Raw genomic sequence first — 285,563 nt, 5'->3', positions numbered from 1 at the left:
TATCTCCGACTTTAGGGTCTGTTCCTAGGTGCCCTCTACATCTGAATCATGGTACCCTCCATGGTCTGTTCAAAGCAACCCTCTGGCAACTGTTTCAATGTTTCCAGAGTATATGTTTTATGTTACCCTTCAGTATCTGTTTGCAAAGTACCCTGTATCTTTTGCATCAATCAAGCCTTAATTTTTTAGGCAACTCCTATGCTCGGTGAGGTAAATTCTTTGTTTTTGTGAATGGTGTGGCTTTGAACAGAGCTGTGGAAGAAATATTCCTGTTTTTAAAAACAAAAGGTTACTTGCTGTAGGGATCAGATGTTGGCCATCATGTCTGCAGAATCTGGAAAGGAAAGGCAAGAAAGGTCATTTTGTCCAACCAACCAACCACCCAACCACCCAACCAACCAACCAACCAACCAACCAAACAAACAAACAAACAAACAAACAAACAAACAACCAACCAACCAACCACCCAACCACCCAACCAACCACCCAACCACCCAACCAACCAACCAACCAAACAAACAACCAACCAACCAACCAAACAAACAAACAAACAAACAAACAAACAAACAAACAAACAAACAAACAACCAACCAACCAACCAACCAACCAAACAAACAAACAAACAAACAAACAAACAAACAAACAAACAAACAAACAAACAAACAAACAAACAACCATTTTGACCATCATATTTTTAGTGACTTGCTCACCTTGTGGTCTTGCAATGTTATCAGGTCAAAACTTCCACTTGTTTAGAACAAATAAATTATAGTCAAGTTGTCATGTTGTTACATATTTATAGAGGATAATGAACCTGTTAGATTTTGGTGCCGTGTAGTATTTAATCACCAACAGCCACCAAACCCAACTGAGGCGTTCACTGCAGCCAGTAAACACCGAAATCTGTGTGTGCGTTGTGTTTCCTGTTTGTCTGTGTTATTATTTGGCTGTAATGAGTGTCCTGGAGAACTCTGAGCTCCCAGGTGTCTCTTTGACCAACAGGTTAATAGAATTAAGTTCTGCCATGAGGCGTTTAGGGTCCGCCAATAGGGAGCTGGCCTCCGTCTCTGAAGAGACTCCAGACTGCACACTGGACTTCTTACTGTACCTTTACTTCTCTTTGTGCAAACTCCATCCATCTTTGTATCTACACCTGCTATGGAAAGGCTTTCTACCACCTTTTTACCACCAGGATGTCGAGTTGTTTGAGGGCGCTAAGGTCTTTGCTCTGTGTAGGACAGTCCATTTCTGCAAGAACCAAACTGGGAAATCCATTTGTTAATGGATCATTTCTTTATAAATGTGGGATTTGTCATATTTAAAGAATTTATGACCTTCACCAAACTGTTGCCCCAGATTAAGAAGCACACAACTGTCTGAATGATTGATACAAGTTGTGGCATTAACACCTTATTTGGAAGTGAGGTGCCAAACCAGGAAAAAAAGGCCTTGGGCCGAGAATGCCTGCAGAAAAATGCCATAATGCTTTAGGCTTTGTGCTTTATTGAGGAGAAGTCATGGAGTCAGTGGAATATAACAGTTATTATTGGTAAAGTTTCATGGGAATCTTTTCCATTATGATATGTCCTGAAAATGTTGCAAATGTTGGCAAGCTCAGGCTTCACCTTAATTATTGGGGGACCAAAAGTATTCAGATTTCATCATCGTCTGGACAACAGCTGTAAACTGTAAACAATAGCTGTGGACCAAAGACTAGCAGTTTGAAACTCAGCAGCCAAAGTTGGATCATGAATTGGACATAACGAGGCTCCTTGTAGATCCCCAGAGCTTTAATCACCCCTCTGTAAACAGTGTTACCCTCTGAGCTCTGATAAACATCTATGAGCTCCCGGGGGGCTAATTACCATTAGAAACTGTTGATAAGTGTTTTGTTACAAAGCAGCTCACAGTGGACCTCATTAATGGTCGCCTCTGTTTCAGAAACTTTAACACTCATTACTGGCTGCTGTGGTAACTGGAACACACAGTGATGAAAGTGGTGGACCACCAGGGGGCAGTGTGGTCCCCTGAGCTCCTAATATGCAACAGTTGAAAGTTTTTACAACTGTTAGGGCTTACTGTGAGAGCAACGTTTAACCTGCCAAAACTTTATCTCAGGTTAGACTCACTTCTTGTTTCATCTCAGAAAGCATTTTTAAGACAGATTAAAATTTCATTTTGTAAAACACCAGATTTCATATCAAAAAGCAACATTTCACTAAACAATATTTATCAAACACAAAGTTTTAGAAAACTATATATATATAAAAATATATTTTAACAAAACGTTTATCAAATCGAGATATTTCTGAAATATCAGAAAGATGAGATGGAATATGATTTCAAAAAAACAACAACACATGAAAACATGAAATAAAACATTTTACTAAACAAAATGACATTTTAGAAAACAAATTTAACAAAACAGGATGTTTAGAAAACACAACATTTCTCAAGACATGAAAACATTTTACCAAATACAATACAATTGCAGATTATGTGGAAAAGTTACTTTGGTGTTCTGACAGATATGAAAAATGTCAACTCATGTGGCTCATATGTGTATAAATGAATTCTGAATGAAATGAATTCGATGTGTCTGCAACAAGGACCGCGCAGTATTATTATAGTATAAATATTATATTCTGTAAAAGGTTGTTGTTAAGTTAAAATGTTAGATTTTGTTAGGTCTTGTTAAATGTTGTTTTGGACAATATGCTCTTTTGTGAAATGTCTTCTTCTGTGAAATATTGTTTGTCAAAGTTTCCTTTTTTGCAAAATTTCCAATTGTGAAATGTTTTTATTGAAATGTTGTGAAGTGTGAATGTCGTGATTTCTTTGGTGTGGGGTTGTTGGCTTGTGTTTTTAAAACATGGTCTAAAATAGAGGTTAAACAACTTTCCAGGACCGTCTCTTCACCATGGATTTGCACAAACACAAGTCTTGGAGGTCAGCAACTGCATCGCTGAATCAACCTGTGTGGGTTCCCCAGAGCAAAAGCACACATCAAGTACGTTGAACACAACAGACGACACATTGCACTCGTCAACCAACCAGCATGTCTGAGACAGAACACCACCAGGCTCCAGATTTACCATGTCAAGTAAATGCACCAAAGTTTAAAAATAATAAAAAGAACTGAGGTGTTGAAGTACATAATGACACAAGATTCATATAAACTAATGTCATATTTGGATTGAAAAGTATTTCAATAGCAAACCAACAACTGACACTTTGTGGTGATTGTGACTGGAGGCGTCTAACATGGGCTCAAACAAGCTCATGGGGTAAATTCACTGCTGAAGGCTGTAAGGGTAATAAGACAACATAAATCAGATAATAAAGAATGACAGTAATATGTCTCTTGCAGTCATCCTCATGTAACTGTTCTAAACCATTCAGTATCTGACTTTATGTTTCAATTAAATGTTTAATTATCTTTTTTTACCTTTTTTATTCCAAATGTCAACATTCTTTTTTAATCTCACCAAAGGTTTTTATTTTCTAATAAAGGAAAGTTTGTTTCATATTTTAGGTATAAAAAACACTGCATACAAACAACCAAACCTTTTCATTTGCTTTGATTGATTTCAAAAAGGTGATACACTATAACTATAATTACTTTAGAGTTCCATGTTTCTATCTACTCTATTTCCAGGTCAGAGTTAATGCACTTTCCGTTATACATCCCCTCCTCTCTGCATCCACTCTGTTCGTCTGTTATCATGGCAGCAGCGCCCTCTGCTGCACACTGACCAGACTACAGCATGGACAATCTGTGATATATCTCTGGTAGGCGAATTATGTAGATGTGTAATTGTTTGCATAAATATCTACACGTGGAAAAAACACAAGACAGACAGCTGAAGATAAAATATTTTGTAGCGTTTCACTGTTTTATATACAATATAAATAAAGTAAAAGTCTTAGTTTTTTCTTGTTTTCCACATTATCTTAAAGCTGCAGTAGGTAACATTAGTATTAAAACTAACTTTCGTGGTTACTGTGAGGCTGTGTTACGTTGGTGTTGCAGTCGGGCTAACGTTAGCTTGTTCTCAATGCGGCTGCTGTTCAGCGTTGTTTCATGTCACGTCACCTGTTGGTTTGTTGACTTCCTTTTCAAAACCTGGAGTTTTGGAATTTTGGCCTGTGAATTTAATTGGCTGAGGTGACACCTAGCAGACAGCTAGCAGCTCCCACCTGTCACTCAAAGAGGCCACGCCCCTAATGCTCCATCACCTTAAGCCTTAATATAATGTAAACAGGTGAGTTGTATAAAGATTCTCCCCGTACAGTTGTCATGAAGAGAGAAATGAGCTATAGAGACCCAAACTGTTTTTTGTACCAGGCTGTAAACATGTTTATTTCTGCTGTAAAGTTTAACATGGGGCTCTATGGGGACTGACTCACTGCTGGAGACAGCCTCAAGTGGACACCAGAGAAACTGCAGGCTTTGGACCTTTCATATTGGCCTCTTTTATCAGCCCCAGGGGATGCTGCTGGCCTCTGCTCCGACTAAAATAATAATGATAACAATAATAACAAAATGAAGGCTTTTCACAAACCTCAGTAAACATTGTTTTAATTAAAAAAACCTTTAATGAGTTCAAAGCCTATAAGTGTGTTTGTGTAAATGTGTCATTTGACAGATGTTGAACACCGCACACACAGGATATAGAACAAGTTACAGTGATTCATTTGGCATTTTACTTGTTTTTACATTGTGAAAACTACAGACACTGAAAACCAAGATACACACGTACTGATAGAGACATACAGAGTGAACCATGTTGTATATGGTGTTATTGAACGCTTCTCTGTTTTTAAACATTTAACTTTTAAAATGAGAAATATACTGTCTCTCCACAAGGCCACATTAAAGTTTAACCCCAATATTTATTTGAATACAGGCTTGATAAAACATTTCATGTAATGAGTAATACAATCTTTAATCATTTCATCATAGCAGAGATTTGTATTATGAAAGTGTTCACCGCGTATCCAGCTCAGTTTCACCAATCGACCCTTTCATAGCCACGCCCCTTTTCACTCTGTGCTCCAATAACAGCTGAGCGAGCGACATAAACTCTGTCATCTTCCCTCTTTTCCGACTTTCGAGTGTTGCTTTCAAACGTCGCCAATGACCACCGTCTAACAGTCTTCAAAATGTGGTTTTCAACATCAAAGAGCTGATGATGAAGCATATCTTTATTTCCTTATTTGGAAATGGATTATATAAAATATATTTGACAAACAGTAAGTGGTGGTAAAGGTGAATACTTTGATGTTTAGAACTACTGGATGGAATCAGCAGGTAAGATCGTCATCTAAGCTAACAAAGATCAAAGCAGGGCTAGCATAGCTTAGCTTCTACATGTTGTCAGGTACAAGTGTCCAACAGCTTTTAAAAATCCTTCTCACTGATGATTCACATCTTATTGTCCGGGACAACATTTGTCTTCTTAAAGGTTCAGTTTTTCTGTTTGGATGCTCGTAGAAATGTACAGCAGTTTGGGTCCTTTGCCCTGTTGTTGCGTCCCTCACACGGTACAGAGCCAATGGAGAGCAACTGTTTAATCTTCAGGTGTGTTATTGCATTTTATAAAGCTTCAAGAAGCGGACCCCATTGGTAGGGTGGAGCTGGGGAGGAGCCATGGGTTAGCTGTGCCAAGTTTACAGCTAACAAAAGGCTAGCTTTGTTAGCAATGTGAATCAAATTCTAATTCTAATTTTGGCTCGTGAAAAACGGACACAAATGTGATCAGATTAGGGAGTGTTGGTGTTGATGGGATTGGTCAGTAAAGCTTTTCTAACCCCCCCATCCTTCTTTATCATTGCCTTACATTAAATAAGTTTTAGTCACTGCAAAATTGAATCTTTAGTTTGAATACTCTAGATGGGAGTACAGAGATATGTTACATTATATATCATGTTCTGATAATAAGTTGATGAATAGTAAAAAACAAAATACTGTTGGTTGCAGTCACAGATATCACTTATTTTCAATGTGATCGATCAATAAAAGAATCTGCATGCATTTTTAAGTTGACAAAAAATTAACAGTCACACATTAAAAGAAAAAAACATTCTTCTATAAAAGTGTGGCAAGCATAACATTTAAAACTGTAACACGGTGTGTCGGCTACAGATCTTCATGTAAACAAATATATATTTGATCATCACAAACAGATGGAAGCCGTACACACCACTCCGTTAAATGATGGCGTTAATCTTTAAAGGATTCAGGCTTTTTCTGCTATCGTTAATCCTGGGCCCGACATTTACATATTTAAGGTCTAAATGACGTTAATGTGTCTGACAACATTACAGAAGGATCCCCCCTTTGTGCCTATTCGTCATTTAGACCCCAAAGTATGTCAAACAAAAAGGGCCAAAGGTTTAAAATACAGAACTCCCTTAAAAGAATGTTGGAAACATTATTTTAGCCTAGCATCAACCCATTCCTCCATCAGATGGCTTTCCCGAGGATGAGGATGCTCATGAGGAAGACCATGATGAAGAAGAGCCACATGAAGAAGCGATCCATGACCTTGGCGACCTTCCTCCACTCTCCAATGCGCAGCTGTGCGGCTCTCTGGTCCTGGTACGAGTTGGCAATGTACTGAACGTTCCTGCGCAGCCCCTGGTGCTGGCACACACACTGGGTTTTCACCAAGATCTCCTGCCTGTCCCCCCTGGCTCCGCCTCCACCTTCACCTCCTACGCCTTTCTTTTCCTCCACGTCTTCTCCCTCCCCACCACAGGCGCTGTCTGACTCCTCCCTCTCTGCCTTCTGTCCTCCTGCAGCTCCCTCCTCCTCCGAGTGGTCGATGGTCACAAACAGATCCTCCTTCCAGTCCATCTGGTTGTTCAAATCCTGACCCGGCTTCAGCGACTCCCCGGCCTTGTCCTCCTCGACCTTGCCCCCCCACGCCTGCCCATTCACGTCCCAGTTTGTGCCTCTGGTGTTGCTGCCGTTGGCTGCAGGGGCCTCAGACTCCTCCTGGGACAGAGGTTGTTTCTTGGATGAAGTCACGCTGAGGCAGTTCTCTCCCACCTCGTAGACAAAACAGATGCGGGCCAGGTAGTTGAGGATGAAGCGCTCGGCCCACTGTGGGACGGGACGGGCCTCGGGACCACAGTGATGGATGTTCATGATGAAGATGGTGAGCGCTGTTGATGCAGTGACCATCGTCATGGTAGCAATGTAGTACTTCCCTGTGGAAAAAGGAAATTAATTGGTGTTAAGAGTCTTTGCAATGTATAAAGCACGTAGCATTACCTTTAACAGATTCTGTGAGTAGAATAATTCAAGTTCCACCGTAAGAATAACTCCATGAGAAGAGTTTATTGTAAAACCACTCGGCACGCGGTATGAAGTTGTACTCTTTGTACCTCTTTAGTGCAATGGACACAAGTGAAATTGTTCTTTCTCAGACCTCAGCTGAAATGTGAGGATTTAATGAACAAACTGCTGAGAGATCATTGATTTCTGATTGTTGTGTTTTAAATAACCACTGACAGCCGTATCGACCTGTCCGTTACAGCCAGCAAACATAAACTGAAAATAGCCTGTTTACTGCAAGGCCTACAACTGTGCGCCCAAACCGTTACTGTCTGTTTAGTTTATGAGTTACAAACAAGAAGGCATCACACACACACACACACACACACACACACACACACACACACAGAACAGAACTACTGCAGATCTGCTTGCCTGGTAACTTTCTCCTCCTGTACAGCAGTAAACTGAATCACAGTGCTCAATATTTATTCAAAATTCATTATTCTCCATCTGACAATCTCATCTGATCTCAGGCTCTTACACTTATTGTGCATTATCACATTGTTGCATTATGGGTAATATTTCAATGAGAGTTTGGACACCAACAGACGATGGCTGGGTTTGAAATCACATACTATACCAGCAGTACGTACTGATGTGGCCTAAATGTAGTATGCAAACAAAATAACAATTCACAGTACGCCAAAAATGCCTGGACGTCGTACTGATTCTGAAAAAATCTCCAGTATGCATCAGACTGGTCTATCTCGCCCACTGTATCCCACAATGCAAAGCGCTGGAACGTCACAACAGCTGTGTCCCAATCGTCGATTGCGTCGAAGGCTGTCCCAATTCGAAGGCTCCGTCAGATGCGGCCGACAAATGCGTCCTCCGTTTCCCCGACCGCGAAGGATCCATCGGGTGCATCCTTCACAGCCCACCATATCCCGAGATGGATTGCGTGCCAATTCAAACAAAATGGCGGACTTTTAAACAGCCGAGGAATACACTTTAAAATGTAAAATTGTAAAGGTTTTTGGTTTCAACTCAATTGAATAGCCAGTGTTACATGTTTAAGAAAACGAAAGTTAAATTATCTTTAAAATAATAGATTAACTTGTTGTATGCAGTATGTTGTATGTTGGATGTTGGATGTAGTATGTTGGATGCAGTATGCAGTATGTTGGATGTAGAATTTTGTATGCAGTATGTTTAATGTAGTATGTTGTATGTTTTATGTTGAATGTAGTATGTTGTATGTTGTATGCAGTATGTTGTAAGTTGTATGTTGTATGTTGTATGTTGTATGCAGTATGTTGTATGTTGTATGCAGTATGTTGTATGTTGGATGTAGAATGATGTATGCAGTATGTTGTATGTTGAATGTAGTATGTTGTATGTTGTATGCAGTATGTTGTATATTGAATGTAGAATGTTGTATGCAGTATGTTGTATGTTGGATGTAGAATGATGTATGCAGTATGTTGTATGTTGAATGTTGAATGTAGAATGTTGTATGCAGTATGTTGTATGCAGTATGTTGTATGTTGAATGTAGTATGTTGTATGTTGTATGCAGTATGTTGTATGTTGAATGTAGTATGTTGTATGTTGTATGCAGTATGTTGTATGTTGAATGTTGAATGTAGAATGTTGTATGCAGTATGTTGTATGTTGAATGCAGTATGTTATATGTTCAATGTAGTATGTTGTATGTTGAATGTAGAATGTTGTATGCAGTACGTTGTATGTTGAATGTTGTATGTAGTATGTTGTATTTTGAATTTAGTATGTTGTATGCAGTACGTTGTATGTTGTATGTTGTATGCGGTATGTTGTATGCAGTATGTTGTATGTTGAATGTAGAATGTTGTATGCATACTACAGTATGCAGTATGTTGAATGTAGTATGTTGTGTGCAGTATGTTGTATGCAGTATGTTGTATGTTGAATGTAGTATGTTGTATGTTGTATGTATTATGTTGTATGCAGTATGTTGTATGTTGTATGTTGTATGCAGTATGTTGTATGTTGTATGTAGTATGTTGTATGCAGTATGTTGTATGTTGTATGCAGTATGTTGTATGCAGTATGTTGTATGTTGTATGTTGAATGTAGTATGTTGTGTGCAGTATGTTGTATGCAGTATGTTGTATGTTGAATGTAGTATGTTGTATGTTGTATGCAGTATGTTGTATGTTGAATGTAGTATGTTGTATGTTGTATGCAGTATGTTGTATGTTGAATGTTGAATGTAGAATGTTGTATGCAGTATGTTGTATGTTGAATGCAGTATGTTATATGTTCAATGTAGTATGTTGTATGTTGAATGTAGAATGTTGTATGCAGTACGTTGTATGTTGAATGTTGTATGTAGTATGTTGTATTTTGAATTTAGTATGTTGTATGCAGTACGTTGTATGTTGTATGTTGTATGCGGTATGTTGTATGCAGTATGTTGTATGTTGAATGTAGAATGTTGTATGCATACTACAGTATGCAGTATGTTGAATGTAGTATGTTGTGTGCAGTATGTTGTATGCAGTATGTTGTATGTTGAATGTAGTATGTTGTATGTTGTATGTATTATGTTGTATGCAGTATGTTGTATGTTGTATGCAGTATGTTGTATGTTGTATGTAGTATGTTGTATGCAGTATGTTGTATGTTGTATGCAGTATGTTGTATGCAGTATGCAGTATGTTGTATGTTGAATGTAGTATGTTGTGTGCAGTATGTTGTATGCAGTATGTTGTATGTTGAATGTAGTATGTTGTATGTTGTATGTAGAATGTAGTATGTTGTATGCAGTATGTTGTATGTTGTATGTTGAATGTAGTATGTTGTATGCAGTACGTTGTATGTTGTATGTATTATGTTGTATGCAGTATGTTGTATGTTGTATGTATTATGTTGTATGTATTATGTTGTATGCAGTATGTTGTATGTTGTATGTATTATGTTGTATGCAGTATGTTGTATGCAGTATGCAGTATGTTGTATGTTGTATATATAGAATAAAGTATGCGATTTCCAACACAGCCAATATCTGGCTTGAAGATTGACATTTAACTGCTCATTGGCAGCGACACTGCACACTGGCACATTTTATAAGTGAGGTGTTCTCATCGCCTGACTTATTGTGAATAACTGATAATCATTGCCGGTTGTTAGATGGTATGTTTTTGACTTTGATAGTCAGACAATTTATTATGTATTTATTTTAAACTCACATTACACCATGAACACATGAACATACATAATCATTTTGAATATTCTGAATCCATATTCCCAATGACGTCATTTTGTGATGTTTTTACACGACTGAATATAGTTAATGCCTTCATCAGAATAGATTAGACTGCATTAGATCTGTGTTACAGAAGTAGGTCACAATTATACACATGAAAGAAAAATAGAAAGAAAAAAGAAAATCTCAAATAGTTCCCAGAACAGGATCAATGATGTTTACACTGTGTACATTATATATAGATCTATGGCATCAATGAACTCATTCTACTTGTTGGGTACATTTCATCCACCATTTACATTACTTAATATCAATCTGTGCATAAAGAAATGTGAGTACAAATTTCATGAATTTAAAAACCTTCAACAGTTGCTGCATATCACCCCGACTGTCTATCACCAACTGAACAACAACTTTTAACACCGCGGGGTCCTCGTGGATCAGAAGACACAAGTTAATTAAATAAAGAAAAATCAATCATAGATGGAAAGCACTAATCCAATGTCCAGATAAACTTAGTTGATTTATTCGTTTTGGATCATCTTCTTCTTGAGTAAATCCGCATCAGGTCTATCTTGACTTTCTGCAGAGGACAGATGATCAGAGGGGCACAGTTTTTACCCCCATCGTTATTACACGGATTGAGGAACGGGTAGAGTTTCTCGTTGAAGCTACAGTCAGTAAAGGAGTAGATCAGAGCTGCAGTATCAACATCATAGAAGGAGACCACGCCCTCCTCGTAATCCACAAACACCCCAACCTTCTCAGGCTTTGACTGCAAAGAGAGAAGTGCACGAGGTTCATCCAGAGCTTTGTACTCATTTTCATTTCTCAAAGATATCGTCCAATAACCACTCTGAGAATTCAGTTTGATATGTCCTTTCCTGTTGATCGACTCTCTGGCTACTCCTAAACCCCACTTGGTCTTCCCTTTAACCTGAACCTCGTAGTAAAATGTCCCTGAGGTGAAACTCTGTTCTCCTAAAACACTAGCGTAATAAGAAAATCTCTTTGGATTGTCTGGGAGATTCCTTTGAACTTGACCGCAGTATACTTGTTTCCCATCATCAGACAGGATGAGCCACAGATTTGCTGTATCAGGATTGAGTGTCACATCCACTGCATACTGCTGGACTCTCTTCAGCTCTGCCTGAAAGAGCTTCTTCATTTCTTCACTGAGCGTTTTCTCCAGCTGAGCCACAGCTCTCACTACGGCCCCCTCATATTTGGGTGGACAGACACTGACTTCTGTCCAGTCCTTGGTAGGTGGAGCATCCTTCAGGGATGGGAAGCCTTGGATGAGGTGGAGGTGGTCTTCAGAGCGTGAGAGCTGCTCCACCTCAGCACATTTCTTCGTCAGCTCTGAGATTTCCTGTTCTAGTTCCATGATGACACCTTTGGCATGTTTTTCTGTCTTTCTCTGCTTCTTTTCGATTGACTCAATGAGTTCAGCTTGGCCTCTCTTCACCAACTCCTTCAGAGCAGTGAAGACCTGAATGCCGTCTGCTTTCTCTTTCACTGCAGCTTTATAACTGAGCTCCACTGACTGTTTTATCTGCTCTAACTTGTCTTTTTTGGATCATCTGTTGAATTTCAGCCGTCGTCTTCACCAGTTTGGCCTTTTTTTCTTCAGATTCTGTTTTCAGAGGAACAACATTGTGATTCTTGTGGTCTAAAACCATGCAGAGCATGCAGAGATACATCTGGTCATTTTTGCAGACCAACTCCAGAGGTTTATCGTGCTTAGGACACATTCTATCTTCCAGGTTCTCTACAGGATTGATAAGCTGATGTTTCTTCAGACCCATTACTGTCAGATGAGGTTCTAGGTGAGTCTCACAGTAGGATGCCTGACACTCAAGGCAGGATTTCAGGGCCTTCCGTTTGTTTCCAGTACAGACATCACAGCAAATGACTACAGATCTGGCACATACTTGTTCTGAGCTGTTGTTGTTGACACTCTCTTTGGCTGTCAGTTGGAACTGAGCAACCATCTGAGAGATCAGCGTATTCACTCGCAGCTCAGGTCTTGTGTAGAAAATCTCTTTACAAATAGGACACTGGCAGAGGACAGTAACAGCCCAATGTTTAGTGATGCAGTTCTTGCAAAAGTTGTGTCCACATGGTGTAGCAACTGGATCAGTGAACACATCCAGACAGATGGGGCACACAAAGTGATCTTCGGTCAGCAGACAGCTGGCAGTAGCCATATCAGCACTCTGAGAGGTGTACAAATGAAACATGTATAAAACTCTAGGTACTGTAGTACATAGTATGCTCATGGAATAGAAATTATATTTGAGTTGTGCTGTCTTCCTGCCTGATATGTGTATGTGATGATGCTACATACTGAGATACAGTATAAGCTGCTGTGCTCACCTGTTTTTTGAAGACCCTGCTGTGTTGTTGAGAAGCTCCCGATGAACTCAGTTTGCTTTTTCTTCAGAGAAAACATAAACTAGACTGGACTTCAGCCCTCCTGTCGTTCTCACAAACTTTCCCTTTCATTCGTACCGCCCCTTTTGTTTTCTGTAAGCATGACATACATGCTACCGTTCTGGTTTGGGCATGGTTCTGGTAAATCCTTGGCACAAAATTACATCTTGAGCAAGGTGTGTACATGCACCCTAGCGTTACTTAGTTAGGGAAATCTTTAACAGCTCAAGTGTCTTAAATTTGTAGAATCGGTCAATCAGACATGAACAAGGTTGTAGTCGACAATCTGTTTGGGTAAACAGGCCAAAAACATTTCATTTTCTGAGTATAAACTGTAACTGGTACCATTTTTTAAATGCCAACGGCTTTCTGATTTCAAAACACACACCAGCGCATTCAAAACATGCGGAACTAACAGAAGTGACCATACTAGTTTGACAGGATGCAGGACTCAAACTAACAGTGAAACAGAACAAGTCTATCTGTGATCTAATTACATTTACTGCCAACTCTGTTTTTAGAACATTGGTGGTTTTGGCACTCAGGCTTGAAACCAGTTCCTTGAAATCATTGCCAATAGCCTGTTCTGTCGACTGGTTTTCAAAGATATGGGCCCATCTTCACCCCACCCTACCACATGGAAACTGAGATACTGAGACTGTGTCCCAGTACGAAGCAGGCAGGAAGTGAAGTCTGAAAACTAAACTAATCTCAGGAATCTAACAATTTGGAAACAGTTCTGAATGAGAACCTCGTCTCAATGTCTCTGAAGTCGGCACGACAAAGACTACCTTTCTCAAAGAACTAGCTCAGGCCAACTGAATTAAATTTGTTAAACAGGACCTCTTATTTGTATTTAAACAGCCATGACCACCACTGGCACGCTGTTAGTCAAGTTCTTTATCATTTCTCTACGAATGAATAACAACACACATAAATAAGGGAATTCTCAGTCTTCTTACCGATCAATGGGACGCTCTCGGAAGGTGGCATGCTCTCAGCCACAAGCAACTGAAAGACAGTGAGAGCCAGCAGCACTGTGACACCCAGGGAAACTTTTTCACCCGAGTCAGCCGGTAAGTAGAAGCCTAGTGGAGCGAGGAAGGAGATCATCATGCAGGGGATTAGGAGGTTGAAGATGTAGAAGGAGGCACGTCTCTTCAGGTGGAGGGTGAAGGTGATGTCTGGATATGGATCCGAACAGCAACCATACAGGATAACATTCTTCTTGGCTGGCATGCCCAGAACCTGGTAAGAGAAAGATCAGATTTAGTCAAAGAGTTCCATTTAGATATCAGTGATTGCTCTAAACACATAAAATCGGTAAACACTTGCCTCCCACTCCACATTGGCGACAAAATCCGTCAGGTCAGCACTATCCAAAGCATTTGATAAGTCCATCTGGTTGCCGTTGTGAGTCCAAGAGCCAAAGGTCAGGTGACACTGCTGTAAGTCAAAAGGGAAGAAGGCCACATCCACGGAGCAGGAGCTTTTGGTAATGGCTGGCTGGTCCCACATTACCTGCCCATCGTTACGGAGAACCACATTGGTCTCCATGGAGCTTGAGAACTCGTCGTCTGCACTGTGGTGGAGAAAGTGGAGGAAGTTGTGTGAAGTCAAAGGGAGGGAACACAGCTATCAAAGTTGGGAAATGGGGTTTCCTGCCAATGCTCTGCAGCCAGCATGAGGCCACACGTACCTGTTATACAGGACAATGTCAGGTCTCCACACGTAACTGCTGGGTATGCGGATTGTGTCGAGGCCGTCATAGTCCTCCTTCTTCCACTTGAGGTAGGCATCCATCCACACCTGGCGGATCCACAGGTAGGTAGTCAGGATCTGGTTCCGCTCATCCTGGAAGACGACACATACACATCAGCACGGGAATGAATACAAACAACTGAACATCAAGTCAGTGTCTGATTGCCATGAGAACAATGTAGGAACCAGTTGGAGGTCATCTAACATTGGGTTTCCAGTGTAGTCAGTGGATATACTGAAATTAAGTATCCAACACTCCCTTTTCTGTGCGCTGGTTATTGTTTACAGTCCAACGAAGAATTTGGGATGCGAGAATAAAGTTGGAATATATAATGACCAGAAGCAGTAAATGGAGATATGTGTGGATAGATAATTTTTTAAGCTACAACGTGTTAAGTGACGGGTTCTTGTAGTGCATTTCTGCCACATCAATGTTTTCCAAACCACCGAAACGTGATTGGTCAAAGCAAAACGCTTCAGACAAGATTCTGTAATCATGCATCTGTTTATAGAGATTACCATGTCGATGATCTGGGAGAGAGTGATCTGCAGAGTGACGTTAATGATGTGGTCGGTGTCTTCCACCGGCCGCAAAGCGTTGGTGTAGTTTGAGAACAAGTCATTCAGAAGCTGCTGAGCGTAGCGGCCATGAGCAGCCAGGCAAACTAGGAAATAGAAAGAGAGACAACTTTATTAAACCGGCAGTGGCTCGTTTAGAAGCCAAGCAGGAGGACATGAAGATGACAAAGATCATCAATCCAGAAAGGTCAGAAACTACTCATCAGATATCGATTAAATGCTCCCCAAAGGTTTAACTCTCCATCCATCCATTATCGTCCACTTATCGGGGGTCGGGTCACGGAGGCAGCAGGCTAAGCAAGGTAACGTTTTCCAGCTCCTCCAGGTTTCACCCATGTATAGACTTTAATTACCCTGTGAACTTCCTTCTTGTGATGTCACGATCTGATCTCAAAGATTGCCTTTGATTGGTCAAACCATTTGTATTAATATTGAAAAAACTAATTTTAACCCAAATTATATTTGAATAATTGTCTTTAACTTTTGGGAAACCATGCTACTGTGTACGTTTAAAAGTTGTAACATTATGGGAATCAATGTTTTGTGTTTTAATATAATTATTTATTCTTTTCATTATTAGCTTTCTAAGGATTATTCTTTCTTCCCCTAAATCATCTTGTTTTAAACGACCAATTTAACCACTTTAACCTTTTAATCTTATTGTTATGAATGTTATGAATGCTAATTCATTTTCTCTGCTGTGATTTGCTCTTAATCCTGAAAGGTCACATATCTTCATCAGAACATCCCGCAGTCTGTGCCACAGAAACATACCAGAACACACACACATGCAAACCACATTTCCCAGTTCAATTAACCCAGTAATCACCTCAGGTTTCACACAGCAGCCGATAAATCCTTTAAATCCTGTGTGACTAATGATGATGATGGATGTGGACATGAAACATAACTGTGGGTTTGGAAACAAAATCTCTTTTCTTTTTTATGTCAATAACTGAACTGTTTCTGTCACACACTCCATGAATGTTGTTCAGCCTGAACGTGTTTACCATAAACACCATTTACACACTTCCTCATGCCCGATCCTTTTATAACGGGCTCACCCTGCCTTCAGGTGTGGCCATAAAAACAGACATTTCGCTCCCTTGTAGGAACCGATTGTTTTACTCTGCCTTAAAGGCCAGATGTCCTTGAATTTTATTGTGGATATTCATGATACCCTGAAGAAGAACCCAAAAGGTGTCAGGTGCTACGGCACTGAATAAAATACAACCAAAGTGAAAGTAAAGTGACCGCAAACGCAGCAACAAAACACGATAATGAACTGAAATATCTCAAAAAAGAAAATCGTTCATGAAGTGATGAGAAACTGAAAAAGACAAACCAAATAAAGAAGCTACATCGCCACAGTTACTCCACAAACAAACCAACTTTAGCCCACATGAAATCCTGAAAACACATAACAGGACAGAGGCTGCTGCTGAAGGTTAACATCCATAAAAAGTCTGATCAGATCAGAGAAACCCGGGAACACATGCTTAAGGAGGCTGCAGAGGACCGAGAGGCTGAGTGATATTTTATGTTCTCTAAAGTTTATATCAGATGAACACGCAGGACGTCAGAGCTGATAAAGCTGAACACTCATCTTAACCATCAGACGGATAGCTGCAGACAAAGTTATTCATGTAACCATATAAGTAAAAAGTGAAACACCTTGAACAGCCACCACTTGAGTCGTATAAATAGTTTATAAAGACTGTAGTCGACGGAGCCTTCACTATAAGCCGCAGTCAGTCGTCTTTAGACGGTCGTGGAATGAGGTTTAGTCGCCAAAGACTTCCTGGAAGGTCACAGGGAAAGATTGTGTTCGCTGCTTCTAAAGAAGAACCTGCTGAGTGCTTCAGTGTGTTGTTGGGTCAGAGGATACTGCAGTGCTGTCTGGGGAGTCATTTTATCTTGGTTTAATGGGACTTATGTTGTGTAATATTATTAAGGTTGTTTAAATGTTTTATTCTATTTCAGAGCTACAGTCAATTCAACTTACAACGGATAAAAACCCAGAGACAGGGAAGTTTTGAAAAAGCGAGCTGAGTATTAGATTCCAAACCCCAGAGACAGGTGTTCGTCTCAGTGTTCGTTTGGAACAGGAGTTTGTGTCCTCAGTGTTGCCTGGTGAGCAAGTTACCTAAAGTCCATTTTAAGAGGTAGTAAGTTTCCGGGCCTTGAGGAATGTTTGACGCCTCCTGTCACATGTTTTGCTGCCACATAGAAAACAAAAGAATGACCCAAGAAAACAAGTCGAAAACATCTCTTGATGCCTTAACTATGGTGGCCTACAAGGGCAAACATGCGACCACAGCACAAAACATTTCCGTTACGAGTGAATGCCAGTCCTTTAAACACATACAGGAATACAAAACATCGTCCGTTGGCCGACCAGGGCAAACGTGCCAAGGAAGCCCAAACTTTTCAAAGTGGAGAAACTTGGTACAACTTTAGAAAATATTTAAATTCCAAAACACACAAACCAAGGGACCAGTTGTTGCTGGTGTCCCGTTCCAAACCAGTGGACAACACTCGAGTACCTTTTTTAGGCCAAAGGATGATCATTTTCTAAACCTAACCAAGGAAACCTAAACATACATGGTTATGTTTAGATTTCGAACCAGGAAAGAGATCGTGGTTTTAGTTTAAATATTGGACATCCAGGAAACTATTTGAAATACATCACTTTGCAATTTACATACTCCTGAGAGACTAGAGATGATAGATAGATCGATAGATAGATCGATAGATAGATGGACTTCATTGATCCCAAACTGGGAAATTGTGGCGTTAGAGCAACAGCAAAGGGACTACAGCACAGGAATTAAATACACAGTAAAAATAACCCTATCACTAGAAGAAGGAATATGTAGATTCGGGAATTCAAACAGCCATAATAAATAATAATCTCAACTCTATTCATATAAAATATAAACTAACATATAACTTAGATTTAAACAGACATTACAGGGAGGTAGAGCTGTTAATGTACCACACAGTCTTCACAGTTGTAAATGTGCAATTAAAGTGTACAGGCTGTTAATGTGCAGATACGGTGATTCAAGGTGTTAATGTGCCGTTACAGTGAGCAGAGATGTTAATGTGCAGAATCCACTTCAGTGTATCTGCAGCGTACAGGCTGCAACAGAAGGATTGTCTCAGGGTTTCTTAAATAATATTTGCTTCTGTTTGTTGCCCTTGGTTAACATAAAGCATTGATGCAGTATCAGGGTAGATATAAAGCAAAACATCTGCAACTACATGGAGACATATTATTACACCTCTGAGTTTGAATCCACAGCTGCGGCAGCTTTTATGTTCCTCTGCTGCAGACGGACTGCAGTGAGCCTGTGGGGTTGGACTAAATATACTAAAGTATAACAAAAAACAAAACTGCAACCTCATGACTGAATTTCTCCTCTCAGATTGATTCGTTCCATTATCTCAAAAGCACAAAAAAAGTCAGGAAAAACAACCTTTTGTTCGTTTAATTATTTGATGGTTCATTAATGACCCTTCAGATGTACCCGTGGGATCCAACCTGCATACACAGGAAAAACTTCACATAACTTACCGCCCAACAACAAGAAGAACAGACAGATTTATTTTGCAGATCATTAAATACAAAAATAAACATTCGTAATCACTCACACAGAGAGAGAGAGTTTGACAACATGCCTTGCACAAAAAAGGTAGTGCAATAGAGCAGGGTCAGTCTCCTGACCTTCAGACAACATGAAAATAAAGTATTACTAAATTCCAACGTGACTGAGACGCACAGAGGGAGGGTTTGAGTGTTCACATCGTTTGTACAAAAATGGGAACGTGGAAGTGAAGCTGTGAATCTGTCAGACGCACGTAAAGAACAGAACATCTCATTATGAAGAACAGAGATGGTCCGATTCTCTGTGCTCTGTTTGTGTGTTCAATGGTGATTATCTTGACAGACATGAACATTTCTTTGAAAGATAATTCTGGTTTTATCATCTTTTCTTCTTGTGTAAGTCCGGCTGGAGACACTGCTGCATTGTTTGGGACTTTGTGAGAGGTGGATGAATCTACATGTGGTAGTGTATTGTAGTGTATTTTAACAGTACTTGAGGCAGCACAATGCAGTACTAACACTGTATGTTTATGATTTCTCAGTAATGTGTTCTGAACGGCTTCTGGCTGCACTGACACCCGTGTGCCTTTTTCTGTGTCCAGCGCCTTCATTCCAGGCAACAACTGAAGGCCAGATATCCATTAAATATGACATTGTTTATACACATCGATGACAAATGAAAGTAGAACCCCAACATAAAGTGTCTTAGCAAGGTGTTCACTTTTTCTTGGGATGAATGCCATTGTTCAAAAAGATATGTCCTTATTTGGAGTTTTGATCACAGTGGTGGAAAGCACTGTCCCTCCTATATGTCCCAAAGGTTTTCAACATAGTCTCTGAGGCCTTCAAACTATTGGGTTCACAGAACCAACTAAATATCACCAAGACTCACCTAATGGACCCCTTGAACCTACAGATACCCCTTTAGACTTCTAGAACCTAAATGATCCCTAAAACCTTCCCAGCAGCCCCAGGAACCATCAGAAGAAACCCAACTAAACTACTACTAGAACCACCGAAAGAACATGTAGAACATCCTCTTGATATTATTTGAATGGCTACAGGAATCATTTTAAGGAGACTTTAACCCTTGATTCATGACACGAATCGCCTACATACCTACTATAACCTACAAAAGGACCTGTACAACTTCCTGGGTGACTCCTAGAACCCAATGAATGGCTTCAGAAATCATCTAAACAACATTTAAACATCCACAGTGGTCACTAGAACATTCTCTATTGCTTCTAGGAATCCTTCAGACGTCTTCACGGGAACCAAACAACTTCCCAGCAGCACCAGGAACCAACTAGAAACTCCCCCACAACTTCCTTAGTAACAACTTGAACCTAGTAGATCCAATCATGACGCCCTGATCTTTTTCAATGACCTTCTGACACTCTTTAGTGGCTACAAGAACCATGGGTCCAGGAAACATCAAACAGGCCTCTCCTCTATGAAAACTTGAGCCTCCAAACACCGACTAGAACAACTTAAAGGACTTGACTTCCTCAATGACCTCTAGACTCCTCAATGGCTACAAAAAAACTCAAAAAAGATCTCTTGAACATCCTCTATGTCCAACAAGAACCATCTAAAGACTTACAACCTCCTCAACAAGGAACCGCCAAAACACACACTAGAACCCCCCTTACAGCCTCCTCAACGACACCTAATCATTCCTCATTGTCTATAAGAACTACATAAAGAACCCCTTGAGCCTCCCCAGTGACAACTAGAACCTTCATCAGTAGGTACAAGAACAACTCAGGACTTCTAGGGCCTCGTCAATGTCCTTTTAAACCTTTACCAGTAGATACAGGAACAAGGGCCCTTCATTCCCCTCAATTATGACTTGAATATATCTATAATATCTACAACAGGTAGAAATGTCTAATGGCTTTGATATACTTTGATACGATTGGACATTTTCGCTCGATGGTGCTACAATAAATAAATCGTAAGTAATTAATATCCGAGTCTGTCTACACAGTGGTTGCCAGTGTACAGCAATATACAGAGGAGCGTCTTTCAGGGGCTCTTTGGTTGAGTTCAGACACAAACTGAAAAAGGACAAGCTTCTTTTTGTTCCGTCATCAACTTCTCCCAATAGTTAACCTGAATGTTTTTACATATCGCTAGGTCTAAATGCCTAATAGGTACAAAAAGTTTTGGAATTGCTCCAGTAGATTGCGTCTGCCAGCAGCCGGGAAACAGGCTATAATGGCTGCAACGTAATGCATCTTTATCAGCGAACGTCCTTCAGAGTCATTGTTTTTGCCACTGACAGGATAAAATTGTTATTCTAAGTGTGTGACAACATTACCGAAAGGATCTCTACAGAGATAGACCTTTACGGTCAGGTATGATAATTGTATTTAGCCAGAAAAGGCCATAACATTGTTCTCTTCAAAGACACCAGACTCCATTGACAAAAACTGTAATTTAACAATTTGACTGTTTGACTTCAGTGTTTTAAATGGTTAGTTCTGACACAACACATTTATTGTGTAACACATAATAACGCAAACAAACCAACAGATTGAGGAAGCAGTAGACCAGCAGCTCAAGTGTTCTGTGAGGTAAAATGGTTGTTTTTGTGAATGGAGTCTGGTGTGTTTGCAGAGAGCGATGTAACGTCTGCTTGTGGTTAAAACAATCATCTTCCTCTGTAACAAAAAGGTCTATCTCTGTAGGGATCCTTTCTGTCATGTTGTCACACACTTAGAATAACAATCTGAGCCTGTCAGTGGAAACAACAAGAACTTTTAGTGAACAGACTTTGATAGCGTTCGAGCACCTTTGTCATTTAGACCCTAATAAGAACAAGACCCAGGTTTAAAAACTCTGTAGCAGGCTCCGATGGGCAAAGTTAACAGAGTAAAGAAATGATCTGCATTTGATCCGGTTCATTTAAGACACAGATACCTCTCACTGAATCGGCACATCCACTAATAATGACAACGTTGGGATCATTTTCTACCAGGTGTGGTCATTACATCCCTGAACTCTTTCTGTACATCAACCTGCAGCTCTGCCTCTTATTGTCTCTGTTCATTGTTCAGATGTCTTCACGGTCCGGTGATCAGTCGAGTCAGCAGCTTCTGAGACAGCAGCATCGACTCTCAGAGGAGGAAAAGTGTTAGCGCTAACAGCTCGGAGAGCACGCCAGCTGGCACGCACACATACACACACATAATGCAGCACGTATTTATCATCATCATTTTTATCCTCGTCTTCATCTCTTTCACCACCGTCATCATCATCATCATCAAAGTGGTAACAAGTGAGTCCATACATTGTGAGTGAACAGATGGCCAGAATCATGTGCATTGGGGCTAAGTGCAAAGAGCAGATGATGGCATGCTAAGTCAATATGAGCTCTGTGTGTGTGTGTGTGTGTGTGTGTGTGTGTGGGTGTGTCTTTATCATGTCTTTACTTTTAATATGAATTTTAAGCTCCTTTGAGAATTGATCAGAACATTTCTGCCTTTATTGATCTGTAAAGTGTCTATTATAAAATGTAGACAACATTTTAGTTGTGCATGCTTATATCGATTTAGAGTGAGGCCAATGTTAACTTTCTGTCCTGAGAGCGCAAATCCAAATTTAAAAAATCCCTGAAAACATTTTACAAGGACGCACATGAACGAAACGTCAGGGGGAGACACAGCGGAGGGACGTAGTAACTTTACAGCGTGGACAATCAGACTGACAGTATTATAGCAGGATTATAAGCACATGTAAGCAGATCATGTAAAATACAGAGTGATGGTCTGATGACTCTGATTGCTCGTCTCAGTGAGGGAAGACGATGTTCAAAGAATCTCCTGAGAATAAACAAAACAAAACAACTTATCGAATCATCCCGATCCTTCGGTTTATTAAACATTCAGTAAATATTTGTTGTTTCTTTATTGTTCAACACCTCGATAAGTCTCATGTTTGAGTTTTCCATCCTAACTGTCATTACAACATTTCCAAACTAATGTTTTCTTAGTGTTTCAGATCACGTCGACCGTTGTCTGAACGTTATCATCAGAGGGGATGAAGGATTTGTTAAAGTTAAACAGTCAACAGGAAAACAAACTGAGCAGCGGCAGCTCGACTCGCAGCCTCAACAGCTCCACCAATGAGCATCGAGGAGACAGATTTGTAATTTGTGCTTTGGGTCTGTTTTAAAGCAGATACACTGCAGGAGTCCTAACCTAAAGACTAGCATGTAGAGCTTAAGTAAGCCGTAGACATCCTGTGTCCACCAGAAAGTGTCACAGGTTTCAGACAAACAGTTGTATTCGGTGTTTTTTAGTGGTTTTAAACTCCACGTCTGTTTGGGATTCAAGAGACTCTAATCTTTGAGACAGCAGACCAAGAAATCCTGATGAAGGAAAACACTTCCCAAACAAGCTCCTCCTCACATGTTGCAACTTTATTATGAAACTGAATCATTGCACTTTGATTTTTCAGACTAAGGATCCCTAACTTTCTCAGGCTGTGTGTCCAATACTGTTTCAAAACGTGTGAATGTTGACGAGTTTCAACATCAGGACAAACTGCGACCACAGCCGTCATCAGATAAACATTCACGCAGCACATTTAAGGAATACGTTTACGCCTCTGTAGGACAAAGCCCTGTAAGACAAACACTCAACCTGTGGAGCGTTCACAGCAGATGATGAAGAGATGTGTGTGTGTCAGATTGTGGTGTGTGAAGTGTGTTTGGATTATCTCTTCTGTTTGACCTCCTCTTATCTGGGTTGACTGCGTGATTGACAGATTTAATCCTCACCAACATCAACGCTGATCACGGCTCAGTCTGTGTGTCTACCAACATCACCAACGCACACACACACACACACACACACACACACACACCAAGTGAGGACCACATATATTTTCATAAGAAAACAAAAGTGATATATTGAATTATGAATTGAGCTGAATGCTAACCGAGCATGCTTACATGCTCACAATGACAATGGTAACCCACAGGTGTTTAATATCCACCACGTCCGACATCTTGATTAGCGTGTTATCATGCTAACGTTAAGAGCTAATTTTCTAGGTATTTGTTGGGGTCATATATCAAAACATTGGGCACATTCATACGTTGAAAAGTAAACAGGATTAAAGGCAGAGGATCACCAGCCGTCCATTCCATCATCCACACCGCTCATCCTGTTCAGGGTCGCGGGGGGCTGGAGCCTATCCCTGTCAATCACCGGGCTGACACTTAGAGACAAACAACCTTTCATGCTCACATTCACACCTACGGGCACTTTTAGAGTCACCACTGAACCTAACGAGCATGTCTTTGGACTGTGGGAGGAAGCCGGAGTACCCGGAGGGAACCCACGCATGCACGGGGAGAACATAGAAAGTCCGACTACGTCTGAACCGGGAATCGAACCAGGAAGAGGATCACCAAAACAATTTTTTGAGGGAGCCGTGAACATGTGTTCCAAATTTAAAGCAATCCATCCAAAAATCGTTTCGATATTTAACTCAAAAGACAAACAATGCCATGGAAAGAGCAAAGCTGCTGCCATGCTAACACGGTTACAAATGAGGTTACTCAAATGTTTTCTGATCGTACACCTGTCGGGTTCATCTTCATCTCGGCTCAGGCACACACAGATTGGTTAGAAACAGATCGTGAGTCTGATGTTGTGTTTCTGGCCTTTAAAGACTCAGACGAACAACTTCTGGAGTTTTTCCTTCTGGTGTTTAGACAGAAGAAAAAATGAAATGTTAGATGGAAATTAATATACAGTATATTTCTTATTTATCATTCCAGCAGTTCCATCACAATAACAGTATGAATTATATTTAGGATCCGGCCTGTTGGATGCCCTCTGACCTCCGCCCCCACGCTGTAAACTCTTGTTTTGTCTCCCTGTTCTTATCACGCTGAGGCACAATGAACACTGAACAGCCCCGCTCACGTTAGTGTTCAACAAACCAAACGACTGACGCATGAAGGAGACTGATAAAGGCTGGGAGTGCAGATTTATAACAGATGGTCAACCTGTAGAAAAATACTCCTTGAACTCATCTGAGTCACGTCGTATACAAAGTGCTTTAACACGTACATGTCATCACATATAAGATAAACATATAAATCCTTTAGTATATCCTCAGTATACACCACATGTGACAACACACCACTTTATACTTATTGATTTAGATTATTTTTATTGTTTACAATATTTGTGGGAGCATATTTTTATTTTGACCTGTTTGTGTTTCTGTTCTTGTTTTTGCTGCACGTCTGCAACTCAACACTGTGGCTGAAAATATCAGTTCTGTAACGTGTTTTCACCATTAATTGATTAATTGATCAGTGATTTGGTCTATAAATGTCATGTCGATCGGTGTTTACCAAAGCCCAAGATAACAAATGTCTTCTTTCGTCCACAAACCAGAGAGATTCAGTTTGCCGTCGTGGACGAGGAACGAATCCAGAGAATCTACAGCGTGCACATTTTAGCAGCTGAAATTAGAGTTTGCCTTAATTAACCAATGAACCTGTCTGCTGGTGTACACCATCAATGAACCTGTAACATACAGCCATACCATTATTACCTAGCTGATGAAGTTTACCACTTCCCATCCCCTCCCACGAGCACATTCCTAACGCAGGAAACATAACAGTAATAAAATCAACATCATGGATTACGCTGTGTTCAGTCCCTCCTTCATGACCTCAACCTTTAAGTGGTGTGTTATAATCTGCCCGGCACTCCTAGCAACAGACTGTTAGTACGATAACATCTGTATTAAAGAGTGATTCATTCATTATCACAATATTTGGGGCTTAATTTAACCGTCGAGTCGATTTATGTTTAAACATACCTGCCCGATAAATCTGCTTCTGATTCAGCAGTTACTGTGAGCGGGGTAAAAGTTTCTCTGTAAAAACACCTGCAGACACAAAGCTGAGGGTTACCTGCAAAGCTCTCTGAAGGCAGGAAATTAAAGTGCGTCGATGTCTAAGTAGATTAAATTTTCAGCTCACTTCAGAGTCTGAAAGATCCCAGACAGAGTCCGGACTCTCCAAGTCAACAACAGATCGATGACTTTAATCCTCAGTGACAGCTGTCAATCATCTCACAGAGTTTTGTCACACCTGTGCAATGACCACAGCCTTTTACAACTTTGTTACCGTGCACCGTCTCTGTTGAATATACCAATAAATAAAAACATGTTTCTGAAATTAAACATTCTTGTGTCAGAATGAAAGAAAATGTAAATTAATTTATCTTCAAGCTTTTATTTTGACATCCCATTAAACAAACCCTCCACAGTCACTTCTGTAACTTACAATGCCGAGTGTTCATACTGATTATGTCTTTAAAAATGTTCTCACCTGGAAGACAGAAGAGAAGCAGCAGGTACACGATCGGTTTGCTGCAGAGGAGCTTCATCCCGCTCCAGTTACTCTTATTGATCCAAACACAACAATCGATTACAATACTGTGATGACAGATCAGCTTCTGACCGCCGAGCAGAGAGGACCAAACACACTGAGAGAGAGAGGGAGGTAGAGAGAGAGGGAGGTGGAGAGAGGGAGAGAGAGAGAGCAGCTGCTGGTGTTTGCTGTAGTGCGGTGGTCGCTGACGTATGAGGGGTCATTAGTGCCACATACAGGCTGCAGACCAGAGCTGGACGATGTGCTGCGATCCTTTACTACAGTCATATCACCACCGTCACACTGTTAGAACACTCCACTGCAACGTCCTTCATTGAAGTAATAATATGTCAGTATTGTAAGTGTATGTAAAATCTTATAGTTCAATAACTCATATGTCTCTTTTCTGACCACTCAAAGCTGCTTTTACACTACACGTCACATTCACCCATTCACACGCTCATTCACACGCTCATTCACACGCTGATTCACACGCTGATGGCAGAGGCCTACGTGGCAGTCTCCGATCAGATCTATGACCGGGAGCAGTTTGGGGTTCAGTGTCTCGCCCAAGGACACTTTGACATGTGACGGCAGCGGTCAGGGATTGAACCCCCAACCTTCCTATTGAGAGATGGGTGTCTGTACCGCTGAGCCACAGATGCCAAGGTGCTAGTTGCTCTAGTTCTACTCTCATTATGTTTCTGGAGTAAATATTGCTGCTGCATTAAAGTGTTGCATTTCACTTCCTGTTTGTTCCCAGCTTTGGGACATTACCGCCCAGCATTATGACCCACTGCAGCTCATTGTAGCAGGTTGTGTGGTGTGGCTTATTCTGCTGAGGGCCCAGAAAGGTTTACAAAAGAAGCTCAAGTTTTTGGGTTTTCAGGCAAGGTTCTGATCTGGGCTGGTTTTCGGTTGTCATTGGGCTGGAAGCTGTCAATCTGATCTAAAAGAAGGTTTAGGCTAAAATGATGTGTCTGCTTGTCCGCACTGCCTTTTTCGTTGAAGCCTACGGTTAAAAACGGAGCAGCTCGCTGCGCCTTTTTTTCTACTGTTGTTAAGGCAACCACCGAATCAGAATCCACACACATTTTAAAAAGGACACGTATCTATCGATTATATTTCAAAATGATTTTTAATGGTTATTTTAGCTTAAAAAGTTTTTTTCAACCCATAAAGGAATCCTGCAGTTTACAACAAACATTTAAAAATGTGTTTTTCACTGGACAGGAAGAGGATGCTCTTCTGTTCGATCCGTATGAATAAAACAGTTTGATAAATATAGAGGAGTAAGAAGTGTAATGTTTCACCCTCCAGGTGTATTTGAGTGTAAGCTGCAGAGAGGAGTAAAGCACCTGAGTTAATGGACATATTTACACATAAAGAGAGATGAAACAGAAAAGAAGACACGCCCTCCTCTCTGACTGACAGACACAGCTCCTCCTCCTCTCCTGTGTGACGTCTGTCAGTCTGAAGGATCCAAACACCAACTGCTTAAAAATACATCAGCAAACGTGTTCAGGGAGTTAATAATTGAAGGACAGGTTCGACCACTTGTCTGATTCCTTTGTAACAGGAACCAAAAGCTGCTTGTTCTCTCAACACACCAGGTGACAACTACTTAACTTAACTCCCCCCGTCCACCAACACTCACCCCTCCCCCGTCAGCCGTCAGCCGTCAGCCAGCACTGGTCACCAAACATCATCGAATGTGTCTGAAACAAACAGTTTTTACGTCTTTTAAAGGGAACTCTCTTTGAAGGCACAGAGGCTGAAGCAGGTTACATTTTGGGAGGCAACATGTTGTAAGGATGGCAATGATGCTCTGTTGATCTGAACAAGTCCCCCAACTGAAGCAACTGCACAAGTCATGTGTTCCTACCCTCTGATACGACACACAGAAGAGTCTTCTAGATCAGCGCCTGGCATCAAAACACATACTTATGTCTACATTTTTGTACAGACACACACAGACACACACACACACACACACACACACACGCACACACACACACGGTTTAGAAAGAAGATCATAGTCGATGTTAGAGAAGGTATGCTTGATAGGCTGTTACGTACGGGATGAAAGCGATGCTGCACACATGAACTGAACATAGTAAACACTGACTCCTGGCCTCCTGGGATGAGCTCCTATATTTGTTATCACCCAGACCGCTGGTGGTGGGCCTACAGGGTTAAGCCCAATAGGTAAAGGCTCAGCCAACAGATATTCACCGGCGAGCTTCCCCTCAAGGTTTGGCCCCAGGATGAAGCCCTGGTGTTCCTCTTACCTGGTCGATTTATTAGGAATCTGTTAGTCAGTCCATGTCTGGACCCTCCACTGGGACTAATTTGGCTCGCACAACCGTCTGCGTCATGAACATTATTGTTCACATACTTGTCTCTGCACTAAATGTGTTACTGGAGGATACCTCTAGAGGGCGCACCGGAGAGCTCAGGCTGAATGCAGCTCCCATCACTGCAGAAACAGCTTCTGTGTGTTCGGTGAACACACCGTCTGCACCATCCCCGCTCCGTCTCTCCAACATGTTCCTCCGTGCTCGGACGTAACGCCCCCGGACTTGTTCCCATTTAGTTTTGCAGGTTTCCACGTCGACTTCTAAAACAGAACTTATCTGTCTGCAGCTGTTTGACAGGCATGTTTGTCTCTGTGCAGTGGCAGCGACACATCGTACAGGTGTACATCGTACATAATCGTGGACTTGGTCTATCAGCTGGTCTTCAGAACTTTCTGCCCTTGTTGTCCCTGCTGCTGCGTCGACCCTGTCACATCCCCTCTGCCTCTACACTGCCCCTACTGCTCATGTGCAGACTGCATCTTGCGTTGTCTTGATTACAGAGAACGTGCACAACCGATGCTTAAAACAGACGCAGGGCACGAGTGATGGGCAACCATCATGCTCCCGCGAACACAAACTTTAAAGCAAGTACATCACTTCACATCCCAGGGTCACAGAGACACGCAGCCCCTCCAAAAAAGGTGAAGATTCTTCTAGTGTGGGGGAGGGGCCCATTCGATGGAGCGCTTCTTATGAAGGATAGTGACAGATTTATTCTGTTTTCATGTCTGCTTTTGCCTCTATCCTTTATCTTCTGCTCAACAGTTTGTGAGCTTTACTGCTGTGAAAGAAGTTCACACACTTCAGCCCTAGTTCAAAGACTTCTTCAACATTAGGACCAAAAAAAGTCATTGTGTCGAGAACTAGACACTCGAGATGTAACATCTGTGCGAGAACAAGGCAGACGGCTCCTTTAAAGTAACATCTTCAGGCTTCACTGAGGAATACATCATGCTGCAGAAACAAGAGGCTGAACTCGTCAGTCTTTTTCTCCTGTTTTCTCTTCTTTCCTGACCTGTGACCTCTTTATTGTGAATAAGAAACACACAGTGAGCTGCAGCCAATCAGAGAGCTGCGTGAATAAATAATAGAAATGAAAAGAGAGGTGAGGACATGTAGAGGAGATTAACGGATTAGCAGGAAATAAATTAACTGAGTGAGGACGAAGTCAAAGAGTCAAAACCCAAACAGCCGTCTTTCTTTTGATGATGTCATTTATTTTTCAGATTCAGTTTCATCAACGTGCAAACACGATGTGAGATTTCAAGACACGACGCATTAAACTCACCACTTATCCTTAACCAGTGGGTGCTTGATCCGTAAAGTAATTACTGACACAAAAGAAGACTCCAGGCAATGTGAGGGTACAAGAGGCATAAACAATGAGTCCTTAAAGGTCATTGTTCCTCGCCTCTAAGACCATAGACAGGATTGTTTCCTTAATCAGAGGGCAGCACGCCGTCACACATACACGTGTACTCTGGACTGTTACGACCGGCTCGTGAGAGGAAGTAACATAAACCAGTTTTTCTTGATAAAACACAGTTTATTTATCAACAAAGACGAGCGATGGTTTTACAGTGAAAAAGGGCCTGTGGGTGCTGCACCAATCAATAAACAATTAGAACAAAGAGAGGACTGCTAAATACTAATCTGACTTCACTAACTAAATGAGACTAATCAAAGCAAACATCGTGTGAAACAGCATCCCTGCTCCTAGTGTCTCTAACAAATTAAATTCTACTGTGAGTGTGTGTCACCTAAACGTGTCCCTGGCCCAGTCTAGGTCCCAAAACTCGAGTGCCTCAGAACAACAAAGAGTTCTGCTTAGAACGAATACGTTCTAACAAAGCCGAGTCAAAACGAACGAGAGGCGCAGCGGCGACCTGAACTCGATCAAAGCTGCGCGCCGAATGACGAGCGGGCCAAATCTTTAAAGGGGAAATCTGTCACCCCAAAAGGGCCTTTACACTGTTACCCGACTGTCGCCTTTCCAATAGTTACCACCCCCAAAAACACACCTTTACCTTGTGTCCTCGCCGTGTTGGAGCCCTCAGGTGTCCTTGGCGTGTTGGAGTCCTCAGGTGGGCTCAGTCTGCAGCAGAACAGCTTCTTGTGTTGGTCTGAAGCAGATATTCACGCTGATGGAAAGTTCAGTGACTGTAGTGTTAGTGTTAGTTATGTCTCCTCTCGCCGTTCCTCCTCTACTCTGCTACTCGGGAACAGAACGCTGCAGGAGCCCCATTCGTCAACAGAGCTGTCAATCATGAGGCCACACCCCCTTTTTATATAATCAAATAAGTAATTAAAAGTAAACTTGTCAGAAAAATGAACACTTAGATGTGAATCAGCATGATAAGAACTAACTATAATGACAGAAACCATGTTTGAGAAAAATGTATTTGACGTGCATTTTGATTTTATAGTTTGACTCATGTCCCATCTGTTAACATGGAGGAGGCGGGCTTTATGACCTATACTGCAGCCAGTCAGCAGGGGGCGATAGAGAGGGTTTGGACTCACTTTTAGGGAGCTGTCATGTCGACCATCTTTTTATACAGTCTGTGATCTCAATAATCAGTTGCACAAATGATCCATCTGGTTGTATTTTGGTGCAGACTTGGAGCAGTTTACTGAGAGTTCGATCAGATCTTTAGTTTTCTAACAGATGTTTGGATCATAAATCTGCTTCTTCTTCAGGTTCAGCTCAGAGTCTGTGGTCAGTAAGAAGACCGGATCCTTGACCAGCAGATCAAAAGTTAAACTTTCGGTTCTTCAACAGGAGTATTTTAAAGTCACCACAGGAAGCCGCAGTGAATATGTGAGCGCTGGACTGATGTGATCCTCCACTTCAGCCTCCCAGCTGGCTTTGTTCGTCTTCTTCCTCTTTTCAAACAGCTTTTGTTGGGTGAACTTGAAGGCGTCTGAAGGTTAATTGAGCTGGGAAGCTGCTGTCAGCCAATTCTTTAAAACTCCTCCTGGAAATAAAAGTAACAGCCTCTGAGGCGGGCGGTGGGCCAGAGCTGGACTGAACCGGCCAACAGGAGCCAGAAACAGAGCCAAACTTTAACAAAACACTCTGATAGCTGATGCTCTCACTTCTAAACGGATGGCCTGTTTGGTTTGGGTTATTCAAGATGATGTGACAGCTGCCAATCAAAGTAAACAACTGGACAAAAACTCACTGACAGTAAAATGTGGTTGTGTTTCATCCTTGGTACCTGACATCGCTGATCACAGAACTCACAATCAGATGTCGACCGGAACAAAAGCACAGAAACTCCTCCTCCTCTCCAACACAAACTCACCTGTTCATTAAAACCACTAAAACAAAATCTGTCTCTCCAATGCACGGTCCACACTACAAGATAATCAGGCCGACTTTGGGCCTGATTCCCTCCTTCAGACTAAAGTAACAGGGACGTGTAGAGTGATTTCACTTCCCTCGATCTGCTCAGAAGAACATCGTGGCAGCTCCCATTTCAAATATTAAACATTCAATATTTACGATCTGATATCCTGAGGACAGCCAATCAGGAAGCAAGCTGACTGAAGCAGGAAGCACAACAAACCGCAGCCATGGCGACAAAAGCAAGCATGCAGCATAAAGTAACGTACAGCCCGTGTTCACGCCGTCTCCACCACTTCACCCACAGTTAGTTCTTTTTTCTATCATCACCAATTCTTCCTGCCGTCGTCCGCCATGTTTGTTTACCCTGAAGTCTCGTTTGAGCACCAGAGATTTCGTGAGATTTCCAGCTGTGAGAGTCGGACTCTGGTTGTTGGTGAATAAATCTGTTAGCGTGTGGTGTGCTGTTTGGGTCAGATCGTTGCTCTGCACACACTACAGGAACAAAACTGTTCAATCGATCAGCATCTGTCGTCCTGTGTGGCTCTCTCTGTTAAGATTTTAAACACGTTTTTATGTGGGCCAGCCTGAAGTCTCTTTGGTTGGTCTTTGCAAGCTGTTAGCTGAGCTGTTGCTAATGTTGCCACAGCAAAACTGAAGCTGAAGAGATGAACGTTGCTGCCTCATTTTGAGCCTAAATCTCGTATTCAGTGTGATCAGTGATGATTATAAAACACACATTTGGATTCACCTTCTGTCCACATGTTTGCAGCTGTCTAATAAAGGAAGTGCATCTCAGGTTTAGTGTTCAGGACCTCAAACAGGATCTGGCTGACCTTGAACCAAACGTTAATAAATTCAGCCTGTGGGCCAAAATGTCCTCAGACTGACCGGATTCATTCCTCTTCAGCTGAGTTATTACTGCAGCGAGCATCGAGCCGGAGTCACCAGCTTAAAAGGGAAACCGTCTCACATCACATCCTCTGAGCAGCTTCTGTTTTCACCGACTCATTTCTGATTTTAACGCAGCAGGAAGTCTGAATGGTGTCAAATGAAAGAGCTTATTTGTGAAGCATTTGATTTATTAGATACAGAAAGCATCTCTGAGTCTGAACTGTGCAGATACTCAAACAGAAAATGTTTTAAGCGTTAAGTGAAAGTGAGCGTTTTGTCTCAGAAGGTTAAAAAAAAAGATCATCCATGATTTACATAAATGTAGATGTTGAAATAGAGCAAAGACAGAAATGACTACAGACAAATAGAGAAATAAGGAAAATATAAACAAGATAGATGACACTAATGATCGAGAGGCTGACCAATGTATGCAGGCTGCAAGAGTTATAGTTTACTGTTAGTGAATGTGAAGAGGAAGAAACAGGATGTAATTACACCTGAGTCTCCACTGAGGGGCGCCAGAGATGCATGATTAACCTTGTCTCCTTTAAAGATGCACACTCTGAATTACTGTGTGAAACTGATCTCAGCCGCCCCAGCAGGTTTCAGTAGTGATGCAGATTTAAAAGAGACATTATTAACACTTTGTAGAGTATGTAAAATGTTATTTATCTTTAGTACAGAAAATAATACACACAAGTAAGAGTAGGCCCTATTTGTCATGCAGACTATTATCTTTAAAACTCTGTTAAAATGGGGTTTTCATATCAAATAAGCCTATTTTTAGCATATATTACTTTAATATAAAAGGTACTCATAAGGAAAACGAATTTGGATAAAAAAAAAACTATTTCAGAAACATTTTTTTTAATAAAGACATATATTAACAATAAACTTTATTTATACAGAACACAAACAGTTAAAAAGTGAACCAGGATGTAAACATTTCAGGAGTCAGTCCAAAAAATAAAGTTAGGCTAGATTAAAATTGAACAGAAATAAAGTTTAATACTTTGTTTATAAAATAAAATATAAAGGTATACAGCATATTGCTGCTTTAGCTCGTGCTGCGACTCTTAGTTTTTACTTTCTTTCACTTTGTTGCCAAGCATAACGTAATGATACAGCTCCGCTCTGTGATTGGCTGGGCGCCTTGTCAATCAATGACGCAGCGTCCAATGACAAGCGACGGCAGGCGATACAAACTGGCAGCCGCCATGTTGTGTCTCCGGGGGCCTGGAGCGACGTCCGGTAGTAAACAGTAGATGACGTTACCGCCTGCTCGGCTGCTCGCAGGAAACGGATCGCAGCTGGAAGCCATGAGCCGCCCGTCCTCAGCCGGAGCCGGAGGAGGAGGACTCGGGGCCGGGAAAGCAGGCGGAGGAAAGCACGGGGGGTCGGTTGGCGCCGCTGCCGCCGCCGCAGCAGCAGCAGCCGCGGCCGCAGCAGCAGCAGCCGCCGGTGTGGGCTCTGTGGCCGGGTCGGGGTCTGCTACCCCTACCTCCGTTGTGTCCCTGAGCTCGGCCGGGCTGCCCGGGCAGTCCCCGGAGCTCACGGCGCTGTTCGAGTGCCCGGTATGCTTCGACTACGTCCTGCCGCCCATCCTGCAGTGCCAGGCAGGTCACCTGGTCTGCAACCAGTGCCGCCAGAAGCTGAGCTGCTGTCCGACCTGCCGAGGCCCGCTCACCCCGAGCATCCGCAACCTGGCCATGGAGAAGGTGGCCTCCACGCTGCCGTTCCCCTGCAAGGTAAACCCCGCACACACACACCGGGTCCCCCGCTAACAGAGGACCGTCACGAACACGAGCTAACTGTCCACTTCTGTCCACTTTTCACGCAACTTCCTCATCTTGCAGCAAGCTAGCGGGCGCTGACAGGTGTGTGCGCGTGTCTTGTGACGTCACAGGGATTTTACTAGCACCAAAACAAAACGTGAAGTTTTACTCCGCACTGCTGCTGTCTGAACTTCTTCTTCTTCTTGACAAACCAGCTTGTAGGTGCATTGACTCTTTTCTCTAACGAGCCTGGTGATGCATTAAGAGATTGTGCACAGTTTTTTGTCACACTGTTGTTTTGACAGCAAGGAACCTGTGATTTCACTTTTTTTGGCTGTTACTGATTAATTTTTAAGAAAATAAATGTATCTACTTCGTTTCAGGTAAACTCGGTGTGATTTTGGTTTCACTGTCCTTCAGGGCGTCTTTTGACACACAGATCTGATCCCAGCGCGATTTATTCTGATGAAATCAACATGAACATGAACAGACTGGAGATCAGTTTGTACTTTTACATGTCAGTCATGTAGTGTTGGAGCTGCTGCTCTTCTACATTTACATTTCAAACATGAAGATCTCATCTGCATTCATACACACACCACCGCCGACCTACAGGCCGTGTGTGTGTGTTTATCCATCAGCCTTTGTTCTTCCCTGCTGAGTTTTGTGTTGTCTGACCGATGGATGCAGATATTTGAGCGTTTAAAGACTAAAATGGCAAACAGGAGACCACCTGAGGTTTTGATATCCGTAGTAGGCGTTTGATATTAAAGGCACACAATCTGCAGTATCACAAGTAGCTGCCAACACAGGTGGTGCTCTTCTCTAAAGCTTATGCAACATGTATCGTTTGTTGTGCTTTGATGCAAAGAGATCGCCTCTAATCGTGCTGGATGCTTGTGTTTTTATGTAAAGCAGAGGACAGAGCGAGGTGTGCAACACACTAGCTCCTCCTCTGGGACAAGAAGGTGTACTTACTCCCACTCTGACACATGATCTTATACAACATCTGATAGTAAGTTAGTGAAACTGTAGGCTGTTTATTATTGTTGTAGGAAAAGATTTCTCCATCATGATTTCAATCGCTGACCTACGATCTAATCACAAACCTGACCTTGAACACGCAACTTAACACAAACCAACCGCCGCACATTCAAGAGCAGCTGTGGCCAAAATCTGCTTCTGTTTCTGCTCCAGTGTTCTTGTAAATTTCCACCAGGAGCATGATGGGAAATGATGTCTACAGGAATGTAGTTGTAGTCAATACTGACCCTGTGAGATACTCTGCCTTTGTATAAAGTTTGTGACTGAAATGTGTTTAGGTTTGAGATTATAAACATCAGCTACTGTCTTTAAACGAACCGTTAGCTCTGTCACATGAGAAGGGAGTCTACACTGCCCTCTGGTGGACAGGTGTTTTAACCACGTTGTAACAGATGTTCCACTTGTTCTAAGGAACATATTAATGTGTTTACTCTCCGTTTCATGTTGCAACAACGAGATTTAGCTCAAATTAGCTTAAGGCTAATAGAGTTAGCCTCATCTGTCAGTCGTGAATTGTTCATATGAAAGATGCAGACTATTGATCTGTTGATCAACTGATCGATTGTTGGGTAATAGCTGCATTTGCGTGACAGTGCAGGGCAGTGAAATGCTTCCAAACATCACAAACTCCTGTTAGATGTGGTATAGATTTAACTCTTCCTCTCTCCATCACGCCTGCTGTTGTTGCTCCTGCAGGTCATTAATGTGATGGATGTGATACACCTGAGTGCGCTCTGAACGCTTCATCAGCAGGTCATTGAATTAAAGTGTTTTTTTATGGCCTTTAATCAGAGCTGCTCTCTTCCCTCCCAAACCTCCTGCTACGCTCCCTGAAGCTAACATGACATCATACAGAGAAACTGTGACCTCAGACCCTTTCAGTGTTTGTTTTACTGTAGCTATACTTTTATTGTGAAGGTTTACTTCTCTTATAGAACACGGTTCAGACCGCCTCAGCTCCACTTGAATAGAAGCTCCATTATTATATTGTGACCTTGTTTGTTTCTTGTTTCTTTTGTTTATTACTTTATCTCCGTAGTGACGAACGTGTGAAGGCTTTAAACCTGAATACTAACTTGGCATTCTCTTAACTTATTCATCGTCACCTGACGCTCTCTGACTCCTCTGTCGAGGCCGCTGCAGATCTCTTTCAGAAACGGGTTTCGAGTGACGGCTCGTCTAAACACACGTGTTTCAACACAAACAGTAACTTTATTTAGCAGCCAATAATAAGTCTTCAACTTCACATACAGACATGGAATATTTTATTCACCAATCAGTCGTCTCGTAATCTGAATGAACGTCCACCGGGGAGGAAACAATCATCGCTGCTATGCTAACAAACTACCTACAGCTAGCTTAGAACAGTTAGTATAAGTTAAAGGATTACAGTCGTGATCTATGTTCACCAGAGAGGTAAAGCACTAAACTCCATATTGTCGCTCTGTCTGACCCCACTGAATACAGGAAGTGAAATATTTACAACTCAGGACCAGGATTAGCACAGCTTAGCTTAGCTTAGTGTCAGGATCCCACTGACTCGTTCTGGATCTCTCCGAAGCCCCTTTCACACCTGCACTGCACTCCTGGAAATGTCCCCACATTGGCCAGGTGTGAACGCAAACCGCTGAATGTTTCACCCCGACTTTATGCAGACTTTTTTCTGTCAGTCTCGGGGTGAGCGGGTTTACATCATGTGACCGGTGTGAAACCAGAAGAGCGACACATGAAAGTAAGATTAAAAACATCCGAGGTTGAAGAAGAAGCATCGTTTACAAGACGACGGCAAAGATGTCCTCAGACTGGAGAGATGAAGAGATTCGTCTGGCTGTGAGGGCCGACGACGAACGCTAGTGAGGAAAATCTCCTGCTGCGACGGTCGTGTGTGAAAGGGCAACTCTGGAAAAAGCCTCTTGAAATCGTCAGCAGGACCTCAAGTCTTGTTTTGGTCTTGACTCTGACCTTGGTCGGGTCTTAATGGTGGTTTAAGATGTCTTTCCTACACGTCATGTTGTCTGGATCCACTTCAGTCCTCTTACAGGTTCACTTTGTCTGCTTCGATGCTTATAAACCCACAGCTCTGTGCAGCGGCTTTGATACTCTTGTCACTTGTTTGTATCGTGTAAAGACGCCTCCTCGTCTCTTTTGTCTGCTAGTAAAGTCTTAACGACCTCTCGGTTACTTTCGCCTACATGACTCAGCTGGACACACGGCTTCAGACGCCATGTTTGCTTACCTTCTTCCTGGATTGGGTCCCGAGCTCTTCCTTCCCGATGGCATCACGCAGGTTATGAAAAATCGCTAAGGTGCAGTCTGTCATGGCAAGACAATGACTGACAGTCTTAACTGGCAGGAATATTATGTGATCTAATTAACCAAGACGTTAATTAATATATAAACATGTGACTGGGTTTATAAACAGCATTATCGACCATCGGCTGGACGACGTCTGTCACATGACATGACTTAAAAATGCTCAGTTTCCAGAGGAGGAAACAGGAAAACATGTTTTTATGTCAATGTTAAAAAAAGAAGACGAGAGAAGAGAAAGAAACCTGTGTGTGTGTGTGTGTGTGTGTTTGGGGGAGTCGACAGATGCTGGCAGGAGGAGGAGGAGGAGGAGGAGGAGGAGGAGGAGGAGGAGGAGGAGGAGGAGGAGGAGGAGGAGGAGGATCGTACTCGGCTGAGCGATACTCTCCTTTTATTCTCTCTCTCTCTGCTTTCTTTCTCCCCGCCCCCACTGTGTGTATATATGTGTGTGTGTGTTTCTGAGTGTGTGTGTTCACATGCGTGTGTGCTGCAGCAGCGTCTCGTGACGGTGCTGTGCGGTCGGTTGGAGGGTGAATGTTTTTCTGCCGCTCAGTCAGAGAGAGGAAGAGAGCGGGCGAGAGACGTCTACTGAGAGCAGAGAGAGAGAGAGAGAGTGTGTGTGTGTGTGTGTGTGTCGCTTGTATTCGCCGCTGGTCGGTTTGTCACACGGACAAACGCCACATAGCTCAACAGAGAGTGTGTGTGTGTGTGTGTCGGCATCTGTGACTCTGCTGTGTGTCAGTGTGTGTGTGTGTTTTGGGAGCTTGTTTTTTCACCACAGAAGAAGAAACCAGTTTATTTGTTGTTTTTTCTTCTTCTGCTGCTGCAGCAGGAGAGAGAGAGAGAGAGAGCGGGCGAGCGAGGTTCAGCTGCATTACTGCTGCGTCCGTTTACATTCACCAACAGGAGCTGGTACGTGTGTGTGTGTGTGTGTGTGTGCGTGTGCGTGTGCAGATTGATCTCTGGGTTTGATGGATCGTTAAGTTCTTGTTGGTTTGGATGTTTTTGTATCTTGACTGAACTTAAACGATGGATGATGATGACTGCTGACAGATGCTTCAGATTAATTGATTGTTGTGTAAGTGTTTGTTGTCATCTTTTATTGATTGATCTGCCAATTATATCAGAGGTTAGGTGCTTAATAGTCTCCAGTTGTCACAAAGTAAATTTAAAATCACAAACAAACCGTTTATTTTGCTGTTTAACAGACAAACAGTGAATGTTGTTGCGGAGCAGAGCTGTGTTTGGCAAGAATCTGATGCTTTACTTTCTCATGATGCAGCGGCTACGCTACAACTCATCCCGATGTTTTGTAATACTGTAAGGAGAGCAGTATGTTGTTGTTTGGAAACACTCGCAGATATTCAGTGTGCAGCTTCTTCTCAGGCTGATTAATAAAGTCGGCTAATTGAATAGTTGAAAGCTGATTAGTCGTTGCAGCTCAGTTGTAGATACACTAATGATTAATTAAGTAATCGTTAGCTGCAATTAACATCACTGAGGTAAAATGCCTGACACTTTAGACAGATCAAACTATTAATCAGTTAATCAAAAGTAATATCAATTTAATCACCGATAAAGATACTCATTAGTTGCATTTTTTTTTTCTCCCATCGGCGTGATTGCCCCTGAATGCAACATTCTGCAAGTATGATTGATCGTCTGAACGCTAATTAAAAGACCACCTCAGCACAGAGGTGTTTACATGAATGACTGTGCTTTTAATCAATTGGATAATTGGCAGGAACTAAATGTTGTCCTTTAAAGTGCCGGCCAATCAGCTGCTGATAAAAACAGGAAACAGGATGCCGTTATCGTGTCACGTACTCTTTGTTTGTCTGTTTTTTTTTTTTGTTTAAAAAATGCAGCGCACAAAATAAAAGTTGGCAGGAAATTTAGAGCCTGACTGAATTAGCTGAGGTGACACCTAGCAGACAGCTAGCAGCTCCCAGCTGTCACTCAAAGAGGCCACGCCCCTAATGCTGCATCACTTTAAGCCTTAATATAAAGTAAACAGGTGAGCTGTATAAAGATTCTCCCCGTACAGTTCTCATGAAGAGAGAAATGAGCTATAGAGACCCAAACTGTTTTTTGTACCAGGCTGTAAACATGTTTATTTCTGCTGTAAAGTTTAACATGGGGCTCTATGGGGACTGACTCGCTGCTGGAGACAGCCTCAAGTGGACACCAGAGGAACTGCAGCTTTTGGCTTTATTTCTCAGCCCTACATTGTAGAGATGTTGAGACGACCACTTGGTTTCACATTAATGCGGTAGTAGTTCATGATACAAGATGCAGCTCTGTAGAACAATGTGGCTCAATGCTTCTGCTATTTATATCTGTACATTTATTCACAGACGCTTTATAAATCAGTGCTGGAGTCTGTAGTTTAGGTCGTTGTCCGTTGTCAGACTAAATCCTCATGTGGACAAAGTGAACGTCGTGTATCTTTCAGAGAGCGACCTGGTCCTTCCTGCAGCCTCGGGTCGTGCTGCTGTGGCGTTTTAATCTCTGATATTTGATCTCCACGTGGCTCTGCGGTCTGTCTGAACAGCTGCTGACCGGCTGCTGTCTGTTTCACTCCTCCGGCCTGTCTGAGGATGTACGGAGAGCAGAGAGGGACAAGCGATTCCAATAACTCCAAGTTTAACTCCACAGTCTAAAGCACGTTGTTCTTAACGTTTAGCTCTCAGATTTTCTGGTGTGACATGTTTCCGAGAATATAATTGGCAGATTAATCAATGATATAATAACTTCTTGTTGAATCTGTACTCTGAAGTTTTGCCGGAGCTGTTGCCACAGTAAAAGTTCTTTAACCTGAAAACAGTGCGGATAATTGGCCGATACACCAGAAACAAGAACTGATATTAAGATATTATTTTAACCAGAACTAAAATCAGAGAGTTGAACAGATACATGAATACATTTAGGAACTATGGCAGCATTTCTTTGGGTTTTTTGTAGCCTTCATCCAGGAGTGTGTACAACGTACTACTCCTGTAAACATGAATTCAAACTCACTGAAGTGAAATCTTGTCAGCGACTTGTGAGCCACCTTAAAAATGGACGCTAATGAAAGTTAAGTAACAGAAAACTAGCGCTAAATGGACAAAAAATATCGGTTCATAATTTAAAGTAATACAAAGATTTGAATTTTCCTTTCTTTTATTTTAGTTGATCGCCACACTAAACTCCTAACGGACCGTAGTCCCACATTTTACTTGTTAAACGTGCTTTCTGTCGGCTAAACATTTAACATGACTGATTTCTTCATGTTTCAAGTCATGTTGTTATTTTAACTAAACGGTGTCTGGATCAGAAGTTATCCCAGAAACGAGCTGAGCTGAAGCTGGCAGCAGCTCGGCTCACAGCACCTGAAGCTCCACCAAAGGTCATTATAGAAACACTGATTTCTAATGTGAAGCTGCTTTATTCAGCGTTTACTGGCTTTAATCGCTCGCCTTGTTTGGTTTTGCGAGGAGGACACCTGTGAGGATAATTTGGCTCCCTTTAAAAACACTGAACATCGACGGGTCGTTTTGATACTTGGTCTGTACGGGCAGATTCAACTGACAAAATGAGACTCTTATTTATTTAAACATGCACAGCTTGTAAGTCGCTAACAAGATTTCTTTCCATCCAAAGACTCCTCTGCAGGATTCTGGAGCAGGTTTAGCTGGAAGTGAAGCAGATTTACCTTAAAAAGATCAAAGAGCCGGCTGTGTTTCTGACACGAGGAGATCATTAAATAAAACTTCAAAGTGAGATCTGTTTTTAAACATGTAGCTCTGTGGGAGAGTGAACGTGTCTCTGCTGGTGTCTGGGCTAAAGGTTTGGGAGTAATCAGGCCTGTGTGTGTGTGTGCGTGTGTGTCAGCAGTGTGTGTGTTCGATGCTGTGTCCGGCCTCCTGCCTGCCTCTCCTCAGGGAGCTGGCTCAGTGGCGCTGCCTGCTGGGCTGGCATCGCCACCACGGGGTCGGTTCATCTAGCGCCCCAGGGCTAACCGCTAACACAGGACAACAACAACAACAACAACAGCAGGGGTCAGAGGTCAAAGGCAGAGCCAGTCGACCTGTCGGCCGCACCAAACCGCTGCCCGGCAGCCAGGTGAGTCGTGGTTCTTAAAACATCAGCCGGTCCCGGTGTTCTTCTTCTGTGGTGGATTTGAAACCGATCTGAACATGACGTGACCGCTTGTTTGGCTGGTCATATAAAGGAGCATTTGTTTTAGTTCCTTTAAACGCGTCTCATGCAGCTGGTCTGACGTTACGATGCAGCTTGAGCTGAGCGCGATCAGAGAGCGTCCTTTAGAAAGAAGTTCCAGGTGTTTAAACATCGGTCGTGTATTTGTAGGTTATTATTCCTCATTACATGTGTTCACCTCACCAGCAGCTGACGTGTTTCAGACCCAGAGTTTTGTGCTAATTAGCAAATCTGAGCATGCTAACACAGTAAGCGAAGCTAAGTAAGCTAACTGCTGCACATTATCATTTCCAATATTTGTCCAAATTTGAGACGTGCCATGTAAACAGAATATGAGGAGAATATCCCGATTAAGACGTGGATATAATAATCAGGGTTAGGAGCTTTCTTTTGACATACAGGGCTTTGAGAATATGAGTCTCGGTTTGGGTCCTGCGTTTTGTGACAAACAGCGTCTTGCCTGTTTACAGTCGGCTCTGTGCTTTCTATGGATTCTTCATGCATATGCAGATATCTGAGATCAGTGAGGTGTAAACAGTTTTGAAGCAGGGGTGGAGATGATGCAGAAAACGGCCGTACTTTTTAACATCCTGAACGATGCTAACCTTTTCTAAAGGGTGGTTCGACGGATGAAAGAGGACGGCTGTGTTTGTCCAAGGACGTTCACATTTATGTCAAGCACAGTATGTAAATGGGAATATTTGAGTAATATTCAGTTTTGTTTTCCATATAAACAGCTTGATGGGAATCTTGCCTTTGTGCATATTTCAGGCCCGTATGTGTAAAACGACAGGGTGAAGAAAACTGTCTTCCTTCTCGATGACACTCGGCTAAGACTGCGTTTCATTTTTCCTGAGTCGTCGTATTCACTCAACCCCAGTAACATCGTGCCAAGAGAGACGTTCAGGTCGCAGAGATGGAAGTAAAGAGGCTTCATCCTGTGACCGACTCCATCTGTTTAAATCCTCTGATTAATCTGATTATTGATCTGAAACAAACCGACTCCACTGATTTCCCGCCAATGAAAACTCTAAACCGCTCTGAACCTGAGGGTGATGGAGGGAATCTTTTTACCTCTAACCCATTTACCAGCCTGTCTCACCACACACACGCGCGCACACACGCGCGCACACACGCGCGCGCACACACTCGGTGCTTTTAGCCTGATTGGTATTGATCGCGGCTCTGCAGAGTGTTTTCTTGCTGGTCTGCAGCTCTGATGGATCTGAGCAGGTTCAGGGTGATGTTTAGTCTTGCTTAAAGATGCTGCATGTGTCCACAGCTGGTTTCTTTAACGAGGATGTTTCGAGCTGTTCATGTGGTTTTATTCTTAGGACTTGTGTGTGTTTATTGTTGGATCAGAGAGACAGAGGGTGGTTCAGGATTGGAGTTATTTAAACCTCAATTACAGCGAGTTGGATTGACTGCTGTTGTTTTATCTCAGGTGTGTTAAAGGATGTTTGATTGTCATTTATAAACTGTGTCTCCAGACAGAAGTTTATTTTTACACTGTTAAATGTCTCACTCAGTATGTATCTGGGTCACTGTTCTTTAAAAGGATCTATTTTAAGTGTTTGTGTGAAGATAACGTCTTCTATTCAGCCTCCAGCAAAACTTGTTCAAACAGCTGCAGGAGATCGCTGTTTGTTTAATCCTGTTTAAATCGATCTAAAATAAAAACCATAATAGTTAAAGCCTTTATTCTTTTTGTATCTGAAAACTAATGTTCATGTCTATTGTGGGATTACATTAGTTGCAGTTTTAAACAACCATCTCCTGCAGCCAGATCCTGTTTGTTTGATAGTATCACACTGAGCAAAAACACCAATTTAGGGGTTGTATTTGTATTGTAGATTAAACCATTGAAACATCTTTACACTGCTCGTGAAAAAGAAATAACCTGATACGGGCAGAGGTCGACCAGAGTTAAAATCAGTGTTTTTCTGAATGGAGTCTGGTGTGTCTGCAGAGAGCGATGTAACGTCTGTGTGTGGTTAAAACAATCATCTTCCTCTGTAACATAAAGGTCTATTTTTGTAGGGAACCTTTCTGTAATGTTGTCACACACTTAGAATAACAATCTGAGCCTGTCAGTGGAAACAACAAGAACTTTTAGTGGACGACCTTTGACCCATCAAGGATTATGTTGCAGCCTTACAGCCTGTTTGACTGCTGCAGGATGAACACATCTACTGGAGACTTTCAAAACTTTTTAGAACCAAAAAAAAAAAAATGTTAAAAATAGTGTGCAGGCTTAAAAAGGACCAGGATGACCCTTTAAGCTCTTAGTAATTTAAAAGATGTGTAAACAGAACCATGACATTTTTCCCTTGAATTTCCTCTCGCATAGCTCCAACCTGTAGAAACAAAGTGTGCCATACGTTCCTACAGCAGTGGTTAGTTGTCTGATCTGAATCCCAGAAAGATGAGCAGCCGTTTGGTTTGCATGGATACACTGTTGTTGTGTTGCAGTCTGCTGCCCTTTTCAGGAAGCTGCTGCTGCCGCTGCTGCGTTGTGACCTGCAGCTGATGAATATTTAATCAGACCACCAGTGAACCTGCAGCTGTGACACCTCCCTCTGTTTCAACACATGACTTATACATCAAACCGATGATGATATTATTCTAGTTATTTGAGGGTTTTAACGTTGCAGGTTTTCCAAGTTTTCTCTTCTTTTTTAATCGGTGTACAGACAGGTGTGTAGAGACAGGTGTGTAGAGACAGGTGTGTACAGACAGGTGTGTACAGACAGGTGTGTACAGAAAGAATCAGTTTTAATATAGATCAAAGCACAAGAAATGGGAAACAAAATAATGAAAGATAAAGCTATACATATATACAAATATATAAATATTTTTGATATAAATGTGAATATTTTTTTTAATATTTCAAATGTGTATATACATATATAAAAAATAAACTAATTCATTAAAATACATATAATTATCATTTATTTTGTGTCTTTGTATTTTAACATCACTTTATTATTTTATATCTTTATTTTTATCTCGATATTGAATATATACATTTATAATTTTCTTTTTACATATCAAACTTCTAATTTAAATTTTCTTATTTTTTCCAATATTTATCTTTTTTTCATATTTTTCATATTTATTAAACATTTATAATGCCAAAAAGTTTTCTTCCCTAGTGCCTACAATATGTATAAATACATATGTAAAGAAAAAACGAATAATAAATGAAAATTAATATAATAATCATTTATATTTCCTCTAAATTTCTGCGTTATTATTTAATTGGATTTCTCTTTTGGTATAATATTTTAAGAATATTCATTTATTATTTACACATGCAGTTTCGAAAAATGTCTTAAATATTTTTTAAATATGTTTTTTATGTTTCTATTGACTTTTTTTTTTACATTTTTATGTTTACATTTTCTTCTACACTTTCATCTATCCGTCTATCTTTCCTTTTGTTTTATCCTTTACATATTTCTAATGTATTTTTCTCTTTATATATCAAATTATATTATTTACTTTTTTATTTCTCTTATTTCCACAATATAAAAAAATGTCCTAGTTGTGATTATTTTTTGCTCTTTTTATGTTCCCACTTGTTTCCTTATTTTTTCTTATATATTTTTTTTGGCACTCCTGTGTGTCCATACATTTGTCATTTATAAAAAAAGCCCCCACAACTATTCTAGTAGAAACTTCATTGGAAAGTCTTAAATATTTAGTCTAATGTAAGTCACAGTCCAGTTGCATTGTGGGAAATGTAGGATCCAGTGTGACCCCATAACAAGGGACAAACAGTCGGGATATTTTCACTTCTGTTGGCCCGATTGTGATCATCATCATCATCATGTCCTTTACAGTCTGGGAAAGGCTTTACCGTTAAGTTTACAGATGCAGCTTCATTTATTTATGAATGTAGTTTTATATTATTTATTTTCATTCATTTATTTTGTGTGTGTTATAATTTTTTAACTTTCCGGAAGCCCCCCAGAGGACAGTAACCAGAGGATATATGGTCGTGAGCCGATGGGCGCTGCGATTGTAACATGAGTGGTTACGTCTCCTCTCTGATCTGGAGCACACAGCTGGTGGATCTGTGTTCTGTTTACATGTGAATATTTAATGGGTTCACTATGGACACAGAGCGCCTGATGTCATGTGATGCAACACATTGGTCTGTACTCGGTGCCCTGACCACAGATAAAGATACTCTCGACATGTTGTGCAGTTCAACAGTTTGTGTGTTCGGGAGTTTTTGTGTCTTTATTTTGATTTCAGATTTGTTCTTTTGTTCTCTGATCTCGTCACAGCTTGAATTTATCCTGACGACAAACCGACCAATCAGCAGGCTTCTTCTTGACACGCTGCGATCAAAGTGAAACTGATTGAGATTTCTGCTCATCTCTCTGTGTCTCTCGCTCTCTCTGATGTTCAAACAGCATCTCTAACGACGCCTCCTTCCTCCCCCGAGTGTCTCTCTGTCTTTCTGAGCTCCTCGTCGCCTCGCTGTTTTCACACCTCATTTACTCCCCCTCATCAGTGCTCCCCCTCATACTCGCTGCAGGCTGCTCCTCTATCTGTGGGTGCTGTGTCGTTCATGATAAAATAGAGGGGGAGGAGGGGAGAGAGGGGGAGAACCCCTTCACTGTGACCTTCAGCAGCATCTCGGCTCAAATTTGAGGAGAAAGCTTAATTTATAAAATCTCTGAGGACGTTTTTATTTCACAGCTTCATCTGGATCAATCAGAGAAAATCTATCGTTCAAACAAAAATACCTTTTATTTTGAAAATATGTAGCTCATTGGAATGGAGTCAGAAGAGTGACGTAAAAAAATAAATCTGTAAAAGAAAAAGAAAAGATGAAGTGAAAAATATAAAGAAAGGAAAAAGGATAATAATAGTGACACGACTAAGGACATTATGTATATTAATTACATTATATGTATAATTTTTTAAATGGTTACAAGTTAAAAGTTTTAAAGTAATAAAAAAATGATTAAAGATATTTTTTGAATGCCAATTTTTTTAATGCCAATTTTTTTTCGTTTGATTACGTTGCTAGATACATGTTTTTCTAGTAAGCTTATATATGTTAGCTAAGATGCCAGACAACAAAATAGTTTTGCAGCTTTGTGTGTCCTATGGGCTCATGCTGTTCTTACACATATACTGTATTTGTAATTCATCCACAGACGTGGTTGTTTGGTTAATTTAAACTGTGACGGTATTTAACCAAAACACTGCAGTCTAATTAACCTTTAACCCTCGACCCTGCCTTCTCCCTGTCTCCTCCCTTCAGTACTCGTCGGCCGGCTGCCTGCTGACTCTTCATCACAGCGAGAAGCCAGACCACGAGGAGGTGTGTGAGTTCAGGCCGTACACCTGTCCGTGTCCCGGAGCCACCTGCAAGTGGCACGGCTCGCTGGAGGCCGTCATGCCTCACCTGATGCACGCACACAAGTCCATCACCACGCTGCAGGTCAGACGCTACACGTTATAAACTCTCAGGCTTTTTTATGCTGTGTTCAGGGGCAACAGGAAGTGGATTGTTTCAAGTACACCTTTCTGTGCTGCATTCATTAAAATGAAAGTCCAGCCACATCAATAAGAAATTGGCTGCAAAATAGTTTTTATTCTGCTCTAAGACGCTCTCTTTGTCTGCAGGGGGAGGACATCGTGTTCTTGGCGACGGACATCAACCTGCCGGGCGCAGTGGACTGGGTGATGATGCAGTCATGTTTCAGTCACCACTTCATGCTGGTTCTGGAGAAGCAGGAGAAGTACGAGGGCCACCAGCAGTTCTTCGCCGTCGTGCTGCTCATCGGCACCAGGAAGCAGGCCGAGAACTTCGCCTACCGCCTCGAGCTCAACGGGAACCGGCGGCGGCTCACCTGGGAGGCAACGCCGCGTTCCATCCACGACGGCGTAGCGGCCGCCATCATGAACAGCGACTGCCTGGTGTTTGACACCTCCATCGCACATCTGTTCGCCGACAATGGCAACCTGGGGATCAACGTGACCATCTCCATGTGCTGACGGAGCGGTGAGGCGTTTACAGAGGACTGATCACACAGCAGAGACACGATGCAGGGTCGATTTTAGGAGCAACGGAGGTGTCGAGCTCACCTTCTGTGCTTACAGGGACTCCTATAAACGTCCTGCCGTGGTGGCGATGCACCTGGAGTCCCTTGTGAGGACAAAACTTTCAAAGCTGCGTGAAGAGAAACTTTTCAAAGGCTGGCTCCCCGTTTATCTCTAAGGGTTAGGACAGAAAAAGTAGTCCCTCTGTTTGTCGATTAAACACGAAGGAAAGGCGAATAAATCTCCTCCAGTGAAGAGCGTCGAGCCGGCTGCTTTGACCACCACCTGTCAGGCTGGACTCAGACCGAGCTGTCCTCAGTTTGTCCTCCGAAAATGAAAAGTTCTTGGTCTGAAACAAACATCAGGTCCACAGGTCTCCGCCACTTTCCTCTGACTTCCTGTCGGGTCGTTCACAATATTCTACTTTCTGCTGCCCTGGTTCATCCTCCATGAGTCTCCTCATCCTCGGACTGTGAGGTTTTCTTTGGAGCTACACTCAAACATTGGCTGATGTTAGCTTATTACAGATTTCTCAGTTAGTGTTGTGTTTGTCAGCTGTTCGTCCCACGCAGTTTATCTTGGTCATGATTTGAAAAGTACAAACTTAAAGGACAAAATGGCTGTTTGTTAAAATAATGTCTGATACCATGTCAGATAAAACTCTCAAATATTCACCATATTCACATGGCGGCAATTTCCCTGTGACGTCACGCTCGGGGAGGGCAGTTTAAACTGCGCTGATGTTGTCAGTCTGTTTCTGGTTTGAAAATGGTATCGATGTATAAAAATCGCTGCCCATTTGCTGCTTCTTCATTGATCAGCAGCTGAAAAGATGGAGACTGAACATTTGGCCATAATTAAAAAAAAAAAAGTATTTGATAAAAGTCCAAACCGCTCATGTTAGCATTCAATCAAAGCTTAGCCATCAGAACTGTTAGCTAGCTAAGAATACCATTAGCAGGTAGCTAACCAAAGTAACTTGCATGTTATCTTGGAATTTAAATCTGTCCTATTTTTGTCTGTCAAACTGTAATTTTAGCTCTGAAGTGGTTGCTTGCTGTCGTTAGCTGTTGTCTCACGGTAGCTAATTGATGATCATCTTTGAGTATGGTCTAAATTCCCTCCTGATTTTCATCAATTCTCTTTTCAGTTGCTGATTATTTGGAAAGCAGTCAACTGATTTCAGCAACGGCCTCAAAAGTACTTTTAGTTTTCATCAAAGCTGCAGTTGTATCTGTTAACTCTCTGTATAGATCACCATAATGCCCACAGGTCCCTGAACCCACCCTTAGGGGATTAAGAACTGCCCTCACAGGTGAGCCATGTGTTTGATATTCTCTGTATGAGGTACAGACGAGTAGAACTTACAGGAAATAGACACATAAAGCTGTGGACCGGCTCCAAATGCCTCGACTCTACTGCTGACAAAGGCTGCTGGCAGTAACAGTAAAGCAGAATTATGTGAACACACCTGGAAAAGGTACTGGAAGAAGCAGAGCAGTGGGCTGAGCGGCTCGTTTGCTGCGGCAGCCATCAGTTAGACTCCGGCCGTGGACGGTGACTGACAGTCTGACTCTCATGTTTTTGAGACTCGTCTGTCACATTTTGGAAGTCAGTGTTTGACCTCTGTGGGAACAGCTGAGCTGTGGAATCCGGTTAATCCTCAGACCTTCTTTAATCTCAGATAAAAGCAGTGAAATGGAGGACTAATCCTCCCGCCCCTCTTCCTGCAGTCTGTTTAGCCGCCAGCGCCTTACTTTTCTACCGCCGACCTCCTCTTCTTCCTGTTTGAGCTCTTTCTGAGGGAGTCTTGGTGCTGATGTGGTTTTAACCACTGAAAACCTGCCCAGGGAAAAGCAACTGAGACTCTTTTGCAGAACTGATGAAAGAAAAATGTATTTTAAAGAAACTGTTCACACTGACCTGATGGACGGACATTAGTGTCTTCAAAGACTCGTGTGGGTGAAATAAAAGACCTCCAAACATTCCTTGTCTCTAAACCTTTGTAGCAACTGACCAGGAAGAAACCAACTTCACCAGATACCTCTGACCACAGACACGTCTGTAACTCAACCGCAAACCCCTCAGACCTCAGCCGCGTTTCCTCTGTTTGTTTAGCAAAAAAAAAACTAAACAGAAAAATTCTACTAGATCGCTCTGTAGTGATTTGCAAGAGACTTACCAAAAGTAGGGATGCAACGAGGCATGGATCTGGTCTCAGAGATAGAAGACACAAAATGTACTAATCGGCTTAAAGTCGCACAAATTGTAGGGACAAAATGTCAAAACTACTGTCAACAACAGGAGGGGACTTGTGCTAACATAGCAAGTGCTAAGCTAGAAAGCAAATTACTCCTAAAAGAAAAGCTATTGTTAGCTACCAATCAAACAGATTTGTCTCGCAAATGTTCTTGCTAGGTAACCGTCAACTGCCAGTTACCTCTGTTTTCTCACAGCCATCAATTAGTTAGCCAAGTCTAGCAAGCTAATATAGCTTAGCCAAGATGTTGATGTGTTAGCAAGTTTAGGTAAGCTACGGCTAGGTTAACGTGCACGTGCGTCGCTTCTAGCAAGTAAGACATTAATTACTACTTACTAAATCTTGACAAAGCTACATCTTGGCTAAGTAGTGTTAGCTTGCAAGATAACTTTGTTTTCTAACAAGCTATGGTATTTAGACAAGTGATTTCTTAGAGCTAACAAATTAACCTTCTGACCAGGATGTTATTTACTTGGCTAAGTCTTGGCTAGATCTTGGCTAAAGTACATTAGCTTTCTAGCTAACTTTTTATATCTTAGCAAAGACATTTATTAATAAGCTAACTGCTAAAGATATATTAGCAGAGATGATAATTAGCTAGCCAAGTCTCGGCTGAGATAAGTTCGATCTAGCAAGCTAGCAAGTAAGATCCTCATTAGTTAGCTTACTGTTAATTAAGCTAGGACTTGAATGAGATACATTAGCTTGCTAAACAACTTTGTTTTCTAGCAAGCTAGGTGTTAATTAGCTACATTTTAACAAAGCTACGTTTGGCTAAGATTACGTTGCTAGATACATGTTTTTCTAGTAAGCTTATATATGTTAGCTAAGATGCCACAGACAACAAAATATTAATGCAATTAGCTTTACTTCCACTGTAAACTAACTGTAGGGAGGACTAATGATCCTCTTCTTTGCTGTAACAGGAAACTTTAAACTACATTTATTAGGTCGAACTGATTAAAATAGGATCCTACCTGTTCCTAAATGCTAAATGAACATTTTCAGTGCATTCAAACCGGTTGTTTGGAGAGTCAAAGAGGGGAAGAGATCGACTTACTGGTGGAGATAGTGACGGTATGAACACACCTGTAATTTATGGACTCGCACAGAGGAAACGCTGCTCTCTAATAATCACTTCCACTTTACAACCCGCCGACTTTCTATGAAATGTTTAAAGATATTGTAAAAGTTATAATGACAGTTTATATTTTCTAAATCCAGAGACTGCTGCATTTATTCCTGTGCTGTTTTGGACATGTATTTGTGTTAGCGTTTGCTCGGCTGTACAGAGATTTTCAGAGTAATTTTCTAAAGTGTTTCTGATATTGTTGTTAACTCTCCTGTTCTGCTGTCTGCTGAAATGTCGCACCCTGAGATCTGTACCGGGATTAAATAAAGACGAGGAAGACGACCAGGCGCAGTCAGAGTGTGTCCAGTTAATTCCTCTTGGTGTTAAACGTATGAAGCTATAACCAACACTCAGTTTGCATAAAGACTTGAAATGCTATGCTCACTGATTAGCATGTTATCTTGTTTGCATAACATTTCAGACACCGCCCTGTTCTAATAACCGTTTCTGGACATGATCACCTGTAAAACTACAAATAGTCATTTTTACTATTTAACTTTTCTAAGTATTATATGGATTCTGTTAACAGGTTATCAGTGAGCTAAAGCTGAGCTGGGAGGCGTGTTTTGTTTGGAAGGGGCCAGGCTAGCTGTTTCCCTTTGTTTCTAGTCTTGATGCTAAGCTAATTTCCTGCTGGCTATAGCTTCATATTTACCTTAGAGAGACGAGCGCACATGCAGTACAAATGATGAATAATTAATGACTTTTCAGCCACTGGTTTACATTCAATCAGATTCATTTTAATTGGCAATTAACCGACTGTTTAGCTCCATGACTCTAAAGCTCACACGTCAGAAGACCATCAGCCTCAACTGTACTTGTGTTCGGTGCTAATTAGCAAATATTATCATGCTAATGTAGCAATGTGGGCGACTGTGGCTCAGTAGAAGAGTTGGTCCTCTCTCAGTCGGAGGGTAACCACATTATTACACTGGTGCCTTCGGGAGCAGTTTGCGACGCTTCGTCACGTGGATAAAACTGCTCCCGAAGGCACCAGTGTAATAATGTGGTACCTGATTTGAGACTGGCACTTAGCATAGCCGCCTCTGCCATCAGTGTGAATGTGTGAAAGTGCTCTGAAGACTAGAGAAGAGCTGTAGAGGTGCAGTCCATTTATTTTTTTAAGTTTGGCTCCTCTTAAAACCGTGATCCCTCCCAGAGCCGCTAACGTGGATGGAGGCTGTAAGGCCTTTTGTAAAATCTTAACAGTTTTAAATGATATTCATACATTAGCCTCGTGCTCGTGTAATCATACATCATGTTGAAATTCACTGGCACTAATGGCTGCCTGGAAAGTTACACTGAAACAAAACTGCATCAGCGTGAATCTGGAAATGAACGATGGTAACGTACTTATAAAAACCACCATGTTGATCTCTGTAAACTACAAGTCTGTTGACTCACAAAACACTGATTTGTTTGTTTAATTACAAAACTCATTTTAACAATACAAACATTTGACGGATGCTTCAAACATTTCACTCTGGCAGCCATCTTGTTCTGGAGCTTGGGGGATTTGACGAGCAGTAATGTTTTTACACTGAACTTAAAGAACATCAAAGTCTTCACTGTCTTTCAAAGCCACATTTACAGGCACCAATAGTAACATGTTCTCCACCCACAGAGCTGCTTTCAGTCTGATGGCCGCTCAGAATAAACCGTGTGCTGTGTGATGAACACTGCCGCCTCTGGAGGGCGCCAGCAGGGCTTTAACATTAACAATCATCAGTGTGTGTTTTAAATGTACACATTTTTACATCCTCACACCAACAGGGAGATCATCGGCGTCTCAGTGTTTACGAGGTCTGTCCCTGTCTGTCTCTCTTCTTCTATCACTGTCTCTCTCCCTGTCTGTCTGTCTCTCTCTTCTTCTATCATTCTCTCTGTCACGGTCAAATTCTCTTCTTCTCTCACCATCTCTATCTCTGTCCGTCTCTCTCCTCCTATCACTGTCTCTCTCCCTGTCTGTCTCTCTTTCTCTTCTTCTATCATTCTCTCTCTCCCGGTCTGTCTCTCTTCTCCTGTCGCTCTCTCTGTCCGTCTCTCTCCTTCTGTCGCTGTCTCTCTCTCTATCAAACTTTCTCTCATGCTCTCTGTCTGTCTCTCTCCTCCTGTCGTCCTCTCTTTCTCTGCTCCTGTCACGATTCCCCCTGTCTTCCTCTCTCTCCCTGTCTGTCTCTCTCCTCCTCTCCTCCTCCCCCCGCAGTCTCTCGTTCTCCCTTATTGCTCTCTGTCCGTTCTGCTCTCCTCCTGGTGGCGCCCCCCTCTGGGTGTACTTGTCATAGGCAGCATCTTGCTTCTCCTCTTTGACTCTGATGGCAGGAGGAGGAGGAGGAGGAGGTGAAGAAGAGGAGGAGTGCAGCGTCCGGCTTCCCCTCTCTTTCTCCTTCTCAGCCTTCTTCTTCTCCTTCTTCTCTTTCTTCTTTTTCTTCTTCTCTTTCTTATCTGAGGCAGAGAGCAGCGAGAGGGGGAATAAAACCTGATCCCAAAATGCTTCTTTAATCTGGAGATGAACAGAGTTATACTGCCCCACAGAGGCCACATGCAGTAACTACATATTTGGTCCGCATGTTCTAATAACCTGTGTCCTTTTAACTCAAATTGTGAATGAATACATATTACTGCTTTCTAGACAGCTTAAGTCAGAGGCTGTATCAAGTGAAAGCTAGCTTTTGAGACAGCCTCGGTTAGCATTAGCTTAAGCTAAAGCTAAGTTTTGTTGTGACCTGTAAATGAAAAATGTTATTTTAGTAGCACTTGAAGAAATGAACATCCTGCGACAAAGACAGCTAGCTTAGCATAATGGTAGCTAGCTTAGCAGATCTCTTTATCTGCTTCTGTTGAGGCACAATTGTTCTGTGAATTTCATGTAATTTAATCTTTGAGCCGCTTTACATTGAAACAGCCAAGTGCTACTTATTTACATGTCCCCTTTACAAACAGGGAGGGACTTGATACAGATATTAATTAGTGTTTACAGTAGCTAATAGTGCTAAGAAACACAGCTCCTAGAACCTGTTTCAACACTTGTTTCCTTTAAGCCGTAAACAATCATTAACTACATTTATTTTCTTAAAGTTAAAATGATCAAAAAGGAGAAAATGTTTGCCTATAAAGAAATTAAATTAAGTCTATACAAAGTCTATTTTTGTGACAGTTTGGTATCCAGCCTGATGTCTTTGTGAGCAGAGCACAAGGATCAACAGGAAGTGACCTCACCTTTTTTGGCCTTCTTCACAGGGATGGCGTACTGCTCTTCTTCCTCTGAGGAGGAGGAGGACGGGGAGACTTTGGGAGCACAGCCCTGCTCCCTCAGGTGTTTGGTGATGTCATCAATGTCCTCCGAGTCTTTGGGAGGACGGTAGTCTTTAACGTGATCCACGCGGAGGGTCCGACCTTTAATCTGACAAGACAACAGCAGCACGTGGTAGAAATGTTTAATATGTGCCCCCATTGTTTAATCATCTACAGGTGATAGAGTGGTTTAAAGCTGATCATCTGTGTCACCTTGATGCCGTTGAAGTTGTCCACAGCCAGGATGGTGCTCCGCTGGTCCTCGTAGCAGATGAAGCAGAAACCTTTGGACTTCCCAGTCTTCTTATCTCGCACCAGGTTGATGTTCACGATCTCCCCGTACCTTCAGGGAGGAAGGAGAAGTTAGTCTGGTCTGTGGCTGATTCAGTGAAGGAGGACAATGAAGCAGAAACATCACATCCGAGTGTCAGAGGACTGAAAGAAAAATGCAGGTACGTACTGAGAGAAGACGCAGATGATGTCACCTTCACTCAGCTCGTATGGAAATCCTCCTGCAGGAAATAAACACCATATATTTGTGACTTCGTCTTTGTGTCATTTGTCAAATCTCAGAGAAACTAAACTTGGCAGAAATTGTTCAGCTAATCCTAAAATTCAAGCCCTCAGATGACTACAGATTGATCTGAGAGGGATGTACCGGCTTTGAACTGAGAACACTTTAGCTCTTGACCCGGACAGAATCGTCTCCTCTTACCAATAAAAATCCAGGCGCTGTCTTTGTACTCAGTGTGCCAGGAAACAGACTCGTTCACTCCGAGGTCAGCCTCTCGCGCGTTCAGCTCATTGATCAACTTCACCTTCGTTAGCGGACTGAAAGCAGAGGGCAGAGAAATGTTTATTCTCTTGAATCACAACACGCTAGGAGATTTTTGTCACTTTCATCTGCCACATTATGGCAAGTGGATAACAAGAAACTCCTGAAGCACCTGAACACACCATGAGTTCTCATCTCAGTGTGTCTAGGTTTTCATTTAGGGAAACAGACCAGGTTCATTCTAGTAATGAGGATTCACATCTGAACCTTCATGAGCTGAATCCCAATGCGTCCATAATTATGATTTTATGTGTAATGTGTTGTAAAGGGCATTATAAATGCTTTTAGTCCACAAATTGACTCTACACAGATATCTATCATAATATACAAAATAACCTTTCATATTTTGATTTTCAATTACATTTATTACAAATTCTTGACTGTGTAATTAAAGCTGTTTACACAAGTTTCTATTCTATTTCCATGTTTAATGTTTTGCACCAAAGCAAAACACACTGATGAGATTCCGATAAACAATATTTTTTATGAGAAACATTCACATTTCGTGCACGATTATTATCCACTCTTGAACTACACATATCTCTCATGCTTGAGAAACTCATAGAAAACAATCCTCGTTCAGCTGCCCATGGATAGACAACAGAAACACAGAGCAAAACATTGGTTTTATTTAAACAGCGAGAGCTTAATTTGTGCCGAAATCTAAAAGAGCTTATAAATATTGAACATTTTGTTATATGATACTTTGATTAAGCGTATGAACAAGCGTATTAAAAGGTGATCGTTAAATTGAGGAACTAATAGGGTGTGAGGACACTAGAATGTTTGGGGTGAGCAGGCTAAGTGTAGTTAGCTGTTAGCACTGGTTAGCATGTACTCGTAAATTGGATAAGAAATGTCAGGACCGTCTGAATTAATGCTGAACAGTTTAAAGTAACCTTCACAAGAAATTTAAAGTAGAAATCTTTACTTACTTCATGGTGAGTTAGATTGCATGGGACAGAAACATCGATGCTGTGACGGAAAATGCAGTTTTTGGTTGATATGAATCACTTCCGTATTAATTTTCGCCTCTGCTGCCGCCTGCTGTTCGGGTGACTTTACTACAAGCTACGTGACGTGACTAAATTAGAAAACGCATCGTTGAAAAGTTCTAAAAAATTTAAATTATCATTAGTCAATTACAGTTATTTTAACTGCTAGTTAGCTTATACGTAAAATATATTTTTTTCCTAATTAATTAAATTTAAACGAGTGATCTAAACAGGTTACTTTTTCCGCCATTACAGTAGATGGCGCTGTGTACCTATTCATCATCTTCTGACCCGGATTGTAAACAGCTCGTCTGTCAGATGATAACGAGGTAGCAAATAATATACTTTTCAAATTGTGTTTTGGTGGAGCCTTTAATGCTTTACTTGACTGTTTTATCCACTTCGACCAGCGTTATCCACTTTATTATTTACTACTTTCTTATGAATTCTTAGAGGATTATATATGCCGCTAAAAGCTAACTTTAACGTCCGCACCACTGTTATCCAGGCTGACGTTAGCAGTAGTATTGTAATGCTTTTACTGCCATTCATGGCTTTTTAATACATAGTAAGAGTAATCCATAGTACACTTCATTACCTCTGTTTCACCGAAAACCTTCTGCAGGTAAGTAAAGCTGAAGTGACGACTACACAAACACAGAGTATTCGCATTCGTGGTTTTAAGATGAACTCACAATTCAACCAATTTTAACTTCATATTCTTGTTCAAACTCAAATTGCATATTACAAAAGCGTTCAGATGTTTATGTAATTTATCCTGAGCTAATGTTGAATTCGGCATTAAGAAACTTTACTTGTACATGTTATTTTAAGTTTATTTAATGTAAAGATTGGCTTGTGTACCACTTACTTTCCTCAGGTTTGGTGGAAAATTATAGTGAAAAGTAGCGTGTAAACTATTCGAAAAACTGCTTAAGTGTATAATGCACAGAAAAACACCCTGGAGTGACATAAGGATGTCGTAAAAGTAATCGTAACATCAATGAGTTGTCATTTACCAGCATAGTTATAATTGATAGTATTTTCAATTGGGTTTGGTGGGAGACTTCCGGTGGCCTACACATAGCGGTATACGTTTTTTCATCAAGGCATTCACAGTGAAGTTAAGTACAATAGAAATTAATATGACTCTATAAAAGCAGTATAAATAATTAATTAAAATAGTCATGAACCTGACTGACTGTACTGACTATCACCGATAGAGGGAGCTGCGATGTGACGGATAGAATTCTGAATTCCTCATTGACAACGCGCATTTTTAAATTGATTAACGTCTTTGCCTGTCTCTTGTCTCTTTCTGTCTTAATCAGGATGATCTCTCAGGTTTTCATCTTGTCCTCAAAGGGAGACCACCTCATCTATAAAGACTGTATCCTCCAATTATTGTCAAATACAAAAATATGTTCTCCTTTTTACACATATAATGTCTCTTAATTTTTTTTAAAAATATGGTGTATTTATTGTATTTTCTATCACATACCTGACACGTGTGTATGTATATATATATATATATATATATATATATATAGAGAGAGAGAGAGAGAGAGAGAGAGAGAGAGAGAGAGAGAGAGAGAGAGAGAGAGAGAGTCATATATACATATATGATTAATTGATTACATTATATCCAATCCAATCCATTTTATTTATAAAGCACAATTTTAAATAAACGCAAAGGTTTCCAAAGTGCTGTACAGTAAAATAAATACAATAAAACATAATAAAAAGTCCGAATACTAAAAATAAAAATATATGCTATATTAAATCAGACAAATTCGAAGTATAAAACTTTTTATTGTATATTATTCTGGTGATTGCTATTTTAGTAGATGTATCATTGTATTTTCACATGCACATACTATACAACACTTTGCATGCTACAGTGCTGCAGCAGTAGTTTAACTACAACACTACACATAGATACTGTGTGTATGTGTCCTGCTCAGTTTGTAATTTGAGTTTTAAAAACATTTTTTTGCAGTTAACAAACTGTTGAAATGAAAGTCTGTATTCCTCCTTCAGTTTCTAATCTTGGCTGTGAATACTGATTTTATTTCTTATTCTAATATCTTGCTTTTTCACACATTAACTTTGTCCTTTTTACTATCTGTTTATGTTAAGAGAATGATTTAGAATATTGTTGTAAATGTGGTTAAAAAAGTGTGAGGAATAAAACCTGCATCCTTAACCTCGCCATCAGTCCGCGGAGAAGCAGGAAGTGATGTCGTCAGTGTTTTCTACGAGAAGGTCACAGCGCTGACCGGAGACCAGCCTCCGGTTGTAATGGTGTGTGTGTGTGTGTGTGTTCGTGTTATAGGGTGTTGTGAGGCCTTTCAATGAGTCATCCTGCTGTCATATTATTATTATATTTTTTCCACAGTGGTCCTTAAACGCATCATCTGTCCTGTGTTTTTGTTCTGCAGAGTCACAGAGATCTTCACTTTGTCCACGTCAGGCAGGGGGGGCTGTACTGGGTCGCCACGACAACAGCTGACTCCTCCCCCTTTACAGTCATTGAGTTCCTCAACAGGTATGTCGTTTTTTTTTTCTTTACAATAATAGCAGATTTAATTGAATACATACTTTTAAAAATGAGGGAAAATTATTTAAAATATTAAAGAAGATACATTTAATATTAAATAAAAGGGAAAGAGGGTACATGTGTATCTTACCAAAAATATCTATATCACATTCTATCAATACATTAATGTCTTTATTTAATTTATTCTTTTTTTGGTAAATGTATCTTCATATTAATGATAGAGTGGTTTATGTATTTAGTGTGGTATCTGCTGCGTCCTACATACTGCAGGTCAGGTTTAACCTAAAGTTGTGATAATAGTTCATAATTAAAAGTATAATGATGAACACTTATCAAAGCTAACATTACAGAACATAATAGCCCAACAACGTTCACAACAATGTTAGAATGAAACAGTAATTGACAGTAAATAAAGAGCATCAGCACTCTAAACTTAGTTAATATAAAATACATTAGAAATAAATGTACAGGGTTCCTAGCATGGAATTTGATTTGAGTAAGTTCCAGGTCTGGATAAGAATGGAAACAAGAAAAGAGGGTATGAAAAAATATTTGTGTTTCAGACTATCAGCTCTTTTCTGTTTGATACAATACAAAGTTCAGAATTTCTGAATATAAATTGATCATGCACACGTTGTGTTTGGAGCAGACAGCAAGCGCAACCACGTTGGGTTGACAGATGTGTGATTTCATATGTCTTATAAGCTACTCGATGCCTACATTTCCCTCAGGATCAATAGAGTATCTATCTACATGTCAAGAGTTCGATTTTAAAACCATTTAATTACATAAGTATCTAACTATTTTCACTTCCATGTCAAATCTGGTCTGAATAATCTACCGAAAAGTCTGGAAAAGTCTGGAAGTTGAAATGGAAAATGTGTAGAAACCCTGGATGTGGTAAAAAAAGTAAAACGTACTTCATTTCTTTTGAGGAGTAAAGAGCAGCAGAAACGTACAACACTACAGTAAATGTTCTCGATAGATTTCCTCCTCCTTATTCAAAGTTCTAATAAAGATCAAACACAATCTGTGACACTTTGACTGTTTTCATGTGATTTCACAGACAGACACAAACATAAGCACGTTTTTAAATCAGAGAAATACCCAAAAAGATTCTAGAGGAATCCTTATTAATTTCAGTGTTTCCCCAAAAGACCTAACGCAGAACTCTGGATGAAATATGTGTTATATTCTCTGTGTGTTTCTGTGTTTTCAGGTTAACTGCTCTGGTTAAAGATTACTGCGGCAGCCTGTCAGAGAAGTCTGTGCAGATGAACTTTGCCCTCATCTACGAGCTGCTGGACGAGGTCGTGGTGAGTCTCTCTGCTTCAGGTCCTCGTCCTGTAAGTCAGAGTAAATATGCAGCCCCAAAGCAGCTTCATGTGAACTTTCCTCCCTGATAGACGTTTGGTACTTTCCTCACAATTACACTTCGATATAAAGAAACAGCAGCAGGTGCTTCGTCTCCGAGGTCGCACTAGATTCATGAAGCTCCTGAAAACCTGTTTCAACAAGATATAAAAGGAGTTCAACTTTAAGGAAGCTTCTTTGACCTCGTGCTCTGTTCCTTCTGTAAAGACACAAGAGTCTAAATGAGCTTCAGCAGGAGTTTAAATTGTCTGTGTGTCTGTCAGGACTACGGCTACATCCAGACCACCTCCTCTGACGTCCTGAAGAACTTCATCCAGACCGAAGCCGTCTCCTCCAGACCGTTCAGCCTGTTTGACCTCAGTAACGTCGGCCTGGTACGTAAACACCCCCCAACAAACCTGACGCTGTTCAGCTAGAGGTCAGAGGTCGCTAAGGTACTGAATAAGGTGCACTTGTATGCCGCTATATTGTAACTTTAGCAGCCTCCTCTTCTGGCTGTGCAAAGAAGGAGTTACAGTTATTGACATGTTTTAAACCTGTCATGGATTTAGTGTATGCTGTTTACAGAAGCTGTGTCAGTGAGGCTTCACATTTATCTGATCACATGTTCTTTAATGTGCGTCTGTGAGTTTAAATCCTGTTTTTAATCCCTGTTTGTTGTTGTTTTTCGTCAGTTCGGAGCCGAGACGCAGCAGAGTAAAGTGGCTCCGAGCTCTGCAGCCACCAGACCCATCCAGTCCAGCAGAGAGCAGGTGCATCACACCTGTGGTCCTGAAGGAGCTGAACACATTAACACTGAGAAAACACTTAATTCTCTCTAATATTTATAGAGAAAAACGTATAAATAAAACATCCACATGAAGTGTTCAGGAAAGTCCAGGAACATCTTCGAAACAGGGAAGTCTGCGGGGACTTTCTGGGATTTTGGATCGTTTTCTTGGAGTTTAATTTGAGGTTGAGACGGAGAATATTTATAACTTCACATTCAAGCATGGCCTGTTGTTGTTTTACGTCAGCAGCTTGATTAGAGGTGTAATAATTCTGGCATTTTGACATAAAGCTAGAAATTTTTCAACTGAAGGAAAAGCAAACAGGAAATAATGAATGAATCAAAAGAGGAAATCTGTGTTAAAGTGAGAAAACACGACACCTAAACCTTTGGACATTTAAATGTTTATAGGTTAAAGGTCCGCGTTGTTATGAGCAGCACGCGTCCTCTACATTTGGAAACAATTTGAAAGTTAGTTCAAGAATAATGACACTGATGATGAGTTTGTTTTTACAGGACTGGGTGTTGAAAAGCTGGACGGTAACTTCCTGAAACAAAGTTTCCATGAATGTGTTTTTTTTTCCAGGGAGGGAAGAGCGAGATATTTCTGGACGTGATTGAGAGGATGTCGGTCGTCATTGGCTCCAACGTGAGTAACGACAATGTGATACAAACACAGACTGAAAACCTGGTGTCAATGTTTCATCTGAACGCTTGTTTAAAGTGTAATGTCAGGATTTTATACAGGTTAGTGTCAGAGCGCTGAATTTAACATCTGATGATGACGGTTTGTGCTGCAGGGAGTCGTGATGAAGGCCGACATCGAGGGAGAGATCAGAGTCAAGTGCTACATGCCGAGCTGCTCAGGTCAGTTTGAACAGAGCAGGTATGAAATGACTTCCTGTTGGAGCTTCTCATCAGTTTGTTACACATCAAACAAAGAGACACTGAGCTTAAAGGGACAGTTTGGATTTTTGGACACCAAGTTGTATGAAATCCTTGCTCGTAGTGTAGTGGATGCAAAGCTGTTAGCTCACTCACCGAGTCCCGTGGTCCGAGTTCTGGCCCGTTCTGAACGTAGAGTAAGTCGTTCCGGCGAGATGCCAGGGTCATGACACCAAAACGTTTTACTCTACAAACACAACACGCAGGTGATGGTGATCCATCTCAACACAAACTCATCGTCCTAGGGTTTCATAGACTGCGCCGTTCTTTTGGCACTATTTTCTCTCTCAATCAATCCGATATTATCAATCTTAGTTTACAAATATACGGCGCTCTAAACAGATTTCCCTGCGATTTTGACTCGACATGTTTCTACTTCATGACTTGGCAGAAACACCTCATCAGACTTCATCTCAGTTGGAGACACCAAATTTCAGTCACTAAATCCATGAATCCACAGATCAAGATGTCGCTGCGGATGCAGCCTCGGTACTGCGCCATTATTTCAGCATCCTTTGCACTGTTGTCTCTCGTAGCATGTACGTATTAGTTTAATGTCTAATATTTAATGTCCAAGGAAGGCTTGTAGTTTTTTTTTGTACAGTGAGAGCAAAGTTAAACCGCAGTCAGATCCCCTGTATGTGTTCATACCTGGCCAATAAAGCTGATTCTGATTAATCCTGCACTTCACCTTTTATAGGGGCGTTGTGTATTCTTTAGTTCATCAGGTCATGTATCATCATGTAACACACTCTCTCTATAAAGCTGCTTTCCCACTGGTCAAAACACCTGCTAACACCCGCTAACACCCGCTAGCACCTGCTAACGCCTGCTATACCCGCTAACACCGCTAACATCTGCTAACACCCGATAACACCCGGCTCTTTTTCTTAGTGGGAAAGGTTAGAATGAGCATTCAGGCCCGGGTCACATGACTCTGCAGTAGAGCCGGGTAATTATCGCTTCGGCTCCGATCGGGATTGATTGGAAAACAAAACCCGTGTTGACACGTTAATCTCCGCCCCCTTTCCAGCGTGATGCTCTGCTCCGTCTGTAACTTCTGCGACTCCTCGTTATCTCAGCTACAAATTCCGCCCGTCTCCGTCCGAGCAGCGCTCGAACATCGTTCCAAATTTGTTGCCCCGAGTTTGATAAACAGACTGAATGAGTAATAGATACAATAAAAGACCTAACCACCGTCACAGCTTCACTGGTTACTAACCCTGTCTCCGGCGCGTTTGTGACGTCAGATTGTGACGCAGCAGAAAAGAGACCGACAGGAGGATACTTCACTGACAGTGGGAAAAGAGACAACCAGCATCTATTAGCGGGTCTTCCTGGGTCTGAAAAACCTGCGTCAACGCGCTTAACATGCTCTTTCTTCATTTAACAGAAATGAGGATCGGTCTGAATGAAGAGTTCAGCATCGGCAAGTCCCAGCTCAGAGGTAACACTCGCAGACACACACACACACACACACACACACTCTGTCTTCTGAAATATAAAGATATAAAAACCTGAAGGGAAGTTTTCAGGAAAGTAGTGATACGTCAAAGAGGAACTACTTCTTCTGACACAGTCACACCAACACTGTCCGGCAACGAATCCTGACTCGAGCAGCAAATGTTGATCCATCCGCAGCTGAAAGTAGTCCCCAACAAAGTGCACTATTTCCTCCTGTTAGTTTAAATTAAAAATCTACAATTAAATTAATTAAAGCACGTTAACCCATCAGGAGTCAGACACACACCAAGCATCGACCTGTGACCTGCTTTATGTTTTCATCTTGATATATAAACATGCCGTATGTCCACGCCCACATGTTTTTATTCTGTCAGCTTCATTAAAAACAGGTCGACTTCATTTCCTCCAACCTTTAATTTCCTGCTGTCGTCAAAACACCGACGGAGTGACGCTCTTCAAAGACACACGTGCATCTGTTTATTTATTTATGAACTTATGACAGGCTGACTTTACACGGCTCATTACACTTACACTGGTGTACACTTACACTTACGATGGTTTTATTGCCTTTATTACAGACTGATTCCTACTTCATGTTCACAGTGTGCTGATGCTCTCATCATGTGTGGCAGGAAGCAGTGTGTCAGAGCTCGTTTAAGGATCTATTTTTATTATAGCAGTTTAAACCAGGGCGTTGATCCTGTTCCAAACAAACACTAATGCCCTTTAACGTTTGTCTTTGGCTGCTCACATGTGTCTCGTTGCTCTCTGCAGGGCGATGTCTCATGTTGTTTCAGGTGTTGAATCTGTGAGTCTCTGATCTTCAGTGTTTTCTCTCCTCAGGTTACGGCTCTTCTGTTCGTGTCGACGAGTGCAGCTTCCACCAGGCGGTCCGACTGGACGAGTTCGACAGCAACCGGATCCTCAGACTGTGTCCCAGCCAGGGAGAGGTGATTCACTAGCACGCACTCTGTCGCAGGCTTTCATGGCTTTGGTTCTGTTGTCTCTGGGTCTGATGGTTTGGACCACTTCAGGACTTACTGAGTGACTTTTTTAAAGACTTAGTCACTTGCACAGGTGTAGAAGAAGGTGTTGACGCGTATCAAACAACAGATGTCCAGAATGAAGATGGCTTTGGCTGATGTTCCCGTTTATTGCAGCGTGAGAAACCAGACAGGACATCATTAGGTTTAGTTGAGATGAAATGAAGAATCCTGTTGCTGTTGCGTTTACGTGAAGTCTTACGGTCAGAGCCGAGTGTTTCCTCCTCCTGTGCCCCACTTACTTCCATTCACCTGTGACCTATAAACACCTGACGTCATCAAGTGACCAGTTACCCTAACACAATGCACACCCTAGTGGTCAAAGTAAATCATTACTATTTACAACATTAGAAGACAATAAACACATGTTAAACTTATTTATGAACTTTTAATTCACTGTTTACAGAATTAGGAATCCGGCTCCGGTTGTAACTCTTGATTTTCCTGGCTGACGGTCGCTTTCCTTTTCAGACTGTTTTCTTCATCTGAGCGTCGAGTTTGTTTCTTCTTCTTTGGATTTTCACTTCTTGTTGAAGTTGTATCTGTAGTCATCCATCTTTTCTTTGTTTGTTCAGCCATAGTAGATTACTGTTTACTCGCAACACTTGCAGAGAGTGGAAAAGCAGCCGCTTAGCTCCGCCTACCCTCTCTGGCAGACCAACCACTGCTGGCTGATGGAAAACGCGTCATTAACTGGGCGCCGCCACAGACACCCAGCCCATAATAATACTATATACTGCAAATGCAAAGGCTTTCATCAGTGGGCCATAGGCTCAGTCACCATGTGTTACCTCAGTCAGAGACAGATAGAGACTTAACACACATTTATTTACATGAACATCTTTGAGATTATTACTTTAAAGTCTTTTACCGACATCTTCACTGACTTGTTACAGACTTATTCATGAAGGTGTGTGCAGCGTACAGACTGATTTACTGACTTATTCAATCACTTTCTGGAATCATTATTTTCCACTAATTTAAGGAACTTTTTACCACTTATACCTTGACTTATTTATGGACTTACTAACAGCCTCTCGGGCTTATTTACTGACTTGTTTGTGGACTTACAGACTTCTTTAATGATGAATTTAAAATATTGATACACTTAACTGCATCATGTTCAGTTTTTACAGCGTTGACAGAAACAGGGTCGTTCTCGTCCTTCGGTTTTATCTTTAAAGCGACGTGTCGTCTGTCTGACGTGGTTTGTAGTGTTGAGAGCCTTTGGGCTGATAGAAGACCTGCAGCAGTGAGACTAAACTACGAGATGAAAGAAGTACTTTTACCTGACCTTACCCCATGATATATATATATATATATATATATATAATAAATAATAATTAAAAAATAAATAATAATTAAAAATGATAAAATAATAAATATAGCATCAATAAAAGACAGGACAGTGTTTTAGCACTGAATTGAGAAGGATGGTTTGATACGATCAGAAGGAACCCTGTGTTAAAATGTTAAAGGAACAGATCAAGTTCAAACTTTATCTGTTGTATTGAACTGATCAGTTTTAACGAGGTGTTGCTCATAAACTGTCAGAGTCAATAACCCCGAGGCTTCCTTCAGTGCCCAAATATTACCAAACAGTTAAAAGGTTCACACGTCTCACTGTTTAAATGTTTCTGCACATTAATTTCAAATAATTTACACACATGAACAGAATCCTGTTCTGACACGTTTTATTTGTTTTAAACTCTTAAACCTCTAAAGTTTGTCAGTTATTGAAAATGACCTTGTGGTGCGTTCAAGGACCCATCAACATCAGATGTCCTCCATCTCTACAGGTTAAGCTTCAGAAAGATGCTGACTGACACACTGACCTGTTTACTGACTGTAGTATTTAAGGACTGCGTTACAGACCAACTCACAGATTTATTTACAGACTTCTTTATGGACTCACAGGCGTCTTTAAGAACCGACTTATTTTTTGACTTATTTACAGACTTTTAGGAGATTTATTTACGGCCTTGTATACCGACCTTTTTACTGACTTATTGGAGGACCTGTTAGTGACACTTTACGTGCTGATGAACTTATTTAAGGACTTTTGATCGAATTATGTTTTTTTTCACTGACTTATTTATGGCCCTTTTACAGACTTACAGACATGTTACTTATTGATTAACTGAAGGGTGTGTTCCTTGCAGTGGACCCATCAACACTCGAGACATGACTCAGCAAACTTTTCACACAAGAATGGACTAAACTCACATGGTGGTTTGACATCCTGCATGTTGCTCCTGAATGCATCTTTTCCTCATGTCAGTAGGTCTATGTTTTCATTATTTTCCAGTATGAATAATTTCCACTTCCTCCTTTTGCAGCAAACAGTGATGCAGTACCAGCTGAGTGATGACCTGCCCTCGGCGCCTCCTTTCAGACTCTTCCCGACCATCGAGCGAGACAGCGGGGGGAGGTACAGTCACATAACCCCTCGTTTCTGTCTCTGTTGAGTTGTGTCTTCATATTCTCGTATAAAAAAGGGCAGACACAGACAGACGATGTGATGTCAGAACATGTCTCAGTGTTTGTACGGAGCGTTCACTGACACAGGTCGGAGTCATACGTTAAAAGAAACAGGAAACAAGATGGCTTCAGTCTGTTTACACGCCGTTTCACGTCATCAGGTATCCCTTTATTAAAACTTAGTAACATATTTAGATTAATACTACTCTCAAATCTCTGTGAACTGTGAAGCTAATCAGCCAGTTAGCTTAGCTTAGCATAAAGATTTGAAATAGGGGAAACAACGCGCCTGGCTTTGACCAGATGAAAGAAAAATAGATCTTTATTATACATATATGTAGAGGTGTGAAGTTTGTTGAATGAAACATAAGAAACATGAGACTGTTAAAATGTGCTCAGAAAGCTCAGCTGATGTTCGCTCTGTGCAGGCTGCTGATGTACCTGAAGCTTCGCTGTGATCTGCCACCAAAGAGGTCAGTTTGTGTTTCCTTTAGCGGATACCAAAAACACTCATACCTCTTAATGTACAGTCTGACAGGTAATCACTTATAGGCACAATGTAATAAACATATTGAGGATTAGTGGATGTCAGTCTGATGATGATGATGATGATGATGATGATGATGATGATGTCGCTGCTTTGTTTCCACAGCGCTGCCATCAACGTGTGTGCGTCCGTCCCCGTCCCTAAAGGCTCTGTGAGGTGAGACGCTCCCATTCAAATCAGCTGCTCGGCCGAGGCTCCTGTTTGTTATTGAAATGAGTGCGTATGTAAAAAGTGCTCCAGCTGCAGACCCGAGGCTCTTCTGCTTCTATTAGCTTTCATTTGAATGTGACTCTGTGTTTTTATCCTGCGACGCTGAGCGTTGACGCTGTGGACGTGAAGAGAAACCATCAGTGCAGACAGGAAGTCGCTCACACGCAGAGAGGTCGTGTCTCTCTGTGAGGAAATGTCAGAACTCTGTTTTTTCGAGTGTATCTTGGTTATAAACAGGAAACAACATTAACAAAGCAGGAGACATCGCAGACGAGCAGAGCGAGGCGCTCCTTATTTGTTATTTAAAACTTATGGAAATGTGAGTCAATGATTGGTGGAGGGTCAGGCGCTCTGACGGGGAGGCAGGTGTTATCAGAGCAGCAGCTTCAGACCACAGAGAGATGGAAGTGAGTCCACACTGAGATCGACGTTATTAAACCTTTATTTACATTCTCAGTTGGCTTTAATAAAGACCTGTCTGTCTGTGTTTGAACCCTCAAATCAAAAGTGTGTTTCTGAGTAAAAACAGGTTCTCTAAACATTTTCAAAGTCCGTTTCATGAAGTGCATAAAACTTCAAATGAAACTATAAACAGGTGTTTCACGTTCCCTGAAATACAACCTCCTGTTCGTCCAATCAGAATGAAGCTGTGCTCATGGCGCCGGTTCAGCTCAGCGGTTAATAGTCTGAGGCTATAGTCCTCGATGCGGCGGCCCTTTGACGCATGTCATCTCCGCTCTCTCTGCACCTGTTTCCAACGTTATCCACTGTCCGCTCTCAATAAAGGCAGTAAAAAAATAATCTTAAAAAAAGACAAAACTGTGCTCATGTAGCGGGAGGTTTAGAGCTGTGGTGTAAACTTTGTGAATCGATTGACTGGAAACATAAGGGATAAAAAAACGTGAATTCTCAGGAGGGACAAAGACTGTCAAACTGTTGTGCTCCTGAACGCACCGTCCGGGCCCGACTGAAGCCCCTCTGTGTGAACATGTCAGAGTTACATCATGTGAAAGCTTCTGCAGGATTATCCATCAAATCACCGTGTGTGTGTGTGTGTGTGTGTGTGTGTGTGTGTGTGTGTGTGTGTGTGTGTTCACCGCTGACAGCTTTTCTGCCTCACTGCCCCTCAGATCGTCTCTGTAACACTGCAGAAACATCGGCTCATGACCTCTGACCTCTCAGGGGTCACCTGTAGTTTCTTAATGTTTCACAGCAGGTTGTGTGTGAAGCAGCTCAGGTAAACTGTTGTTGTGTTTCTTCTTGTGTTCAGTTTGTCTCAGGAGCTCAGCAGTCCGGATCAGAGCGCCGAGCTGAAGCTGCAGAGTCGAGCGGTCGAGTGGAACATCCCCCGCTTCACCGGAGGAACACAACTGTCTGCTCTGTTCAAGGTGAACACACACACACACACACACACACACACACACACCCTAAACTTTGAGGATATCTGCTGTTGGACTTGGCCTAGTTACGGTTGCTAACATTTGGACAGTGGCCGTTCAAGGGAGGGGCTTGGCGAAAGTTCAATGGTAAATGTTCTATTAATAATAAAGTATGCTTATAGAAATAAAAATTATGTTATAGAGCTGCAATTATTGATTTAATAGTCGATCAAAAGAAAATATTCAGCAACTTTTTCCGTCACTGATAATTTTTCGAGTTATTTAACAAGAGAAAAAGTCAAACATTTGATGGTTTAAGGTTTAAACGAGAATTGAAACTCCTTCTGAGCTTTTGAAAGACAAGAAAAAGATATTCATGAAGCTGTGTGAAACCGTTTAGAGCATCGCTCAGTGCCTTCAGAGTTTGAGCAGATGAATCGACTTTATATCAAAGTTGCTGCTCTTGTATTGCTGACACTAAAAATGAGCTGACAAAGAGACAAAAGCTGTTGCTCATGTTGGGTTCAAGTTCACAGACTGAGCCGGTTGTATGAGTGTGATTTACATGTAAACAAATACATGCAGCTTAACCATGACGAGGTAGTTTGAAGCTAAAGTAAACAGCCTCATGGTTCTGCTCTGTGATGACCCCCGCCCTCCTCCTCTCGTCTCCAGCTGGAGGTCCCTGGCCTCAGCTCGGCCTCCATGTTGGAGGTCGGTCCGGTCGGTCTGAGCTTCGAGCTGCCTAAACTCACGGCTACTGGGCTTCAGATCCGCTTCCTCCGCCTGTCGCCCGTCCAGCCCGGCCCATCGCAGCGCTGGGTCCGATACGTCACCCAGTCCGACTCCTACATCATCCGGGTCTAACTCCAACATCTGCTGAAATACTCATCAGTTTCATGGTGACACAGCAGGAAGATGTAATTTTTGTTATTTCAAAATAAGATGCTGTATTTTATTGTTTTGCCATTTTTGCCCTGTGACACACCGGCTTTATTTATTTCTGTTCAGATCAACGTTTGTCTCTCTATTAGTCCTGCAGATGGTCTTTATTCTGAAAGATCACATGAAGCGGGCGAAACAAGTGCACTTTTTAACATTTGTAAATTCGTCCATGTTTTTCTTCTTGTCAATAAATCTGTAGTTTCAATCAAAGTCGTATTTTTTACAGTGCATTACTGTCTGCAAACTGTAAATGTTTTACGAAGTGAAATAAACATAAAGGTGTAAAATAACTAAAAGGCTAAGTTTGCTTCTTTTTGGACTCTCCGGCTCTCCGTCCCCTAACAGGTCCAGGAGGCTTTGGCTTCTTTATAGGATTTATTGTCATTAAGACAAATATAAAACATCACCAGACTAATGCTTTAAGAGTTAAGGACGGATGTTACACCTGTTGTTCCTCTAAATGACCTTTAGTCGGATTCTTTAGATCCTAAAACCTCCGTTTTGGAAGAACAGTGTTTATTTAACTTTGACATCTAATCGTACCTGCTGGATGTTTCTGCCCACATGTTCGTCTGTAAATAAATACAAAGTCATGTTTCATCTTTCCATCATCTTGTTTCTCATGTTTTGGTCGTTGAACTCTGGCTTCAGCAGCTTCAGAGGGAAATTTTCAAGTATCGTCACCCGAGTTCACTGGAAGCTTTAAAAGCAGAAATTTACGATTCTCATTTGTGCTGATTGATTACAATATTTGCTCAGAGACCCGTTTCACTTCTCTTTAGGACTTCTGTCTTTGTGGTCTGTAACCTTTGTGAATTACAGTTTAACCTTTAAAAAGTCATTTAAGCTGAGTCTGATTCACACGTCACTTCCTGTTAGAGACTCTCTGGAAGTTAAATAGTTCTCATCTTTTAAAACAGTTTGAATCAAACACAGCAGGAAATAGTGGATTTGTTGAGGACTACTTTCAGCGGCGGATTAATCTACATTTGGTGCTCTAGTGAGTATCTGGGACAGCAGGACTGTGTGTGTGTGTGTGTGGTTGTGTGTGTGTGTGTGTGTGTGTGCTTCTGTCAAAATAAACTACAGGGTGTGTGTTCATGGAAATAAAAGAACATGTCATCCAGCTTTTTTATCCAGCCCTGAAGGAGACATTTAAGGCAGGGAGGAGTTTTAACGTAGTAAAGTAGTTCTAAGAACTCAGAGTTAAACGGTGAATTATCATGTTTATACAGCACTTTTCTACAGACTAAACAAACAGGATAAAACAGGATAATTAAGTTGAAAGGTGCTTTTTTTTCTTTCCTTCACACAGGCAGGCTAGCTGTTTCCACCTGTTTTCAGTGTTTATGCTAAGCTAAGCTAACTCACGCCCGGCTGTAGCTTCGTATCCAACATAAAGACATAACAATTTGTTTTGATTGGGATTGTACAGCTTTTAATAAATACAAATTATTTGTAAAAGCTGTACAATCCCACTGTGCGATGCCTACATAGCAAAAAGTGGCTGACAAACACAATTTGACATTTTTCTTCAGTTTCTTTTTTTGTTTTTTTTTGTACCTATCTTTGGTGTATAACACACACAGGGAAAGTGCAAAATTACCTAATTTATTGTTATTTTATGTCTTGTTCTGCTCCACAAATAACACAATAAATTTAAATTACTTGAAGATGCAAAAAAATGAAGCAGCCGGAGAATCAACGCAAACAAGTGGGTGGAAACCAAACATATCGGAGAGAGTGAAGTGTCTCCCTGCACATTTTCATCCGATTTTAGATCATCAGCGGTAAATGTTTATTATAACAGGTGTATAACAGGTGTGTGTGTGTTAGCCGCAGGATTAATACACACGGTGTTTGATTGTAATGACCCTTCTACGTGTCAGGTCCTCTGAGTCATTCTTTCTTTACGATGAATCAACATTTAATGCTGCTTCTTGTTGTCATGTTTCCGAAGACTCTGTGTTGCGCAACGTGATCTGCAACCGCTGCGCACACACAAACACACACACACACACACACACACACACACACACACACACACACACACACACACACACACTCACTCACACTCACACTCACACACTCAGAGATCCTGCCTTTGCGGAAGCCAGAGGAGCCGAGGCGGCGCTAAATTAAATTAGCATACTAACTAGTTAGCTGTGCGCGGATGTGGATGGACGGGTGAACCGAGCTGCAGGCACAGACACACAGCTTCTACAGACTAGCCACCGCCGATCCGGGCTCATTTTGTTGGGATCTTGCTGCAGTCCGCCTGCCGAGGAGATGGGGGACAAGGCGGGCACCAGGTAGGACGGCTAGGCTACAGATGCTAACAGCTAGTTAGCATCCGCTCTCACGCAGTTTGCTAACGTTAGCCGAGCTGCTGCTGGCCCGGGCGGGGGAGTTTTTCTCCGCCCGTGATGCAGACATTTACCTGCTATAAAACAATAACTACACACAAAGACCACCGAGCGGGACCCGGGGTTGTGACTTTATCTGTAATACGATGACCTCGTTCGTAGGAGGCGAAGATAGCCCAGCAGGGTGGGGTTAGCTAGCAGGACGCTGCTCCAGCCTCCGCTCACAAATCTGTCAAATCTCGATATCTGGCTCGCGCTCACATCTGATGAAAAACTCAAAATACTGAAACATTTCTAACATAGACTGTTTAATACAGATGTCACAAAATACATGCAACCACAAATGTTTAATATAAAATAGGATTCTGTGTTGTAGGCAGGAATTCCCACGGTGCCTTTCCAACAAAATACGGCCGTAGTGGGCGGTATCGACCAGGGGAAATCTATAGTTAAACGCCAGAGTTTATTGAATTTAAGTGCTGCATTGTTGATGATATCAATGCCGATGTTAACATCAGACTTCAATCAGTCATACAACGTATAGAACTGTGTTTTCTGCCATTATTTACACATTAAGAAATAAAATAAAATAATTTTCGGATGGAGCTTTGTGCAAGCGCGCTGGTTGAGGGGCTCCCTGGGTTAGCCTGCTACTTATGGAGGCTAATTTCGGGTATGAGGGTACCGCAGGCTCGTGCTAATTAGCTGTAAACGTGTTTTGATGAGTTAGGAGGCTTCTTTTCGGATTATATCTCAGGTGGCCTCGTTAGAATGAACGGGTATTGCTCGAAATTGTGTTGAACAGCGTCAGTGAGCAGATTAACGGTAAAACCGCGGCTTGCTCGGGTTGTGTTTGACAGATGAAGATGCTGTGTTGACATACTTAATGTTATACTTCCTTACAGCTGATTGTCAGGTTTCTGGAGGCCTTAGGATGCCTCTTTATGTCGATTTGACCTATTTATTGTGTTAGCTCAGTGTTGCTTTTGTCTATTGTTAATCCAGACTATCTGCAGATCCTGATCAGAATTATTAATCTTGTTTTCAGACTTCCGAGCTGAAATAAATCTACAAGTACTTCCCCGTCCTGATCAGCTCCGGAGGGTTTAAAGGCTTTCTTTGTTTTCTACCCTGTTTACTTGTTTTTTTCTGAGTATAACAGCTGAGACGGAGCTTTTCCTACAGCACAGTACAGTGTGTGTTTGCTCCGTTCTCCTGCACTTTTTAATAAAACGATGACTGTGATGTTAAAGCGCTGACTCGGCTTTAATCTGAGGCTGTTTACATCCTGCATGTTTGTCCTACAGACACAGGGGTGTGTGAGTTTACAGATTATTTCTGCACAAACACTTCTTTGTTTACATGTCGCTCCCACGCTTTCTTCTTCTGTAGTTCTTGACTGATTGAACTTTACAATCAGGGCGTCTCTTCTTCTGTAACGGACGCTGACATTTACTGAGATTTAAGCAAACAGTCTGTCTGAACTGTCCTGTCTCTCTCTCTCTGTCTCTCTTGCTTTGTTACTTCCTGTTAGGAAACAGGTGGGAAACAGGGAGGAGAGGAAGCGAGCAGGAGGAAAGACAAACATTCAGCAAACAGTGTGATTGTTGAACATATAGACATGATCATAGATGAACTCAGTGACCCATCAGCCGATTCTCAGCTCTCTGATAAAACATCAGCAATCATTACCTGCTGAGTTTCACATCAACTCCACCAAACCTCTGAGGGAAATATAGCGTGTTTATGGGACAGCTTGAAGCTGAACTTCAAGGAACTTAAAGCTGACGTATTTTTGTTTTTAAGATGTTCCTCAAAGTGTGTTTCCCAAAAGTCCAACATGACTTCCTCATTTCTTTTTTTATTCCACTGGCCTCTGTGTCATGCAATAACCATAACCTACGTGGCGTGTGCGACATGTTAAATGTCCTCTCCAGTGCTCGTTGTTTATTTGTTTGTGTTGTTTGCAGCTGTTTATCGACTTGGAGGTTTTTGGTTCAGGCTGCATTCAGGTTCAGTGTTGTGATCATACTTGTGTGTCTGTCGTCCTGAATTTACACGTTACAAGATGGTAGTTGGTGTTTTTTTGCAGCAGTTGATTTATTTTCTGGTTCTGTGTACAGTGGACAGTTGAAGTTATAGATGTTGAACAATGGTAGCGCTGCATCCTAAAAGTAGACGGGAATCATCAGTCAAGAAGACCCCGAGTCGGCTCTTATATTGTTAGTTGAATTTCTGCACGTTTGTTTTTTGCTGCAGCGTTGTGGGCAGCTCTCCGATTCCCTCGGTGTTCATCGCTCACAAGGTTTTTTACTCAAAGCCGAATTCCCGCAGATATCTCCTCCTCTCCAAAACAAATAAAAAGTAAAAAATCATTCACATCATAAAGCAGCTTAAAAGTTAAAATCAGTGTTTCTCAGATGCTCTTTGGAGTGGCTAGCTCAGCTACTAGCTAACCTCTCTTTGACTTTCGCTCTCTAGCTAGCTACGACATTTTCTACTTACTTTTGTAGATAACTTATCGTACTTCTGTAGCTGTTCTGTGAGGCACCGAGCTCTGTAACTATTTTAGATCTCACTTCTGTTTGATGCTGTTGTTGTCTCTGATTTTGTATCAATCTGGCACTGGAATCTCCTTCAGGATTTATAAAATTCTGTCTAACCTTAAAATCCTTTCTAAGTTCTTAAATGATGATGTTGAAAGGATGGTGATGTTACGTAAAGGTTGCTTGCAGGATATGTCTCAATGTCCGGGCAGCAGCCAGCGTGTGATTAAAAAATGAGACGGATGTCGGCTGACAGACGAGTTTGTTGTGATGCCGAACTGAAATAAAATGAACAAATAGTCAAAGCTTCATTTTGAACAGCCGAATCAGATTTGGAGTTTGGTCCAGCCCTACACCACGGTTACTTTTACTAAAATTACTGCAACGCACCAAATATGCTCTCTCATATTTGGCTTGTAGAAACTGAGATCAGTTTTTGCAGCTAGCTACACGTTAGCATCAAGTACAGTGTCCTCAGTGGTTTTCTAAAATCAGAGGAGCTTCTTTATGTACCAGTGCTGCTTCTTTAAACCCTGAACACCCAGACGTTACATGATTGAACGAGAGTGATAGGAGGAGAAAACGACACAACAAAACACCTAAAGAAGTGTCTTCAGGTGTGTCAGAGGACGTTCCCAGGAAGTTGGACCATTTCTTAACTTCTCCAGCTTGTTTTTTCAAAGTAAAAGTCTGAGTGAAAGACCGCCTGTTGCAGCTACAGGGTGAGTTTTTATTTGATAGAAAAGCTTCAGAAGTGAAGTCGCACAGTGCTGACTTATTATCAGAGTGGCTTTAATAAAAGGAATCATCAAACCGTGGCCTGAAGCTGTTGTTAAACCATCTGTCAGTTCCACCACAAGCGGCCAGATATGTGGCTGTTATCACTAAATATAACCTCACAATTCAATGACTTGATTATATCAAAAAAATATTGAGTTACATTTATTTGAACCCTGAGAGGACGACAACAACAAACGGCTTCTTTCTAAACCTTTTAAACTGATAAACTGTGGTTTTGCTTCGGGCAGATGAGGGCAACATGAAATTCTCTATAAAATATCAGAAAACAGCGACTTTATTTTCCCACAGTCCAAGTTTAAGTGTTAAAGAAGCTTCTGTCAATGGACTCACTCAGAGATGTTCGCTTTCATGCTGGAAGACACAAAGTCCTCACATTGGAGAAGCTGGAATAATCTTTTGGCTTTTTAGTTTGAAAAATGACACTTTAGTCTTAAAATACCTCCAGTTTAATTTTACCTTTCAAGCTTTAGTACCAAATATCTTGTATCTATGTAAACTGCTGATGTGCAGCTTTAGTTTAACACTTTACTGAAGCTTTCTGACGTTTACAGACTGAACAGTCTCTCACTTAAACTTCCTGTTTCACCTTTGAGTGTTTTTGTCGTTAATGTGCACAGCAGCAGGTTTTTATGGCTCATTTAGTGTTCAAACCTGTCTGATGGCTTCTGTGTACTTACAGGCCTGTTGAACTGTAATATTATTGTTGTTATTATTGATAAGTCTGCAGGTCTCAAGCTGGTGAGTTCAATGTCATCTGCACAGGAAGGATGGGCAAAGCCACCAACATAAGACCCGGGACATCAGGTCGTGGAATGTTGTGGCCTGGGCGGCTGTCTGGGATAAAATCTCCATTTTTTCCACATTTGTTGCATTTAAATGTAAAAACAGTTGCATGAGACATGTTAAAGGGGAATTCCAGGATATAAACAAGGGCCCTATTTTTCCATATTTTGGTGTTAATGCCTACTAGGTGCAAATGGTGTTGGAATTGCTCCAAGAGTTTGATTCAGCCTGCAGCCATGAAACAGGCCGTAATATAACGTAATGAAAATGCATTTTTTTTTATCTTCTTCTATTTCAAGTCTTTGACTTATTTTTATTCTAGTTCTGTGTTAATTGCTCTTTTTTTTTGCTCACCAAAATAACCAAAACAAATGACTTGTGTATGTTGTGTATGTGTAAACCTACTCGGCAATAAACCCCTCAACCTTTTTGTTACAGAGGAAGATGATTGTTTTAACCACACACAGACGTTACATCGCTCTCTGCAGACACACCAGACTCCATTCATAAAACCACTAATTTTACCTCACAGAACACAGGAGCAGCTGCTTCGCACAGTTACTTAGTTTGTACTATTTTGCGTCTTTGTTGTTCTAAATTGTTAGTTCAAGTCTAACACAATCAAGTCTATCTCTGTAGGGATCCTTTCTGTCATGTTGTCACACACTTAGAATAACAATCTGAGCCTGTCAGTGGAAACAACAAGAACTTTTAGTGGACGACCTTTGACCCATCAAGGATTATGTTGCAGCCATTACAGCCTGTTTCACTGCTGCAGGATAAAAACATCTACTGCATCATTCACACACTTTTTGTACAAGTAAAAAAAATAGGACCCAGGTTTAAAAATACCAGAATTAATCTTTAAATGTCATCAGGACAAACAGGAAGGAAGAGCAGAACTACTAAAATAAAACCCATTTCACAAGGAAGTGGAATTTTCTTGCTTTGGCTGTTTTGGGATGTAGTCTCCATTTTTTTCATCTTGTTCTGCATGTTAATGTAAAAGTAGCTGCAGCTGTGTTCACTCGCTGTGTGTGTTAATTGTTTAATGGATAATGAGCCACTTGAAGGCAGACGACCTCATAAAGACGAGTGTCTGTGGGCGGACGATCGAGTGCTTCAGAGGAAGTGTAGAGAGGAAGCCGTCCAGAGATCATGAGGAAGTGCCGTCGACCAGAACTCGGACTGATGAACTGAAGCAGCGTCACAGTTTGTGAGTCACAGCGTTCAGAGTGAAGTCCACTCTGCCTGCTGTTGTTTGGCTCATGTGTTGCTGTGTTTGGTGTTACAGGCCTGAATCAGCATGAAGCCGTGCTGCTGAAGTGTCTCTGAGCAACACGCTGAGCTGTGACCGAGAGAAAAGGCGGTTTCCTGCCCTTTGATCTGCAGAGAGGCCTTAACATTTCATACAGGGTCTGTCCTGAGGCGTTCACTTTGTGTTCTAGTTACTAGCAGAAGATAGACATGTCCCTAATGTGCAGTAATCCACTAACATGAATTTACACCTAAATGAGTGACTGGCTTCAGCTCTTAAGAATAGGACGGTTTTAAACAGAGAGGATTAAATATCGCGTCCGTCACAACGGCGGGCGTTTTTCACACCAGAGTGTGTGCAGTAGAGATCGGCTGGTGGAGCCGCAGTATCGACGTCCCGCCCCTTCCTCTACCCGACACACATCTTTACCTTGTGCCCTTGGCGTGTTGGAGCCCTCAGGTGGGCTCAGTCTGCAGCAGAACAGCTTCTTGTGTCGGTCTGAAGCAGATATTCACGCTGATGGAAAGTTCAATGACTGTAGTGTTAGTGTTAGTTACGTCTCCTCTCGCCGTTCCTCCTCTACTCTGCTACTTGGGAACAGAACGCTGCAGGAGCCCCATTTGTCAACAGAGCTGTCAATCATGAGGCCACACCCCCTTTTTACAGCATCAAATAACTAATTAAAAGTACACTTGTCAGAAAAATGAACACTTGGACATAAATCAGCATGATAAGAACTAACTATAATGACAGAAATGATCTGTATAACACAGTTTACAGTTATCTCGGTACCAGAACATCTTCAAACCTCTGTCTGATTTTATCAGACAGTAAACTCGCCTCTAAACCCAAAGTATTCGATCATCTGAAGGATAAATGGAGGATTAATTTTCAGTACAACAACCTGTTAAATGATGACATCAGCTCAGGTTCAGGTGAGCAGTCTGAGTCACGGTTCAGGTGAGCAGTCTTAGTCACAGGGGGGCGTGGCTTCTCGCTCTGTTTACCTGACGTGTCCCTGCAGACCTGCCTGCAGCAGGTGGATCAGGTGCCGCTTGCTGCTGCAACACGTTTATCCAACTGGAAAGATTTAGTAGCAGCCAGCCGAGCGTGAAAGCGTGTTTACAGCAGACGGCTGTTTTCTTCTCCAGTGTGTCCCCCGACGGCCGGTGAAGTGACGGAGAGAGAGGAGGGACAAACGTGACGCTGAAGCAGGAGATTAAAAACACATCCTGAACCATCTTTGATTTTATTACTCAAACTCAAATATGTTCATGTGGATTAAATGTATTTTCAGTCATTACAAACTGAATATCTTTGATCTTTGATCGGGCACATAAATGCTGTTTTAAATAATGAAGACATAAACCTCACGCCTGGATCCCACAGGATCCGTGTCCGGCGGGTCCCCTGTGTCGCTGTTCTGGTCCGTCAGACGGCACGAGCCCTCGGCCACAGTAAGTGTGTCTGATCCGCAGCGCAGCGGAGCGGAGCGCTGGCCCAAGCAGCTGGATTCGCGAGATCACAAGATCGTGCGAAATCATGCGATAACATCAACGTTAAACAGCAACACACAAACAGTTCAGTTTGCACCTCTGAGGTTGATTATCTCTCATTTGTATGATTCGGTGATTTTTGTGCTCTACCATGGCTGAGTACACTACTTCATTAAAAGTGTTCTTTTTCCAGATTTCAGCGTGTTGTTGTGAAAGCGGGAGTCTGTACCGGTCTGTACATGGTGTTTTATTTTGAAATGGCCGGATGCTGTGTGCTGTTTTCTCGTATGACTTCCTGTTTGGAACGATCTGCTCTGTTCAGCTTGACGCGTGCTTGAAGCGGCCTCCGTCAAAAATAGAGACGCTTCGGCGCGTGCTGAGGAATCACGAGCTTTGACTTGAATGGGTGCAATCGACTCTGGAGGTCGCGGTGCAGACGGAACACGGCGGTCGCAGGAAGTTATTTATTTATTTAAATTTTCAGTCAACTTTATAAGAGATGCTGCTGACCCTGGGAACTCCCTGCGCTTTTTGTTTGTTTGTTTAATAAACATATGCTTAAAGGCATTTAAACAAGTTAAGTGTTGGAGTTTGTATTATTCAAAATTTTGACGCCAATATTTTCACTTTTACTGCAAATGAATATCGGCTGCAAAAATATCGGTTATCGGCCTCCTTGACTACTAATAATCGGTATCAGTATCGGCCCTGAAAAAAACATATCGGTCTATCTCTACTATAGAGACCCAAACTGTTTTTTGTACCAGGCTGTAAACATGTTTATTTCTGCTGTAAAGTTTAACATGGGGCTCTATGGGGACTGACTCACTGCTGGAGGCAGCCTCAAGTGGACACCAGAGGAACTGCAGCTTCTGACTTCGTTAATCTTTCACACTGCTGTGAAGTGAGCGAGGTTTACCTTTGTACATGAACTATGTTATTGCTTGATAAAGAAAATAATCAGTAACAAATGGAGACTCTGCCTGATGCTGGACCTGCAGAACACGCTCCTGATAGACAGCGACGTGCGTCTGTGCAAACAGTAAAGCCTTCTTCTGCCTTCATGAAGTGTCTTCACGTTTACGATCCCACAATTATTCTGGGTTTTGGATTAATTCCTATCTGAAGGTGAATTTTGGTTCGTAACCCTGCGGAGCGCTGATGCTCGACTTCTTCGGGCCAGAATCAGCACATTAATAATGCATGAAAGCAACAGGTGTCGTTCAGACTTTTTATCAGGCTCACAAATGTTCACAACTGAATGTTTTAAAAATAACATCTGGGCACTCGCATAACATCGTGTTACTGTCTGAGTTTAGTGGAGATGATCACTCCTCGCTGCCTGCTCGGCCGGTTTGACGACAGCCGTTTGTGTTTTCACACTCAGGAGGAACTTGAGTTTCAAACTGTCGTCATGTTTCTCTTTAAAGGACGAGAGGAACCGTCTGAGGCGTCCGGTTGCCCAACAGATGCTGCTGATGTGAAGCAAACTTTCAGTCCGTTTCTTGTGACACCTGCATCTTGCATCCTGTTTGTGTTTCTCACATTGATAACTGAGACTTTTTCTTTGAATGATTGCGCTAAACTTCATCAGGAAACTTAAAGCACTTTACAAAGTCACACTTTTAGCTGCAGGAGCTTCACAGCGTTCGAGACAAACTTTCAGTAACTTTTCTCATGTGTTTTTTACTGTAGCAGCAGCTTGTGTTCGGTTTGACAGTCTGGATTTATTCCACCACAGAACGAGCTCAGGTTATAAACGTTCAATAAAATAAACATGAGAGAAGTTCAGCTGAACATTTTCACACTTATTTCCTGCAGCAGATCTTTGAAACCCTTGACTGGAAACCGTTCCTTAGCTTCCCGTAGAGAGGTCCGCTCCCCCAGTATCATGATATTCGTCTGTTAATTTATTCTTTATTATTGTCTTGATTAGTTGGTGTTTTAAATATCAGAAAGAGGAGTGAAAATGTTAATTTGTAACAATAAAAAACCTCAAAGATGATCGATGAACAACAAAGGTTAGAGACAAAACAATACAAATGTTTTAGGAGCTGAAAGAAGTAACATGTTAGCATAATTTAATCATCAGGTCACAGATGAAATATTGGATTGATGAATTGTTTTAATCTAAGCAGTTTTCATTGAACGTGTAAATGAGTTGTGAGCTCTGAGGAGATCTAAATATAACCGCCGTGCTGTGGGAAACATCAGCTGGAGTCTCTGCTGAACGTCCCAGCTGATCAGGAACGCCTCACACCAGAGATGTGAGGAGGGAAACCGCCGCGTGTCACTTCCTGTTTGTGTGTCGTGGCTAAAGGAAGTGATCTGCGGCCTGTTTGCTCTTTATGTCTCTCTGATTCCAACACATTTATTCTCTCCGGGCTCGTTAAACATGTTAGTGCATCAGTGACAGACAGACAGGCTGACACCTGAGTCCGGCAGCATCAGAGGCATTTAAAGAGTTAAACACAGGTGTTATTACAGGTAACTCTGCATATTATTTCAACACTCGCCCTGAATCTGAAACGCCTCCAAACGTACGCTGACGAGCCGTTTCAGGGGACCAGCTCTTTGTCTTCTGTTCGGACCTGACTTTAGTTTCTCCGACCGTCTCTGTTGTTCACTCTTCCTCTCTAACCTGCTGCTGCGAGGTCGGCGCTCATCACATGACCTGCCAGCTCCCCCAAAAGTGAAGCCCAAACCTCTCCATCCCCTGGGGGAGCGGCTGTTAGTTTAGGGAGCACTTGATTTGATCTGCAGCAGAGTTTTCTACGGGCGGAGCATTTTAAACATCGATACCACCATCAGTCATGTTGATTAATGTGCAGCCCGATCAGAGCGTTGTTTTCTGCTCTTTCTGTTCTGTAGACGTGGTGAGAAGTGTTCCAACGACCCAGAGCCTGAAGTGTGTTCAACATTCAAAACCTTTCAATTATTCACATCCTACAAAGGAAAAGCTGCAAATCCCAAACATCCGTAAAATGTTTCCACCTGAAGACGGACTGTCCAAAATAGTCGTCACAATCGAAACAGTTTTAGTTGCATGCCTGATTATTGTAAAGAGTTATTAAACACACTTTAAGAGTAATTTCACAGCTGTCACAGACTCGTCAAAGCACAGACAGTGTAACAGACGGAGCGTTTCTTTACTGTGAGTTTAACATAAAGTGTCAGTGAGTTTAAATCTCATTAAAATATAACTAACAAACTGATGTGAAAGTTTGAAGAACCTGAACGTCCACCTGCCCTCATTAAAGCTCTGTGGTGACATCCCATAATAGCCCAGCTCATACTGACTGAACCACTTCCTCCTCAGCTTCCTGCCGTGTTGAAATAAACAGAGTTTCAGATCATTAAGATTAAAGACAGTTCACTCCTCGCCCTGTTTGGTGTCAGCTCACCCTCAATAAAGACTGACGTGTTTCTCTTCTGCTTCTTTCAAACCTCTCAGAGTTTTCAAGAAGTCCAGCCCCAACTGTAAGGTGAGTGACACACACACACACACACACACACACACACACACACACACACACACACACACTCTGTCTTCTGAAATATAAAGATATAAAAACCTGAAGGGAAGTTTTCAGGAAAGTAGTGATACGTCAAAGAGGAACTACTTCTTCTGACACAGTCACACCAACACTGTCCGGCAACGAATCCTGACTCGAGCAGCAAATGTTGATCCATCCGCAGCTGAAAGTAGTCCCCAACAAAGTGCACTATTTCCTTCCTGTTAGTTTAAATTAAAAATCTACATTAAGCAGCTGTTTTAGAAAATGATTGCGTCTTTCCTTCCAGATGTTCTGATAAGTTTTCATCCCCATAACCTCAACTTGAGCATCGGCCCATACTGAGCACGCCCCCCACACTCGTGTGATGAACGACATAAAAATATGGTGGTAAAACACTGATCACTGACATTGATTCTGATTCAGACACCTTTATTGATCCCAGGGAGGGCGATACATTTCTAACTCGCCCCATCACAAGCTCACAAACATCTACAAATGTGAAGCACCAGAACAGTCGACCAGACCGAGGTCGGTGAAGGACGGCAAACAAGTTCAGTTATTTGTTATCAACACACAATAATTGACCTTTCATCTACGAGATCAGCTGTACATGTGACCGATGTTTACCTTAACCCTCGTTACATGTTTACTTCATCCCCGGCTCGAAGGCCGATCTGTACACACGTCTGTTTATAGCAGCCTGATGCGTAACCAGACTGAGCTCAGCACCTGTGCACTCTGCATTACACTGCTGTCTGTGTGTGGCCTCTGACCTTTGGACTGTAGCTCAGTGATGGAGACAGCTTTGTGTCGTCACTCATTAGACGATATTAATGATTATCTATATAATGGAAATTCACCACCATCAACTTGTCTTTATTAACCCAATCCACAATAACATCCCCCCCCCGCTCCTGTTCACCTGTGAGTGAAATGTCATTCTGGACGTTTACAACAGGAAACACCTGAGCTGATGCTGTGACTGTTCTCCACAGGTGACAGTTTATCTGGGAAAGAGAGACTTTGTGGATCACCTGGACCACGTCGACCCCGTAGGTGAGTCGGCACATCGGGACGGTTGTAGTCATTTAATTTTGTGATAATGAAACAAGAAATCATTCTGAATGAACTGGGGTGTAAAAACACCTGAGCAGGTGAGTACGGTCTGTAGAGTGGGTGGTGGAGGATCGGTAACAGCTGACTGAACTCTGTGGTGCTGACTCGGCTGTTTCTCGTCCTTCCTGCTGACAGATGGAGTGATCCTCGTCGACCCCGAGTATCTGAAGGACAGGAAAGGTAGGACGGCTTCTTGTCCACATCAAGGTGTTTTTAAAAGAGCTAATCAGCTGGTCCCGATTAGATCTCAGTGTCTTTAACCTCTTAGTGACAAACTCTGTAAAGAAATATAAAAGGATCAGTTAATAATCCAATGCAGAGAGGATGAACGGATTAAAACCCCGAGCAGTGTCACATGAAGCTGTGAGCTCTGCAGAAATATGATCTCTTAGCTGTCAAAGGTTTGTAAACTGTCGACTGTCGAGACACGTTCTGTTTCTCGCTTTAACTTTGACTTTGAAATCATTCCTGAGTTCAGTCGACGAGTTTATTACGTCTTAAAACTCTGCTCGTGTTCTGTTAGAAAAATGATCTGCGTGTTTGTCAGATTAAATTGTTCCTGGTTTGTTTTTGAGTCGAACAAAGATCTGAAATAAAGAAGAAGAATTACATCAAATTTAACTTCAGCGTGTCAGATGATGAGAACACATCCAATCTTAATGGAGACATGCACAGGTGTGTTTGTGTCTGTGACAGGGACAGTGCACAGCTTCTTAGCTGTACCTGAGTTAGCTTTAAGCTCATGTGCACCTGTCCCACGAAACGGAGAATAAAAACACAATTAGCAGACAGTTAATGTTCACTATACAACAACACGACATTAAAACACGACAGCTGTTTGTGTGTGGTGGGTACATGACTGGGCTGATTTCATCTTCCATTTAAAACACTGCAGACTCTGATTTAACTTCATACTGAGCTCCTAAACTGTGTAGCTCTGACAGAAAGTAACGATTGATTGATCTGTAACGTTAGTCACCTCTGTCACTCCTCTCGTTATTCGAGCGCAGCGACGTGAACTGTTGTAGTGGGGGAGGAGCCAGATTATTGATCACTTTGTACACTAAACTAGTATCAGCAAGACACACGAGGTCGCCAAAGGTCAGGAGATGAAGTTACAGTGATGGTAAACTCTCGTTGTTCCTTCTCTGTAGTCTTCGTCACGCTGACCTGTGCGTTTCGTTACGGCCGTGAGGACCTGGACGTGCTCGGCCTGTCCTTCAGGAAGGATCTCTACATCTCCACCTTCCAGGTCAGAGTCCAGCCCACCTCCACCTCCACCTCCACCTCCACCTGAGGAAAGAGTACATTGGATCCAGTCGGCTGTAATGGTCCCTGCTGCTCAGCTTTTACACGACTGCACAGAGAATAATAATCAAATAGAACATAAGATATTTGATATTTTTTATACATTTATTACATTTAAGGATTATATGTAAACACTTTTTACTGAAGGAACATTTTCAAAGCAGCATCAGTATTTTTAAAGAGCTTCCCCGAACGTGTGACATCATGTTTCTGAGAGAAGAAACCTGTGACGGTAACGGGACGTAAACATCGTTTCTCTCTCTCTCTCTCTCTCTCTCTCTCTCTCTCTCTCTCTCTCTCTCTCTCTCTCTCTCTCTCTCTCTCTCTCTCTCTCTCTCTCAGGCGTTCCCTCCGGTGCCTGAGGAGCGTAAACCCAACAGTCGGCTGCAGGAGAGGCTGCTGAAGAAACTGGGCCAGCATGCACACCCCTTCTACTTCACTGTGAGTGTGCTGCTTCTCTACGTTAAGTCTATACACAAACAAGTAAATAAGCTCAGGACGTTTACCTGCAGCTCAGGAGCCAGGATTAACCAGCGTCTCCCAGCTGTAGTTTCTGGCTGCAGCAGCTTCAGTCAAACCTCGTTCACACAGTGAACTAAATGTGTGGCCTCTGGCATCAACACGAGGATGATAGGCCGACAGTTTTGTGCTGACTGTTGGTTGCAGTCGGCTCAGACTGTAAAACGAGAGACAACGTGTGAACAAGAGAGAATGATGTCAGAGAGATTAACACACGTTGTTCCTGCTTGTTTTCATGTATAAACGTAGAGCGTCTCCATCACAGGAACTTTCCCTGATGTGTTTGAGGAACTCAGGAAGTGAAACTGCGTTTGGACTACAGGAAACAGGAAGTGGATGAAGTTAATGAAGCAGTGAGTGCTTCGAGTTTATAAAGGAGGGGGAGAGAGGAGCCCCTTTCACACATGCAGTCCTGACAGGTTCCTGAAAGTACTACGTTATCAGTCAGTCTCTTTTTGTGCTGCAGATTGGAGCAGTTTAATGTTTACGGTTGATGTCGTTGGAGTCGTGATCGCGCTGATCAAATTAACACCATGCAGACGTCAGCTCGACCTCACAGCTGCAGGGTTCAGTCTCTGTGGACGAGCTGCAGACACGTGCAGAGCGTTTCCTCAGGTGTCTCGGAGTCAAAGATAAATCTGCATCATCTCCGTTCACCTCAGCTGCTTCATCTTAATCCAAACAAATATTTTAGTCGCCCGAAGCGCCTCAAACAAAAGGTTCCTTCTGCCTGCTGTGAGGTGATTAGGCAAATGAAACGTTGAATTATGAAAATGTGACGTCTGTTTTTACATAACGTGTTTGCATGCTTCTACAGAACAACAAAATAAGTTAACACCTTATCCATTCGGGTTGCTGTTTCTCAATACCTGCTGTGTGTTCGTCTGTAAAAATGGCGGCTGATAAAATGTAGAAGAACTTCGTCCATCAGATCATTTCAGCTCTGCATCCTGAACCCCAAACGTGTCCTGAAGGAAAGTCGTCCTCCCAAACACCAAAACATGATGTCTGAGAGATTTGAATGTGAACGCTGGTCCCTCAGTTGGACTTCTTCTTCTTCTTCTTCTTCTTCTTCTTCTTCTTCTTCTTCTTCTTCTTCTTCTTCTTCTTCTTCTTCTTCTTCTTTAACATTTTTCTATCAGATTTTAGAGGCTGCTGGGAGTTCTAGGTCAAAGGTCACAGCTCTGTGAATGATGCAGCTGCTGTTCAGTGTCTGAGGTTAAGAATGAAAGTGAATCCTGATGATTGAACTCACATTAATACACTGTGTGTGTGTGTGTGTTTTCAGATCCCTCAGAACCTGCCCTGTTCAGTCACTTTACAGCCCGGCCCAGAGGACACTGGGAAGGTAAGACAGACACACACACACACACACACACACACACACACACACATATTAACATTGCTGTTGAGTCCTGTGCAGCTCGTCCTGTGCTGTCACTTTGACTTGTCGTTGAGTATCCAGATGTGGTCTCCTCTCGCCCCCTGCAGGCCTGCGGTGTCGACTTTGAGATCAGAGCTTTCTGTGCCAAGTCGATAGAAGAGAAGATTCACAAGAGGTGAGTTCACACCTGCAGGAGGCGGGTTTAGAGCGTCTCTGAGGGGATAAATGTTTATAGGGGTCCACAGAGGGTCCGAAACATGATGCTCATTTTATGTCCCGAGTTTCCTCATGAACAGAACTTCATCACCAGGGTTTTTTACGTACGTCGCTTTGGACAAAAGCGTCTGCTTTATGACATCGTAACAGCGGGGCTTTTACCTGTAGTTCACTCAGGTGTCAAACGCAATGTAAACGTGTTGCGTGTCTGCAGGAACTCGGTGCGTCTGGTGATCAGGAAGGTTCAGTACGCTCCAGAGAAGCCCGGTCCTCAGCCCATGGTGGAGACGACCCGGAACTTCCTGATGTCGGACAGATCCCTACACCTGGAGGCGTCTCTGGACAAGGAGGTACACACACACAGACACACACACACACACACACACACACACGCACACACACACACACACACTTGATGTGATACTTTCACTGGATGGATGTATGACATTATTAAATGTCTTCTTTTCCCATGATGCATTGCGTCTAGCTGTATTACCACGGAGAGCCCATCAGCGTCAACGTTCACGTCACCAACAACTCCACCAAGACGGTCAAGAGAGTCAAGATCTCTGGTACGTACATGTGTCTCCTCCTTCTTCTGTTTTTTCTTCTTCTCCTTCTCTTTCTTTGTCCTCATTCTTCTTCTTCTCTTTCATGCCGATGTCTTCCATTGGCTCAATCACTTGTGTTACCTCATTCAGTGATAGAGAAATAACAGACATTTATTTACATCAAAATCTTTGAGATTATTACGTTAAACTGTTGTTCATTTAAACTTGACGACGTAGTGATGGTCATGAATCTAAACTCTCTCTCTCTCTCTCTCTCTCTCTCTCTCTCTCTCTCTCACACAGTGCGTCAGTATGCAGACATCTGTCTGTTCAGTACTGCTCAGTACAAATGTCCAGTGGCCCAGCTGGAGGCAGAGTAAGTCCCCGTTTCATGTCCCAGTGCTCCCAGTAACCATCTCCTCCGTGTCGATGTATAGCTCTGTTTATGAATAAACTGATGGTTTTATACCGTGACAATACACACTAAACACATTTATATCTTCTGGTTTTATACGATTTTAACTAGTTTTAAAACTGGATTAAACAATAACAAAAAGGTTAAAAAACTGTGAGAAGTTCAGATAAATTGCTTTAAACCAGAGACAAACCGGTTTTAACTAAAGTGAGTCTAAAACATGTTATCTCAGGTTTGAGTCGAAAGATTTTAAAACCGTTCGTTGAAGAGATAAATTGCTTTAAACTGGATTAAAGTGGCTTCAAAGACCTTAATCCCGTTTACATGATATTTGATATTTGTGTTTTAAACTGTAAATAAATGAGTCATAAGAAGTTTAAATGGGTTTTAAAAACAGCTTCAACCGAACAACAGCTGTTAAACAAACATCTGTAGTGCTGCTGAGTGGGCAGGCTCTACCTGAACAGTTTGATTGACAGCAGCTTGTCGTCTCCATAGTGACCAGGTGTCGTCCAGCTCCACCTTCTGTAAGGTTTACACTCTGACCCCGACGCTCGACAAGAACCGAGAGAAGAGAGGGCTCGCTCTGGACGGGAAACTCAAACACGAAGACACCAACCTGGCCTCCTCCACGATGTAAGCACACACACACACACACGCAGCATACAGGTGTGATAAACAGGTGTCATATACAGGTGTGTTACAGCAGTCACATGACCTCGGCGCTCTGTTGTGTGTTTCAGAGTGAAGGACGTCACCAACAAGGAGGTCCTGGGCATCCTGGTGTCCTACAGAGTCAAAGTGAAGCTGGTGGTGTCACGTGGAGCGTAAGAGACACACACACACACACACACACACACACACACACACAAACACTGCTGACATCACTTCCTGTCCTCTCTGACTCGCTGTTTCTTCATGTCTTTGCCACAAAATTGTTTTAGACTGTTTCTGAGACAAAACGTGACGAATGTTGGAAATGATAAGAAGAATTTCATGAAAAAAACAAAATGTATCGATAAATAATGAATATATAAATCAATAATTTAGATATTGTTGGTGGAAGTCCTGATCTGAGCACAGGAAGTGGAAAAACAAACATGTTTATCTTAAATCCTGACTCTCAGTGACTCCATGTTGGTGCAGCTCAGCTTCCTGCTTCGTCCTCCCACTTCCTGTTTACAGTGTCAGTTGCCGTGGAAACGTCTGCTTGTTGCTGTAGTTGCTCCTCACTGTGCTTGCTTCCACTGTAGGTTGTGAACGTGTTGTGAACGTGTTGCCTCCTGCTTTTCATTTCATCTCCCTCCTCCCTCTGTGTTTGTGGCTTTTTGTGCGCTTCCTCCCCCTCCCCCTCCCCCTCCCCCCCCTCCTCCTCCTTCTCCTCCCTCCTCCGCTCTGTGCCTCCCCCCTCTCCCCCCTGCAGGCTGCTGCGAGGCGTGATGGAGAGGTAAATGTGTGTGATCTGAAACGACACATATGAATGCTTTCTCTGGGGGTCGCCAAAACAAAACCTGAAGTTGTGTTTCGGCCGATACAGAGAACCAATCAGAGTCCAGATAGACATACTAACATCTGTGGGCCCGTGATTATAACACCGCATGACGACACAGGGGTACAGCTTGTTACCGATGGTATCTGTCGATATCCAGTGGCACATCTGGAGGCAGAGTTGGGGGCGTTTCTGACGGGGATGCTGGTATCAACTCCTCCTTTTTACCTTATCACCTGTTCATCACTTCATTCGAGGAAAACTGATTATTGATTGATTTTTTTTGGACACTATTTTCCAACCCTTATTGCTGGTATGGATATATCAGGCATGTTTTTGTCCACCTAGATGCAGAGAACATCTCTCCTGTAGTGGACTTGATATCATGCTGCTCTTATTGCCGCGGCCCGCTGGCATCATACAGAGCTTTTTAAAATGCACACGTTCACTGGGCAATAAGAAAAGTACTTAAACTCACATTATGTACAAAATGCCATTTTTATTTATATGTAACATTTTCTTTCAAATCAAACTGTAATATTCAAACTGAGACCGACTTCTCCTCGCGTGACCGATGCTGAGCAACCATAGCAAATAGCAGCCTCGCTGTCTGTGTCTTTGAAAACCTGCCGCAGACATCCTGCACCGTCAGCAGAAAAATTACATAACTGCCGATAACGTGGCGATAATCGTGCATCCCTAGTTTTAAGTAGATATAAAAATAATGAACCCATTAATTTTAAACACGTTTCAACAATAGATACTTTGTTTTAAATGAAGGTCAACTGAATTTTAGTGGGTTAAACTGGTTTTAACATATTTTAGGCAGAATAAACTGGTTTATTAATGAATAATATGAATATAATTATTGTTTTAAACGTGATGCAGCAACAGATGAATGACTATAGATTCAGACTGGAATAGAGTGGGTTAATTATTTAAAGCATTTCAAACCGATTTTAAATGTGTTTAAATCCTGAATCAGGTTAAAAAACTCTTTGATCCAGTTTACTCATTAGTTAAAGTTACTGTTAACTAGTTTAAAACGGAGGGCACGCTGTCTCATTAGTTTTTAATGAATATTTGATCATATATTTTTAGACGTCTGCTCCTGAGCGCTCACTTCCTGTCTGTTGTGTTGCAGAGACGTGTCGGTGGAGCTTCCCTTCATCTTAATGCATCCTAAACCTGTGGAGCCGCCCGTGTCCCGCCCACAGTCAGGTGAGTCCACACAACCATCAATGTAATCACCTGTAACAACAACAACAACAACAACAACAACAACAACAACAACAACAACAACAACAACAACAACAACAACAACAACAACAACAACAACAACAACAACAACAACAACAACAACAACAACAACAACAACAACAACAACAACAAGCTGATGTTATTCATGTGAAGATTCAGAGGATGTAACATCAAACACTCTCTGCTCTATCAGCTGTTATGTAACTCTCCATCTTTGTCCCTTCTTCATCTGCACTGAATTTCCATGGAGACAAGATTCAGTTTCCATGGCAACAACTGTATGACATGCTAACGTGTGTGTGTGTGTGTGTGTGTGTGTTACAGCTGTGCCAGAGATGGACCCCCCCATCGACACCAATTTGATAGAATTCGACACAAAGTGAGTTTCAGGTCTTCAGTTTTCGTTCTTAAAGTCTCCAACAGACGGAAACATTTCTGATCTTCTCTTGAAACACAAAATATTTACATCTCTTAGAAATCAGCTGGATTTGCTTTCATGTTCACTTTGAAATGTTTTTCTGCAGAAATCATCTCCAGCTGTTCAAAACTCTGTTTCACTGTTTACGGGTACAGACCAACGACTGTGTAGAAAGATGGCCGACGTCTCCTCCTCTCAAACTGAAATGAAGCCTAAAGTCATCAAATAACTAATTAAAAATAAACTTGTCAGCATGATAAGAACTAACTATAATGACAGAAACCATGTTGGAGAAAAATGTATTTGACATTGATTTTGATTTTATAGTTTGACTCATGTCCCATCTGTTAACATGGAGGAGGCGGGCTTTATGAGCTATACTGCAGCCAGTCAGCAGGGGGCGACAGAGAGGGTTTGGCTTCGCTTTTAGGGAGCTGTCATGTCGGCCATCTTTTTACACAGTCTGTGCTCTTGCCCCATCAGGTGACCCTTTTCTAGAAGTAAAACAGCCTCGACTGACGGCGTTTAACTGATGACAGGGTTGGTGTTGAGCAGGATGTGTCATTCGTGATGATCTCAGACTTATGGGAAATGGTGTTCGTTAGAGCCCTTGTAGAGAGGCTTTTTTTAGGTCTTCGTGTTTTCTGTCTCCTGGAGCAGAAACAGGAAGTTAATAAAAGGTCTCTCCGTCTCTCAGCAGCATCTCCCAGGACGACGACTTCGTCTTCGAGGACTTCGCCCGCCTGCGACTCAAAGGCGCCGTGGACGACAAGGACGAGGACTGCTAGGAGCTCGCCAACCTCTTCATACGCTCGCTTTGAAACTACCACACACACACAGACACACACACACACACACACAGATCACGTTACATTCCCCGGTGGAGGGGGTGGATGAGGGCATGTTTGGACGGAGGCCTCGCGGGGGTGTTGGTGGTGTTCTTCCTCTCTCGCTTCAGCCATTCGTCACGCCACCGCCATTTCTCCCCGCCGTCTTCTCCATCTGTCGTTTCTCTTTAATTCTAAATGTGGAGCAGCTGCAGGACGAACGTTTCACATGTGAAGGAAGAATCTGATTGGCTGAAGTGTATGAAAATAAAAGCAGACGTGTAGGAAGCTGCAGAGGCTTTTACTTTGAAAGGATCAGCGTCTTGTACAAACAGAATATATATTTGAAACATAGAAAAATAATCTTCTACGAGCAGTCAGGTCTGTGTCCGTGGTGATCGCTGCTTTTCTTTAAGTCGACGCTCTTTACACTGAGGCTGCGAGGGGAGGACACACACACACACACACACACACACACACAGCAGTCTTACTCCAGCGACTCGATTTCACCAGCATCCACTCACCTGCTCTCATCTCACTCTGACCCTCGGCGCCCGCTTCAGTTTTATTCTACGTCTTCTTCTCCTGTTTGTAAGAACTGTTCCAGCCTGATCAGCTGTTTCACTTTGTCGTTTTTAAGTTACAGAAATGTCATGAAAATATCCAAACAACGATTACATAACCTTTACCTTACTACTTCCTGTCCGTGCCTCTCAGCTCCGAGCTCCTTGGTTCCCAATGAAGTCGTAAATCTTTAAAAACAAACGTCTTTTAAGATAAGAAATGTTAGAAAAGGTGTGTTCGATGTCATCAGGTGGACAATTAGTTTCTTATTTTGGCAATCAGCTGAAATATGTTCTAAAATAACGTCTGTCCTCGTGTTTTAGTTTTCTAAAAGGCTCCGACAGACTGATTTAAAGCATTTCAAACCAAAGAGGACGATGTTGACTGAATGTAGAAAATAAGGAGCCGCTGGTGAGGGAAAGTTAAAGATGTTAAAATCAACAGATTCTTATGTGATAGTAAACATACTTTATTTACCAGGTAAACATTCAAGAATAAAAGTTGAAGACAAACACACAGGTTCTATTCAGAGTCTGAGGAGGTCAAAGGCAGAACAAAGTAAGTTACACATTTAAAGTCACATATTGTTAGTTTAAACTTTAACATGTTTTTACAGTTTAGTTTGCGGAGTTATAAAATATCAGCAGAATTAGATTTGTAATTGTTTTGCAGCGGGTTCAGAGGTCATTTAAATCAGCCTCTATTGGTTTCACTGTTTTTGTCTTTCTCACAAACTTGTTTGTATTTAAATGGTTAAACATAGAAAAGGAGCCACACGGTTACGCTGTAAAGATTCCTCGTTCCTGCGGGTGTAAAAACACCAACAGAAAACGTCTTAAATGATCGACTCAGACTCTGATCACGCTGGAATCGTTTTTATAAACTTGGATCAAAGTTTGGAGCTCGAGTCGACCTTTGGTGTCAAACTGAAGTTTGTTTTTTAGCAGATATCTCCGCCTGCTTTAAACTGATCTGCTTTGTGTTCACACGAGACTAAAAGAAGGACTAGGTTCCCCCTCCTTTTCTTCAGCTGCTTGAGCTGAACTCGTCAAACCATCGCCCTGTCGTCACGTTGGAGAGAAACACTGCTGTTGATTTTTCATCACCTCCTGCCTCCGATCGATCCAAACGCACTTTGAGTTAATTTATGTAAAAACATTTAGTGTTATTTTTTTATACGGAGCTGCGTCTGTTGTTCTGTCATCGTGCCTTCTGCGTCTCTCTGTTGCCAATAAGACGACATCTCTAAATGCCACGCCCCTTTTGTTTGTGATTATTTTGTTAAAAAACACAATTTCAGCTTTTTTTTTAAGAGATAAAGTTTGACTTTATTTGGCTGTAAATTCAGTTTTATTTATCATCACTGAACATAAACTTTAAATAAACTCTTATATTAACGACACGGTGTTTACAGTTCTTTCTAAAGACTTTTTTTTCCCACATAAAAAACCTAAATTCTTTAAACAGGATCAGATTCTTTTCCGTCTTTCTGTGCTGGCGGCGCCCACGACAGCCGCTTCAGAGCGCTTCTCATCGGCGCTCACTGTTGCTAGGTTACTAAAGTTGTCTGAACGTTTTTGTACTTTGTTCTTAAAACTTTACTTTAATAATTAAATCTTTCCCCTCATAAAGAACACGTCAAAGATTTCTTACGTGCATCTGTAGTGTCTGTGATTCTGCATCTTAAAAATATGAGCCTTCTCCTTTCATTTCAGCGCCACGTGATGTAACTATTGTAAAGACAAATATTTTTCTGGTGACGAGATGTGACTTAAACTTGATGATAAATTCACAATATTTATGCCCATATTTTTGAAACTTTTTTTTTTATCAATGTTGCCCAATTTTCTTGTTTTATTTTGCCATAGAGTAAAACCTCAACATGAAAGTCCAAATATTAAATCTGTGCTTCAAAGTGTTAAACTTTAAACTCAAAGTTTGTATCTTTCTTGAAACATTTTAACTTGCGTCTCAAAATGATTCTGCTGTTGCTGAAACTTAAATGACAAATTCCAGCTTGTGCCATTAACGCCTCAGAAGCCAATGAGAACAGGAAACCTGAGATGTGATTAAAATTAAAAAACAGCACCAGTGTTTCCTCCAGCTCCGCCACATTCCTGCTCCTCCTCCTCCTCCATCTTCTTCTCTTCTTTAACCTCAGACATGTGAAGGACTTCAGCAGCTCGAGTTCTCTCCTCCTCTACTCGATTTTTTCTCTCTGTTCGCTGTTCTTCGTCGCCGCCATATCTTTTATCTTTAACGAGTTTATGTCCCCTAAAAGAACCTGCACGTTGAACATTTCACACGACACCAGAGCACTGCACTTTCACCGGACAAACCCCCCCACAGAACTGCAGACGTTATTGTTTATTTCAGGAGACAAAGAAGAAGAATGTCGATCTTTTTGATGAAATCGTTCGTTGTGTTTTTGTCGACATAAACCTTCAATCTGTTTTATTTTACTCTAAAAACTGCCAAACTCCCCTCCCGTCGTCCCTCGCTCATCAGTCATTGAAGCTGCGGCCGTCTCGCAGAAGGGAAGAAGAAGAAGAAACAAACTCGGCATGTTTTAAACTCTTTCATTTCTTTACTTTGATTTCCACGCAGTGCTGTGAATCGTACGAGCTGTGATTCTGTCCTTATTTTGTCGTGCATATGTGGGGTAACTTTGCTAAGTGTGAAAATATTTTGACAAGTGCCACGCCCCGGCCTGTGCGATGCTTACCATAATGTCTATAAAAAACAGGAAGTGATTTCTGCTGGTGGCTCGGACACCAGAACAGATAGAGTTATGATTATTATGCTTCTGATTATTATTATTATTATTATTATTATTATGGTGACTATTATTACTTCTACTGTATCATCATTGCGACCATGATTATTCTCATAATCATTTAAGAGTCTATTGTTTTGCCATGTATTTTTTATTTTGAGATTTTTATTTTAGTTTTCTTTTTATTATTAAAGGCAAAATGAACTAACAGACACTGCTGCTGTGTGCTGCTTCTTTACACACTTAGGGGTTCTTGCAGGTACAAAAAAAAACAACCAGGAAGTCACTCAGAATTCACTTTCCAACTAAATCAAGAGCAGATCCAACGCTGGATGACGGATGGATGCTGGACCCAGAGATGATGCCTGTTTAGGCCAAGAGGAACCGCTCCCCCGAAGCAAAGCTCAGATGGTGCAGCACGTCCAGCTCTCAGCTGTTAGGTCGGATTTCAACTCGTCTAAAAACTGGCAGTAGTAAGTTATTTACACAGTTAAATAATTTGGTTTTAATTGTGTAAATAAAGGAAATGACATCACTACAAAAGCTCAGTGTTCTTCTGAGGTATTGTTCGGTTATAGATCAGAGATTATCGCCGCCTGCTGGTGCGGCGTGCTTCCTGTACGTGTGGACGCAGGTATTTTATAAAATAAAGGTAAAATATCTGTGTGTGAAAGACCTCCCTTTTTAGCCACTCTCCCATCATCGGTAGCTACAACAGTGACGTTAAGGTGGACTGGAGCGCATCTGTACATTAGTGCTGAATTAAGCTAATCAGGGTGTTTTTTTAAAGCTAGCATTACGCTAAACTTCAGCGTGCTCATGTTCTCGGCTCCTGTATGTTTTTAAAGCAGCTCATTACAAACAGGAAACACATCAGACTGTATTTAAAGCAGTTTATTGTAAATCAGTTGAAACATGGGAGCAGGTTTCTGAATCATCTGAGACCTGCAGCAGAGGTCTGAGTGACCTCTGGGTGAACTGGTCTGCTCCCAGTTTGAACAGGTGTCACTGTGGCTGTTTCCCGTCTGGTTAAACAAACGATCTAAAAAACTCAACTAACATGATCTGGGTCAGTTTCAGGTGAGAACAGCAGCACGTCAATCTGTTAGTAAAAAGGTGAAATGCATCTTCAGACTCGACGTCATAAAGCGTCGTAGTCGTCTTCGTCTTCGTGCTTCCTCTTCAGAGACTCTCCGCCCGAGTTCTGCGACACCATGTTGGTGGTGATGAGGATGTTCTTGGAGCCGATCAGAGACGGGTTGATGAGGACGTTGGAGACGGCGGGCGTGGAGGGCGTCGCTGTGGGGGCGAGAAGAACAAAGAGGGTCAGGTAATCGTTTCTCTTCTCGAGCCAGAGTCAAGTCTCGCAGCATTAGAAGTCCAAAGGGAGGTGATTTAACATCTGAATTATATTTTAGGGTTTTAGACATGTTGGTTGTTTCTATGATGCAACCTTTTAAATGTACAGTCATGTTTCCTCATTTTATGATCTTCAAATATAAACACAGCAGAAGTCAAACACATGGAGGCTCAAACAACCTGCCAGTCTGACCGTTAAACCCTGATTTTAACTAATTTCATGTTTAAATTAAATTCTGGGAGGGAAGATATTCGTACTGGTTTTGGTGGCGGCCGTCTGAGAGGGCGGTGGGATCTGTACGGTGAACCTCTGACCCGTCAGAGACACCGGAGCTCCGACTTTAGTGGTGACGGACTGAACAGACGTCGCTCCTGTGGAGGAAACAAAGTGGTTTTAAAAACACAGACTGGTCCAACTGGGAGGAAACCACATTGACATTTAACCCACTTCAAACTAGATTACATATTTTAACCTTTAAACTGTTAGCGTGCCTACATTACCCAGAATTCCCACTACAGTATTGATTCTATTTTCTTGAGAACAGAGAGACACTTGGATCGAAGCTGTAGGGAAACATGCAGCACTTCCTGCCTCTGTAAACATGCTGTCAGATGGACTGACAGTATGTGTGTGTCTATAGCGCCCCCTACAGCCTCTGTGCTGCTTCACATGCTGACAGACTCACCGAGGGTAGGCGTGCTCGGCCTGCTGGAGACCGCGCCGACGCTGAGGCGAGGGACAGATATCCTGCCAGCAGACGACGACACCTGAGAGGACGAAAACATCCACGTTGAGAAAAAGGAAAAGTAAATAAAAGCAGAGATAAAAGTTGGAGGTTTTTTTACCTTCTTCTGCACAGATTTGAGTCTGTAGTTTGGGGCGGTCAGACAGTAGCGGTCTGGGGGGAGTCGGGGTCCGGTGTACGGTTTTATCAGAGGGAGAGGAGTCTGGTTCTTCTGCCGTGCAACCTCTAACAGGAACTGAAAACAGACGAGCAGGAGGCAAAAAGTCAGAAACACAAACACACAAAGATTTTTAGAACCGATTAACAGCTCAGAGGAGGACAGACGACGGAGTCTTACATCTCGTGGAGGCGGCGAGGTAAACGACTGGTCCATGCGGCACTGGATCGCCAGCTTGATGTCGTCGGCGTCCACAGTGGACTTCTTGGCGTGTGTGGCGTAGATTTTGGCGTCTTCGATGATGGTCGTCACGTATCCTGAGAACAGAAACAGCAGATGAGTGACGGGACGGATGTTTGCTTCTACTCTTGCTTCTAGTTTTCATGTGCAGAGTGTACAAATACGCGTTGACCTAATGTTTTCACTTTTTGAACTGATAAAGTTCAGAAATGTTACCCGTGTTCATGTGTCACTTAAACACGCATTTAATTTTTATGAACTTGAGAAAGTTTTTTTTTTAATTGTGAAAACGCAACAAAACAAGTGTTGGCGTTATTTCATTTTCAGGGTTGAAAATTAATGATCTGTTGGTGGCTGTTTTTCGTCGGGGGAATTCGCTTCATTTAGCAGCCACGGTGGCGAGTGGCATGTACGACAATAACAAGTTACACAAGTGCAGTGTTGGGCAGTGACGTCGCGGCGTTAGTATTTTAACTACGTCGCGTCCACACAAGTTATAATCCCCTACGACAAAGTCGCGGCGCACAGAGCTCTCTGCTGCGGTCCAAACTGTGAGGTTAATGACGTCACCACATAGAGAGAGAGAAACACATGGGACATGGGCTGCGTATTATCAATACCTACACATTTAGTAGACTATCTCAGTTTAATGACAAGTATGTAAAGTCAAACTATCAGGGTCAAATATGTCGTTGGTGACTTGCCAGCGTTTAAAACCATACAAATCAGTTAGCCGTCGGTTTACACAAATACGTTTGTTTTTCCAGAATGGAGCCTGTGGAGCAAAGTGAGCCTGTTCAACACGATTATAAAGAAATAACGTTCAGTTTCTTTCATCGATAAGTGAAGTCAAGCTCTCTCCTGTATGTAGCTGTAGCTATCATTTAGTACAGAGCGGTCCAAAAAAAAATACCGTAATAATAGCACTGTACATGAAAAGAGCTTTAAAGTAACGAGCAACCTTTATGGTGTTGCTGTCGCTTAGCCTGCTACATTTATCTGAGGGGTAGCTTCAGGACAGTGGAACTAAATTTAATGTAGAGTAACTGGTAACTTAGCTCGCTACATTTCATAAGTAGCTTGCTGAACACTGTCAGGAGGAGTCACAGGACAAAGAGGGAAACAGAAAACGTTCCTGTAATGAAAAGTGGAGACAAGACGACAGTGGACAGTCCCAGGAGTTTCTGAAGGACAAGTCAGACGATGTTCTGCTCGACATGCCGCCGACACGCTTCGGATGCCAATAAGAGAAGTATTAGTTTCATTGTGGGAGCTAAACATGAAGCCACTTAGCATCCTGAAGAATGTCAGTGTTTCCTTTAAGCGTTTAAATACTTACCGTGTGACATAAAGTAGAACATTTACCTCAATTATAACAATATTGTTCATCTTTCTCATTTGTCACGTGCAGTTACACATCGTCGGTTAAAACGAGGAAGTGGCTAGTTAAGAAATGAAGTGGCACAAAGTTAATTTCCAACCCTTTTAATGTTATGTTTAATACTTTCACTGGTTTTGCTGCCGACTTACTGTAGGTGAACTCCAACATCTGGTTGATGACTCGGGGCTCGTACTCTGTGATGCCCATGTCCTTCAGGATCTGGATCATCACCTGAAACACAGGTACGATCTATCAAAGCACGCGATGACAGCAGAATCATGACAGAACAATGATGTTCATAGTTTTTATATGACGTTAAAATCACGTCACCTAATCAAAAGAATGTTCGGTGAAATGAACGTTTGCAATTAGCTGATGAATTCATTTTAAAATTAATGTCTGCTCAGTGACAGCGACCTGTCACATCCTACAGAGAACTACTACACTACCAAGAAATCTAACCAAAGATAAAGTTGTTCCCATTTCACTTATATAAACAAGTAGATGCTATTTAAATACTGGAAATATTAATTTATTCAATAATTCTGTTCCAGCTACTATGTCACGCTCCCTCTTGAAGTCAATTCATTATATTTTGATGTCAGATACCTGAACAAAGCGAATTTAAACAACCTGAAATGTTTAAATATCAAGCGTCAGTTTAAAAGAGGAACAAATATCAGTTAACTCTCAGCAAAATTGGTATCAGTCACTCAAATTTTTACCCCAAAAGCACTTTTCCACCAGTAACAGGCTAGGCTAACACGCTAGCTGGTGGCTATTGTTGTTAACGGCGATCTAGCTCTAACGTTAGCCGATAAGCTAGCAAACGTTTGCAGCTTCACATAAATGTTAACGAATACATCTTGATTGCGTCATTTAGACAAAATCACACACAAAGTTTATTCAAATTGCAGCTTGACGAAAAATAAACAGTCCAAACTCAGCTTTAGTGTGTTTACCTGAGCATCTTTGGGGATGGTTTTCGGGGCAGACATTTTGAGTTCCCCCGCAGCGCCTTGACTTCTTCTTCTACGGTTACAGATGACGTAAACAACCCAGCGCTGTACAGCGACGCCTGTCGGGCAGAACACGAACTCCCGCGAGAGAGAGAGGATAGATAGATAGATAGATAGATAGATAGATAGATTGATTGATTGATTGATTGATTGATTGATAGATAGATAGAACAAGACCAGTACTATATCAGAAATTACAAAAACATATTAATAACAATAATATCAATATTTAAAGTAATAATATGATATACAAGATATAATACAGTAATATAGAATTATCGAGAGATCCAAGGAAACAACAGTCAAAATACTGAACCACTGTTAATAAATAAATGAATGGATCAATATTTATAATCCAAAATCATTCTGAACAACTTTTGCTACTTTAAGGATATTGTTAAACTTTTAAGTTAAGTTTGTAAAATAATCCCAATATGTAAAGTTTCCAATCCAGGACTCAATTTTAGTAAATGCTGCTGTTTGAACGCCTTTTTTGTCGGAGACAGTTTAGTTCTGAAACTACAGACAAACAATATATTTTAAATAAATTGTTTTAAATTTTAACCCGAAGCTGTCAGATAAATGTAGTTGTTCATATTTCCCTCTGAGATCAAGTAGAAAGAAACATAACATCGAAGTAGCTCAAATGTTGTACTTCAGTTTATGTACTTTTTTTCCCACTGCGAATGAAAAAAGTTACTTTGATGAAGTATTTTTATGTTTTAATTTACAGTATTTGATGGTAACAGCAGAGATACAGAAAGAGGAACAAACGCTGACACAGGTAGGAGCTCTACAGACAGCCTGCAGGGGGCGCTGCAGGAAGTAAATAAACACCTGAATGAGCAGCGATCTGGAGCTCAGCATCACCAGCAGGTCTCTGATCAGCGTCTGATGGTTTCACCTGCAGACTTGGAAGTTGTGGCTCCCACATTTTACACCTTCCTCCCTCTGCAGATCTGTTATACCACTCTGATTTAAAATCAAGTCTATGTTTTATTGTTTTATTCTCTCAAAGTGTTTGTTTATGTTTGTTTATTCTCAAACTGCACAAAAAGACCTTCATTTCAACGTCATCAAATAACACATACAGATATAAACAGCAGCAGCTGAAAAACAAACACACTTTCCCTCTATCATTCCTCTCCTTTATTTTTATGACGCATCAGCTGCACCGACGTTAGAAGAGAAAGAAAGCTCGCAGCTTTTTCTTTGCGCTGCAGTTTTCAAGAAAGCTTTTTAGAAATGAAGATAAAACGATTCAGCACAAAAAGCACAAAGTGAGACAGAATCAAACATTATGACTGAAAAGAACAAATGAAACATTTTTAAAGAAAAGTTTAAAGAAGTGATTTTAGAAGTTTTAGATTCTTTTCTATTTGACCGTAAAAGTCGTGAGCTTCAGAGGATCTTTGTCCTCAGAGACAGACGCTCCACTCCGTCTTTAACTTTCACATCAGGAGGGAGACGAAGCTGCTGCTGACCTGCAGGTGACCTCACGACTTCCTGTCTGTCAAAGACAAGCTGATCACTTCTTTTATTGATCCGTTTTTCTCTGATCACACGGTTTAAACTGTAAAATAGAACTATTTGTTTAATTCATCAGTTTCTTTGTTTGTTTCCCATAAAATCATGAAACACAACCAAAATGATTTTTATTATTGAGTATTATTATTATTGCTTTTATTTGTGTTATCATTAGTAACATTGGAGCAGTTTGATTAATTATGAGATTAATGTAAAAAAACGTTCATTAGTAAATGTAAAAAAAAAAACAAATACTAAATTCATGGTAGATAAATTGTTCATTTTCTGTTGACTATTTTCCTTCTATTTGATTTGATTCTGACGCAGAGATAAAAAAATAACTTAAATCATAAATCTAGTCAGTAAAAAATCGACAACAAAAAAAAGTGAATTTAATACAAAATAGAACAAAAAATGAAGAATAACGACGTGACGGAACTTCTGTTACAGCCTCGACTTTCAAGAGAAGATAAGATAATCCTTCATTCGTCCCACAGCGGGACATTTACAGCGTGACAGCAGCACAGAGGAGCGTGCGGCGTTACAAGAGTTTATAAAGAAACTAAACAAGTGTTTCAGTTTGAACCAAACAGAAAACAAGAAGGAATCAGACACTTGAATAACTTTATTTTAATTAAACACAATTTCAGGCTGTTAAAAAAACTTGATTTGACTTTTGAGCAGTTTTAGATTAAAAAGAAAAAAAAAACGTTTAACTCATAAATTATTTTCTGATGATAAAAAACTCAAATCAAAGTTTCTCTCTAATAAAAGAAACTTTTCTCTTTAATGATTAAAAGGTTTGAGGAACTTAATATGCAATTTTAAACAGATCAAAATGTTTGATTCACATCTGATTAAAAAGTTTATTTTAAACACTGTTTTTATCTTTGTTGATTATTATTATTATTATTATTATTATTATTATTATTATTATTATTATTGCTATTATTGTTGTTGTTGTTATTATAAGACAACCAGAAGAAACGAAATATGAGCGGTGATGTGGCCAAAAAAATCGGAGTCAATATTTAAAAGCATAAATAAATATATTAATAAATAAATGACGTCATGACACTGCCGTCTCTCTGACTGACGACATGTTAGTCTTTTTTTCTCGTGTCTTTAGCGTCATTTGTAACTTCGGCTCTCTGCTCTTTGATGGAGCCTTTGAAATGCAGCAGCGGACTGTCATGCAAATGAAGGCCGAGAGAGAGAGACCGCAGGCCGGGGGAGGGAGGGAAGGGGGAGGCCACGGAGGAGGAATGAGTGTGAAGGGGGTCATGGTGGGAAACCTGCTGTAGATTTAATGTTTTAATTTGGGTTAAATTCAGTGGATAAAATGATAACAGGTGGTTTTATTATAAAGGAGGAGGAGGATGAAGTGAAGGTAAAGAAGAGAGAGGGAGAGAGCTGAGGGGGGAGGAGGGGGGAGATAAGAGCAATAAAACGTCCCATGTGACTGCAGCGGTTTTTAACGTGCAGCTAATGGACACACACACACACACACACACACACACACACACACACACACACACACACACACACACACACACACACACACACACACACACCCTCTCTCTGTCCGTCTCTCTCTCTCTGTCCGTCTCTCTCTCTCTCTCACACACACACACACACACACACACACACACACACACACACACACACACACACACACACACACACACACACACACACACGCAGGTGGAGTGTGGACAGGTAGCAGCAGGAAAGAGCGCTCACACAGCGGAGCTCACTTTACCTGCAGCAGGTGAGTGTAGAGAGGCAGGCTGGAGCCGCAGTGTGCAGAGGGAGCCCCCTCACATGAAAATATGTACATCGGTTACCTGCAGCTGGACAAGGACCCCGCCATGTACCCGCACCAGACCCCGGTCACGCGCCACCCGGGTCTCAGCCCGCAGAACTTCGTCCCGGCCCCACCGCAGTACACAGATTTCGCCGGCTACCACCATCACCACCATCACCACCACCCCGGCCTCAACAACGACCTGCACCCGGTGCAGCAGGCCGGCCCGGGCGGCGGCGGCTGGAGCCCGGCCTACCCGCCCCCTCCTCCGCCCGCCCGGGACGACTGGTCCTCGCATCACTACGCCGTTGCTGCCGCGGCGGCCGCAGCCGGGGGGCCTCCCGCCTCCACCGTGCCCGGCGGTGTGGGTCCCACGCTGGGCTTCAGCCCCCCGGAGTTTCCCGGGCAGCCTCCTGCACTGCTGCCCGCTTCCCTGAACGCTTCTGTGGGGCAGCTGTCGCCCGGATCCCCGCAGAGGAGGAACCCGTACGACTGGATACGACGCAGCTCCGCACCGCTCTCCAACCCCAGTAAGACACTTGTTGCACCGTATTATTATTTAATATTTAACACATTATCCTGCAGGTAAAATGACAATATCTCTACACATTTCGTTGATATTTCGGCCTGTTGAAAAATAAATGAATCAAATTAAACCCCAGTATAACTGTGGCCTCTTTGGGCCCGTTTTCCGGTTTCTCCTATTTGATCCAGAATATTCTCTCATATTGAACCTTGTGATCAAACGTTACAGTTAGTTAAACAAACGCAGCTGACAGACTGTTTCACATTTTAATATGAAGCTGATAGCAGCAGCTGTGATACTCAAATGTCTTCACGTTTGTACTCAGACAGCAGATAGCAGGAAGCTAGCACTTTTATTTTCTCATTAATGATGTGAATCAAATATTTCAGCTCTTATTTTATGTTTATAACGACTTCAGTTTATAAGTTTCAGTTTATTTTAAACAACAGTTTAAATTCGCAGTTTTATTAATGTGATACAAAGATTAGGGAGGAAAAAGCCCCAATAAGATAATTATACTAATAAAACAACAGCTGTGTGTGTGTGTGTGTGTGTGTGTGTGTGTGTGTGTGTGTGTCCCAGTCTGGCTATCATCATCATAACAACTGTAACAATTCAGGATGATAAATTATGATGACCTGACAGAGCGCTTATTTTGTTGTCACAATTACACAATGGAACTTATTCACCTGTATATCTCTTTATTTGTTACATTAATATTATTTAAAGGTTATCTCTTTTTTCCATTAAACGTTTTTTCCTTTTTTAACTCGAACAGATTTTAAAGTTATTTCAGGCCACTTTGATTGTTGCTCCTTTAATCCGCTCATTGACTTAAAGTTAAATATAAAGTGCCGCTTTGATCATTAATATCCTTCAGCAACCCGTCACATTAAAATCAATAAAGTAAAATGTGAACTACGCGGCTGTGGAGGTGAAATGTTCCCACGTGTCCCGTCCTGTCCTCGCGGGGATCAAACGTGTGAAGCCGGTCTGCAGGCGGTTTGAAGCCGTTGTCATGTAAATGTTCCCCCGCTGGATGTGACTCCTGCTTTGTGCTCCGCTTGTTTCTGGGCGGAGGAGACACGAGTTTACAAGACAGGTCTCACTTTGAAGTGTGAAGTGTGACCCGGGAGTGCGCGTGAGTGTGACACCACCGCGAGCTCACCTGGATTCTTCCACCAGGTGCAGCCGGAGGTGGAAGAACTTTTAATAACGTGACAGTAAAAACAGAACCGCGGGGACGGACTCAGTTTGAAGCATTCAAACGCGACAGAACTAAACTGATTTAATCACCAAAACATACATCAAGTTATAAAAGCAGAAAGCAGGAAGACATAGAGGCTCTTATTTTATTGGTTATAATGTGTCCATCACCACAGTCCACAGATCAATACAGGTTATCAATAACAATACATCATTATTTACTTATTGCAAATAATGTTTTAAATATTTAACACAAATCAGCAAAGTTATCATGTCACTCAATAAAAGTACCTTCAAATGTAAATGTGATTAATGTTCGTTGTTGCACCATAAAGCAGCTCTGGATGTTTACATGCTATCTGAACACATTCATGGTGTTTGTTTGTATTTTTATAGGGACGGAGCGCGCTCATAAACATATACAGGATGTGAACACGGTGGCGTTGAATGCTAATCTGTAGTCCTGATGCGTGTAACACAGTCAGAGACATTACAGGTGTAGATAAAGATGAAAACACAGGTAGAAAAAGACACCATGCAGTGAGCAGCAGTTTAAAGTTACAGTTACTGCGACAGGATGACCTGTTTGACATTTTTCTTCTTGTTAACAATCCTGCTGCTCGAAACACTCACTACATCAGCAAGTGAGGATTCATCCGCCGCCGTGTGTTTGATCAAAGTAAAGTGAGCAGCTGAGTGTCTTTGAGAACACAACTTTATATCTGTGATGTGTTTTAAAGATCTACGTCGACAGAGAGAGGCGGACATGTTGTTGGTTTGAGTCTGAACGTGAGACCTTATGAGGGAAGACGGAGTTATGTCAGATCTCTTGTTGCAGAGCAGAACAATCTGACCTCGAGGAAGCTGTTTAATGTACAACTGATTTTAATGGGTTGAAGTGTGAACTGTGACCCACTATTGATGCATAAACATTGTATACAGTTGATTTTAAAGCATCAGTTTGAGATGGCTTCATGGCTGCAGAGGATTCTGTACGTTGACCTCGAGTAACAGAGTTTGACTCTCAGATATGTTTCAGCTTTCAGGAAATCAGAGTTTACATTCTGACTTCCTGGAAAATGGTTTGTAATTATGAACTACTTAAAATGCTCACATCAATCTAAGAAGTTTGGTTAACAGGAAAGGAAAGTGTTAAAAACATTTATGATAGACAAACGGTGAATAACTGTGACGGTCAAACTTGGGACGACCACTTCATGCCGTAACCTGTGTGGACTGTGGTCATCATGAGGCCTGTACTGTTTTAGGAAACAATGACTTTGTAATGATTAATTCTCTTTTAATGCATTAACTATTTATTTTGAGAGTTTCAGGACAAATATGTCGAGTAAAATGATGGGATTTTTTATTTACTGGTATTGTGGGGAAGGCTTTGAAACAGCATTTAGAGAACAATCCGTTCGAACGGAAGAAAGAAATAATGCAAAAGAACAGTTAAATGAACGTCCTGTTTGCAGAGTATGCAGAAGGTAACAGGTCCTCCAATCAAAATGACACATTGTTTCTTCCTATCCCCAAACACGACCATCAGAAATGTTTTTTTTAATATGTTGCATCACGTTCTCACACCTACTCGTATGTACCTGGAAAACGTGGGACAAGTGGTTAAAGTTGTGAACAATTATTTAGTTATGTTGGGAAAAAGAACTTGGTTTGGCTTCAAATATGTTAATGATGTACATGAGAGTTACGTTAAAGCCACAAGAGTTACGTTGCGTCTACGAGAGTTACGTTAAGTCCATGAGAGTGACGTTAAGTCCGTGAGAGTTACGTTAAGTCCATGAGAGTTATGTTACGTCTACGAGAGTTCCGTTAAGCCCACGAGAGTTACGTTACGTCTACGAGAGTTACGTTAAGTCCATGAGAGTAACGTTAAGTCCGTGAGAGTTACGTTAAGTCAATGAGAGTTATGTTAAGTCAATGAGAGTTACGTTACGTCTACGAGAGTTATGTTAAGTTCACGAGAGTTACGTTACGTCTACGAGAGTTACATGAAGTCCATGAGAGTTACGTTACGTCTACGAGAGTTGTGTTAAGTTCACGAGAGTTACGTTACGTCTACGAGAGTTACATGAAGTCCATGAGAGTTACGTTACGTCTACGAGAGTTCCGTTAAGTCTACGAGAGTTACGTTAAGTCCACGAGAGTTACGTTAAGTTCACAAGAGTTACGTTACGTCTACGAGAGTTACATGAAGTCCATGAGAGTTACGTTACATCTACGAGAGTTACGCTACGTCTACGAGAGTTACATGAAGTCCATGAGCGTTATGTTACGTCTACGAGAGTTACATGAAGTCCATGAGAGTTACGTTACGTCTACGAGAGTTCCGTTAAGTCTACGAGAGTTACGTTAAGTCCACGAGAGTTACGTTAAGTTCACAAGAGTTACGTTACGTCTACGAGAGTTACATGAAGTCCATGAGAGTTACGTTACATCTACGAGAGTTACGCTACGTCTACGAGAGTTACATGAAGTCCATGAGCGTTATGTTACGTCTACGAGAGTTACATGAAGTCCATGAGCGTTATGTTACGTCTACGAGAGTTCCGTTAAGTCTACGAGAGTTACGTTAAGTCCACGAGAGTTACGTTAAGTTCACAAGAGTTACGTTACGTCTACGAGAGTTACATGAAGTCCATGAGAGTTACGTTACATCTACGAGAGTTACGCTACGTCTACGAGAGTTACATGAAGTCCATGAGCGTTATGTTACGTCTACGAGAGTTACATGAAGTCCATGAGCGTTATGTTACGTCTACGAGAGTTACGTTATGTCTACGAGAGTTCTAAGCTTAATCCAAAAGGCAGCCGGATTCTTGAAAATACATGTTATGTTATTTTATGTACATGAGTTACATTATGTACACAAGGTTATTTTATTTCAATAAGACCATGACAGTTATAGTACATACATGAAAGTTATGTTCTATACATTTGTTTAATTAGGTATAAGAGTATAACTACACAGACCCCATGTTCCTTTGGTTACATACATGTTTATTTATTTTTTCTTTGCAGTATTTCTTTAGTAAAAGTTACATCTGAATTGTTAAATTGGTGAAAAATGTTTTTGCTTCAGTTTTTTGTTTATTGTGTTTTGTTTTTTTCTCTGAAGTTACATTGTGTTGAGCTCTCAGGGCCACCGTACAAAGAGTCCTCAGCATTAGCTGACAGTAACAGAGACGCAGCATGTGCAGAGTAAACCTTTCTCTTCCTCTCAGACAGACTGAAGAGCTTTTTGATTTACGCTCCGTCATTAGCGTCCCGTCTCTCAGCTGCTGATCTCAAACTGTTGGTTTTTACTTTCGGACAAATGAAGCAGAATTAACTCCACAGTTCGGACAGATGTTCAACCTGAAACTAAAATGTTTGAGTTGTAAATGTGCCCGCTGAGCGATGAGAGGACAGACGGGGTTTAAAGAAGAGAGACACATCACTTATTTAACTGTTGTGTGTTTAGTGTTAATGCTGAATCAGAGCATGTTCAAGAGGGCCGAAGGCCTTCTGATTAACTTTTACACAACTGTCACCTTCCCGATGTCGGCTGCACACAAAGGCAGGCTGTGGGCCGTCGGTCAGTCAGTGAAATGTTTCTTTATTTAATACGAACCAGCAGTCAGATCAGTGGCTGTTCTTACAATCGTAATGGACAAATCTCTGATTCAGTGCCAAAACTACCGCCACTTATGTACCCCACATTTGCACTAACAGTAAGGTGGTGCCATTTGTTGGTTGGAGAAAATATTACCAGAGAAAAAGTGAACAGAGCTATACATATGTAAGGTTATCCATCCATCCATCCTTTATCTACACTGCTCACCCTGTTCAGGGTTGCGGGGGGCTGGAGGCTGGAGGCTATCCCAGCTGTCATTGGGCAAGAGGCGGGGTTACACCTGGACAGGTTGCCTGTCAATCACAGGGCTGACACACAGAGACAGACAACCTTTCACGCTCACATTCACACCTATGGACAATTCAGAGTCACCAGTGAACCTAACGAGCATGTCTTTGGACTGTGGGAGGAAGCCGGAGAACCCAGAGGGAACCCACGCATGCACGGGGAGAACATGTAACATATAAGAGGACTTATTTAAAACAAAACCAAGGTTTTTTCTCTGAACGTAGCCAGAAAGTTTTGGTGCCTAAATCTTACCACATGGTGACAATTCTCAACCAAGTTTTTGTCCTGTAAAAATGTGGTGGTATGAGGGCATGTTGCCTGCCATCAGCTGGGGTCACTTTGGTTGGTGGACTCCTTTTTTAAAAGGATTAAAAGGCTTTATTGTCACAGGATAGTCGCCTTCGCCCTTGGGCAGGTGTAACATCAGTCATGTCTAGGGAGGGACGTTGTTGTATGCAAAGTGTTTTTAGATTTGTTGAGAAATTCCTGTTTTTCTAAGCGTTGGCTATAACCCCAGTGAGTAACTACAGAAAAATGTCACCAAGTGTGCAACAGAGTCCAGCTTTTTATAAGCTGATTTACAGACATGTTCATGTCCAAAGCAGCGTGTGGACGAAGACTCACGCAACAGAAGACGAGGCTTGCAGATGCACAAAGTGACATATGAGCAAGCAGTAAAAGTCCAACCTTCTTTTGTGAACCTGAAAGCATCACAAATACTCTTAATGATCTTGTTTTAACTCATTATTTAAGCCATACAATATTTACATTGACTAAGACATTCAAATCGAAGTGTCATGCGTGATGTTGGAAACACTTCTCCCAGTATTTAAACTGTTTGGTGTTTTTGTAAGAAGGTCGGACCCTCAGTGTTTAACAAAGGCTTGTATTGAACAGTCATTAGTCGGGCTTATTAATGCAGTTTAAACAGCTGTGCCCTGTGACAGCGTTGAGGTTTAACAGTAACACGTGTCGATAACGGAATAAAGCAGATAGAACTCGGGTCATGCAAATCGAGCAGCAGCAGGGAGTCTATTTGACTGCAGGAGACGTGGTGAGAACACACACGGCTCCGTCAGTGCGTCCAGCACCTGATGACCCCGGTTTATGAGAGCAGTTTATAACACATAATATAAAATACTACCACTCTTTACACTCATTCAAGTTTTTACATAGTAACAGGTGAACACTGATTTTGTGCTCCAACGTTGGAGTGTTGAGCTTCCTGTTTGATGCTACGTAATAAAATGATCAAACTTGGGCGATGGATAAAATCAATCGTATGATTCGCCTTCTTGTTAGTTCTTGTGTTTGCTAACTTGTGTTCTTGTGCTTAACAGACGGAAAGACGCGGACTAAAGACAAGTACCGGGTGGTGTACACCGACCACCAGCGGCTGGAGCTGGAGAAAGAGTTTCACTACAGCAAATACATCACCATCAGGAGGAAGGCGGAGCTCGCCTCAGCGCTCGGCCTTTCAGAGAGACAGGTACAGCGACCGCTCAAACAACAACGACTTGGTATTGGTTCATGATTTAATGGTTAATATTAAAGTGAGTGACAAACCTCAGCTGTTCTGGTGACAGCTGATTAAAACACTTTAGCATGCAAACACGCTAAACTCGGATGGTGAACATGGTTAACACTAAACCTGTTGAACATCAGCACGTTAGCATGCTAAAGTTAGCATTTGTTCCAACATGAGAGCTACTAGCATTGCCATTGAACCTCAGCTTCTCCAGCAAGAGAAGAAACTTTATTTGGACTAAACTTGACGCTTGGTTGTTGTCTTCCTGACACACTGAGACATGTTGTAGAAACATTCACTTCAGTTTGACTAAAAAGTAATACAAACATTTTTCCGTCTGTTCCAGGTGAAGATCTGGTTCCAGAACCGTCGGGCCAAGGAGCGCAAGATCAACAAGAAGAAGCTCCAGCAGCCGGCCTCCTCCACGACCACACCCAACCCTCCCACCGGCACCAATGGCAGCGGAGGAGGAGGCGGCGGCGGTGGGCTTCATGGAAATGGCGGTAACAGTGTAGCGATGGTGACGAGCAGCAGTGGCAGCAACGGGCTGGTTTCGCCTTCCTCCCTGCCTTTAAACATCAAAGAGGAGTACTGAGGAAACGAGATGCTGGATTGGACGCTGATGTCGGGGATGAGGACTAAAAAAATCTCCCCAATGAACTTAAAGACTTGTTGCATCACTTCCTGCTCCTTGCCAACTTTCTGTCGGCCCCTCTTGAAGCTAAAGCTCGTTGAAATTGGAGAAAATGTCGCTGGCCGCGTCCTCAGGAGCATTTGAAGAGCTGTCTTTACTGTGATCACATGTTTGCCTGCTGGGACGTCGCTGTGCTGCAGAGGGAAGTTCGGCCTCTTTGGTTGCTTATTAACAGCAAACTGCTCGACTTCCTCTTCACCCAGGTCCACCGCCGGGTCCATCGTGTTGTTCCTAAAGATATCACAATTATGTTTAAAATGATGCACGAGGCATGTCAAATATTTCCATTTGATGGAACTGATGCAACCATAAACAAACATGTTGTGGCTTTTTATATTTCACTCCATGTTAACAACATTCAGCAGATACAGAATATTTACTGTCAGACAGTGTGAAAAAGATGTTTGTTTCTGACCTCAAAGCTCCTTAAAAAGGGTTTGCAGGAGTTTATTTTTAACTTGATGGTGAATCATTTAAGAAACCTAAACAGATGGAGGACAATCAAACCAGAGACGGAAGCAGAACCATGATATGATTTTGGTTTTTCATCCTTTGTTGCTGCAGATTATGTGATCAGAAACAAACTCCTGAGAACAAACTCGCCTCTCGTGTTTTCCACCTTCACTTTCTTTCTCTCAGTTTAGTTGTTATTTGTTGATTTCACTAAATTCCTGTAAAATGTTTTAAAGTGCATTAAATCCAAAAGGCTCTATTGTAAAGACGACTGCTGAGCTTTTTATTCTCAACACACAACAGAGTCATGTTACAGGAGGGAAAAATAAAGGGAGTTCTGCACTGGGTCAGAAACCTGGCCGAGTAGTGAAACCATAGACTGTGTAAATAATGGCCGTAGTCTCAGTGACGTCACCCATTGGTTTCTGAAGAAGCATTTTGAGGTGATGGGGGTCGCCATATTGAAAATGCCAGAGACGGCTAATCCAGAGACGGGCGAAGAGGCGGAGCGTGACCGAGCTACAGCCTATGGCTGAGCTCTATGGGCGGGCCGCATGAATCAGCCAGCTACGGCTATGAAGCTAGGCTATATGCTCCTCAGCATGAATGAGCTGGTTTGACTTTCCCAGGAGGAGATTCTGTCGTTGACTGACTGCAGGTGTTTAGTTATCAGACTAAAGAAGTAGCGGACTCGCTGCTCGCTCGCCCGGTGAGAGAGCGGCGAGCCGACACGTAACGGGAAACGTAAAAGAACCGGTCTCTTCATCACTACGGTCCGCTGTAATCTCTCCGGGGGAAACGCCAACAACTCCTGACTCCTATTTACTGACCGACGATTAAATAAATGTTTGATAAACACTGCACAGGCTAACAAGCAGCCAAAGCGAGCACAGTATACCTGCTACTTAGTGCTAAAAATATTTCAATACAATAATTCAATTCAATTTTTATTTCGGTTCATTTTCAATAGACAAAACAAAATAGAAAATAAAAGCACCAACAAGATTTTTAGTAGTGAACCGAAAGGGTGTAGGCAGAAGCTAAAGCTCATTAACACCTCCCCCTCTTACCTTACAAAATCATAATCATCATAAAAACAAGGAATTCAGCAGCAAAGCAGATAAATTAGTATTTTCATTTTTGGCCATTACTGGCATTAACATACTTCAATTAACTTACATTTTCCAAAGTGAATTGCATAATGCAATTGTTCTAATGAAGTTTTGTGAGCCTGATTAGTGTACTGCATGTTTTAATGTTTTCAGAACAAGTATTCCACAGGTTCACCCCCCTGACTGACAGACAAAGATTTTTAACGTTTGTTCTTGTCTTTACTTTTTCAAATAAATCACAACACGAACATTTAAGTCGCCGTAAGCTGGAGCTCAGACTTCCTGCATGCACAGAAAGTTCCATAAATCCCACAGAGAGATTATTTGTCCTCTAAAGTCTCCAACAACACAGACAGGTGAAGGTAAGCTCAGTGTCTGTGTCTGTGTTGACGTCTAGCAGACAGCCAGCAGGATCCACCCGTCAATCAAGTGATCCGGCCCCTTTAATTTAAGGCTTAATATAATTAAAACGGGTGTGTACAGTTATCTTGAACAATAAAATTAGCTCTTTATAACAAAACCGTTTTTTGTTCCAGGCTGTAAACACGTTTATTTCTGGAGCTTCACGTGACCACTTCGAGGAACTGCAGTTTTTTGCACTTCCACATTGGCTTCATTTTTCCACACCGGCGGTTGCCGCTTGAGTGAAACATAAAAAACCAGGTGCTCTTCAAGGACGGGCCAGGTAATGAATAGATCGATTCTTCCCGCACGTGGTGTGTTTCACAGTCATGTTACAGTTCAGTTGGTAATTACATTTTCAAAGCAACAGGCACGTTTACTCAAATTTACAGTACGTGGACTTGAAGTCATTTTTCAAAGTTAGAATTTGCTGAATTTAAGTTTTGAATGCAAAAATTCAAAAGTTGTCGAAACTGGTTCAAAAGTTGGTCAAAGAAGTCGCATCTCGTCACAACGGAGCTGTCCATCACAGTCACCAACGGAGACGTGATCACAAACACGAGTGGAGCTTGATTCGATATCACAAGAGCTGCATGTAAACCCGGCGCTCATCACCACCGAGGTCTCTTAGGACACATGTGTCCGTCAGGTGCTAATCACCTACGTCAGCATCCAGGGCTCGTTCTGCCTTCATAGTCAAAGCTGCACATGCTCAGTCTGCTTCTTTCTTCTTCTGTGGGGAACGTTTCAAACGGCTCCCTTTATGAAGCTGCTTGTTAACATCACTCACCCCATAAAGCGCCATATTTTTATCTTTGCTGCTACACTGATGTTGGTTTGTGCTCACTGGGCTGTAACTATTGTGACTGTGGTTTGGACACTTTGACTTCTTAATACTTCTTCCATCACCGCCAAAAACAAGTTACAGAGAAATACTAATTACCTGAGTGTTCCTGTTGATATTTTCTGTGTGGTGAGCCGCTGATTCAAACTGACTTTCAATCCTGCTTTTTCCCCATCAAAGAGCAAATACTGCTGATTAATCAGGCCCTGAGTCCTGGACATGCCTGCTGAGGCTAACCTACATTGGAAGCTTCCAACAGGTAGTTTAATCATAATATCATATGTGATTGTCCGTCACTTTTTCTTTGATCGATTTGAATTATTTGACTATGTTTGTAATGTAATTTAATTTGGACTGTGAAGGTGTCGCTCTGGGTCTTTGAACAACCATGTCTTACTACTGATCAAAGTATTTACAAACCAAAAACGTCATTGATTATTGGAGAAAACAATTAGCAGATGAATCCACAATGGGAATAATGATGAGTTGCGGTCCTTGGCTCTCATTGAGGCAGTTGGTCAACAGGTCAAATTGATTGAACACTTTCTGACAATCAATCAAAGAAATAAAGCTCTAAAAGAGAAATAATAGAGAATCAAATGGAGCGACAGAGAAGACTGAAAACAGGACGATGAAAAGACAGAAAGACAAGAAACACACACACACACACACACATATATTTGCTAATTGATGCAGCAGTTGAGGTGTGGTGTCCAAAGGGCGAAGAGGAACACTCGGTAAACAGAGCACAGATCCTGCTATCTGCTATGCAGTGTGTGTGTGTGTGTGTGTGTGTGTGTGTGTGTGTGTATTGTGTAGGTGTGTGTTAATTTGTCTGCAATCAGACCTTTGTCCTTCTCGGTCCATTTTGCCTCCAACAACAGTCCTATCTGAACACTGATAGAGACTATCAGCAGTGTGTGTGTCAGTTGTTCAAGATGTCAGACGGCCATCTTGAACTTGAGGCTTTAAGTTCATGCTGTTTTAAACTCACAGTTTCGGACAATAAAAAATAACATTAAAGACATTTAACACGTAGAAACGACAAAAAGTATGTAGGTGTCTGTTTCAGGGCCTTATTTTGAGTGTTGATTTATCAAAATATGGCCTAAAGGAAGCATGTTTAATAAAAAGAGGACCCAGGGTTGAGCCTTGGGGAACTCCATCTGCATTTGGATGCATTTTAACGGTGTTCTCCGCCTGCGTCTGTTCAGATCGATTCTCTCACTGAAATCACTCTGAAAATCATCATTTTACTGTTGAGACGTCTTAGTTTAAAAGAGGGAAGAGATTAGTTCAAAAATAACTGAATACCTTCAAGTCAACTTCTGCTGCCACACAGTAAAAATGCAAATGTTACATTATTTTTCATAAGGAAGAGTAAACATGATTGTAAGAAGATTGGTTTAAGAACCAGTTTATTTAACTTCAGGGAAGTCAACACCGCTGAAGCAGTTATGAAAGAGAAAGCAGACACTCCCAACGCTTCTTGATTCTGTCTTGATGAGCTGTAATGTGTTGTATAAAGAGGAATGGTGGTACAGTAGTGTGCCTGTAATTATTGAGTGAAAAAGTAGGACTTACCTTTGTGCTAAGTGTCAGAGGTTTATCAGGAATATTCACATCAAGTCAAATGTATTTCATTAATACTATTAGTAATTGCTAATTTATCTCAAGGGGCTTTAGATGTGTCCTGTTAAGGGCTGGGTATCGATAAGGATTCGATATTGATTTTTGTTTGAGGTATTTCCGTTACAATATCAGTGCACCTCTCACCTGGTGCATTTTCCACATGTTTAATGTTTACAATAAGAATTGACCCCAAAGAAGTTACATGATGTACTTCTTCTTTAGCATGACCAACACACAGCAGTCAACACAATTTTATGAATTAGACAGCTTATTAACTTTTTTCCCAGTTTCAGATTTTAGTCTGCACATCCGGCTCATGGTTTTAATCAAACAAACTGGGCTTCAACTTGCACCACGAGAGCGAAGATCAAAACCACACGAGACTGAGAGATATTCCCCTAAATATTTAGTTTTGAATCCAGCAGTTAGAATCCCGATCCACACTCCATACCAGTTGGTGGCGGTAATCCACCATTGTTGTTTTCTGACCGCTATAAAACACCAAAAGAAGAAGAAGATGTGAGGAACGGTATATTGTAACAACATGCCGAAAATACACTCACGACTAAAGCTGAGAGCAGAGATTAACATAAACATCAGTGCAAACTAACTCACATATTCATGGACGCACACACGATGAAAAGTGTCTGCGATCACTGATGTCTCCGCAGTTTAGTAAACGAGTTGTGCTGCGTTCAAGGGTGCTCAGAAACGTGAGTAATCAGACACGTTTTTACACATTTTTAAAGATTGATCTCGCTATTTATTTTTTTTCGATATTGGGTCATTCAAATGAGAATCGATTCGAATCGGAAAAATCAACTTTTTCACAGAGCGCCACAGGAAGTCTGTTCTACCTGTGGCCATCAGACTGTATAACTCCTCCCCGTTCAGCTGGTGGACAAATCACCAAGTGCACCTTCTGATATCATGTAACACTTTCAATATCAGGTTAATATCAGGTCGTTTTGTGTATCTCAGCATCATTGCAAATGAGGGAAACCTCAATGATTTGAGACTGATCGAGGCTTGAATAAAGGTTTGAATGAAGGTTACATGATGTTCATTATGTGCATTAATACTTTGTTCTTATTTCAGTTGTTTCTTTGTATTTCTCTATGTTTGTATTTCTGGAGCTATCTGGCAAGATAATTTCCTTCAGGATTAACAAAGTTCTGTCCTATCTTATCTAAGTGCAAAACCCTGCAGTTCCTCTGGTGTCCACTTGAGGCTGTCTCCAGCAGTGAGTCAGTCCCCATAGAGCCCCATGTTAAACTTTACAGCAGAAATAAACATGTTTACAGCCTGGTACAAAAAACAGTTTGGGTCTCTATAGCTCATTTCTCTCTTCATGACAACTGTACGGGGAGAATCTTTATACAGCTCACCTGTACTATTATTGTAGTGATATTTCTGCACTAAGAAGCAGGTATACTGCACTTATCATACCTGGCTCTTTAGTTTGTTCAGTGTTTATCAAACATTAATCTTATTCTCCAGCTCATGAGCACAGACTGTTTAGCTTTCATAACATAACGGTTGCTAACCCCTCGCTCCTCTCCAGCTCCACCCTCTTATCCAAATATGGTCACTCCAGAAAACCAACATGGCGGCGGCTGGTATGCTGATACTCGAGGCTTTATTTATACAGTCAAGAAACCAAAGGGTGACGTTACCATGGCTATGTCCATTGTTTATCGTCTTTGATTTTTACCTAACATGTATCTTTGTAGATGAACTTTGAGTGTATTTAAACATCTATGCAACATAAGTATTCGTTTGGTTATAACCATTAAAGATCTCTAAAACCCAACTGATTAATTAAACCGTATGTGGTTCAGTCTAAGTTGAAGGTCTGTGCACACTCCCTCCTCACGATGCCCCTCATGTGATCATAATCCAGATATTAGAACAAATATTGTAAACTAAAAGTGACAATGTGTTGTCTTTAAGAGAAAACAGATATGTTCACATGTGAACGAAACACGGACAAACTGAGAGGATCCAGGTTGTGAGTAGCAACGGCCGTGATCGTGCCTCATTTTTGGGTAAACAGAGCGTAATGAGAGCGGAGCAGCTCGGCCTCGGCCTCTTCACCACCATAAAGTTTATTGAGGGGTGGATGCAGTAAAAATGGTTTCACCACAGAGACGCAGATATGTTTGTTGAGGAGGCGTGATGAGCTGTGATAGCAGCGATGGACGACAGCCAGAGGATTCACTGCTGGAGTTTGGACATGAGGAGATACAGACATCAGGCTGTACGTGCCTCAGGGATGTTTGTTCGTATACAAATAATAAAATGACCTTGAAACTAAGTTAATTACATAACGCATCTGACCAGGTATCAGGTGTCTGGAATGCTTTTAAGCTGTCCTTGTGTTTCATGCTAGCATACTCTTTTTAAAGCTAACATTACGGCTGCTAACCATTGATGTATAACTAAGATGGCGCCAGCTGAGCCAAATAAGAATGATCCACATCGTATCACATTTATGCCGATGTAAATGTTTTACACGAACATCGTTTTTTTTTAAGCTAGCATTACTCTGTATGCTAATGTTACACCTTTTACTGCTTATTCTTTATGTTAAAGCTACTGTTATTTATGCTAGCAGACTATTTACACACTGCCGGTGCTAATAATCCTTTTTTAAATGATAATTGTTGTTAATATGATGTACAACAACAAAGATGGACAAAACACTGGGTCAACATTTAGTTGATGATATTTTTATCCGACTTATGCAACAAATACAGCTGATGAGGTCCAGGTGAATAAATGACACCACCTGGAGAACACTTTCAAAGATGCTGACAGGTGTCGTTTCTCTCCCGAGTCGATCCGGTGCTCAGCGGGAAACAAAGTGAACAGTGGTTTTATGAGTCGGCCTTGCAGCTCTGCTCTCTCTGCTCTGGGTGACGGTGTTAATGAGGAACAACATCCCTACCTGTTATCATCAAGGTCAAATGTTTATCTGGCAGCGAGTCAGAGGCCCGGGAAGAGCCGGATGTCGAGGACAAACCTGGAAAATAAGCATCAAGTTATTAACGAACTTATGCAACAAATGAGGTCAAGAAGTTTGAGTCAGTTTGATCAATCCTTCTTTTTAGTTTTTAAACTCATTTTTCACGGACTTCAAAAGATTTTGTTCCCTGGAAAAAAGTTATCAGAACGAACCGTATCAATATCAGAATCCTTCCTGGAAACTCCCACACACACACACACACACACACACACACACACACGCACACACTGACGACAGCGTGGCAGTCTGATCGGGGCGGCGGCCATTTCAGGGCACATTTAATCTCTCTAAAACAAAATGGTCGACAACACAACTGAACAGCGGCGACCTTGAACGAATCCCTCAGTTTTCAGGCCTCGGTGTTTCACTTTAACAAAACGTAATCCAGCATTTCTCTTTCTTTTCAGCTGGACACGAAACAGCTTCTTTACTGTAAGTCCTGTGATGTATTAAAATATTCTTGTGGCCAATAAAAATGTTCATTTCATCTCAAACAGAGTCAATAATTAGAGCAAATAAAGTAAAAGACAACAAAGTGAGCAGACCACTTTCGCCTCTCGCCGGCGTCCATAAATGCTCGAGGAATCGTCTCTCGCAGCGCCTCATTCAGACTTATACAGCCGCGTGTTTATGGGCCATTTTACCATAAACTTTCATTTACAATATACTTACTGCCCCTAATACGCCCCTGTATTGGCCACATTGATTGTGGATAAACAGAGGAGTTGTAAAGGAGCAGTGCTGGAACGGTAGTGTTGTAAAGGGAAGATAATACTGAAGACACGACGGGACTACTGGTATTCCCCCGACGCAGCTCCGTAAAACGAGCAGTTTCTGAATGAGGTTTGGTTTGTGTCACTGAGGATGTATTACGCTGCTTTTATGATTACAGCTCATCAGCGTTACTCAGAGGATAAATAAAGGTTATAAAAATATATAACAGAATTACACATTTCACAAAAACAGATCAAACATATTTGAGGAGATTCTTAGTGAGGGTTGGTGTGTGTCCGAACTTTATAAATGACAAAGAATATTAATCACAGATTTACACGAGAAAGTTCTTTCATTGTGTGAAAGCGTTGGATGGTTAAATAAAATGCAACTATTTCTTAATGAGGTTTGGCCTGCATCTTTTATAATATGTGTTAAAAGATGAAACGTTACATATTAAAAGACATAAAAACAATGAGTCTGTTTCACTATCAAAGCAAATAAATGCAGAATAAAAATAAAGGAATTCACAGAAATATAAAACAATTAAACAATTAAGAAATGTGTGAAAATGTAATAACCGTGTAAAAAACGGTGTTACCTTTTTTAAAATACAAAACAAAAACATTCAAATTAAAATCTGAAAACATGAAAGAATTTAAAAAGACAAAATTTAAATCGGAAAATGTTTAAAAGGTTGAAAGTTTTATTCTTTACATTACATTTAAACATGACATTTTTCCTGCTGTGTGTGTGTGTGTGTGTGTGTGTGTGTGTGTGTGTGTGTGTGTGTGTGAGAGAGAAAAGCCTGAGTTGTTTTACGGCAGCGGTGTGTTCAGGTGAAATGAGGAGTTTTATGAACACAGTGATTACAGTCTATCAGCCAGACTGATCGTTGTCTCAATTACAGCTCATCATACAGTGAACGGCTGCAGCCCCATTAACCTACATCACACACACACACACACACCAGTGTCGCCCCTTATCAGCTAAACAATTTCAATTAAGTCAAGTTTATATAATTGTAGTGACCACAATAATAATCCATGTTATTATTTTACTGCCTTTAATGTGGCAGCTGAACGTCAACACAACAAAGAACCGTGTTTTCTTTTGCTGATTGTTTTATACGGAAGCTCACTGCTGCCATGAGAAACAAATCATGTTAAATTTGAAAACGTTTATTAACACGATGTTTTTACATGATATTACAATGTTTCTATACGTTCATAAAAACTCACACTTTATAACAAGTGACCTTTTTGGTTCCAACAATATTATAATGGTATTATGTAAATGTGAAACGTTTCATTTGTAACAACAAACATGTTGTATTAAACAGAATACTGTAACACAAACGTTTGTTGTTATAAAGTGAGACTTTGTACATCGTAATATCGTGAAATATTTTGTGATAACCACATTTTTTAAATCTTAGTAAAAGTAATGGTACAAAGAGTTCTCTGTGTGATCACTGCTTTTAAGAATCCTCGTGATCACTCAATAAAAAAAATGATCTGAAATTGGAGTAAATTCTTGATTCATGTTTATAGAATTTTAAAAGATTTTGATCTAGTAAATGACATAAATATTATCGCACTTTAACCACTGCCCACATTAAGACACATTTCTACTTCAATAAAAAAAGTTATTTGTAAACGATCAGCGTTTAACGTTTTTGCATCACATTTCATTATAGTATAAAATCTGAACATTTTTTGTCAGAAATGTTTTTGTGTCTGGCTAGTGATATAATTCCCAGAATGCACTTCAGTTGCTTTATTTACTTTATTGTCAGCAGCTGTGGGAACAAAAAAAGAGAAGTTTCTGGCAGATAGGACAAAGCAGCGTTCTGTGTCTGCTCACAAACATCCACAATGAGAAGTCATAAATACGTTACGTAACGAATAACACTTTTATAAAAAAAGTCAGGTTTATGTTTAAAGTGTGCAACATAAGGACACTACATATACCCTCTTTGACGGGTGTTAAATTGTGCATACATTTTAATGTCTTTATTTGGATGTTCAATAAAATAAAATATAATAAAAGGAAATTAACTTTGTAAAACCTTTGAAACACTCTGGCTCAATTTAATCAATTGCAGATATTCTTGAGAACATTTAAAAAGTTAAAGAACAGACTAAAAATAAGATCACATAAAGATAACATGTTGGCTACTACAGGTTAGAAACTACAGTTCCCATGAGCCTTTGCTGTTAATGGCATGGAGAAGCAAAAGTACAAAATATTTCACTGAATTTGTGAACAAAACAGGAAACAGAATGAACTCAAGGAAAACTGAGGAAACTTTAGTTTGGTGATTGGATGATTCTTGCCTCAATGCACTCTGGGAGTCGTAGTTAAAATCTCCCCTGAGGTTTTAATGTCCACCGGCTTTTTGGAGCTCGGCTGTTTAACAAAGAATCATATATTCTCTAACGCAGCTGAAGTGGCAGAGTTTCCCTCTGACCTGCTTTTACCTGCAGTTTATAAAACCTGGTTTATCTGCAAGTATGTGTGTGTGTGTGTGTGTGTGTGTGCGTGTGTGTGTGTGTGTGTGTGTGTCTGTGTCCTGCCCGCCTTACCTTTCCCCCTCATTAACCTTCGTCCTGGTGATAATGTCGGAGGTTTCGACACGACGTTACGGAACTCTGATTCCTCTCCAAGTTCATGTTTGGCAACACAGATAGACTTCTCCTCCTCCTCCTCCTCCTCCTCCTTCTTCTCCTCCTTATCCTCCGTCATTTATCTTTCCAGTTGCTCTCCAACTGTCTTATTAACTCTCTCTTAGTTTTCCAAAGTGTATATAACAAGGCTGCCTTTTAAAAACAATACTGAAACATTTAGCCCAAATTGATGCCCTGGGTTTTGCCTCACAGGCTAAAGCCCCGCTTATTAATTAAGGTATATAATAAAGAAGACCTACAGACACTACTCAGGGCAACAACATGCCTGATCATAAGCGTTGAGCTGTAATATTTGCAGTTAAAAGATGGAAGAGGCAGTAAAACGCAATAAATACATTTGCTAAATATAAAAAGGAGAGTAAACAGAAAGCTAAGTGCATTTGTTTTAAATCACTGTGGTCAATTTTATTAGATCTTTTTATTTGCTAGATGAATGTATTTGGACTGTAAGGACAAACATGGATTACTGTAGTTGTATGCGACGTCTCCTGCTAAAGGCAGAGTGACACAGTCAGTAGTTCACCAATGAAAAAGTAAAAGGAAGTCATGAAGCGCCGTCACCTCTGTTACAGTTTTATATGACCGCTGTCCTCGTTGTGACCTCGAACAGGTAACAGATTTATATCAGAGAGCCGCAGACACACGCAGAACATCAGCCTCTGGTGCAGTCAGTTCGAATCGGTTACTTTAACGAACATCGGCGACACGCAGGCTGCAGATCAATAAACACACATCAGCTTCATGAAAGTGTGAAAGTGTGTACCCTGTCGCAGAGGAGCTGATTTATGTATGTTTTCTATATATGATTAGAGCGCACAAACACACACACAAACAAACACACACACACACACACACACACACACACACACACACACACACACACACACACACACACACAAAAGCTGCTGCTGTCTTTCAGTCCTCCCCATAATCTGTGTGTGTGTGTGTCACTGTTTGCTCTGTAATAATCAAATAATTTGACCTTTCACCTCTGCAGCATGGTGACATTTTAACAACCATATTAACCTGTGTCTTACTTCACTGCAGGGGTCAAAGGTCACGACCCAGAGACGAACCAGGAGGACTCGCACCTCGGAGCCTCTGCTAAAATGCTAATTATCCTAAAGCATGCTAACGACGGGGCGGCCAGCCCCCGGCCCTTCCTGGCTCCCCGCCATTGTTTACCCAGAGTGCACCTGTGAATTGTGACACCTGGAGAGACACAGAGACTGAGGAAGAACACGAGAACAACAGAGAGGAAGAGGAAGAACAAACTGGTAAAATAAAAGAGATGCTAACAGTCAAACCAGTTTATAATATTCACCGAGCTGCTACTTTATTGGGGACAAACATCCCGAGAATCAGACACAAGATAACAAAGAACTTTATTCACACTAAATGCTCCCCGAGGCCTCAGGTACACTGTTCATGTCACATTTATCAGATAAACAGGTTTAAGATGATTTATTTGTACATGAAACATTTCATTTTTTTTTACCAAAATAAGGTCAAGTCGAAGAATATAGCAGGATATATAATATCCAAGTAAGTCAGGATTTATTAAATATTACAAATTGTGTTGTATAATCACATAAATGCAATTAATTCCTCTGCTAGAGAGCTATGAAAGCTACTATTAGGTTCAATACATTCATTTGTCAGAATCAGCAGTGATATCCGGGTCGCTTCCCGAGCAGTCGATGTTTTTGGAAGTAAAGCGACAGAAACTCTCATTTTTACAACCAGCAGAGACGAGCAGAGCTGGAGGAGGACACAGGCTGTAAAGGTTAATCATTTTAAACACACACACACACACACACACACACACACACACACACACACACACACACACACACACACACACGTAGCCGCGCACAGTAAGCGAGGTGTTGAGGTTCTCATGACTTTATGGCATTGATGTGTGTGAATGTGTCCATAAACTCTGCAGGTAAACACGAGGACGCTGCAGAGACGATCGACACTTTGAAAAACGATGTGAGCGGTGGGAAAAACGACACATTGGCTTCTCGTGGTCGCTACGACCGACGGTTTCATGCAGACATGATGGAATAATTCATCACAGCTCTTTAACTTTTGTTTTCGTACATAGTTTTGCAGTATTCATTTCGAGGCCTTGAGTTCAGCTTTTTGCGACGCCATCTTGGTTTTTTACAGCCAGAAGTGAACATATTTAAACAAGAGGGTGGAGCTGGAGAGGAGTGAGGGGTCAGCCATAAACTGTATAAAAAGATGGACGACAAGACAGCTCCTCATAAGTGAAGCCAAACCCTCTCTGTCGCCCCCTGCTGGCTGGCTGCAGTATAGCTCATAAAGCCCGCCTCCTCCATGTTAACAGATGGGACATGAGTCAAACTATAAAATCAAAATACACGTCAAATACATTTTTCTCAAACATGGTTTCTGTCATTATAGTTAGCTCTTATCATGCTGATTTATGTCCAGGTGTGTGTTGAGTAGAGGAAGGGGCGGGACGTCAATACTGCAACTCCACCAGGCGATCTCTACTGGTGTCAATTTAAATATCCCATCACTGATCCAAGGATTTATAAACTAATGAGTTCTTTGTTTCCCTGATGCGACTCCCTGCTCATGAGCCCCGTGCTGCAGGGATTTGAACCAGCATCAGCCGCACTACGTCCCGTCCTGTGGCCCCCCTGTGCCGCTCTCCTGAGGGGGAATAATCTGCGTCTTTATGGATTTATGGGAGATTTATTGTTTTACACTGATGAGTATTTAGTTTAGTCTGCTGCAGTAAAATCACATAAAAGCCTCAGTGATTCTCTCTCACACACGAGGAGCTTTCAAGTGTTTGATCGACGTTATATTGATGTTACATAATGTGAGCGGCTCCTGTGCAGCGGCTGCTCATTGTTAATAAAAACACACCTTATTTACCTTCATTAAGTGTCTTTCTAAAATCAAATTATAATGTTGCAATTTCATGTAGCAGACGCTTTTGTCCAAAGCGACGAACATCTGAGAGTTAACACAACACAAGGAATGATCGAGAGAGGAGGGGGCGGAGTCAGTGAGAGCCAACAAACAGCTTCAAGTGCGACTGGACACTGGTGCTGACAGGAAGAGCAGAGCGCTTATTTTATTTTTTTATAATAACCATCATCAGCAGCATCAACAAGATCAGTATAGTCATCATCATCAGGCATATCCGAATCAACATCAACAACATCCTCCATGTCATCATCATCAATAGCATCAATATCATAAAGGTCAGAGGTCATAAAGAGCTGGGTCTAAAGCTTCTTCTGAAAGGTCAAAGGGACTCTGCGGACCGAGTGGAGTTTGGTAGCTCGTTCCACCACCGGGGGACGACTGAGGAGACGAGTCTAGTTAGAGACTTAGGGCCCTGTTGTGATGGGAGTACCGGGCGCCTTTCATTGGCAGAGCGTAGTGGGCAGGACGGAGTGTAGACCTGGATGAGGGCGTTCAGGTAGGCAGGAGACGTTTTTGTTGCTGCTTTGTAAGCGAGCGACAGGGTTTGAATTTCGTGTGAGCCACTGCGACTGGGAGCCAGTGGAGGGATATGTGTCGTTCTGGATCATCTGCAGATGTTCGAATGTGCGTGCAGGAAGGCCTGCTAGTAGAGAGCTGCAGTAGTCAATGCGTGATATCACGAGAGCCTGTACCAGCAGGTGTGTTGCATGCTCTCACAGGTAGGGTCTGATCTTCCTGACGTTGTACAAAGCGACATGATCGAGCAATCGAGGCCACATGAACCTTAAAGGTTAGCGTGTCGTCATCATGATGCCCAGGTTCAGGACAGACTTAGTGGGTATGAGTTCAGTTTGTCCGAGCTGGATGTTGAACTGTGGTCGCATAGAGGGACTGGCTGGGATGACGAGCTCAGTCTGGGATAGGGTGAGCTGAAGGTGACGTATTTTCATATATTTAGAGATATCGGCAGGGCATGACGAGATTCTTTCGTTCCTATTCTCAACATTAAAATGGATCCGAAAAGTTTTAATCAATTGAAGATGTTAAAGTCACAATAAAGAAAAAACAGTTTTACCTTTAATAAAGTCTGCACAACAAAAGGCTTGTTTTTGCCATAAACACATTTGTTTTTCGATTTTGTTTTATTTGCATTAACAAACATTGTGATAAAAATCTTCAAATATAATTATTTCTTAGCCTTCAACACAAACAGGTGGACATAGTTTTTAAAGCTGTTAATAACCTGAATCACAGGTTTTGTTTTAATTTTTATTTCTCCAACATTTAATGATCACATTTAGATTAATTTCAGTGCCGCCTCATAAATCAAATAAATCTTTAACATGGAAAAAAACTAAAAACTAAAAAAGGAAATGTTAAATTAAATAATATTGTAATAAAATAAATATTGTACTAATGAATGCATTCATAAAATTCAGTGTTAGTAGTGCGTCTGATCTACAGACTGCTGCAGAATGTTTGTCAATTCGATCCAAAATAAAACATCAGATCTGAGCTTCAAGAGTCTCAGAGGAAGGAAAATAAATACAGTTTAAAGAGCTGCAGGCCGTCGATTTAAAATGACCTGAGGGGCAAATAAACTTTAACCACAGAAGCAAAAGAAAATAAGGAAACATTCATCAAGAAAAAGAAAATATGAATAAAACTTACAGTGAAATTAAAACCCCCCAAAAGTAAGTTTAAGTAAGTTTTAATACTTAATTTAATAACATGAAGCAGTTTAATAAATCCATTGATCCATCAGATAACAATGAGAAACCATTTATTTAATTAACCGTGTAAATAATAGCAACAGATAACGTGTATAAAACATGAAACACATATTTCACAGCCATAATAAACACAGAATAACACACAGTTAATTATCATCTTTCTAAGAATCTGTTGTCACAAAGCAGCATTTTGACTGGACGGACGTCACATGTGCAAAGAGATCATTAATAATATCCAGGTGGACTGCACAGACAGGTGAAGTATTAAAAGATCACCCCAACAGCGTTCAGACTCATAAAAATTAACTTTGCAATTAAGATAACGAAATTAGTTAGTTATGTATTACTTTGATTTTCTGTTTTACACATTTAATAAACAAAGTGAAAAAGGAGGAAAGAAAAAGAAGAGAAAAGGAGGGCTGTGTGTGTGTGTGTGTGTGTGTGTGTGTGTGTGTGTGTGTGTGTGCGTGTGAACTGGGTATCCATCTTGTCTCTGCTTCCCCCTGTCACCTGTCTTCAGGTGAACCATTAACCCGGTCATAAAACTCCACTTTATGGAAAGTTCGATGACGGCGCCGGGTCGTAAACTCTGAAGCCTTTTACGGCCTCGCTGGCTGTTGCTGCTCACCTTGACACCGTCTGCGAGAACAAACGTTAGCGAGGGGCCGAGTTTAAGCCCAAAAACCTCCAATGCACGCTGCGGCTGCTAGCTCAGCTTATATTTGACCGTTAGCTAGTCAGGCTGCTGAGGGCTTTTAAACTTTGGCAAGAAGGATTTAATTAAAAATGTGTGTTTATTAAGCTTTTAAGGCTAGAATTAATCAAAGTCAGTAAACGAGTCATGTGTTAGCATGTGAAACTAGCTCTTCATGATAGCTGTCAGATTTGCTTCCAACGTTTGTAATAATTCAGTGTCTGTCTGTTAGTACAAGGGTAGAAGGCAAGCCAGCTGAGCAAAAGGTCACAATATACATAAGCAGCTGCTCCCTAAATAATCCACAAGCAGTCAAGTTCAACCCCAAAAACTTTAAACACAAGCTGCTGCTGCTGCTCCTCATTAGCTAGCTAAGTTTACATGTAGATAGCTAGTTGGGATGTACCGCTGCGGACTTAAACATTTTGTCAATAAAGGTTTCATTTGCTTTAAAAATAGTTTTACAGCAAAATAGTTGAATACAAGAGAATAAATTGGAAATGAAATATGACTGCAAATGTTACTGAATGTGTTAGCTTGTACGATTAGCTTTCCCTGATGTCGGGCCCATTTGAAATTCTAAAGGTTGTAAATATAACTTGTGATGACTCCATCTCTTTTCATTGGAGTAAGGAGTGTTGTGTACAGTGTCAACTTTTGTTTAGAATAAGCCTAATAAACAAACAGTAGCCTCTGCTATCTTCTGATTAAAACATGTAGCATCTACGCTAGCAAGTGAAAAGAGATGTGCCCTAGCATTTCTCAGAGGCTATTTCTTGTTAGCCGGGTCCACCCTCGTGAATTTTACACAACGGCATCTTTCAGTGGATTCAGATGAATCGATTGTTGTGCACAATGATGTTTCCAGTATTTTGTTAACAACAGAGCTAGTCACAGCTTTGCTAAGAAGCTAATTCATGATGACATTTCAACAGAAGGAAAATGGCCCCAAACATGTGAAGAAACAGACAGACACTAATATTAAAATTGGACTGTGAAACAATTAGTGCAAAGCCTTTAGTGTCTCCTGAGTGACATCACTTTTCTCGTGTGATGTCACTGTAATCAGCATTATTATTTTTCTCTTATGTTGCTAAGTTGAATCCTAAATACATTCAAAATGCTTTAACAGGTGTTACACTTTTAAACCCCTTTATGTGTCCATTCACTGGTGCCTGTAACAGGTATGAATATGTATTTCAAAGATTTACTAAATTAACCTGTAACTGCACTTCAACAACGAACACTAATAAAGTTAATTGTGGGTCATTAGGTCGTATAATTGGAAGCAGAAGCAAAAGCTATACAGCTACATTAGTGTCTGTGTACGCTAAACACTGATTGAACGTCCGAGTGTGGTAGATTTATTTGTCACAAACTAATACAATGTTTTTATATCATGTTATAATATGGTGTCTTCTGAAAAATTAGACATTATTTTTCAGTCTATAAATCATTTAAGTGCATGGACATAAATGCACCAATATGTGAACTCTGAGTGCTACAGTGCTGTTTGTATACATCATGTTGGTCACAGAGCCACCCACTGATTCTCTCTCACTGTATTAGTGTGTAATGCTGCCACCTTGTGTTCTCACATTACTATGTCTTTTTGTTGGAAATTTAAGAAGAGTTAAAACTTGTTCAAACACATTTATTAATGTGTCATATTTGCAATCACTGCTTTATGTGAGGTGTGAGTACCTTTACTTAAATTAAGGATCCAAACACTTCATCCTAAACTGTCTCTGTCACTCTCCCCACTGCTGTTCTCTCTCTACACCAATGACTGCACCTCAGGGGACCCCTCTGTGAAACTCCTGAAGTTTGCAGACGACACGACGGTCATCGGCCTCATCCGGGGCGGTGATGCGTCTGCTAACAGATGGGAGGCGGATCAGCTGGTTCTTTCTGTGCGGTCAGAACCACCTGGTACTCAATCCTTAACAGAAGTATAAATACTCCTGTGTGGAGTTTTTAGCAGATAATGAAATGAAAACTGATTCCTCTTTGACCTACAGAAGCAAACAAAACTCATCAGCAACAAGAGATTTTTTTGTATGCCTGTAACCACTGCTGGGGGGAGTAGGTGTCACATGAGGCCATCAATCATTAAGATACTTTCTTCATATAACACAAGGGTACATATTGTGACTCGTCTAGGGGTGGCACAACTTGAGCGAGAACCATTTCCTTCAAGTCCCAAGCAGCCACGAACAAAAACATACGTAAACATGTGCAGAAAATTTTAACGACGAAATTAAACTGAACTTCAGGGTGAATCAAAATAAACAATTCAGAGGGCAAATGATCTTACGTAACAAAAACAGAAGATCAACCACTTACCTCCCTAACAGACAAAAACAACCTTAGTAAGATTCGCCCCTACGTCTCTTTATACAAAACTAAACAAAATCTCGGACAAAGGAATACGCGGCTGGTTCGAAGCAGAGGGAGCCGGGATTCCTCATGCCACTGCACTGACGTCACTCCGGCTTCTTCCATGCCAACCGGCCAATCAGCTCCGTGGGCCGGCGCACTTATTCTAATATACACTCACTCAGAACCGACACATACACAAGAACGAGAATAGAAAAACACATGACGTAGTCCTAACAACATTAAATGTATCTGTTGTAGTTTCATATACTGAATATTATCTGCAGTCGCTTCTCTTCTGCAGAATACCCGGAAATGTTTTTGCTCCCCACCCCCATTGGAGGATCACTAGTTAATATAACTAGAGCACACAGTAGCTTTTCTGCTGAACAAGTGTTACTTAGCAATTAACCTTTTATTAAACATCTATAAAAGGAGGATTTCCTCTTTGTTAGATTTGGGCGGCTCTTAAAAGAGCCTTTGGTTTGAGAATCAGCGGGTCAGAAACCAGTTTAACCTCCGAAGCCGTACAGAGTGCGGCCCTGTCTCTTCAGAGCGTACACCACGTCCATGGCGGTCACAGTCTTCCTCTTGGCGTGCTCGGTGTAGGTGACGGCATCACGGATCACGTTCTCCAGGAACACCTTGAGCACACCGCGGGTCTCCTCGTAGATGAGACCGGAGATACGCTTCACTCCGCCACGGCGAGCCAGACGGCGGATGGCGGGCTTAGTGATTCCCTGGATGTTATCACGGAGGACTTTACGGTGACGCTTAGCGCCTCCCTTGCCGAGTCCTTTTCCTCCTTTGCCGCGGCCAGACATTTTTAGAATTGCTCTCAAAGGTTAGTCTGAGACGACTGTGCTGCTGGAGGGCAGGCGTTCGATATTTACATCTTATCTGCGGACGTAATAGAGCGAATTGGGCGGTGCTTAAACTCCGTCAGAATCTGAATCAGCTTCATTCAATTACCACTAGCCTTGTGACAAACTGTCCAAAAGGGCTTTAGCCTTCGAGATACCCCTGCTGGAGGTAAAAAAACAAAACAAAAGTGTTCATCATCGGTCTCCCATACATGAAATGGATTCTCGTATAAAAATATATCACTGCAAAAATGTTTACATTGTTAGATATTGTTACACACCCCAAAACTAAAAAAGCATCAAAATATAGCTGGCCATATGGGAGTTGAGACATACGAACTCGTGGATTAACAAACTCAGAGAGCTATCAAACTAGACATGTTAGCAGTCAAAAACTGTATTTAAAAAAACCTGGATGTGAATATCTTGATGCATATAGGAAATATAGGCCTATAAACACATACCTAAATGTACCCGAAACCGAAATGTAAAAAATGAATATCTATGCAGAATGTTCTCATTTACTTTGCAGTAACTCTGCCATGGATTGTCATAGAAACGCTTATATGAGAGGACTTGTTGGAAAGGTGTGGTTATACTGAATATGGCAAAATCAAATGTAAATGTAGCTTGCATCCCTAAATGTATGAGGCGTCCCCCCCAAAAAAGAAAACGAAACAGTGACATAATGAAGTCTCTTACTCTCAGTCTGTAGTATCATTATTTCTGCTTAAGTTGAATTTGTCAATATTCTTCTCACGCCTGATAATGATAATAACAAAGGAAACTCACATAAGTGAAGGTCAATGCAATTTATCAAATGTCCCAAAGAAAAGAAAATGAGAAATTGATATGAAGTTTGCAGTCATAAAATAAACTCAAATTAGCTAAAGCATAGGTTCTGCAACTGCAGAGAAAAAAAAAAGACTAATATGTAATTAATTTACTGATGTGTTACTGTCAGGCTAGCGGTTGGATCCAGTTGTAGCTATAGCTGAATTGTTGTCTTCATGGATTTCTTCATAACCGGACAGGTACAAACAGTAAGCCTACATCTTTTACAGCTGTACTGTAGTACAACACAGAGTGGAACGAGCTCTTTGCTGATTGGGCGGGCATAGTTACGCTCAGTGAAGGAGGAGCCAGGACCCTTTATAGACACGCTTCACGCCGGAAAAACTTCAGTCAGTCATTCGACTTTACCAAACAACGAAAAAGAATCATGTCTGGACGTGGTAAGGGAGCCGGTAAGGCCAGAGCAAAGGCAAAGAGCCGCTCATCTCGTGCTGGACTCCAGTTCCCGGTGGGCCGTGTGCACAGGCTGCTAAGGAAGGGCAATTACGCTCAGCGTGTGGGTGCCGGAGCTCCGGTCTACCTGGCGGCGGTGCTGGAGTACCTGACCGCTGAGATCCTGGAGCTGGCTGGAAACGCTGCCCGTGACAACAAGAAAACCAGGATCATCCCCCGTCACCTGCAGCTGGCCGTCCGCAACGACGAGGAGCTCAACAAACTGCTGGGCGGAGTGACCATCGCTCAGGGCGGCGTGTTGCCCAACATCCAGGCCGTACTGCTGCCCAAGAAGACCGAGAAGGCCACCAAGAAGTAAAGACCCAGACCCGGCCTCCACATCGAACCAACGGCTCTTTTAAGAGCCACACACTTCTAACTAGCGAGCGTGCTCCTTTTTTATAAAAATATATGTATATGTGTGTGTGTGTGTGTGTGTGTGTGTGTATATATATATAATGTGTACAGAAATATTTAAGTAGATAAAAAAAAAAAAACTAAAGGCTATTTGTTCACCAATATGGCAGCAGTAAAATCGTTTATTTTTTTTAGAATTCTGAATATTGGTAATTTAAAGCTCAAGGTGTCACATGTGGAGATGACCTCGAGTTGCCAAATAAAAGCCCCCCACATCATCTAACGAGCTCCTTATGTCAATCACAAGCGTTGTTTGTAAAAGGGACGTATTGACTGCTACATATTATCTAGTCGAACCTCTGATCATTCGAGGTATCATTGAGTCACTATCGCTCAGGGCGGCGTGTTGCCCAACATCCAGGCCATGCTGCTGCCCAAGAAGACAGAGAAGGCCGCCAAGAAGTAAAGACCCAGACCCGGCCTGCACATCAAACCAACGGCTCTTTTAAGAGCCCCCCACATCAACTAACGAGCGTGCTCCTTATATAAATATTGTATTCTGTAAATATAAAAAGGGACATTGACAACTACGCATATTGTAGTCGAACCTCTGATCATCTGTGTACATTCTCCTTCCTCTCTAAACCTCCTGAAATATTGCAAGTAAGTATTGCAACAGCACAACGAAGCCAGAAGTTAAATACTAATTGCGATTGAATATACAAATAGTGACAACAATCCTAAATGACAGTTATGGTATGGACAGGTATGAAGTGACTTGATCAGTTAATGGCAACAGCATTTTTAGCAGTAGGAGATACAGTAAAAATTGTTTATTTCGGAGCTCAAGGTGCCACATGAGGAGATTGACTTCGAGTTGTCAAATAAGAGCCCCCCCCCCCCACATCAGCTAACGAGCGTGCTCCTTGTATCAATCACAAGCATTGTTTGTAAAAGGGACTGCTACGTATTATCTAGTCGAACCTCTGATCATTTTATTTGTGAGGTAAAGTAAATATGCGATTAAATACACAAATAAACGACAATCCAAAGTTAATCATGGGATAACGTGACATGTTATGAAAGTTAATGGCAGCAACATTTTTAGCAGTACCAGATAATAAAGGACTGTTAGTTAAGCATATGCAGTCCATTAGGTGAGAGAACAGCCATGTTTACAGGAAAGCTCCTGCAAAGGTGAATAAACAGGCCAGTAAATGTAGCTCCGTAACTTTTCTAAAGGATAGGAGGTGATGTGTCGGGTGCACACGTTATTCAATACAATATTGAATATACTCTACTCCTAGCTTATCGTTAAATAACATGCACGTTTGATAAGGAATGAAGTATTGCTGTTGTAGTGTGTTTGTGTGGCTCTTAAAAGAGCCGTTGTTTTTAGGTCGTTCGGTGTCAGGTGAGGTGAGTTTAAGCCCTCTCCCCGCGGATCCTGCGGGCCAGCTGGATGTCTTTGGGCATGATGGTGACCCTCTTGGCATGGATGGCGCACAGGTTGGTGTCCTCGAACAGGCCGACCAGGTAAGCCTCGCTGGACTCCTGCAGAGCCATGACGGCGGAGCTCTGGAAGCGCAGATCGGTCTTGAAGTCCTGAGCGATCTCTCTGACCAGGCGCTGGAAGGGCAGCTTGCGGATCAGCAGCTCGGTGGACTTCTGGTACCGACGGATCTCTCGCAGAGCCACGGTACCGGGCCTGTAACGGTGGGGCTTCTTCACTCCTCCGGTGGCAGGGGCGCTCTTACGGGCAGCCTTGGTGGCCAGCTGCTTCCTGGGAGCTTTTCCTCCGGTGGATTTACGGGCGGTCTGCTTGGTTCTGGCCATTGCAGCTAGATAATCTCCTCTGTGGTAGAAAGAAAGAATGCTGTCTGACGGTGAACAGCGGCCTTATAAAGGGAATGCCGGAGCGGGGCCTCTTCTGATTGGTCCAGGGCAGGGTACCCGCGCGCTCTGGCTCCTCTACTATTGGACAAAAGAAATTCAAACTTTAACCGCCCTCGACAGCAGCTGGTGAAAAGAAAAAAAGATCCAAGAAAGCCGTCAGACACACAGGTTTATAGGAATAAAACTTTTTAAATGACTGATGACCATGTTTGAAATGAGAAGTTTAAAGTAAAAACATGTTTTACTGGATTTAACATGTCCTCCATCATTTATAAATCTTTTACACCATAAATATCCATATATGAACTTTTTGTCCCCACTTCCACTTGTGACGAGATATATTAGTATTCACAATAATGTTACCTACTGCATACCCATATTTTTTAAAAAGTATGTTAAATCTTTATTTCACTTCTGTCCACTTTTATATTCCTGTTTAGTTTACTCTGAAAAACTAAAAACTCTGATTTGCCATTTATTTAATTTACCAACAAATACAGGCATTGTACATTGTTTGTTTACTATTCAGCTAAACATAGAAAATACATGATATCTGTTTTAAGTTTCTTTTTAGAATCTCCCACTGTAACGGTTTTTGTTCAGACTGACAGTTGCATCCGCACCAATTCAGCTGGAACAACTGGGAAAACAAGGCATCAACATCTCCAGAATACACAGAATCATAAGCAAAGCCACTCAACAGCCAACCACATCCATCAAGATCCACCTCATCAACCCAGAGCAAGCTGCTGGCCTTCTCCACCAAGGATTCTACGTGGACCTCTTCCAGTACAGAGTGGACAAGGCACGGCCCCCACTCACCATCAAACAATGCTACAAATGCCAACAGTTCAACCATATATCCACCAACTGCACCAACCCCGTCGTATGTTTGAGATGCGGAGAAAACCACCATCACAAAACCTGCACAAAAAAAAGGAGATAAGCTAAGTGTGCCAACTGTGCAGGCGAGCACTCCGCCGCCTCCAAAACCTGCCCTGTCTACCCCTCACACATGACTCCATCAACCAGAAAGCTACCATCCGCCAGACCCTCAGCCAGAAAGCCCTCCATCACCAACCCCGCCAGCCAGCACCCACCTCACTCACCTGCGTGACGACCTCAAAAAAGTCTCCATGGATGACAAGGAAATAGAAGAAGTACTCAAAAGCATCAGGAAATACACACTCGTCAGCCTATGAAATCCAAAACTTACAGACTTCCACTGCAAGAAAACAAACCAAAACGGCAAAGCACTCCAACAGATCCTAAACAACACAAATCTGTCAATCATCAACACAAACGAACCCACCTACATATCCCCACAAACAGGCAGCACAGACATCCTGGACCTGATTCTGTGTTCCCCTGATCTGGCTTCAAAGCTCCACAAGTTCTCCACCACAAACCACCTCTCCAGCGACCACCTGCCTGTCTCCTTTCATTTACAAGCAACCCCAAGGACCAAATATAACTGCAAAACAGCACAATGGGAAACATACAGGATAAACATAGAAGAAAAAGTGAAGGACATCACTCTTCATTTTGTGAGGATAACACAGCAAGTTTGGTCAGCAGATTAGAGGATGTAATGCCAAAATAATGACATTAATAGATGTATTCTAAATAGAGAAAGACTGTTTAAACTTTCCTTTTAATGGATGCCCTACTTATAAACGGTCCTTTTAATTTTTAATTTTGTTTACTTGTTCAATATAATTAGATTTTCTTTACTTAATCATTTACATTATTTGCAAATACTCTTTATCATTTTTCATTGTAGCACATTTTCAAATATCACCAAATCATAGGAATATTAATAGTAATAGATATTGAAATATATTCTATTAATTCTATAAATGTACTAGTAATTTGAATGAAATAAAAAGATGAAATATAGTGACTGAATACTGTAATAAAATAAAGGTGCACAAAGAGGTATAAAAGAAAGACTGTGTTAGACTATGTTAGCATTGCTTAGTCTTTTTGTTTTGAATTCTTACTTTGAAGTTGATTAGCAATCAGGTAGTAGCACAGTGATAACATACTAACTAACTAGTTCTTTTTCACATGACCATAAAGCCTTTGAATCCTTGAATATTATCAGCGGTGATACCATTTAAAGCCATTTGTCAGCGACTGTGTTGATTTTAGCAGTCAATGACTCGTAATTTGTAGTAAAAAGTAGTAATAATGGTGTTTCCACTGTGGTTCAGTGTGATTGATTGAGGACAAACTCTTTAGTAAAAGTTGTGGTGGCTCTTAAAAGAGCCTTTTGTGCATTGAATGCCGGACAGATTTACTTCTTGGCCTTCTTGGCTGCGGGCTTCTTCGCTGGTGCTTTTTTTGCCGGAGCTTTCTTCGCAGGAGCCTTCTTCGCCACTTTCTTCGCAGGAGCCTTCTTGGGACTCTTTTTGGGGACAGGTTTCTTAGCAGCCTTCTTCGCCGGTGCCTTCTTAACGGCTGTCTTCTTCGGGGACTTCTTAGCTACTACCTTTTTAGGTGTAGCTTTCTTGGCAGCAGGCTTCTTTACCTTGGCGGGGGCCTTCTTCTTCACCACCACCTCCTTCTTCTTCGCTGGTTTGGTGGCTTTAGGCTCCTTCGCGAGCTTGAAGGATCCGGAGGCTCCAGTGCCTTTAGTCTGGGTCACAAGCCCCTGGGCAACCATCCTAGTCAGAGTGGCGTTGATACGCTTGTTGCATTTCGTCACATCAATGTTTGCGGCCAAAGCCTTCTTCATGGCCGACACAGACGACCCTTTCCGATCCTTGGATTCAGCCAAGAAATCGGCGATGAGCTTCGGGAGGGTGGGTCCATCCTTCTTGGGCCGGGTAGCGGACTTCTTCTTCGGGGACTTGGCGGGAGCCTTTGCCGGAGCAGTTGCTGGAACTTGTTCTGCCATGTTGATCTCTCAGTTGTGTTTCACTGAATGTATTTGAGCGACGGCAGGAGGCGGGACTTATAGAGCATGTGAGAACCGGGAAGACTCAATCCACACAGACCCTCTCCTACCCGCCTGAAATGTGGCGACACTTTGTGTTTTCTCTTCAACATTTTGGGGATAAAACTCAGTGAGCGAAACGTTTTCGACAAAAAAATGTTCATGTATCAGTTAGAAAACCTTCTTCCGTTTAGATGTAGCAAATTTTTGGAGACATAGACTCATTTATTTTGTTGCAGGAGGCTTCAAAGCTCTGTAATACACAGCCATTTTGTACAACTCGCTGTGATTTCTCTTCACATTTCGTCTCCTAAAATGTCTAAAAGTGTGTTTTATCAAATGTCAAAGTGGTGTCCCGGTAAGCAGAGATATCAGGGGACAGATTAAAACAGAATTTATTGCAGTGATGTGATTCGTTTTGTTCAAATCGGAGATTTTTTCGGTGGAGGTAAACACACGGGAGCTGGTTACCACTCAAGCGGTCGGACGGACTCGCTGGATTAGACCTCCATGAGATAGATTTAATATGAAGGGGACTAAGAGCCAACTGCGATGGGTTAATAATGATCAGATTTCACATTTTATTAAAATACTTGTTTTTTTTCTTGTACAAAGCTGACTTCATCACATCAAACAGTATCAGTTTTTGTGGAGACCTTTCACATATTGTCCTTAGTATTTTATTCAGGATGTATGGACCTGACATGTATTTTAGATACATTTTAAATTCACACAAAAGGTATTTTGAAGTGATTTCGTTTTTGGTTCAAAAGACATAAAGGTTATGGGCTCTGTAATTGGTATGAGTAGGCCAATGTGTTTAACTAGAATTCCATAGCTGAGTCCAAAGTACAGCTTTTACATTTTACATTAAGTATCATTAACTGGAGCCTAAGTATTTTATAAAGATTGCCTTCATGGTCATTTGATATTATATTTAATATGTCAGTGAAAAGTCATATTACATTTCTGTTACAGATCATGAATACCTACTGCCAAAAATTGAAGATTTAAAATGAACCTGATCAAGACCAACACAGAAACATGTGTGCAGATTGAACATGTTTGTGTAAGTGGATTGTTGGGCAATGATTAGATAGAAATGCTACACAGATGCGTTGGATCAAACTCATCAATGACACCAAAAAGATAGTAAGTGTAATGTTTCTAATTCTGTTTCTTGGTTTCAATTTAGAGAGAAATGTGAGCATTGCAGTTCTGATGTGTCTCCTAAAAGACAGACATGAATAATGTGGACCTATAATATCTCATGCTTTGAAGGCCACAGTCTGAAGACATTTGGGGAGAGAATGTCAGATGAGATAAACATATGCCACAAGAAGCTGCTGTTAAAAGTTCATACCATGTACTGTTATGTACCAAAAGTTACAGGTCTGTCAATGGGGGTGAAGGTTTGGAATACTGGTCTAAAACGTGTCCGTGACTGGAAAAGAGTTGGAAAATGTGTCCCTCTTGTGTCACAGTTTCCCGTTTTTCATTTTTATTGTTGTTCTTCATTTTGATTAATATTCATTTATGTCTGTAGGTCTGTTAGTAATTGATGGCCACACCGGCAACCAGTGTCTGTTGAGGGGTTCGACATGGAGGTATATATCTGATCTTCTTGGGAAAAATCCTGTTGCAATCTTTTCCTGTCATGAAGAAACATTTAGTCTATTACTATGTCATTGACAGACATTGTTTCAGATGTTGTAGGTAGGGGCTCAAAGTAGGTTTAGCTACATCTATTTTACTGTCTGCATATTCTCATTGTATTAGTCTGTGTTTTGTGGAAGAAGTGGAATACCTAATAGTTTTAGTGTTATGTTATACTGTATCTTTATACTGTCCATCGATTAAGTACCTGCCTCTCTGTGAGTCTTGAAGATTACCTCAGTGTTGAGACGGACTCTTTAGGCTTTAACAGTGGACCCTTTAACTTCCCATGGGGAAGAACCTGAAGGTGAACCTAAAGATATTTATTTTTTCATTCTTGTTGCTGTTCTGTTTAAGATGACTTTGGTTCTCTTTGGTTTCTTATCTCTGACTCTCTCTTCCGTTATAATAAACAATCTACAGCCGGGGATCAATAAGGTTTCAAATCTGTATAGTATTTTAACGTTTATAAAATTAAATCCTTAACCACCAACTGTGCTAAAATCATATTATACAGGGGAATCAGCTGCAGTCAGAACAGCATATTCTACTGTGGATAGCATATATGTATATGTAACATATGTAGTAAACATGCATCATTCATACCACATCATCTCATGGCAGCTCAATGAGTGACAGCAGCATCATGTGGTCAAAAAAAAAAGTTACATACGGAAACAATTAATTGTATACCAGAAGATCGATTCAAATGACATCATCTTAGTACATCTCAAGTGCTGAATTGAACCCTTCAGATTTCTCCACCGGGCTTATACATTTTGATCAGAAGGAACGTTCCTCTTTGTTAGATTTGGGCGGCTCTTAAAAGAGCCTTTGGTTTGAGAATCAGCGGGTCAGGATCCGGTTTAACCTCCGAAGCCGTACAGAGTGCGACCCTGTCTCTTCAGAGCGTACACCACGTCCATGGCGGTCACAGTCTTCCTCTTAGCGTGCTCGGTGTAAGTGACGGCATCACGGATCACGTTCTCCAGGAACACCTTGAGCACACCGCGAGTCTCCTCGTAGATGAGACCGGAGATACGCTTCACTCCGCCACGACGAGCCAGGCGGCGAATGGCGGGCTTAGTGATTCCCTGGATGTTATCACGGAGCACTTTACGGTGACGCTTAGCGCCTCCTTTGCCGAGTCCTTTTCCTCCCTTGCCGCGACCAGACATGTTTATAGTTACTGTCAAAGGTTAGTCTGAGACGAATGTGCTGTTGGAGAGCAGGCGCTCCGTATTTACATCTTATCTGCGGACGTAAATGAAAACACGCGAGCTGGCCCGAATTCGCCTACATTTGGTCGTAGCTTTCAACGCCAAGTCTGACGTAGGCAACGCAAAGCTGGTGCACTCGGCTCCTGATCGGTCAGTAGATGGTGTTTAGTTCAGGTTGATCTCTTATCTCTTACATAACCTGCTCCGGAGCAGGTTAGGTTTTCAGTGTGATAGAGATGGCAGTTATCGGTCCATGCAGGTAAATAATCACCTGCAGTTTTTGTGAACGACCTTGTAGTATCTTATAATACAACAATTAGTTCTGACCACGTAATCTTATTGGACAAGAGGCATTCCAAGAGTGGCGATATAGAGAACAACATTACTGGGACTTTTCACTCTGTGTATCACTCCGCCACAAGCCAGGTGTTCTGAATACTGTTAATTTCACATTACAGCAGACCATGTATGTTTACATCGATCAAGCTGGTTCCTCAGAATCTCATAGCAGACTCTTATTTCACTGGCTGCTTTATAAATTAAATCAAACAGATAAATATACATTAGGACTGAACAATTAATCAAAATTTAATCAAAATCGCAATATGGCCTACTTGCAATTTTCAAATTGCAGGAGGTGCAATATTTATTAAAGGGGAAATTTGTGTCAAAATACCATTTGAATTGAAATATTGTGCTGCAGAGATGTTCTACATCCTACACATCATACACAGACATATGTTTTTCATTGAAAATGAGAATAATGATGTAAAAATGATCATTCCCTTTATTATCGCAAAACCATATTGAAATCGCCTCACCTGCTAGTTCATTCAGTCTCTGGGTGTGTCCGAAACCGCATACTATCATACTATCATACTAATCATACTAACCGTGGCATAAAATTGAGTATGTCATGCGCTCCTATCTCATAGTATGCAATTTTGCGTATGCGAGAAATGCCAAGATGTATACTAGATTGACCCGGATGTTTGAATATTTGCGGCTATTCAGCTTCTACTATGGCGGAGATGGACCGGAGATCAGACCGGACATACGTAAACGATTAAGTCACGTGATACGGAGAAGACGGCTCTGAGTATGATGCGAACAGTATCCTAATAGTCAAGTTAGTAGGCAGTATGCAGTACATACTGTTTGAGTCTGTAGTAGGCAGTACATTAGTGTGCGGTTTCGGACACAGCCTCTGTGGACTTTATTTGCCTGAAACCTTGGACAGTAAGCTTTTGTTTGTTGCCTTTTAGTGAGTAATTAAGCAGGCAAATTCTTTGCTGCTCAAGTTTATGTTGTTAATGTAACCTATACCCGCTGCACCAAATTTATATTTGTATATCTAGTGACTGAAGCACAACTAAATATTAAGAACAAATAAATAGCTCCTACAAGACTAAAATGTACATCTGTCTCCCTTGATTCTCTGACCGGAACACACTCCGTATCTTCCACCTACTCAACCAAGCCCATTAAGAAGCCTCCAGGCTAATATAACTGAGCTTCTACATGAACACCTTCAGAGGAAAGAGGAGAAAATACAACTAACTGCATGAGAAACCACTTGCATGCTCTAGTAGCCTAGCTTGAGATCGGTAAATAAGCATATCAAAATCAAGTTCTGTACTCCATTAAAAACATTTTAATCACTTAAACACATTTCACAGTCTGTGAGCCCAACGAAGTCAGGTCTAACTGTCAAACAAATTTATCGCATTTTAACACTATTTACAGGAATAGTGGATAACACTCAAAATGCCATACTATATACTATATGTTACATGCTATATACTACATGCTATATACTACATGTTATATACTATATGTTACATGCTATATACTACATGCTACATACTATATACTACATGCTATATTTGCATACTGCGTTTGGCGGTAGTCTGTAGTATGAAGGAGCGTTCCAAATTAATTTTGCAGTATGCTACGTTAGGCGGAAGTACACAATCACCGCCGCTTCTTTAGCTATAGCGCCCCCTTCTGCTGGAATGCTGCTGTGATGTTCCAGCACTTTGGTCCGATGCATACTGGAGATTTTTTAAATCAGTACGACATCCGTGTATTTTTGGCGTACTGTACATTTTGCTTTTGTTTGCATACTACATACTACATTTAGGCCACGTCAGGACGTACTGCTAGTATAGTATGGCATTTCCAACACAGCAACGGTCTACCTCGCCTACTGTATCCCACAATGCAAAGCACTGAAACATCAACAGCAGTTGAAATTGCAGACGGCGGCAGCATTCCAGCAGAAAGGGGCGCTATAGCTAAAGAAGCAGTTTTTTGCTCTTGGTGGGCTGTTGTTTACTTCTGCTTTCCAAAACCAGAAACTGTATTATGCGCTTGCGGTTTCCCCACACCAAGTGAGGACTATTGGCCTATATGACCTTGGAGCATGAGAGTCCTTTCCTGGTTTTGATACTGGAACTATGGCAGTGTTTCCCACACTGTGTTTATTCGCAACAGTACTTCTAATATGAAATCCCCCGAGGGTGCAAGCATCTTATATGTCAGCCTATCCTTCCCTGGACTCGACTCTGACCCAGCCTTGATAGTCATTTTTAACTCTTGCATTGTGAAGAATACTGTAAGAGCCACAAACTGTAAATTCGTAGTTATTTTATTATAGGAACATTCATGTTGTACCATTATCTGTAAGAAAGGAAACACATATTTTTTTATCATTTTACCCTTTTTGTAAAGTAAACCTTTAAAACCGAATTACATCTCCTGTCATTTGCGTCAGTCTGGACTTACTGTCATGAACCGGGGAACAAGAGGAAGGACTCAAATGCAAACACACAGACCAGTGATCAAAATTCAGAAACGGTTTAATGCCAGGCAGCGTTCGGTACACAGATGAGCAGTCAGATCAGGCAGAGGTATCAAAAACGCGAGGCAGTAAAATACAAGGTCAGAGGGCAAAACAGGGTCAGATCAGTAGTCAAAAGGAAACAGGAAACAGAATGCTGGAACGCGACACAGAGGTACAAACAAACAACGAGACAGAGGGTAAAATACACAAGGTGATGGGGCTGATGAGACACAGCTGGGGTGAGCACAATCAGGAGCAGGTGAGCACACAACGGGGGAGGGGCAGGACACAGACCTGGAACAGAGACAGGGGTGAGTGATTTCAAAATAAAACAGAAACATGAAACAGGAGGAAAAATAAAATTAAACTTAACCTAACGGGCGGACATGACACTTACTGTGCCTGCGGCTCATTTATGGCCTGTTTTGAAACGTTGATGGAACGTCACTACAAATACATTTATGACTTCTGAGTTGACACTGCTATTCTGTAACTGCTCCCTGTTGATTGTTTCCACTCTTCTGTTCCTGTTGTCTGCACTAAGGCTCTCAGAGACTTTTTGGAACATGTTAGCTTTATCTAAATGTCATTTTAAGAATGAGCCTCCAGATCTGACTTACACTTGTCTGTGCTCCTCGTGTACTGCAGAAGTCTTGCCAGCTCTCTTTTTTGGCCTCTTTTACAGCTCACCTTGCCTTTGCTCTTAGTCTTTTATATTAAGTTGCATATTGTTCTGTTGGGTGTTTTCTGGGCTGTCTGTATGCCTTGTTGCGAGCAGGCTTCATTCCACCAAGGAACTGATCCATGGGCCAGACCAGACAGCCTATCGGTACCACCTGAGTGGGCAAAACCTTACCTATCCTTAATTGTCTATAGGGGCAATAGAAGTAAATTAACATATGATAACGTTTCTGCAGGAGCAGCTTTTCATATTGTTTTAACATTTTCTTTTTTCCTCTACGTGCGCTTTTGCATGATTTGCAAAAAGCACAGAAACAGTCAATATCATATTACAATGATGTAATCTTGAACCTAAGGCAACTAAAACATTAATAAAGGTTGTTCACAGTAATTTAAGCACTGTGTTTGAATGTGCATACACATTGTGCTGTTTTGAAATGAAAAAAATGCTGTTTAAATAAGTACTTATAGGGTGAATAAAGTGGGACATTAAGCTTCATCACTTATACCTGCATGGATATACTAACATCCTGCATACTAAAAATCAACACTGAGCTCACCATAAGCAAATATGTGATAACAAATATATAGGTGTTATGATCCGGCTCACAAGACATGTCAAAAAGGGAAATACACGGCTTAAACGATTCAAAAGTAAATATTTATTACAAAATAATGGAATGAAAAGGTACAAAGGACATGAGGTGTGTAGGTCTGTGAGTCAGCATGTCAGCTGTTGGATGAATGGAAAGTGTATAGTGCCTGTTGTAGGGTGTGGAACCTAAACCAAATACGTCCGAGGCCAACTAAACAAAGTCATTCGCCACGTGGATCCCGCTGGCGTGTCGCAGGACCGAGACGGGCAGAGTAGCGAGAGGAGAACCAACACCAGAAGAAGGAAAACCAGCAGGCTCCAATAGGACGCCGTCACATAGGCCATATAGGTTCTGCAGCCATGACATCTCCTCAGAGAGCGTTGAGCTTCATATTTAACTCTGCAGTGAACTGTGATGGCAAGATGACAAATCACGTTCATATTCACCTTCTTTTAATGTGATCCTGTTGACAATGTACCATTCTGCCATTAGCGCAGGACAGTGTCATCCTGGCAAATTGGGACAGCCACAGGCCTACCAGGCACGCTAAAGTCATGGTGTTTGCAGTTCGGACTGTGTCCCAGGCTGATGTGGCCCCTGGTAGTCTATGAAATACCAATATCAAAGGTGGAAAGGCTAGAGAGGTTGGTTTATTCTTATATTAGGACAAGATGTTTTTGGGAATCATTGATTGACCAAGGATGACTTTGGCTCTGGTTTTCCAGATGTGTGTGTTGATGATGCACATCACAAGCCAACAATCGTCTCTTTTCTGTGAACAGTCCATACATGACAGACTTCATATCACAGTGGATGTTAAAACCTACAGAGATCATGTCATTTCTGACCTCTGTGGTTCTGTGGCAGTCAAGCAGCAGATGCTGTAAAGTTTTGTCTTCAGTACAATTAAACATTGGACATACAAAACAGCTCCACTGAACCACAGCCCTGACAGGAAGTCTGGGAACATCTAGAGCCGCACTCAGAGCCATGCTTCACCCCGCGTGAGATTTAATTTACTTTCACCTGTACTTTGGACTTCACATACACTAACTGAAACATTCTAATAAAATCTGATGGGAAGGTGTTCAGTACAGCCCATATACACTGCCAGGATAAATAATCAAAGGCACAATCACAGGTAGACAAAGGTCCACGGGTAACACGACAATGAACCAGCACCGAGACAGGGGAGCACAGAGACTAATATAAACTAGGAGGTGATAACTCATGACAACAAGAGACAAAGTGAGGTGAAACAAGGTGAAACAAGGTGAAACAGGAAACAATATCTGAACCCCGAAATACAAATCAAAAACACAACTAGAATAACTCATGACAATATATCTGCGCAGACGTACTCTAAACTTTCTAACTCCGTACCATAATCCGACTCTATCCAGAGGTGTATCTGGAGGTTGGAGGATTTCGCAGCATCTTTTTAAATACAGCTCAGATATTCCGGTCTGAGATCCTACCCGTCCAGAACTTAACCACAATATTTTTTATATCGATTTCAAATACAGATTCAATCGACCAGTTTTTCCAATTGTCATTTGTTTAAGAGGAGGTGATCTCCAGGAAACGGCGGAGAGGAGCCTCCTCATTGAAGCACAGCTCAAACTCTCTCTTGTTTGGCAGAGAAATGAAAGTCATTTGTCCTTGACGTTGATCCAGATGGTTTTAAACAGCAACTCGTCAGCAACTTATTCCCGACTGGGTGCTTCACTTTCACCTGTATATTTCAATCTTACCCAGAGATGGCCCAGAGATCTGAGAGGAGCAGTTTTTTTCTTTTTTGATAACTTCTATTGAAACATTACACAGATTAAGTTACACTTGTTACAGTTTACAGATCAAGTATAAGGCATACATAACAAAAACACACGTACAAAGTCAATCATAATAAAAGTGTAAAATGTGGAATAATAGTCCATGTTCCTTAAAAGTTCAGAATGTGCCAGGGGAACATTAGAGTTCTCCTCCTCCTATATTCTTTCAATCCCCCATATTTATAATATTTATAATATATACTTTTACTGGGTGTACCACTCCAATTGATCAGTAAACGTCGGTGATCAGATGTAAAGTCTCCGTACAGCAGCTTGTAGAAGGGGCCACTTCTTGATCTGCTCCTTCTCTTCTGCCACAAGGAGCGATCAACAACACTTTCTTAAGATGGCAGCAGATAAGTCTTTAACCAAAGCAGTATTTAAACTAAGTCTTAAATCAACAGCCCCTAAACCTCCTTGTTTTTTTACATTTAAATAATAAAGCTCTTTTGGTGACTTCTCTAGTGGTTCCCCATACCATAATAGCACACTGTTTGTTTAGCTGAATGATCATTTTGTATGTGTTGCACACTTGGACACAAAAGGGACTTCCAGGCGTGCATGGGTTTTTAATCCTTTAACTCCTCCCTGGAAATACAGAAACACAAGCACATCAGCTCATCGTGGCTGCATATTACCAGACATCTCGCTGTACTGAATGGCGCATATGCGTCACACTCTCGCTCACTCAAACATAAGGCAATAAACGTTTGCTTGCACTGTAGTTTTCACTCACACTTTGACAATATTCGTCACACTCACACAGCTAATATTAAAGCAGGGCACACATGGTTACGTTACTGACTTCCAAACTAGAAAACGTGGCAGGTGCGGCGGTTCAAAGAGAATCAATTAGCATTAACAGTCATCCGTTTCTGTCGCACACTCAATATACATTTGTGTCGCTACTTTTATACATTGTTTCATCAGTTTTGCTCACCTGGAAATACAGAAACACAAGCACATCAACTCATCGTGGCTGCATATTACCGGACATCTCAGTCTACTGAATGATGCATATGCAACGTGCATCCTAAAGACCCCTAAGCTGCCCAGAAGTGCCCGTGTGAGCCTTACTCATTTTAACCACAGTTAAACCCACTTAAATATTACTAATGCTTTTGTACATGAATATTAATCACCTTCTGACTAAACAAATGGATATACAAAACAACGGAAATTAAACATGAGGTTGGGGGGTGCCCAGTGTCCCTTTATATGCTTAGCATCACCATGGGTCCCACATATGAAGGACGTCTTCTTTCACCACACACAGTTTATTCTCCCAACTTCTTTCACTGCATTCTCCGTTACTGGGTAAGACCAAGTATTTTTAATATTTATGTTTTGTACGTCATCATCTGAACCTTTCCAAACTCCTTCTGTTATCTTGATTTAATTTAGCACCGGAGGCCTGTTCATACGAATTTTGATGATAAGTTAAAACAGCTATCAATGGTTAAGCATGCCTCACCTGGAGACGAGGAGAGGTCATCAGGAGGGGGAGCTCGGGGCAGCTGACGCTGCTGCTGGGAAGAAGGTAGGAGCTCAGACTGCTGCCTGGAGACTGGCAAGAAACCAGGCTGCTGCTGGTTGGGAGCTGGCAGGGAGACATGCTGATGTGTCTGGGAGGCTGGTTGCTGCTTTGATCTTGAATTGTTGGCATAGGAGGCAGGACAGCTGAAGAAAGTGTGGCCTTTTTCACACAGGCTGAACTGACTCTCCATGGTACACTCTTTTGCCTTGTGGCCCAAAGTGCCACATCTCCAGCACTTGACAGTGGGACATTGTTTAACCCTTTTGGTCGGCAGAGTGACCAATGAAACACTGGACTGAATGGCCGGCGTAGATGATTCTCCCATTATAGGGGCCCAAAGAAATAGTTAGGAATTTGACAGACTTGTCCGTTTGAGTCTCTGTGCATTTTGACTTTAAATTTGCACACACCATACCAGATTCCAAACTTGTCAACGGGTTCACTGATTTAGAGAGTTTCGCAATATCTGCGCAGGTACAGTTCGACATCATGGTCAGGGATTCTGCCAGTCCAGAATTTTACAATCAGTGTGTTTATGTCCAGTTGAATGGATGATTCTATAGTCCAATCCTTCCATTTTGGTTCAGAGTTTTTGGAGGCTTGAACCTCAAAGAAGCGGCGAAACAGAGCTTCCTGAAGGAAACACAGTTCAAAGTCGTTTAGGAGAGCAATGAAAGAGTATACGTCAAAGGTGTTTATCCAGCACAACTGAAAGAGTAATTCTTCACCAACATAGTCACGGTTGGGAGGATCCCCGTCGCTGGTATATTTCAGCCGAACCCAGAATTTCTCGGATTGAGAGGCCTATGTCGGCGTACTGGATAAAGGAACCATGCTGGCTTGCAGCCCAGCCGGGCGCGTAGACACACGTGATTCACACAGTCTCACATAAAACCGCCGGTTTTACCTCTTCTACTCATGGTTCAGTCTGCTTTCTTGAGTTGGGACTCAGAGAAGGTTTGGGGTTTTTTTTAAGATGAAATGATGACTCATAGTCCTCTCCATATCCTCTGCAGCTACGCTGGCTTCTGCACACTGCTGCTACATGGCCATACTTTTGACCGTTGAAACAACGGTGAAACCGTCAAGGGGGCCCTCGCATATGGTCTCACTGGATACAGCATGTATCCCAGCAACACCTTTGGGCAGTCCCGCCTCTTTAAACTCCCCTCACACTGGAGTACTTCTTCTCCCATTCTGAGAGCTTCCCATTCTACCCACCCCGTTGATCCCATCCTGCCTGTTGGAGCATACCCTTCAACCACCTTTCCCAGTAGGTTTTTTACTTTTAATGCTTTAGCTTGCTGTTCTGATGATTTACAAATCATCATGAGTGCCCCATTGTTTAGTGTACTGGCATGAAGCACATCCCCAACTCTTTGTTGAGTTCCTTTTGTCACAGTTTCAGTTGAAACAAGGAGGTTGAGGACCCAGATGCAGACTTGGGTATGTATTTATTTAAACAAAAGGCTTACTGATTGAGAGTCCAGGTAACAAAATAATCCAAAGGGGAAAAAAACAAAACACATGGGAGCAACAAGGAAACAGGTAAAAGGTAAATCCATCACAAGAAAGAGCGACACAAGTCCACAGGAAACACGACAAAGACAAAATCCATGGGTAACACAACAATGAACCAGCCACCAGACAGGGGAGCACAAAGACCGATTACGCAGATGACTCACAACTGTACATATCATGACCTAATCAATGGAACAAATACAAGACTAACTAAACAAGACTAAATCCTGACAACACAGAATAAACTAAATACAAAACTTAACAATGACAACTCATGACAAGAGACAAAGTCACAAGGTAAAACAGGAAATAATATCAAAACACCAAAATACAAATCAACAACATAACTAAACTAGAATAACTCATGACACCTTTGATAGCTTCAGGGGGCTAACTCCTCCAAAGACTGCAGCTTTAAGATCGTTCTATAGGTTTTATCTACATTCCCCTTCATCTTCCTTGCCTTCACCTGTTGACTATCCACACCACTGTCCTGTGAATTATATCCTCCCCTCCCTGTCCTTTCTTTTCTTAGATGAACCGGCCGTCTGCCATTCTCCTTCTTTCCCAGCCTTCAGTCCCCTGCTAGGGTTAGGGTTACTCACTAGCAACCCATGTCCATAATCCAACATTCACAATCAGTTATCCATTTTCAGTGTCAATTTAAACCAGTAAACTGTAATGTACAACAACTCACGCTCTCCCTCTTACTTCCGTCTTCCGCCATCTGCCACAAATTTACCCATGACCTCACCGCAAGAACGGTCACCAAATTAAAACAAGCTCCCCAAAACAAAATACACGGACAACATTTATACATGATAAAGATATTAAAAAAAGCATAAACAGAAATTAAAGGATGGATTTCTGGTGAATCATAAATGTATTTTTACTGGTGTAACCTTGTTTCTGGCTCAATCACAGCAAACTGGAGGGATCGCTCAACAACTTCTGCGGGTCACGACATTTATCCATCCTACATACAGCACAGCTCACAGCCTGTTTGACAAACACATGGAGGTGGTTGGTAGTGATGATGATAAATCACACAGCTCCTGCCCCTACACATTAAAGTAGGAATACAATCAACTCACTGAAACAGTCACCATTTTACATAAGATTGCACAATGCTTTCTCAGATCGCGGTGCGTGAGTCACAGCAGCTAAAGGTCTTTCAGAGGGGGGGATTGACGCGCCTCATCATTAATTTTAATAAAAAGCCAGCCGGCAGGAAGGGAGGCGCGGGCGATCTGACAGGTGGAGTGACATGTTGGCGTGACCCTGTGAATTTCTTGCGGTCGTGCTCGTCTCACACACACTAACCCATTTTTAAACAGTTACCGGGACGTTAATGGGAGGTTTTTGCATGGCAAAGCAACAGCGCAAGACTGGATGTCAGGTACTGCATCGTAGTTTTAACTTAAGCCAGGCGATGAGTTACGCTAGCTTTAGCTATCAACAATAACAGTCTGTGGTTGGCATTAAAGACTAGGGCAGTAGGGCGCAGAAGCCATTGGCAAGCAAAGGGGACGAGTCAACGATTTCCGATCGCTGTAGGCCTTATCCCAATCTCCACATTCACAGACTCACAGACTTCAGAGCACATTCCCGGTGAGTGTGTGAGTGCTTAGTGCTGTCCCACTGTCGGATCAGTAAGTGTGTGAGGGCTCTGATTTGGACTTTTTAACGCCAAATGTCGGACTTTTCGTGAGTCTGCATATCTGCAGACTTTGCTGTGGGACTTACCCAGGGTTCAGAGCGAACTTGGTGATGAATACAAACATGATTGTCCACCCCCCCCCCCACTAAATGTAAACAAATATTTGTACATTGAAGAAGTATTCAATAAAGTTTGAACAAAAAATAATAATAAGTCTTAACAATGCAAGCGTGGACGCTGACGGAAACCGCAAATACATTTATCCGTAAGTGACAACATTCGCAAATGATGAACATGAATGCCTTTCTGACTTTTGATAGTTTGTTAAATAAAGTTTATCTGATCTTATCTTAAAGTATTGTTTCAGCCTGGCAAAGGGCCGGTGACAAAAAGGGAGGCCATTCACAGATAAAGCAATCATATACAGATTGTATTTAACTTAAATTAACAAACATATCAGATAACTAATGTGATATGAGAATATGAGAGTAATCAGTCATGTCTGAAGTGTGTGGATGAGTGGAAATGTTGTATGATGCATACAGCAAACCAAACAAAGGAAAAAGGTTGAGGAGGATGCAGCAGGCCCAGCCGAGTGAGAGAGCTCTCAGAAAGGCGCGCCTATGCCTTTCTGTAGGCCCAGCTCTGGTGGGCAGTATCAGCTAACGACCCTCCCAGCTCCACCTACATGGCAACTCCCAGTACCTGAAATGACCAAGTAAACACTACAGGCAGACAGACTGGGAGGGAATCGTTGCAATATGTAAACACTGTAAGACACACAAATACATGCTGCAGGTCGACTTTTCGGACAGTTTCCAGGCAACATGATGCCATGATAGTTCGTCCCATTCCTCATTTTTATGCAGTTCTCAGACCCTCACAGACTCACGCACTGCACGCCTGACGCCACTAAAGTCTATGAGTGTTCAGTGCTTAGGCTTTAGGGTGGAGACTAATCAGGCGAACTACAAGCCGCCATTACTGCAGTGGTGTCTCCCTACATCGTCTGTGTTTGAATGCAAGCTGTCCTCAGATATCTGTTAACGATGACTCAGTGGTGGTTAGCAGAAAAGAGCTTTTGGCATTCATGGTTGAAGATGCTGTGGAGAGGCTGTTAGGCTTCAAGCAAATCTATCCTCAAGAAATATGGGAATTTACTAATCCATATTTGATAAAGGTTGCACCCCCCCTCCTGATGTGTTCTCTCTGTATTTCCTTTCACATTTATACCCAGGTATTATACAATCTAGTCCCGGTTTTAACCAAGTTTCCTCAATGCAAATGAATTCTGTTTTTCTTTCAAAACCATATAAAGTGTTGAAATTATTGCGTTCCATTGTATAATGTAAAACATGATGCAGATGGCGCTAATCATCGTCATAGTCTCCATCTCTGCGTATCATTTCTTCTTCCTCATTGTCATCCAATCCTAGACACTGACTTCCATCTGACCTTTGTCCTTCTCTGTCCTGGGAAAAAGTGAGCATTTTAAACTCAAACTCAAACAGTTTTTGAGGAGGGCTCAGTGTTGTAGTCATGTATGATCTTGTGCTCCCTGTTTTATCCCGTACTGTTTTATCTGTTTTATGGTTGAGTCTGTTTTGTACTGTCTCTTGTGTATTTGTCGTTGATTTCATGTATGTTAAAGGCCCATCTAGGGACGGGCATTGCAAATAAGCCAAGGCTATAAAAGCTGTAGTGTGTGGCATCGGTTTACTTGCTTCATACTTGTCCATAAACAAATAAACATTAAATAAATAAATAAATAAATCCAGACCTACAAAAAGACATGCCATCAAAACCCTTTGTGTATTATTGGCCATTTAAATGGGTCATTCTAAAATTATCTTGTCCTTTGCTGTTTGTCTGAACGACTTCAGACTTGGTCAGTGTGTATGTGTGTTTATAGTGGCACAAACTGGCAACAAGAAATGGGATGTTTTAGACGTGTGTACTCCAAATACACTTCAAAGGTGGTAGCCTATATAACGAAAACGTAAGTTATCTGACATGGGAGTAAAATATGAAGGTCATTTACACATCATGTCAACACTTCTGCTCATATTCCCCTACTCCTTCTCTCTCTCACATCCTTATGCTCTCTCTCTCTGCTGTTTTTTTCCGTTCATGATTTCTATAAATAAATTGATTAACAATGACAAGAAGTCACATGTAGAGCATGTAGAATGTTCAGGCGATCTTTCGGCTTCTTCACAGTGAACACACTGAGAAAGAAGAAAAATCAGACCCCCAGCCATTGCAAGTGTAGAGCACCATCTACAGGTCAAACTGTAGAATAGCATGTAAACTATAATTTCAGGAGATAAGATTAATTCAGTGTTTGTGTAATGAATGTTAGTCAATAGTAACTTTATAAAAAAAAAAAAAAACAATACATGAAATAATAAGGTGTCTGTTTTTTACTGCGTATTCATTTTATGCCCCTGAAAAATATTTTAGAGTTCTGAACATAACCGTGTAAGTAATTTGGCTGTCTCTCAGTAGTATCAGATCATATGCTGTGGTGCGAGCGGGAACGGACATGTAACCAACTTTCAGTTCATTCTGAACAACTGGGGTCGCATGTTGTTGCAGAATCAACCACCCTGAAAGCTCCAACGGATGCTACCTTGTCCTCATTAAAACACGAAGGGCCAATGGTGGAATAAACATAGTATTCTGTTCATTGATATTATTATCTGCTTAACACCTTCCCGGGACAATTCATTTGTCAAGACGAACAACCGACAACTGGGTCAGCACAAAAAAGGGGGAAAAAGAGGAAGAATGGGGAAACAACACCTGCAGACAGTATTGCTTTGTTTTTAAATGTGTAAATGGGGCAAGGGTTATACGTGTACATGCATGTTATTATGTTTGTGAGTGTTTCCATCAGATAAATATATTGTTGTCTTGGTGGTTCCTCCTTGCTAAAATAAAATGGGAAGTAACGAGAAAAGGGAACTGTGGGGGGTGGCACAATCTACCCCCACGTGGTCCCTTTTACGTCCGCAGATAATATATAAATTCGGAGCGCCTGCTGTCCAGCAGTACATTCGTCTCAGACTGACCTTTGAGAGCAACTGTAATCATGTCTGGTCGCGGCAAGGGAGGAAAAGGACTCGGCAAGGGAGGCGCTAAGCGTCACCGTAAAGTGCTCCGTGATAACATCCAGGGAATCACTAAGCCCGCAATTCGCCGTCTGGCTCGCCGTGGCGGAGTGAAGCGTATCTCCGGTCTCATCTACGAGGAGACTCGCGGTGTGCTCAAGGTGTTCCTGGAGAACGTGATCCGTGATGCCGTCACTTACACCGAGCACGCTAAGAGGAAGACTGTGACCGCCATGGACGTGGTGTACGCTCTGAAGAGACAGGGCCGCACTCTGTACGGCTTCGGAGGTTAAACCGGATCCTGACCCGCTGATTCTCAAACCAAAGGCTCTTTTAAGAGCCGCCCAAATCTAACAAAGAGGAAATCCTCCTTTTATAGAATGATGTGCTTAATGTATATATAACATACTTGTGTAGCGAGATAACGCCCTTAAATGTGCCATACCACACATTAACAGTAAGGATGCTGTATACTATGGATTCAGTGTTGTATGTGAAACGTTTCAGGATATTATTGCCCCCTCACTGGCTTGTTAGGGGGTAAACTCAGAAAACTGCATTTTAGTAAAAACTTCAGTTAAGCTAAGCCCCATCTCATCTGCATATAAACTACGTACTTGCTTTAGAAACATCATACATGTTTGTTTTTTTGCTTTTTATCTGTCTTGGTCCTGTAAAATGTGGCAGCTGACATGGCAGCTGTTTTGAAAAGTCAGAACTCCTTTTTTGAATGACACATCCCAACAAATGATAGCGCATTGCAAAGGCCAGGATGTCCTTCACATGGCACACCAGGTTAGAGTACAATAGCTCTAAAGGTTTTAGAAATATCCTTTAGACACTCATGTCCCGCGAAGAGGACATAAATGATGGGTCCCAGGAGGATCTTTATAATTTCTGATCCAAATCACTTCTGAAGCATTCTGCTCAGCATTTACTGATCCCCCCCAAAAAGTGCTTACATATGTATATCCCTGTTTAAAATTCAAACACATTGAAATACAACACCAATCAATCATTCAATAAGTAGGCTAATCATGAGGGCAATCTGGGTTTTTTTATATTCAGTTAATGATATTCAAAATACAAATACATAAATGTTATTACTGAGCCAATAATTAACCAACGATCTACTATTAAGCAATCATAAATGGTTTGTTTAATGATTATAATTTAAGTGAAAATGCTTAGATTTAAATGTTTTAATGCATCTCAGTATATTCACAAAATTGTTTTTCAAAAGTTAAGAAATAAAGTCTCACAACTCAAAAAACACAAAAAACTGTCCATCACCAGATGTTCCCATACTTAATGATCCAACAAGAGTCATTTTAATGTGTGCACTCATATTCACCAACCCCAAAACAACTACTTCAGAAGTCAAATACATATAAGTGTTGTTATTTACACTGCTGTCTAATATTAAATACGATTGCTCTTAACAACACATTTACTGGGACTGACCTGATCAGAGACAGAAAGCAGGTCTACACACATACTGAAACTGATTTCTCCAGGTCTTTGTACAGCACATGAACGACACATTTATTTATCGAAATTGTACAATTATCCACCAACTTTGTGCTGGCAGTCCCTCCGTGTTAATATGTCAATCGGTTTGAACTGGAGGTCTGATCCACAACACCATCTGTGACAGGAGTCCGTCTGACCGCCTGAGTCCCGACAGCCTCCGTGTGTTTACCTCCACCGAAAAACTCTCCCATTTAAACGAAACTAATCGAAGTATTCAATTGATTTCTGTTTTAGTCTGTCTCCTGGTGCTTCTGCTTACCGGGACACCACTTTAACATTTGACCAAAATCACTTTTAGCCATTTTAGGAGACGAAATGTGAAAAGAAATCACTGCGCGTTGTACAATTTGGCTGTGTATTACAGAGCTTTGAAGCCTCCTGCAACAAAATAAATGAGTCTATGTCTCCAAAAATTTGCTACATCTAAAGGGAAGAAGGTTTTCTAACTGATACATGAACATGTTTTTGTCGAAAACGTTTCGCTCACTGAGTTTTATCCCCAAAATGTTGAAGAGAAAACACAAAGTGTCGCCACATTTCAGGCGGGCAGGAGAGGGTCTGTGTGGATTGAGTCTTCCCGGTTCTCACGCGCTCTATAAGTCCCGCCTCCTGCCGTTACTCACATACATTCAGTGAAACACAACTGAGAGATCAACATGGCAGAAGAAGCACCAGCAGCTGCTCCGGCAAAGGCTCCCGCCAAGTCCCCGAAGAAGAAGTCCGCTACCCGGCCCAAGAAGGATGGACCCACCCTCCCGAAGCTCATCGCCGATGTCTTGGCTCTTTCCAAGGATCGGAAAGGGACGTCTGTGTCGGCCATGAAGAAGGCTCTGGCCGCAAACATTGATGTGACGAAATGCAACAAGCGTATCAACGCCACTCTGACTAGGATGGTTGTCAAGGGGCTTGTGACCCAGACTAAAGGCACTGGAGCCTCCGGATCCTTCAAGCTCGCGAAGGAGCCTAAAGCCACCAAACCAGCGAAGAAGAAGGAGGTGGTGAAGAAGAAGGCCCCCGTCAAGGCAAAGAAGCCCGCAGCCAAGAAAGCTACTCCTAAAAAAGTAGCAGCTAAGAAGTCCCCGAAGAAGACAGCCGTTAAGAAGGCACCGGCGAAGAAGGCTGCTAAGAAACCTGTCCCCAAAAAGAGTCCCAAGAAGGCTCCTGCGAAGAAAGTGGCGAAGAAGGCTCCTGCGAAGAAAGCTCCGGCAAAAAAAGCACCAGCGAAGAAGCCCGCAGCCAAGAAGGCCAAGAAGTAAATCTGTCCAGCATTCAATGCACAAAAGGCTCTTTTAAGAGCCACCACAACTTTTACTAAAGAGTTTGTCCTCAATCAATCACACTGAACCACAGTGGAAACACCATTATTACTACTTTTTATTACAAATTACAAGTCATTGACTGCTAAAATCAACACAGTCGCTGACAAATGGCTTTAAATGGTATCACCGCTGATAATATTCAAGGATTCAAAGGCTTTATGGTCATGTGAAAAAGAACTAGTTAGTTAGTATGTTATCACTGTGCTACTACCTGATTGCTAATCAACTTCAAAGTAAGAATTCAAAACAAAAAGACTAAGCAATGCTAACATAGTCTAACACAGTCTTTCTTTTATACCTCTTTGTGCACCTTTATTTTATTACAGTATTCAGTCACTATATTTCATCTTTTTATTTCATTCAAATTACTAGTACATTTATAGAATTAATAGAATATATTTCAATATCTATTACTATTAATATTCCTATGATTTGGTGATATTTGAAAATGTGCTACAATGAAAAATGATAAAGAGTATTTGCAAATAATGTAAATGATTAAGTAAAGAAAATCTAATTATATTGAACAAGTAAACAAAATTAAAAATTAAAAGGACCGTTTATAAGTAGGGCATCCATTAAAAGGAAAGTTTAAACAGTCTTTCTCTATTTAGAATACATCTATTAATGTCATTATTTTGGCATTACATCCTCTAATCTGCTGACCAAACTTGCTGTGTTATCCTCACAAAATGAAGAGTGATGTCCTTCACTTTTTCTTCTATGTTTATCCTGTATGTTTCCCATTGTGCTGTTTTGCAGTTATATTTGGTCCTTGGGGTTGCTTGTAAATGAAAGGAGACAGGCAGGTGGTCGCTGGAGAGGTGGTTTGTGGTGGAGAACTTGTGGAGCTTTGAAGCCAGATCAGGGGAACACAGAATCAGGTCCAGGATGTCTGTGCTGCCTGTTTGCGGGGATATGTAGGTGGGTTCGTTTGTGTTGACGATTGACAGATTTGTGTTGTTTAGGATCTGTTGGAGTGCTTTGCCGTTTTGGTTTGTTTTCTTGCAGTGGAAGTCTGTAAGTTTTGGATTTCATAGGCTGACGTGTGTGTATTTCCTGATGCTTTTGAGTACTTCTTCTATTTCCTTGTCATCCATGGAGACTTTTTTGAGGTCGTCACGCAGGTGAGTGAGGTGGGTGCTGGCTGGCGGGGTTGGTGATGGAGGGCTTTCTGGCTGAGGGTCTGGCGGATGGTAGCTTTCTGGTTGATGGAGTCATGTGTGAGGGGTAGACAGGGCAGGTTTTGGAGGCGGCGGAGTGCTCGCCTGCACAGTTGGCACACTTAGCTTATCTCCTTTTTTTTGTGCAGGTTTTGTGATGGTGGTTTTCTCCGCATCTCAAACATACGACGGGGTTGGTGCAGTTGGTGGATATATGGTTGAACTGTTGGCATTTGTAGCATTGTTTGATGGTGAGTGGGGGCCGTGCCTTGTCCACTCTGTACTGGAAGAGGTCCACGTAGAATCCTTGGTGGAGAAGGCCAGCAGCTTGCTCTGGGTTGATGAGGTGGATCTTGATGGATGTGGTTGGCTGTTGAGTGGCTTTGCTTATGATTCTGTGTATTCTGGAGATGTTGATGCCTTGTTTTCCCAGTTGTTCCAGCTGAATTGGTGCGGATGCAACTGTCAGTCTGAACAAAAACCGTTACAGTGGGAGATTCTAAAAAGAAACTTAAAACAGATATCATGTATTTTCTATGCTTAGCTGAATAGTAAACAAACAATGTACAATGCCTGTATTTGTTGGTAAATTAAATAAATGGCAAATCAGAGTTTTTAGTTTTTCAGAGTAAACTAAACAGGAATATAAAAGTGGACAGAAGTGAAATAAAGATTTAACATACTTTTTAAAAAATATGGGTATGCAGTAGGTAACATTATTGTGAATACTAATATATCTCGTCACAAGTGGAAGTGGGGACAAAAAGTTCATATATGGATATTTATGGTGTAAAAGATTTATAAATGATGGAGGACATGTTAAATCCAGTAAAACATGTTTTTACTTTAAACTTCTCATTTCAAACATGGTCATCAGTCATTTAAAAAGTTTTATTCCTATAAACCTGTGTGTCTGACGGCTTTCTTGGATCTTTTTTTCTTTTCACCAGCTGCTGTCGAGGGCGGTTAAAGTTTGAATTTCTTTTGTCCAATAGTAGAGGAGCCAGAGCGCGCGGGTCCCTTGCTCTGGACCAATCAGAAGAGGCCCCGCTCCGGCATTCCCTTTATAAGGCCGCTGTTCACCGTCAGACAGCATTCTTTCTTTCTACCACAGAGGAGATTATCTAGCTGCAATGGCCAGAACCAAGCAGACCGCCCGTAAATCCACCGGAGGAAAAGCTCCCAGGAAGCAGTTGGCCACCAAGGCTGCCCGTAAGAGCGCCCCTGCCACCGGAGGAGTGAAGAAGCCCCACCGTTACAGGCCCGGTACCGTGGCTCTGCGAGAGATCCGTCGGTACCAGAAGTCTACCGAGCTGCTGATCCGCAAGCTGCCCTTCCAGCGCCTGGTCAGAGAGATCGCTCAGGACTTCAAGACCGACCTGCGCTTCCAGAGCTCCGCCGTCATGGCTCTGCAGGAGTCCAGCGAGGCTTACCTGGTCGGCCTGTTCGAGGACACCAACCTGTGCGCCATCCATGCCAAGAGGGTCACCATTATGCCCAAAGATATCCAGCTGGCCCGCAGGATCCGCGGGGAGAGGGCTTAAACTCACCTCACCTGACACCGAACGACCTAAAAACAACGGCTCTTTTAAGAGCCACACAAACACACTACAACAGCAATACTTCATTCCTTATCGAACGTGCATGTTATTTAACGATAAGCTAGGAGTAGAGTCTATTCAATATTGTATTGAATAACGTGTGAACCAAACATATCACCCCCTATCCTTCAGAGTTACGGATCTACATTTACTGGCCTGTTTATTCACCTTTGCAGGAGCTTTCCTGTAAACATGGCTGACCTTCTCTCACCTAATGAACTGTATATGCTTAACTAACATTTGTCCTTTATTATCTAATACTGCTAAAAATGTTGCTGCCAGTTAACTTTCATAACATGTCACGTTATCCCATGATTAACTTTGGATTGTCGTTTATTTGTATATTTAATCGCATATTTACTTTACCTCACAAATAAAATGATCCGAGGTTCGACTAGATAATACGTAGCAGTCCCTTTTACAAACAATGCTTGTGATTGATACAAGGTTTACTGTATCTCCTACTGCTAAAAATGCTGCTGCCATTAACTGATCAAGTCACTTCGCACCTGTCCATACCATAACTGTCATTTTGGATTGTTATTGTTCACCATTTGTATATTCAATCGCAATTAACTTCTGGCTTCGTTGTGCTGTTGCAATACCCGAAGGAAAATGTACACAGATGATCAGAGGTTCGACTACAACATGCGTAGTTGTCAATGTCCCTTTTTATATTTACATAATACAATATTTATATAAGGAGCACGCTCGTCAGTTGATGTGGGGGGCTCTTAAAAGAGCCGTTGGTTTGATGTGGAGGCCGGGTCTGGGTCTTTACTTCTTGGCGGCCTTCTCTGTCTTCTTGGGCAGCAGCACGGCCTGGATGTTGGGCAACACGCCGCCCTGAGCGATAGTGACTCCGCCCAGGAGCTTGTTGAGCTCCTCGTCGTTGCGGACAGCCAGCTGCAGGTGACGGGGGATGATCCTGGTCTTCTTGTTGTCGCGGGCAGCGTTTCCAGCCAGCTCCAGGATCTCAGCGGTCAGGTACTCCAGCACCGCCGCCAGGTACACCGGGGCTCCGGCACCCACACGCTGAGCGTAGTTGCCTTTCCTCAGCAGCCTGTGGACACGGCCCACCGGGAACTGGAGCCCGGCACGAGATGAGCGGCTCTTTGCCTTTGCTCTGGCCTTACCGGCTCCCTTACCACGTCCAGACATATTTCTTATTAGGTTTTCGGAGAGAGCGAAGAATGACTGCGCTGGCGTGACCCGTCGTTATAAAGTGTCCCGGCTCCTCCTTCACTGAACGTCACTATGATCGTCCAATCAGTAAAGAGCTCGCGCCGGATTCCGGTCTTTACTGCGGTGCTTCCTTTTCATTTTCAGAATAAAAGTTAAGCTTTAAAAAAAAGGATATTTAAAGTTACTTTTACTCAAAGTATGTTTAAAAGAGGAAAAAAAAAAAACACCAGCCCCACATGCTTATACATCATAATAACACACATTATTCATATAAACTTTTTTAAATCAATGTATACTATAGTGTAGGTACATTTGTATTTTCGTAGAAAATAATAAAAGTTAAGCTTTTTTCTAATTGTCCATAAAAAAGCCTGATTTATCGTGATGTCTATCCTCGACATCATACATCTCTTCATCTGTCAAGTATATTAGTTAAATGAGGTTGTTTTGTAATAATGTTTTCACGTTCTTCAGTCAGTTTTTCTTTCAGATAAAACACTGAAATGTAGTGGCTTATACATGTCAGTCTAAGAGGTCAACAAGTAACAACTTTGCACATGGAGATGACACTTGGCACCAACTGTTGAATAATCTGCTGCTGTGCCCCAGGGTACTGAAACTGGATTTATCGTGTTAAATATATCGTCAAACTAAACTGCTCTATTCGTCCCATTAGCCATACTTACTGTCTGCCTGTTAATCTCATGGTTAAATGTCTCTTTTTGGCTGTGGCCCCGTCATTTCAGTCATTCAATGTGGATCATTTCATTCAATTTTTAACCACTCAGCTACACGTGAATGCCAGTCAATCTGCCGAATTGCAGTTGCCAAGTACTGCTCACGTGGGTTGATGTCGGGCCTCTCTAAATCATGTAAAACGGAGTACAGTCCACAACTGCTCTATAGTGTCCTGAGGAAACTCTGGTTGCTGCTAAGATTGAATTTCTTTACAGTGGCAATAAGCTCTTCTGTGAGGAGGTAACATTTGTACTTGGAGTTACTGTTGGTGTCTGTTATTACTGAAGCTCATATTGAGATGCTTGTGACCTCTTTATAGAGTATTATTGAGCATGCTACAAGGTTTATACTTCAGTATTATACAGTTATACATGTGGACACATGCACGGTAGGAACAGAGCTCTCAGAAGGTGTGGGTGGCCCTGAGAAGGACCGTTGGGTTTATGCTGGTTATCAGCAGGTTTACTTGGAGCTTGTGTACTTAGTCACGGCCTTGGTGCCCTCGGACACGGCGTGCTTGGCCAGCTCTCCGGGCAGCAGTAAGCGGACGGCGGTCTGGATCTCCCTGGAGGTGATGGTGGAGCGCTTGTTGTAGTGAGCCAGACGGGAGGCCTCACCGGCGATGCGCTCAAAGATGTCGCTCACAAATGAGTTCATGATGCCCATAGCTTTGGAAGAGATCCCGGTGTCGGGGTGGACCTGCTTCAGGACCTTGTACACGTAGATGGCGTAGCTCTCCTTCCTGGTCCTCCTCCTCTTCTTGCCGCTCTTGGTGACGGTCTTAGAGACGGCTTTTTTGGAACCCTTCTTCCCTGCTTTCACGGTTTCAGGCATGATGGCTTCGTAAAATTCTCTTTCGATGTGTAAATTTACCGCCGCTGTGACGAGTATTTATATGCGGCCAATGCAAATGAAACTGTGCTGTCCCTCGTACATGATTGGCTGAGCTTCAGAGGACCCGCTGCACAAGTAACTGTTAAGCACGTGGCACCTCGACCAATAAAACCTTGCCGTCTGGCAAGAAATGTGTGATGTCATCGGGAAGGAGGTTCCAGGGACCACCGGGAGGTGAAGATTCTATGTACTTCCATTGTAATGAAAAAATAAGGTTTATTAAAGCAAACCCTGCAAGTAAAAATACCTTGAATATAAAACTATATCTGTAAAAAGTACACCTTTGAATTCATGACTGTAAGTTACGATAAAATAAGATAAGTTGAGGATTTTTCTCCTTTTTTTTTTTCTTCAAATGAAAAATCTTTTGGCTATAATCTTTCTCCATAGAGCGAGTCCTCCGCAGGGAAACCTCTCAATGACCTTTTCTTCACGTTTTTCTTTCTTATTTGTGTGAAACTTACACTCTCTGTTTATATTTACATTGGTAATAATGTGACTTCCTTGTTTAGGCATACCTCCATGGTTCTTCCTGAGGTGTGATTATGGTAAGTTTCTGTTGTCTGAATTGAAGGTCTGAGCTCTCATGTGCTGTACGGACTGCAAAGTACTTGTACCTTAAGCTAAGTTTAGAGCAAGGAGTGCACAAGGTATTGAGGAATGACGGTTTCAAGCGATCCAGAGGAGAAGATGAATAGCAGACATGTCATTCAGACTAAAGCCTGTTTTAGGATGTTCAATATGATGGACATTAGAGCTTCTTCTTCTTCTTCTTCTTCTTCTTCTTCTTCTTTGGTTTTTATTGGCGGTTGGCAACCGACTTAAGGTGCATTACAGCCACCTACTGGACTGGAGTGTGGAGCAGTAGATTGGCAGAAAAATAAAACATAATAAGAAAAAAAAAAAAAAAAATTATTATTAACCAAAAAATAGAATATAAACAAAACAGAATAGAAACGAGGAAACTAAATCCTCTCCATCAACTTTGTTTCTTTTAAATATGTCATTAACTGAACGGTTATTCTGTTTAATTCTGTTCTGAGTAGGCTCTCTATATTAAAGCATACCTTGGCTTTCTCTGCTGCCGTTATCAGTGCCCTCCTTTCCTCCTCGTACGCTCTACACTCACAAACAAAATATGTTTGACTGATTCAGACTGACCACAGTGGTCATAATTGCCGTTAGGGTGTTTACCTATTTTATGTAGTGTGTTGTTCAGTCCTGTGTTCCCTATCCTGAATCGTGTGATGACTGCCACTTCTCTCCGGCTCCTGCCCTTCCTTCGGACCACCCCAACTTGTTTTTGTATATTATAAAGGTGTCTTCCTGTGTCTTGAAAGTCCCAGTATTCTTGCCATACTTTTCCAACATGTTTCCTAATTATTGATTTACCCTCTGCCCTACTTAACGGAATTTCTATGTCTACAGTGTGTGATTTAAGTGTTTGTTTGGCCAGAATATCTATCGCTTCATTTTCCTCTGTTCCTACATGGGCAGGAACCCAAATAAAGCAGACAGTCAAAACCCTCTTGTGTATTCTGTATAGTGTATTATGTATTTCGATTATAAGATCTTGTCTGCATGATTTCATGGTTTTGATGCTTGTGAGTGCTGCCCAACTGTCTGATGCTATTACTGTATTCCTGTAGTTATTTCCTTCTATCCACTCCAAACCTAATTTGATAGCTAAAAGCTCAACTGCATACACTGATAACTGATCTGTGGTCCTTTTCTTAATGTGTATTTTGTATTGTGGAATGTAGACTGCAGCTCCTGTTCGTCCAGTATCAGGGTCTTTTGACCCATCGGTGAAAATCATTGTGTTATCTGGGAAGTGTTTTTCCAGATAACTTTCAGCTACCCTCCCGGGAGAGACTTGTTTATTCTTTTTCAGCTGTTGTTGTATTTCAAAATTTACTGATGGTTCTATAAATAACCAGGGGGAGTATGTGAGTATGGGACTGTCGGACTGAATTGTATTTGAGCCAAACCTGCTTGCTCTGCTTTTATATTTCCTATCCAGCCAAAACTTGTAAAATTAGAGTCATTATGCTCCCAGCATTCCTCCAGGATGGCTTTAGCTGGATGTGATTTATCATGCCCTTGAAGATTTACCCAATACGCTAACAGAAGTTTAATTCTTCTGATCCTTAACGGTTGTTCACCCATTTCTACTTAGTTTCTTACGTATGTTTCTTCTATTTCTTACGTATAGCTGCTACTGGAGAGGATTTAAAAGCTCCACTGCATATCCTCAGTCCCTGTGCCTGCTGCACATCCAGTTTCCTATGATGGCTTTCTGCTGCTGATAAATACCCTATACATCCATAATCTAATGTTGCTCTCATAATGGCCTGATATATATTCAGCAGTGATGTTCTGGTTGCTCCCCAGTCTCTACCTGACAGGCATCTTAAAAGATTGTTGACCTTTTTGCACGTATCCCTTACTGTTTCTAAATGATACCTCCACGTCAGCTTTTCATCCATCCACATCCTAGCAACCCTATGACCCTGACCTGCTCAATTGTTTGCCCATATAATTTCAGGGAAATATCTTTGTGTCGTCTAGAAAAACATATGCCTTGTGTTTTTGTAACTGATAGCTTAAAGCCCCATTCATTTGCCCACTGCTACACCTTCACAATTTCTGCCTGCAGTTTCTTCTGTATATATTCCTTATTCCTCCCTCTTATCCATAAAGCTCCATCGTCAGCGTACAATGACTTCCCTATGCCTCTCTCAACATTCTCAAAAATATCATTAATCATAATGTTTAACAGAACCGGACTGCAGACACTTCCCTGAGGTGTTCCATTCTCCACTTGATAACTTTTTGAATACTCTGTACCCACTTTGACTTCTATTGTTCTCCCATACAAGAAATCTGATACCCAATTGAATAATTTCCCACTTACCCCTAATTTATGAAGTTTGATAAGGAGTCCCTCTTTCCACAACATATCGTATGCTTTTTCAACGTCAAAAAATACAGCTATCACAATTTCTCTGTTGGTCTGTGCTTTCCTTATTTCTGATTCTAGACATAACACACGATCCATCGTCCCTCTTCCCTTACGAAATCCACTTTGATAAATTGAAAAAAAATTTTTTGCTCTCTAGAAAGTGCATTAATCTCTCTGTTACCATCCGCTCCATTGTTTTTCCTAACTGTGACGTAAGTGCAATGGGTCTATAACTAGAGGGATTGGATGGATCTTTACCTGGTTTCAATAATGGTATTATGATTGATTCCTTCCATGTTGAGGGGAGTTTACCTGTGTCCCATATCTTATTAAATAGTCCTAATACTGCTTCAGGTGCATTGTCTGTCAAGTGAGCCAACATACTGTAGCATACATCATCTTTCCCTGGTGACGTTTGTCGTGCCTTTAAAATAGCTCTCCTCAGTTCGAATCGAGTGAATGGCAGATCTAGGTCTTCACCTGATGATGTCCTTCTTTCTGTAACCCCTTCATTTTGTGCGAGGGTATTGTCCCTACATTGCTTGACTTTTCCCGATAAATTTTCTGAGCTATGAACCTTCACAAACGTCTTTGCTAGGAGGATGGACATTAGATAAGTCTAGCTGTTGCTCTTATTTTGAAAGGATGTGTAGCCAACCAATGAATGATGAAAATGTGTCATAAACATCTTGAGTCAATTTGGGACCACTACAGGAGGGGGATGGGGTCTTCAATCTGTCACCGCCGAAAGCGCGCGGTCTGTTCTCTTTTACGTCCGCAGATAAGATGTAAATATCAAACGCCTGCCCTCCAGCAGCACATTCGTCTCAGACTAACCTTTGAAAGCAACTCTAAAAATGTCTGGTCGCGGCAAGGGGGGAAAGGGACTCGGCAAAGGAGGCGCTAAGCGTCACCGTAAAGTTCTTCGTGATAACATCCAGGGAATCACCAAGCCCGCCATTCGCCGTCTGGCTCGCCGTGGCGGAGTGAAGCGTATCTCTGGTCTGATCTACGAGGAGACCCGCGGTGTGCTCAAGGTGTTCCTGGAGAACGTGATCCGTGATGCCGTCACCTACACCGAGCACGCCAAGAGGAAGACTGTGACTGCCATGGACGTGGTGTACGCTCTGAAGAGACAGGGCCGCACTCTGTACGGCTTCGGAGGTTAAACCGGATCCTGACCCGCTGACTTTCAAACCAAAGGCTCTTTTAAGAGCCGCCCAAATCTAACAAAGAGGAATCCTCCTTTTATAGAATCATGTGCTTAATGTATATGTAATATACTTGTGTAGCGAGATAACGCCCCTAAATGTGCCATACCACACATTAGCAGTAAGGATGCTGTATACTATGGATTCAGTGTTGTATGTGAAACGTTTCAGGATATTATTGCCCCCTAACTGTCTTGCTAGGGGGTAAACTGCATTTTAGTAAAAACTTCAGTTAGGCTAAGCCCCATCTTATCTACATATAAACTACGTACTTGCTTTAGAAACATCATACATGTTTATTTTTTGCTGTTTGTCTGTCTGATCCTGACCCGCTGATTCTCAAACCAAAGGCTCTTTTAAGAGCCGCCCAAATCTACCAAAGAGGAAATGGTTTCGTTGCTTAAGGTTGTTTAATAAATTGTTGTAATTATCTGTTCTATAGCCAAGTAACACTCCACGGTACCACACATTCTCAGCAGAAAGACTGAATGCAATAGATTCACGTTATCTCATGTAGTGATCCTCCATTAGGGGGGGGATGCTGGTTACAGTAACAAATTCAAAATCACAAAGTAAACCGGGAATAAAGCCTTTGATAAAAAAGGACAGAACTAGCATAGTAAAAAGCACAGAAAGTTGTAAAAAAGCGGTAGAGAAGCAATTGCAGATAAACTAGTGTGTAAAGGTAAGATAACAGGATACAGATAAATACATTTGATATGAATATGTACCCCCCTCGCATGAAAAATGATCCAAATATTGAAGTATTTGTAATATAGATTGAATAATGAGAAAATATACATTGATTAATAGATAGGAATGAAATGGGTGCATTACTGCAGCAGTTCTCATGCAATGAATAATGGATGGTCATAAAGATAAGTGCTGTCTTTACATGTTACTGCTCCTCTCCCCACTCTCCTCTGGAGTCCAGGACAAACCCGGTTCTGCTGACCCGGTAGTGTTTTCCTTTCTCTCTCTGTGCTTCCTCTTGACCAGCAGACCACAAAAGAATCGACATTGTTTGATAAGACACAGCTTGGTGCCTTAAAGCTTTTCTGAGGAACTTCCGGTTTGTGCTGATCTCGTCCTACACGTGTTTTCTGACGAAAACAATCTAATATGCTTTTAACAGTCAGACATAACACTGTGAATCTTTGTGGGAAAATGTAGTAAAAAAATGCTCGTTGCTGATATGTTTTGTTTGCTTCTGTATGCAAAGGGGAATCAGTTTTCATTTCATTATCCGCTAAAAACTCCGCACAAGAGCTTTAAAATTAATATGGAAGTAGTTACACTTCTGCTGTTAAGGGTATAAAGGAATGCAATTGATTTGGGATTTTTTTCATATTGTTGAACGGAAAGCCTTTAGTTAGAAGTGTGTGGCTCTTAAAAGAGCCGTTGGTTTAATGTAGAGGCCGGGTCTGGGTCTTTACTTCTTGGCGGGCTTCTCGGTCTTCTTGGGCAGGAGCACAGCCTGGATGTTGGGCAGAACGCCGCCCTGAGCGATGGTCACTCCGCCCAGCAGCTTGTTGAGCTCCTCGTCGTTACGGACAGCCAGCTGCAGGTGACGGGGGATGATTCTGGTCTTCTTGTTGTCGCGGGCAGCGTTTCCAGCCAGCTCCAAAATCTCAGCGGTCAGGTACTCCAGCACCGCCGCCAGGTACACCGGTGCTCCGGCTCCAACACGCTCGGCATAATTGCCCTTCCTCAGCAGCCTGTGGACTCGACCCACCGGGAATTGGAGCCCAGCACGAGATGAGCGAGTCTTGGCCTTCGCTCTGACCTTACCAGCTCCCTTACCACGTCCAGACATGTTTCAGGTTCTTGCTTTGTTAGATACAACAAAAGTACAATGTAGAACTGTTTGTCTCACCGGGTTTATATGTCGAAGTCCCTCTTTCCTGATTGGCCAGATTGCGTAATCCAATCAGAAGAGAGCTCAAATTTTCTTCTTCTTCTTCTTCTTCTTCTTCTTCTTCTTCTTCTTCTTCTTCTCTGAGATTATGGCGGATTGCAACCAACGTTAAAAGGTGCATACCGCCACCTACTGACCGGAATGGGTAACATCATGGTCTGATATTATACTTCAGGTTAAGCAAAAACAAAAAACAAAACAAAGGAATAATATTAATAACATATATCATATAAATCCCTTTGAGATTCCATCCCCGTCCAAACCTGCCTATCTTGACATGTTACATATGTCTCTCTGTGTTATATTTCCTTCACTTCATGAGGACATGTTCAACATTTTCAGGAGCATCACACTTATCTGAACCACACTTTTATCTTCATCTAATTTTAATGCTCTCTTTATCTGCTCTTTCGTAACCCTCCACCCCAGCGTCAGCAGGAACCCAGAAAAACATTACATTAGTTCCAATAATATAATTATAATAATTACTTTTAATATACTTTTGAACAATGTATCCAACCATATTTATTTCACTCCACACCTTCTTCTGCTCTACAAGTTTCATGTCCACGTTTGGCACTGGAAATATCCATGCAGGACCGTTTCCCCACACTGTGCTCGGCCCATACTCCAGTCTATTTAAAACATCTTCTCCTGTCGTTCTATTTAACTTCCAACCAGATCCTTTACCTTTGAGTGGTTGTGAATATTCCTGACAAATACACAGCACCTTTGTTGTAGGTTGCTCCTTTCCAGCTCCCTTTAACCCAATGTGCCAGTGAGAACGTAACACGTCTGAGATAGAATAGTAGCTCAGCTTTTGAGTTGCAGTTGATTTAATTGCACCAACACTCATTCTACGAGCTCTTAACTGTACTCTGTCTAATTCTTCCAAAACACTCTTGGCTGCTGCTCCATACACCACACATCCATAATCAATACAACATCGTATTCATGCCTTATATATATCCAGTAGTGACCGTCTGTCTGCTCCCCGTTCATAACCACAAACTGATCTGAGATCAGACCTTTTTTACATGCTCAGTGTGTTTCCCTCTCCTCCATATAGCCCCATCATCTGCAATATCTCCAAAACATCATTTATCAACAGAATAGGACTAACAGCACTACCTTGTGGTATTCCATTAACAATATCATAATCATCTGAAACAGCATCTCCAACTCTACAACACGTCTAACACACAGTTGTAAAGCCTACAACACCCCTGTTATTCATTTTGATCAGCAGTGCTTCTCTCCACGTGGAACCATAAATCAATATGTACTATAGTAATAACCTCTTTCATACTAACTGCTTTTTCTGCCTCATTATTAACTTTCACTAGAGCATCTAGTGTAGACCTGCCTTTCTGGTAACCACGTTGATATGCACATAATAATCCTCTTTGTTCTAACCAGTCAATGAACTTTGACCTTTTACTTTTACTTATCAAAGTTCACAGAGCATACTATTGGAAAGGGATTGCTCCCTATATCATTGTCATTCTTTATATTCCATTCACATAAGTTGCTCATATTTCCGGATTCTAAGGTAAGCTCAAAGCACGAGACTGTGTTTCTTGTAACATCCACTCTGGTACCTCTTCCATCATTAAGACAAGTAAGTGTTCCCTCCTCCATTAATTCTTCTACCACTTCCTCATTGGTGCCTGTATGATCCCTGCAGAGTCTTATAAACATTGAAGTCTCCACACTATGTTTCTCTCCTGAAATATTTGCATTGACAAATTCCTGCAAGGGTTACAATGTTACAATGTTACAATGTTACAATTTAATCAAGCAGACGCTTTTGTCCAAAGCGACGTACATCTGAGAGTTAATACAACACAAGCAACGATGGAGACAGGAGGGAACACAGTCAGTAAGAGCCAACACACAGTTTCAAGAGCAATTGGACACTGCTGCTGACAGGAAGTGTATAGGGTGTTATTTTTTTTATTTTTTTTAATAATATAAAAATGGACTCATTTCATTTTTCCTCTTGGACTACACATTCACATTCATCTAGGACATGTAATCTTCTGTACGCTATAATGAATGTTACACATCCTCCACCTTGTGTCCCAGATCTGTCACATCTGACACAGGTGTATCCTGACAGAGTCCAAGTGAGGTGTTAGCCAAGTTTCTTGAATACTAATAACATCAGGTTCAATTTCCATATCAGCCACACATTTCTTGAATTCTTGTCCATTATATTTTAAATTTCTGCCATTCCGCTGACGGATAATAAACACCATGAGACAGTCCATCATAAACTTTAGGGTTCAACATTTCTCGATTAAATCAGCCTTCACTCCTCCACTCCCCAGTATCTCTGTCGCCGCCTCTACACGTGTCTTGGTTCTGTCACTTGTTTTCCTTTGTTGCAGCGTCACATTCACAATCTCACAGATGAAAACAACAAAGCTGATTGTATCCACAATCAGTGTATCTTCATTCATCTTCTCTGTACATGGATTTACTTCATTTTGTCTCAGACTTGAGGTGGGAGACAGAAGCTCCATTGTTCGTCTATTCTCATACTCTCTTACGCTGCTTACCACATGTGTTACACTGGACCTGGCGAGCTCACTTTCCTGAACTTTTTTAGCTGCATCAGCATGTGATACCTGGTGTGTTACTTTATATTTCTGCACCTCTCTAGCTTGTCTTTGAACAGGACATCCTCCAAAAGCAGCTCTATGTTCACCACCACAGTTGCAACATCTGATTTTTGCATCTTGTCCATATTTTCCATCGTCACGTTCTTCTTTGCTTTCCTTTACATTGGCCTGCTGCATGTCCCATTCTTTGACACTTGAAGCATCGCAGTGGTGCTGGGATAAGATCTCTGACATCACATCTCACATAACCCACTCTAACTCAAGTGGGCATAACATTTTCAAACTCAAGGACTGCTGACATGCTGTCAGCTTTCACCCCTCTCCTATGCATTTGTAGTCTTGTAGCTTTAACCACCTTTCCTCCTTTCACTTCCTGGATTAACTCATCCATCTTCAATGCCAAAGGTACATCATAGCTAACTCCTCTAAGCTTTGCTGCATTCCCTGGGATTTGAGTGCTGATCTTTTCCCCCTTCAGCATTTCTTCACTGAGAAACTTGTCACTTTGCTGTTTATCTGTGGTAAAAATTAATATCCTCCTGTTACTTGAACATTCAGCAAACTTGATCTTTCCGATGTCATGCTCTATTGCTTTTGTTCATTTTAGTGGGTGATAATGTTGTCCTTCTTTTTTGAACGTCACCATCACTTTCAACTCCGTTTGTTCAGCCTCCTTCCTCATCCCGTTCTTTTCAGCTTTCACTTTTTTGGCCATGTCGCCCATCTCTGAAATGGAGTTTGAGCTTCCTGAACCGTCATTCCTATCTTTTCTCTTTCTACCTACCTCCTTCTAAACCATACTGTCGCTATCACCGTGTGTGCTATCACCCATGATAGATACAGTCATGGTACAATGGTTGCTAAATCCAGCCAAAGTAAATAAGATTTCTCACACTCACAAACTCCAGCCTCTCGTGACCGCTTTGATCTCAAGTTTTTTCCCCCTCAATTTATTTAAAAGAGTATCATCTGTATACCCATACCATCCATAATAAACTGAAGGTAAGACACAAAGAGATTAAAAATACATTTTCTAGATTCAATTTGGTAAATTCTCAAACAGATAAAATGTAAGAATTGACAAGGATACTAAATAAATAATACATACAGTACTGAATGTCTGAATAATCTAAAAACAAGTAATAAAACATGTAATATTTAGATATGTTTTTTGGCTATTAGTTGATATGACATCAGTATCATAACTAAATGCTAAACTCTAACATTAGATTAATCTATTCATCTTTATACATGCCCTGGGTACATAAACAAAATGAACCAAAACTGTCTATGTAGGAGAAGTGTAACATTTGCTTTATTTAAAATACATGTTATTTTGTCTTTAATCGTTCAGCTTATTACGAGTACATATTAATTTACTCTTATTCAATTTGTTTTAGGGATATAACATGGGTTGTGGCACATAGGCCTACCTGTACTATGTAAACTTTTCACACAGACTGACATACTACTCTCACCTATGGTTAATAGGTGTAATAAACCTTTTAATAGGGATAATGAGTGAACCGTGCAAAGCAATCATCATGTAGCAAATGGTATTAGAGATGTTATTATACAGATTACTACGTAAGACACAAAGGTAAATATAAATAAAATATTCTAGTCAAAGCAGGCTGTACATTTCGTCATATGGATCCAGTGCAGGTAGGAACAGAGCTCTCAGAAGATGTGGGTGGCCCTGAGAAGGACCGTTGGGTTGTTGCTGGTTATCAGCAAGTTTACTTGGAGCTGGTGTACTTGGTCACGGCCTTGGTGCCCTCGGACACGGCGTGCTTGGCCAGCTCTCCGGGCAGCAGCAAGCGGACGGCGGTCTGGATTTCCCTGGAGGTGATGGTGGAGCGCTTGTTGTAGTGGGCCAGACGGGAGGCCTCACCGGCGATGCGCTCAAAGATGTCGCTCACAAAGGAGTTCATGATGCCCATAGCTTTGGAAGAGATCCCGGTGTCGGGGTGGACCTGCTTCAGGACCTTGTACACGTAGATCGCGTAGCTCTCCTTCCTGGTCCTCCTCCTCTTCTTGCCGCTCTTGGTGACGGTTTTAGAGACGGCTTTCTTTGAGCCCTTCTTCGGTGCTTTCACGGGATCAGGCATGATGTCTTCGTGGAATTATCTTCCTAAAAATATACCCTGCCCCCCGGGTGACGTTTATATATAGTGAGGTCGTGCAAATAGAACTGTGCTGTCCCTCGCACATGATTGGCTGTGCTGTAGAGGGGACCGAGCACGTGTCACCAATGTCTGTCAAAGGGGCTTTGGTAGATTCGCTCTGACAAATAGAGCGGACCCTCGATGGGATTCATTCAGGCGGGTTTAGATTATGATTAACTTTAAGCCATAATATAATGTAAACAGGTGAGTTCTATAAAGATTCTCCCCGTACAGTCAGAAACTGTTTTTTGTACCAGGTTGTAAACATGTTTATTTCTGCTCTATGGGGACTGCTGGAGACAGCCTCAAGTGGACACTTTACACTTTAAAAAGCAACTGAGCATGCGCTACATGACCATCAGCCTAACTTTAGGGGCTTGTTTTAGATCTGGTCTAACAGCTGTAGACTCAGAAGAGAGGAGCTCGTGTTTTATTGATGACAGCTTCAACAATTGCAAATACAGATTAAATCAAGGAACATTCAGTGCTTAGGAATGATTCACATGTGATAGTATTGATTGCATTTCATCATAATTTCTCACAAAATAATGTAGTTTACTCTCTTTAAATCATAATACAGACTTTCTAACAACCAACTACTCAAAAGCCCATGGAGTCAAAGACTATTAGTGATAAATCCAGATTTGTACCCATCCCCAACAAAACAGTCTGACTTTGTACCAACACAGCAGAGATACAAGACAGAGCTCTGTATGGGAAACGAATGCAACAAAGAGGTGAAACAATCTGCTGTAACACAACATCTTAATGCATATCAGTGGTCATGGAAATATTTGGATCCCTCACTTGTGTTAAAGTATCCTCCATCCTTGTTTCTATTGGAAATACCATGACCTGACCTGAGAACCTGCACAGATAGGTCATTGCACTTTGACTTCTTAGTGAAAATGTATAATCACATATCATTTCTAAGCTTAATCCAAAAGGCAGCTGGACTTGGTTGAAGTTCTCAAACATTTTGGATTAAGTTTAGAAATAGCCTACCATGACCTGGATAACTGAGAACCTTCACAGACACTATCACATTTACTATAATAAAAAGAAACTGTAAGGAATAATAAGGCATTGTTTTTTTTGTAATTGAGTAATCAATTAAACTTTCATTTTATATTTTTCATTCATTTTATTTTTCTAACTTTTGCACAAGTCCTACTCGTGATAACAGGGGACATTCCTGGTTCTCAGTGTTAATAGTTATTGTTTATTCCTACACCACATTACTCATACACAAAGTGTCCTTACGAGACTGTTGAACCCTGTACTAAACAAAACCTATTACAGTATTACAGTTTTGACAACGATATTACCATCAGATAAGCTGTGCATGAGATCTATGATATTAAGATTAAGGCGGCGGGTACTCGCGGACTGAAGTGATGACATGATATAAAACTTAGTTTGATCATGAGGCCTGATAATCCTCTGCAGCTTCGTATGAAATAGATTAACTATACAGCAGACTGCAGTCTCTCTTACACATTTTTTACGATCCAGTATTATAGGAAACATATGTTCACCAATTTTTATAATCCATTGTAGTGTTGCACTATCCACTTTGCTCCTGCAAGACTATAGGTTGAATTTCCCCGTTGAGGAACGAACAAATCATTCTTTAATATAGAAAATGTTTTCCCTTTGTTAGATTTGGGCGGCTCTTAAAAGAGCCTTTGGTTTGAGAATCAGCGGGTCAGGATCCGGTTTAACCTCCGAAGCCGTACAGAGTGCGGCCCTGTCTCTTCAGAGCGTACACCACGTCCATGGCGGTCACGGTCTTCCTCTTGGCGTGCTCGGTGTAGGTGACGGCATCACGGATCACGTTCTCCAGGAACACCTTGAGCACACCGCGGGTCTCCTCGTAGATGAGACCGGAGATACGCTTCACTCCGCCACGGCGAGCCAGACGGCGAATAGCGGGCTTAGTGATTCCCTGGATGTTATCACGGAGAACTTTACGGTGACGCTTAGCGCCTCCTTTGCCGAGTCCTTTACCTCCCTTGCCGCGACCAGACATGATTACAGTATCTCTCAAAGGTCAGTCTGAGACGAATGTGCTGCTGGTGAGCAGGCGCTCCGAATTTATATATTATCTGCGGACGTAAATGAGAACGGACGGCGCGTGACAGACTGAAGACCCCATCCCCCATCCCACCACCCGGAGCGGTCGCAAGCTGGTTGAAAATGGGTTTATACACTTTTTTTGTTATATCTGCCTAACATTTAAAAATGTCAACGTTTGTTTTTCTACTGTAGTGTACAAGAAAAGCAACAACTAGCCTTAAAAACATATAAAGTAACAGGCGATATCCCTAATATCACAACATCTGCAGGAGAAAGAAAGATACGATGAGATACGTGTTAGGCCTATTGATCCTTCACAGGGGAAATTAACTTGTTACAGCAGCCCACAAACAGAAGCAAAAGTAATCAAGTTATAAAGATAGAAAACAATACAGGATATACTGGCCTTAGTGGTGTGTGAACATTATGAACTATTGTTTTTACCATACAAAGTAATTCATCACTGCATATAAAGCAAATATATTCGAGCTACAATTTATGAGTCAATGATCACACAACACTTGATAAACAATTTAAAGAAAATTGGGTTACGCACAAATCACGCTACTAACATGATTTGCATTTGCAACTGCAGAGCTCCTCAGTTTTTATGAAATGTAACCGCCATCTGAAATCCTGGCAGTGCAATATTCACTCAATATTCACTCCTGCTGAATGATGAAAATGACACCACTTATAATCAAAGTATAATTGCTCATCAAAGTCATTGACTTGTCTTTGGGTCCTTTATGCTACACACATGTATTAATTATCTAATTATTATTTAATGAAATACTTGTGATATTTTATCGGTTTCGGCTTCTACTTGAAGTGGGGTATTTTTGTTTTGTTTGTTTGTTTTTGTTTTATCATTATCGGTACTTTATGAGTGAGTTTATGAGTTTATTTCACCACCATTTAATGTTCGTCACTGGTGTAATACTCCGGAAAAACCACAGGTGGCGAAATGTAGCTTTACCATTAGTGGGCGATCCATAATTAAGCACGAAGAAGAAGAAGAAGAAACTGATGGAAACATGCTAAAGATGTGCCTAATACTTTTAGTTCTATATACACATACTACATATCATTAAACAAAGCGCGCCATGTATTTAAGGTGAGTCGTGTTCTCCTTAAACTATATTGTACCGCTTTCTTCCTTAAAGCTTATTTTGTTTTATTTATATTTCTAACTTGTTAGCTAAAGCTAATGGGTGTGGTTTGCTTGGTAACGTATGCGACTTTAGCATCTGGTTATTGCCATTTAGGGCAGGGGAGACAACGGATAATTTCCAAATAACTACAGAATTTTGTAGGACAAATCCTAAACTACGTTACTAAACGATAACATTGTGGGGATATGTTCTGTCGACTCACTGACAGCTTCTCTGGGGTCTGCTATCAGCTCAGATGTAACGGTGCCGTTTTGATGCCAAACTCCGTTTAGGAATCTTAACTTCAAGTTAACAGGAATACACAAACGTCTGAATTGTAACTCGAGTTACTGATTCTGAATATACAATAGTGTCGTTTAAATTCGGCTTCAATACCGTATACATTAACAATCGCTGAAATTGCCTTTTAAGTTAAATAAACGGTCTCCTTTAATTTGTGTCCACAATATGTGTTCACTGATGTAAGACACAGAAGTGAGTGCAGTTCAGTGAGCATGCCATCACATCATTTAGTTGCTACTTTTAAAATCCTCTTCATATTTTGCTATTACTGAACTTAAAACAAAGGTGGAACATATAAAACGGATGCAAAATGTATTACTCAGTCAGCTTATTGGTATGTAACAGTCAAAATATGTATTGTATCTGCACTGATAGTTAGGAATATAATGTTGACTTAATATGTTAAATAGCCTGTCTGTTAAGGCCATTATGCTTAAATGCTGTGTAGGGTCAATGCAATAGTTTCTCTCTATGTAATTGTGCGTCTCTACACTGTCAGCGAACAAATAAAGGTTAGAAATGCTCTCACAAATTCAGTGATATGAACATAAACAAAGATTGCCTCCATGGGACTGCTGTCTCCCATCACTTTAGTGGAAGTTTAGTGGTTTAAAACAAGTTTAAACTTTGAAGCAGCAGTTTCAGCTTAAACAGGCTGCTGTGTCCTGTAGAAAGCACAGAAACGCCACCAGAGGTCATTATAGAGTCCAGTTAGGGTCAGATTTGAACTCATCCATTCCAAACATATTTGTTCTTGTGTAAGATATATTTTATCAGCCCTAATTCCTCTTCTCTTCTCTCAGCTTAATATGGATGAAGTGAACATTGTCTCTCTCATCGTTGGGAGATGTGTGGACGCCTGCTGCCTGCTGCTCGACCTGTTTGTCCGAACGTTCAGCTGGCTGTCTCACTTCCTGTCCGGTGTGGGCGCCTCCCTCCACAGCACTCTGGTCGCTCTAAGCGGCTCCAGTTTGGTCGAGTACTGGAACTTTGCTCTGTTCTCCTTCCTCACCGCTACAGAGGCCGTCTCCAGCGCCGCCTGTGGAGCCCTGCAGGTGGTGGATGGCTGGTTGCAGGCGTTGGGAGGAGTGTTTGAGAGTTTCAAGATGGTGGGACATCTCTTCTGTCATGTGGCGTGGCGCATTAAGGACGTGTTGCACCGTGGGTTTGTATCAGGGAGCTCTATCCTGCGACAGACATGCGAGGGCCTCTGCATCGTGCTCAGCCTCGTCCTCTACTTTGTGAACACTGTGGTCAACATCGTCCTGATCAGCACACAGAACTGTGCGTCTGTGCTGGCGGGCTTCTGGGAGGTGGTGGCGGACCCGGTGCACAGAGTTGTGGATCTGGCTCTGACTCTGCTCACCTTCCTTTACAGCTGCCTGGTCGGAGCTACTGTGCTGCTGTGGACGCCCTGTCAGCTGCTGCTGGACTTCCTGGCAACACTGGGACGGGTCTTCATCACTGTTTTGACATTGGACTCACACGTTCTGCTCATCACAGCGGCCTTCACCTTGTTGGTTCTGCTGTTTCTGAACCCCAGACTTCCTGTCGTCGCTGGACGACTCAGCCTCCGTCTGTTCAGCGCTCTCCCGGGAGCAGGTCGAGTATGGACAATACTGGAACAAGCTCTGTCCAATCAGGAAGTCCACACTAGGGCAGCACAAGAAGTGAGATCGAGGCTCCCGCACACACACACAGCTGCTTTGATTCCAGAGACAGACCTGCAGCCAGACCCTGAACCGAGCCCACCGGACTCTCTGCCACTCCAGACTCAGCAGGACGGTGAGCCAGCGAGTATCGGCAGGACAAATACGTCCTCGAAAAGCTCTGCTCCAGAGGTCTGCGGCCCTCTGACAGACTTGGAGCTGCTCAGCCTGCTGAAGGAGCAGGAGGAGAGGAAGAAGTGTGTCATCTGTCAGGACCAGAGTAAGACGGTTCTGCTGCTGCCGTGCCGTCACCTCTGCCTCTGCCGGCACTGCGCCGACATCCTGACGCAGCGGCGCGCCGTGCAGCAGCGCAGCTGTCCGCTCTGCAGGCAGCCCATCACACAGACCATGGACGTCTTCCTCTGACCAGGACAGGAAGTACAAACTGCTTTTCTCTGCACTCTAATTAATCATTCGACGGTCTGAAGGTCTTAAATCTTAAGTGCCAACTGAAGGTGTTTGTTTGTATTTTCTAAATGAAATCAGGAAACGTTTCTTTCTTCACTGATCAGTGTTTCTGCACTTCGCTGTTTCCCCATTCACGTACATAAAGATAAACATAATGATATTTATGTAAGTTTAACAACAAAGCTCTTAAACCTCCTCATATCTTTGTCTGCTGATGAGTTACACTGGATTTACACACCTGAGTATTTGTGCCAAAGATTATCATTTGTGTCAAATATTTGTTTTTTTATTATTTATTCATATTTTGAACATTTATTTAAACATATATAAAAGTTGTTAAACATGTTTAAGACTGAAATCTGCTGTTTGTGCTTAATTTGAGTGGATTATTGAATATGTTCTCCTGATCAGTACACAGCACCTGCTGCTTTATTAAAAATAACTAATGATCATATTTTGGTTTATAAAAGCTTAAACTAATATTCCTTCATATCATTCCTGCGAATCCAAACATGAGCTCCGATTAATGATTGAAAATGTCTGGATGTTTTCATGAGATGAAAAATAACATTTTGTAATTTACTCGACTTCGTGTCTCAATGTTCAATAAAAACGCTGCCATGCTTCGACTTATTCACTCTTGTTTTCAAACTGAACAAATGATTTACAGCTGCTGTTGTTCCACCTTCGTCTGGAGAGAGGACGTATGAGGTCATCGGGTTTGTTAATAAAACCAAAATCTGTCTCCTTGATATTCAGCTCCTGAACGGATGGAAGTGACACCAAAGTCCTGAGACGTTTGAGTGGTTCATAAACAGGACGGGATCCCCCTGAACGTCCTGCACACTGCTCCAGGTGTGATCGAATAGAATATCAAAGTATTCAGATCTTTCACCTAATGAAGAGCAGAAATATCATGGTCTAATAATATATAAATACAGAGTGCAGAGAGCGACATGTGGAGGGGAGGAGTAGAGGTGTTGTTTCGGACTGATTAACGGACTGAAGTGTGCATGCGTCCTTGAGAACTCTAAGTTGGACACTTTAAGTAACTTGTAACTGTTGTTAGATTGTTAATCACTCGTGTGACCTGGGCAACTTGTGTTCGTAAATTAGCTAGCTAATTAGATGCACGTGTCTGTTAGCAGTAACTCATTAATGACCGTTGCCGTTTTTGTATTTTGAGGACATTACACAGCCTGTTCGTGATTGTTATTGATGTATATACAGTATATGGACGTGTGTATATACATGTTGAAGTGCATATGTAGGTGTGTATATGGATATGTAATGTTCTATGCATGCATATGATTGGATTTGTATTATTTATTTCTTTACAGAACCACCCACGCATTTCGTAACAGCCCAGGTTTGTTCTGTGTCTGAAACTCATCAAAGGAGAGAAGTTGTCTGCGTCCGTGTTTAACAGACACACCTGAAGCGAAATGGGAAATCAGGCCCAGCCGTATATCAACAGGTTACATAGTCCTTTAGCCCTCACTAACAATGACGTCTGTGCCGGGGTGGTTTTCGACGTCCCTTTCTGACCTCGATTCTCAAGTCTGTTTTTGAAGCTGGTTTTTGACATCAGGGCCGAGGTGGTTTTCAATGTCAGATTTTGAGGTCGAACTCTGGAGGTTGATTTTTGACTTTGTAACCCAGGTGTAATATTACCCAGACTATGTTATTATATTGTCATTTTGTTTTATACGTAATGCTCCTTAAGTGTTACGACAGTACTGCTTTACAGCCGCTTTACGATGGTCAACTTTGTATACAAACATAGCCTACTGGTAGGAGAGAGCGCGTGCTCAGATGGTTGTAACTGCGGCTGTGTAAACTTGTGTGAGCCTGTTACACTCGCTGCACCCGCTAGCATCAACTCACCTGTTAATGTGACGTTCTCCTGCTGGCTTTGAGGTGAGCCTTTGATGTGGAGTGACCGCTGGAGAGGAGCTAACCGCTGCTGCTATTCCACCTCCTGGACAGCTTTGAGTATTTTCCTCCACATTACCAACATCTACTACATATCTCTACGACACACACACACACACACACACACACACACACACACACACTGTCCTTACTAAAGAGACGTTTGGATTCAGAATGTCTGTGGTGAAGGGCAACAGATAAAAAATAAACACACAGCAAATCTTAATGAATCCTTAAAGACTGTGTGCAGGGGGCGACTCCACTGGTTGTAAAAGTGTGATTCTATAGAAGTCTATGAGAAAATGCTCCTCCTCCTCTCCTGATTTATTCCCTCAGTAAACATGTTCCTAATGAGTTTATGTCTCAATCTCTAGTTTCAAGTCTGCTTCAACACAGCATGATGTTCATTTAGTCACTGATGCTCCCACTGAGAGTCACAGACGACCTCACCGACCTTTGAACCAGGATTAACAAAGACTTCTGGCTCCACAAATCAAACGGCTTTTATTCTGAAATCTTACTTACATGTTTTTTATGTGAATTCCTGCGATAGGTATCGTATGAGTGGCTCCATGTTGACAAACCAATAAACATTAAGATACGCAACTACACAGGTGTCTACTGCCCGGCTCGACCTTTTCACCGCCAGCAAGACAAAATTTGTTCCTGGAAAATCGGATTTTGCAGCTCAGAGAATGTTAAAGGATACATGTGGAGATTTTGAGTCAGTGAGAGAAAGCAGTGCTGGTTTCTGGGAGATGTTTGAAGTGCTCATCATCATGGTGACGCTCTTACGCTCAGTTGAGTTTCCCTCTTAGTGGCAAACGAGCTGAAAGAAAAGCTCTGTCAGCAAAGGTATGACACACATTACCACTGTGTGTGTGTGTGTGTGTGTGTGTGTGTGTGTGTGTGTGTGTGTGTGTGTGTGTGATGGAGTCATTAGTTAAAGCTCTAAGCTTCTCTGTAGTCAGGGCCTCCCTAACTGACTGGTGATAACAGAGAAACATAAACTTCCTGTTTGTGTTCTTAAAGTCAAAGACGGTTTACAAAGTTGCATCACCACACAAAGCTGCCGTCGCCCGCACTGATGGGGGACGTTCAGCCTGTTTCTATGTTTGTTTGGTGCTTTCGCAGCTCTGGAGATACGAGTTATGATCATCTGACGTTACTCTGCTGCAGCGCTGGTATCGCTTGTTATCGAGATAACAAGATAAGTAAGATCTCTTTTACGTGTTTTTGGTCTCCACCACCTCCTGAGGAACATATCTGCCTCTTTAGTTGCTAAATGCTTCGATATGTTCACCAGGTGATCTCTGTGTCTGTCTGCTGTTTGCTGCTAAACAGGAAGTGTTTTATTTACAGAAATGTTGATCTGACCAATAAGCAGTGTTGGGTAACGTTACTTTTATAAGTAACTCATTACATTACTGCATTACCTGCTGAGTAAAGTAACCAATTAAACCCTGCTGCGACTTGTTCCACATGTGTGTTATATTGTCAGGACGGCGTGTAGCCTGCTGAACGTCGACCTCTGAATGTATCGACTCTACCGTCTCTGTGTCGCCCCGTTTACGGCCCATAATCTGTAACTCTGCAGCCTGATAACAGGAATGACAGACACAGTATAACAGCTCTGTATGATGCTAGCAGTCTGACAGCGAACTGGGCAGAGGCATACAGTATTAGGCACAGCTGTTTCCATGACAACAATACAACCCAGGCTCTTAGTCCCACCAATGTTGTGGAGCTGTGTTTAGCTGCAGATGCTTCTTCACGTTTGAAGTCGAGCTCTTCACAGCTGACGAGCACTTCTCCTCCAGACACAGCTGACATTTCACCGTCATGTTGTTCTCGTCCCTTTCACACAAACATGTATTTTGATTTTATAGTTTGACTCATGTCCCATCTGTTAACATGGAGGAGGCGGACTTTATGACCTATACTGCAGCCAGTCAGCAGGGGGCAACAGAGAGGGTTTGGCTTCACTTTTAGGGAGCTGTCGTGTCGGCCATGTTTTTCTACAGTCTGTGGTTACAACAAAAAAGTAATCTGAGTACTCTAACGGATTACTTTGTAACACTGCCGATAACAATCAGTGAACATCCCCCTAAAGCTCCAGTTAGAGCTCACACGTCGTGACGTACCATCACTTTGTTATAAACGTGTGCTGAGTGTCTGTGCTGAGCTCAGCAGGACGCTGACTGATGATCAATATTTGTCTACTGCAGGTGATCAGATCAGGTCGGCTCATTAGCTCTGTTTGTTTTACTAAGTGATGTGAGACACACACAAACACACACACACGCACACACACACACTCAGCAGGGGGCGTGTCCAGGAGGTGCTGAAGGAGTATAAATGGAGAGGAGAACTTCTGTTCTGCCTCAAACCGACCTGCTCTCAGCTCCTCTTCATCACAGTCACAGAGGCCATCTCCTCCTCTTCCTCCTCCTCCTGCGACTGTCCAGGTGAGTTTTCTCCTCCTCTTCCTCCTCTGTCTACTCCTTTGTCTCCTCAAAATCTTCAGGTGAGGAGTACTTCACCTTTTCCTCTTCATACAAACTCTTAAAGTGAGTTACTCTTCCTCCTCCATCTACTTCTTTACATACTCCTCCTTCTCTTTCTGCACCTCCTCTTCCTCCTCCAACAACAGGTGAACTGTTCTCCTCCTCATCCTCTACTCCTCCATCTCCTCCACCACCATCTCCAACTTTCCTGCTCCTCTTCATTTCTCTTCTCTCATCTGTTCCTTTAAATCTCCTCCTCTTTGTACTTCTCTTTGCACACTGCTCCCCTCCTTTTTCCTCCTCCTTTTGCAGGTGAACTGTTCTCCCTCTCATCCTCTCCTCCTCCTCCTCCTCCACCTCCTCCACCTTCTTCTTCTCTTCCAGCTCTACAGTTGAGTTTATTCCTCCTTTATATTTTCCTTCATCTCCTCCTCCAAATCTAGAGCTGAACTGTCCTCCTCCTCTCCTGCTCTTTGTACTCCTCCATCTTCTCCTCCTCTCCTCTGTTGCTCCTTCACATCCTCCTCCTCAAAATAAACTAAACTAAAGGGTTCGTATTGATTGTGTTTGTTGATTTTAAACATGTAAACAATCTAAAGTCTCTGTGTTCAGCTCTCGTCCATCATGTGGCTCCAGTCTGTCTCTCTGCTGGTCTTACTGGTCATTTCATGGCCGGGCACCCAGGCCGCCCCGCCTCCTCAGCACCTGTGCGGCGCTCACCTGGTCGACGCCCTTTACCTGGTCTGTGGAGATCGAGGCTTCTTCTACAGCCCCAAGAGAGACGTCGACCCTCTGATGGGTGAGACTGAAAACCTTAATTTGACACCTGATTTTAACGGAGGATGAAGACTTCTTCTCTTAACCGTCTCTTTTACCTGTCAGGTTTCCTCCCTCCTAAGACAGGCGGAGCAGCGGCGACAGGCGGAGAGAACGAGGTGGCCGAGTTCGCCTTCAAGGACCAGATGGAGATGATGGTGAAGCGCGGCATTGTGGAGCAGTGCTGCCACCGGCCCTGCAACCTGTTCGACCTGCAGAACTACTGCAACTAAAGCCTGGAGTAGCCTAGCTCAGCTTGTGGCTAACTTAGCCTCCCCTCCCCCCTTTGCATCAGAAGAGACGGTGCTGTCTTCTCTGCTGTCAAATGAAGAGCTGAGAAACGGACGCAATTATTTTTTCCTAAAAAATAAAGTTTTGTGAAATGAGAGAAAATCTATAAACGTGTTTTCATGATGTGGTGACTTATTTCTATATTTTATTTCTTTATTTATTGGTTTATTCTCAGGGACGATGCACATTAATCAACATCGCTGTTAAAGTGCCAGTGTTAGCATAAAGGCTAATTTTCCACTGCTGTCCCTCAGCCTGAAGTAAAAACAACAAATGAAACACACAACATATAAAAACAGGAAAAAACGTGAACAGCTCAACAGGCTGAAAAAAGCTTGAGACAATAAGACAGCATCCTGCAAAGTAGGACATATAAGCAAAGATAGATAAAGGCCAATGTTAAGCAAACAAATCAGACGTCACAACAAAAAACCCTTTTAAATACAGACGACAAGAACACAGAGCGAGAGCGGACAGGGAGCATGCAGAGGTTCAGCATGTGGCAGGTCTGATTGTGTTTTAGACAGGCTTTACTTTCATGTACAAAACACAGTACGACTCACTATGACGGATGTTTAAAGTCGAGGTGAAATGAAAAATGTTTTAGATCACATCCCCGGTAATACTGTGCATCTATTTGACAATATAGGCCAAAAAAAAAAAAACGGAAAATCCATTTCTTCGTATTCTTATATCAAAATCAGATAATTTTTTCTTCCGGTAAAACTAAATTTCACGCGTGTTTCCGTAAGTTAGCACCAAACAATTTCAACCAATCAATCTGCAACATTTAGCCGCAGAGCACCAAGAACGCTCGGTCAGCTAGCTAGCTACTGCGCTGTGGAGAACGTCTGTCTACGCCCACTTCTCAACGATCAAATCAAATCCCTCTAACGATATGTCCCGCCTGCACGTCCTGTTTCACTCGGAAATACGTCACGGTACGGAAGCTAGATACTCTGGAAATGCTGTTTCAGCTCGACTTTAAAGGCAGGATGTTCCAAAACTGAAAGATGTTGTTCTCCTTGGGACAGCTACGTCTCCTCTTACTGATGATCGGGTTAATCTCTCACCAACTGTGTTTTGGGAGACGAATGTGTTAAATGAAGGAGGTGCTCAATCATAAGGAATCTTGAATATTAAGCGAGCATTGTGAAGTTTGATACGATCTTCCCGGCAGAGTAGTTTTCCACACATAAAAAACACAGTCAAGTTTCGACTCTTAAACACAAACGTCTTCATATTATAAAATAATCACACTGATATTTTTACAGCTACAGAGGTTATATCCACTAGTGCACGTGTGCAGGTGGCAGCAAATAAGATACGTAATATCTACAAGAGAATATCTTATTTTTTTAAAAAACTGTGATAATTAATATTAATATATCAGTTAAAATCCTCTTTCATCAGAAGCACAAACCTCTAAATAGTTAATTTTGACATTTTCAGGATTATTAGGATCTACAAAGTGTTTGGCGGTTTGTTTGTTGTCGTTTTGTGTGGGTGTGTGTGTGTGCGTGTGTGTGTGTTGTTTTGCCACAAGGAGGCAGCAGTCCCATTCCAACTCAGCGCTCTAGTGAGGAGCAAAGAAGACGAGATTTTTGCTGCTGTTTTCAAAACGTTTATTTTCCTAATTCAAAGCAGCACACAGGCCACATTAAAATATCACTGAAGTATAACAAGTTAAATTTACATTTAAAGTATTAAGAGTAAAATGTCCTTTGTGACTCTTCTGCTGTGACATAATATTATTATTCCGTGTGGGCCAAATAAGTATAGCTGGTTTATTTAGGCTATACAAGGTTGATAATGAATGTTTGTCATGATTATTATTGTCTCTATTTATCTATTGATAGTTTGTAAAACTTCTGATTCAAAGTGAGAAATGGCGTCATAATTACCCAGACACTGAAGGGACTTTTTCACAGAATAGGCCTACATTTAAAGATTCAAATGATAAAATGAAAAGCGGCAAATCGTCACATTAAGGAAGCTGACACCATGAAAATGGTTAAAAAGACATAAACAATTATCAAAATAGTTGCTCGTTAATTTTATAGTATGACATTATTGTTAGCATATTGAATTTAAAATAATCATCACATTTTATAAACTCTTTTTAGGTTTTGTATGTGAAATTTAGATTTGTAAAGTTCCTAAAGCTGTCATATAAATGGTACAAAAGCACAATATGTCGCAGTTGCAGGGCCTATTAAAATGAGTAGGAAAAGTATTAAAAATAGTGGTACATTAATAAATAACACAAATATAATATAAGTGTCAAATAAGTAGGAAACGACTACTTCGACTTTAACCCGGTTTTATACGTGATTTATTTTGATTTATTCGCCATTTTTTCCCACTTGTAGTCCTATGTTTGTGCCGCTGGGCGGGAAAGGTGATACACCTGCTCTGTTGCACCGGCTCGTCCCGACGGGGCGAGGCTGGGCGGGGCGGGGTCAGGTGGTGCTTTGTTTACCTCCTCATCTCAGCCGTGAGTTCGGTCGGTTGACTTTAACGGTTCAGACCGAGTGACAGGAGGAATATGTCGATGTAGGCGCTGAATTACCGCCACAGAGTTCGTTGTTTTTGGTCACTTCCGGTCAAATGCGGCGAGAGAAAGTTCTGCTCGGTTTTTAGACCTTTTAGGGATTAATTTTGACTTTTTTGAATCTGTGTTTGTGCGGATTATTTCCTCCATCATATAGCAACAGGATGCGAGATGTTCGCCTGGATAATGAGACGTGCAGCAACGGTAAGACCGAATTTTCTTTGACTCTGGCAGTTTTAAAGCAATAAAATGCAAGATTCCAGCGCTGTATTTACACCGTTATACCTGTCTATCTCGGCCATGTGTCCTTGTCCAGCAGGAATCACAAATACAACGTTGAATTGTCCCTTAAATATTCTACTTTTACACTAATTTACATTCAATTCTGCCTCACAAATATGCTTTACTTCTTTCCTGCAGAGCACCATTTATACATAAAGCAATTCAAAGTGCTTTACACAGTTTGATATATTTAACTTTTTATTTATTTAATGAGATAAAACTGTTTACTTTGAGCTAATGTTTTGTTCACGTTTAGGTCAGCTTTATGTATACAATAGTCAACAACATTGATAGAAAGATAGGTTCAGTATTTAGCAACAAACATGTTAATATATAATAAATTAAAGCAACACTCCAAGTACTTTAGCGTATTCATCTTTAACGCAGGATATTTAATTTCCATGTCTACTTTTTCCTAAATGTAGGAACTTAATAATCTGTCAAATATGCTGCTTATTAATAGATCACTGTCCAACTTCCTCCATCGTCCTGAATGATTTAAGAAACATCATTAACTCCTCTTCATGTTCAGTTATTTAAACTGCTGCACAGACAGTATTGTGATAGCTGGTGTGTACTGAGGCCTCAGTGTTGACAGGGTAAATATTGAACTGCTCCGTCTCCTCATGTTACTCTTAACCGGCACAGTGGTCAAACCTGTATTTCACAACCCGACAGCCAGAAGAATAACGGGTTCACAGAGACAGAAACCCACTCAGCAAACACTGGAGGTTTCACTCCCTCTCACACATCACACTGAGCCTTTTCTTTTCTGTTTTTGTGGTTGTAGTTCTGTGGGGAGTTTGATTCAGGAAACAGTGATTTATGAAAAACTTCCTGCTCTGACAGGCAGTTCCAGTCTATCGAAATCTGATTCAGTGCGAGATACTTCATGAGAAGGAGGAAGGAAGTAGAAAAAAGGTTTAAATGATACACATTTCCATTCAAAGCAGATTTTAGCAGACTTGAGTATTGATCGATACCGAGTACCGAGATGGCTGACTTTTTGCTTTGGCGAACGTTACACTCTCTGCTAGCTACACGCTGTTGTTAGCTACGTCCCGTCACAGGGACTGCTGCAGGGGTTCCCATGTGGAAGGCTCCTTCAGACGCGGCCCACAAATACGTCCTCCTTTTCCCGGGCCACGAAGGATCCATCGGGTGCATCCTTCGTTGCCCAACATATCCCGAGATTTATTGCGCGCCACTTTAAACGAGATGGCGGACTCTCAAGCGGTCGATCAAATACAGGTGTAAATAATAGCTGCATTGTTTGTTATGCAGATAAAACCTGATACAGTTTGTACTTCACTGTTGTTTCCCTCGCTGCGATGAATACTTTTAGATCAGTACCAGAGAAGTATTTAAGTTTAACACCGTCATTTGTTTGTGTATTTATGCACTTCCTGTCCTTGATTTTGACTCAGAGACTCTTTAGGTCTGTTTAGTAAAACAAGAAATGAGAATAAATGCTTAAAATAATCCCAGAATATCGAAGCTAACATGCTAACTCTCTGTTGGTACAGGGTCGATGGTCCGGTTGTGGTGCGGCTCTCAGTCTGCGGTGTGTGTGGTTACCGGAGATCCACCGCTGTTTAACACACACCTGAACAACGGCAATCACACAACAGGTATACCTTCACACACACACAGACACACACACCTCTTACGTGTGTGTGTTAATGCGCAGAGAGGGTCTTTGTTTAGGGTTAAAGCTCGTATAGATACAGGAGGAGGACAGAGACTGTGTTTAAAGGCTCATTTAGACGCTGGATGAATAAATCCTGTCTGACTGCTTCAGGAGGTCAAATAATGTGCATACAAAGAGAATAACTTCATAATGTGTTTTTTATTTTTTAGCTGTGGTGGAAAAAAATCCTTTGGTAACAAGAGTAAAACTGCCTCAACACACACAATGCAAGGAAGTAAGAAGGAGGAGCAAGAAGAGTGAGCCATTGTTTAGTGATCAGCACACTGACGGTGTGTCTGAAACCTCATACTATCATACTAATCAAACTAACCGTGACGTAAAACTGAGTATGTCATGCGTTCCCATCTCATAGTATGCAATTTTGTGTATGCGAGAAATGCCCGGATGTATACGAGATCGGCCCGGATGTTTGAGTATGAGACGGGAGCTCACTCGCTGTACTCAACCGCCCCAAAATGCATTGCGGTTATTCAGCTTCTTCTATGGCGGAGATGGACCGGAGATCAGACCGGACATACGTAAACGATTAAGTCACGTGATGCGGAGAAGACGGCTCTGAGTATGATGCCACCGGCATCCTAATAGTCAGGTTAGTAGGCAGTATGCAGTACATACTGTTTGAGTCTGTAGTACGTTAGTAAGCAGTACGTTAGTAAGCAGTACGTTAGTGTGCGGTTTCGGACACAGCATGTGTTTGAAATGACACAGTGAGGTTAAAGTTACTGCAGCGTTCTAAACATAGTTCCACATTCTCAAAGGGCAGAAAGGAATCACACCTGTGAGATAAATAACGTGGTCGTATACATGAAATTCTTTGGAGTCAAAAAGGAAGTTAGCACTTCCTGTGATCTGCAAGCTAGCTACCTCTATGGTAAGCTAGCTGCCTTTAGCTTGACTTGAGCTTTCGTCACCCTTACTCGGTTTTTCTTCATTCAAGTCTGTGAAATAGAAAACATAATAACTCAATTGTCATATTATTAAAATGTATATTGTAAATGTACAGAAAACTAACCTAGATTAGATTAAAACCTAGATTTAGCTAATGCTAAAGCTAACTCTCACTTGATAGAGCTCTGTGACGTTAGCTGTCGAGTTAGCTGTTTTCTGTTCAGTAATGTTCTGCCAAAGTACTGTGACACTGCAGTTTTTAGTTTGTTTTGCAGTTACTAAAAAGCTTTTTAATTATTTTATTATTATTATTAGTTTTATTATTTCATATAAAATTAGCTCCAAGTGTTTTAAAGACACGACAGCAACATTAGCTGCGATCTGCTGGCTGGTTGGTGATCGCCCTATAAGCTGGTAAGCTACTTGACAGAAGTTTAATAAGCAAACTTCACTTCCCATAATGCTTTAGTGGATGTACACGGGAAGTATGATGTCACTTGAATTCACTTGAGCCCCTCCTTTTTTGGTCTGTTGATGATGAAAGTTGCTCTGGTTGTTGTCCACCATCTGACTTATTATTATTATCATATATTATTGATTACTGAAAAAGTCCATAGAGACCCCGGAGATACACGTCGGCCTTCATAAACAATAAAACATGTAGGATATTTAAACGTAACTCATTCCACTGAACATGCACACGGTAACCTGTAGATCTATATGAAGCAACATTTGTGGAAATTAATACACAGTCAACATGACCTCGTTCAGTCAAGTCTTTGTATTATTCTGAAAGTTATTAAACACACACACACACACACACACACACACACACGCTGCAGGTCCACACCCTCACAAACACACACTCAGCTGACTGAATGTTTGTCTGCAGACTTACAGGCGCAAAGCTCCTACAACCTTTGGCTCGGCCTGACTCTGGCTCTGCTGTCCGCCTTCCTCATTGGTGGAAGCGTCATCCTCAAGAAGAAAGCCCTCCTCCGATTGGCCAGCAACGGACACACCAGAGCAGGTGAGTTGAGGAGGAGGACGTCTGACCTTCATCAGAGATGGTACGATGTTTAGAACAAAGAGGTCTCACTCCTGCCTGAATATCACGGACTGTCTTTATTCTAGTATCTCGATCAACAATGTTTAAGACGATTTGAACAAGCGGTTTACAATCATGGTTAGTTTTCTACAATTCAAGCATAAGAAAACTCACAGATAAAGATGGGACTGTTAACGGGAGTTTGATCTTTGATCTTGATTTAAACTTTGTGTTCTGCAGCAGGCGGTCAAACAGCCGTTCAGCTCTTTTTATCACTTTGAGATCCGCAGCTTTACAGGAAACCAAACCTCACAGTTTGTGTGATGTAATAAAAGCTGAGCGTGAACATGGACAAACATGAAACCTTTATTGTCTGACTTTGTAAGTGTTATCCTGAACAGCTTTATACTGTTGAAGCTTATAACATTAAAGGTAACCCGTGAGTTGACAAAATGATTTAAATAAGAACATCATTATGTTTTATGAACATTAATAAGATACCTGAAGATACTTAATTACCTTTTGTCTGATATTAAACTAGTGATTAAAAACGGTCGTCCTTTTGGCCTCGTGTATGTGAGATATTTGTATTATCCTGATATAAAGATGTGTTATTGTGTGTGTGTGTGTGTGTGTGTGTGTGTGTGTGTGTCTGTGTGTGTCTGTGTAGGTGATGGAGGTCACGGCTACCTGAAGGACTGGCTGTGGTGGGGAGGCCTGTTAACCAGTAAGAAATTAGTTATATATTTATTTACAGGAAATATCTGATTGGTTTGCTTTGTTACACAAGGTCTGATGAGAATATCAGATTCATTTTCCTTCATAACGCAGAGAGCCATAGATCCAGAACCTCTTTAGCCTAGCTTAGCTTAAACACTTAAAGTAGGGGCAATTGTTAGCCTAGCTCCAACTCATTGCTCTAAACAGATCTGCAGTGTGAAAACAGGATGGAAATGGAAACACACTTATTATTTATTTACATGCACCTTAGCTAAACAATGTAGCATTTAGCGCTTTATTTAAACAGTAAACGGCTGCATTTATAGAACTGTTTGACTCTTACTCACACACCGATGGTGTTCAGTTTCAATAAATCCAACAACAAAGGATTTATTGGGAGGCACCATTGGATCACGTGTGTGGTTTCTATAGTTAACGTGACTCAGGCAGAAATCATGTTCACAAAGATGAAATGTGTTATTTATGGAATGTGTTACATCGATCGTGATTTCTTTTTAATGACTAAGCTGAACAAACGTTGGATAACAAACACACTGCAGACTTCTGTGTTTGAACATTGTTGGAAACATTTTGTACGATTAAGCATGAACATATACATTATAGGACATTGTATTTTTAGACTATTTGTAATGCAGAAGTGTGACATATTATTAGGTAAATAAAAGTATCTTACTCAGTGTCAGCAGATACTCAAACTTTAAGGATCTGGAGCAGTACCAAAATGCTGGCTTGAAATAATGTCCATATATTGTATAACCTTTAATGACTTTGTGGCAATAAGTTACAGTTACTTACTTTGACAAACGAGGGTGAAACTAAACTGCTGATCTCTTTTGATTTCGTCCCTCTGCTTCCAGTCTTTGTGCTAAGCTAGGCTAAACACATCCCAGTTCTTCTGAAAGTACTTCTTCTTTCTGTTATCTGAAAGTTAAGATCAGTAGCCGGATGATACTTTGCATGTAAACTCCCCTCGTGTTCTCTCTGCAGTGGGAGCAGGAGAGGCCTGTAACTTTGCCGCCTACATGTTTGCTCCGGCCACGCTGGTGACTCCGCTGGGTGCTCTGAGTGTCCTCATCAGGTAGCCGTAGTTCTCAGCTGAACTTTATCAGCACAGAAAGTATTTACAGTGAATAAAAGTCAGGTAAAGGTCACACTGACTGACCTTTGGAGCCAAAACACACAACGTTCAGAGTGAATAATCAGATTATCTCGAGTAACAGAGTTTCAAATTGTTTTTTCTACAATTTTCTACTTTTGGATCAATAAAGTAAACCTACCAACCTACCTGCCTTCAGATCTATCTACCAACCTGTCCACTTACCTACCTACTTACCATCCTACCTACCTACCTCTCAAGCTATTGACCTAACAATCTTCCGACTTTCCTACCTACCTTCCAATCTCCCTAGCCTCCTACCTACCTACCTACCTTCCGATCCACCTACCAATCAAGGTACCCACCTGCCCACCTACCTTCCGGCCTACCTGTCCTTTGGAGCCAAACAAGTTGAGAGTGAATAATCAGAAATCAGTGTTTTGATTGTACAGTTTATGGTTGTGTGTTTTTTAGTGCAGTTCTATCCTCTCACCTGTTGGGGGAGGTGTTGAACGTGGTGGGGAAGCTCGGCTGTCTGCTCTGCGTGCTGGGAAGCATCTTGTTGGTTATCCACGCCCCACAGGAACAGGAAGTGACATCACTACAGGACATGACCAACAAGTTGCTAGAACCAGGTGAGTTGACATGTTTCTGTGTAAACTAGATTTTTCACAATATATTTAGCTTCCTTAAATTCTCATGGCGGCCATTTTCCTTTGAATCACTCTCAGGGTGGGAAGCTCGACTGTAGTTCAAATGTTGTATTGGTGAATTCATCCTATAAATATAGGAAATCTGACTAATCATCATATTGATACAGATTGATTAAGCAACTGGAACTGAAAATTAGTCACATGTCAAGGCTACTGACAGCTGAGCCAAAACAGCTAATGCTAGCATTCAACCATTTGCTAGCTATAACTGCTTTATGCCTTTCTTTTGGTAACACTATCAAACTGAAATGTTAGCTAGGAAGTGGCTGAGCGCTAACATTAGCTGTTGAGTTTCTAAAACCCCTTAAGGCTTATATTTGATATTCAGTTAAACAGGACATTTAGTTTCTTTGTGTATTTTCAGTGATAACTCTTCTTTGTGTTGTAGGTTTCCTGGTCTACATGTCGGCGGTGTTGTTGCTCTGTGCCGTGCTCATGGTGTATTTCTCTCCACGGTTCGGTCGCTCAAACATCCTCGTCTACATCAGCATCTGCTCGCTGCTTGGAGCCTTCACCGTCTCCTCTGTGAAGGGCCTCGCCATCGCCATCAACACTGGTAACAGACAAGAGGACATCACTTTGTTCTTACACATTAAAGAAGCCTCAAACTAAAGCCCAAAGATTTAAACTTAAAACCAAAATATTTCACATTTTGCTCAAAGACACAGTTTGAATTTGTTCCTTCACAATTTCCCACTTTGCGATCAACAAAGTAAACCTACCTACCTACCTACCTACCAATCTACCTACCTACCTTGCTTACGACCTACCTACCCTCCAACCCCCCTTCCTAGCTACCTTCCAATCTACCTACCCACCCCCCAACCTACCCTCCCACCTACCTTCCAAGCTACCTACCGGCCTGCTTACCTACCCTCCTACCTACCTTCCTACCTTCCAAGCTATTGACCTAACGATCTTCTGACCTACCTACCCTCCGATCCACTTACCAACCAGCCTACCTACCTGCCGGCCTACCTATCTACCTTCTGACCAACCTGCCAATCTACCTACTGACTTACCCTCCAACCTACCTATCTTCCAAGCTATTGCCCTAACGATCTTCCTACCCACTCAACTACCTACATACCTTTCTACCTACCTACCTTCTGACTGATCTACCTACCTTCCCACCCACCCACCTACTGATCTACCTACCTACCGACCTATACACCTAACAATCTACCTACTGACTGATATACCTTCCTTCCTTCCTTCTGACCCACCTACCAACCTTACTACCTACCTACCTTCCCACCCACCCACCTTCCCACCTACTGATCTACCTACCTACCTACAGACCTGTACACCTAGGTGTATCTACTGCTGACCGGGCTGCTGGTTTAGCTCAGCTGGTAGAGCAGGCGGCCGGTGTGTGGAGGCTACAGTCTGTGATCATTCAGTGCTCTCTCCTCCTCACTCTTCCTGTCTCTCTTCAGCTGTAATAAAGGAAAGAGCCAAAACAAAAACTAATCGACCTACTTCTGAATGTGTGAACATTTTTTTGCTCCTGTTAACGTTTGTACGTTTCTGCACTGAACCAAAAGAAAGCCTATAAAAGGGATCCTATAGAAGTCTATGAGATAATGGCCGGACTTCTCGACGATTTAACGGCTCAGGAAACATATTCCTGATTATGTTAATGTCACGTTGTGTCATAAAAGTCGTTACTCTTTTAACACTCATTATCTTCTCTCTCTGTAGTGTTTTATGATATTTCAGTGCTCGCTAGTCCTCTCACCTGGATCCTGCTGCTCACTCTCATCGTCTCGGTGGTAACACAGGTGAGCTGTCGTCATGTTCATCCTCTTGTTTTATGGGAAGTATTTTCTCTGATTTACAGTATGGAGGAAGAGAGTGTTTTAGAAGAGAAGCACAAACAAACATAGAAGAATGTATCTTGTTAATCTGCCTCTCACCTGCAGGTGAATTACCTGAACAAGTCTCTGGACACCTTCAACACTCTGCTGGTCTACCCCATCTACTACGTCCTCTTCACCTCCGTGGTTCTGTCCACCTCCATCATCCTCTTCCAGGAGTGGAGGAGCATGGCGACCGTGGACGTGGTCACAACACTGGGAGCCTTTGCGGTCATCGTGGTGGGCGTGGCCATGCTTCACCTGTTCAGAGACCTGCAGGTGAGTTATGATAACTTAACCGGCTCACACTGTTGATACAAAGGACAAGGGAGCGGAATAAACTGTTCACACGGCGGGACGGTGTAGTCGGGAGAAGAAAAGCTAAATGTTAGCATGCTAAATATTCTAAACATCTGCAGGTTAGTTTCTGTTGGTTTTTTCAGGTTTTAGAGCTTCAAAGTTTTGTGTGAGAATAACATCCTTAAATTTCTTACAGGTGACGATGAAAGAGCTGACCAATCAGCTGACTCAGCCCGTACAGAGGGAGGAGCTTGAGGTGGAGGTTTCAACCAATGGAAGAGCAGGAGGAGGAGGAGGAAGAGCAGGCGGAGGAGGAAGCAGGAATAAAAAAGAGGATAAATATGGACTGATGGACAACATGATGATCGAGAGTCTGCCTCCGATGAGAGAGGAAGGACCCCGAGTCTTCATCATCAGCTGAAAGAGACAGAGGAAGAAGAGCGGAGACACAGGTTGTGTTTCCTGTCTGGACTTTGTAGTTCAGACTGATCAGAGCTGTAGTCCTCACTCTGACTCATGAAGTAAGTCTTGTGCACTTTTTTTAAATGTCCAGCTCTCCAGTTTGACTGGGTCAAAGTTCACCATTGAGGTTCAATAGCTTTCACATAAAAACACGTTTACCCGACAGACTAATGAGCAGGTCCTGCTCAGAAACCGTATTCACCAATTATAACCAAGTTCTACAAGTGCAGGCGCAGCCCTTTAAGCCTATCACTAGAACTGTAGGCCACGCCCATCTGTGTGATGGGCTTCACTCACAGCCTCATCCTGACTACGTGTTGCCTTTAGACAATCAGCTGTCAAAAAACAGCTTTTTCTTCAGCCTTTTAAGGAGCCGGTGAGGCCCACGGCTCAAAGAGCTGAACCTGTACAGGAGTGCACACTGCGCAGAGGAGACGCAAAGCAGGAAAGAATCCATCAGGAGTTAGGAGAGTCGTCCAACTCCAGCTCGTTGTATGAGTCAGCGACGTCCTCAGCAGGGGCAGAGAAGGTGTTGATGCTGCTTTTCCTCCACAGGAAGGTGTTCGCAGTACGGGCGCTCATGATGTAGCCGGTCTGACATTCAGAGCATATTCGGATGGTCCCCGGATAATGACATCTTCTCTTCCTTTGACAGTTTCGGATGCTGCTTAGAAAATGGGAGCTGGTTGAATGGTCTCAACTGATAGTGAGACGGTGAGTGAGGCCCATCACACGGGGGGGCGTGGACTAAAGGTTTAGGGAGGGGATAAACCCACTAGCGGTAGCCTTAAAGGGCGAGGCCTATATGAAACACACTGACTCACTTCGTGCGTGTCGCGTCTCTCGTTACAGCCGTGATGGTGAAGGTTTTATTTTCTTTTTTGAGCCTTATTTTACAAACACAGCGTGAGAGCTGAACGGGAAAACAAACTCTTGCAAAACTTCACATTTACAAGCAAATAACACAAATTATATTATGAGTCGTAAACATTTAAACCATACTCACACAGAATTAGAAAAAACATCTTTAAAAGTTCAACTATTTATAAAAGATAATAATTATTATAATAATTTTTTAAATATAGAGTTGATAAGTTTTTGTTTTCATGAGTAGAACCAGTAATAAACACTAAAAGGCTGTTCAGTAAAGTTCGAGGTTCTGGACACATTTTACTATTAAAAACAAACAACAGTATTTAACAGTTAATCCAGAGTACATTGAGAAAGATCATCTTTAATATAAAGGTCAAAGGTTAACATAAAGTTTTGTCTCTCACGATGCAGCTATCGAATATCCATCAGACGTCAATAAAGCAAAGTGTGAATGTATCCGAGAAGTATTGAACAAGGATCAGTTTTGAGTTATTCTGGATTTATTCCTGAACAGGACCACTGGGAACGGTCCGAAGTGTCAAAGGACACAAAAACAGCTCTGTAACAATAAAGGAAAGCAAAGGAGCGTTTCTTACTGTCAACAAATCTCATGTAAAGACCAGCGGCGCTGTGCAGATGTCACCTGACACCTTCGTCTGGATGAAGTTCAGCTGTAAATAAATAATAAGCTGAATATTTTCAGGTCTTTCAAACTCGCTGAGAAGAACAGGCAGCAGGTAACTGGAGAGCAGAGGCGTGAGACATGTTTCACCTGAAAACTTGTGTTGATCTCTGAAACTAATCTTTGTGTCACACGTGTGCTGATCGATGTATTTAAGCTCAGGGGAGATGAGAGAAGGCAGAATGACTCAGGACAAACCATTATTAATCCCCTGAGAAGAAATGGAGCTGTTAATCAGCACACGGACAGAAACATGAAACAGACCCGGGTCAAAGGATGCTTTCAAAACAGTTCTTAAACATGTCTGACTTCTCACCTGCTCAGGTGGAGTAAAGGTGTGATCCAGGCCGTGATCATCTCAGAGTTCCAGATTTCACTCTGAGGGGATCCGATCTCAGCCGAGGCTGTGACTTAACTCCTGTTTTTATTCAGTATTTACTCAAAAACAGAAAAAATTCTTAATTGGTAAAAAAAAATATTGAAAAAACCACATCCCATAATGCTACAGCCATGTATGCTAGCTGCTCGCTAACACTGGCAGCTGAGGCTAATCATGGTTCGGATCTGTGCTGCTTCTTGTTCCAGTTAAAGAAAAGATAAATGACATCAAAGGTTTGGGTTTAATTTGGGGATGATTACAGTACTTTGCTTCCCTCTGGCTTTGAGCTAATTTAGCGTTGCTAGCTAACGTAGCGCAAAGAGAACAAGCTGAATCAGGATCAGACTTTATTGATCTCCGGGGTGACAGTCGCTCTGACACAAACAAGAAGAAGAGGAAGTATAAATAGAAGGCAGAATATGTGAATTATATGAACATTAAAACAAAAAATAAAGTGCTGAGAAATGTGAAATATGATCGCCAGAATGAACATGACACAGCAGACAGTGGATAACTTACCCTTTATTAAAAGATCAATCAGGCTGACCAACAGTAACACAACGACCAACTTTAATAACCATCATGAATCAGTTATTTTCTTTTTAATACAACGTTGATTTTGTTCTGATAGATTTGTTGACAGAAAGAAAATAAACTCATTTATTAATGTCACATTTCAAAATAAGAGCTTTCCACTTATTCACTTGTTTCGTATCATTTCATTATCTAAAGTGACTTTGAACATATTTAAACAAATCATCAATAATATTTAATATCTGATTCTGACATCACTGTGAAAATATAAATCATTTCTATAGTAGCTCGTTTATTTGATCTTTGAAGATGTTTTCATGAAGCTGCTTTCAGCACAAACACAGAGAGATGTGTGAAGGCCGTAAAGTGAAACAGACGGTGAGTTTGTTTTAAACAACACGAACGGTTCGTTTATTTAGTGCCCGGAGTGAAGAGCAGAGTGAGACATCTTCACTTCCTGTCCTGTGTTTCTTCTGATTTTAAACTGTGACTGAGCTCGTCACTGCTGACGGCTGGAGCTTATGAAGCAGGCAGACCACACACACACACACACACACACACACACGCAGATCATCATTCACAGTTAATTAATCTTGAAGGGAAACAAACACAGACGTGAATAAAAACACATGTTACAGAACATTTATTGAAAATGCTCAAACCAAACTTTCAGGGTCACTTTCTTGTTTATAATTTATTTCCTTTAAATAAGTGACCCTGAAACACGCTGAACGATGATCAGCGGCGATATTTCAAACGTTTCTGCTGCTGAAGACTTTTGTTTATGAAGCTCAGAGGAACAAACTGTTTAAAGGAACATACCACTGTTTATTTAAGGTCCTTTTGCTGTACGTGTTTGTTGCGCTGTGATCAGAGTGTGATGTACAGAACCACAATGTGTCCGAATATGAATAAAATGTTTTTACGTTTGCCTGTGAAGGTCAAAGACACTGTCGGCTTTTTATTCTTTCATTCAGTCTGTTTTGTTTAAAGCCTGTTTTTCATTCCAAAATGTTCATTCTAATTTAAATCATGCTAACCTTGAATTACAGATGCACCTTGCCCACAAAGCTAGTGTTAGCCCTTCTGAGCTAGCATTAGCTAACCCCTCCCTCCTCTCCAGCGCCACCCTCTTATCCAAATATGGTCTGGCTTCAAAAAACCAAGATGGCGATTCAAACAGCGTGACATTTTATCAGGTCAACATTTAATGTGTCCAACACGGTGTTTGTGATCAAACTGCAAACTTAAGACTTTCCCATCAGACTCAGCTGTACTTTGTTGCTACTGCTAGTTAGCTTATGCTAACATGCTATACTCAAAAGGCAAACATGGTGAATATTATACCTGCTAAACATCAGCGTGTTAGCATGATGATGTTTGCATTAAAGCCTCAAGTAGGTTGTTTATTCCTCCGTATGCTCCGGTTCTTCTCTTCTTGATAACCAGCGCTGATCATCACGTTGCTCCTCCTCTGCTCCTCCTGCGGCTCTCACAGAGGAGTGTTTGTCTGTAACCTCAGCAGACTCGTCATCAGGAGACACAGTCAGACAGGAAACTCAACACCCAGCAGATAGTGAGAGAGATGTTCCTCAGCCTGACGCTGCAGAGGAATTTGAATTGCAAACTAGAGAGAAATCCAGCAGCTCTGATGGTCCGTGAACGCCTCGTCCAGAACTAAAGCTCTCAGCAAACAAAATCTGAGGCCGGATTAGTCCACACATTTGGGTGTGAGCCAGTCCAGACACAGAGTTACAGGTGCTGCAGAGTCTGGAAGCTGAAGGTAACAAGTGACTTTCAAAATAAAGTTACAAGAGAAAAATTGATAACAGGCGACGTGCTGATAAGAGAGAGAGAGAGAGAGAGAGAGAGAGAGAGAGAGCTCTGAATAAAGCAGCCACCTTTTTGTGTTCAGCTTTTTATTGTTCATTATTTTCAAATTAGCATAAAAAACCTGTTGTGTTTCCTGTTGTGTGGTCACATGTAGTCACATCTAAAACCAGGTTTATTTCTTTATTTGTGTGTTCATGGTCACACAGCGACAGACAGACACAGAAAATAACTCTGATGAAATATTTATTTCCCTCTGCAGACACAAAAGTGGCCGTCATGGAGAAAATGTAACATCCTGCAGGGAGCTGCTGCTGCGGCTGGGAACGACAGCCCAACACACAGGATGATGATACCACTGCACACGAGCCGATCACTACGATTCTGTTCTGGTCCCAACGTTCAGTAAGAAGATGACTCCAAATGTTTCACACGACCATAAAAGATCACACATTTACTGAAGTTATATTTTCAGTGCGTTTAATAGAATATCTTGACATTAATATTCGTACTTCTCCTGCAGTGACTGATCAGAACATCCAATGACTCCTCTTCTGTCAGTTCTCTGCTCGTCCACTGGGTGTCACTGTGACGAAAGAAAACAGCCTCTGACAGTTTGAGGAGGTCGACTCCTTCCAATGAACATTAATCACACTGCATGTGGAAGATACAACACACACACACACACACACACACACACACACACGTCTGTATCTCCTGCTGAGGAACAAACATCAGGAGCGTTTCTATAGACAGCGAATGTTGGAGATGTTCAGGCTCAGTCGCACAGACACCGTCCTGCTGCAGCTCATACTCACTGGAGGAGACGAGCATCTGCAGAGTTAGTTTGAAGGTCTACATGAGCGCGCCACGACGTGATCTACCTTGGAGTTTGTTCTTGTGCTTTGGTGTCTACATGCGTCCTGATCCAAACAGAACCTCACAATGACACTTCAAAGAAACGACTTGTATCTGAAGTGTCGTGTAGCAACAGCAGCGTGTTAAAGTTAAACCCACAAAATTATTAGCATCAAAACACATTTAAAGAAGGAAACTTAAAATAACTTAATGTCTAAAATGTCTCAGGACAGAGAACTGTGTAAATTATAATTATGATGCATTCATGTGTTCATCACTTTAATGACTTCATCGACTGTTTGTTAGACTCTGTTAGACTGCTAAAAGAAATCAGGAGGACAGGACGAGAGAGAGGACGCACAGCTTCATCCACCGGGGACAAAAGAGCAGGCGCAGCGCAGAGCAGAAAAACCTCTCAGCATCCGGACGAACTCTAAGCACCAACAACGTCTCCTTTCAAAAATATGAAATAAGCCTGTTAGTAACAAATCAATGTTATTAAAAAGTAGAAGGTAGAAATAAAAGTACCTCAAACAGAAGTGAATAAGGACCAATTTCTCTCTGTTCCGTGGCCTCTGACTCTGCAGGGGATTTAAACGTGTTGCTTTTCCTCCTTTGATCAAACAAAGAAAACTTTCACTCTGCTGTAAACGTCCTGCAGTCTGAGATGAGCAGTAACACTTATAATCTGAGCTGTATCTGCGGCTGCTGATAAAGACGCTCCGCTGTAACCAGTCTGTAAACCATAATTACATTTTGCACCCTTTGATTGGCTTTCATTAACTCCCTGACAGCCAATCAGCATGCTCCATGTGTTTGATGGTCATTTTAAAGCCCCATAATCCTCTCTGAGCGGCTGAACTGCAGCACACAGAGCTGCTTCCTCCTGTCTCCGTCTTATCTGACGCCTTCAGCAGATTCTTATAGTTCTTTATAAACCCGTCTGTGTCCGTCACTCATCTCGTCAGGTCATGTGATGTTTTATAATCCCTCGTTAAAACCAAAGCTTCACAGCGTGTGTGTGTGTGTGTGTGTGTGTGTGTGTGTGTGTTTAATATGTATATAAGCGCTAATGTGTTCATGTCTGTCTCATGACGATCACAGACTCTGCACCACAGATAAATTAGCATCCTGATTAGTCATCTGTGCAGCAGCTTGTCACTGCCTCTAGTGGCCGTGTCAGTTATTACAGGAGAAAAGGTGAAGTCAGGTGTTCTAGAAGTGTAATAAAGTGTGGTTGGAGGTGGTTAAAGGTTCCTCAGGTAGAATTATTAAATGTTTTTAAAACTTTTTAAAACTTTTTGTCATATTTGATCAAGCTGTCGCTTTAAACATGCAGTCGTACATGAGAGAGATCATCTGTGAAACAATCCTGTTCCTCTGGCTCCTCCTACTGCTCCTAATGGCTCCTCCTACTGCTCCTAACAGCTCCTCCTACTGCTCCTAATGGCTCCTCCTACTGCTCCTAACAGCTCCTCCTACTGCTCCTAACGGCTCCTCCTACTGCTCCTAACTGCATTTCTAAGAATCCATTCATTTCTGCTGTCTTTGTTTCACATTGCTGAGATGTCTGCGGTTACTGTGACGCTGTGTTACGTTGGTGTTTCAGTCGGGCTAACGTTAGCTTGTTCCTGCTGCGGCTGCTGTTCAGCGTTGTTTCATGGCGGAGTGGCTGCAAATATCTCTGTGAAGTGCCGAGCTGCTTATTCACGATTTCTGTGACCAACGCTCTGAGGAGCCGACACAGATCCTGACTGAGACGCTGTAACGTGTCTGAACGCCTCCTGAAGCCACTGAGGAGGAGAGAGGAGGTGTCATTCACTTTGCATTAAGAACATGTCTTTAGCTCCGCCTTCTGTAACCCTTAAAAAGTACGACTTCGTCTCCTGCGACAGAAAAAACCTGTGTGTAGTAAAAAGTCATTATTGGGTTAAATTGATTCATTTTTGTATCAATACGTTCAAGAAATCAGAGAGTCTGCCAAAAAACTGTGAGCACAACATTTCTTATTACAGGACAAATTCAAAAAGGGCTCGACAGGCCGGCAGGAAACCTGCACAGGAAGCTGCGTTGGTGGGAAACGCTCATGTGGGCTTCCCTAAAAACACAGAGTGAACACAGGTTTCAATTTTCCTCAAACTCGCAGAACTGTTACCTTTAAGACGATCCTGAAGCACGTCTCAGATGACTGTAAGTAGGAAACAGGCTGAACCTTCTCCCTCCGAGGACATCACATGATTCATCACCTTGATTTCCTTCACTCACATGTAAACAAACGTGTTTTTCTTTCAGGCTGGGAGAAAGAAAGAAGATGTCAGAGCGACGAGCTGCTGTTTCATGAAGGTTAAACTCTGCAGAACATTTCAGCTGTCACAGGCTCAGCTGAGGACGTCTGTGTGTGCGTCATCTCCACGCTCACACCGAGCGCTAAGACGTGACGAGTGCTCAAGTTTAGATATATTTTGGAGAATTAACCCCCGAGACCCTGAGCTGAATGTGTCTCTGTGTGCTCTGACACTGTGCTGTCACTGCGCAGACACAGAGAGAGCACACATCCTTAGCAAACAGCAGCGTCACACAGGAGTCAGTGTGGTCCGGCTTTAAACGATCGCATGCAGACAAACACACAATGAGTCCGATACATCAATAAAGATCAATAACGGGAACAGAAGGGATTCAATCAGAGTCATGTATTATTTATCAAACAGGAACAATGCACAGTGATCAATACTTCAGCTCACACGTCGATGTCAATGTTAGCTAACGAGCTAATTCTTCTGTCTGACGCCCCTGAGCAGGTGAGCACATGAGAGGGTACGTATTGATCCTCCTGTTGGTTTCCCATCAGAGTGTTAGCAAACGTTAGCTTAGCATGTGGCAAAGTTACAGTGTCATTGTTAGCATGTCATTAGCATTTAGCCCAAAGACCAGCTTTTCTTTAAGTAGCGCCTTAGCACAACTGATGCTAGTGAGCGACTGCTAGCGTGCTGTGCGTGTCCAAAGGGTTCGTTCTTCTTTCTAACCCCGACACTTCTCTGAGTGCCGGAGACGCTTCAGCTCATTGTTGTGTTTTATTTTAAACTCCTCGATGGCTCCTTCCAGTGAGGAATGGTCTGCTGCTTCTTCAGGCTGCCCCTCAGGGATCCATTCCTCCTCCTCCTCTTCCTCCCTGATCGCCTGGAAGTCTGTCCGAGGCCAAGCTGAGGAAGGTAATGGGCCACAAACTCCTAATCAGGCCTTTCTGGGGCTAATTGTGGGCTTTGTTTCGGCCTCGTCTGTCTCCGTCCTGACTCACAGCCGGGGGAGTAATGAGGTGTTACGAGATGTGATGTCCCCCGCAGGACACAAAGCATTCAATGAAAGGTCCTGGGAGCTCAGAGAGGAGCAGAAGCTAATGGAGAGAAACAAGGAGGAAAAGACGAGGTAATAAGAGAGAGAATGAGGCAGAAAGACGGAGGTTTAAGAGTGATAAAGACGAAGCCGTGTGCAGGAGAGAGAGAGCGAGAGAAAAGCTGCAGAGAGAAGCGCTGCACCAAGAGACGGATCAATACAGCAAATAAATAAACAAAGAAGAAGAAAAGGTGAAGGAGCCAGAGGGACGAGGAGGACGGACTCTGGAGGGGAAGATGTTCACTTTCTTTCTGCTTGAAATGAATCATTAAACCGCCCGCTGCGCTCAAACAAAGCCTCCACTTTGTCTCTCACTTTGAAACTTTCAGACTGAATCTGAAGCTGCTTCTTTTTCAATCTGTTCCACAAACTGAAGAAACATTCAACGCTTAGCGAGCCGCTGCCTGGCTGAGGCGTTCACTGTGCTTTTAAAATAAACGACTTGTTAAGGTTGAACGTGAGATCCAAGTCTGAAGGTGAATCATGTTCTCGTCTCGGCTCGTCCAACTCTCTGCCGTCTCTCTGCGCTCTCATCACGGCGCATCGTCGGGTTAACAGTCGGTCACAGCGAGATCAATAAGATCTCCTAATGAATATTTGGACGACTAAAGATTCATAATGTGTCTTGATGGGATCTCATATTAGTTCATTGATTTCACTAAAGATTCAAATACAGCATCATGAGGACGACAAAGCCTTCAGGCCGCTCGGAGCAGAAGGATACACAAACACAAATGCTATTAAGGTGAAAACCGTGGTGAGTTCAACAACCGGGTTTCTAACCTGTGTTCTGACGAGCACTGCCTGTGAACACCGATTCATGTTCACGTGGCTGTTTACTGGGCAAATCCTCTGACAGCTACAGAAAGAGTCGCCTTCAGCTGAAACATGAGCCAGAAATTTGAGCTAAAGCATCCAAATGGAATATTACCTCAGAGCGCCTCTCACCACCGCTTACTGTTGCTAGGTAATGAAAGTTGTCTGGCGGCACCTCGGCGTCCCTCGTAGCGATCGCTCAGCGTGCTGTAAATCTCTGCGCGCTTCACATTTGCTTTCATTCAAGGAAACATAAAAACAATGAAAGGAATCGTGTCCTGCAGCAGCTCCACACCTGGAAGTGAAAAAACATCATCAGCATCAGTTGTTGACAAAGTTGATATCAGAAGTCCCGCCCCTTCTTGATTTTGATTGGTCGGTGAGGGAGAAGTGTTTTTTGTTAATACACCAGGAGAAAAGAACAAGAACCTCTCATTACCGTTCTTTTTAAATACATATATTGATCTGATCTGTATAACTGGGGTTCAGGTTTTACACCCAACAAACATCAGCAATGAACTAAACTAAACTACTTCCTCCTGACCCTGAATAAGTTCAGTTTCCTGCAGCACGTCTGTCATCCAATCAGAAAACAAGTGTGACACGTTTTTGTTGTTTGTTTGTTGTGATTCCTGCAGGTGAAGCTGCCGCTCGTCACATCGTTTCAGCTCCTCAGTGACGTTTCTGTGATCACCTGTCGGCCGTCTCTGCAGCAGGTTTTCACAGGTTCAGTCGCTCCGCAGACGACTGAGAAGTAAACTGTTCTTCCTCACTGAACGTCTGTGCTCAGCAGTGTCACTTCAGCCGATCGGTCACACCAGATAACAGCCGATAATTAAACTGCAGAGAGACTCGATATCACACCGCCTCATCTGACGGAGCCGCTCGGCCTTCACAGACGGTTTTTACCATCAATGGACTTGAAATGAAAAAGTTCTAATGCGTCTCACGCCGAGGAGATAAAATCACATTTAACCTCCCATCTGGTGTCGCCCCGTGGCTTCAGAGCGTCAGACGAGGATTTCATGAGGTTTCATAACGAGACAGACGAGGAACACTTGAGGCGGAGAGTCAGCACAGTTACAGAAGAGTTTCAAACGCTGCTGGGTCTTTATGATAGCTCACTTTAATGTTTGATCACGTTTCTCAAAATGTTTCATCTCATTTTAGACGAGTCAGCAACAGAGAGGCAACCAGGTCCTGACCTGCATCTGATCTGACCTCGTGCTGCGTGCAGACAAACGGGAACTCCACAACTTCAACAAATTCATCTGCCCCGACTTCACAACACGGAGCTCCGACTATCACTGCACTCCAGAGCAATTTCTCTCGTCGGATGTCGGAAAAACTCGACTTCTGAGATGTCTGGAGGGCAGCATTAGAACGTGGATACACTCCTCTGCTCTGTCTTCCTTTGAGGACACAATAAACCAAAAACTAGAGTGTGTAGATACACAGAGCTCCATCTAGTTTAGCTTCATACAGAATACAGGCGGCTCGTCGGGGCAGAGGGAGAACCAATCAGATCTCGCACAAAGCAGTAACATCTGCTCGTATCATCGGCAGAGCAGACGTGAGCCTCGTCATGTAAACAAACATGAAGCTTTGTCTCGTCGTGGACCTGAACTTGTTGAATGAGCATAAAGAGCTGACGTCAGTCTGCTGTTTATATTCATGTTATTAATGTTTGTTATGTGAAACTCTGGACGTCACAAACGAGAGACACATTTCAGAAAACTCTGACAATAAAGTGAAATCTTAATCTGATCTGATAAAAGCTCCAGCAGCTCCAGCAGCTCCAGCAGCTCCAGCAGCTCCAGCAGCTTGTGAATGTAGCTGTATATTCTTCAGGCCGGGTTAGATGCTGGAGTCGCTTCTCTTCAGTTAAACACTTTTAGGCTGCAGCTCTTGCAAACATCACTCTCTAGTTTCATATCACACTGAACTGTTCTCAGTTCATACCGGCCGTGGCTCAGTGATACAGTGGGTCGTCTTCAGAAGGTTGGTGCTCACTGAACACCAAACTGAGCCATCGGGTATGAACGGGCATGGATCTGATTGGAGATTGGCCTTTGTCATCAGTGTGTGAATGAGTGAATGTGACAGAAGACTAGAAAACAGACCTTTAAGTCCATTTACCATTTTTTAAACATAAATGAAAATCGTGATTTCAGTCGGATCGAGTTTTGCTGTTGGACCACAGCCGAACAGACTCTGGATCATCTGAACCTTCATCTAAAATATAACCAATGCATGCAGGCTAATGCGTGTTTTTAGCACAAATAATGTTGAAAATGAAGGAAAATAAACCTGAAGACAAACGATCAAATCTGCAGTAACCATATTTAATTTGACAAAGACGCCGGGCCGGTCAGAGAGAGATTGTTCTCTGAGGAGAAACAAACACAACAAGCGAAATCATGTTAAAGATTTTTATTAAATAGAGTAACCGATCTGAACGTAACCAACAGAATCATTACAAACTGATAACTCAATATAAAATAACATTTAGACAAACCAGTGAAGCTCGTTTCATTCATATCATACAAATGGGATCGTTAAGTTCCTGATGTTTGTTCAGTTTCTGAGTATAAAAAGTTTCACTGCCTCGTCATGTGATCGGTCCAGGAAACACTGAGGACAGAATACAGGAGAAACATGTGACTGACCTCGAACGCAACACGACCAGAGCAGACGGAGACGCTAACATGAACAGTTTGAGGACGTTTCACACGCGATCAGTGCAGCTGCAAAATGTGGAGCTTTGTTCTTTCAGTCAGTCAGCCCTGATTGTGACTTCACTGAACGATGTAAACAGCATGATGCCTCCAGATATGTTCAGCAACATTAAACTCTGAGAGCGGAGAAAACATTTCATGGATCCAAAATGGTGAACAGCAACAAACGGGTACAGGCGGGGTGTTCATCCTGGTGCATCCTGGTCCCTGAAACGTGCAGCTGAGCATAACGTGTTTAAATTCAACATCAGTTCTTTTATTTTGTTCTCGATGACTTGTTTTAAGTGATTCGGTCACTGCAGGTGTTTCTGTTTTCATGTCTAAGCTGGACTGTATTTTGTAGTAACGAGCAGGCGCCACAAGATGGCAGCAGCTACATTTGAAGTACCACATGGGAGCAGTGCATGTTAACACGGCTGTGCAAATGTTTCACAATAAAAGCCTCGATAGCAAATGAAGAGATTCTGTCACTGTAGGAAAATGTGCTTTCTTGCCAGAAGACTGAAACCACTCTGATTTATTTTCAGGAAATAGGAAACTGCAGCTAGCAGACTAGACTAGCTTAGCATAAAGACTGAAAACAGAGGGAAACAGCTAGCCTGGCTTTGTCCAAAAGAAACAAAATCCACCTATCATCACCTCTGAAGCTCACTGGTTAACACATTTTATTGTCTTTGTTTCATTTAAACTGATTTCAGTCTTTATGCTAAGCTAAGACTGCTAACATTGTAATTTGTTTGCATTCTGTCTCGTGTGCCGTGTGTACACGCGTAGATCAAATGTGTTTCCAGCTCTGGACACTGGAAGAAAATACTTTGAGAAATCTGCATCTGAAAAGATTGATGTGAGAAAGTGTTGAGCATCTTTTTACACGTCTGATGTCTGTGATTCAGTAGTTTTATAGTTGGTGCAGGAGGTGGAAACAGAGCAGTTATTTCTTTGATCTTTTAAACCTATAAACTAATCTGTTTTTGTTTCTATGAATATATATTGATATATTTCCTGTAAAATAACAGATCATGAAGCTGCTGCAGGTGTCTGAAGGTGTTCGTGTCGCTCTGTTCAGGTCCGCTGTCTCGTCTCTGTCTGCTCGGGAGGTTTGTCTACGGGATCATTTAAAACTGAGGCGTTTTGGACAGTTGAAGGTGTCTGACAGTTTCAGCTCACGTGCCACAAAATATATCTAGAAAACAACGTACATGTGCTGAAAACTGGTCGTCAAACTGAAACCGTTCCATCATGGAGGCAGCTTTCTCCTGAACATCATCAACAAGTGTTCGTCTGTGTTAAAAAAGGTTTAAAATGTTAACATGCTCAAACTTCCTTCAAGCCTCTCTGATATCAAAGAGCCGTCTAGCGTGAACGTGACGAAGAGTTCAGTGTTTCTGCCGAACTGAAGGAGGAGGAGGAGGAGGTGAAGGGCGGGAGGAGGAGAAGAGGAGGTGCATGGATGAAGAAGTTTTATAAAATCTGTTTCCTCTCCTGCGTTCTGAAGAGGAGGACTTTACTTTAAGACATCGTTTGTAGAAAAAAGTTTCAGGTTTTATAGTCCGTTAAGCCCAGTCGCTCGTCTTGCAGGAGCTCATCGATTTGTTGAATCTGATGTTGTGTTCAGGTGCTCTCTGTTCATCGGGGTTCTGTAGCATTCAGTCCGATCACGGTGAACATGAACGCTCCTCCTGCTGAACACGTCCCTCCCTCTCTCCTTCCGTCCTGTCTTATTCTCCTCTTCCCTCTGTCTCAGACTGACAGGCAGATAAACGGGAGCGTTCTGACCAATCAGGCGTCTCGGTGTTGATCACATGCCCGAGGAGGACAGTCCCAGGCCGGTAGATTTGCTCATGCAGGGTAAGCCTTGAGCTCCAGCTTTGGGGAAATCGTGCGCCACCACGCGGCCGTTTTCACCTCCGAGTCCCGACGCTCCTCCTCCTCCATAACCTCCTCCTGCTGCCACACCTCCTCCTCCTGCTCCTCCGCTCGCAATGGCGGCATCGATGAGCTCCTGTAAGACAGGGAGAGGAGAAACACACAGTTATATAACTCATGGGGAGTTCAGAGGAGTCGGTGTAAAAATCTGCTAAGCTCTTAAGACGCAGAGGAAGTGCACGTCAAAATAAAAGTTTAATTAAGGTTTGTTTTCATCTATTTTTAGCAGGTGAATCTGTTTCAGCTCGTCTCTGTCACAAACAATCCTCTCATCTTCCTTCACTCCAAATTTAGCTTCTCTGCAGTTTCTCACTCGTCTCATCGTTTCTGTCTTTGAACGTCAGCATGAAATCTGCTTGATTGACTTCCTGTTAAAACCTCAAAGAATAAAAGTTGACAGATTTAGAGTTTCCACATCACAAAACTGTTTATCACAACAGATCCTGCTGATGATTCAGCTTCAGTGTGAATCTTTATTACAGTCTGTGTTGATGCTGACGAGAGAGGAAGGCTCTACTCAACTCCACCTGCTGGAAACTAGTTTGAGAAGTTTAGACACCAGGTACCCCTCGATACTAATGACATGACAAATCTATGTATTATTGATGGAAAAACACAGATAGATGTTCTTTATACATCAATAAAGTTCATCTGTCTATCAGAGATCAGAGACTTTGCCAGCCTTCACTGACTCTGTGCCAGCACTGCACTGCTGTTGTTGGTATCATCAGGTCACGATCATTCACCTGAAACCAGCAGATTTTATTTGGGGGATAATAAATTATGTTATTGGATCTGTGCGTTTACAGGCTGTACGGGAGGCCGATACTGACACAGGGATTGGAACAGCTCCTAGGACAACTCTACTGGTACAAGTCCCTTCAGATAGAACCAGCTGTAATCGTGATGTTTGATGATACAGCAAACACAAAGGAACTTTACGTAACATATACTGAACAAACTTTTAGTTCTGTTTGAAGATTTGTATGCTTTGAAGTTGTGTTCCAACTTTAACCATGTTAGCTTAGAGCTTTAACCATGTTAATGTAGAGCTTTAACCATGTTAGATTAGAGCTTTAACCATGTTAATGTAGAGCTTGAACCATGTTAGATTAGAGCTTTAACCATGTTAGCATAGAGCTTTAATCATGTTAGCGTAGAGCTTTAATCATGTTAGCGTAGAGCTTTAATCATGTTAATGTAGAGCTTTAACCATGTTAGCGTATAGCTTTAACCATGTTAGCGTATAGCTTTAACCATGTTAGATTAGAGCTTTAACCATGTTAGCGTATAGCTTTAACCATGTTAGATTAGAGCTTTAACCATGTTAGATTAGAGCTTTAACCATGTTAATGTAGAGCTATATACTGAACAAACTTTTAGTTCTGTTTGAAGATTTGTATGCTTTGAAGTTGTGTTCCAACTTTAACCATGTTAGCTTAGAGCTTTAACCATGTTAATGTAGAGCTTTAACCATGTTAGATTAGAGCTTTAACCATGTTAATGTAGAGCTTGAACCATGTTAGATTAGAGCTTTAACCATGTTAGCATAGAGCTTTAATCATGTTAGCGTAGAGCTTTAATCATGTTAGCGTAGAGCTTTAATCATGTTAATGTAGAGCTTTAACCATGTTAGATTAGAGCTTTAACCATGTTAGCGTAGAGCCTTAACCATGTTAGATTAGAGCTTTAACCATGTTAGCGTAGAGCTTTAACCATGTTAGCATAGAGCCTTAACCATGTTAGATTAGAGCTTTAACAATGTTAGCGTAGAGCCTTAACCATGTTAGCATAGAGCTTTAACCATGTTAGCGTAGAGCTTTAACCATGTTAGATTAGAGCTTTAACCATGTTAGCGTAGAGCCTTAACCATGTTAGATTAGAGCTTTAACCATGTTAGCATAGAGCTTTAATCATGTTAGCGTAGAGCTTTAATCATGTTAGCGTAGAGCTTTAATCATGTTAATGTAGAGCTTTAACCATGTTAGATTAGAGCTTTAACCATGTTAGCGTAGAGCCTTAACCATGTTAGATTAGAGCTTTAACCATGTTAGCGTAGAGCTTTAATCATGTTAATGTAGAGCTTTAACCATGTTAGCGTAGAGCTTTAACCATGTTAGATTAGAGCTTTAACCATGTTAGCGTAGAGCTTTAACCATGTTAGATTAGAGCTTTAACCATGGTAGCGTAGAGCTTTAACCATGTTAGATTAGAGCTTTAACCATGTTAATGTAGAGCTTTAATCATGTTAGCGTAGAGCTTTAACCATGTTACATTAGAGCTTTAACCATGTTAGCGTATAGCTTTAACCATGTTAGCGTATAGCTTTAACCATGTTAGATTAGAGCTTTAACCATGTTAGCGTATAGCTTTAACCATGTTAGATTAGAGCTTTAACCATGTTAGATTAGAGCTTTAACCATGTTAATGTAGAGCTTTAATCATGTTAGCGTAGAGCTTTAACCATGTTAGATTAGAGCTTTAACCATGTTAGCGTATAGCTTTAACCATGTTAGATTAGAGCTTTAACCATGTTAGCGTAGAGCTTTAACCATGTTAGATTAGAGCTTTAACCGTGTTAATGTAGAGCTATTATTATTATATATGTTAGTGTAGCAAGTCTTGCAATGAAAACACAAAGTTGATGGTGTTTAGCAGTGTAAAACTGACCATGTTCACCATCTCAGTTCAGCCTGTTAGATAATCATGCTTCTTTGCACAATCTGTTTTAAAACTATAATGCTGTTAGACACAGCATGAGCCACATCTCTATATTTGTTTACATTTCAGAGAATGTGTACTTTTAAAAGCTGAATCAGCTGTGAGTGTCTCCTGTCTGTGCTGTTTAGGATTTTAAGATGATTATTACTGGCTTACTTTGATATTGAAGCGATCTTAACGATCCTATTCTATGATTTATATGTGCATTAAAAACATTGATCAGAGATGATGCTTCGGTCAGGAGGTGAGATCAGATCTAAACCTGTGTCATGTCCGTGTGACAGGTTTGAGTTATAACTCTGAGGAGAAGTGTTTAGTTTGACTCACAGCTCTAAATCAGCAGCTAAAATACAATAACTAACTTACCTTAGTTATTTACCTGAATAAGTTTCCTTTTGAACAAACTAAAGCTGTTTGTGAAGCAAAGTCTTAAATGAGTGTATTTAAGTGAATGTGTATGCAGCATCCCCCTCAGTAATAACAGTAAAAGTTGTTTTGGAGCAGCAGAGTCTCTCCCCCTCTCTCTCTCTCCCTCTCTCCCCCTCTCTCTCGCCCTCTCTCACTCTCTCTCTCCCTCTCTCACTCTCTCTCTCCCTCTCTCTCTCTCTCTCTGTCTCCTCTGAGTGAAACTAATGATGTGGATCCACAGTTAATATCCTGTATCAGGCCTCTGAGGCGCCCACACTCCCTCGCTTTCTCTGCCGCCATCAGGACTCGTCTGGCAGATTGGTACAAATAAATCCCAGGTTTATTCATTTAGTGGAGCAGCTCGAACACTCGCTGCAGCTCGGAGCCGGCTCGCCCACGTCTCAGCAGCAGAGTCAAACACTTACATCCCTCCTGCTTTCACCTCGACGGCAGGAAGTTAACAGCTTACACTCCACATCAGTCACCCTGCCAACACTGTCAACACGGGGAGGAGCTGTAGCGCTCACTCTCTGTCTTTGTCTCTCGCCCACTCTCTCTCTAACAGAGGGTTTTATTGTCGTCGTAAGTCTACATGTGCTGTCAAAACACAGCAGAGCTGCATCTGTCTCTGAGCTCAGTCTATAAATGTTGTTTCCTGCAGGCAGAAGAGCCACCTGTTAACATCCAACCACCTGAATGCAGAATACATTATTCTCCAATATAAGTAATGAACAGGTGATGCCCTCGTCCCTGCTATTACTTTTTATATTTCAAAACTGAAGGGCTGAAGTCTGCAGCACCTGGAAATAAACGCTCATGGTGCGGTGCTGTCATACCGTGTGCTGTGCAGGAAAACAAAGGGCTCTTAAAAGATTTGTTACCAAGAAGAAAACTAACGAGAAGAAGAAATTGATTGTTTCTATCTAGGAAAGCACGACTCAGAGTGTGTGCAAACCAAAAAAGGAAATTAAAATCACATTGCAAATCGATGTCGCTTGCATTTGGTTAGGTTGATGTCGACACAATCCCTGGAGCAGGAAGTTAAACTAAACGAGCTGTGTGCACCTGCATGACGAACCCACACACAGCAGGGTTTGATTCCAACATATGTGGACGTGCCACCACGTGCAGGTTGTGTTAAAGCAGGGCGAAAAGACACAAAAGATCACACAGTCATAACATCAAGTGATGCATTGCAAGGTTGTGCCTTGTTTTCATTATGAACACGACAAAAGAGTCTATTCTATATCTCATGCTAGCACTTCTGTAAGGTTGTGAGGCACAGTGTTACCTTAGCTAAATGCTAACATCAGAGAGTTAGCACTGTGAGTTCATGAGTGAAATAGTTGGACAACCTTTGGAGGAACTGTGATACAACTTAACTCAAACCAAGCGGCAACGTCAGGTGTTGAAAAATGAAGCCAGTGTGGAAGTGCAAAGAACTGCAGTTCCTCAAGTGGCCACATGAGGCTCCAGAAAACAAGAAATAAACATGTTTACAGCCTGGAACAAAAACGCTTTTGTTATAAACGGCTGATTTTATTGTTCCAGATAACTGCACGGGGGGTGAATTTTTCCATCCACCTGTTTGACTCTCCACATGTGCAGTTTACCTGTATACAACCAAAGCTTGCTCAAAGCACATTGGTCAAGACTGCCCTTACTGCAGACAGAAACCAGGACACCACAGATCCCTCACATACAGACCACCAGCCTCCTGCCCCTCCATCGATCAGCACTGTCAAACTTTAACTGTGTCGCTGCCCTGAGTCAAACTGAAGCATCGGTTCGTCATGTGTTGTGTCGACCGTTATCGTTGTGATGTGAAGAAAGCTGCGTCCTCTCAGCTCTGCTTGACAGCGTGCATCACACTCTGTGTTGTTGTAACATTCACACGTGTTATAATCAACCAGCAGCCATAAACTGACAGAAGCTAGAAGTGAAACCTGAACAGAGTCAGAGATAAAAAGCTCCACGTCTCCTCCACCTTGCAGTATTTATATCAGAGCATCAATAATGTATCACAGAGAATGTGTGATGGTGTATCATGTATTGACTATTAGTCCCATGTGTGCTGCAGCGCTCCTGCATGTGAACACATCTACCTCTGCAGCAGGTAACCGCAGTGTAACCCCGCTCCTCTCTCCTCCATCTGCTCCGCCTGATGAAATCCTCCTCACATGTGGTGTCAGCGCCGCCTTCAGCGAGCGCTTTAAGACTGGGTGCTGAGACGCACATGTGAGGAGAATAACAAAAGTCCAGCAGAGAGGGAGCGAGCACACTGGTGCTTCTGCTGAGGAGAAATCGGCTCTAATGACTTGTTTGTTCCTTCTGAGGAGGCCATCAAAGTCTCAGTATAAACCACCGCAATCTGTAATGAGCCGTCTGCAGTTTCATCACACACGGACGCCGGCGATAAAGAGGAGCGAGAGAGAGCAGAGCGTCAGATAAGCAGAGTTCAGCTAATGCTCTTTCAAATATCAGCACTGCTGCTGCCCTGTGGCTGCTCACAGTCTGCACTACAGTTATTATGAAGACAGAGCTGCTGAACAGACAAAGGTGCTGATTCATAAGAAATAAAACTCGGCTTATAAATGATAATAAATGATTTATATCAAATCAATCAAATTTTATTTGTATAGCACCAGGTCATAACCAAAGTTATCTCTTTACAGACAGAGCAGGTCGAGAGCGAGAATGACGTGAATCACAACCTCCTCTCGTTTTATACGCAGCTGTTTATGTCACCAAACCGGACTCACCTTCATCCTCCTCGACTCGATCCGGGACTTGTAACAGAACTCGACCAGAGCGACCAGCATAGCCAGGCCCAGACCGCCGATCAGGATGTAGAACACTCCCGCCACGTTGCTCAGACTGAGCGCGCTCGTTTTGTCCTGTCAGCGCAGAGAGGTGGGGTCAGGGACGAGCAATCACGGTGCAGACGTTCATGACATCACTTCAGTTTAACTAGAACATTGATCATCTTTCTAACAAGACAGTTTTTAACGATCAAAGGCTGTGATGAAGAGGGAACACGTGACGGTGGAACCTTTGTAGCAGCAGGTTCATTCAGTCAACGATCAGTCACGTGATTCATTAAAGGGGCACTCCACGGATTTGTTTTAATCCAGGCCAGTTGTTTCATTGTTCTCCTCTGCCTGTGAACAGCTGTGCCATACAGATGCACAATGGGAGGCGTGTTAAAGTCCCATTCCCTTTTTTCTTACAGGACAGTGTTTGACCCCTGGTTGGGTTATTCCTTCATCATTGAACTCTCCTGGGTGAATCCTTATTACAAACTGTTCGTAAATACATCTTTAACTTTAACTTCCAACGTTCAGTTTGGCACCAAACATCCAACGATTCTGTTACACTCATTTTTATTATTATTAAACTAATTTAATACATTAGCTTTTTGCTTTACACACGCTCTGGGCATTGATATAAAACATGACTGTAGTGTTATATTATTGTTATATTACAGTCATGTATTGTAGTATTATTATATATCAAAATATTATAACATACTGAATTATATTATATCATAGTAGTATATGTTTCATTTTATTATTGTTATATTATAGTATTGTATTGTAGCATTATATTGTATATTTATATTACATTATATCATTGTAGTATTATATTATTGTTATAGTATTGTATTATTACATTATATTATATAAAATATAAGAAAGGAAAATAAAATATTCGTCAAAAGTTCGTCAAAATCCGTTCAGTATTGATCGACTTACAAATCAAGGATCTCTCAATGCACACTCTATTTGTTACTAGCTGATCCTGACCGCTCCAATATGGCGGCCGTCAATACTCGTTGCACTTTGTGATGTCACAAAGTATATAGTATGAGAAACATGAGGAGTTTTTTTATAACTCTAAATTATGCTAAGCTACTCCACAGGTATCACAGAGTATAGCAGAGCATAATAATCTCAGTTTTCCGAAACAAACTGGCAGTTAAGTTACAAATCTATGTTTATTATTTCTAAAGACGTTTAAATGTGGATACAAAAGGGGAAAATACAAATGCTATCCAGTTGCTTGATGGGAAATGTAGTATTTAGCATTGTTGAATGTGACCCATAGAAAGTAAAAGTTGGTGGAGAAATGTTCATAAAGTTGCCGCCTCCATCGCCCTGAATCACAGCCTTCCATCGTGTTGACATCTGTCACATGCAGCTTCATGCACATAAAAGCAAATAAAGTGAAGGAAAAACTGCTCGACATGTTAGCGTCTTTAAAAACAATATTATTCTTCCTCTTTTACTGTTTGCTGTTGCACAGGTTCTCCACACCCCGCATGTGTTCGGACTGAAGAACAGAGAGTGATGTTTGTGCTGATTCACAGTCAAACATCACTTCTTCTGCATCCTGTGAAATCGCTTCTTTAAAAACGGGGGATCTGATTGGTTGTTGAGTTTCTTAATTAGCTGCGTGTTCTTCTGTCACATGCATCTCTTGTTTTTGGTGGGCGTGGTTTAGCTTTCTCATCCAATAGCATGCATCCTGTTCAAAAACACCAACAGCAGGAAACGGCACTCAAAGTGGGCGGGGCCTCTCTTCAACAGGAAGTGTATGGAAGTTGGGGTGAGCCTATCAGAGGGCTTTTCTCTCCAAACTGTCACGTTGACCTCCAATAAGCTTCAGTGAAATGAGGCTAAGATACTCCAATGCTAAATAGTCTGAGCAATAAAAACTATTGAGATGATCTATTGTTGGAGTCATTCTGACACATGCTGAAGGTTGGGTCGACAAAATGGGAAATACTGGAGACCTGAGTTTGGGCAACATGTTGCCCTATTAAAGACGATTGTCCTGATAAACCGATGAATAGCTTCAGTCCGACTTTAAGTCGTGCTCCTCGCTGCTACGCTGACAAGTCTGAGGAACAATTCTTTCCATTTGTTAGTCACAGTCTGCCGCACGCAGTTCAGAGGAAACAGGAGGTACATGACAGATTGGAGACAAAAACATCAGTGTGTGAGTGTGTGTGTGTGAGTGAGTGTGTGTGTGTGTGTGAGTGGAGGGAGAGGAGGGGCGGTAAAGCTGCGGTCAGTAGCCTTAATTTCATCCAGTGCTGGTTAGCAGCCATAAACAGAGAGAGGGAGGAGGAGAGAGCGAGAGAGAGAGAGAGAGAGAGAGACAGAGAGACAGAGAGAGAGAGAGAGAGACAGAGCGAGAGAGGGCTTGGTTTTAAAAATGTGACTGTTTACATGTTAAACGTGTGTACATGAAGTCTTCTCTTCTGCTCCTGATTTCACTCGTCGATGTGGAAAAGTTTCGTCTCTATTTCCAAAGACAAAAATGGTTCTTTTTTAAAACTTCCTCTCGCTGCACTTCCACCAGGAGAGTCTTCAAATATTCATGTAAATGTGGCACCTAAAGGCAGGTTTGATTAAAATTGATGTAAAAAGTCACATTTTTCAGAGTCCCCGTCTGTCTGTCTGCGGCTGCTTCCAGCGAACTGTGCTGACCACAGAATGTTCTGGAGAACAGAAGGAAGGCTGAGCAGAGAAAGCCTCTGAACAAAGCGACTGATCTGGAGACATGAAAACCTCTTATCTCCAAGAAGTCGCAATCGGCTAAAGCCCGGCTCATTTTCTCATCAATTTGCATAAATTCATCTGCAGAGGATGGAAGACGGTTTGTGGGATTTAGAGTCCGTAGAACATACGAAGCAGTCATGGACAGCTCCTCCGTTTAAGTACTAATTGTAATAACGAGATTTTCACATGAAGGAACGTGTTCCTGCGTTTGATTGGTCCTCCAGCTCTTCAGAACGGTCAGCTGAGCAGCAGAGCCACACTCTGAAAACAAAAAGGTTTTAAAAGATCAAACTGAAATGAGTTCTCTGTGAGCACACGGGAGGATGTTCATGCCCATAGGTACTGACACTGATTCTGTCGAAGTGAGAAACAGGCCGACACCACTCCTCCGTCTGCACGGTCGATTTCCTACCAACTGTACGACAGTTAGCTTACAGCGAGCCTGGCTCTGTTCAAAGGAGGCTAAATCCACCAGCAGCTCTAAAGAAAAGAAATTAACATTTTAGATCTCATCTGTTTATCTGTGCAAAGGTTGCCAAGCTAGCATCACTTGATGAACAGTCTGTCCACTTCTAATTTATAGTCTGCTGCCGGACTAGAACTTCCTGGTCTAATAATCCTGGTCCATCAGAAACCCCTGTGACAGCACAACTAAAGGTCGTTACACTTCAGTCTTTTAGACATTAAAAAAATAAGATATAAAATGCTAATCTTGCTGATTTAGACGAACCAGTCTATCCAGCGGTACCTGTAACCTCATATTAACGGAAACATACGAGTTATCCATCGTGTACACTCGGCATGGAGTCAACGTAAAGTTTAATCTGAACTCTTTGTAAACTCCAGTTTGTGAAGTTTTATCTACACTGGCTTTGAAACAGAAACAAGTTCAGTCCGACTTTAAAGGTTTCAGATTGAGAAAGCACAACTGATTTCAAGGTCGGTTTTCTAACTTGAGATGAATTCCTTTGTCAGAGTTGAAGTAGAGAAGAGTCTTAAGAACTCCGAAAAACTGAAGTTAAAATTTGTTGTAGCACCAAAAACTTAAAGAGCTCGTAAACAGCGGGCTGAAAAGTCTTACTGCCCTGTCAGGTCAAAAGGTCAGGCTCCCCTCTGACCCCAATTAGCATAACTAAAAGTTGTAGGCAGAATGATGTCAGCGTACTGACACACCTTGGAGCACACTTCTCCGTCATCGCAGCAAAGTAAGAATTGAAGCGTGGACGTTCAGCTCGATGTGTCACTCCTGTTAAAGAACGGCCTCTTCTTAGCACCTAATTTAAGTTCAGTACCTGGTGGCAAAAACAACTCTCCACATAGACGACCCAGTGTGATGCATTGTTGAGGTCCATCTTGTAACTGGGTCTAGAACTTTGCATTAGCTTCCAACACAGGAGCCAATAGTGACAGAGTTACTTTTCCTTCTGAATTTGACCTAAAAAGTTATTTTAAAGATATTTTATACCAAGAAAAAGATGAAATCTGCAAAACCTTTTCTTTTCAGAGTGCACCTGCTCTTTGGGGTTTGGGGTGCGTGTCTGAAGTGGGAAAGGTGGGACGGGGTAGACCAACACACGACCTCGGGACCAGGCTGAGCGACCACCAGAACTGACCTTTCTGCCGGAGTCCTTGTGTCCACACTCCCCCTTGTCATACCACCACCTGTTTTTCAACTTGTCTAAGATGGCTTGTTCATTGAGCTTCAGTACTGCTAGGTTTACTGGGATTCTTCAAAGACCCATGGGAGGAAGGGAGGGGGGTGGGGGTTGGAAATAACATAAATAACATTATGCACCTCCATGTTATCTTATGTTATTGTTTAGCTGCACAGCGACAGGGCTGCGGTCGTAACAGCAGCAGCAGTTTAAGCACAGCTGGCATTTGCAGTACAGATGCTTTGAATGGCTACAGAGAACACCTCAACAACAACAGAAAGAAAACAACAAACAAACAAAACACAGGCACAATCACACAGAAAGCAGTTTCAGAAAATGTCAATGTCAAAGTGATATGCTTTAATACTCCATCTAGCTTGGCTTGGCCTGACTCCCTACGTGCGAGATGTGTATTACTATATCACTTTGGGTAACCGGCAAGAGCTGAAAACACTCCGGGTTCACTGAGTCTGCAGCTCATAAGCCGCAACATATATCAGCTGTGAGGAAGCTTTTACTTTTTGGAGGGGAGGGGGGGTGTAGAGTCAGCACAAAAAGTCACTGACTACAGAATAACACGACCACAGGGGGTATTTTAATTGAGCTAACGGGGTAATTCAGTATAACTGAAGAAAAACGTGTCACAGCATGGTGGCAGAGGCAAATGTCCCACCACAAAGGCTGCAGGTGTGAGGTTTGTCTCCATCAGTGACACGGTCTGGTGTTTGTCCCTTTGGTGGCTGTTACTCTCCATTGGACAAACAGTGAAGCAAATAAGGGTTAGAGTAAGAATGCTGATGTCATCATCCTACCTGCTACCAAGATATGTGCTGTTTGTAACCTGATATGTTAGGACGACAAATACATCGCAGATCAAGCCTGATAATAACAAACAGGGACACATACACGTTGTGTTTCATTGCAGACGGTGCTTTAAGTTCAAGAGGAAATAGCTCTGGCGTCTCTTATAAACTGGATGATCTCAGCGTCAAAGCTTTGGGATCATATTTGGTAAAATACCCCCTCGATCGAAGTGTTCTTCAACAAGGCCTGAGAGGGGTACTTATTGGGGGTGTTAGGACCAAGAAAGATATGTTAAAGTAGGTTCCAGTAAAGTTTCAGTGGTGCCATCCGGAGTGTTTTAAGATCGACATTAAGGCTGTGGGTTATTGCCGGTTACCCCGTTGTACCATTGCCTGTCGTTACCCGTTGGGGTTACGGTGATCTGACCTTGGAGTCCCCTCCCCCGATGCCGCACTCTCCCTTGTCATACCACCATCTGTTTTTCAATTTGTCCAACAGGCCCTGCTCGTTCAGTTTTAATACTGCCAAGTTAACAGGGTTTCTACGGGGATGATAGTAATAAGGGATAGAAGGGAACTAGGTGTTAATGAGCAGAGGACTACCATAGTACATAGCAACATCATTACAAGTGTCCACTCATGACAGCTTTTATCAGTGGAGTGAAGAAATGAATGGTTCTTTAAAGGACAGGTTCGCTGCGGTTCAACCCAGACTTTTTAAAAATGTTGTTTCCCACCGTTCTGCTGCACGTAGCACATCAACGTAGCTGTTGCCCAGGGACAGCTGCAGCCAGTCACCGGGCTTACACACTCTCTAACGGCATAATGTTCAGTCGTTCAAAGAACATATTAACAATGGATATGAACGAGTCACGCTCCTTCTGTCTAGTCAAAAAGATAAAATGGTCTGACTGGCGACTGTGACCTGCGAGCTTCCCGATGTCTAAAGAGAAGATCATCCACCCATCACTGTAAGGAGCACGTCTCACTTGATTTAACTAAGAATTGATTTGCATGTTCACTCGTGTTCTTCCAGAAGAATCCTTGTTGCTACTCGGATTCTTTCAGAGATCCCTGTAAATGCAAAGTCTGTTCTACCACATGGACATGACCTTGACTCAAGAGATCACAGAAGACATAGCATGAGTCACTGGTACCTGTGTCAGCTGCCAGAACAGGGCTGAAGCAGTGCTCAGGTGTGGTTGAGTGCAGTGTCTGCTGGTAAAAGAGACAACATGGACCTCGCAGTGATAACTGGCTCTTGGATCGTCACCTTTCTGTGGGTGAAAACACCATGCGCCCGACGCTTCAGTCAGGGATGTTTGCATTGCCTGTGGAGCCCTCCTTCAAAAGGGTTTGTGTAAAACCTTTATTGTCCTTTGGGCCAAAGCGCTCTGACCCAGGGAACATGACAACCCAGGTGGTCTCCAATATAGGAGAAGACTTCCTGGCTCAACTAAATATCATCATCATTCTCTCTACACGAGTAACAGCCATGTTCCTAATGCAGGGTCTCATTCCTGATTGATTCCTCTTGGACAGGTAGCGGTTGAGGTCACGCTGTCTTTGGGCTTGACTGTGGTGGTGAAGACGTCCCTGAGCTAAGACGTAGAGCTTCAACTCAAAATTAATCTTGGGTTTGTTGATTTGGGTGGACGTCAGAACTGAATCGATGCTTCGTCACAGCCAGAGAGGCCATTTCAGAAGTGACACTCTGTCTTTGAAGTTCTTATTTGGGCATGTCCCGAGCACAACAGACGTGGAAGACATCCACTGGTAAGAGATGAAGACTTTTGGGAGACTCCCAATTCCCCTAGGGGATTACAAGATCCTGGAGGACAATTGTGAGGGAGTAAAAAATGCTCCACTAGCTTGTGTGCAAGTGATCAGCTCTGGAGCTCATAAGGGTGCGTTTTTTCTCACCAAATCCAGTGAAGGAAAACAACATTTTAATATGGTTTGGGTTGAATAACAACACATGTATCGTATGACTGACTACTGCACAGCAAACACTGACAACGTCCATTCATGAGCTGATAAATAAAGGAGGAACAACAGTCGAATGTTTGGACATTCATTCTAAAGTTCAGGTGTGACAAAAATGTCTTTTACGCTACACGGTCGGTTTGCTTACAGGATACACAGGTACCCACGTGTTTCCTGTTGTTCCCTCTTTACGTACCAGTGAAGATCAGAGCTAAAGAACTGCAGAGCGTAGCAGTGACGATGTCGGGTGACGGAACATGAATCAGTAAAATGTTCTGCGATGAGCCAGGAGTTATTCCTGATTGATTAATGTAATGAACAGTGAAAGAAGAGTTTTGTTCCTAAGTGCTTTGTGTACAAGAATATACAACCAGGAATGTGCCGTCAAACTAAACAGATGAAATGTGCACAAATTCACTGCTGTGCATTGAACTGCGCTATCTGAAGAAGTGTTGATATACATTCACAGTTTCAGTGAGCTAAAGAACACTGTCCACATATTTATGATATCCAGACGTGTTAATAAACTGCCATCAGAAATCTAAACATTCCTTGAAGTCATTAAACTTTGGCCTACATGGTAGTTTCCAATAAAGTCTTCATTTTACTCCAGCATCAACTATTCGAGGCAATTTTCCATCTCAAGTGATAACACATGGCTTTATGTTTGGCCTGCTTCTGTCTCACCTGGACTGGAAGTATCGGTCAAAACTTCTTCACACTGATTCCTGACATTTATATCTGTTTGTTTTTATTGAGAAATCTGAAAGTGTAACGATGTCATTTTGGAACAATACCCTCCGAATGATCCACTGAGAGGAGAAGCACGATCGATGGTTAGTGTGAGCGGCTGTGATTCTGCTGCAGAGGAGCCCCGCGAGCAGAATCAGATGCTCATCCGTGGAATGATGACATGAGACAGTCCACTGTTAGTTCTGAGAGCCGGTCAACCCAGAGAGTCTGTTCAAAGAGGACTGAATATGTTCACTTTGTTGCAGTGATTATCCAGTATGCTTAGTACTTATGTGGTTTCATAAAACTGTGTTGCTAGGCAACTGATGGCAAAAACTGACACCTTGTTCTCTTTTCAAAAATGGTGAATGATTTTGTTCTCGCTGCATCTGCGCCTCCACAGCCGTGAACAAAGCTAACACACGACACAGAAGGTGAGTGTGTCACATGCAGAATGTGAAGGCAGAGTCTGTCTGTGTAACGCTGATTGGTTTTGTTGGAGGCTACACACACAGCTGATGATTAATCTCATACCATGAACGACATGTGAATTATTACACTCAGCGCGTTCTAATCTCATCTTTGGAGTAATTTCCTTTTTCTCAGACTCTGGGTTGGCTGTAAAATGCTGATGTGAAGCAGAAAGAATGAGAACAAGATGTTCCCCACAGAACATCTGATAACAACACGGACAATGCCCACTGATGTCTGAAACAAAGAGAGGGAACAAACACGACTCTCAAATGCTGCTGTCAGGTAAAAAACAGTTTTAACTCAATACAGAGGTTTTGTTGAATTTCCTATGTAGCTTAGCATTAAGATTAGCATACTTCTGTCCAGTCAAACCATCATCTGTTCGACCGTCACAAAGGAACTGTTAGCCAAGCTGAACTTTATCTAACAGCAACGTTGTCATAGATAGATAGATAGATGGATAGATAGATAGATAGATAGATTTTGATGTTAGCAATGTCGTCAGTATTCTGACAGAGAGACAGGCAGGTGGGCAGTCAGACAGGCATAACAGATAGCATCACAACAGACAGGTAAACGAGCAGACAGTTCAAGAACAGGCAGACAGACTGAAACACTGAGACAGACAGACAGAAAAACACACATATTGACAAAGACAAACAAAGGAGAGAGAGAGACAAGACAGACAGAGAGACAGATTAAGACACTGACATTCAGACAGACAGTCAGACAGACAGACAAACACAGACAGGAAACAGGTCTCAAATCTGAGGTTCGTTTTTACGCTGCTCCGTTAACAGATTTGTGTAATACATGAAGTTGTCGATGTTAACTGGTCCTTTGTAACCTCAAACAAAGGCCTGAAACTCGTGTTCTGACTGTTCAGTGGGCTTCACTCTGTTCAGAGGTGGAACCAAGTCAGTGTTCCCAAGTCACAGTTAATCTCACCTCCTGACCAAAAGAAAAAACATTGATGGCCATTAACTGGAGTACTTGTCTTAGTACAGATTAGGAGTACTTCAGCTTCAGGTCAGTATTTCTCTTTCATGCTGTCACTGTTTCCTGATCACCGTCCCAAAGGCGGCTGCAGGCATACAATTAACACTTTTCATAAAACACATTCACAAGGCAAAATAAGTAAACTAGCTCACCATAGGTTACATATAACTTATGATCTATTTATCAGCTACCCACTGAGTCATGTAGTTCTTTGAGTCTGACTTGAGTCCATACCTCTAAACTTCAGCATCCACTGTTCAGATCCCAGAACACTCAGATATTCATCTCAGAACCGTTTTAAAAACTGTATTTTAAATAACATTTAAATCCATTTCAGGGGTCGACAATGAGCACAATTTTCCGCTGGCACTCGGGCCAGTAACTTTGTTATTTTGGTATTATTTTAACGTCAAATTTTGTTTCTCTGTAAGAGTTCTTATTAATGAATATGTGTTCAATTGTGGAATTATTATAAACTCATAAAAATAGACCAAACTAATCATATGGGTATAAAGAGGCTTCTTTTACCACTCTTGGTTCAGCAACTCTGACACCTGCATGAATAAGTAGTAATAGCTTGATTGAGTATGTTACCTACCGTTACTGACGCTGTTCAAATGTCTGTTTAATCAGCGTGATCAGCCCGTGAGAGTAACTTTTTGAAACAAAATCTTACCCTCTCCTACTTCCTGTGGTCGTTAAAGGTAAGCAGTCCACGGCACGTCCGCTCTGTGAACGGTCTGTTTATGTAGCCACGGCGCTAACGTGCGCCGGGACGAGGTGCTGCTGATAACGCAAATACACACACTTATTGCTGCCTCGATCATCCCTCAGGCGCATCTGTGATGGCCGGAGCGTCGCATACTTTATACTAGTCCGCGGTAGCTTGCTAACGTCACTTGACAGCTGATCTGTCGCGAGTGCAGCGAGTAGCGTGTAACGTGTTGTTTACAGCAGCAGCCAAAGTGCCTGCAGTGATGCTGACATCGGATGGAGATTACAGTAGAAAGCAATAAGTCCCGTTCATCAGAACTGCGAATCTTGGGAGGGCTACTGTATTGTCTACATTATGGGCTTGTAGATCCTACTGGCACCGGGCCAGTTAAATAGTCAATCTACTGGCCCGGGGGTGAAAAACATACCATCGGGCCAACGGGCCAGTGCTTATGTCGAGCCCTGCATTTGAATGTTTTTAAAACAGAGTAATCTACACCCCTGAAACAACGTGTCTCAGCATGTCGTTGATGTGGATCAACCAAAGCTTTTGTTACAACTCATTTCATCAGCACGTGGCTGCTCTCATTGGCCAAATTACCTACAAAAACAGACGAAACAGGACACCAACATTAACCCCACACTGACTTGCCCTTGCCCGGACGTTCAGAGTTTACCTGAGAGGTGATCCTTTGGGCGTGGCCACTCCGTAGCCTTTAGAGTCCAGGTTGCCTCCTACTTTCATGGTGTCGCAGGGCTTCCTCTGCTCGATGTACTCGTTCATGGACGACTCCAGCAGGTAGGCGTACTTCCCCTTTGACTTCCTGACTCTGATCACACCCTCATTGGTGTTCTTGACGAACACTGAGGGGTCCGCGCTCCGCATGTACGACCACATCTTCTCAAAAACGGCTATCTTTGATCGCTATGATAGGAGTAGATAACAAAAACTAAAAAGCATTTTACAGGGCATCAACGACAACGTCTAACTCAGAACATCGCTGCCTTTAACCGGAACCTTTAGTTATTGAATGTTTGTGAAAGTATAGTTGCCAGGTTTCTGTCCAAACGTAAATCAATGTTTGTATTCACTAGTTTGTCGGCTGATGGAGAAAAACACAGGAGGGAATTCTCTAGTCGTTGCCATTAATCCATGCTATGGTTGCTAGAAAGAAAATTCAATTTAAGACCAATGGTGGACAGGGATTTCATGTCTGTATCAGTCTCTAGGCAGCCTAGCTTAGCATGAAGCAAGACATTAACATGTGGTGTAACAACTAACAGATAGGCGGTATCCTCACCTTAAAGAACTCTTTGGTGGAGCCTCCGTCCAGAGTACCATAGGCGATCTCCGTCTGCTTGGCCAGGTCCTCTGAGCTCTCTATGGGGGAGACCATCCTCTCCACGGTGAGGAAGGCGGCCAGGTTGGCTGTATAGGAGGAGATGATGATGAGGGTGAAAAACCACCAAACTCCTCCAACGATTCGACCTGAGAGAGACCTGGAGAGAACGAGGAGGGGAAAGATAAAGTGCATGCTTTACAGGTATGTGTTACTGCTGTGCTCCATCATCAGCAAACATAATACCAAGTTTCATTCTACGCAGATGATACTCAAATGTACACGTAACTCTAATGTTGGCGTGTCACCACTTTACTTTGATTCTGCATGAGGTCGTGGTCGATGCTACCCGGTGCCATGAAGCACGATCTGAGAATAGTTCCACTTCATCTCCATGCAGCCAGATTAAAACTCTGTGGTTTCTGTTGGATCATCTTAAGGAATGATTCTGTGTTGCCGGGTCAAATGTTTAAGGAACCTTGATTTAATGACCAACAATAGTTGGTTCGCCTGCCTCTCTGAGGATGCAACACTTTGTCCTCAAACTGGGATTACCTGGAATCATGGTAGCGATGGTCCCCGGAGGCTGCTTCCTAAACATTTGGGTGAGGCTGTGATCTTTTTCTTGTGTCACACATGGGTCAACATTTGTCCTTGACTTATGCAGATATTCATTTTATTATGGTGTAATGTAGAAAAGCAAATGGTAACATTGAGGAGATTAGAAAGAAGAACGTCTTGTGTTTTCGTCTGATGAGAAACGTAAACAGTGAATCTGTTCTCACAGCTTCTGTTGATTTGTGTCCTGATGGCTGGTGAAAGGTTTAGCTGATTGTTTGTGTGGGTTTTTCAGTAACTGAACACTGTTTGTTTGTTTTTTCCTGCAAATAAGAGGTCTGTACATTTTCTGAGAACACCTCCATCCAACCCTCTGTTTGTGATCTGTTTCCCTTTCCACCTGGACAGGAGACGTTTCTCTTCCATCTTTGTTCCTGTTCAAGGTTTTCTTTTGTTTATTTCCTTTGTCTGCTGTGAAACTATAAAACCATTTGTGATATTTGGCTGTACAAATAAAACTGAATTGACTTTTCCGCCACATATTTAAACTAAGCGAGAACATTTATGAGAGCGAGATGCGTCTGTGGAGAGCCAATTTTCCCAACATGCAACACACACATGAGGCTGATCATTATGATTATCTTGTGTTGTATTTCCCACAGTGGTTGTGACAGAAGCAGGGATGGCTCTGCCTGCAGGGAGGCAGCATCCATACCTCACGTCAGCATCACATACATCGACACATTCACACACACAGACTGCTCAGGCTCCAGGCCCAGCCAGCCCGTCTAAAGGTGACCCTGTGTGATGCATATGGCACTGAAACACACCAACACACACACACACACACACACACACACACACAGACTCAACCTGTATGAGACAAAATCTCCTCACAACAATAGTAAGAAGCTCAGAGGCACGCGGTGAGCTGGTGATCAGGTCGGCCGCCCAAAACACATTCAGACTTAACGTCAGAAGTGGATAAGGTCGGCGGACCTTTAGACGATTGCTCCCCAATCTTCTCCACCAAACTGGACCAGATGCCACCACATATCTTCTTGTTGTCTATGTGGAGTGTTTGTGTGGAGTACGGAGTGTCCTTTGTCTTAATGGTCCACGGACAGCCTAGGCGTCCTTGTGGGGGATGCAGGGGGTCTCCAGTTACTCCCCTCCGTCATTATCCATCCATAAGTTAAACAATGGCTTTAATAAAACATCTCAGAGCAGAAATCTTTTCATATGGAGGTCCACGGTTCTTGTGACTTTGTTTCCAATAAAAACCCTTCAATCAACCAGAAAAGCAGACAGTTGTAGGACAGTCTTATATGGCAACAACAGGGAATATAAGATAAATATAAGCTGTTGAGATCAAATACAAAAAAACATGAATACAAGATGATAAAGCTGAATCAGGCTAGATTAAACCAGACTGTCTGCAGAACCAACAGGCCTTACCTGAGAGGACAACAGGTGACACACAATTTAACTCACTCCTAAATATTCAGTGTCATCTCGTGATTATTGTCCTAATCCACTGATTATTCTGCCAATATATTGATTGTTTGGATCCCAAAACGAAACCTTTCCAATGTTTGTTTCGTCCAACCAACAGTCCACACCTGTGAAACAACGGTCCAATCACCTGTGTGCTGAACAGACAGCATGTATGAGGAGACGTCTGTCTGCAGCATCGCTTTAATGAGGTCATAAGGAAAGCTATGACTGTAAAGCCACAAACGCACACACACAGTGACACACTCCTACCTATATTAACACACACACACACACACACACACACACATGCAGTAGATCCGAAATAGAAACGCCTCAGGCCTTCACACAGTGGTAACATACAGCTAACCCGGCAGCACGTCACACAGGATTGTACGTGCTTCATGTTAACGTGTGTGTGTGTGTGTGTGTGTGTGTGTGTGATGATATGTCTACATTAATATGTGCTGTATGTATCTGATGGTATGGCTATGTATGCATGTATCACATCTCAGTGTGCCTTTGGACTTCTATGTTTCTGAGGACACTCTGTCCTCTGTGGGTTTGAATGTGGTTCTACAGGTGCATGGACGGTTTAAGAAGTGGACGTGGCCGCCATGACACCACACACAGCCTTTGTGCATTTTGGCTGTTTTCATCAGAAGAGTGTGGACATGTGTGGACACATCGCTACGTCACAATCATCACTGACAGGTCGCTGTGGTAGAGACCTGTCAATCACCTGTAGCCCCACCCTCAAACCTCCCCTCTTCCTGGTCTGTGTGACTCTCAATGGGAGCATCAGTGACTAAATGAACATCATGCTGTGCTGAAGAAGACTTGAAACTAGAGACTGAGACCATAAACTCATTAGGAACATGTTTACTGAGGGAATAAATCAGGAGAGGAGGAGGAGCATTTTCTCATAGACTTCTATAGGATCAGACTTCTTTTACAACCAGTGGAGTCGCCCCCTGCTGGACGTTAGAGAGGATGCAGCTTTAAAGCATTTCTGTATTGTCTATTGTCTGTCTCCCAGAATGCAGCTTGGTCTGAGCCAAGAATAAAATGATAGTAATGGATGAGGTGGTGATGTTTCAGGGTTTGCTAAAGTTTTTTTTCTGTCACATAAAAACAAAGTTTCGAAACCAACCACTGAAAGGTAAAGTCTTTATCCAAGGGCTGAGAGGGTTAAAAATGTCCATGTGGAGTAAAAATATAAAGTAGCAGAAAAATGAGTTTTTAAGTCACATTTCAATATCTGAGTCACTGTCACACAGGTGTGTTTTGTCCAGGTGACCTACCTGGGTGAGATGTCGCAGCCCTGCTGCATGAAGGCCCCGAGGGAGAACCAGAGAGAGTTAAAGATCCCAAAGTCATTGGTGTATTCTGGAGTGTCTTTGTCCTTCTGCTGGTTCTGGTTCTGGACCTGAGACTGGGAGTAACCTGGGAGGCAACAACAACACGACATGAACGACAGGAAGTAAACACACCAGGTACACAACATGACGACGGTTTGATACCTGGAGACTGAGTGAGCTCAGATGAAGTGGGCAGAGCTCGTCGAGAGGAAGAGGAGGGCAGAGTTTCATCTTCATCATCAGAGTCGTCGCCCTTCCACTCGTATGGACTGAAACGACTCACCTGAGACACACACACACACACACACACACACACACACACAGGTATCATCAGCCAACAACTACAACAGACATATTCACTAAAACATCCAAAGGTACTGCAGGACTTTTTTTACAGTGTAACTGAACACACAGACGTTTCACTGACCAGGAAGAGCACGACGCTGACCCCGATGTAGGCGAACACGATGCACATCCAGATCTCGTAGGCCAGCGGGTCGAGAAAGGAGAACACGCCCGGTTTGGACTTGGTGGGTTTCTTGATCATGATGGAGATTCCCAGAGACATGAAGGGTTTGGTGAAGTCGATCACCTGCTCTCGAACCAGAGTGATGGTGAGCGGGGCGACCGCCACGTCCGCCTTCTGCAGAGCGAGAGAAAGAGAGAGAGAGAGAGAGAGACTCAGAGATCCAATACACATGACATATGTGTATTGTGACAATACACTATGACACATTTAAAATGCTAAAAGCATCGTATTAAAAAGAAGCTGAGTAAGAACCCACGCTAAGCTGCAGCAACGACATTCTTACACTTTGAACAAAGTCAGATTTCAGTTAAACATGTTTAATGTGTTTGTCTGAGATCAACTTCTTTCTTTAAGCGAACCCATGTCATTTCTTTACGTGCATATTTGAACACAGCTGAAAGCCTTTAACGTCCCTGTCAGTATCAGACATGCACACAGACAAAGACACATTAATGTAACTAACCCAATGTATACATAAATAAAGTGCTGTGTGGTAATGAGCAGCTGAGGCAGACACAAGGAGCTGAAGTCATCAGATCGCAGAGCCACAGAAGTTACAACATGCTACTTTTCACGTTGCATTGTGTGCTATATTTAAGCACATTTTCCAACACACTTAGAAACTAATTCACTTGTTCATATTTATTCTTTGAATCTAGACGACGGGACTCTTCTGTGGAGCTGGTTTAAAGAAATTGTAGCGACATCCTCCATTAGCAGTCACACGAGCTGACGCCATGTTTGCTGACTTTGCTGTGTCTGTTCCAAAGACTTCATGTTTCATGCTGGTAATGTGTCTGTGCAAACATAATGTTTTTAGTTGGTGTAGACACAGTCTCACCCGAGGCCTGTACTATGAAGCACGTTCAACCAGAGACGGTCACAAGTCACTTTGTACAAGACAAAGACAAAGACGTGTTTTAAATACATCATAACATTCACAGGAAAAATACAAAATATAAAGACCCAAGTCTCCAGGCCGAGTCCACTCTCAAGTCACTTCTGTGTGTGACTCGAGTCCCCAACTCTGCGTTCAACATACCCAGACCCAAAGCCTGAAGGCCCAAAGATCACAGGTATCAGGAAGTCATTGGTCATAAAGTTTTTGCTTCAGGCTCTGAGCGCGCTCACAGAGGACGCTTCTTAAAAGAAGATCACGCAGCGAAAAACAAAACCACTGACCGTCAAGAGAGGAATGCTGCAGAATCATTTATGTACCTCCTGAAACGCTCTCAGCTATTTCTAATGTTTCGAACCAACCTCGTCGAGCTCTTCAAGTTTAAACATGATGCACACGTTTTCAACAGTATAGCCTGCAGACACCGTCATTACTCTTAGTAATATAGTATTTTGCCAAATCAAATTATTGATTAAATATAATCTGTAATAAATACCTGCTGAATAAACTATTTTACAGTTGTAATTGTAGCTGCAAAACCCGCAGAGTAAAGCGGACTTTGCAGAAAATCAAGACCAAAACGTAAGAGCGATAAAAACATAATCCACGGTGTCTGTAGCTGCCGTGCTCTCGTTCTCTCAGTGACCGGACAACACCTCATAGTCTGAACATAACCTGACTTGAGGCTCAACAGACCCAGCTTAACCCCTACTCTCGCGCCGTAGCACACCCCTCAGGCTGAGACTTAAACATGAAACTATAGATAACATCTTCGGTAGGAACCGTGACCTTGGAGCTGAGAGCAACACACTAACCCCTCGATCCCACAGGATCTGTCTGCGCCTCGTTTCTGGTCCGTCAGCGGCGCGAGCCCTCGCCCACAGGAAGCGTGTCTGGTCCGCAGCACAGCGGAGCGCTGGCCCAAGCAGCTGGATTCGCAAGATCACATTATCGCGCGAGAATTGAGAAATCACGCGATAACATGAATGTTAGCAGAGCAACACACAAACTACAGTTCAGTTTGCACATCCGAGGTTGATTAACTGCTCATTTGGAAATCATTCTGTGATTTTTGTGCTTCTACCATGGCTGAGTACACGACTTAATTAAAAGTGTTCTTTTTTCGAGATTTCAGTGTGTTGATCTTAAAATAAACGGGAAAAAACGAGTCTGTACCGGTCTGAACATGGTGTTTTATTTTGAAATGACCGGATGCTGTATGCTGCTCTTCCTGTTTGGAACGATCTGCTCTGTTGAGCTTGACACGTGTTTGAAGCGACCTCCGTCAAAAACAGACCCGGCGCGTATCTTCAGCGGAGCAGAGCGGAGACACGCTTCGGGGACGCGCCGGAGACGGACTGCGACGCATGCTGTGGAATCACGATCGCGTTCCGTGTGCGCGTGACTCCGGAGGTTGCGCGCACATGGAACGCGCCGGAGACGGATCTTGTGGAATCGAGGGGTAACATGTTGCATAATGTCTCTGTGCTTTCTGAGCGCTCACCCCGTACACCAGCTCTCCCACCATCCCGTTCCACATCTTGGTTTCAGCGTCTCTGGCTCCGTACTTCCCGTCTCCCACCAGCTCGAGCCGGTAGGAGAAGCCGACGTGCTTGGCGATCTCTGAGGCCAGTTCAGCACAGTAACCTTCGAACTTGTCGTTCCCCACAAGCTGCTCGTGGTTCTTCTTCAGCATCATGTAGGGGGCTTCCTGCACAGACACAGATGGTGTTTACAGTCAGACGTCAGGATTCAAAGGACAGCGCTGTCAATCACTTTGTGTGGAGAATAGATTGATACAAGTCGTGGGCAGCGTCATATGTTCCCAGTCTCACCAGTATGGTGGTGACGACGTAGGTTCTGTTCTGCAGGCCGTAGAACTCCTCCACCACCGGCTTGTAGATGGCCGTGTTCACGTAGCCTCTCCTCTCGTTCCAGTAGCCGATCTGAACACACAGAAGCATCGTTACACTACAATTAAGAGTCACCTGACAGGTGTGTGTGTTCCTTTATCTGTACCCTTTCACCCAAACACGTTTCTGTTATTTCATGACTCAAGGCTCTGAGGAAGACCCGATGAGAGACGAAACCGGGTTTACTTCTGTAATATTGATGTTTTTTACGAGATGCCCTGATTCAATAAAGGCATTTTAAACTACATCGGTGCGAGTGTGCCTGAAGAAAGTCCAGTGGCTTCCCTCCTTCAACACTTTTAAACCTTCAGGAGCACCTGGCATTCACCTAGAGTTGAACAACCTGCTACCATGAGCACCTAGTATCCCTCTAAGAGCTACTTTCCTTTTCTCAGGTTCTCTTTCGTCTTCATGAAGAGCAGAGGATCCCTACAGAGATCGACCTTTGTGATTCATAAAGTAAGATTATTTCTTTAAACCAGAAACAGCTGTTACATCGCTCTCTTCAAATCCGCCAGACTCCATTGACAAAAACATTTTACCTTGAAGAACACCAGAGGTGCTGCTCTACTGTCGCCTCCATCAGTCAGTTTGTTTGTGCTGGACTTGTGTAACTTTGGTCCTTTCAGGGGTCAGCTTGGATCCAACACAAAACAAACTTACTAACCCCGTGAGGCAGCTGTAAACAAGCAACTACAGCGCTCTGCAAGCTAAAATCCCTGTTTTTCTAAATGGAGTCTGGTGTGTTTGCAGAGAGCGATGTAACGTCTGTCTGTGGTTAAAACAATCATCTTCCTCTGTAACAAAAAGGTCTATCTTTGTAGGGATCCTTTCTGTCATGTTGTCACACACTTAGAATAACAATCTGAGTCTGTCAGTGGAAACAACAAGAACTTTTAGTGGACGAAGTAAAATATATTAAACATTACCAGGATTAGCCCTGATTCTACAGAGGCAAAACAAGGGTTTTCTGCTTCTGCTAGTTAGAAAACTTAATTCCAGGCTTTAAAACGTCACATTCTCAGCCTGGACTTCTGTGTGTCATCACAAAGTTTATGACGAGCATAATTATGTTTCTCATTACAGGATAAGTCAAACTGTAAAGCTGTGTTGTCGGATGAACAGAAAGCTGTGAGTCTGCAGGTTTAACAGCAAACAAACGCTGCAGCAGCTGATTTCTCTGATTATCACACCTTTCATCAGAGGAGAGGGAGCTAATTATTGAGAGGAGCTGATGTGGTGAAAACCTGCAGACTCTGCAGCAAACTTCTGTTACAATCAATCTAACTAAACAACAAGCAGCAGCACCTTCCTGGGCCCCGTGTGGCTCAGCTCCATCACAGTCAGGGTGTAGTTGGTTCGATGTCCTCGCTCATCAAACTGGACCCGCCCCGTCAGCCCCTCCAGACGCACCTGCACACACACAAACACACATACACACGCAAAATTGACTCTAAATGATCCTGTTGCAGCGTGACACCCTGTTATCGAAATGACACACGTGGACTTTGGTTTGACCCTTTCTGATGCAACATCAGGACCTGCTAGTTACCTGCTGCAGTGCTCTCTGTATGTCGATGCCTTGTCCCCAGGGAGCAGGAGGGTTGGCCAGACACTCGCCTGCGTTGCCACGTCGAGATATATCGATCCTCTGCCGCCGAAGGTTCTGGAACGCCATGGCCATCACGCTGACGCCGTCATAAGTCAGAGCTCCTGTGTACTGAGGATGAGAGTGACATTAAACAAGACTCACTGAAGATAAACCTTTTCCTGACATGACGAAACTGGGAATGTGTGTGCGTGTGTGTGTGTGTGTGTACCCTGAGCCTCCTGCGGGCCAGTTTGAGGTCCTTGCTGTCAAAGTCGAGCCAGTCCTGGTTGATCTTCTCAACAGCTGGATCGGACCGGTTCACCAGCTGGAAGCCCGTCACATTCGGCCCGAGCTTCTGAAACTCTGTCATGTTCAGGTCCATGAAGCCCTGAACACACACACACACACACACACACACACACACACACACAGGGGCATCAAGTTTCACTGACTGCAAAATTATATTCATGTCCCTTCCGGGAAGTATTCGGACCCACCATGTTGTTTAGGATGTAGTGGTAGTTCTTCAAGTTTCTCCTCTGAGCTCCAATCTGAGAAGAGAAGTCAGAAAAAACGAGATGCGAATCACAGTTTTAAAAACATCTATCACACAATCATCACACTCATCCAAACGTGTGTGTGTGTGTGTGTGTGTGTGTGTGTGTGTGTGTGTGTGTGTGTGTGTGTGTGTGTGTGTCCTCTCAAACAGCTGCTAATTGGATGACTTGATTCGTCTTTGAGGAATTAATTGCCCAACTTCAGCATCAGGAAGAGACGGAGAGAAAGAGGGAGGGTCTCCTCAGAAAGATGGCAGAGGAAAGGAGAGGAGGAGGAGGAGGAGGAGGAGGAGGAGGATAGAAAGAAGAGGAAGGAAGATGGAGAGGAAAGGAGGAGAAAACAGAAGAGGGACGTTTTGAGGAAGAGGAAGGGAAAGAGATGGAGAGAGAAGCAGCTGTAGAGAGGAAAGGAGGAGGCTGAGGAGGCGGAGGAGGAAGCAGGTGTTGGCTCGGGTCTCCCTCTCAGGTCCAGCTCCTAATGAGCATCAGTCAAGCAAACGTTCACTAACACAGCTGCTCTGCCACACTGAACTGTACTCAGTGCTGGAGGACGGAGGGAGGGAGGAGGAAGATCTTTGAACACACCCTCCATCCTCTTCACCTCCTCCTCTCCTTACCTACTATCCTACTACCCTAAAACCTCTTTAATGTCAAGGAGAGGAGTGTTACCCAGAACGTTGTACACAAGATAATACACACAGTGATCTCTGTCGCTTATTATGTGAAACATGTGCAATGTAGTATGTTGTTTGTGGTTGTCATTGGTATGTGCTTCTCTGTTTACATGTTTGTTGTTGTTGTTGGTTTTAATTGTTTTTTATGTGCGGACAAATTTCCCTACAGGGACAATAAAGTATATCATATCATATCTGACTGCATCACATCGTACAATATTGCATCACATCGCGTCACTTTGTATCACTTCTTATCGCATCGTATCGTGTCGTAATGCATCACATCGTAGCACATCGTAGCACATCATATCACGTTGTATCACACTGTATCGAATCGCATCATATCGTATCGTATCATATCGCATTGCATCACATCGCGTCACAACGCAGCGTAGTAACAATAACAAAAGATATTCATTGATGCTCAATATCTGTAAAGCACATAATTTTATACAAAATCCTCTGTGACTGTCTCATCACCTGATTATTACAATCTGACTCCTGTACGCCTTTATTATGCAACAGTGTGGACACGTGTGAATTAACTGAGTTATATAAAAAACACAAAAACAAACAATCTGTCTCGTGGTTTTCTGCCTCCAGCAGTCACGTTGTCGTTTACGTCCATTATTGTTTCCCACAAAATGACTCACTTTCTTGGAGTTCTCTTTTGCCCCACGCTCACAACCACACCTACACCTGTCCTCTCTTACTCACACACCGGCTGGCTACGCCTCTTTCTGGTTCTCTCTTCCTGTATGTTTCATCAGGAAAAAAAGCTTGTTTTTCTCTCTGCTGTGTTCGTAACTATTATAAGGCGTGTAGTATACCATGCATTATTTCTTTTGAATAATGGTTTCAGGAATTACACAAAAATCAAAGCTCCACCTGACGCTTGATACACCTGATACACTCACATACAGCCAGATGAAGTCAGACTACAGTGGAGCTGAACACCACCTGATAGTTTCAACATAAAATAAATTCAGCTGAAACCAAAACCTCCGCAGATCCAGAGCAGCACCTGACTCTCGAGTCTGTGAGAGCCAGCTGGAGTTCAGCAGGAAGAGGAGTTTCCCACATGACGCCGGTTTCTGGACCGAGTTCACACTGAGCAGATTTGGCCTCTGAAAAAATACCTCTAAGCTCTCTGCTGCTGCTCTCTCTCCCTCCGGTGCAAATATTCCAAAACAGCATTTTAAATGCAAAATTATCTTTCTGAACCGTTTCCAATCGCTCTCTCTGATCTCTCTCCCGACAGTCAATTATCAATGAAGCTGAAATCAAAGTTTTTAGTATCAGAATCCAAACACAGTGGAAGCAGCTACAGCTGGAGAGCAGAGATGTTCAGCTGCTTCTGCTGCTGCTCGGAATATGAAAGCAGAGCGTCATTAACAAAAAGGACAAACACACAGTGTAACTCACAGTCTGTCTGCAGGGTGTCGATCCAGGATACAAGGAACAGACACAGGGAAGGAGTGCGTTCTTTTGCTGCGAGCATGAACACCTGACAAGACTTTCAATACGGCAGACACTGATAGACTCAACGAAACAAACAACCACGAAATCCAACAGAACGAAAAACTAATTCATCCTTCAAACAGACACCGAGGTCATGTTTTCTAATCTCGCAGAGAGTTTTTGGTCGTATGAGGTTGATACGCTGATTTCCTGTTTCTGTTTCAAATTAAAAGCCTTTCAGCGTTTCAGTGGAAATTCTTAAATAGGGTTTTATTGTGAAATGTGTGCAGGAACGTGTGTAACGCCATCTTGTGGTGCTTGTATACTACTACAAAATACAGTTTGGGACATTATGTCCATTAGTGGAATGAGCCTTTAATTTGCGTACAGGTGTTTTTACCAAACGTAGTAGTTAAAGGAGTCACTGATCTGATTGGAGCAGCTTCTTACTGTTCTTTAAACTGTTTAAAGTGTGGAAATAAAAACTCTGATTCCTGTCACATCTCAAGTCACAGATACGACTGAGATGTTTTCAGATGAAGTGCGATTTACACTTTCCCAGGATGTTAGAATCTCCATCTTTACTGCTGAAATGTGAATGAAAAGTGCGCTCATGAGAATCATTATGTTTTCCTTTAGTACCACAGAGACAGTCTGAATCAAACCACAAACAGGACGTCACAAAGACAGAAAGTTTAACACATAAAAAGATCTTTATATAGCGCAGTGTTGGTTACAATGGCGTGACAGTTTTACCAGGTTGAGGATGGAGTTGAGTCGCTCCAGCTCGCAGTCGATGATGATCTGAAAGTCCTTCTTAAAGTCGAGGTCGGCCAGCAGCTTGACGAAGCCCGCTTCTGTCAGAGTGTCCAAGTTAACTGAGGTGACCTGCCAAGTCCGCTCGGCCGCCGTGTCCAAGATCCTCTGCAGCACCGACAGGCCTGAGAGAGGAGGCGTGAATCAGGGTTAAAATCACCGAGTTAAATGTTTAGTTGATTCATCTGAACAACCAAAGTCTGATTTACATGTTGTGTCTTATTAGCAAACAAGCCAGTCACCAGTTTGTCGGTTATTCAGCTGGGTGTGGTCCACAGTAGAGTTAAAAGAGAGCGAGAACATGGCAACCCCACCATGAGGACAATCATTCAGCTCAATGCTAACGGCTGCTAAAACCATTTCCTGCTCACTAAGACAATGTGAACCAGGCGTATTCAGAGAGGTTGGAAGGTGTGTTGGCCACCATATGTCTGATTATCATTTGCTTCCCTCCTCACTGTCCACCTTGTTGCTCACATCTGGCCGGCACAGTAGCTGTGTTTCCTGTGAGATACTGAGGAGTGGATATAAGTTTCAGGGGCTCCTCAGACTGAATGTCAAGCTGTTTTTATCCCAGTGGAATCAAACTCTTGTGATGTGCTGTCGGCCCGGGGCTGGACTTGGCCTGGGATGTAACTTCAAAAAGCTGCTGCACACTGAGACGCAGCAGAGAGAGGCTTTTATTTTGTTTCAGTGGCCTGATTTGAATGAGATAAATATTGTCAATGATGAAGATAATGATGAGTTATGTTAAGTCAGATTTATGTGGGAATCTTTTCAGGGGAAACTCGACTCTTTCATCTTTCTCCTCTCCTGGGCTGTAATCCATTATTAAAGCAGCACAGCCTGACCTCACACAGTCAGACTGTCAGCAGAAACATGATCCACCAGCACGGCCTCATCATCAAACCTGAGACACCTGATGCAGGTAAAAGGAAGACTCTGCAACCAGAGAGCATAGCGGCTCAGCGAGGATCTACCACAGACTGTATAGAGGAAGTGGACGCAGTCTCCGGGTCTGAAAAGTGAAGCTAATGCACAACAGACAGAGGCGACCATATTTGGACAAGAGGGCGGAGCTTGAGAGGGGGAGGGGTTATCAAAGTTAAAAGCTAGCATTAGGGCTAGCTTGGTTAGCAATGTGCAAGTATAATTAACAGTGAAAACAAAATCAATATATTTTAGATGCATATTCCCATGTCGTGCATTCAGCTCAGACGCTGCCGTAAACTGGATTTTCAGCATGTTGGTGAGAATTATAATGAATGCATGAGGTGAGCCATTCAACCTTTCATCCTGATTTAAAGAGAGCGGATGGACCTATTACAGGCCTGCAAGAGTCACAGTCACAGTCACATCTATTTCATGTACTCACTTGTTTTTGTCAGAGGACGATCCTTGATTGACGTCTGCAGCATTTTAACAAATATTTAACTGCCTCTCCAACCTTTGGATGTCTTTTACTGTGTTTCTACAACAGGAAGTAGTTTCTCTGTGTTTCAAAGTCCTGTGGTTCACACACAGACACACACATGCAGACCCACAGAGACACACACACACACACACATACACACACAGACCCACAGAGACACACACACACACACATACATGCAGAGGCACACGCATCACATTCAAAAGACAAGTCAGCAGAATTCAGGTAGACTTCAAAGAGTCGAGAGAGACGAAGCAGAGACACGGTGGAAAAGGAACTTCAAAGATACTGTCTGACACACACACACACACACACACACACACACACACACACACACACACACAGTTACACCTCTTCCAGGGTTATTACCTCAATGTGTTTTAGAATCAGAGTAAGACCTTAAACACCATCTTTGCTCAGAGTTGGAAAAACCAATTAAGCAACAGACTGCAACTCAAGCGGAGTTTGAATCACATCACATCGCTCCTGATGAACGCCGTCTTCTAACCAACGCAGAACTCAACTGGACGACAAAGAAAACTGTTTCAGCAGCAGCTCAACTTTAAGCTTTAGTGCTCAACTTTGGACTGTACGGTTACGTTCTTTGAAGAACCTTATTTCTTGTTTATTTTTATAATGAGGTTTAAAGGAGCACTTGATACGACATATTCTGGAAAGGCTCCATTACATACAAGTTATTTTAACACTATCTTGAAACATATTCAGACACACATCGATTACAGCCTCTGTCTTCACCACGGCCAGGTTGTAATCCTGCTCCCGGTGCTGTGGTTGAGCTCAGCCTACAGTAATGCTGATTGTCGTGAGGATGGTGGCTAGATTATAGCACCATTGTCTGGGTAAAACACCCTAACACAATATGATACCTGTCTCTGTATTTTATACTGGCGTATTGGTCGCAGCGGTTTTCAGGACGCAGCTTTTTAGATGAAAAAAAGTAGAGACTCCAGTCTGCTGTACTTCATATATTTCACTGATAAGCACAGAGCTGTAGAGGAGCGTCAGGCTTCATGATCAAACTGAGTTTTACGTCACGTCATCTCTTCAGCCCCCTGGCTACCAGCACAAGTTCACACTGTCAGCTTCATATTTAAAGCCTCCGGTTCAACATTTTGGCTGCCGCCATGTTGGCTTTCTGGAGCCAGACGTGACCGTATTTGGATGAGAGGATGGAGCTGGAGAGGAGCGACGGGTTGGCAAAGACTAAGTTGTTTATTTATCAGACTAAAGAAGCTAAGAGGGCTGGTGGAACGTAGCAGACTCTTGTTCAGCGTCTCCAGTAAGAGAGGGAGCAGGTGAACGACAGGTAGCAGGTAACTTCTTCTCATCACTTCTGTCCACAGTCTCCAGGGAACGCCAACAACAATTCTGACTCCCTGAAAAAGAATAACTTTAAGAAACGCAAAGAAGAAAAGTTTGCAGCTAACTTTAAAACAACTGAAAATATCCTCAAACTGAGGAGAAAACAAGGTACAGAAGCTTCTTACCCGGCACGCAGAGAACGAGACCAACTGCTGCATAACAGAAACACCATCAGGTAAAGACCCGTCGTTACTGTTAAGACAGCAATGTAGCAACCACACTGAGAAAGTTAAGTGTGTTAATGATAATGTAAAACCTTCAATTAGAGATACAGCAGAGCAAGACACCCACACTGACACACAGTGTCAGTCACTAACACTGAGAGGGATTAAAGATAGAAACAGGTAGAAGAGAGAGAGACATAAACAAAGAGAGAGAGACACAGTTTGATAAATATAGACACAACTCTGATCTCTGCAACTAATCTACATACACATCCTGCATGCATGACATTTACTATTACTGCAGAGAGGAGAGAGGAGGAGGGGGGGAGAGGAAGAGAGAGGGAGAGATGGAGAGACAAGGAAAGAGGAGAGAAATGAGGAAAAGAGTTTAGAAGAGTAAAAGGGAAGGAGAGATGAAGAGGCATCAAAAGAGGAGAGGAGCAGACAGGAAAAAACATTCAGGAAAAGAAAACGATGAAAAAGGAAAGAGAGGAAAAATAAATGAGTGGATGAAACAGATGAAGAGAAAGTGAAGATGGGAAAGAAGAGGAGGAGAGGAGACCTTTGGCAGTGTGTCAGTAAGTTTCCATCACTTCCAGTGTTTTTCTCCCAGCAGAGCTCTTACAGAGAATTACAGCATCAGCCTCCATCTGTCCTCAGACGCTCATTAAAACACTTCAGACTGTCTGATACAACACATGGATAATACGGGGCCAAACCTGGGCCAACATGGGGCAAACACATGGACTACACAGGGCCAAACCTGGGCCAACATGGGGCAAACACATGGACAACACATGGACAACACAGGGCCAAAATGGGGCAAACACATGGACAACACAGGGCCAAACCAGGGCCAACATGGGGCAAACACATGGACTACACAGGGCCAAACCTGGGCCAACATGGGGCAAACTCAAGGACAACGCAGGGCCAAACCTGGGCCAACATGGGGCAAACACATGGACAACACAGGGCCAAACCAGGGCCAACATGGGGCAAACACATGGACAACATGGAGCAAATTCAGTGAAGAAATTACTTCTTAGAGCCAGGGCAGGACCACAATGGTACCAAACATCATGATGTTCTTGATGTTTGCATACAGTTCATTTCTGTTCATGCTTTGCCTTTGGTTCAGGGTAAATGCAAAAAGTTTAGCAGGGTCGTATAAAACGTAGCTCAGAAAAAAACTGTGAAACAAATAATGAACCATCAAACTCCTCGAGTCGATTTCACAAAGCTTTGACTTCAGATACAAGTTCAACACTTATTAGCCCTGCTAGCGCTGTGGCTCTGTAGATTACATTGTTTTTGTCCCATCTGAACAAATGTTGTACACACATTCATGCTCCCTAGAGGATGGATCTTACTGACAGACTTACAGGAGGTAATGTCTGGATTAGATCGTAATGAAGGAGTAACGACAGGACAGAGATGCAACCACCAGACTACATGAAACTCAGGGACGGTTACATGCTAAACTAAAACATAGCTGGACTATATGAAAAGCCTCATCTCATCCATTGTCACTTTCACTGATGTTTCTCAGCTTCAGAGACACTTTGCTCTGAGGAAGTTATTTTAAGTAAACGTGTCCCTTCAACCTCTACGGACCAACGACATGAGAACACAACACATCCAACAAAATCTACGAGCATGAAGACGAAAACATCTAAAACTGTCTCTTTCTCTCTCCTACTATAAACAGAGCTTTAATGTGTGTGCTGCTGCGTGAATGTGTGGAACAGTGCTCGCCTGTATGCGTGCGTATGTGTGTGTGTGTGTGTGTGTGTGTGTGTGTGTGTGTGTGTGTGCATGTTGTGTTGTGTTAGACAGACATTAGTCTAGTGATGCGGCAGCAGTTGTGTCAAACACACGCACACATAATCAGTTTTATGTTCAATTACACATGCTCTCTGTTCATGCGAGTTTCCTCTCCCTGCTTCATTTTCTTAGAAGCAGCCGTCTGCCTGTCTGTCTGTCTGTCTGTCTCTCTGCCTGTCTGCCTGTCTATCTGCCTGTCTGTCTGCATGCCTGTCTGTCTGTCTCTCTGCCTGTCTCTCTGTCTCATGTTTTTTCCATTGAAAGGGTTGACTGAACACTGAGCTCTCCCGTTCAGCCGCGGTCACCACTGGAGATTAAACACTTTGCTTTGGGGAACTTTAAAGGCAGCAAGAAGACAAGAAAAAGATCCAAACAAAAAGTCTGCAGCAGGAAAGACAGAACATGTAAAAGCTTTCTCAGTCCTCTGGACAGTTCAGAAAACAAAGAGGGGAGAGGAAGAGGGGAGAAGAGGACAATCAGGAGGAAGCAGGAGGAGGAAGGTGCCACCGTCACAGTGGAAAGATCTCTCTTGATTTAGTTGCATCGTAACACTTTGTCATTGCAGGTATGACCCAAACATGGTGCCATGGAGGCTGAATTTATCCACTCCTGAACCAGAATCTTAAAGTAATCTGAAAGGCAACTGGTTACGCTCTGCAGATGTGTCTTCTTGTTTCTTATTAAAACCACCGTACAAAGTGCTCTACCAAACAAACGGCCAACGATAAAACGACGTAGGAATAAAACAGGAAGACACAGAGAATAAAAGAGGAACAACTCACATCAATGCTGGGCTTTAAGAAAGAATAACTACATCAAACACCATGGATAACAACGGCACCTTCTACCTTCTGTTTTTATGTCTTTAGTCTTTGTGTAACGTCAGCCCTTTCTACACACGCACACCTGACCATTTACAGAACATGTCAGCCAGAAGCTCTCTTCCTCTCTCCAGTCTGCACACATCTTTGCTGTCGTCTTGTAAACGATCCTTCAACGATCATCCAGCGGTCACATGATATAAACGTCATCACCCCGCCCACTCGCTCGCCGTGAACGTTCCTGACTGTTACCTGCTGCGTTCACACATCGGCTCACCCCGACTTCTTCAGACATTTTATTAGTTTATTTTATCAGAAGGTGAACAATTCAGCTGCTTGCGCTCACGCATGCAGCACACCCGGACAATGTGGGGACATTTCAGAAGAAAAATATAACAAAACGATTAAAATACGAGAAAAAATAAAAGGTTCAAGAAAAGAGACGAAATAGGAAGACGAGAAGGAAATGAGACAGAGGAAGAGGAAGGAGAAGAAGAGGAAATGATGGACTGAAAACCCAACAACCCTTGTCACTAATGCACCAGCAGTCAGTCACTGTACAGAGAATAGACCCTTACAAGGCTGTATCCATGGCAACTAGACAGAACAATCATTATGGGATGAGTCAGGGTTCATAATTTCTTTATTTGTCCGTATGTGCGGATGTGATTGTTGAATAAAAGTTCAAAGTTCATGATGTCATTGATAGGGGGTTGTTGATCATGTGCAGATCCGTGTGCACACACAGAGATGAACACACACACACACACACACACACGTCAAGAGGCATGTTGCAGCGAGTCGTCTACCAGCAGCCGAGCAGAAAATAAGACACTCAACAACACTCAGTGATGTTTGCTGAGAGGAAGAGAAAGACGATGAGCGGTGAAGAGAGGAAAGGAAATGAGGACAGACAAACAAGAGAGGAGCAGGAGGAGGCAGGAGGAGAGGAAAGGAAAGAGGAGATGAGAAAGGAGGAGTGAAAGTGTGGAAAAGAATAAGAAAGAAGGAGATAAAGAGGAAACAAAAGGAAGGCAGAGCAAAGGAAATGATGTGATAGAGCAAAGGGAGGAAAAGAAAGGAGGTTTGATGAGGGAAAGAAAGAGACAGAAACACGTGAAACAAAAATAAAACGAGAAGACAGAAGAAAGAGGAACTCATAAAAATGACGCTGATGTGAGTCAGGATGCCTCGCTTGGAAAATACACTTCCTGTCCTCCGTGCGTCCCGCTGTGAGGCGCCGAGACGTAAAGCTGGCACACTAACGAGAAGCCGAAGTGAAACCAGAACGTCCTGTTTCTGTGCCAGCAGAGAGGAAACTTCCTTTAAATACACACTGACAATATTCATAACGCATAATTACAACGTCACAGCCCCACAGTAGGTCGTGCGGTTCACTCTGTGTATCTAGATGAGGACAGTATGTACTTAAAAATGCACTTTTTACAAAGACAAAGCAAAAAGTAAAGATGCATGAAAACAAGAGTTCAAACGTTTAAGCTCGATACAGACACAGCTCATACTTCGCTCTTTAAACCTTAAAGCTGTGGAGGGGTGAAAGGTCACATTTTGGGTGCCTGTGGCTCAGTGGCAGAGTCAGTCTTTAACCAGAAGGTTGGCGGTTGGATCCCTCAGTCTACATGTTTAAGTATCCTTGGGATTCAAGACACTGAACCCCAAATCACTCCCGTAGGCATAGCCATCGGTGTGTGACTGTGAGTGAACGTTTTTCTTCTTCTACAGGAGAAGGCTGACGGCTTCAGTCAAAGCTGGAAAACCATCCGAAATCAGAGTTTTCCAATCACATATTTATGGCTTCAAACTTACTGTAACATGAGAACTCAGTGCATTTGAGCTTTACAGGGTCACAGAAAAGGCGAGAAAGCACTAAATTGATAGAAAAAGTTGCATTTTTAAGCTCACCAAACGTTGTAAATCTAAATCTGCAGCATGTCACACAGCTGACACATTTCTCTCTTCGTGTTTTACAGGACGTGTGTAAAAACTGTCTGAGAGGACTTTTAGCCTGAGCTCCATCTGAAAAGAAAAGTGAGTTTAAAAAGTGTGTTTGAGTGTTTATCGATCGTTCCCTGTCGGCCCCACAGGGGGCACTGTGTATTGATGTGCAGACATTAATAGTGGACATAAAGCAAAGCTGTTACAGGCTCTGAGCCTCAGGAAAGCCCCTCTGACTCCAAATAAAACCCAACGTCTCCTCTGCAGATGTTGAGGAGCAATAACATTAGACAGACCGCACCGCCGGGGCAGACAGTTACGCACTATTACACTGGATAGACTTCACTGATGGTTCCTGGGCAGATGGAAGAGGCAATAAGATTAGACAGAGTCTGCCACCAACTGTCAAATGGACTATAACGTCACATCGCAGGCCGAGGGGAGACTCGAGACCCGGCTGAGAGGAGAGATAACGGAGCTAACCGCTCGTTCTGCTAATTCTAGTTAGCTAGTTTGTTAGAGGTGGAAGAGGAGAGAGACTCAGAGGAAGAATCCAAAGTTTGTGTCTGTACATTTTTCAGCAGGTAGTGAAGCTGCTGGCTGACAGGCACACAGCTCCTGTCAAACACCATCATTATGTTCAGAGACGTTCTGTACAGCTTGACTGAGGAGGTGGAGGAGGAGATACTGGAGGTGTTTTGCAAAAGTTCAACGACCTCAATCTGTTTTTTATCTGCTGCTGATTCTTCCCAGTTCACCTGTTCACATGCACACCTGAGTGTTCCTGCGTATGTGTGAAGTAAATACCACGTGAAACAGTGGAGCGAAGAAGTCAACACATCTTTCTTTCACTCTACTTTTCTGAGACTGTCCACTATTATGCTGCCATCAAACATAAACCTCTAACATGCATATTAAAGGAAAGCGCACTGCATCGTGCCTCCTGTGTCCTCACCTGAGTCGGAGCTGTACATGTAGACGAAGCGGGTCCAGTCGAAGTGCTCCAGCAGGGCCATGAGGGGCTCCTGCAGCTGAGGCCGCAGCTGCAGGACGAACTGGTTGTTGGTCTGAACGGGGAAGGACGGCGTGACGAAGCAGACGTGCAGAGAGCCGCAGAAAGACATCAGCATGTTGACTGTCCGCCGGTCGTACAGACCCATGATGGCGTACACGCCCTTCGAGAACTGGGAGCAGACTGGGAGAGAAGGAGGAGAAGAAGAAGTTTTAGAACAGAGATCATCGTTTCATTACTTTTCAGCATGTTAAAGAAAAGACGTTGGACGTTTATAATTTGGGTCTAAATGAGTCGTATTGTTCAAGTAGATCAGCGTCCTTGAGACAGGCTGTTTCAGCTGCAACGCCATGTTCCTGATAAACAGCGTCCACCAAAAGTTCTCAGATTGTGAACAGAAAGGATCCCTACCACTTTGTATTGTTCTGTCGCTTCTCCTGTGTTAAATGGTGAGCTAGGATCCAACACACAACAACCCCAACTAACTAACCAATCGAGGCAGCCGTACCAAACAACTCCCATGTTTTGGAAGGTAAAACTGTTCTTTTTCTGAATGGAGTCTGGTGTGTTTGCAGAGAGCGATGTAACGTCGGTTTGTGGTTGAGAACTCACTGTTTCATGGCTGCTGGCTGAAGAAATCGAGTACGGCCAGCTAAGAGTGTTAATCACAGCTTGTTTCTCTTCGCGGCAGCTGCTGTGAAGGATTTGTAACATATTTGTGGTAGCCAGAGGGTGACATTTAAGCTTCAGTATTCGCTCCAAACAGCGACGTCTCCTTCATTTTCAGGTCGTTCTTTTGCATTTTAATCAACTCCTCTTCCCTGCAGAGCCTGCGATTTCTGAAAGTGCTAAACTCTGTCATTTGTCACGTTTATTGTTTTATCTATGTGTGACTCCAAACAGCCAAATCTCTGCTTGGTAATAAGCTAACAGATGATAAAGTGCTCTTATCTTCATGGTAGTGGGACATCATTTCTGCTGCTGACTTATCTGCCGCTGCTTCGCAGATAAAGTTTCCGGTTTCTCACAAAAGGCCTCCACATGGTAAATCCCCAGAAGAACAATGGCTTTAATCAAATTACTCCTCATGCAGCGCTCCTTCACACGCAGGGATTAAGACTTAAGACAAAGTAGTGCTCACAGCTGAGGCTCCTCGAGTCATTCAGAAAATAATGAGACTTATTTCATGCTCTTCTGGGCGCTATCCCATTCAGAGTGTATTAAAACACGTCCGTATTATCTGTGTCATCATCCGGAAAATATCCCCTCTTCTGGATAAGAAAGAGGAGGTTTATGAGTGCAGCTGAGGAGAAATAAGCAGGTGGCACCTGTCAATCAAACACCCAGATTTATAGCTGAATGTTCTCTTAATAATTTCAGTGAAGTTTAAGAGTTGGTTTGTAAAAAATAAACAACAAGTGGAGCTAAATCTTCACTCAGTGCCGTTTAACAATCACAGAAGAGGAAACAACGAGATGACGTCATTCAAAGAGCTCCGGTCAAAAACGATGGAAGAAAATGTAACATGGTGGAAATAAGATGCGTTTGGTTGTAGGGAGGGCAATCCAAGCTCAAATACTTTTCTATATTCACTCGGAACTATCCGACCTGACACTAATGCTTTCTTCTTTTGTTATTTAATATACAGTAAGGTCAAAGGTCAAAAAGCTTCACCCTTAATGTTTCTTTAATCTGTGGATGGAACAGTTGAACCTCTCAAACAAGTCTTTATGTCTGACACTAACACATGATCAACAAGACATTTATACATCGGTAATCGATCAGCAGGACGTGTTCTGACAGACGTCATCGTGTGTGTGTGTGTGTGTGTGTGTGTGTGTCCTTGGTGTAGCCTCAGATCCCTGTAGCCAGCGCTAACATGCTAACAACTACCACTGGAAATAACTACTCCCTCTGGGGCCATGCTATCATGCTAACAATAGACGCTTGCCCTCAGGCGGATGCTATCATGCTAACGAGTTATCTGTCTCTTAGCATTAGCGCTGCTGTCCCGCTGGGACGACAGAGTGGCCCTTCATCAAAGAGCGTCGGGGAGGGGAGAGTCGACAGATGCTGTGAGCTCTGTTTTTAGTTCCTCCTGTCGGGGTCGACGGCGTCACCACAGCGTGCGTTCGTGTGTTCAGCCACAGAATCGATGTCTCATTTACATCATAAATACATGATGAGCTCCGTGTTTGAACTCCTCATTCATGTTTTGATGCAGAAAGCGTCTCGTTACTGTTCCTATCTCCTTTGTTCCTTTTGTATGTCACATGTACAAATGATCCCATTTTTCATCCCATCCAGGCTCTGCAGGTGTTCAGCATGAGTCTGGTTCTGCTCGAGGTTTCTGCCTGTTAAAGGACGTTTTTCTGTCACTGTGCTGAATGCTGCTAAGAGCTGCTCACGGTCTCGACCTGCTCTGTCTGTAAAGTGTCTGAGATAACTCTGGTCATGATTTGGCGCTATACAAATACAATTTGATTGATTGATTGGATGTGATGACTGGTTTGAACAGGTGCTGTGTTCCTTGAGATTTAAATAAAGGTTGATTGAACGGATGGATATGATCGTTTATATTATTTGCATATACAAGAATGAAGGAGGGTGTCTGCGCTTGCTCACAGTGTCAAACACAGAGTTGTTGGCACTGATGAAGCACACTCGTGTTAAATGTGCAAGTTGTGATGATGGTTCACTGGGCCCACGTTGTTCTGCTAACAGGACATTTTTAAGTGGTTGTTTTTGCACAGATTAAAGAAACAAGACATCAGGTGTTATTAGCAGCGCTGGTTTAAATATTACCGCCATAAACACACACGTTTTGGTTTTAGTACACACGAGGGAGATTTACTTCCCCAACACTGATGACCTACGTAACACCCACAGCAGTGTTTCCCATACACTGCAGCATCCTAACGCTCCTCACCACTGCACTGCTGTCTAACTGACTACAAGTGTTCCTGTTGTCTTTTTTGTGTTGTAATAGTAGATAAAGAGTAGGAGACAGTACGTGTAAACTTCATCCTGCTCCTTTTCCAACAGGTTTGCTTTATGTTGAATGTTTTTGTTTACACATCTTTCAATACTTTTTTTTATCTACTTTTATTTTAACATAAAGATATAAATCAATCAATCCTGTAAACAGCAGCATCATGTTCATGTTAGCGGTGTCTATGTTGAATTCTGACAGCAACAACACATGACACAAGGACACCCGGGTGACATCACAGACTGAACGACCTCACTGAGGCTCCTCCAGTCAGACATCTCGCTCCTCACCACTCAAAGCTTTCAGACAGAGCTTTATTTAAACACAGCCCAGAGACGACGACACGCGCCGTGGGGCCCACAGCTGAGGCCGCGTCTGCACACGGAGCTGTTCATCCTCCTGACATCTGTCCATCCATCCATCCATCCATCCATCCATCCATCCTGCAGATCTGTCCGTCTGTGATGAATGATTATCAGGAGAAGGACAGAGTGAGCAGCTGAGGGACATCGACGGCTGATTGAGAGGCCGAGTGTTACCCAGAGGCCTCCTCCATCATCATCCTCCACTGCCTCCATTCACAACAGCCCTCGTTGTTTACGCTCCTCTGCTGAAAAGACGAGACAGAACGGCCCGGAGACACACATCCCACGATCAGGTCACTGTTTCACTCCGTCGTTCCGCATTCCCGTCACTTAGCCGACACTTTTCACCGTCGCTCTCCCACAACGACGGCTCCGACACAGAGCGAGCTCTGATCCCAGCAACAACACTCCAATGTGACATTTGTATTTGCTGTTTGTTTGATCTGATGTGACTGACACTGAACGCAGCGCTGATATTACAAGCATTACAAGCAGCCGGGTCAAAGGTCACAGACTGCAGACATTAGAGGGGCGAAGAGGAGCGAGTATTTTATCCCTGTTTCTTCAGCAGACCTCCAGAGCTGCCGCCTTCATCCATCATCAGCTGCTGTTCGCTCTCTTCTGTGTTACAGATTCAATAAACAAGCTGTCATTGACTGAACAATACAGGACATATGAGGACTCGGTGATTGACACATCTTAGAGACCAAACAACTGACTGATGACTGAACATAATCAACAGATTAATCAACAGTAAAAAACACTGAGTTGCAGCCCTGAGTCTGGACTGTTTCCCAGTTTGACAGGTTTCAGGGCCTACATGGAGCCTCTGTTCAAATAAAAGGGAGATACAAGGTTTCTTTATCCACCCTCACACTGAGCTGAGCGGCAGCGTGCTCCGTCTCAACCTCGGGCTCTAATTAATGTGTTTAGTAGCAACGCTGAATAATAGATTAAATGGCTGCCTTCCTGCGGGTGAGACACCACGCACACACACACACACACACACACACACACACACACACACACACACACACACACATTTAATCTAATACAGTGCTCACACATACTGATTCACACACAAACACATGCACATACAGTACAAAAGAAGACACACACACACACACACACACACACACAATGAGTCTAAAGTCATTTAGGCTGCTGCTGCCTCCCGGGCATCAACGCAATAATCTCCTGCTGAGAAAGCAGCTCTGACACACACACACACACACAGACACACACACACACACACACACACACACACACACACACACACACACAGACACACACACACACACACACACACACGGGGAGGCTCCCTCTCAGGGTTTTCCCCCCAAAGACTAAACTCCCATCAGCCCGCTCCTCGTCTCTGATGCCTCCATGTCTACATTTACCTTTCTAGCGTCCGCAGAGATTTACCCACAATTCAAAGCAGCTACACACCGCTCTCCATCCACGCCAACCTGACCCGCTGTTATTTAACAGTAGAAGAAGAAACTAATAGTTTACTATCTTTCTGAACTGAAGCGGAGACAAATACCTGTGGGTGTGTTCAGCGGACTAAAAGAGCTGTCAGGTGCTGACACGCTAACTGAACGTCAGGAGTAAAAGGAGGAGAAGTGAGGTTAAAGGTTCTTTTGTGTTTCACTTTTCCTCCTTAAAGCTTTTGATGCCTGTGCAGTGAGACTGTCACTCATGAAGTCCAGTGAAATAAGAGCAAACAAACGCAGACTAAAGCTGTGTTCAGACCAAACACGGAGTGTGTGACCTTCCAGATACGTCCGAAAACTAAACTCCATCCCGTCTGTGTTCATCTCCTGTCCTCTCTCACAGCTGGGTTAACCCCCCCCCCCCCTCCTCCTGAGCTGTGTCTGATGAACTCTCCTGCTGCTTCCAGCTCCTTGAGGCTGACCAGTGCCCAGTGTGATGAGCTGCTAGTTCGGATCAGCACCAGGATTTCTCTGACACCAACTACCGGCGTTCTGTTTCAGCTGTGGAGCGCCTGTCCATCTGTCTCCGCTGAGTGGCAGTTTCACTGTATCTAGCAAGTCACAGGTGGGCTGAGATCTGTCTCACTACAGCGCTATGAAGCCAAAACAAACAGATGTTACTGAGATTGAATGACAATAAACAGGCTGAGAGGATGCTGAGAGAACTACATCAGGATGCAGGGTTGGAAAGAGGCTGAGTTCAGGCTTTGTCAGGTCTGTCTGCAAGACGACAAGAAAACTACTTTAAAATGACCGTTTTTTGAATGGGGTTTGGTTTGACCGTTTCTGATACGACACCAGGACATCAAAATACTTTTAACACTGAAAAATTCAAATTGCACTGAGCAGAAAAGTTGCTCCTCTTTTGGCGTACGTCAGATCAGAATAAAAACAGTGGGTAAAACAAAGTGTGATAAATCTCTGTGCAGCGTTCTGTCGTCTGATAAACCTTTAAATGTGTTAAGCTGTTACTCAAACTGCACTTTATAGTTCAGATTTCATGTCTCACTGTGTTTAAACCCTGCAGGTGTCTGGGGATACTGCTGTAGTAGGCAGACAAGCACTGCCATTTATTGCTCAGTGTGCCGGCAGTAATAGAAGCAGAAAAACGACAAGCTTTCTGCTGCACAGCTCAACACACAATCAGAGCAGAGGAGGACACAGGTGAGGAGAGGAACAAAAGGGGAAAGGCTGCAGAAGGAGGCAAATAATAAAACAAACAAAACAAAGCACACTCCCTGAACCCACAGATCCCCAAATGACTCTCCAAACAGAAGGAAATAAAAGCTCACCTGGCTGCCCCGCCAAAATAAAACACAAACTAGCAGCCAGACATAAGACCTTGTGTTCAAATAGAGAATCCAATTCCCCGCGCTTGCTGCCACAAACTGCGTGCACCACAAACTGCATGCACCACCCCTCCTCCGTCGAGCGTGAAGAAGGGTGCGAGATGTCTGCGGCAGTTTTCCAAAGTTTCTGAAACGCAGGGAGGAGGGGCCACAATCTGGTGCATCCCTTATTAGCCTTGACAAAAACCAACTGTTTAACTAGAAATGAGGAAAATCTATAATGTGCAATACCACTGTAACGTGAGCGTATTCGCTCTAACTGTTTTACACCGTACCTGTGTTTGCAACAAGTCTCTGTTGAATCCAGAGTCATTTCTTCTCAGCACATTAAGCTTCTTCATTACGCACATTTCCTCTGCTCTCCGTCCTCCTCGGCCGTGATGCGAGCTAAGCTTTCATTTACAACCTAATTAACACCAGCTAATCTGAGTTTAGCTTCAAGCTAGCTGGCGCTTCAATTCTCATTCATCCAGGGCGCCAAGTGAGCGCTCAGATGTCTGCCTGATGTCAAAGCACATGTTTAAGGCAGTCTCATGCGCTGTGTTTACTGCACATGCTCAGATTGTGGTGAGGATGACACTGTGCAGAAATCCATTCATCTTTAACAGCATAGATTTAGTGTATCGAGGAATCTTCTTGTAAGGACTGGGGAGGGGTCATGAATAGTGGAACAGTTCCTTCATTAATAAAAGTGATCTCATATTAAACACAGATTGTTTTCAGTGTTTTCCAGCGCCTGGTTGTAATGCAGTACAGCCGTCAGACGGTGGCTGTGTGCTTCTGAACGCTGTATGCTAACCGCAATTAAATAACAAAAGAAGAAGAAAGTATGAGTGAGACCCAGAGAAAAATGCAGCCGTCAGAGAGTTCAGTGTGGACCTGCTGAGGTCAAGAGGTCAAGTTTAAAATGACAAACCAGCAGATCATAAAATGACAGCAACACAGCATGACCTATCATCACCCATGTCTGTGTTTTAGGGAAGATGTTTATTAGACTCCGTGTTCTGTTGGAGGCTTTGACGTGACGTGAAAATAAAACCAGCTCAGTCTCTCTCTCTCTCTCCTCCTGTCAGCTTGAAATGCCCATCCCGATAACGAACGTCAACAAAGAACTGATTTCATTCCATTGATCACATGAAGCAAACAACAAGAGGTCGGATTAGGCCGATACACAAGTTCATGTATCAGCATCACGATGACGAGGCCGAACATAGCAGGACGGACCAGCCAAAGACGGAGTGCAGCCACAGGTGGATACTCTTCATAAAGAGTAACCTGAGCTTAGCATCTGTAGCTGCCCTGCTGACCTCTGACCTCACTGAGGAGTTTCCTTATGGCCATGAAACAGTAACGATCATTGTTGTGTTTAATAAAACCGTTCCTCTTGAGCGCAGTTCATTTCCTCTCTGTTTCCTTCAGCTTCTCCGGCACCTGATGTGCTTCTGTCGTGTCCGACACGAAGCTTTAGATGATTAATTAAAGATAATCCGTTTCTCTCTGCTGCTCGCTCTCCTGCCTGCACACGGGCTCTCTCTCTTTTTTATGCCTGTATTTGCCAAATCGTGTTGTTGAAGATAAACGTCTTTTCAGGCGATACACGCAGCGCTGCACTTTATCCTCGTTTCACATTTGAGGCATTCAACTGAGCGTGTAACTACAAGTGAATCCTCAAGGGCAAAATGTCACCAGCCAACCACATCAGCTCTGTCTGCGTGTCTCTTTCCAACAAGCCTGAATGTTTCCAACATTATGTATTCTTTATTTTTCATTTCAACGCAATAAACAACCAATAACACAAACTATGGTGCAGGGCAGCCGTGTCATATCCTCCTGTCTCTGCATCTGTACGCTCCTGATAAGAGAACAGCTGGCAGAGAAACAGAGGAGGAACACCGTTTCATTTCCCCTCCGTCGCTCCCTCCTCCTCCTCCTCCTCCCCCTCCTCCTCCTCCTCATCCTCCTCCTCCCCCTCCCCCTCCGCCTCCTCCTCATGAAATCGGGCAGTGAGTTTAAATACGAGTTAGCTGGCTCTCACAGTGCTCAGCAGATATTGTATATTTAAAATGCAGAAGTGTGCTTCGGTGCATTTACATTTTCACATCAGCTTATTGTCAGTAAACCATCACTGATCATACATTAACTGTAAGTCCCTTTATAAACATAATAATGTTCATCACTTGGTCAAACTGCGTACTGCAGATGCGGTACAGTTGGCCGTAGCCCCACAGCGCCATCGGCACCAGAGGCTGATATTCACTCACCAGAATGTGTCTGTGAACGCTTGTTCAGCTGATCTGCATACGTTCAGACCTGTCTTCGCTCCTGCACCAGACTGTCACCAGAACTGAGATCTGGAAGCCCAGGTGAAAATACAGTTTGTCTCAAATGTCTGACAGACACGAGGAAGCTCTCGACCTGATCATTTCTGTCCAACGGTTGGGGAGGTCGCTCAGCTGGCTGGTCAACCACTCAAACATCTCAACAACGCATTGTTGTGAAATGTTCCAAACTAAAACTAATGCATAATAATCACTAACTGTAAAAGTATCTGTGTAACATCACAAACTAATGAGGCAAACAGAAAACTGTGATGTACACAACTCATTTACAGAAACACGAGTACGTCACATTTTGGACTCAAATCTCGGGTCCTGACGGAGAGAGGTCTCCTCCTTCATTCCATCCGTCTCTGCTGACGGAGGAGTTTCAGCCGCTCAGCTCAAACACATTACTGCAAACTGAAACGGTCCCATCCTGGATTTTTAATGTGCAGCTGCAGGGCGCTGGTTCATGAAGCCATCAGCAGAGCCGGAGTCTGTGTTAGCACGAGGTCACACTCAGGTTAGAGCTCCATTCAAACCCTGGTTACATGCTCTATTAGAGCGAGATGCTCGCTCTACCTCTCTGTCTCTGCCTGCCTCTCCCCATTCAATTCACTCCCTTCTTTTCAGCCCACCTCCATTCTCTTCTGCCTGATTTGCTGCTATGAATGCAACATCGTGTTGTATTGCCAAAGTGCTCGACTCCATTTGGGTTCCTTCATAACAGAGTGTGCTCATTGTTACAGCACAGCATTCAGAAGCAGCCACCCTCTCTCTCTGTCTCTGTCTCTCTGTCTCTCACTCTCTGTCTCTCTGTCTCTCACTCTCTGTCTCTCACGCTCTGTCTCTCTGTCTCTCACTCTCTGTCTCTCTGTCTCTCACTCTCTGTCTCTCACTCTCTGTCTCTCTGTCTCTCACTCTCTGTCTCTCACGCTCTGTCTCTCTGTCTCTCTCTCTCTGTCTCTATGTCTCTCTCTCTCTGTCTCTCTCTCTTTCAGCGAACTGAAGAGCCGTTAATTAAAGTCAATCACAAGAAAACCTGTTTCTCTTTCTGTAAACGATGCAGCACGCGGAGAAGGAAGTCATTTATCGCTAACCGTGGCTACATGACCCCGCATGTTCACCATTGTGGCCGGAGGCTATATCATTGTCAGACTGTAGCCAATGGGATCGGAGGTTGCCAATGAACCTAACGAGCATGTCTTTGGATTGTGGGAGGAAGCCGGAGTACCCGGAGGGAACACACGCATGCACGGGGAGAACATGCAGACTCCACACAGAAAGGCCCACTACGTCTGACCACTGTGAGGCCTCAGCACTAACCACTGCACCACCGTGCAGCCCTTAATGCAGCATACATCATATGAGGGAGTCTAACAAAGTTGGATCAGGAAGTTTTTCTCACTGAAGATGTCCTAACCTGCTCCATGTGGCAGCACAAAGACCTTGTGCCCCGGCTCTGGGTCTTCAAAGGTTTACACACTCGTACTGCGTCTGCTTGATCGCTTTAGGAAGAGTTACTCCTGTTTGAGAGTTACTTGTTCTTAACGGGTCTTACCTTTGCCATATGTCAGCATCATGATGCAGATTAGTAAGAAGTAAAAATGAAGCTTTGTCAGGTCTGTCCTCAAGAGAAGAAGAAAATGCTCGTGTGTTGAACAGAGGTCGGATCGATCTGGTGCATTCGAGGAAGTCGGGAAATCTGAAAGTTGAACGGCTTTCGTGAAACAGCGTCAAGGGAATTGATCTCAAGTTAAATGTTAGCTCTAGAACAGATTGTTAGCTGTTAGCATGTTAGCATGCAGATGTCGCTGAATCGTCGTCAGATCACGCTGATGGAGCTGTGATGTCGTTACGGCGGATTACGTTCTGCCTGCTTTTGCTCTCCACACAGACAGTTTTTCCTGCATGCGCCGCAGCCTGCTGATACGTGATTGGTCAATATTACTTTGACTACAAGCGTAGTACAAACAGAACACTTGACTTCCTGGAAATCCACGTCCCTGCCTACTACTCTACTACGTACAATCTGTAAATAGAGATATATGTTTGTTAAAGACATGTCTGTGAGCGGATGTAAAGTAAAGGGTCGGATCGGTTCCAAAACAGCTCATTCATCTGATACTGATCTGTTAATAACGCCTCGATCGGCCCCGTTACTGACCTCCGACCTCATCGTGATGTCCCTAATTAAATTCAGGCGTGGTCACAAAAGCTCGTCTGTCCAAAGCGGGGAGAGTTCAACAGGGTTACAACAACATCATTATGAAACTCTGTGTTTGTTTTACTTAAAAGTTTGACTCTTCCACACTCAGCAATCCATAAAACTGCACAAAGCGGCGAGGCCTCCTCAGGTCATCTTCAATTTAGCGCTCAGAGGCGACAGTAATTATTTGTTTGACCAGGAGAAGGTGCGTGTCAGGGAAACAAACGTGGGCTGTTCAAACAAACGACTCATGTTTATCTGCCGAGGACAGACTCTCAATTACTGATGTGTCTCTGTCTGCAGCGAGCCTGAAGTCGGGTCTCACAGAAGCAGAGACACAAACTGAAAGTGTAAGATAATAAACAGCAGCAGCGGCTCTTAATAAGCATGAATAAAGGAGAGGAAAATAAACAGCAACAGCGCAGGGTCTGCAAAACGTTAGCAGGAGAAAACACGGAGTCGAAGAAGAAAGGAGGAGAGAAAAACAAAAAACAAGCATGAAACAAATGCAAATGAGAATAAACAGAAAGTAAATAAGAGACAATGAGGAGGTAAAGAAAAGACGACAGTTCAGTCTGACACATCACAGGTTAGTCACTGACTGCCTGTCTGACTGTGATGGCTCTGAAGTGTGTGTGTGTGTGTGTGTGTGTGTGTGTGTGTGTGTGTGTGTGTGTGTGTGTGTGCGTGTGACAAAGAACACGGACAGTCTCTCGAGTACTTTTGTTTTCAGCGCTCGTGTTGACGCTGCATTACTCTGCACTCAGTGTTTCACGATTTCCTGCACCTTCACATTTGGTTCTAACAGGAAGTGATGCGCGGCGAGCGTCAGACCTCAGGGAGCAAATCTGTCAGGACTGAAACTGGAACTAAAACATAAAGATGTGTGGCTACGTTGTGGAATAATAAATCACCGTCCAAATTGGCCGAACAAGCTGACAGCAGGATCAAAGAAGAAGGAGGAGGAGACAGCGGGATGATGTCGGACAGTAGTTACGCTGTTTCATCTCAGTTTGAGTCACATTCTGTGAAAGACACCAACTAAGAATAAATACATGAATCCTGCACTTCACCTGATAAGGAGGATGTTCTCAGATATCGTGATGTGTCATCACGATTGTCTTGTGCTGTGTCGTGATATTATCATTATTGTGGGCCGCGTATCGCATCGTGAGTTACTCAGCGTTTCCCTCCCCCATTGGTCAATCACGTACCTTGGTCCTTGCTAAAATATCTGAATAACTATTGGACAGATTGACAGCTGACGTTTAAGCACACACTGACCATATTAACTGTTCATACATGACCTGACAGGTTTGATCTCTGCAGATGTCCATGTGTTGCTGCAGTCTCACAGGGCCGATGAAGCTCACAGCTGATTTCGTTGATACTCCCTCATGGTGCTCTGCTGCTCTCACACCGCCCCCTGCACAGATGCATCCCACTGTCTCTACTCTATTCTGTTTATTACAGAGCTGCACTGCGATATAATAACCGTCAACAACCGCCTGTCTTACGTTTCAGTGTACATCTCCGCCTGACGCCATGTTTGGAACATGGACTGTAAATGAGAAGAGGACGTGCAGAAGAGAACTTAAACTCTGATCCTTTGTAGTTCCAAAAAGCCAAGATGGCGGCAGCTTGAAACGGGGGTCCAAAAACAAATGGTTGTAGTCACAGGGTCCACATCTTCACACAGTCTGGAGTTTGTTTAATCATCATTTCCTCCTTAAAAAATCGTTTTGATCTGTGACTGAAATGTTGGATGATAAAGATCGATACAGTCACATCGTCAACTCCTGCAGGATGGTATCAAAAACCAGGACGCCTACAGTTCAACAACGCAGGCTGAAACACAGAGTCATGAGCACCAGTAACAACAAGTGTTGCTAAATGAACCCTCACTAAAAGCATCAGGATTATAACTTTCACCAACAGGGGAGTCGGGTTTCAGGGGTTCAGTGTCTACGTCTACGTCTACGCCCTTCTCCAATATAAGCGTTGTTTTTTAACACGATCCAATATCTGAGTCTACAGTGATCAATAAACAGGCTGATATGATCACGTCACAAGCAGGACATGGTTCCTCTTCATCTTTAACGGAGACAGTAACTGACTGACAGCCTCCATCCGCTCAGGTGGAGCACTGAGGAACATCCTGAACATCCGACTGACAGCATAGGTTCTCTTTCTCCGTGTTTTTATCTGTGGATGGTTTGTCTCTGACTGATTTCTCCTGAGGGGGATTTTAGGAGGAACAGATACGATTCAGACATCTAACAATTTGATTTATTTCAAAGGAGATAAAGAAGAGACCGCTGAGAGCAGCAGCCTCTGTGCTTTCTGTCACACACTGAACTGTCTCCACTTTAGCTCCAATAAGCACGGAAGAGTTTTTCCTTTAATTTAAACACCTTCCCAGCGTCAGATGCTGTCGTTCACTGTTGCTGTGTTGTTGCTGTAGACCAGGTCTCTGCACCTCGGCCTCACTGACACCAACTCCTGATAGAGCTCAGTCTGAGCTGCGTGGATGAAAGCTGTGAGGTGTCAGATGCAGCAGCTCTGAGTCTCTGCTCGCAGTGAAATATTTGTTTTTCCAGCTCAGACGCAGCCATGCTGCTCCGCTCTGACTGTAGCGGCAGTCTCACAGGAAGCAGAGCTCAGTCAGTTTTACATTTCACACAACAACTGAGCGCAGAGACAACAACAGAGCGGGAGGGGGGAGTAACGTAGTAAGAAAGAGAAGAGAGGGAGAAGGAGAGAGTCGCTGGTACACACGGTGCAGTTTACATATACACAGAGAATGTAAAAGGTAGTTAAAGTGTTAAAAGGGCCTCTGTGACTGTTCTGCACGAGAGACGAACTACATCTTCAAGTGTAAAGAAAGAACTTGTGGTGTAAATCTGCAGCAATCACAGAAGAGATTGTTGGCAAACAGGAACACAGAGGCTGCTTGTGAAATCAGAAGTACCGTAAAACGACATCTAAAAAGTGTGCTGCGTCCTCTGCACCAGTGCGACCAATACACCAGTATAAAATACAGAGAGGTATTTTATTGTGCTACAGCATTTAACCAGACGATGGCGCTATAACAGCTGAAGTTGTGGGTTGCTTAGTGGTGACGTCACACATTAAACTGTTTCCGGGTCCGAGCCGCTACAACGTCTCCTATTTACAACATGCTGCGGTACTGCTCCGTGTTTTCCTCGCCGTCTTAAGCGAGGGAAGCTAACTTGATTGTTGCTAACGCTTCGTCACGGACACGCTCCGTCATGTGCAGCCGCCACCCGCACAACAATCAACATAACAGCAGGCTGCTGTAATACTGCTCGACAGCAGTGGCTAGCAGTACTTCCCTCTGAGATACCCCAAAAACAGACTGCATCTTAAATTCTGGTGCGACTTATATTCCAGATTTTACGGTAACTGACAAACCTGAGCACCTAAATGAAGCCGTCTCTGCTTACAGCCTCCAGATGAACAAACAGGAGAAAAATAAAAAACATGACATGTTTTTGTTTAGCGTGTTTAGGCTGATCAGACCAAAGACGGCCTCGACAGGATTTGTGAAACACTACAACATTCAGAATACGGCCAAACTCCAACTCCCAGTTTCTTCACACGCATGCTTTGAATCTGCCTTTAGGGCTTCATCATTTACCATTTGAATTCTTGAGGAGTCGGAACATTAAGTTAGCAAAATGAAACGAAAAGAATATCCAAAACAAAGCCAACAAACGCCCGTCTGTTACCTGCTCAGACCAGCCAAACCAGCCCAGAGTTCACCGTGTTGATCATCATCCCATCGGGAAACAAACAAATCACGACTGGATGTTTTCTTAATCTGACTGATATGGAAATTTGAGACCGACAGCGATACCAGGATTCACCAGTTACCGATGTGGTCGCAGATATACTGAATGAAAACAGACCTCTTTGAAGTGGGTCGTGCAGCCACTGATATAACGATCTAACGATACGTCTGATGGCTGCTTTCTTCAAACGCCTTCATTAAACAACACCTAGCATTAGCAGACATTGTGCACGCTCAGCTGCAGACAGTGCTGAGAGCTTCAAAATCACCCCAAGCATGGTTTTCTGTGTTATATGTTTGTAAAGAACATTTGAATATCGTATGTGGATACAGATATATTTGTGATGGGTCCATATCGGCCTAATTTCAGCTGACAGATATATCCGTCATGCTCTTGATCAAATGGAAAAGCTTTCTGTTTAAGAAGAGTGGAGCAGGTGTTTCTAGGATGACGAGAGCAGAAAGAGAGACAGAGGCTAACTGAGTAAGACAGACAGGAGGAGAAATAGAGAGTGAGACAGAGAGAGATGAAGACAGGCTTCTCAAACAGAGACAGAAAGGAAAGGGCAAACAAGAGACAGACCGAGAAAGGTAGAGAGAGGTAGTCAGTAGTATCCAGGGGGCAGGTGGGATCAGCTCAGGTGCAGCAGAACATTCAGACTCTGTTCACGTCTGCTTTAGAAAAACAACCTGCAGCACAGAGCAGAGTCAGGACTGTTAAAGGATCATTCTGCTCCACTTCAACAGGCTTTTATTTTGGAGGGTCGGGCCTCCGATCAGTGGGAGAAACACTCATGTAGAGTGTTTCAGTACAGATGTGAGGGGCTCTTTCTTTGGGCACGACTTACTGCACTGATTTACACATTCATTTAATAATAAACACTTTATGGACTGACCTCCACTCGGACTCTTTAACATGCTGGAGGACTTCATTCAGATTTCCCTTTGATAAAGAGGTTAAATGATCTGAGGTTAAATGTGTGTGTGAGTATTCATGTCTCGCTGATCAGGATGTTTCACCTGGCTCAGGTGTTCAGGGTGAAGGCTCGGCTCCGAAAGTCAAACAGTGAGACTCTGTCAGATGAATCTGGACTCATGTATAAAACATGACAAGTATATGCACCTGTTACTGCACCTGTAGATTCAAAATATATATGTACATACATATACACATATACAATGTACTATATTGATATATTGATATACTTCTAATCTCCAGAAACACTTTAAATCAGTCTGCGGGTCAGACCAGGTAACACAGACAGACACTAAATACTGAAACCATACAGCGCTCTGTAACACCTGCCGGAGGGGAGGAGTTAAACAGTGTGTCCGGGGTGGGAGGGGTCTGCAGTGATGTCACCTGCCCGCTTCCTGACCCTGGACTTTCAACCAGATTTCAATTCTGGGCCGCGTGGAGGAAAAGCACCTACGAATATGTTGAGTGATTTTACAGCTCCTTAATTATGCAATATTATTCTAAACAGCTTATTTTTAACCCCTAGTTGCAAAGCTACTCAAGCTTAACGTTCTTCCACTGAAAAGTATGTAAGTATTAAAGCATAAATATGTTACATGTGCTGTTTAGCCAGCTGCTCCAAACAACAATATTTAAGTAGATATTTACAGTGAGGCTGGACTCGCTTTTTAACCTTGTATTGGTGTACACAACCGACTGCCTCATGAACCTTAGTGTCCTTGTCTCTGCACTACGCGTGTTCCTGGAGGATTCCTCTAGAGGGCGCAGCAGAGAGCTCAGGCCGTATGTGCAGCCTGTGAACGACGAGAAGGAGGAGAAGTTTAAGTTTATGTTCAGTCTGAACTCTCTGCAGCCCGGTGACAGAACTCACCGTCTGCACCGTCCCCGCTCCGCCTCTCCAACATGTTCCTCCGTGCACGGTCGTAACGCTCCCGGACTTGTTCCCATTTAGTTTTGCAGGTTTCCACGACGACTTCTAAAACAGAACTTATCTGTCTGCAGCTGTTTGACAGCGACACATCGTACAGATGTGGATCATTGTGGACTCGGTCTATCAGCTGGTCTTCAGAACTTACAGCCCTTGTTGTCCCTGCTGCTGTGTCGACCCTGTCACATCCCCTCTGCCTCTACACTGCCCCTACTGCTCATGTGCAGACTGCAGCATGTGCACACGTATCTTACTGTAAATGATTCCAGGCTGGGCTCAGCACAGCTCAGACAGTATTTAACTTCCAAAGGAATTTACTTGAAGAACTGCTGAAAATGAACAGCTAACTAAAGAAATCTGAATACTTAACATTTTACGGACTCTTTTTGTCAGCGTGCCTGCGTGCACACTCACAGTCTGCTCTTACACTAATTTAAAAGTGCAGTTGATCTGAGGGTCATGATTTCTGCAGATCTGATATTCAGGTGTAAAAGGCGAGCTGGTGAATTCAGCGTTTGAGGCAGAACAAAACAAGGTCAGCACATTGTTCTCCAAACCTACTGCACTGAGCTGAACGTTCCCCGGAGCCACAGTCCATTTAGTGCTGCACTCCCCCCTCTCTACATTTATTTACTGCTGCTGTCTGCTCTTTTAGAGCAGCCAACACTTAGGCCTGCTCTCCCTAAATCCCAGGTCTGCTGAATGAAGTCTGGATGATGGACGAATGACGCACTGACCCATGACGGTGACCAAAGCCTTCACAAACCTGCAGGACAGTCAGAGAGGCAGCACAGGGCCTCGTGTTACACCAACAACACACCTGATAGAAACATTACAAACTAACAGCTCATTCATTTGTTTGCTTCATGTATGTAAAATACTGAACATTCACAACGACATAAACATCGAAGGAAATTCTCTTCCAACATTTGTTTCAGGAAGGCGACCAAAGATACTCAGGAGCATGTTGGGACAAAGATTTGGATGCAAGCACCAAAAAAATGATATAAACACATGTGAGTGACAAACACTGTGACATGGTAATAATGTCCCATTAACTGCGTGTGCTTTATTAGCGCTGCTGTTTGTTAATTGGATTTTTCCACAAAGAGACGGATGTGCACAGGAAGGGGCAGATTTAGCACCAAATGTGTAAATGTTACCACATTTAAATATCTGCAAATAGCACTGGAACTAAAACTTTATATGCTTGATGAGCTCCCTTCTGTCTCCTCTGCAGGTTACACTGACAGTTACACATTTTAATCATCTTTGTGCAGGTGTAGCCATCATGGAAGTTGGGTAGTTGTTTTGTGAATTTGCCCGTCGGTTCACAGCCTGACGGGGGAGAGAAACAGTAAATCCTCGACATCGTGTAGTTTGAAAAAGTGTTTCTGCTTGAGTATGACTTTAAATAAACATGCAGGTGTATCTGTTTGAAGCTTGGGTGCAGCAGGGACGGGCTTTTCGATATTCTCTGGGAACTATTCGACTATTGCATCGTATATGTTGTAGACTGATGACTTATGATATTTGCACGTGTCCTCGTTTCGTTGTGTTTTATCCAAAGAGTTCCACACAGACGTCTCCGACGGTTGCTGAAGCCTCAGTTTCCGAATGTCGCAGCACCCGTTTACCGGCACCTAGTGCTCATGCTTTCTTCTTCTCCTGTTACTTAATGGTGGTTAGCTTTGAGATGCACTACAGCCACCGTCTGGCGGGAGTACTGCATTACAACCAGGCGCCGGTGAGAACAATGGACAAACTATATTTTTAAGATGAGATAATATTCGCATGAACTCTTCATTTCGTTATAAATTGAGCCATCCCTACAGCTCGCGTCTGCACAGTTTATATGCTGGTTGTTTGTGGAGCATGAAAACAGGAAACAAAACAGCCCTGTGATAGGCGCTGCCATCTGCAGTGTTAGTGTTAGTGTCGTCTCCTCTCACCGTTCCTCCTCTACTCTGCTACTCGGGAACAGAACGCTGCAGGAGCCCCATTTGTCAACAGAGCTGTCGATCATGAGGCCACTCCCCCTTTTTATAGCATCAAATAACTAATTAAAAATAAACTTGTTAGAGAAATGAACACTTGGACATAAATCAGCATGATAAGAACTAACTATATAAAAACGCATTTGACGTGTATTTTGATTTTATAGTTTGCCTCATGTCCCATCTGTTAACATGGAGGAGGCGGGCTTTATGAGCTATACTGCAGCCAGCCAGCAGGGGGCGACAGAGAGGGTTTAGCCTCACTTTAAGGGGGCTGTCATGTCGGCCATCTTTTTCATACAGTCTGTGCTCCTACATCACACCTGTCGCACATACAGTGTTTTGTATTAAACGTGTTGCTGTTTATATTTGTATTCTTATTGCCTATTTTTTTTTATCTTGTTCTATTTTAGTCTTTCTTTCCTTCTTCTTTTTATTCTCGTTCTGTTTCATTGTTCTGCACCAGAATCACCAAAACTAACTCCCTGTATGTGTAAACCTACTTGTCAATAAACCTGATTCTGACTGTGATTCTAAATTGATCTGTGTACAATGACCTACGATACCATCTGCCACCACTATGTTTTATTTAGGATGTTATAAGCCAATCGATGGACGTTACTCTACGCAACAATCCAAACTGTCCAGTCCAGTTGTCTCATATGGAGCAAGAGCCCGACAAACCTGAAGGAGAAATTTCCTCCTGAGTTTAATGTCTGTAAACATTCCTTTCTGCACATTTTCTTTAGAAACACGACAGGGCAGACAAAAATAACAACATCCACATCCAGCAGTTACAGACAAACATAATCATGTGCAGTGGTTTCTGTTTGAATGACAGCCCAACATTCAGCCACTTTGTGCTCTGTGTTTGGTCTCCACCACCTCCTGAGGAAGATATCTGTCCCTATGAAGACACTTGAGCCGGAGAGGAAACATGCTCTCTCTTCTCAGTGGAGCTGCAGAGTCTGTGTTTATTCTCTCTGAGGTCAGAACTATGAGCAACACTTTCTCATTAAAGGCATTTGAGTCAGAATTGATATCCAAAGTATCTGTTCATGGAGAATCCAGAAAGGTCACTGAATCTGAATGCGACAGAGAGTATGTCTCGTTCAGCTCCTGCAAAGTAACTCTGGCATCCCCGAGCTGCTTAAAATTCAACCTTCACACACGAGGTCTGGGCATCCACGAGAGAAATTCATTTTCATGTCGTTGACATTTACAATAAGGAAGGTTCAGTTTCTGAACTTACAGGCGTAGGTCATGGCGAAGCTGCTCCCCGTGTCCACCATGTCCACCTGTGGCACCAGTTTGGGGATGTCCTGGTGTTGAGCCAGGGCGAAACGAAACACCTCGTACTCATGGGAGCCGGTGGGGAAAAGGCCTCCTGTGTGACAGAGAGAGAAAGAGGGAATCACTTCCTGTCTCAAAGCTCGGAGGAATAAGGAAACAAAGCAGGAAGAAAGCCGGCAACAAGTCTTTAACATGGAGATAAGTGACGCTGCTAAACAAACACTGTAATTAAATGTTCGACCCCACAGCAAGTTTCCTGCAATAAGCTCTAAATCCATGACGACGGAGACTTCAGAAACTTTGTATAATTACACTTTATTCAGGAGGTACAAAATGACTGTTTGATACAGCACTGAGCACACCTGTGTCATCTTTGTGCATTTTAGTGTTTGTTTTACATAAAATAAAACAAATCAGTTATAAAGCACTGCAGCTGCTGTCAGCTGGTGTAAACAGGCAGGAATATTAAATATGGACAGTTTGTGGTTTCTTTCCTCCTCTGTGACGACGACAAGGCTGTGGCCAAACAAGACAGTTAAGGACGCCATGTTGGACTTTGGGAAGCCCTGATTTTCACACCTTCAGTAGATAAATCAACCAAATACATATCTGTTGCAGCACGACAAATATAGGTGTGTGCAGTTGTTATTGGTGCTTTCACAGTCTGTTTAAATTCAGAGTAAATCAGATACATCGCTCAGAGTTCGGAGGAAAGGTTTGACATTTTGGGACTCACACTTTTTTTAAGTTAGATATTCAGGTGGACACCTCATCATATCTGCACAGTAAATATGAAGCTACAGCGAGCAGCTTTTTGAGCTTAGCATAAAGACTGAAAACAGGGGAAAGGGCCACACTACTGCTCGGACCGTTTTCCAGACAAAGACTCCAGGAAGTTACTGGTCTCTGGTAACTGTTTATGCTAAGCTAAGCAGCCGCGCTTGCTCGCTTCATACTGAAAGAATACTAACTTCTGTTAAGGAACAAACAGGTGTATTTCCGATAATGGTGGATTAGTGTTTTTATCCATTACTGCTTTTAGTGTTATTTTAATAAGAATAGAAACTAAGAAGCTTTTGCTCACAGTCACATCTTCTTCTTAAAGCACAATAGATGTTAGATTGCAGCGCAGGCTGAGTTTATCATTGTCACCAGAATAATGAGTCTGCTTCACAGTAATTGCTGTTAAAAGCTTCTTTTCTGGGCTCTCTCTCTGCCCATTGTTCGGGCTCTCAGACACCCTCCACATGATGGTTTTTAATGGTCAAAAGGAAATTATCTGAACACTCAAACTTGGACCAATCGACCCTCTTGTCTTCTTTGTGGAAGCAGGAGGTGGACAGGTGTTTTTTTATATACCTGCAGTGAGCATGGGGCCAGTCGCTCAGCGGTTTACAGCAGCGAACATGTGAGCAGAACATGTTACTGTTTATTTGTATAGAAGGGGACACAAACACAAGATACCAGATCCAAACTTCAAAAAAAGAGCTTAGACATCCATACGGTAAAATTTAATGTAAAAAAATCAAAACAAGCAAAAAAAATAAAGACAAAATGACATTGAAAGGTATTAAATTGATTATTGCTCTAAATTAAACGTACAAACACTTTTTATTTTGTGATTCATTTGCTTATAAGAAGTCAAATTACAACACAGTTTGTGGCACAATGATGAAGAATTATGAGGGGCAGCAACAGTCCACACTATGACTTAAAAAGTATAAGTATACACAAATACGTTACATGCTGCAATAAAGTGACTAAGTATGCTCCACAAATGTCATAGTAATTAAAAAGTTGTGGTTTCGAAGGAGATTTTCACAAATGATCATTAATTATATCGGTGCGTCGTGTCTGAAGGTAAAATAAAGTCCATCATCTATATTTTATTTAGAATATAAAACTCTACACAATATAAGGATACTCTTATGAATATGATTGGAATAGTGCATGATTTATTCATTGGAGTTATAACGGCTGGAAGCAGTCCATCTGCTCCGACAGAAGGGTTCACTGACTCAATAAACACATGCAGAGAAAACCAATGTAACTGATTTTTTATGCTGAAGCTCACTGGACTCAGACTGCAGGAGAGATTTTATTCCACAAAAATGCACCGTTCTTTTTTTAATGCAGGTTAGTTCAACTTGATGCCACATCAGCACCAAACCTGAGAGGAAACTGTAGCAGGAGTCTCGAGCAGCGCTACAATGATTCACATTATAACTTCATTCTGGGAGAGGGACACGCTGTGCAGCCCACAGCTGCCTGACCCACACTGACTGTGAGCGAACCAGGCAAGGTTCAGGTGGGAGTAAAGGAGCAGAACAAGGATTCACCTGGTTGAGTTTAAAAATAGAATTGATTGATTAGTTTGTTTATGTCTTTAGATGATTCTAGATGATGCTCAGCCTGCACATAAAACAACAGAGGTGGCTAAAGTACACAAAAAACAATGTTCTTGAAATAATTAAGATTAACTTTGCACCTGTATAAATCAGACTCAATGGTGGCAAGGCAGCACAGAGTAGAAAATACAGATATTTGTCTTTAAATTTATTTTAAATTTGAAAGCAAAAAGTGAAGTAGAGCACAAATAAAAACTCTACTTCAGTACAGTAAAGAAGTATTTGTACTCAGTTACTTACAGTCTCTGTAACAGGACACTTGTGTTATGACGTGTCACATGTCCAGTGTTGTTTGTCAAAGCAAGAAGTGACTAAATCCATTTTCTCCAATATACTGTACTGAAACGTTTTCTTTTAAGTAGCTGAACATGACTTCAATATTTCCTACTGATGCTTTTTGAATTGTGCTCCACGTTAAACCGACACCTTTGGTTGTGAGGTATTATAGGTCCAGATTTTATAAACAATATATGTAAACAACAAATATAATAGAAGTCATAGGCTCTGTCCATGGTGCTGAAGATCATAATGTAAAGGTATCACTAAATACTTAAATACTGCAATGTAACTGTCCACGGTGCTGATTCTCATAGTATTTTGTTCAATAGACTGCACTTATATAGCACATTTTTTAGTCTTCCAACCCTTCAAAGCGCTCTTACACTACCTGTGACATTCACGCTTTCACACCACACACACACACACACACACACACACACAGACACACACACACACTGATGACATAGGCTGCTAAGCAAAGTGCCAATCTGCCCACCAGTAATAACTAATCACATTCGCTGTGCTGTCAGGAGCAATTTGGGGTTCGGTGTCATGCCTAAGGACAGTTTGACATGTCGACTGCAGGAACTGGGGATCGAGCCGCCAACCTTATAATTGAGAGACGACCCACTTTACCAGCTCTCTTATTCTGTTTTTTATTATTATTAATGAATACAAGTTAAATGTGATCCATTAAAAACTAGCTTAGTTATACTTAAGTAATAATTAGTTCAATATAACTTTATATAAGCCGGTATTGGTCCTTAATGAAGGTCCTTTTTGGAGCCGGAGAGTGACACTCATGGCTGAGCTGAGCAATCTCACTGAAAAGAGCTGGAATTCCCTTCATTAAATAATGTAATACTGCAATGTAACTCTGTCCATGGTGCTGATTTCAATAGCGCTGCCTTATGACAGAGAAGCTGATTACTGTAATATAGCAAAGGGACTCCATCTTTGGCGTTGACTGACATATTAATGACAGTTACTGTCCATGGTGCTGAATGTTCTTTCATTATCTAATCATCTTGCTGATTCCGACTGTGTGACTCTCTCCATGGTGCTGATCCCCTAAATGATCCATTATGAATCTGTCCGTGGTCCTGTTTCCATGTTATTGCATGTCTTCTCACATTATTCCTATGTGGCTCTGCCCGTGGTGCTGAATCTGTTAAAGTAAGTATATGACACTGACCGTGGTGCTGATTTCTATCATATTCCAAAATTGAAAATAAATTGAAGGAGAAAAAACAATTACTGTACCCACGTCATTGTGGTAATAAAGTCCAATAATTCGCTTACTGTTGCAGGAACATTAAAGTGCAGGAGACACAAAGAACTGTAAGTCACAACGCGAAAATATGAATACCAACATACTGTCAGTGAGAGAGGGAGCTGAGTGGAGCTACACAAACACAATATAAGTCATAACAGGATTTTTATTTTAGCATATTGTTGGATTTTTATTGCAAAGAATGTCTTTCAGCGCTGGGGTTGAATCCTTTCGTTCCATTAGTTATTTTAAGTCAAAATGTTGTTTGAATAAGGATATAAATATATTAGTTGTATGTGAGGGAAATTGTTGGAGCTCGAGAGAGTCACACTGTGCGTAATTGAATGCATTTGCTTGTGAATGAGCATGATATAATCCCAATTAAGCGGCAACATTTAGTCTCACAAATTCGTGTCACAGTCTTGGATGCAGAAAATACTCGAGCTCTTTTAGGATTCCTACAGAAAAGGAGCCCCTGGGTGCACGCACCCCGCTGCCCACCGCGCACTCACCTATGTTGATGTTACTTGGGAAACTTGTGCCGCTGCAGAGCCCGAGCAGCAGCAGCAGCGGCAGCGGGAGGAGGACCGAGGGCACCGGGAAGCTCTGCAGCCGCATGTTTCCTCCTGGAGACGCGGAACAACCGGAGTAATCCCATTCACGCCGGGGCCGGCACAGATCCACCGCAGCCCGGACACGGACTCACACATCCACCGGCAGTCCGCTTCTTTCTCTCTCTCTCTCTCTGTTTTCCTTCTCTCTGAGTGTTTCCCTCTTTTCAAACATCCATAGTTGGAGCGCAGAGCTATGCTGCCGCGTCGACTCTGACTGTCAGAGTGTTTGCTCACTGATTCTGTACCCAACTACCCCTCTCTCTCTCTCTCTCTCTCTCTCTCTCTCTCTCTCTCTCTCTCTCTCTCTCTCTCTCTCTCTCCCTCTCTCTCTCTCTCTCTCCCCCTCTCTCCCCCTCTCTTACTGGTATGCAAAACACCAGTGCGTCCTGGAGAAGCGTGATGAATATGAAGTAACAAGAGACAGTTTGTTTGATGCATTCTGGTGGTCTGAAAAATGTAAAAACAGGGTGTCAAAACTAATTACACCACTTACACACGACTCACAATTACACAGTGAGTAAAGAGTCTCTGGAAAGCTCCTGTTTGGTTTTCAGATTAAGACTTTATGTTAAAAAGATCCAAACATCTGAAACAATACAATGAATTGTTAAACACTGAATATACAGGCAGCGTTGTGTCTTGCAAAGAAACAACAACATGTATTTGTGGTTTCAGATTTCAGATGTCTGTTGAGGATAAATTGATTAGAGAATTTAAAATCTCTTCAAACTGAAAACATGGAGAGCGCTTTTCTGTTGTTGTCATATGTCAGTCAAATCCCAAATATCAACCTCACAGCAGCGTACCAAGGCAGAGGATTCATCCCCAGGCTTCTTCCAACACATCCAGTAAATATTTATATATTTTAGTGTGTAATGAAAAATGTTGGACTGCTCGTCGTGCTACAAGAAAAGTCTGCGGATCACCAAAACATCAGGCTTCCCCCTCTGGAGACCACGAGCATTAAAACCAAAATTCATGACAATCCTTTCACAACGTTTTTACTCACAACAATGAATGACGACCTCGTTCTGGCACTAGAGGGAGAAGCACGAAAGAACCATGAATCTCTGTGTGACATCTGAGCCTTTGCTGTACTTCACTGTAAAAATGTGGACCTGCAGGTCGTCACACCTTCATCCTCTTTGGACCATGAATCTCTGTACCAGAATGAACGGAGATCCTTCAAAGGGACCATTCATGTACAGAATGAGTTCCATCCTGTAGTTATTGAGACACTGAGCTGTGTTTGTAAAAATGGCCATGCAGCTTGATCCAGAAATATTAGTACAAACATTTGTTACAGTTCAAATAAAAGTTGTCGAGATGTTTTCACTCAAAACCACAAACATGATGGTGGCACTAGAAATGACAGAGGATCGACCAGAGTCAGGAGGACCCGTGAATGTTTGTTCTAAATGTGGTGCCTATCCATCCACGAAACATTTTCATACTTTACTGTTTTTAAGAAAAATGTTGACCTGCACGTTGTGCTTCCTGAAAAGTTAGGGTATCACCAAACATTAGTCGCTGTCGTCAGTTGACCATGAATGCTGACATTACATACAAAACTATCATCCTTATGTGACAGAGAAAAAGTACAAAAACAACAACGTCGGCAGCATCCATCCTCCGGGTGACAAGAATCTGAAAATGACAGATCCATTCATGAACACTGTCAGACATCAGGACCAAAGCAAAGCAACGTCCTACAGTCTCTAATCACAAAATGGCCGCCCTCCTACACAGTTAGCCCACACAATGAATAATGGTGACGGTGATAATCTCCTTCTATTCACCTTCTAGCAAACCAATATACAGAGATAAAACAAAGAGAGAGAGGAAAACGATCCCTCTCTTTCCTCCACTCCCCAGCAGTAGCAGCAGCAGTAGCAGTAGTAGTAGCAGTAGCAGCAGCAGCAGCAGTAGCAGTAGCAGTAGTAGCAGTAGTAGCAGTAGCAGTACCAGCAGTAGTAGAAGTGGCAGTAGCAGTAGCAGCAGTAGTAGCAGTAGTAGTAGCAGTAGAAGTGGCAGTAGCAGTAGTAGCAGTGGCAGTAGTAGTAGAAGTAGCAGTGGCAGTAGTAGTAGCAGTAGAAGTGGCAGTAGCAGTAGCAGCAGTAGTAGCAGTAGCAGTAGCAGTAGTCGCAGTAGCAGTAGCAGTAGTAGCAGTAGCAGTAGCAGCAGTAGTAGCAGTAGCAGTAGCAGTAGCAGTAGCAGTAGCAGTAGTCGCAGTAGCAGTAGCAGTAGCAGTAGTAGCAGTAGCAGTAGCAGTAGCAGTAGTAGAAGTGGCAGTAGCAGTAGCAGCAGCAGTAGCAGTAGTAGCAGTAGCAGTAGCAGCAGTAGTAGCAGTAGCAGTGGCAGCAGTAGTAGCAGTAGCAGTAGCAGTAGTAGAAGTGGCAGTAGCAGTAGTACTAGTAGTAGTAGCAGTAGTAACAGTAGAAGTGGCAGTAGCAGTAGTAGTAGTCGCAGTAGCAGTAGCAGTAGCAGTAGTAGCAGTAGCAGTAGCAGTAGCAGTAGTAGAAGTGGCAGTAGCAGTAGCAGCAGCAGTAGCAGTAGTAGCAGTAGCAGTAGCAGCAGTAGTAGCAGTAGCAGTGGCAGCAGTAGTAGCAGTAGCAGTAGCAGTAGTAAAAGTGGCAGTAGCAGTAGTAGTAGTAGTAATAGCAGTAGTAGCAGTAGAAGTGGCAGTAGCAGTAGTAGTAGTAGCAGTAGCAGTAGTACTAGTAGTAATAGCAGTAGTAGCAGTAGAAATGGCAGTAGCAGTAGTAGTAGTAGCAGTAGCAGTAGTAGTAACAGTAGTAGTAGTAGTAGTAGCAGTAGTAGTAGCAGCAGTAGAAGTGGCAGTAGCAGTAGTAGTAGTAGCAGTAGTAGTAGCAGTAGTAGCAGCAGTAGCAGTAGTAGAAGCAGTAGAAGTAGCAGTAGTAGTAGTAGCAGTAGCAGTAGCATTCATTGATGATTGTTGGCGTCCGCTCTGCGTCCTCGGCTCATTTAGCCTCTAATCAGCGCTGTGTGTAATTAACTGACGCTCATACACAGAGACGTCTGGTTTATCTGTAGTGCCACACGAGCTTCATCAAACAGGCTAATTTGAGTCGGGCGGAGGTGATTAGCTGACAGGCAGTTCACTGATAAGATGTGGAGGAGATAAGACTCGTCCTCTCTGGAAGAACGAGCAGAGATTGTTGGGTTTTAAATGAAAAGAACGATGTTTGGTATTGTTATTGTCATTTAAAGCTGTAAAGCACTTTTAATGACAATTTGTGATGATGTCAGAAACAGATTAATCTTTGTTTCTGTTATCACAAAGCCTCTGTGTTATCTGGGATTTATTGCACTTCCTAATGTCTCTATTTATTTATGCTATGCTAACATGTTTCTTTGAGTAAAGTAATTATGGATTGCGGGAAGTTAAGTCATGAAACAGCAAATACAATATAAATGAATATGATTTTGGATACTGCAAGACTCAGCCATGCTCGCAGTTTTGTGAGGCTGTGCCTTGGGACAGAGTTACTTTAGGCTAAAGGCTAAAGGAAGCATGCTAACAATTACATTTCCTAAAAACAGGGACCAGTTGTTCAAAGGTCATCTGATCGGATTAAAACTACCAAATCAGATCAACTGTTGAAAACAGGTTGTTAGAAAGAACAAAGGGATTATGTCTGTGAAGGTTCTCAGTCATCCAGGTCATCCAGCTCCTCAGGTCAGGACCGTCCACCTGTGTGAGCAAGGTTCACATCCTGGCCAGAGAAGGCCGCTGCTTTGAAAGAGGAGTCAAGGAAGCCATCTATGTTAAACTGGAAAAACCATCCCTTTACAGAGGTGGTGGCCTAAGACACCACCTACACCCACAGACAACACAAACAAACAGGTGAGATCATACTCAGGAGCCTGAGGACTCTCAGTGATACAGCTCAGGCTAACGACTCACCCTGATTACACTATTAGCATACTAATGACCTACAGAGGCTGATATTTTTTGCTCCGTCTAGAAACGTCTTCAAGAACTTCACCCAAGTCCAGTTGCCTTTTGGATTAAGCTTAGAAAAAAGAGATTCCCTAACTGGATAAGATCGAGATCAGTTTGTTTTTATCTGGATCAAACCTCCAGTAAAAACTTTTGAGCAGGTTTGGGGTAACTTTGATCCAAACATCAGGATGATCCTGATCCCAGCAGAGGGAGGATTCAGGCTGGAAAACTGGAAAACATGTGGGAAAACTTTTATACTGGTCAAACAAAGTGTCCTGACTCCATCCTGGATTATTCTGACGTTTCTTTCTGCTAAGGAGATTCCAGGACTGAGCATTGAATTAAAGAACAATCTTAAATCAAAAATGTGGAAAGTTCTAATAAAGAAAACATCCACAAACAAAAGCAAACACTCTCTGAGGTCCGTCGGCCCATCCATGTTGGGCCCCCAGCAGCTGTTTTATCTTCTTATTCTACCGTCTGTTCTATCCATGTCTCTGTCATCTACAGGCATCATCTCCGCACATGTTCTCGTTCCATGTTTGTTTCATCACATGTTGTTTCTGCTCTTACAGCTGTTTAGTCCGACATGAATTGAAGCAGCAGCAGTTTGAAGCGGCTCTTGTTGCCTTCAGGTGGAACACACAGTATTTCTCTACATTAAAAGCATCATTCTTTCATGAGCCTGTGGCTGCTTTTGATAATTTAATGTGCAGTTTTCCATACAGGATGATGGAGGATGAATAAATGATGAGTGCATTGTGCCCACACAGCACTATGTTACGCTGCACAGTGTATGCGCTGTGTGTAAAAGCAGCTTCACAAAGCCCAGCGCTCACATTCTCCTCCTGTGAGCGTGAATCATAGATGTGGACAGGTAGTGAGCGCTCTCTGCTGATGTGGGAGCTTTGTTGTTCTGTGTCGACCCCCCTCCGACCCCCCCACACCCCTCTGTTCTCCTCCAGTCTCACCTGTCACTTACGTTTTACATAACAGCCAGTTAGATCATGTGACCTGCACATGTGCATTCAGTTGTTGGCGCTGACCATCACGCAGTAATGAAGTGATGCTGAACTTAAATACAGACTTTCACCTGGTCAGAGCTTTAGACAGGTGCTGGGAGAGGACAGCATCCATCCATGTATCAATCACCAATCCATCCCTCCCTCCCTCCCTCCCTCCCTCCGGGTCCCTGTGGTTTGCAGTTGTTGTCCTGTGTTTTAAATAAAGATTGAAGGAGGAAACAGTGAAAAAAAGAGAAATTAAACATCTGTAACTTAAAATCCTCAAAGTTCTCGGGTACTTTTTCTTCCCCAGGAAGTGCAGCTGTTTGAAAACAGTTTGTTAATTCACCCCAACATAAAACCTATCCTGCTGTATCCTGCAGTTTAGCACAAAGGTTCACATCCATTATATCTGCCTCCATGTGGCCTTTATAATTGTGTAGCTCTGCTCTGTGCAGACAGTGTTGTTATTGATGGTGTTTTTCTGCAAGCTGAGCTCCGGCTTCACTTTGGCTCTCCTTTCTCTGCTCAGTGGAGTTCAATATCTGAGTGTATGAGCGAGAAAAAGAACAGCAGCACGGAGCTGACGTGCCCGGCTGCAGGGACGTGACTTTCGCGGCAGCTTTCCTCCTGAATGTGCTGAAATCTGACCCAGAATCAGATCACACATACAGCTTTATAAACAGGAAGTGTTTAGTCTTCATGATGAGGCTGCAGAGACTCACTGCACAGAGAGCAAGGTGCAGCAGATCCTGACTACCCCCTCTGACAGGCTGTTCAGGAGACAGGACTCCTCTTGACCAGAGCGTCACCGTCAGAGTCTCTGTGGAGCTTTAACTTTCCTTTCATGATTAAATAAAGTTTCCCTTCTGCTCGGGAGCTTCCTGTTTCCTCTGAGCTGCTGCTGAGAGTTCAGACGACCACAGCATGTGCCTCCATCACAGGTCACGCATTAATAAAACATACACACACACCCTGCTGGCTCGGTGTGTGTGTGTGTGGGCTTTGTTTAGTGAATGTACTGTTTGTGTGGCCCGATGGTCCTGAGGAGGAAGCGGTCCACATGCAGGTCATCTGTTCCTTTAAACACATCACAAACAGAGCCGCAGGCAGAGGTATGAAGGAGAGTGAAAGCTGCCTTTCATTCTGAAACTCTGCTGACTAATGAACTGACCTTAAAGGACACTTTGGGGATTTTAAGGGAATAATTAATTATTAATCTTCAGGGTTTGATTATTAAATAATGAAGTTGATCACATGCTGACTGTGTCACGCTGCGCCCTGAGAATATTTCAGGAGGAGAGTCTTTATGACAATTTGGAATACGAGGACTTTCTTCGGCGATCGTTTCTCCACGTGGATATTTGGAACGTGAAGCGGTTATGTTTTTTCAAATGTACATTTTTCCCATTTTGAAAAGGAGGGTCAGGACTTTGTGTCCGATCAGTGTGCCTGGTACTGATCCGAGCTAACAGCTCATCACACTGGGCACTGGTCAGCCTCGAGGAGCTGGAGGCAGCAGGAGAGTTCATGCAGACACAGCTCAGGAGGAGGAGGGGAGGTTAACCAGCTGTGGGTGATGATGTATGTATATTAATATATCAAACATTCACAGGCAGTGAAACAGCGTCAGCAAACAAAAAGGATGAGTAATGCAAGTTCAACATTCCTGTGGCTTTTGGTCTGATCACACCTCTACAGGAAGTGAAGCTGTTGAACGGGTGCAAAGACATGCAGGTGGAGTTCTGCAGTAACACCTGTCCTCGTTGTGTCATCAAACATCGCCCACGCCTCCTCCTGTCAATCAAACAAAGAGTCTGATAGAGATGAATCCCTGCAGACATCAACACAGAGGTCAAACGAACACTTCCTCAATCAAAGCTCACGAGTTTATCTCCATTAAATCAGCTTCACGTCACACGTCTTCATCTACCTTCCTCTACGAGAAGAGTTGGGTTCAGGGACATCAGGACATTTGGACGCCTACAGCAGCTTCCACTAACTCCTGTTTTTGTCCATGAAGTAAAACTGAATCCAGCCTCATCATCTGTGAGTTTATAAAGAAAGCACAAACACACGTTCATCGAATCATCTGAAACCTCCTCACACAACACGCTGACAGAGCTTTGAGGTGAACTGTTCCTTTAACTGTGACACACCTGAGCAGAGCAGCAATTTTAGCAGCTCTTTTATTTATGAGTTCTGTGCATTAAAGCTGTCAGAAGGCATCAGTGGGCCACCGTGCTGCTCCCTCCGGCAGGCCGCAGGTTCAAATCTGGTTTCCTCTCTCCTCCTATCTCCTCCTCTCGCCTCCTCTCTCCTCCTCCCTCTTCCTCTCTCCTCCGTCCTCCTCCTCCCTCCTCCTCTCTCCTCCGTCCTTCTCCTCGTCAGCCCGAGTTGTTTACCAAAGCAGTTTTAACAAAAGCACTTAAGACCAAAGGCAGTGTGCAGAGTCCAGAAATAACACGTCACATGTACTCAGAACACATTACACTGAAATGAGTTCATTTCACTGCAGGAGAGAGTCTGACTCCAGCTGAAGGAGGAGAGGAGGAGGCGGATCCTCTTCTCCTTTTACTCATCTTTTCTTCAATCCATCCTTTAGTGAGATTCATCTCTGCTTCTGGTTTCAAACTCAACCTTTAACATCTTCAGCCCGACTTTCTTTCATTCTTTCGTTCATACACCCTGTCCCTTTCCTACACCCTGTCCCACCTCCATCTCTAACCTGTCCCGCCTCCATCTCTAACCTGTCATTTGGAGCCATTTGGAGTCTGCACAGTAGAGATGGGCGGATGGCGCCGCCGTAGCCACTTCCGCTAACCCAAACACACACTTAACTTACCGAAAAAACAGCAAGGATCTCGCACGCCGGCGTGTTTAACAGCAGAACAGCTTCTTGTGTTGGTCTGAGGTTAACGTTCACAGGTATGGAAACTTCAATGACTGTAGTGATTGTTTTAGTTACGTCTCCTCTCACCGTTCCTCCTCCACTCTGCTAATCAGGAACTGATTGGTTGCAGGAGCCGTATTTGTCAACAGAGCTGTCAATCATCATTTTGACAGTATCAAATAACTTATTAAAAATAAAATAAATTAAAATGGTTTCCAACTGTTCTGTTGCTGCTGTTTTGTTCTCCTGGTACTTTTACTAAAGACGTCTGAGCCATTCTCTTCATCATTATATTAATGTGAAATAATGAAGGCTACAGAGAGTTGGTTTTCCTTCATCAGACTCAGACTGAGTCATAATCAGGTTTCAGAATGATCAATACTCAGGTTTTCCTCCCTCTTCACTCCCACTTCGTCCTTCATGTTTGCTCCTGCAGGAAAAGAGAAGGTGCAGACTTCCTTCCCCCGTCTCTGCTGTCAGCGGTGGTTAGAGCTCCGGGAGACGAGAGGAGGATGGAGAGAAGAGAAGAAGAGGAGGATAAAAGAGGAGAGGAGATGTCGAGTGTTTTCATTCATCTCTCCGTATAATGTTTTTGTGGGATCAACCCCCTGCTGTGAAGCCTGTCAAAGAGTGAGATGGAGAGATGTGAAAGGAAAGAAAGAAAGAGAGAAAGAGTGTAAAGGTCTGTCTTTAAAACACTCCTCAGAGCGACGGTTCAGTTCGCAGCAGAAGTTACAGAAACATCAACAAAGACAGCCGATATGAAACACCTGCGACAATCAGCCACGTTTAAAGAGCTCACTACGTCTTCATCTTTTTACTCCTCTTTTCTTTTCTCTCGTTAACGTCAGGAGGCGTTCACTTCTTTCCTCTGCAGTCTGAGGTGTTCGAGCAGTAACAGGACGGAGGAGCAGAACATGAGGCCGGCAGGAAGAGGATGTAGAGTGACTTTTTTTACACAGGATGCAAAGCTAATGGTACCACAGCTAAAGACATGCTATGCTAGCAGCTCTGAGAAACTGTACAGCAGACAGAGCAGTGCTTTGAGCTAAATGCTAATGCTAATATGCTCACGATAGCATGGTAATACTGATGTTTGACAGATATAGTTTTCACCACGTGTCACCATCTTATCTTAGTGTGCTAGCATGCTAATTATTAGCGCGTGGTCAGACACGTTAAAAGAGTATTTAAACATTAGCACAGTTAGCTGCACAGATAGCTGGATTCAACCTAATAACAGTCAAAGTAGCTTGTGGCTAACATTTTGATTAGCAGCTCAATAACTGAGCACAGTTACAGGCTACAGGCTAACCTAACCTACACTTAACAGTGTTTGCCCAGCGTTTACTTACTAATTTAAGTATTTATTTGACACCAAACACACACACACACACACACACACAAACATTAAGGTTATTGTTTCCACTGAGCGTTAATCTTTGAGGACGTGCACAGTTAAAAGCAAGTTAACACTTTAGTTAAAAGCAAGTTCAGCTTAAGCTGACTCAAGTGACATCACTTGAGGGTGTTTAACAGACTAGAGACGTGTCTAATCTGAAACACGTGCATGTGGAAAATTCATAGCTTTCAGATAACGCTCGTGGAAGAAGAGTTCATTATTTACCTGTAAACTCTACCGCATGCTCATTGCCAGGTGTTTCCTGTAGATGTTGGTGCTTTGAGCAGGAGAACGTGACAGCAGGGTTTCTACTGCAAATATAAAAGCAGAAACGATCATCAATCAGCTCTCAGCAGGAGAAAACTCTACTCATCATCGACTCTGATGTCTGCAAAGTGAAACGTGTCTGAGCTGAGAGCTTGATTGTTATTAGCAGCAGACGTCGCAGACAGCGTACAGATGAAAGTGAGCAGCTGTCAGTCAGGATCTAACAGCCTCATGTTTCTGCAGACAGCAGAGTGATAATTGGCCGGAGATGATGATTTACACCCGGCAGCGCTGCCTGGCTCAAAGGCTGGTAGTGAGACGATCGTCATCAGTCACAGAGCGGAGAGCCGCCGCTGCTCAGAGGATCTGAAGCTGGAACACAAAGTGTTTTTAAACGACCTCTTCGGGGCATTGTGTGAAAAAGACGTTTCTTTGATGGTGTTTCTGCCTTATTAGAAGCATATCTGGGTCAACGCGCTCGTTTGTTTCTCAGTCAAAGATCGCGTCTTAGTCTCTGTCCTGCACGCCGCTGTGTTATGCAGGATGTATATAACTGACTGAGGTCCTTTCAGACGGACACATGGATCTGTAAGTCCATCTCATGTCTGAATAAATGCCAGATAAACGTTGGTGTTAATCAGCACTGGACTGCACAGACGTTCTGTATCATGTCCAGCAGGGGGCGACTCCACCGGTATGTCTACTTTACATACTTACTGTACTTAGATACTCAGAGAGTGCGTGTTCGATGTCTCACAGAGAGCCAAAGATAAACTGACAAAACTGTTGAGGCTGTTAAAGCAAACGCTGAAACACACACACACACACACACACACACACACACACACACACACGCATATACACAGATGATCTCCTCAGCAGTTATCTGTTCTCTCTTGTCAAACCATTAGCGGCCAATCAGCCTTTAAATCACGTCTAATTGCCTTTTTATGACAGTTGTCATGGAAACTGTGAAGCACTTTGAAGCCATTTGATGGTTTTTAGGCTCATTTGGAGCTTGAGGAGTGTCAGCGTGTGTGTGCGTGTGTGTGTGTGTGTGCGTGTGTGTGTGTGTGCGTGTGTGTGTGTGTGTGTGTTTTAGGGTATAAGTACGAGGCTGATGATTTGCAGATTTACTGGGACACAAATAAATACAAAGAGGGGTGCAGTGCACTCACAAACACACACACACACACACACACACACACACACACACTCACTCTAGTGCTCACGCTGGGATGCTGGTTGTTCAGAGCTGGCAGGGAGGCGGGCAGCTGCAGGGAGGAGTGTTTTAATCCTCAGATCTGCAGGAAAACTCTCAGTGAGCCGGAGGCCTGCGGGGTGCAGAGAGACACCAGCAACAAAAGGTCACAGGTTCAATCCCCATCATCTCCGTCAGCTAAAGAGAGCAGGAGGGAGAGCCTACAGCTGCCCACTGGACACTAACTATAGCAGAGCTTTGAGACAGAAAGGAGAAGAATCTAGCTTTACATTAAAAGGGAGACACATTCGTGTGTTACACGTTGATGCACACAGAAGAAACAGCAGGCTCCATATAATGTTACAGAAACATGGTTAGCTCCATGATTCAAATCATGATCAATACCCCACTCTCTAACTCGAGACAATTCTCGAGCTAACGATCAATTAAAGCTGCAAGCGGCGATGAACGTGCCTCGCACCCTTATGCATGTTGGGGTGTGTCACACGTCAGGGTGTGCTGCTTCGCGTTTGGGGCTCGGGCCCTAAAAAGTCGAGATGTCGTGAAGATAACAGGATGTTGCTCGTTATCCCGGGATGCATGTCCCCTTAGGGCTTCCGTAGGAAACAATTACTCTGCCAAGAAACTAAAAGAAGGGAGGACCAAGAGATAAAGATGCACTTACAAATCTGTGACGTCAGCACCACGGACAGCACCTCATATCTATGAGTACAGTTCGGCAGCTGCTGCGGTCGGGCTCAGTCACACGGACGAGGAGCGGTCGAGGCTCGAGGATGCATTAAAGTACACGTGTATGTTCATCAGAGAGCTCAGGCCTAACTAACACCAACAACAACGCACTGTCAGCACTTCACACTGAAGAGGGAGTGTGTCTTTGTGTGTTAAGTACTGGAGTGTGTGTGTATCCGTGCCGACAGCTGTGGCTCTTCAGCTCACGCAGAAAACAAAGACATCAGATCGTGTTGTTGTTTCTGAGACATCATTGAGCTGCAGGATTATTCCCTCTGAACACATCGAACATCAGCACTGATCGCCTTTGTTCCCTGTGCACCGACTGTTACCTTCGACATGTTCCTCTCTATGAAACACTAAGAGAGGAGCAGAGGCCCATGTGCTCCTGTTTCATACCTCATGGAGCTGTTCTTCCTCCTGCTGAAGACTCTTTTTGTCCCCCGAACAGACCGATAGTTTCGGTGGTCGCCTGTCCCTTCAGCTCGGCTCAGCTGCTGCTGAAAGGAGATCAGGAAACACAGCGACTCATTCACCACCAAACAAAAGGCTGCGCAGACTTTGGACCAGAATAGATCAGTATCATGTTGTGTACGAGGCTGAAAAACAAGCAGCTGGCCTTGTTTGAATCTGCAGCAGCAGTCAGAGTGGGCGTGCAGCAGGAACGCAGCTGAAACACAAGGTTAAGTTAAAATTAAAACACTGACTGCAGGCGCGGTCACACGCTCTCCCTCTCTCTCTCTCGACTCCACTGGCTGTAAA

The 285,563-nt window shown here is 42.5% G+C and overlaps 25 protein-coding genes and 1 pseudogene across 27 annotated transcripts; 12 read left to right on the top strand and 14 right to left on the bottom strand.

The window, feature by feature from the left end:
- Positions 1-4,601: 4,601 nt before the first annotated feature.
- LOC138597227 (neuronal acetylcholine receptor subunit alpha-10) lies at positions 4,602-26,350 on the bottom strand. The gene is made up of 6 exons (XM_069668803.1): positions 26,293-26,350; positions 15,254-15,399; positions 14,673-14,827; positions 14,309-14,555; positions 13,936-14,221; positions 4,602-7,218 (listed from the first exon to the last, which is right to left on the bottom strand). Exons 1-6 carry the CDS (start codon positions 26,348-26,350, stop codon positions 6,470-6,472), a joined length of 1,641 nt encoding a protein of 546 aa, XP_069524904.1. The 3' UTR covers positions 4,602-6,469.
- LOC138597218 (E3 ubiquitin-protein ligase TRIM21-like) lies at positions 10,498-12,996 on the bottom strand (annotated as a pseudogene).
- Positions 26,351-34,156: 7,806 nt separating the features above from the next.
- Positions 34,157-52,010, top strand: siah2l (seven in absentia homolog 2 (Drosophila)-like). Its single transcript, XM_069675957.1, has 3 exons — positions 34,157-34,685; positions 47,554-47,733; positions 47,919-52,010. Exons 1-3 carry the CDS (start codon positions 34,203-34,205, stop codon positions 48,288-48,290), a joined length of 1,035 nt encoding a protein of 344 aa, XP_069532058.1. The 5' UTR covers positions 34,157-34,202; the 3' UTR covers positions 48,291-52,010.
- A 730-nt stretch (positions 52,011-52,740) lies between these two features.
- Positions 52,741-56,870, bottom strand: rbmx2 (RNA binding motif protein X-linked 2). Its single transcript, XM_069670660.1, has 6 exons — positions 56,792-56,870; positions 55,737-55,852; positions 55,482-55,533; positions 55,235-55,364; positions 54,947-55,130; positions 52,741-54,172 (listed from the first exon to the last, which is right to left on the bottom strand). The coding sequence occupies exons 1-6, from the start codon at positions 56,794-56,796 to the stop codon at positions 53,517-53,519; spliced, it is 1,143 nt and encodes a 380-aa protein (XP_069526761.1). The 5' UTR covers positions 56,797-56,870; the 3' UTR covers positions 52,741-53,516.
- Positions 56,871-57,165: 295 nt separating this feature from the next.
- ap4m1 (adaptor related protein complex 4 subunit mu 1) lies at positions 57,166-70,844 on the top strand. Its single transcript, XM_069674205.1, has 16 exons — positions 57,166-57,476; positions 58,183-58,241; positions 59,070-59,155; positions 59,293-59,399; positions 60,631-60,727; positions 61,049-61,159; positions 61,460-61,537; positions 62,141-62,203; positions 62,355-62,421; positions 63,893-63,946; positions 64,807-64,913; positions 67,346-67,437; positions 67,916-67,960; positions 68,140-68,190; positions 69,515-69,632; positions 70,299-70,844. The coding sequence occupies exons 2-16, from the start codon at positions 58,184-58,186 to the stop codon at positions 70,488-70,490; spliced, it is 1,326 nt and encodes a 441-aa protein (XP_069530306.1). The 5' UTR covers positions 57,166-57,476; position 58,183; the 3' UTR covers positions 70,491-70,844.
- Positions 70,845-72,582: 1,738 nt separating this feature from the next.
- Positions 72,583-96,391, top strand: LOC138594896 (arrestin red cell). Of its 3 annotated transcripts, none has more exons than XM_069666181.1 (16): positions 72,583-72,880; positions 83,273-83,303; positions 84,332-84,392; positions 84,588-84,632; positions 85,607-85,704; positions 86,103-86,201; positions 87,568-87,627; positions 87,771-87,838; positions 88,094-88,229; positions 88,367-88,451; positions 88,734-88,806; positions 89,344-89,481; positions 89,589-89,672; positions 91,479-91,555; positions 91,919-91,973; positions 92,713-96,391. In XM_069666181.1, exons 1-16 carry the CDS (start codon positions 72,858-72,860, stop codon positions 92,798-92,800), a joined length of 1,221 nt encoding a protein of 406 aa, XP_069522282.1. In that variant the 5' UTR covers positions 72,583-72,857; the 3' UTR covers positions 92,801-96,391. The 3 variants fall into 3 exon arrangements, with proteins under 3 accessions (XP_069522282.1, XP_069522275.1, XP_069522290.1); XM_069666174.1 differs by having other exon boundaries at positions 92,710-96,391; XM_069666189.1 differs by lacking the exons at positions 91,479-91,555; positions 91,919-91,973; positions 92,713-96,391 and adding an exon at positions 90,269-91,472.
- A 673-nt stretch (positions 96,392-97,064) lies between these two features.
- Positions 97,065-101,086, bottom strand: taf9 (TAF9 RNA polymerase II, TATA box binding protein (TBP)-associated factor). The gene is made up of 7 exons (XM_069674988.1): positions 101,025-101,086; positions 100,212-100,293; positions 98,622-98,758; positions 98,385-98,519; positions 98,225-98,306; positions 97,797-97,910; positions 97,065-97,478 (listed from the first exon to the last, which is right to left on the bottom strand). The coding sequence occupies exons 1-7, from the start codon at positions 101,058-101,060 to the stop codon at positions 97,321-97,323; spliced, it is 744 nt and encodes a 247-aa protein (XP_069531089.1). The 5' UTR covers positions 101,061-101,086; the 3' UTR covers positions 97,065-97,320.
- A 3,354-nt stretch (positions 101,087-104,440) lies between these two features.
- Positions 104,441-112,195, top strand: cdx1b (caudal type homeobox 1 b). Its single transcript, XM_069677678.1, has 3 exons — positions 104,441-104,945; positions 111,413-111,561; positions 111,947-112,195. The coding sequence occupies exons 1-3, from the start codon at positions 104,441-104,443 to the stop codon at positions 112,193-112,195; spliced, it is 903 nt and encodes a 300-aa protein (XP_069533779.1).
- A 19,265-nt stretch (positions 112,196-131,460) lies between these two features.
- On the bottom strand, positions 131,461-131,779 carry LOC138604442 (histone H4). Its single transcript, XM_069676382.1, has one exon. It carries the CDS (start codon positions 131,770-131,772, stop codon positions 131,461-131,463), a length of 312 nt encoding a protein of 103 aa, XP_069532483.1. The 5' UTR covers positions 131,773-131,779.
- A 1,252-nt stretch (positions 131,780-133,031) lies between these two features.
- LOC138597799 (late histone H2A.L3-like) lies at positions 133,032-133,417 on the top strand. Its single transcript, XM_069669323.1, has one exon. It carries the CDS (start codon positions 133,034-133,036, stop codon positions 133,415-133,417), a length of 384 nt encoding a protein of 127 aa, XP_069525424.1. The 5' UTR covers positions 133,032-133,033.
- Positions 133,418-134,863: 1,446 nt separating this feature from the next.
- On the bottom strand, positions 134,864-135,307 carry LOC138598125 (histone H3). Its single transcript, XM_069669828.1, has one exon. It carries the CDS (start codon positions 135,289-135,291, stop codon positions 134,881-134,883), a length of 411 nt encoding a protein of 136 aa, XP_069525929.1. The 5' UTR covers positions 135,292-135,307; the 3' UTR covers positions 134,864-134,880.
- A 2,343-nt stretch (positions 135,308-137,650) lies between these two features.
- LOC138598114 (histone H1-like) lies at positions 137,651-138,265 on the bottom strand. The gene has a single exon (XM_069669817.1). The coding sequence runs from the start codon at positions 138,251-138,253 to the stop codon at positions 137,651-137,653; it is 603 nt and encodes a 200-aa protein (XP_069525918.1). The 5' UTR covers positions 138,254-138,265.
- A 2,549-nt stretch (positions 138,266-140,814) lies between these two features.
- LOC138604712 (histone H4) lies at positions 140,815-141,126 on the bottom strand. Its single transcript, XM_069676693.1, has one exon. It carries the CDS (start codon positions 141,124-141,126, stop codon positions 140,815-140,817), a length of 312 nt encoding a protein of 103 aa, XP_069532794.1.
- A 13,808-nt stretch (positions 141,127-154,934) lies between these two features.
- Positions 154,935-155,246, top strand: LOC138604723 (histone H4). The gene has a single exon (XM_069676705.1). The coding sequence runs from the start codon at positions 154,935-154,937 to the stop codon at positions 155,244-155,246; it is 312 nt and encodes a 103-aa protein (XP_069532806.1).
- Positions 155,247-157,142: 1,896 nt separating this feature from the next.
- On the top strand, positions 157,143-157,742 carry LOC138600633 (histone H1-like). The gene has a single exon (XM_069672095.1). The coding sequence runs from the start codon at positions 157,143-157,145 to the stop codon at positions 157,740-157,742; it is 600 nt and encodes a 199-aa protein (XP_069528196.1).
- Positions 157,743-160,089: 2,347 nt separating this feature from the next.
- Positions 160,090-160,512, top strand: LOC138603991 (histone H3). Its single transcript, XM_069675789.1, has one exon. It carries the CDS (start codon positions 160,102-160,104, stop codon positions 160,510-160,512), a length of 411 nt encoding a protein of 136 aa, XP_069531890.1. The 5' UTR covers positions 160,090-160,101.
- An 834-nt stretch (positions 160,513-161,346) lies between these two features.
- On the bottom strand, positions 161,347-161,730 carry LOC138595286 (late histone H2A.L3). Its single transcript, XM_069666654.1, has one exon. The coding sequence runs from the start codon at positions 161,728-161,730 to the stop codon at positions 161,347-161,349; it is 384 nt and encodes a 127-aa protein (XP_069522755.1).
- Positions 161,731-162,954: 1,224 nt separating this feature from the next.
- Positions 162,955-163,326, bottom strand: LOC138595306 (histone H2B 1/2-like). Its single transcript, XM_069666678.1, has one exon. It carries the CDS (start codon positions 163,324-163,326, stop codon positions 162,955-162,957), a length of 372 nt encoding a protein of 123 aa, XP_069522779.1.
- Positions 163,327-167,208: 3,882 nt separating this feature from the next.
- Positions 167,209-167,520, top strand: LOC138595317 (histone H4). The gene has a single exon (XM_069666689.1). The coding sequence runs from the start codon at positions 167,209-167,211 to the stop codon at positions 167,518-167,520; it is 312 nt and encodes a 103-aa protein (XP_069522790.1).
- Positions 167,521-168,994: 1,474 nt separating this feature from the next.
- On the bottom strand, positions 168,995-169,378 carry LOC138595297 (histone H2A-like). Its single transcript, XM_069666666.1, has one exon. The coding sequence runs from the start codon at positions 169,376-169,378 to the stop codon at positions 168,995-168,997; it is 384 nt and encodes a 127-aa protein (XP_069522767.1).
- Positions 169,379-173,436: 4,058 nt separating this feature from the next.
- LOC138599216 (histone H2B 1/2-like) lies at positions 173,437-174,218 on the bottom strand. Its single transcript, XM_069670724.1, has one exon. The coding sequence runs from the start codon at positions 174,216-174,218 to the stop codon at positions 173,847-173,849; it is 372 nt and encodes a 123-aa protein (XP_069526825.1). The 3' UTR covers positions 173,437-173,846.
- Positions 174,219-175,792: 1,574 nt separating this feature from the next.
- On the bottom strand, positions 175,793-176,307 carry LOC138604398 (histone H4). The gene has a single exon (XM_069676326.1). The coding sequence runs from the start codon at positions 176,305-176,307 to the stop codon at positions 175,996-175,998; it is 312 nt and encodes a 103-aa protein (XP_069532427.1). The 3' UTR covers positions 175,793-175,995.
- Positions 176,308-177,399: 1,092 nt separating this feature from the next.
- LOC138604311 (E3 ubiquitin-protein ligase RNF26-like) lies at positions 177,400-180,544 on the top strand. Its single transcript, XM_069676223.1, has 2 exons — positions 177,400-177,471; positions 178,615-180,544. The coding sequence occupies exon 2, from the start codon at positions 178,621-178,623 to the stop codon at positions 179,884-179,886; it is 1,266 nt and encodes a 421-aa protein (XP_069532324.1). The 5' UTR covers positions 177,400-177,471; positions 178,615-178,620; the 3' UTR covers positions 179,887-180,544.
- Positions 180,545-184,994: 4,450 nt separating this feature from the next.
- Positions 184,995-185,419, top strand: ins (preproinsulin). Its single transcript, XM_069674742.1, has 2 exons — positions 184,995-185,169; positions 185,253-185,419. Exons 1-2 carry the CDS (start codon positions 184,995-184,997, stop codon positions 185,417-185,419), a joined length of 342 nt encoding a protein of 113 aa, XP_069530843.1.
- Positions 185,420-188,195: 2,776 nt separating this feature from the next.
- Positions 188,196-197,535, top strand: nipal4 (NIPA like domain containing 4). The gene is made up of 10 exons (XM_069674437.1): positions 188,196-188,235; positions 189,840-189,944; positions 191,805-191,942; positions 192,631-192,687; positions 193,689-193,779; positions 194,272-194,432; positions 194,899-195,066; positions 196,215-196,294; positions 196,436-196,648; positions 196,866-197,535. Exons 1-10 carry the CDS (start codon positions 188,196-188,198, stop codon positions 197,088-197,090), a joined length of 1,278 nt encoding a protein of 425 aa, XP_069530538.1. The 3' UTR covers positions 197,091-197,535.
- Positions 197,536-208,921: 11,386 nt separating this feature from the next.
- Positions 208,922-268,757, bottom strand: LOC138595638 (glutamate receptor 1-like). Its single transcript, XM_069666973.1, has 17 exons — positions 268,703-268,757; positions 248,947-249,186; positions 240,349-240,533; positions 237,398-237,451; positions 237,130-237,288; positions 236,862-237,029; positions 236,618-236,722; positions 235,232-235,342; positions 234,901-235,107; positions 232,397-232,612; positions 232,207-232,252; positions 231,913-232,021; positions 228,518-228,716; positions 227,894-228,141; positions 221,467-221,581; positions 217,049-217,183; positions 208,922-211,233 (listed from the first exon to the last, which is right to left on the bottom strand). Exons 1-17 carry the CDS (start codon positions 268,740-268,742, stop codon positions 211,030-211,032), a joined length of 2,541 nt encoding a protein of 846 aa, XP_069523074.1. The 5' UTR covers positions 268,743-268,757; the 3' UTR covers positions 208,922-211,029.
- Positions 268,758-285,563: the final 16,806 nt, after the last annotated feature.

Source organism: Semicossyphus pulcher, unplaced genomic scaffold (genome assembly GCF_022749685.1).
Source record: "Semicossyphus pulcher isolate SPU_LCO1_2020_fin unplaced genomic scaffold, fSemPul1.0.p SCAF_10, whole genome shotgun sequence".
Taxonomy (NCBI): Eukaryota; Metazoa; Chordata; class Actinopteri; order Labriformes; family Labridae; genus Semicossyphus; species Semicossyphus pulcher.
This window is presented reverse-complemented; position numbering and strand designations above follow the sequence as displayed.

What these genes read in the sequence shown, in the direction of transcription:
- LOC138597227 (XM_069668803.1), bottom strand. Translation starts at nt 26,350, where the DNA reads ATGAAGCTCCTCTGCAGCAAACCGATCGTGTACCTGCTGCTTCTCTTC. An exon ending in GCTTCTCTTCTGTCTTCCAG is followed by an intron (nt 15,400 to 26,292) that starts GTGAGAACATTT and finishes TCTATTTCCTAG; the next exon opens with TTTGCCTGGCTGCTCATGGC. An exon ending in GACATTGTCCTGTATAACAG is followed by an intron (nt 14,556 to 14,672) that starts GTACGTGTGGCC and finishes TCTCCACCACAG; the next exon opens with TGCAGACGACGAGTTCTCAA.
- siah2l (XM_069675957.1), top strand. Translation starts at nt 34,203, where the DNA reads ATGACGTTACCGCCTGCTCGGCTGCTCGCAGGAAACGGATCGCAGCTG. An exon ending in CGCTGCCGTTCCCCTGCAAG is followed by an intron (nt 34,686 to 47,553) that starts GTAAACCCCGCA and finishes TCCTCCCTTCAG; the next exon opens with TACTCGTCGGCCGGCTGCCT. An exon ending in AGTCCATCACCACGCTGCAG is followed by an intron (nt 47,734 to 47,918) that starts GTCAGACGCTAC and finishes CTTTGTCTGCAG; the next exon opens with GGGGAGGACATCGTGTTCTT.
- rbmx2 (XM_069670660.1), bottom strand. An exon ending in ATCATCTGCGTCTTCTCTCA is followed by an intron (nt 55,365 to 55,481) that starts GTACGTACCTGC and finishes TCCTCCCTGAAG; the next exon opens with GTACGGGGAGATCGTGAACA. An exon ending in ACAACTTCAACGGCATCAAG is followed by an intron (nt 55,131 to 55,234) that starts GTGACACAGATG and finishes TTGTCTTGTCAG; the next exon opens with ATTAAAGGTCGGACCCTCCG.
- ap4m1 (XM_069674205.1), top strand. Translation starts at nt 58,184, where the DNA reads ATGATCTCTCAGGTTTTCATCTTGTCCTCAAAGGGAGACCACCTCATC. An exon ending in GTCATTGAGTTCCTCAACAG is followed by an intron (nt 59,400 to 60,630) that starts GTATGTCGTTTT and finishes CTGTGTTTTCAG; the next exon opens with GTTAACTGCTCTGGTTAAAG. An exon ending in TGTGTCCCAGCCAGGGAGAG is followed by an intron (nt 64,914 to 67,345) that starts GTGATTCACTAG and finishes CTCCTTTTGCAG; the next exon opens with CAAACAGTGATGCAGTACCA.
- LOC138594896 (XM_069666174.1), top strand. Translation starts at nt 72,858, where the DNA reads ATGGGGGACAAGGCGGGCACCAG. An exon ending in AGGCGTCTCTGGACAAGGAG is followed by an intron (nt 88,230 to 88,366) that starts GTACACACACAC and finishes CATTGCGTCTAG; the next exon opens with CTGTATTACCACGGAGAGCC. An exon ending in AACCTGGCCTCCTCCACGAT is followed by an intron (nt 89,482 to 89,588) that starts GTAAGCACACAC and finishes TGTGTGTTTCAG; the next exon opens with AGTGAAGGACGTCACCAACA.
- taf9 (XM_069674988.1), bottom strand. Translation starts at nt 101,060, where the DNA reads ATGTCTGCCCCGAAAACCATCCCCAAAGATGCTCAG. An exon ending in CCATCCCCAAAGATGCTCAG is followed by an intron (nt 100,294 to 101,024) that starts GTAAACACACTA and finishes CCTGTGTTTCAG; the next exon opens with GTGATGATCCAGATCCTGAA. An exon ending in GATGTTGGAGTTCACCTACA is followed by an intron (nt 98,759 to 100,211) that starts GTAAGTCGGCAG and finishes TTCTGTTCTCAG; the next exon opens with GATACGTGACGACCATCATC.
- cdx1b (XM_069677678.1), top strand. Translation starts at nt 104,441, where the DNA reads ATGTACATCGGTTACCTGCAGCTGGACAAGGACCCCGCCATGTACCCG. An exon ending in CGCACCGCTCTCCAACCCCA is followed by an intron (nt 104,946 to 111,412) that starts GTAAGACACTTG and finishes TGTGCTTAACAG; the next exon opens with ACGGAAAGACGCGGACTAAA. An exon ending in TCGGCCTTTCAGAGAGACAG is followed by an intron (nt 111,562 to 111,946) that starts GTACAGCGACCG and finishes CGTCTGTTCCAG; the next exon opens with GTGAAGATCTGGTTCCAGAA.
- LOC138604442 (XM_069676382.1), bottom strand. Translation starts at nt 131,772, where the DNA reads ATGTCTGGCCGCGGCAAAGGAGGAAAAGGACTCGGCAAGGGAGGCGCT.
- LOC138597799 (XM_069669323.1), top strand. Translation starts at nt 133,034, where the DNA reads ATGTCTGGACGTGGTAAGGGAGCCGGTAAGGCCAGAGCAAAGGCAAAG.
- LOC138598125 (XM_069669828.1), bottom strand. Translation starts at nt 135,291, where the DNA reads ATGGCCAGAACCAAGCAGACCGCCCGTAAATCCACCGGAGGAAAAGCT.
- LOC138598114 (XM_069669817.1), bottom strand. Translation starts at nt 138,253, where the DNA reads ATGGCAGAACAAGTTCCAGCAACTGCTCCGGCAAAGGCTCCCGCCAAG.
- LOC138604712 (XM_069676693.1), bottom strand. Translation starts at nt 141,126, where the DNA reads ATGTCTGGTCGCGGCAAGGGAGGAAAAGGACTCGGCAAAGGAGGCGCT.
- LOC138604723 (XM_069676705.1), top strand. Translation starts at nt 154,935, where the DNA reads ATGTCTGGTCGCGGCAAGGGAGGAAAAGGACTCGGCAAGGGAGGCGCT.
- LOC138600633 (XM_069672095.1), top strand. Translation starts at nt 157,143, where the DNA reads ATGGCAGAAGAAGCACCAGCAGCTGCTCCGGCAAAGGCTCCCGCCAAG.
- LOC138603991 (XM_069675789.1), top strand. Translation starts at nt 160,102, where the DNA reads ATGGCCAGAACCAAGCAGACCGCCCGTAAATCCACCGGAGGAAAAGCT.
- LOC138595286 (XM_069666654.1), bottom strand. Translation starts at nt 161,730, where the DNA reads ATGTCTGGACGTGGTAAGGGAGCCGGTAAGGCCAGAGCAAAGGCAAAG.
- LOC138595306 (XM_069666678.1), bottom strand. Translation starts at nt 163,326, where the DNA reads ATGCCTGAAACCGTGAAAGCAGGGAAGAAGGGTTCCAAAAAAGCCGTC.
- LOC138595317 (XM_069666689.1), top strand. Translation starts at nt 167,209, where the DNA reads ATGTCTGGTCGCGGCAAGGGGGGAAAGGGACTCGGCAAAGGAGGCGCT.
- LOC138595297 (XM_069666666.1), bottom strand. Translation starts at nt 169,378, where the DNA reads ATGTCTGGACGTGGTAAGGGAGCTGGTAAGGTCAGAGCGAAGGCCAAG.
- LOC138599216 (XM_069670724.1), bottom strand. Translation starts at nt 174,218, where the DNA reads ATGCCTGATCCCGTGAAAGCACCGAAGAAGGGCTCAAAGAAAGCCGTC.
- LOC138604398 (XM_069676326.1), bottom strand. Translation starts at nt 176,307, where the DNA reads ATGTCTGGTCGCGGCAAGGGAGGTAAAGGACTCGGCAAAGGAGGCGCT.
- LOC138604311 (XM_069676223.1), top strand. Translation starts at nt 178,621, where the DNA reads ATGGATGAAGTGAACATTGTCTCTCTCATCGTTGGGAGATGTGTGGAC.
- ins (XM_069674742.1), top strand. Translation starts at nt 184,995, where the DNA reads ATGTGGCTCCAGTCTGTCTCTCTGCTGGTCTTACTGGTCATTTCATGG. An exon ending in AGACGTCGACCCTCTGATGG is followed by an intron (nt 185,170 to 185,252) that starts GTGAGACTGAAA and finishes TTTACCTGTCAG; the next exon opens with GTTTCCTCCCTCCTAAGACA.
- nipal4 (XM_069674437.1), top strand. Translation starts at nt 188,196, where the DNA reads ATGCGAGATGTTCGCCTGGATAATGAGACGTGCAGCAACG. An exon ending in TAATGAGACGTGCAGCAACG is followed by an intron (nt 188,236 to 189,839) that starts GTAAGACCGAAT and finishes CTGTTGGTACAG; the next exon opens with GGTCGATGGTCCGGTTGTGG. An exon ending in GCTCTGAGTGTCCTCATCAG is followed by an intron (nt 193,780 to 194,271) that starts GTAGCCGTAGTT and finishes TGTGTTTTTTAG; the next exon opens with TGCAGTTCTATCCTCTCACC.
- LOC138595638 (XM_069666973.1), bottom strand. Translation starts at nt 268,742, where the DNA reads ATGGTGGACACGGGGAGCAGCTTCGCCATGACCTACGCCT. An exon ending in ACGTCGTCACCACCATACTG is followed by an intron (nt 235,108 to 235,231) that starts GTGAGACTGGGA and finishes GTGTCTGTGCAG; the next exon opens with GAAGCCCCCTACATGATGCT. An exon ending in CCCAAAGGATCACCTCTCAG is followed by an intron (nt 221,582 to 227,893) that starts GTAAACTCTGAA and finishes GGGTCTTTGAAG; the next exon opens with AATCCCAGTAAACCTAGCAG.